The sequence below is a fragment of the Crinia signifera genome, chromosome 1 (genome assembly GCF_055691185.1).
Source record: "Crinia signifera chromosome 1, ASM5569118v1, whole genome shotgun sequence".
NCBI lineage: Eukaryota > Metazoa > Chordata > Amphibia > Anura > Myobatrachidae > Crinia > Crinia signifera.
Window position 1 is genome coordinate 115,976,623 of NC_139217.1, and position 288,358 is coordinate 116,264,980.

General features: G+C 44.0%; 1 protein-coding gene and 1 long non-coding RNA gene across 7 annotated transcripts; one reads left to right on the top strand and one right to left on the bottom strand.

Moving 5' to 3' along the window:
* Positions 1-29,623: 29,623 nt before the first annotated feature.
* On the bottom strand, positions 29,624-124,771 carry LOC146059706 (uncharacterized). Of its 4 annotated transcripts, XR_014470307.1 has the most exons (7): positions 124,406-124,771; positions 122,850-123,191; positions 122,195-122,299; positions 94,254-94,322; positions 85,350-85,565; positions 74,047-74,149; positions 29,624-29,741 (listed from the first exon to the last, which is right to left on the bottom strand). It is a non-coding gene; the product is annotated as an uncharacterized LOC146059706 (long non-coding RNA). The 4 variants fall into 4 exon arrangements; XR_014470303.1 differs by lacking the exon at positions 29,624-29,741 and having other exon boundaries at positions 73,907-74,149; positions 122,850-123,177; XR_014470301.1 differs by lacking the exon at positions 29,624-29,741 and having other exon boundaries at positions 73,907-74,149.
* On the top strand, positions 124,424-173,872 carry NPY2R (neuropeptide Y receptor Y2). Of its 3 annotated transcripts, none has more exons than XM_083172142.1 (3): positions 124,424-124,787; positions 167,429-167,526; positions 168,049-173,872. In XM_083172142.1, exons 2-3 carry the CDS (start codon positions 167,465-167,467, stop codon positions 169,250-169,252), a joined length of 1,266 nt encoding a protein of 421 aa, XP_083028268.1. In that variant the 5' UTR covers positions 124,424-124,787; positions 167,429-167,464; the 3' UTR covers positions 169,253-173,872. The 3 variants fall into 3 exon arrangements, with proteins under 3 accessions (XP_083028268.1, XP_083028285.1, XP_083028275.1); XM_083172149.1 differs by lacking the exon at positions 124,424-124,787 and adding an exon at positions 159,663-159,779; XM_083172159.1 differs by lacking the exon at positions 167,429-167,526 and having other exon boundaries at positions 124,426-124,787.
* Positions 173,873-288,358: the final 114,486 nt, after the last annotated feature.

A 288,358-nucleotide genomic window follows, 5' to 3' on the forward strand; every position in this document is an offset into this window, starting at 1 on the left:
CTTTTTCTGCTAGACATGAATTTAGGATGAGAGGGCACGAGTTTAGATTAGAAGAAAAAATATTTTGTTCATCTAGAAGAAAAAAATTAATTACAGTCAGAACAGTCAAACTTTGGAACTCTCTTCCTGAAGAAGTGGTGTCGGCAAACACTATAAATATGTTTAAAATAAGGTTGGATAAACATTTATTGGTTAAAAACATCCACGGGTATAAATAAGTAACAAAATCTGTCTTTAAAATATCAAAACATACTATACAACAAGGGATAAGCTACTATAAACATAGGTTGAACTAGATGGACTCAAGTCTTTTTTCAGCCTCACCTACTAAGAATTCCCTTCTTAATTCAGTACGAAAATGATTTTCCTTGAGCCTCAGTACATGCCCGCATGTCCTAAATATAGGCCTGTTAGTGAACAAATAATCTCCCAGTTCCATATGATTCCCAATCCTGTATTTGAACATACTAATCATATCACCTCTCAACCTCTGTTTCTCCAGTAAAAACATTCAGCCTATATTTGTATTCTAGTGATTTGAGACCTTTTACTAGCTCAGTTGCCCTTCTCTGTACCTGTTCCAGTCCATTTATGTCCTTTTTAAGGTGCGGTGCCCAGTGATGTCAGCTGCCCGTCTCCCCATGTCCCTTATGGCCACACTGGGCATTCCCATATGCTAATGGACTCGCCTGCCAGCCCCTGCCCCCACCCTCCAGGGGATGGAGCAGGATGGGTGCATGCACCCAGCAAACAGTTTGTTCACCATGGGCGCACATACCAAGTGCATGCACATGCGCATTAATGCACATATGCATTAAAAAAACATTACCCTGTGCAAACGCATAAGGGTTTGCGAATGGACCTGAATAAGGACCTATGTCACTTCCTATATCATTAATGGATATATTAAACAAGGTGGGTCCCAATATTGAACATGGCGGAACTCCACTTTGAACCTTACGCCAGCTGGAATGTATGCCATTTACCACCACTCTCTGTCTCCGACTGTGCAACCAGTTTTTAATCCAATTACAAATTTTATCTCCTAACCCTAAAGTACCTAGTTTTATTAAAAACATTTTATTAGGCACAGTGTCAAAAGCTTTAGCGAAATCAAGAAGTATTACATTAAGAAGTATTACATCAACAGTAACCCTACTGACTTCCTTATAGAAGCTAATTAAATTAGTCTGACATGATCTATTTTTGACTAACTCATGTTGAGCCTTACTTATCACCTTCTCCATTTCTAAGAAATTTTGGATAGTATTTCTTATTATTCCTTCTAATATTTTCCTCACAATGGATGCAAGGGTGACTGGCCTAAAATTTTTGGGGTTAGTTTTGCTACCTTTCTTCAATATTGGTACTACGTTAGCTATGCGCCATTCCCGAGTTTATTGGTTCCTCGAATTTCAGAAATAATGGTAGTGCTATGACAGAACTCAATTGTTTTAGTATCCTAGGGTGTATTTCCTCTGGGCCAGAAGATTTGTTACTATTTTGGTTCTGTAATCTATTTTTGACTATTCTCCACACATACAGTTTGGGACCAATCAAGAGTCGAGCATTTAATCTGTGGGAGATATTCTGAAGCTTCTTCCCTCATAAATACCAAAGCAAAAAAATAATTGAATAATTCCGCTTTCTCTTTTCCTTCTATTATCAGGGTACCCTGCCTTTTTTTTAGTGGGCCAATATTTTCCTTCCTTAACCGTTTCCTTTTTATATAACTAGAATTTTTGGGGATAAGATTTGCTATCTGCAGCTATTTTACGTTCAGTCTCTAATTTAGCCATATTGATTGTATTTTTACATTTCTTATTATCTTTTATATGCTGCAAATGATTAGGGTGTCCCATTTGTTTAAACGCTTTGAATGCCCTCCTTTTTTTAGCTATTTCAAATTTTACTTTGCTTCAGATGTTCTCCGATGGCTTATGCACACTATTGGGAGGATAGGGAGAAAGAAAGACTTGTAAAGCACACAGCTACATCACATGGACACCAGAATGTTGAAAGGTAGCTTTTCAAATACAGTACAGTGCATTAAGTATACACTACTTACTAAAGAGGTGAAAAAAATAAATAAGAGCTGTGGATTCCTAGAAGATTCTGCCATCCTCATTGAAGCTACAATGGGAATGTATGTATGCACATTACAAATACACTGGTCAGCAGCCTACTGTATGTGGATAAACCGGCACCCTGAGTCTGGGGCAACACGATGCGCCAAACGCACACTAGAGCCCATGATGTAGCCACTATGATCATTAGTTCTGATTATTTACACAATCACAAAATTACATTTTATTAATTGATGCAGACACTTATTTTTATCATTTAGATTGCTTCATCGTTCAACACACATACAGATAGTGGTAGATGCTTAAATTAGTTCAGTAAAACTTTTCAGGTGCATGCAAGGGAGGGGTTAATACTTAGTAAGTAACAAGACATTGGTTCCCCCGGCACACTGAATAGTTTTAGCAACCAATCTTGAACACTTAATCGTTCAACACCCTGATCACACCACTGGTGTACTGTATTGTGACCTTTTATCAGAATGGCTTTCATACTTCCAATTATTATATCTAGAAAACTCTTCAATATCCAAACTCTGCAACAAGTACATAAAGATGTCACTGTCAGCTAGCTCAGAGACAATATCATTTAGGAAAAAACCACAGCGCTTATAAAGCATCACTTAACCTTTAAATTCATAAACCAAGGAGTTGTTTATTTAAATTTTTTATACACTTGAAAGACCACATAGTTATGCTATTTGTCTGTTTGCACCACTTATTATCACATTTAAATACATTATTCCTCATGATAAATTCTAATGGTTCCATAACACAGTCCTTCATTGCTTCAACTATTTCATTGTTATTCCAGGACCAATTTATAGCTTAGAATCCTTTGTCATGTGGAAAATCACTATATAATGAAATCATATTAGTACTGGCTGAGAAATGAAAATGATCCTCCTACCCAAATTGATCTAATAGCTGTAAAACATCCTTTGCATCTACAAGAGTGATGGTCTTAGACCATAGTCCATGTATTGCTATAAGGGATCACTTAATGGATGGAACATAATAGTCCTACTGTTTGAAATCCATATGTACATTTACTAAAAAATACCACATTGTTTCCTTCGACTTTTTCTTGTATAACAACAATAATATTGTATTCCAGCCTTTCCTAATAATTAAATATTTTTGTTGAACATTTTTTAAGTACAGGAATTGTCTACTGCATTATTCGTTCTTACAGCCAACAGGTTCTGTACTGCATAGTTGTCTACTTTGATTAGGGATGAGTGTTTATGCGCTATATACTCGCTTCAGTGGTCACTTGTGGTAAAGCTATTTTTGATGTGCTGCACATCAAACTTAGCGACATTGTGTTATGGACACGGGTGACCTCGCCGACCCTAACTCCATTGCCACCAGGCATATACTAGGCTTCACCTCTAATAGCCACGTTCGAAGGAGCCCGTTAATCAGGCTCCGACGCCAATGCCACCAGGTCTTACGTGTGACAACTCAGCCGCCAAGGCCAGAGGTGAGCAAGGGGACAGCTAACTACCCACAGACGGCGAGGATCACCTGGCCCTTCTCCGGAGTGCGTGGGATAATGCCACCCGGACGTAACAGTAACCTAGGAGATGACACTATTCCACCAATAGACCAGAACCCCCACTAACAATGCAGGGGTGAGTGGGTGTAACAATACACAGAGGGTGACACAACAACCAAAAGCTGACCAGAGCCCTAATGGGCAACACTGGAGCATGCAGGTGTAACAATACACGAATGAATGACACAATAACTATATAAACTGAACCCAGAGGGAAAAGCTGTAGCTAGCAAGCGTAACAATACACAAGAGTTGACACAATAGAAAAAAATATGAATAAATATCCGTAGCAAGAGAATGGTGGGGTAACCCCCAACTTATCTGGAAGATGGAGTCACAGACAAGAAGGGACCACTCGCAGGCAGACAACCAGGGGATGTAAACAGGAACGCTGGAAGCTGAGGCAAGATGAATTGCAGACAGACAGGCACTGGGTAGACAGGAACCTGGAACCGGGAACACTCAGGACGCTAGGTCAGAACTATAACCGGCGTCTGAGTGTCCCAGACGTGCAGTTTAAATATGCCGCCAATTAGTACTGGGGGCGTGGCCAGGGGTCAGCAGCAGGTACTGCCTCTTCCTCCCTGCGGCCGCCTGGCGTCCCCCGTCGCCTAGGCAACCACTGCGGGAGAGGAGGAAGAGGCTGTGCCTGACCTTCCGCCTGAGCAGTGACGTGCGGTGGAAGTGACGGGGTGATGACGCGGCGGCATCCCGGCTGCCTGGCAACAGCCGGGACGCCCTGCCCGAGAAGCTCCGGACTGCGTCCGAGACCGCCGTACGAACCTCCCCTGACATTGCGGCAGCCAGAGGCCGCCGGGTATGTAGTGGTACTCGCGCGGCCTCTAACAGTACCAACCCCCCTTGAGGAGGGGTTACGGAACCCATGGACCCGGGTTTGAATGGGAACCTCCTAAAGAATTCCGCCACTAACCTGGGCACATGTAGAAATCTTTCGGGCACCCAAGACCTCTCCTCATCCCCGAAACCCTTCCAATGGACCAAGAATTTAAGTTGACCCCTAACAATCTTGGAATCTAGGATGCGTTCAACTACATATGTCCCTGAATGATGATAGGTTTGCGGTTCCGAGCGGGCAGAGACCTGGAGACCATGGAGACCGGTTTGAGAAGAGAACAATGGAAGACATTATTGACTCGTAATGACCTGGGAAGACGCAACCTGAAAGCAACTGGGTTAATCTGTTCAGTAATCAGAAAAGGTCCAATGATCCTGGGACCCAACTTATGGGATTTCTATCGAAGCTTGATGTGACGAGTTGACAGCCATACCCTTTGACCTACTCTGAACAAACACGGCCTCCTGTGTCTATCAAAAAAGAACTTAGAACGTGCCGAGGATTGTCTCAAGGCCAGATGCACCTTCTTCCACAACCTCCTAAGGAGGGCCACTGCAGAAGAGGAAGACCGAGAGGAATCCATGGGGACAAAAAATGAGTTACTCCTGGGATGAAAACCAAAATTGCAAAGAAACGGCGAGCTCTTGGAAGCCACATGGTAGGAGTTATTATAAGCGAACTCGGCTAACGGTACCAACTCCGCCCAATTGCTTTGACACTTGGAAATGAAACAACGCAAAAATTGCTCTAAGGCCTGATTGACCCTTTCTGTCTGTCCATTGGATTGCGGGTGGTACCCTGAGGAGAGACTGACCTGAATCCCCAAACCGGTGCAAAAATGTTTCCAGAACCTAGCCACAAACTGGGAGCCCCTGTCTGAAACTACATCCACGGGGAGACCGTGCAGCCTGAAAACATGAGTAATAAATAATTGTGCTAACTCTTTGGCCGTGGGAAGCTTGCGCAAAGGTGTAAAATGTGCCATCTTACTAAAGCGATCTACCGTGACCCAAATAACGGTGAAGTGGGCAGATGGAGGGAGATCGACAATAAAGTCCATGGAAATATGGGAGCACGGTCTCTCAGGAATAGACAAAGGAAGAAGCGGACCTATAGGAGATAGACGGGAAGACTTGTGCCGGGCACAGATAAGACAAGACGAGACGAAGCGTGAAACATCCTGCTTCATGGTGGGTAACCAGACTGCTCTGGACAAAAGCTCAAGGGTCTTATTAAAGCCTAGGTGTCCAGCGACCCTGCTAGAATGAAAATCCTTGAGGACCAACTCCCGCAGATTTTTGGGAACAAAAAGACGATCCTGTGGCATCTCCTGGGGGGCTGAGGGTTGAGACGCGATGACACGAGAGGCCAAATCCTGGGTCAAGCCAGCGAAGATGACAGAAGATGGAACAATGGATGCTTCCTTCAAGCCGGCACTCTGTAATTTTTTGGGCCTGGTCTGAAAGTAATGATAAAATGAAACCGAGTAAAGAATAAAGCCCATCGTGCTTGTTGCGGATTTAACCGTTTGGCCGATTCGATGTAGGCTAGATTCTTGTGGTCGGTGTTCACGGTGATGACCTGCTTGGCCCCCTCTAACCAATGACGCCACTCCTCGAGAGCCCACTTTATGGCCAGTAACTCCCGATTCCCGACATCGTAATTCCTTTCCGCAGAAGAGAATTGGCGGGAAAAGTAAGCATAAGGATGAACCTTCTGATCATGGTCATCTTTCTGTGAGAGGACCGCCCCAGCCCCTACATCAGAAGCATCAACCTCAACAAGAAAAGGCCTCCTAGGATCAGGGTGATGCAAAATGGGAGCAGAACAGAAGGCTTTCTTTAATTTTTCAAAGGACTCCAAAGCCGGTGAAGACCAATTTTCAGGATCTGCTCCCTTGCGAGTCAACTCCACTATGGGGGCGACAATATCAGAAAATGATCTAATGAACTTACGATAATAGTTAGAAAATCCTAGGAACCTTTGGATGGCCTTCAGGCTGGTGGGGCGAGCCCACGACAGAATGGCCTGAACTTTGCCTGGGTCCATCGAAAAGCCCCTAGGGGTGATGACATAACCCAGAAAGGAAACCTGCGACACTTCAAATTCACATTTTTCAAACTTGGCGTACAGCTGGTTTTCACGCAGTTTTTGGAGTACCATACGGACGTGCTGTCGATGTTCTGGAAGGGACTTGGGAAAATTAGAATGTCGTCGAGGTAAACTATTGCAAATACCCCCAAGTAAGGCCGGAGAACTTCGTTGATGAGATCCTGGAAGACCGCAGGGGCATTGGCCAACCCAAACGGCATCACAAGATACTCGTAGTGGCCGGTGTGGGTATTAAAGGCCGTCTTCCACTCATCTCCCTGTCTAATCCTGATGAGGTTATTGGCCCCTCTAAGGTCAATTTTTGAAAAAACAACCGCCTCCCGAATTTGGTCAAACAAAACAGAGATCAAAGGTAAGGGGTAGGAATTTTTTACAGTTATCTTATTCAAGGCCCGGTAGTCAATACAGGGACGTAGAGAACCGTCCTTCTTCTCTACAAAGAAGAAACCTGCCCCCACGGGAGACTTTGAGGGACGAATGAACCCCTTCTCAATACTTTCCTTTATATACCTGTCCATGGCCTGGGATTCGGGTGCGGATAAGGCAAATAAACGTCCCTTGGGCAATCTGGCATTGGGGACCAGGTCAATGGCGCAGTCGAAGGAGCGGTGAGGGGGCAATGTATCTGCTTCCTTCTTGGAAAACACATTGGCATAATCCCTATAGGGTGCAGGTAAGGAAGAGCTGACAGACTGAACCACCCGGAGAGGAAGAGAGAGACAGTTGTCAGAGCAAGAAGACCCCCAGTGTGTGATTTCACCTGTGCCCCAATCAATGCTGGGGTTGTGCTTCTTCAGCCACGGTAACCCCAGGACAAGAGGCGTGAGAGGATACTGAAAAAGAAAGAGATCTCCCCCACCGACAACTGGAGAGAAGGAGAGCGAAAAGTTATAATGCCGTTGGAGAGCGGCCGGCCATCGAGACCGCAGACCGACAAAGTATTGACTAAGGGAATAGGCTCGAACCCGAGCGAACGCAGCAAACCCTCGTCAATGAAATTGCCGGCTGCTCCACAATCAACAAAGGCAGTAACTTCAGACGTGCAACTACCACTGGAGGCAGAAACCTGAATGAGAACAGAATCTAGGGGAGATAAACTAGATAGGCCTAAGTGAATTTCCCCAAATTCACCTAGGCCCTTTCTTTTCCCGCCTTCAAAGGGCAGGCTACTGCACGATGACCCTTGAGACTCCTACGATTCTTCTCAGTGGCGGACAAGTGAGTGGCCCCAATCTGCATGGGCTCGTCGCCTGTAGGCTCCGGGGTGTCTACCTCTGAGGAGGAGGGCAATACCCCGGACTCTCTTTCTCTCTGGCACTCCTGAAACCTCCGGTCCACCCTAATGGCCAACTGAATGACCCCATCAAGGGAGGTCGGGTCGGGTAGTGAACCAAAGCGTCTTTAAGACATTCGGATAAACCGATTCTAAACTGGCTGCGCAGCGCTGGATCGTTCCAACCGGAATCAATGGCCCACCTTCTAAACTGGGTACAATAAGCCTCTGCAGTTCCCTGACATTGCCGTAGTGCCCTGAGGTTAGCCTCGGCAGAAGCGGCACGGTCAGGGTCATCATACAGCAATCCCATCGCCGTAAAAAAGGCATCTACAGAGGAGAGGGGCTCGGAACCTGCTGTGAGGCCAAAGGCCCAGGTCTGTGGGTCCCCCTGAAGGAGGGAGATTACAATCCCTACCCGTTGGGACTCGGAGCCAGAGGACACAGGGCGGAGCTTGAAATACAATTTACATGACTCCCTAAAATTGTAAAACTGCGAGCGCTCCCCAGAAAAACGATCCGGGAGGCTCAGCTTGGGTTCGGAGTTTCTAGGTGAGGATAAGGCCCCCTGCACCCGTTCCTCTTGAGTATTCACCCGGAGGGTCAACTCCTGGAGCTTCTGAGTCAAGGCATGCATCTGTCCAACCAGGGCGTGACCCATGGCTTGTTGAGCCGGATCCATGGTAAGAACCCAAGGTCTTAGGGGAAAAAATGTGTATAAATCTTTTTGGCCGGTTATAATGTTATGGACACGGGTGACCTCGCTGACCCTAACTCCGTTGCCACCAGGTGCAGTTGGTGGGCGCGTGCTATACTAGGCTTCACCTCTAATAGCCGCGTTCGAAGGAGCCCGTTAATCAGGCTCCGACTTCGATGCCACCAGGTCTTATGGGTGACAACGCAGCCGCCAAGGCCAGAGGTTAGCAAGGGGACAGCTAACTAACCACAGACGGCGAGGATCACCCGGCCCTTCTCCGGAGTGCGTGGGATAATGCCACCCGGCCGTAACGGTAACCTAGGAGATGACACTATTCCACCAATAGACCAGAACCCCCACTAACAATGCAGGGGTGAGTGGGTGTAACAATACTCAGAGGGTGACACAACAACCAAAAGCTGACCAGAGCCTTAATGGGCAACACTGGAGCATGCAGGTATAACAATACACGAATGAATGACACAATAACTATATAAACTGAACCCAGAGGGAAAAGCTGTAGCTAGCAAGCGTAACAATACACAAGAGTTGACACAATAGAAAAAATATGAATAAATATCCGTAGCAAGAGAATGGTGGGGTAACCCCCAACTTATCTGGAAGATGGAGTCACAGACAAGAAGGGACCACTCGCAGGCAGACAACCAGGGGATGTAAACAGGAATGGTGGAAGCTGAGGCAAGATGAACTGCAGACAGACAGGCACTGGGTAGACAGGAACCTGGAACCGGGAACACTCAGGACGCTAGGTCAGAACTATAACCGGCGTCTGAGTGTCCCAGACGTGCAGTTTAAATAGGCCGCCAATGAGTACTGGGGGCGTGGCTAGGGCTCAGCAGCAGGTACTGCCTCTTCCTCCCTGCGGCGCCTGATGTCCCCCATCGCCTAGGCAACCACTGCGGGAGAGGAGGAAGAGGCTGTGCCTAACCCTCCGCCTGAGCAGTGACGTGCGGCGGAAGTGACGGGGTGATGACGCGGCGGCGTCCCGGCTGCCTGGCAACGGCCGGGACGCCCTGCCCGAGAAGCTCCGGACTGCGTCCGAGACCGCTGTATGGACCTCCCCTGACATTGCGGCAGCCAGAGGCCACCGGGTATGTAGTGGTACTCGCGCGGCCTCTAACACATTGATGTTAATGAAGGACAGGACCGCGATAGTTCCATTCTTCATTAACACTGCTCCAGTGTGAAGGGCCAATCCGGCTTAATGGAAGTGTCTGAATGAATCACTATATATAGATATATAGATATATACATATCCAAGTGAGCTTTATAGTAAAAGCACAAAGGCGGCACCATGGTCTTGAAGCTATGCAAACTTTTAATTAACATTTCGGAGATCCACAGTCCCCGTCGTCAGAACATCAAGTAGTACAAACATAAAATGACTCACCTTAAATCCCCCACCACAAGTGACAAACAGACAGAGCAGCACTGGTAGGCGTTACGTTTTACCAGGGCGTAACATTCGCTCCCGATTGACGTCATCAATCATTGAATATTCATAAGTCAAACTAATAGCATCTCCGTAACCATAACAACATGGCTCCAGCTGCAATAAAACATATTAAAAGGCTGAAAATTAGAGTGTTCAAATCTCTCAGATATCATAGATTACAAACATATACAGCAATTACTTAATGCATAATACTATTCCATGTTATTCGTTCATTTAAACCTTTGGGGACACTGTTTGCAAAGTGTGAATCCAAAATGATTCTCATTTCAGTAAGAGGTTGGCACTGTTCCCACCTCTAGATAATGGGGGAATGTGGTCGATAATTTTATACTGTAATGATGACAATTGATGACCCACCTCTCTGAAGTGTGCTGCCACAGGCTGCTCAATCGGTTTGCCCATCAGCAAAGCTTTAATGGCAGACCAATGGAGGCCCTTACATTCTTTAAAATTTGTGTCGTCATTCCAACATAATTTTTACCACATGGGCAAATGATCATATAAATAACATATTGGGTATTGCATGATAAGACATGATTCATTTTGTATTTTTTACAGGAATGCGGATGAAAGAATAAATCACTGGTAATCAAATGACTACAGGTAATACATGAAGGACAGCGGTAACAACCTGTTTTATTTATACATAGTGAAAGGAGATTGGTATTGGGTAATATCCGCATGCATTAAATAATCTCTCAGATTCCGGTTGTGACGATATGCTGTCATCGGTCGCTTTTTTTGCAGACCTGGTAACTTGGCATCAGAAGATATAATAGGCCAAATGGCACGGGTGGCTTTAGGAATTACTGAACTAGGGAAAGATAAATCAATTACAATCCACCCAGCGGATAAAGGAGGGGGTATCATCTTACAAGATATGGTTCAATACAGATCAGTTTTATTGGAACATTTAGCGGCTTACAAGACCTATCGCAAATTGACAAAAGATCCCACCATGGAGTATCAAAAAGAATTATCCAAAATTCTGGCAGTATTTGTAAACCAACAGAAAATTGATCAAAAATTGTGTGATGCCCTTACTCAAAAATTACCCATCATGCCTGTATTATACTCTTTGCCAAAGTTAAAAGGTGCTTGGTTTCCTTCAAACATTACGCCTGACATTCAAGTCAAAGAGTTCAATCTTTGTCTCATCAGACCAGAGTTGTTTGTTTCACATGGTCTGAGAGTCCTTCGGGTGCATTTTGTCAATGCCAGGTAGGCTTCCAAGTGCTTTTTGCTAAGGAGTATCTTCCGTCTGGCCACTGTACCATACAGGTCTGCTTGGTGGATTGCTGCAGAGATGGTCGTCCTTCTGGAATGTTCTCCTCTTTCCACAGAGGCTGTAGCTCTGACAGAGTGACCATCAGGTTCTTGGTCACTTTTCTGACTAAAGCCCATCTCCTCAGATCAATCAGTTTAGACTGCCGGTCAGCTCTAGGAAGAGTCCTGGTGGTTCCAAACTTCTTCCATTCATGGGTGACTCACTGGGACCTTCAAAGCAGCAGATTTTTTGTACCCTTCCCCAGATTTGTGCCTTCAGACAATCCTGTCTCGAAGGTCTACAGACAATTCCTTTGACTTCATGTTTGTGATCTGACATGCACTGTCAAAAGTGGGACCTTATATAGACAGGTGTGTGCCTTTCCAAATCATGTCCAATCAACTGAATTTAAAACAGGTGGACTCCAATTAAGCTGTAGGAACATTTTAAGGATGATCAGTGGAAACAGAATGTACCTTAACTAAATTTTCAGCCGGTACTTGTGTACTTTCACGGCTCCCACGATGTGCATCGTACAGGGAAAAATCGCATTGCATGCAATCTGATGCGATGCGATGTCATTTTTCACAGAAATTATGGACAGCCACCGAGCCCGAAGCGTGGCGAGCACAGCGAGCCCCGCAAGGGGACGTGGATACCTGTGAAGCCCGCGAGGGGACACGGATACCTGTGAAGGTATCCGCATCACCTCGTGGGGCTCGCTGCGCTCGCCACGCTTCGGGCTCGGTGGCTCGCTGCGCTCACCACACTTTCTATTCTCAACTCCACGCCGACGTGGATAGTGGGGGTATGAAAAGGTCGTAGGACCCGTACCGCCGCCCCTCGCGGGTTCGCTGCGCTCGCCACGCTTCGGGTTGGCGTTGATAGTGGGGGTGGTACAGTGTGAAAAATGACATTTGGGGTGCATATTACATGATGTCAACTCATGTCCATAATTTCTGTGAAAAATTACATCGCATCGCATCAGATCGCATTTTGAAAAGAAATGCTTTAAAACATGGGAAAATCGCATCGCATCGCATGTTATCGCATGCCACTACATATGGCATGCGATGGCATGCGATAGGAGCCGTGAAAGTACACAAGTACCTTTCAGCCTAATGGCAAAGGCTGCAAATACTTATTTACATGTGATTTCTTAATTTGTTTGTTTTCTTCAATAAATTAGCAAAAATCTCCCAAAAATAATTTTCACGTTGTCTTTATGGGGGTATTGTGTGTGAATCTTGAGGGAAAAAAATGAATTTATTCCATTTTGGAATAAGGCTGTAATATACCAAAATGTGGAAAAAGTGGAACGCTGTGAATACTTTCCGGATGCACTGTACACGTGCATCTTCAAGGAAACAGCTGAAATTCCACAGACGTACATACTGTAACAGACCTTTTTGAAGACCAACATCCCAGCATACTGTAAGTGCAATAAATACATAATTTTCAGCAGCAGCATATTTATAGCACTGACATGCTGAGACATTGAGAAAGGTTTGTTATGGACTGAAATGTTGACATTTGCTATTTATGCATTAAATACCTCCTTCCATCACAAACAAACACACATTCTATACGTCTATTACTGGTGCTACTCACAGAATTGATACACAAAGCTACAGCAGGGACTTACCAAAAGAAAATACACTCTGGTCTTCCTCATGTTAGGACCCTGGGGAGTCCCCATGTGCAAATATGGAAGGAGACTGACCATGCACCACACCTGACTCTGTTGTCTCTCCCAGTGGTCGATTGATGCATGCAGTGTTAGACTTCACCTATAGGCCCGCTCCAACCCTGACACCCCCAGGTCTTGTGTAGGACAATGCATTAACCAAAATTGAGAGACGGACAAAAGTCTAACTGACTAAAACCTGTGGAAACAAACAAATAAACAAACAGTGGTACATATTATAACAAGTGGTCAGAAACACCAGTGAGTTGAGTGGAAGTATATGGGAGAAATCCTCCACTGAACTCCCAGGAATGCAACAATGCAAGAAGATGTTATGCAAATAAATAACTCCTCACACCCACACTAACTACAGAGAAACAGCAGGATGTAAACATAGCATTTCCTGGCTAATGGCATAAATGCAACAATGCATGAAGATGTTAATAATAAACAATATATAGACCAAAAAAGTGTGTGAAAGTCTTTGAAGTAGTGCGCTGAAAGGCTGCCTGATGGTGGGTGACTGACTGGAAGGTGACCCAAACACCTCCAAAAGGTACACAGAAGAAAGAAAGGTATATGGAGTAAAGGTATATGGAGTCAAAATCTCGGAGGAGGGATTTCGACTCCATATACCTTTACTAAGTTGGATGCGGAGAAGAGGACCGTAACCCCATGAAAAGGGGCGTACGGTATTTATTCACATATATGGTGATCTTTACACTTATTCGGAGAAGAGGATCCCAAATTTACTAATAGGGACGTACTCTTCCTATTTCCTGGCGCCAGTGGAGGGGATTGTCTACCTTTCATCTCCTGATGCCATTGGACAGCATTGGCATGTGTTACGTGGCTCAGAGCCTATCTCATGGCCACAGGTGGTGTACCTTAGCGTCTTATGCCTCTCTTGGCAGCTGTTAGATTCTGGACTTCATTCTCAGCTCTACTTATATAAGTAGGGCTTTGTGGTTTGAGTAGCCACACGTGACTGCTGCCTGAATCAGGCATCATCCATTATTCAAGGTGTCTTTTATATCTATTATTTTGCTCTAAGATAATCTTTCCATATTATTCCACCCTTCATCTCATTAATATTTCTTTGACCCAACACGATGTGGCTCACTAGCGCACCACATTTCCTTTATTTTATGGCAAGGTTTCTTTGAGGATCTGCCTACAAAGAAACCTGGTTGATCAGGGGGGTTTCTGTGTACTCAGAACTTAAGAAAATGAATCTCAGCGCATCTGTAAATGCTGTCTTATGTAGGCTGCAGTTGAGTTGGGTTTAAACCTAATAATGTGTACATATATGTAGAGTTTTCAATACAATTATGTTTAACTACTGTACTTGCATGTGACCACCTCATTTTATTACACCATCTACACATAGATACACTTTATTAGGATTAATCACAGTCTAGTTATTGCCCACCGAAAAATAACATCCAAAGATTTAATTCTTCTTTTTTTTTCCTGACATTTATTCTTTAATATTCAGTTTGTCAAAATCAACAATGAACAAACCAGATACAAACCTACTGTCATCTGGGGGGTTTGGATTCATTCTAACTACTATAAGTCACAATAATGTTATAAATTTTCACATATAGACTATTTGAAAGTATAGGATAAAACCGCACTTAATTAAAAACACAATGTAAAAATAAGGTTGACAATTGTATAGAGGTAATTTAGTCTTAAAGTTTGGAAAGATGAGTCTTAGTCAAGATTATCACGGATATACACAGATCACATGGTTTTCCCTTGTGTTTTTTTTTTCAAAGATGCCCCAAATGGCCCACCCCCACTAGATAAAAGACTGTTGACGCTTAGAAGGATTATTAAATAACATTAGGACATACTATGTGGATATCCAGGATTTATAGCAACAGAAGGATAAGAACTGGAGCGAAAGTTGTGTTCTAGCGAGGCTGAGGTAATAAATAGGAGGTATAGGAATATCAGAGGCAGAAAGTACAGAAATGTGTTATGTATTGTTGTCATAATATTAAATTGTTATGCTGTATGGACTATGTATCTTTAGGATTGTGTATGTATGTTTTGATTTGTTTATGTCTTAAAGAAAAAAGTAAAAAAAAAAAAAGAAAAAAAAATATTTAGTTTGTCAAAATCAACAATGAACAAACTAGATACAAACCTACAGTCCCAAGAATGTGAATTACCAGCTAATGTAAAACCCAGAAGCTTACAGGATCACCCCATGCAAAACCTAAAGCTTCTATTTTGAGTGGAATAGGCTGTTATATGTGAATGTTGATGTTATGATATGTGGATGTTGTAAGAGAACCATAGCTCTACACAGTGGTCTGAGCAAGGAAGGCAGGTGTCTGGTACCACAGATTCTGGATGAAAGGAAGTTGGGCAATGCTTCACATTGTATTGTGGATTTTGCATGCGGCCAGTCTGGCTTTTTGTGTGGCTGGACCAGTCCAAAAAGCCATCAGCTCTTGTTGGTCTGGCATTTGCAAGAAGTGCAAGATGGCAAGTCCTGGCCTAAGGGGTATAAGCAAAAATATATGAACACTACAGGATAGTAGAAAATGAAGAGATTTTAGTTACTTGTACAGATGGAGCTCCGGCCATGTAGCGGGGGTCTTGGCGGTCAGATCGCCAACCTCCAGCCCCCGCCAGCCACCGGAAGGGGACACGCGCGCACAAGATGCTCATGCGTCCCTGTCCAATGGAGCTCCCCGCTGGTCCACACACCGATCACACCCCCCACCCTAACCCTGCCCGTCTCCCTGAAGCGGAGGGTCTGAAGGGTCTGCGTCACCTGCCACCCGGAAACTGGGATGCGTGTAGATGGGGTCTTATATCTTTATCCTCTGAAAATGATATTGTGTTTTAATAAGTATATACTACTACAGGTTGAGTATCCATTATTTGGATATCTGTGTTTTTTTTTTTGCTAAAAGCATTATGGGGCACATCTGTGACTGAAACTACTGGGGACATGATATGTAACTGGCACTACTGGGGACATCTGTAACAGGCACTACTGGGGACATGATATGTAACAGGCACTACTGGGGACATGATATGTAACTGGCACTCCTGAGGACATGATATGTAACCGGCAATACTGGGGACATGATATGTAACAGGCACTACTGGGGACATGATATGTAACTGGCACTACTGGGGACATCTGTAACTGGCACTACTGGGAACATGATATGTAACAGGCACTACTGGGGACATGATATGTAACTGGCACTACTGGGGACATGATATGTAACAGGCACTACAGGGGACATGATATGTAACTGGCACTCCTGAGGACATGATATGTAACAGGCACTACTGGGGACATGATATGTAACAGGCACTACTGGGGACATGATATGTAACAGGCACTACTGGGGACATGATATGTAACAGGCACTACTGGGGACATGATATGTAACAGGCACTACTGGGGACATGATATGTAACAGGCACTACTGGGGACATGATATGTCACTGGCACTACTGGGGACATGATATGTCACTGGCACTACTGGGGACATGATATGTAACTGGCACTACTGGGGACATGATATGTAACAGGCACTACTGGGGACATGATATGTAACAGGCACTACTGGGGACATGATATGTAACAGGCACTACTGGGGACATGATATGTAACAGGCACTACTGGGGACATGATATGTAACAGGCACTACTGGGGACATGATATGTAACAGGCACTACTGGGGACATGATATGTAACAGGCACTACTGGGGACATGATATGTCACTGGCACTACTGGGGACATGATATGTAACTGGCACTACTGGGGACATGATATGTAACAGGCACTACTGGGGACATGATATGTAACAGGCACTACTGGGGACATGATATGTAACTGGCACTACTGGGGACATGATATGTAACTGGCACTAAATATGTGCAAGAAAATGATTTCTTAGCATTCAAGTTCAGTGTCTGAGATTGTACACAAACTTTGTTTCATGTTTTGAAACCTTGTTTCATGCAAAATATTATAAGTGTATTTCATGTGTTTCATGTGTATATACAACATAAATGCATTTTGTGTTCACACATGGGTCCCGGCCTCAAGATACCTCATTGCAATATAAAATGATTCCGATAAACTGAATAATCCATTATCAAAAATTCTTCTGCTCCTGATCATTTTGGATAAGAGCAAGATATTCATACTGTGTTTTACACTATAAAAAGTTTTCATCCTAATTTGCATGTGGATCAGAGGGGACCCCAGGTCCGATAGCAGAGAGAAAAACTGTGTGGTGTCAGTCTGTTCCCTGAATGGGCAAGACCCTCTCCTTCATTAACTTTTGTCTACCTGATGATTGTTTAGGCCACATCTCTTGGTAGGAATCTCCAGGTATCACATTAACCTTAAAGTGTCACATTCACTGTATTACACTATTGTCCAGAGGCATAACTCTGGGAGACAATCTAGTAATCTGCCGCTGGGCTCCTGCTCCCAAGGGGGAACCTCTCCACCACTGCCAGTTTGAATAAGTTAATTGAAAGCCATCAATATTGCTTCTGTGGCTGACTCCCCCTCCAAGCAGGACAATAGATGCCTCAGTCTCATTAGTTTAAACATAATATACATACATACATACGCACATGCATACATATATTTATATAAGGTGCTGTGTGTGGGGGGGGCAACAATATTTATCTTGCCTCCAGGCAACTGGGACAAACTTACGCCACTGCTATTGTCCATGTTTTTGTCTTTTCCAAGATACTATACATAATACAATATGTGCACATTAATGGAAGGACTCTCCAATTTGGAACCATTGTACTTAAGGACTTGCCATCTGATTAGTTTACATTTCCTATTTAGCATTTAAATGCACGTTGGTGTTATCCTTTTAATATTGTGCTTGTCATTTCATCTTCTTCTGTTTTTTTTTCTGGTTTGTTTTCCTCTGATCCCTACCCCCAATCTCTGCCTTTGCCCCTCCCTCTAGTGCCTAGCCCTAACTAACCATCCCTAATCTTCCCCTACAGCATAAGCATGCCCCTCTCACCCACAGCCTAATTTTAAAGTTGACATTGTGGTAATAACACATTGGACCTGATTCAGGCCTGATGGAGGTCGGAGCTGGCGTCACACAGCCTCCCCTACAATGCTTGGGCATGCTTGTGTTTCATCTAGGTAAACCAGCGTTTATTCAGTCACGCCTTTTCTTGGCACTCCCATGAAACGTCCGGTTACCAATCCCAGATGCCTACTTCCTTAATTACGCACAGCAGCATACAGGTCTTAATTAAGCCCATTGCCTTTTGACTTTTTAACAATGCCAACATCTTAACTGTCAACACTGTGGTGTCAAGATTAGTCTCTTTGACATTGTAAATGTCGACTTAATGACTGTATACTGTTACATTTCATACAGTACTACATAGAAATTACTGGAGCTCTTTCATACATTGCAAATAAAAGTTTGGATCCTTTTTTTCCTTGAAATTAAAACAGAAGCCCGGCATGACTGAACAGGTAATAATAGACTAAAATCTCAATGCAGGTTGGAAATGATAAGACAGTGGGGCATCAATTTAATAATTATTACTGTAAAATCAAGTAAAATGACTGCGTAATACTGTAGACACAGATATTAAAGACAAAGTAGAGGAATTGAAGTAAAGGTTGCCCTTTAAATAACGGGCATTATAAATACTGCGGCATTGTCAGGCATGCCTTTTGTTTTCAATCATTTTTATCATTTTCACATTCTGACTCCAGTTGAGATCTTCAAACATTCCTTGTTAAAAACCAATTTGATAATACTACTCTTATTTAATAGGACTGCATTCTAAAAATGATTTTGTTCAGAACATTTAACAGTTATCTAAGCAAGACACACATCTCAATGTTGCACAGCGATCCAATCTGATCCAATACAAATCCTCTCTATTAGATTATATAAAAAAATAATACACATTATAGTGGCAGCTATCACTGATACAGTTCTGATGGCTAATGTGTAAAGCAGGGTCCACTGTAGTGGCAATTTCTTGACCCTTAAGTAGGTTCAAGAAGCGAGCTGGGAAGATCGTGGCGGACAAACTCCACCCTGGCCATAGCTTGTTTGATATTCTCCCATCAGGTAGACGCTTCAGGTCCATTCCTGACAAGTCGTCAAGAACCGCAAAAAGCTTCTTCCCGATAGCTATTCAACTATTGAACAATGTACTCTAAGATACTGCTAATCTAAACACCTAACTGCTCTATCTAACCTTGCAAATCATAACATGTGAATTGTCATTTGTATGCGCAACTGATGCAATGTGTGTGTGTCCTGTTATCATTCTCGTACCATGTTTGAAGCTGCACTGTATCCACCAAAAATACCTAGTGATTCTGATTCTGATTCTGATAATGCAATGAAGCAGACATCAATTGGATTCATGTACAGTACAGTACATCAGATCTCTGGTCTGGGGGAATAGAAATGTGCACATTGTGCAATGAGGGGCTCAATTTAACTTTGTACATAACCCCAATGGTTTATGTATGAATCCGATGGTTGGGGTCTTTAAAGGAACAAGACCCAATGTACTGTACACATGTGCAGAAAATATCGCAACTCATTCACCATCGAATGATTTTTATCTGTGCATAATACCAGAAACAATACAGTAATCAATTTCAAACACGTATTCTGTTCCATGTAGTAGAAAGTGACAATGGGACCGATTCTGGTTGACTCAGTAAGCCGCAAACATCGCAGCTTAGTGAGTGCCAGAGAGCCTGCCCCACTGAAAATCTACCCCCACCACCGTTTCCGGGATGTGTACCGAAGAGGCATACCCATGCATGTGTCTGCTGCAGGAGAAATTATTCCATGGTCGCAGACTATTAAATTATTTCAGCCACCCGCCCCTGGCACACATTGGCCCACCCGCATTCCCATGGGAACTCCCAGCATTTTCATGGGGACGCTGGGTGTTCCCATGGACGTCAACCGACCCCCACCTGTCCCGTCCCTTGGGAATGGCTCGGTGACTATGCAAGTCGCCAAAGCCGTTTGCAAAGGTGACCTGACCATACGCATAAAAGAGCATGCCATCGGAACGGGGCCAAATTCACCCCGTTCCGAAAAGACTAAAATCACCCCCTATGTGTGAATAACCAATATTATTCCGTTTACCCAAATCAAAACCAAATCCATACAGAATTTGTTAATCAGCAATATTCAGTGAATATCCCAAACATCCTATGCCTGGTGTACTCATATTTAATATCAACTTTAATATTATCTGACGAATGGACATCATCTTGCTATTAATTAAGTAGCTTAGTTGTAGCATTAAGTATATTTGTTTCAGCAAAGTACTGCAAATGTTAGAACAAACTAATTTAAACAGTTGTAATACATGCGGCTGATTCTGCCATGAGCAGGAAATACTGTATTGTTAGATTAGATTATCTTGCCTGGACTTTCTATGTATATGCACTAACTTTGTCTTTGTTCCTTGTAAATGTCACTTATTATAGGTTTTCAATAGTAACATTATAATGATATTGTCATAGTGTTCAACTAATGTCAAAAATGATGCATAGTTAATGGACTGTAAAACTGGAATTTAGTTATATTAGTTATATGTAGTTTCTATTTGACACAATAAGCTTGATTAAGTGAGAAACTATAGTAAGACCATGAAAGTATAAATTATACCTAAATATACATAATACCAACTGTATATTAAATAATGAAAATATATTGTAAAGCATGTCATTTACCAGTAATAGGGTGACAGCGATTTTTTTTTTAAATCGCAAAAAAATGGCTTCCTCCTCGCCCGCTGTCACTGTGCTATAGATGCTCTCAGCCCCGATGGAGATACTTTCAGCCATTCAAGGCTGGGCTTCCCCTGATTGGCTGAAAGCATCTCCATGGAGACGCTTATAGCCAACGGGGCTGGTTGTATGCGCTTAGAGCATCTATAGCGCAGTGACAGTGGGAGAGGAGGAAGAAGGCTCACCCCGAAGTCAGTGGAAGGGGAGCCGGCTAACCCCGCAGTCAGTGTGAGGGGAGCTGGCTCACCTCTGCTGTCAGTGCGAGGTGAGCTGCTGCAGGAGAGACAGTCAATGCTGGAGCCTGGAATGGTAATTATGCTGGTGTAAAATTAGTGTATGTGTATTGAAGTTTTAATTTTCTGTGTGTGTGTGTTTTTATTTAAACCTAATTTTTACAGGTAAACTACAAGTCCAAGGGGGCCCATTAATGACCCACATGCTGGGACTGTGGATCGCCAAGTCCCAGCATGCGGATGAGGCCAGCTGGCACTTCTAGTTCACCTGTAAAAAGCTCTTTTTTTTTTACACTTTTACTCAAATCAGCCCGACGTCCACAGCCCATGGATCCCGGGGACAGTCCCGGGCTTCAGCCCTGGACGGATGAAGTCTGGGGGGGATCCCTTTATTGGGGGGGTCCCTACTCCCCCAGGCACCCCGTCCAAGGCTGACCAGCCACGGTGAGCAGGATATGGCCGGGGGACCTTATGTAAATGTGTCTCCAGGCTGTAGCATGACACCGGGGGCTGTTGGAGCCCAGTGCTGGTTCCAAAATACGGGAGACCCCCAGTTTTTTTGTCCCCCATATTTTTGGAACCAGGACTGGTCCCAGAGTCCGGTGCTGGTTTCAGAAATACGGGGGACCCCTAAGCCTTTTGGTCCCCGTATTTTTTGGAACCAGGTCCGGCTCAATGAGCCGGGGCTGGCTATGCTCAGGAGGGGGCCCTACGCCATTTTTTTTTAATTCAAAATCGCACATGTTCTCAAAATCACACATTTTCATGACTAAAAAATCGCACATTTTTATGACTAAAAATCACACCATAGCGCACAGATTAGGAATAACACAAGTAAGTGGTTTCATCTGGTGCTGCAGTGATGCTTTGTGGCACTGAAACCATTAATCTATAGCTGCTCCATTCAGTAATATGAAGTTCGAATAGGGCAAACAAGGGGAAGGGCCTACTCTATGTTATCATTACATAATGCACTCATGACACAAGGAATATGTTTATTAATTTTGGGGCCCCTGGGGCTAGCTATACATGTATGAGAGTGTATGCAGCTTGAGTGCTTGATGATACCTCTCCCTGTACAGGTTATGTCAGGGCTGGCCAATCCGGTTCTCGAGATCTACCCAAGGTCCACATTTTTCTAATCACCTAGCCAGTGCACAGCTGAGTCATTACTAACAGTCACATTTTCAAACATGCTGCATTGAAAACATGAACTTCTGGTAGATCTTGAGTAGAGGTTTGGCCAACCCTGGGTTATGTGATGTGACACTGCTTCTTGGCCCAGAAATGTTCCTTTAGGCCGCAGGTGTCATTCATGTGAACAGTTGCTGGTTGGCAAGTAATGCCCTCAGTAATGACAGCTGTAGTACTTTACAATATTTACCTGTCCGAAGTCCTGCAGCAGCAGCCCTGCACAAATCACCACAAAAATGGAACTGTGATTTGCGTATGTGTAGTAGAAAAATCACAGTGAAAATGGGCAGCATGCCATTCTCTCAGAAATCTGCACATGAACAGTAGACTATGGCACAGAACCAGTCTACTCACTTGCATCACGGACTATAGAGGAAAGGCCCAGACAGAGACTGATTATGGGCCCTCCTTCTCTTTGTGCCATAGACTCAGAACATGAGGTGGTGCACTGGTCTCCAGGAAAACGGTGCAGAGATATTATTTCCAAGCAATTTCCCCTTTTGGGCATGAGCAAAATGCTGGGTAATTTACTGTAAATTACACCCGTGATAGATACAGTAAGCCACTGGCTTTATGAGTTCTACAAATGTACCTTCTTCTAATAATAATAATAATAAATATTATAACAATATTAAAAAACGACACGCCACATATTTGAATCTTTTATTAGAAATTCTGACTAATGTTCCTGTGAATAATCTATTACTGTATGTGTTTTTATGAGTCCACTGTCCTTGTGGTTTTGTTTCAGCTTTAAAGTAATAAAGCCTCACGACTTGCAGACCTACTGTATGTTTAATTAATATTATTGTCTTATGCTGGGGCATATCAGGGGCAAACGCAGGATTTTCAGAAGGGGGTTTCCAGGGGGGGCAGAGCAAAGCATGGAGATGGACACTTAGGTGACCCAGTATATGCCGAGTCAGTTAAAGTATTATAGATAGACCAAATGTATATAAATAATAATAATAATTATATATATATATATACATACATACATACACACACACACACACACACACACACACACACACATATATATATATATATATATATATATATATTGTCCAAATAAAGCACGTCACTCCGGGTCTTGTGCAAGCAAAAAATCGTTTACTGGGTGCCTACGGCGTTTCGGGCCAAGCCCGTCTTCAGGACATACTTCAGGACACAGTATGTCCTGAAGACGGGCTTGGCCCGAAACGCCGTAGGCACCCAGTAAAGATTTTTTGTTTGCACAAGACCCAGAGTGACGTGCTTTATTTGGACAATGTATGTGGCCGGGGGGTAACCTTGGCAACCGGACGAGCACCCGGGCAAGGATTCAGCCATATCTTGGTGGGCAGTGCCGGATCTATTGGACTAATATATATATATATATATATATATATATATATATATATATATATATATATATATATATATATATATATATATATATATATATATATATATAACAGCAGTGTAGACCCCTGGGCATAGCAATGTATTGGGGCCCCTACCGATCCTCCAGTGGTAGGGGAAGCTTTGATGTCCCGCGGGTGGTAGGGGGTATTATATCAACCGCTCAGCATGTAGGGCCTGGATCGCTAATTTCCACTAATTACCCCTTTACTGTACAGATTGTGGGAGATGGGGTGGGAGAAGGGGGCATTGGGCTGAATGAAGGGGCCCTGATACATAACTTCCAGGGTTGTACAGGATGTTTAATATGCAGAGGAGGGGTGTATAGTGGAGTGGGCTTATTATTCATAATTTTCTGGTGGGAGGACAGCTTGCTTGACTGCAGATATCTCCAGTTCCCGTAAATAGATTTCTTAGATTTTAATGAAATTAAAACTAGAGAATCCCACCTATCAAATGCTATTGGGCACTAGGGGATCAGAATTCAGGAGGCAGAGCAATCTGCCAGCGAGTATAGAAAACTACATACCAGGTGTGTGGAGCTGGAGCAGTAACCAGCTGCTGGAAGGCTGATATCTCTGGTTCTGGGAAGAGTAGAGACAAGCTACTAGTGTCCTTCAAAGGGGGAGAGTCCCAGCTTTTGGAATATAACCTCAGAAAAACTCTAAATTAGACAGAACCTGAAATATCTGACTGGGAAGAGCAATTAACAGGCTTGGCTGGGGACCACTAGTTTGAAGTCAGATATCTCCGTTTCCCAAGGGCCGATTTTTAAAATTATTGTACCCATGGAAAGAGGGGACCCTCAGCTTTCAGTCTAGGGTTCATAGACTCCTGGGGGTTTTCTGGGTACTCAGAAACCCCCCCTGCGTGCGCTACTGCATATTTTTTGCCTTCATAAATAAAATCATGTGATAATCAAATGAACAAAATGAAGGAAAAAATAAAGAGCACAAAGAAAAACAAAGACCTGGAGGTACTTGTTTCCTATCTGGGCGCCCATCGCGGGCATCGCGTGTACATCGCATGCCATTATAATGACATGCGATGCGACCGACGCGATTACCGCGATTTTACATAGGGACCAATGTTAAATGTCCCAATTGACCCGCGATGACCACGATTTACCATAGGAAACAATGTTAAATGGATCAATTTCCCCAAATTATCATAGGGAACAATGGGAAATGGGGCAAAAACACCCCTGAACATAAAAATGTCCCCCCAAAAGTAGTTGACGCCACCCCGCCATCAACGTGAACCCAAAACGTGGCGAGCGCAGCGAGCCCGCGAGGGGCGGCGGTACGTGTCCTCCGACCTTTTCATGCCCTACTATCCACTAGGGCGTGGAGTGAGAATAGAATAGTGTGGCGAGCGCAGCGAGCCACCGAGCCCGAAGCGTGGCGAGCGCAGCGAGCCCCGCGAGGGGACGCGGATACCTTCACAGTTATACGCGTCCCCTCGCGGGCTTCCCAGGTGTCCATGGCGACGCGGACACCTGGGAAGCCCGCGAAGGGACGCGTTTACCTGTGAAGGTATCCGCGTCCCCTCGCGGGGCTTGCTGCGCTCTCCACGCTTCGGGCTCGGTGGCTCGCTACGCTCGCCATACTATTCTATTCTTACTCCACGCCCTAGTGGATAGTAGGGCATGAAAAGGTCGGAGGACGCGTACCGCCGCCCCTCGCGGCCTCACTGCGCTCGCCACGCTTCGGGTTCACGTTGATGGCGGGGTGGCGTCAACTACTTTTGGGGGGACATTTCAATGTTCAGGGGTGTTTTTGGCCCATTTACTATTGTTCCTATGCTGATTTGGGTAAATTGATCCATTTAACATTGTTTCCTATGGTAAATCGTGGTCATCGCGGGTAAATTGAGGCATTTAACATTGTTCTCTATGGGAAAATCGCGGGCATCGCGTCTGGCCCATCGCACCCGATTTTTTATCGGCCGCGATGCCCGCGATGGCCCCGATTTTACCCCCGATGCCCGCGATTAAAATTGTGGGCGCCCAGATAGGAAACAAGTACCGACCTGGAAAAAAAATCACTATATTTCAGTTCAGTGAAAAATAAAATACATACATATATATATATATATATATATATATATATATATATATATATATATATATATATATATATATATATATATATATATATATATATATATATACACATTGTAATTTATTAAATTAATAATAATTACATGTCTTTCTTATTGGGGTGCAGCTGTCAGAAGTGAAACACCTGAAATGTTTAATAATAAATAATTACTCCCCACAAATATGTTATTTTAAAATGCAATAAGAAATGTAGCTTTATGAATATAACCATTAATTTATACATAAATACATTAATTATAACATTGAACAGTTGAAAACTAAACTATTTATTTTTTATAATATGGGTTTTACAGTAATAATATATCACTGCAAATAATTAGCGTTATTGTATTGTGGTATAAAATAGCTAGACAACCTGTGAAGAATTGAGAATGAGCAAGTAGTTGGCTGGTTTTAAAAACAGTGTTTGTGGCTTAAGGTATTTATTTCATTTAAATGTTCCTATTGTCGCTGCGCTATTTTGAGAAATGTGTCCTACTTACAATCCAAGAGTTTCAGGTTCTCTAAAATGCTCTCTTCACTGCCAGCCTGATTTCCAGAATATTATTATAGGAATAAATATGTATTATTCACCAGATTTTCATTTCAAAATATATATAATAAATAGTATTTTTTAAATGTAAAAATCAAAATGACAATAAGGAGAGCTTATGTTATAGATTCTGGAGAAGTGAGTACAGGAAACATTGCTCTTTTGCATATGTTCAGTATATTATCCTGATACTGCAGGGCCGGTGTGAGGCACCGCAGCGCCCCACGCTTACCTGCTCATGGGGGGGGGAGGGCTTTTGCAGCATCAGCCGCTGAGTACGGGGGAGGAACAATGCCGCCGAGTCAGGGGCGGAGAATGTGGCCGCTGCTGCCGAGCAGAGGGGGGGGGGGGACCTCCATTGGGAGCTTGAAGCGGCGGCCGCAGGGTCCAGGGGGGGGGGGGTGGACAACAATGCTGCCGAGTCAGGGGGGAGGGGGATGCAGCCGCCGCTGCTGAGTAGAGGGGCAGGGGATCTTAAACCGGCCGCCGAGTCTGGGGGGAGAGGGAACAATGCCTCCAAGATCGGGGGTGGGGGGGGGGTGGGGGGGTTGGGGGGGCTGGATTGGTGTGGGGCACCGCTCACATGGCTCCAAGTGGGGGGGCTGCTCCCATGCTGCCCTCCAGTGGCCGCCGCCCTAGGCAAGTGCTTTAGGCTGCCTAGTGGTGGCGCTGGCCCTGTGATACTGCCATGTTGCTAGAGAGAAAGAGTTTAGGTATACTACTGTATGGGCCTGACTGACGCTGTCTGCATCTTTTCATTATAGCCGGACGGCGTCTACCTGATTGCTGGACTCTGCAAATTCACTCAACAGTGATCAGGTCTGAATTAGGCCCTATGTCTCCTCATGCCATCCTCATGCCAATCCATGAGCAGGAAAAAAAGACTCTGGGCCAGATGCAATAAGCTTCAAAAGTGATGAAATGGAGAGTGATAAACAACCAATCAGCTCCTAACTTCCATGTCACAGACTGTGTTTGAAAAATGTCAGGCAGGAGCTGATTGGTTGTTTATCACTCTCTATTTTATCACATTTAAAGCTTTGTTCATCTGGCCCTTTATGCTCTACACTTTGGCCCTTATTCTGGTTCTCTCGCAAAGGCAAATTCCTTCTCAAATTGACAAAACCATGTGCACTGCAGGCGGGGCAGATGTAACATGTACAGAGAGATTTGGGTGAGTTATTTTGTTTCTGTGCAGGGAAAATACTGGCTGCTTTATTTTTACACTGCAATTTACATCTCACTTTAAAGTAAAACGCCACCCAAATCTAATTCTCTCTGCACGTTACATCTGCCCCACCTGCAGTGCACATGGTTTTGTCCATTTGAGAAGGAATTTGCCTTTGCGAGTGAACCAGAATAAGGGCCTTTGTGCTTTGTTAATGACTTCTTCTGTTATTATTTCCAAGTGATTATTCCAGAAATCTGTAATTTAATTTAGACTGACCTAGGGGGAGATTCTCTAATCTAGAAATGCGGTAAAAAACCCGTTATCTGGGTTTTTACCGCATTTTGGGATGCTGTAAGCACCCGGAAGAGGAGCAGCAGCAGCGCCGGGTGTGGGAGGGAGGGGGGAGCCGCCGGGACCTGCTGGGACCCGGCGACTCTCACTGCAAAGGACAGCTCTTAACGCAAGAGCTGTCCTTTGCTATAGTTATCGCATATGTTAGAACATATGCGATAATTATAATTGGGAAGAGAGGCGAAGGGGGGCGGAGATTCTTAGAGAATCTCCCCCCTAGTGAAACAGTGTTCTCTTACAGTGAAAAAATATTTGGCCTTTAACACTATTCCTATAATAAACACCATGGTGAACCGATATTATAATATGTGAAATGCTTGCTGTGGTGTGGTGTACTCTATAATGTACAGTATACTACATTCAATAGCATACAATATGATTAACTACTGTATGTGCAATTCACATTTGCAGACACTTGCAAATGATCTTATCTCATGCTTATTAATATTTTTTTACAGTTTTGTTATTTTCTACATTCTATTATTAATGTCTGATCCTCTGTAGTGTACTTTACTAAGGGTTCTTGTTGGACAGGTAATTTATTTGAAAAACACTTTTATTATATACTTGCCTATGAAGCATTAGGTGCATATCTCTATACTGTATATTTACTTTATAAGCAGTTGCAAAGGGCAGCAGTAAATTGCATTGTACCCACTGTATTGGAAACAGCACCTTGGAGAGCTTCTGTTGTTCTTTATGGGTGACAGAGTTTCTATGTATTTAGTGCACGCTTCCAGCTGCCCTAAAGGAAAAAGTATAAAAATAATCAATGTCATTTTGTTATATTACTTTTCCTCCTGCTTTCCCTTGTTTTCAAGTTTGCATCTATGTGAATTTTTATAGAGTTGTGTAAAAAGCAATCTTTCTGCATAATAAAATAAAGGCGAACTACGTGAATTCTTCTGCTCTGTGGCTATAAAAGTGTCACGGAGGGAATTGGTGTTCAGAAATTAAACATATAAGGTTTTGCCACACTTGTCAGCATAGGTGAAAGCTACATCATGCCCCTTTTACTGCCCATTAGGGGGATAATTCTGCGTGGTGCACAGATGAGTCTTTTGCCGCAGCTGCATCAGGGTCTTTCGGCTTATACTGGACAATTTTTTGGAACACTAAGACACCCACTTGCAGCGTATTGAGGCTGTGCAAATCTGAACGTTTTAGATGGTGCTACAACGAACGCACCATCGCACCTGCTGCGGTGGTTTGGCAGGTACAGGTTTTCTGCCTGAAATTGGCCTCCTATGTGAGCGGTTGTGCATTTTTGGATATAAGCCTGCATTTGCTCAGTAACCACCTGTTACCTCCCAGAAACCCCACTGAATTCCACACATCATGAGTCTATTTCTTTAATGCGACTATGAGCAATGACATTCAAGATGCATGTGCAATGTGACTCTGATGCATACGTAGGCTTAACACACTGGACAACTGTGCAGAATTGGCATGATATGTTACTCAGAATCAGGCCTAACGTTTAAAGCAAATTGGGCCAGATATATTGACAAAGACAAAGTGGAGGGTGATAACAAGTGATAAAGGACCAGCCAATCAGCCCCTAACTGCCATGTCACAGACTGTGTTTGAGAAATGACAGATAGGCTGGCTGCTTCTTTATTGTTATCACCCTCTACTCTATCTCTTGTTAAAGCTTAATACATATGGCCCATTATTGATTGTTGCGTAAACAGCCATCATATTAAAAACATATATAGCCCCTAATAACATGCTAACATTGACTGCTTCCAATGATTCGGATCATTCTTCACTTGCCTGACCAGGCTGGACTTTCCCTGATACATTTGATGCAATCAGTCAGAAACACAGATTGTACGATTACCAGCCTCCAATCTCAGAGCGATCTTCTGACCCTCAGCATCCTTGTTCCCTTCTCCAGTACCTGCCAGGCAGAAGATTACTGCTGATTTAGGTGACATGTAAATGAGTAAAACATTAGAAACAGCCTGACGGGGAAAGGCAAAGTTGCAATATCATAATGTTCATATCATGGATTGCTTTATATTCCAACAATTCATATTAAAAAATGATAAATAAATAAAAAACATAAAAATAAATCAAATAAATCGTTCACCCATTGTTTTTTTTTTTAAATAAAACTGCTCTGGGTACATTTTCAATAGATGTTCTTCACCAAATTCAATCATAAAAACAAATTGACAGTTTCTGAGAATTTGATTTTCAAATATAAGCCAGTTAAGTGGTCTTAAATGTATATATTTCCCCTGCCTGCTTGGGGGTGGGCATATGATGTCAGTGCCCACCCTGATTTTGTGTTGATACAAGCAGCTGCTGAGTTACTCCTGGATTAAGAGAAATCCTTTGATGGTAAGTAATCATCGAAAGATTTCTCCTCTGCAGGGGCGCTACCCAGACACATCCGTTTGCAGTTCTGCAAAAAGATTTAGATGGTGGTGGGGGAGCGTGCATCCACACATGCAGCTTAGCAAGCAGGTCTGAATCGGCTCTTTGTTCTTGGGAAATAGGCAACCGAATATACTTTGTACCATGAAATCCTACAGGGTGATAGATGAACATGACCTTAACTTTGTCAGCGGCATTCTTCGTTCTTACAATACTCCCATACAGTACTTCAAAGACACTACAAAATTATATAATATATAGTTGAACACATTTTAAATTTAAGGATCAGTGTACAATACACCAAGAAACCTGTCCTTTTTCACTAGGCTACTCAGTTGCTATTTACATCTACGAAGCCTAGCTTTGTTCTAAAGGTTCTTCCTGAAAAGATTTGTTTTGGCATTACATTACCATTTGATGCTACCTGTAGTTTAAATAGTTAGTCATTGTTGTGCTTTTAGCATATTTATAGATGTGTCCTTTTTCTTTGTTGCTGTGTTATGCATCATTTCATAACACAGGTTGAATATCCCTTATGCAAAATGCTCTGGACCAGAAGGTTTTTGGATAACAGATTATTCTGTATGTAGGAATATTTTTATATTTCAATGATGCATCTTAAAGTATCTTGCATTTATGTTGTACAAACACATCAAACACTTGAAATACACACAAATATATTTAATTTGTGCATAAATCAAGGTTTCAAAACATGAAATGTTTCAGATACTGAATTTGAATGCAAGCAATCAGTTTTTTGCACATATTTTGTGCCAGTTACGTATCATATCCCCAGTAGTGCTGTTATAGATGTCCCCAGTAGTGCCAGTTACATATCATGTCCTCAGTAGTGCCAGTTACATATCATGTCCCCAGTAGTGCTGTTATAGGTGTCCCCAGTAGTGCCAGTTACATATCATGTCCCCAGTAGTGCTGTTATAGATGTCCCCAGTAGTGCCAGTTACATATCATGTCCCCAGTAGTGCTGTTATAGATGTCCCCAGTAGTGCCAGTTACATATCAATAATTTGGATAACGGATATTTGGATAAGGGATACTCAACCTGTAGAACCCATCATAGCATTCAAAGCGTGGTATAGCAGGAAGTGTGAATACGTACGCATCCGCTATCATTTAACTATACATACACATTGCTTCACATTGAGCTTAATTACACCTGCCGGTTCCCACATGCTAGTTAATGGACAGCGGGTGCATGTACAGTATATATTCCCCCTTCTTGCTATCCCATGCTATGAATGCGTGTTGCATTCAGCTTTCCAATTGCATACTGGTTAGGAAAAACTCTATTATACTTTCTCATGTCTGCAGGTAGAGTTAGATGTACATTCCTCCCCTCAGCACAGCATCCGTGGCAAGGACTCTGACCCTTACGGTTTTACTAATTTCTTCTATCATATAATAAGCACCATTCTTCAGATCATCTCATCAAAACTGGATTATTGAAAAGGTGAAGTGGTTATGCTGTCTGTCTAAATTTAATCAGAGGACATTGTAAAAACGGCATACACTAGTCATGTAAATCTGGAAAACTAAAAAAAGTGAACAAATGCCTTATTAACTAGCAGACATCACAGATCAAATTAAATGATATGACCCTTAGATGTCTGTTTGAGGATATGTTCGTATCAGCATTTTTTACTCGCATTCTAATTTGGAGTTTAACAGAAAGCTTTAATACAAAACAAATGGAAGTACACTGTGGCCCTTATTCTGATAGCTTCACTCGGACACGAATTTGTCCATTGTTCTGATGTTGTGCGTATACGCAGAACCATTTCTGCGCATGTCTGTACGCAGGGAGTGAGTGAACTCAGCAAGAAGTCTGGTCGCCAAGTGCTTGCTCCGCCTCCTGGCCTTATGAGCAGCGGGTGGAAAGGGGCATTGCGGCCTGATCAGGGACATGGGCGTTCCCATGAAAAGGCAGGGTGTGCATATGGAAATGCGGTTGTGATGTGCATGTGGGGGGCAGGCACCTGACTTAACCGGATGTCAGCTGCCCGCCCATATCCCTGCTTTTCTTCGCATATATGGTCTAGACCACTCGTGCATGGGCGAGCACATCATTAGATGGTCGCTGACTATGGAATGATGGGGGAAGTTCCCACAGGCATTCGAATGGATTTTCACACAAAAACATCCGTTCGCATGCGGACCAGCCAAATTCGGTGTGCGAATGGGTGGTGCCAGCAATCCATTCACTAGCCGGGGTTTGGTACTTTCGCTTCGGTCCGAGCGAAGTGATCAGAATGTTCTAAGGAAGTTTCCAGCATGTGATACTAAAGTGTTTATTGGCTCTTTCACTTCAAATGCAGCATTGCCATTTCCCTGAATACTGATAACCAAGATTGCAGTCACAATGAAGGCAAATACATAGGAATAAAGACACTGGTGTCCGGCACTCTATAGAGATTACTGCAGCAGTCTTTCAGCCTTCTTGAAAAATCTTCAAATATCATGTAATGTGATATATTTTGTGCCAGTTACGTATCATATCCCCAGTAGTGCTGTTATAGATGTCCCCAGTAGTGCCAGTTACATATCATGTCCTCAGTAGTGCCAGTTACATATCATGTCCCCAGTAGTGCTGTTATAGGTGTCCCCAGTAGTGCCAGTTACATATCATGTCCCCAGTAGTGCTGTTATAGATGTCCCCAGTAGTGCCAGTTACATATCATGTCCCCAGTAGTGCTGTTATAGATGTCCCCAGTAGTGCCAGTTACATATCAATAATTTGGATAACGGATATTTGGATAAGGGATACTCAACCTGTAGAACCCATCATAGCATTCAAAGCGTGGTATAGCAGGAAGTGTGAATACGTACGCATCCGCTATCATTTAACTATACATACACATTGCTTCACATTGAGCTTAATTACACCTGCCGGTTCCCACATGCTAGTTAATGGACAGCGGGTGCATGTACAGTATATATTCCCCCTTCTTGCTATCCCATGCTATGAATGCGTGTTGCATTCAGCTTTCCAATTGCATACTGGTTAGGAAAAACTCTATTATACTTTCTCATGTCTGCAGGTAGAGTTAGATGTACATTCCTCCCCTCAGCACAGCATCCGTGGCAAGGACTCTGACCCTTACGGTTTTACTAATTTCTTCTATCATATAATAAGCACCATTCTTCAGATCATCTCATCAAAACTGGATTATTGAAAAGGTGAAGTGGTTATGCTGTCTGTCTAAATTTAATCAGAGGACATTGTAAAAAAGGGCATACACTAGTCATGTAAATCTGGAAAACTAAAAAAAGTGAACAAATGCCTTATTAACTAGCAGACATCACAGATCAAATTAAATGATATGACCCTTAGATGTCTGTTTGAGGATATGTTCGTATCAGCATTTTTTACTCGCATTCTAATTTGGAGTTTAACAGAAAGCTTTAATACAAAACAAATGGAAGTACACTGTGGCCCTTATTCTGATAGCTTCACTCGGACACGAATTTGTCCATTGTTCTGATGTTGTGCGTATACGCAGAACCATTTCTGCGCATGTCTGTACGCAGGGAGTGAGTGAACTCAGCAAGAAGTCTGGTCGCCAAGTGCTTGCTCCGCCTCCTGGCCTTATGAGCAGCGGGTGGAAAGGGGCATTGCGGCCTGATCAGGGACATGGGCGTTGGCATGAAAAGGCAGGGTGTGCATATGGAAATGCGGTTGTGATGTGCATGTGGGGGGCAGGCACCTGACTTAACCGGATGTCAGCTGCCCGCCCATATCCCTGCTTTTCTTCGCATATATGGTCTAGACCACTCGTGCATGGGCGAGCACATCATTAGATGGTCGCTGACTATGGAATGATGGGGGAAGTTCCCACAGGCATTCGAATGGATTTTCACACAAAAACATCCGTTCGCATGCGGACCAGCCAAATTCGGTGTGCGAATGGGTGGTGCCAGCAATCCATTCACTAGCCGGGGTTTGGTACTTTCGCTTCGGTCCGAGCGAAGTGATCAGAATGTTCTAAGGAAGTTTCCAGCATGTGATACTAAAGTGTTTATTGGCTCTTTCACTTCAAATGCAGCATTGTCATTTCCCTGAATACTGATAACCAAGATTGCAGTCACAATGAAGGCAAATACATAGGAATAAAGACACTGGTGTCCGGCACTCTATAGAGATTACTGCAGCAGTCTTTCAGCCTTCTTGAAAAATCTTCAAATATCATGTAATGTGATATTCTATTAATGGAATTCCTTTAAAATTGCATGCATGTAATCCTAGATCAAGCTAATCCTTTTGTTTGAATGGAAGGATAACATTAAATCTGGTTGCTTTGTTTTTTGAGCACAAAGAATGATGTACTCTATGACCCAATTGCTTTATATAAATTCTCCTGGGATTTGGATGGTAAATATGACAAGTAATGATTTTATAATATTGTTTTAGAATTGATGCATTGCATTCTTTCCCACTATATACTGTAAGAGTTTTACTTATTTTCAGCAGCGTCTCCTACCTCACTGCAGGAGGCTGGCCACAATGTCACCCCCCCCTCCTGCTGCTGTCATTGCTGGCCCCCGCTTCTGCCGATCACCTCTGCAGATGCTGCCGCCCCACCATGGTCGTGGGACCGGCATATGCAAAGTAGCATCCTCAGTACTGCAAATTTGTTGGCTCCCAGCTACTATGGCTTCTTCTGCAGCAGCCCATAGAAGCTAAATCACGATCCCTGTGCCGAAGACCCATTCTCTGGGCTGCAGTCAGGCTCAAAGTAGGACTACAGCCTATTCTCTACTATATAAGCGTGATTGCCACCATATTCCCCTTCTGTCTACAGATATATCTATCTATCTACAGTATATATATATATATATATATATATATATATATATATATATAACGTGAAGAAGGAGAGCGTCACTCCGGGACTTCTTAGTGAATCAGGTAACAGCTTTATTAGCGTTATGTCAACGCGTTTCGGGTAGTACACGTCGTCAGGACAATCACCCGAAACGCGTTGACATAACGCTAATAAAGCTGTTACCTGATTCACTAAGAAGTCCCAGAGTGACGCTCTCCTTCTTCACGTTATATTTGAGAGCCAACACAGCTCTCAGGGCTGGCACCCGGGCAGGGTATCATTGCCACTTTTCCTGTTGGCACAGGAGTGCCGGGCTCAACATTGTACTATATATATATATATATATATATATATATATATATATATATATATATATATATAAACAAGGGTGGGGATCCGGCTCTCCCTGTAGTAGCCTGATGCTGAGCTGGGTGCCCACTTCACTACATTAGTACAGGGTTTCAGGGGTGGAAGTAGCACTCCAAGCATCTTGTGAAAAAAACTCTCATTCAGTCATGAATAGGACAATGTTTCATTGCTCTTTATTGAGCAATTTCTTCAAGTCATGTTACAAGAAAATACAGAAATGAGCTCACCTTATACATAGGGTGACCAACTCATCCCTTTAATCCGGGACACATATTAATTACACAGGTTCTGTGGCTGGCTTTCACCTGGTTTTAAACTGCTACACCTCAAGACTCCATTTCACCTGGTTTTAAACTGCCACAGAACCTGTGTAATTAATATGTGTCCCAGATTAAAGGGATGAGTTGGTCACCCTACTTATACACCCCGTGCAGCAGCGTCTTCCGGAATCGGGACTTCACGCCCGGCCGGTCGGCCGGCGCTGAGTGAATGACGTCACAAGCCTGTGAGTCATGCTGTGCTCCCATCACCAGGGCAACCTACATCAACAAACACATGTCTGACATAAACAAGGGCTGCACGGAGCTGTGCGCACAGACCTCTCTCCGGCGCTCTCAGTCTCTACTAGATTCTACCTTGTATATAGTATAGAGTGTGGCCTGAAGTTCAATTTCTGTATACATATTGCGCTTAACATGTGGAACAAGGGGGATATATTTAGCAGATAAGTAAAAGATGGAAATAACATATAGACACAGACTAAGAGCTAACCATAGATGTGAAACTTTAGCAGAGAAGAATTAAGTCAGAAAGCGGAGAGATACTAGTCTTATATTAATCAAAGCTGGAAGAATATAGCAGAGGAGAATTAGATCGATGAATAAACATAAACACACAGACAAGAGTATATATAGAGATAATATCCACATCCAATAGTAATAGCGCTAAAGCCTCTCTGAGGGCTAACGAGACCCATCTGGGCTAACGACTGACCATGGTGCTCAAATACAATTTATGATACATTATGCAACCTAGGAGCAATACAGTTGGATATATTTAGCAGAGAAGAAAAGATAGAAAAAAATTTAGACACGGACTAAGTACCTTACAGATAGGAAAAATTTAGCAGAGCAGAATGTAGTCAGAGTATATAGAAGAGGCTACCATTAAAAACAAAGTAGGAAAATTTAGCAGAGAAGGTTAAAGGGGATGAGATTACATACAGACATGGACAAAGAATAATATTAGATAGAAATTTTAGCAGAAAGGTACAGTAGGAAAATAAATCAACCCTCATGTATATACAGATAAAGGCTAGTTAGCTGGAAATCGGAATCACAGAAAAGAACTTAAGCTCATATGGTCATATGGTCATATGGACCAAGGGGTCTGAATGACCATATGAGCTTAAGTTATTTTCTGTGATTCCGATTTTTAGCTAACTAGCCTTTATCTGTATATACATGAGGGTTGATTTATTTTCCTACTGTGCCTTTCTGCTAAAATTTATATCTAATATTATTCTTTGTCCATGTCTGTATGTATGTATGTATGTATGTATATATATATATATATATATATATATATTATATATGTATATATATATCTATATATATATATCTATATATATATATCTATATATATATATCTATATATATATATATATAGATATATATATAGATATATAGATATATTATATATATATATATATATATATATATATATATACAGGGGTAGAAGTTGCGGCACTCTCGGACTTAAATCAATAAACACACTTGCTCAGTGTTTAGTCCAACGTTTCGGTCTTTATTTTATAAGACCTTCATCAGGAATAATCATATCAAATACAAACACCACTTATATACCTTCACAAACTAACAAAAAGAAATCCTACCTATCAGCTGCAGTCTCTCACTTCCGGTGCTGCCATGACATGTTCTGAACCAGAACCGCCCTCTTGCTGACGCACACAATCCGGAGTGAGACTGACACACACAAAAAAAACAGAAAAAAAATATATATACAAAGCAAAACAGAAAACCAATTGAGGGAAGTGCGGTGACCGTCACCATGGTAACCTTGGTTAACAAGCACAAGTGCGGACAGCTGCAGCTGTAATGTTAAAAAGAAAAAAAAGTTTTTTTTGCAATGTAATTTCTACAGGGTGCAAAATACAAAATATAAAACAATCATTATGCGTTCCAATAAAAGCATTTCTACATATATAGTAAATACATTCAGTGGATAACCACCGTAATGCAAAATAGCTCAGCTAATAGGAAAAAGATACATTGTAACCATAGTCACATTGAGATCTCCACTAACTTGCTAAAGGAGTACATTGTTGAAAATATCAACATTAATAACCCTCACATCAAGTTAAAATACACACTGCTGAACTCAGAGGAAACTGGTGAAAGAAATGTATTCGTTAAGTCCGTGCGGCTGCACTGTATTCAATTCAGATATCCATTTTGTTTCAAGTCGTAGTAACTGTTGATCCCTATCCCCACCTCTGCTGTTAGGGGGTACGTGGTCAATTATTTTGTACTTCAACTGCGCTAAACTGTGTCCCATGTTTTTAAAATGTTTTGCTACCGGTTGATCTATTTGCTTCCCAGAAAGTATGAGTCTGATGGCGCTTCTGTGTTGCCCCATCCTCTCTTTGAAGTGGCAGCTAGTTTTGCCTACATACATTTTGGAGCATGGGCACTTAATATAATAGACAACATATTGAGAGCTACAGGTAAGTACATGTTTAATGTTGATTTTTTTGCCGCTATGGGGATGGAAGAAGTGGTCGCCTGTTTCCATATGTGTGCAAGTCGCACAGGCTAAGCATTTATAAACCCCTGGTTTGCGTGTCAAAAAACCTGTCTCTGTTTTTTTATTTCCAAAACCTGAAATATCGGTATGGACAATTTGGTCCCTAATGTTTCTGCCTCTACGGAAACATGGCATGAAGGATTTATTTTTGAGAGACGTTAGGTGCTGATCACTTTGAATAATGGGCCAGAGTTGTTTGGCTGTTTTAATTAAGGTATTGCTGGCTGTATTGTAGGTATTAACGAAAATGACAGAGCTGTCAGTTTTAGAGTTCTTATTGGTGCTGTCTGTGGGAGGAGGTCGTTTTGGCTGTTCACATGCTTTCTCTATGGATGCATTTAAAGCTCTATTTTTGTAAGCTCTGCTAAGGAATTTTTTCCTCATTGTGTCCATCTGCTGCTGTTCATCTATCTGTTCACTGCAGATTCTACGGACCCTTAAAAATTGAGAATAGGGTAAGCTTTTTATTAGGGCCGTAGGGTGAAAACTGGACGCTGCCAACAAATTGTTGCAATCTGTAGGCTTCGTGTACAATGAGGTGCTGACTTTGCTGCCTTTTTTGATGATTGATACATCCAAAAAATGCACCATTTCTGCTTGTATTTCGTGTGTAAATTTTATACTGGAATCCAATAGATTAACCGCATTCATCATTTGGTCAAATTCCGCCTTACTCCCCAACCAAATGATGAAGACGTCATCTATAAAGCGTGTGTAATAATGAATCTTGCTTGCATATTCTGGTGTATCAAAAAACATGATTTTTTCCACCTCAAACATAAATGAGTTAGCGTAGGCCGGCGCCACACAACTGCCCATTGCACAGCCTTGCTGCTGTTTAAAAAACATGCTGTCAAATAAAAAGTAATTTCTATCAAGCGCCAACTCAAGTAATGACATAAAGAAAGGAATATGCGGACCAGTATATAGAACATTATTGGTAATTAATTTGCATACAGACTGTAATCCTCTAGTTAGAGGTATATTTGTGTACAAGCTTACCACGTCTGCCGTACAGAGGAAAGCATTCTCAGGTAGGTCACCAAGCGAAAAGAGTTTGTCCAAAAAGGTGTTAGTGTCCTTCAAATATGTGTCCTTACTTTGGACCACAGGTTGCAAGTAAAAGTCAAGGTATTTAGCAACGTCATAGAAGATTGAGTCCCTTGCTGAGACAATAGGTCTACCCGGAGGGTCGACACTATTTTTATGCAATTTAGGAATTGTATAAAAGACTGGGATCACCGGGTTTCTTTTCAGCAGGGCATCAGCGGTTTCACTTGTGTTCCATTGCTGGTTCACTCCCTGGGTTAATAGGTCTGAAAGTTCCTTGAGGTAAGATTGTGTAGGATCTTTATGTAGCCTCTGATAAACCACTGGATCATTCAATTGTCTCATTGCCTCCGCCTTGTACTTGTCAATATCCTGAATGACAAGGGCTCCCCCCTTGTCAGCAGCTCTAAGGACGACATCTGTATAGCCAGCAATTTGTTGTAATGCTTTAATCTTTTCTTGTGTTAAGTTTGATCTTGTCAGCAATGAAGAGTGATTTTGTTTGACTTGAGCCGACATGGAATTGGTGAAAGTTTTGATGGCAACATTCACCGAAGGCGGGTCGAATTTACTACGTTTTTTCACAGGGTCAGGGCACACTGTATCCACTGTAGTTGGTTTTGCATTAAAATATTCTTTCAGCCTGAGTTGTCGGCTAAAGAGGTTGATGTCCACCAGCGATTCAAAGATACGCGGTCGGTTGGTCGGCACAAAGTTCAATCCTTTCTGTAGGAGTCTCATTTCTGCGGGGGAAAAGTTTCTTGTGGATAGATTGTAAACATTTATTTCTTCGGCGGCTTGGCTTTTTGCTTGCCTTTCACACTGCTTGCCGCGGCGCGTCCTTTTCCCGTTCCAAGTTGCGCCCTTGTGCGTACCCCTAAAGGGGGTCGACCAGAGGATGTCGCTACTTGTGTGTCGGTGTCGCTGTTGGTGGATTGCGCTCCACTAGATTGCTCAGTATCAAACCGACCTTGTCTCCTTCTGTTATATCTTGGCTTGTTCTGTCTGATAGCGGCTTTAGTGTTATTCACCCAGGCATAGACCCTGTTCTCATTATAGAGTAGGGATAGATCCTCAACCAGCGCTAATATAATAAATGTAAACACTTCCCTTATCGGGGGTTTTTCCTGAGTAGTTTTTCACCCTTGATAGTCACAGGGACGTCTCCACATCAGATGAAAATATATGTGAAAATACAAGTATGGAAAAATATCATCGCATAAAACTGTATTTAATTTTCACAATCGTTTAAAACATGGGGATACAATATTTCAAAAAAAGGGGGGGGGGTTTTCCACAGCATCTGGATTAAGCATACAAAGTGCACTGGGTCACAGACTTAGGCCTGGAAAGGTAATTACCAGATGGATAGGAACTGTTTAGCGAAAAAAACAGTTCAAATAGACATATGATAGGTCACATACGGATCCCGGGTCACGCAGGTGCTCTCACAGTCAGTGGTAATGTCCTCTCCTAGGCGTCTGTCCGGCCCTGTGTCCACCAACGCGTTTCAGATCCCACTGGATCCTTTGTCAAGGTGTATGCTTACTGGGGTATCAGCGTCTCTATTTATGCCACAAACAGCCTATGATGAACGTCCGTTTTCCCGCTCTTTCGCGGGTGTAATTGAAGCTAACTTCCGGGTGTAAGTCCTCTAGATAGACGCTTGTGTCACTTCCGGGTACAGGCAACCCGGAGTGACGTTCGCGTCACTTCCGGTTTAGTCCAGAACCAAAAGAATATAGTACACGCTGCGGGGAGCTGGATAAGCGCAGCGCGCACTTCCGGTTCCTGTCTCTGGTCCTGTTGGGTGTAAATGAAGCCAGGCAAAAGGTGTATGTAGCGTCCATGCTACTTCCGGTTTCAAGTCCAAGCCTGATGCGCTCACGTGATCAGCGCATCTAAGGGCAACAGATTTTGCCCACACATCAGTCCTTTTAAAGTCCATATAAAACCAACAGGAATCCAGCATCTCTATAAATAAGTATATAAAAATGAGAAAAATCACAATAAAAGCACAAGTATCAAAAATAGCAGCAAATATGGGTATATGTAATGTAAACAAGCAGAAGGTTAAAACATCATAAAATCTTTATAAAAACCATTTTAGCTCAAAATCTGCATTGATACCATTTGGTTTGAGCGTATTAAAATTATAGATCATTTGCATTTCTGTTTTTGCAAGTTGCGTACTTAGATCTCTTCTTCTGCTATTTCCCTCCACATATTTTATACCCATGAATAATTTGATATGTTTAACGGAGCACGCATGAGTGGTTTTGAAATGCTGTGAAAGGGAGTGTGTTTCCACACCCTTTTCGATGTTACGTATGTGTTCACTCATGCGCACTTTTAGTGGGCGTGAAGTTCTGCCTATATAATACTTATCGCATGAACATCCGATCAAATAGATGACGTTTTTAACATTGCAAGTTATAAATTCTTCTATTTTTTGTTCTTTGCCGTTAATGGTCACTTTTTCTACCTTTTTCTCGCCCTTGATGTTGATGCACGCTTTACATGACCCGCATCTGTGGAAACCTCTTGTACGGATTCCTCTCCTTAGGGTGTTATTAGGATGCATGCTCCGGGTCAGCTTATTTGCTAAATTAGGTGCTTTTCTATAGATAAATGAAGGATTTGTTGGTATTTCGTTTCCAATCAAGGGGTCCTTCTTTAGAAGGTGCCAGTGTTTCTGCTGCATAAGTCCTTATCTTATAAAATAGAACAGACTTACTCGGATCCGAGAGGGCGTTATAACATCTTGGTACTCTCTATTGCTAACAAGTTTATAACAATTGCATCAGTCTACGTACCGAATGCAGAACAAAAGAGGTTCTATTTAGACTTCTTTAAACAGTTTAATAAATTGGCAAAGGGAAATAGAATTATAGCTGGGGATTTCAATGCAATTATGGATCCCAAATGGGACAGAGAAGCTATAAATCCACCGAGCTATGTAGTAACTAGTGAATCCAAAAGATTAAATGAAATTATAACATCAAATAATCTATATGACGCATGGAGGGTCTTATATCCCAAAGAACGTACATATACCCACTATTCAATCCCTCATAGAGTGTATTCTAGATTGGATATGTTTTTTGTGGATGCGAGGCTGTCGGGGGATCTCTCTAAGGCTTGGGTAACCCCTGTGGTTTGGACGGACCATCTGGCGGTTTCAATATCCATTCAAATGGATAATATAGATAGGACAGGCTATAAGTGGAGACTTAACTCGTTAATGTTATCGAAACAGGATCATCAAAGGGAAATAGAAAAATCCCTAATGGAATATTTCCGATTTAATAACACAGCGGATTCATCACCAGCAATAATATGGGAGGCTCATAAAGCTGTAATTAGAGGCCAATTAATTAATTTAACTAAGGCACAAAGAAAAAAAGATGATAAACTAGCGAAAGATTTGGAACAACAAATAAGTGAGTTAACGAGTATCCATCAAAAGAACCCCAAGCGGAGTATACTAAGTAAATTATTAACGCTGAAAAGCCAGTTATATCAATTATATTCAGAAAAAACAGCAAAGACAATGAAATGGTTGCAATATAAATTTTATTCTAAAGGAGACAAAGCAGATTCCTTATTAGCACACCGAATTAGGAAACGAAGGCAAAGAGACCGTATATATGCAATAAGAGATGCCAAAAATAACCTCAGCTATGACCCTCAGGTTATGTCTCAGAGTTTCAGGGACTACTACTATGAATTATATAATATACCGAATATATCCACCACAGCGGAACTTGAGTCCAGATTTGAGGGGTTCATGTCATCATGTGACTTGCCGACTCTGACTGAGTCTCAATCCTCAATTCTGGAAGCCCCAATCTCTGTGGAAGAAATTGAATCCACTATTAAAACTCTTAGAAATGCGTCCGCTCCAGGGCCGGACGGGTTTTCAGCGATTTATTATAAAAAATTCAGTAAAATCCTGGCGCCACATCTAAAAACTCTTTTTGATTCAGTATCAGACGGTAGGTCACTGGATCCTGCTACAACTACAGCAGAAATAATAGTTATCCCTAAACCTGACCGGGACCCTACCCTATGTAGCAACTATCGCCCCATCTCGCTTTTGAATTCAGATCTTAAACTTCTTGCTAAAATATTAGCGAACCGTCTCTCAAGAGTAATAACCTCTTTAGTGCACCCAGACCAGGTTGGTTTTATCCCAACTAGACAGGCTTTTGAAAACATTAGGAGAGTAATCGATACAATTTTAGCTATCAATGGCTCTAATACGCCGGCTCTAGTTATGAGCCTGGACGCAGAAAAAGCCTTTGACAGGGTGTCCTGGCTGTATATGAATCGTTTACTCCCGATATATGGAATTAGTGGCCGCTTTATGAGTGGGGTACAAGCATTATATAGGAATCCTCTAGCAGCAGTTACGATAAATGGCGTTAAATCCCCCCTTTTTGAAATAAATAACGGCACTAGACAAGGCTGTCCCCTGTCGCCTATGATCTTTTCCCTTATGATCGAGCCATTGGCAGCTAAAATAAGAAAGGAAAATGACATAAGAGGTATTAAAATAGGTTCGGAAGAATATAAAACAGCATTATATGCGGACGATATCCTCTTGACCTTAACAGACCCTGTACAGTCACTAAATAAACTATTTGAGATTATTGATGAATTTGGGATTATATCAAACTTTAAGATAAATACAGCTAAAACAGAAGTCTTGGATCTCCATCTCCCGACTGCTATAAAAGAGAGTATATCGTCCGCTTATACATTCAATTGGAAAAAGTCTCACTTAAAATATCTGGGAATAAATATTACAAAAACTTATCATCAATTATACGATGCAAATTTTCCCAGATTAATAAATGAGATAGCCAATGATTTAAAGGGATGGTCAAAGACCCTAATCTCGTGGACTGGTAGAGCCAATATTTTAAAAATGAATGTGCTCCCCCGGTTGCTGTATTTGTTCCAATCTTTAGCTATAAAAATCCCAGCCGGAAATTTTAAAAACCTACATAACCTACTTTCCCGTTTTCTCTGGCTTGGAAAGAGACCTCGGGTGCGATTTAAAACTCTACAAAATGGAACTAGGGAGGGTGGACTGGGGGTTCCAAATTTGAAATATTATTATTATGCAGCACAAACAGCACAACTGATACTGTGGCATTCTAACAAAGAAGCCCATAGATGGGTCCAACTAGAATCAGAATTATTAAATGTACACTCTGTATCAACGTTACTTTGGCTACCAAAAAATTATAGACCCGGTACAGTTAAGAACTTTCCGGTTATTGAGTTTTCTCTCTCCTTATGGGATAAACTAATCAAAGATTACAAGCTTATTACCTCCCCTGCTATATTGCTCCCAATGTGGGATAACCCTCAGTTCCCAGTGAGTAAAGAAATAAATTTTAAAAAGAACTGGTTAAAAACGAATATCTTATTTGTTAATGAATTGGAAATATCTGGTAAACTTCCCTCTTTTGCAGATTTACAATCAAAATTTCAGGTGCCAGCCCAGTGCCTCTTTCAATATCTACAGATAAGCAGCTATTTCTCATGTTCCCAACGGGCACAAAGAGCCCAATCGAAAACAGTAATCGAAGGACTATGCCTGAAGAGATCAATCTCTAAAGGCTTAATTTCGATTGTTTACCAAATATTTTTAAATCATGGTAAAAAGAGTCGCTCTCCACACGAAATTGCTTGGGAGTCTGAGTTGGGGAAACAACTAGAGTCAGAGGCATGGACTAAAATTAAAAATAACCTGATTACAATTTCTCAGTCAGTACGCTTCAGAGAAAACGCCTTTAAGATCTATTCTCGTTGGTATCTGACCCCAAACAGACTAAAACGTATATTCCCCGGAGCAACAGATCGCTGCTGGCGAGAGTGCGGGGGTAAAGGTAACTTACTGCATATATTTTGGACATGCCCCCAGATTCAGGAGATCTGGAAATTCGTATTTGACCTAATCCAACAAACAACTAGGATTGAGGTCCCCTGGTCTCCTGAATATGTACTGTTCCCCTTAAATATCCCAGGGGTTAAACCCTCCTCGCAGAAATTTATATGGTTTCTGCTGAGTGCGGTAAAAATAAAAATAGCCACCAATTGGAAAACAAATATGATGCCATCAATAGTAGCCATAAAAGAGATGATATGGCATCTTTATCATATGGAATACCTTTCGAGTATTGTGGAGGAGAAAGTAGACACTTTCAAAGACATCTGGACCCCATGGTTAGCGTACCATAATCTTACCTTTTGAATGGGGCTCATGAGGGTAGAGAAAGAATCAGGATTGGGAGGTAGCCCATGGAAGGTCTGTCTGTTTTTTTTTTTTTTTTTTTCCTCCCTACTCTGATTGTTGAGCCTTTTTTTTTTCGTGTGAGATTCTCCCTTGCTCTTTTTTCTATTAGATACTCAAACTCAGAACACCCTCATCCCCCCCCTTTCCCCTTTATTCTTCCCCTGTTGTCTATGTACTAGTGTTTACGGTGTATAACATCTGGACGTATCTATCTCCTTATTGCTACTTTTGATAAAGGCTACTGGGATAGGGAGACGCGTATGTTAGATAAGATGTAAGCGACCTCATCGAGCTTCCCTATCGAAGTTAATGTCTGGTACGTCTTTTATTGTCTTAGTCTAAATATGTGTTGATATATGTATTGTATTTTTTTATATAGAAATGTTAAATAACAATGATCTAACACATTTGTGGTATATGTATATTGTGAATTACAAGAAAAAACTCAATAAATATTGTTTATAAAAAAAAAAAAAAAAAAAAAGAAGGTGCCAGTGTTTCTTTATTGAGCATTCAATTTTTTTATGCTGACTGTTATAGTCTGTAATGAAAGCCCATTTCTTGTCATCCTTCTTCTCTATTATAGGATTTGCAGTTTTGTTTTTTAATAGATTAGATCTTTCTATAGTATCTACTTTCTCCATTTCTTTTCTCACGATATCCTTTGTATATCCACTCTCCACAAATTTCTCGGCCATAATCTTCACTTGTTCTTTGTAAATTAATTCATCTGTACAGTTGCGTTTCAGGCGTTTAAATCTATGAGAAAAGAAATGGAGAAAGTAGATACTATAGAAAGATCTAATCTATTAAAAAACAAAACTGCAAATCCTATAATAGAGAAGAAGGATGACAAGAAATGGGCTTTCATTACAGACTATAACAGTCAGCATAAAAAAATTGAATGCTCAATAAAGAAACACTGGCACCTTCTAAAGAAGGACCCCTTGATTGGAAACGAAATACCAACAAATCCTTCATTTATCTATAGAAAAGCACCTAATTTAGCAAATAAGCTGACCCGGAGCATGCATCCTAATAACACCCTAAGGAGAGGAATCCGTACAAGAGGTTTCCACAGATGCGGGTCATGTAAAGCGTGCATCAACATCAAGGGCGAGAAAAAGGTAGAAAAAGTGACCATTAACGGCAAAGAACAAAAAATAGAAGAATTTATAACTTGCAATGTTAAAAACGTCATCTATTTGATCGGATGTTCATGCGATAAGTATTATATAGGCAGAACTTCACGCCCACTAAAAGTGCGCATGAGTGAACACATACGTAACATCGAAAAGGGTGTGGAAACACACTCCCTTTCACAGCATTTCAAAACCACTCATGCGTGCTCCGTTAAACATATCAAATTATTCATGGGTATAAAATATGTGGAGGGAAATAGCAGAAGAAGAGATCTAAGTACGCAACTTGCAAAAACAGAAATGCAAATGATCTATAATTTTAATACGCTCAAACCAAATGGTATCAATGCAGATTTTGAGCTAAAATGGTTTTTATAAAGATTTTATGATGTTTTAACCTTCTGCTTGTTTACATTACATATACCCATATTTGCTGCTATTTTTGATACTTGTGCTTTTATTGTGATTTTTCTCATTTTTATATACTTATTTATAGAGATGCTGGATTCCTGTTGGTTTTATATGGACTTTAAAAGGACTGATGTGTGGGCAAAATCTGTTGCCCTTAGATGCGCTGATCACGTGAGCGCATCAGGCTTGGACTTGAAACCGGAAGTAGCATGGACGCTACATACACCTTTTGCCTGGCTTCATTTACACCCAACAGGACCAGAGACAGGAACCAGAAGTGCGCGCTGCGCTTATCCAGCTCCCCGCAGCGTGTACTATATTCTTTTGGTTCTGGACTAAACCGGAAGTGACGCGAACGTCACTCCGGGTTGCCTGTACCCGGAAGTGACACGAGCGTCTATCTAGAGGACTTACACCCGGAAGTTAGCTTCAATTACACCCGCGAAAGAGCGGGAAAACGGACGTTCATCATAGGCTGTTTGTGGCATAAATAGAGACGCTGATACCCCAGTAAGCATACACCTTGACAAAGGATCCAGTGGGATCTGAAACGCGTTGGTGGACACAGGGCCGGACAGACGCCCAGGAGAGGACATTACCACTGACTGTGAGAGCACCTGCGTGACCCGGGATCCGTATGTGACCTATCATATGTCTATTTGAACTGTTTTTTTTTCGCTAAACAGTTCCTATCCAACTGGTAATTACCTTTCCAGGCCTAAGTCTGTGACTCAGTGCACTTTGTATGCTTAATCCAGATGCTGTGGAAAACCCCCCCCTTTTTTTGAAATATTGTATCCCCATGTTTTAAACGATTGTGAAAATTAAATACAGTTTTATGCGATGATATTTTTCCATACTTGTATTTTCACATATATTTTCATCTGATGTGGAGACGTCCCTGTGACTATCAAGGGTGAAAAACTACTCAGGAAAAAACCCCGATAAGGGAAGTGTTTACATTTATTATATTAGCGCTGGTTGAGGATCTATTCCTACTCTCTTCACACATTATGGTCCTCTTTGGGTAAAGAAGAAATACCCGTGAGATAGAACCATCCCAGCAGCTTTTGTGCGCACTGTGGTGTATACCGTTTGTGTTATATTTGTCCTGTTCTCATTATAGTCCTGTGTGACTTTTTCAAACTTGTCAGTTTTGAACTTTATGAGGTCTTTCTTATACTTATCAACCTGAGTTGATAGCTTTGTAATCCAGTCGGTGGTCTTATCTGCGATGAGAAGAGCTAAGCAGTCGTCTTCCAGAGTTTTAATTTTTTCTCTGACAACTTTTAATTCTCTTCCGGATTCTTCTACCACCAAGAGGATAAGGTCAAAAGAAGCCTTATTTAACACTGCTGCCCACTTTCTGCAAAAAAATTATGGCGGCCAATCGTGGGTATATTGTGAATTCTGAACCCACGTGGGATCTTTTTATCCCTATAATAATCTGATAGGGATACCGCATGAAGGTTAAAGTCAGTTTCTCGTTTTCTCAGCTTCAGAAGCTTGAAGTACTTCTGTTCAGCGGTCTCAACCGATGCAGCTTGTACCAATTTGTCTGTGAATAGAATGCGCTCTGCGTCGCTGTCTGAAAGATTCAGGAGTTCACCTCTGAGTAGAGCAGTATGCCTATAGCCAGGAACTTCACTAGCTTCAAGGGCTGCTGCAGAGTCCATACTCATGTATCCGTGAGAAATGTGCAGTGGGGAAAAGGGTGCCCACACCGTGCTGATTCACTGATTAATTCAGTAGCTTGAAGTGCTTTTGCAGGGTGCCTTGCCTTGGAATCTCCGTCTTCCTGTTAGTATAACTCGGTGTAGACCGGCACTCCTGTAACACAGTAGTTCAAACGCCGGGTGCCTTCATGCGGGGAATGATACAGGGGTAGAAGTTGCGGCACTCTCGGACTTAAATCAATAAACACACTTGCTCAGTGTTTAGTCCAACGTTTCGGTCTTTATTTTATAAGACCTTCATCAGGAATAATCATATCAAATACAAACACCACTTATATACCTTCACAAACTAACAAAAAGAATTCCTAAATTGCATAAAAATAGTGTCGACCCTCCGGGTAGACCTATTGTCTCAGCAAGGGACTCAATCTTCTATGACGTTGCTAAATACCTTGACTTTTACTTGCAACCTGTGGTCCAAAGTAAGGACACATATTTGAAGGACACTAACACCTTTTTGGACAAACTCTTTTCGCTTGGTGACCTACCTGAGAATGCTTTCCTCTGTACGGCAGACGTGGTAAGCTTGTACACAAATATACCTCTAACTAGAGGATTACAGTCTGTATGCAATTTAATTACCAATAATGTTCTATATACTGGTCCGCATATTCCTTTCTTTATGTCATTACTTGAGTTGGCGCTTGATAGAAATTACTTTTTATTTGACAGCATGTTTTTTAAACAGCAGCAAGGCTGTGCAATGGGCAGTTGTGTGGCGCCAGCCTACGCTAACTCATTTATGTTTGAGGTGGAAAAAATCATGTTTTTTGATACACCAGAATATGCAAGCAAGATTCATTATTACACACGCTTTATAGATGACGTCTTCATCATTTGGTTGGGGAGTAAGGCGGAATTTGACCAAATGATGAATGCGGTTAATCTATTGGATTCCAGTATAAAATTTACACACGAAATACAAGCAGAAATGGTGCATTTTTTGGATGTATCAATCATCAAAAAAGGCAGCAAAGTCAGCACCTCATTGTACACGAAGCCTACAGATTGCAACAATTTGTTGGCAGCGTCCAGTTTTCACCCTACGGCCCTAATAAAAAGCTTACCCTATTCTCAATTTTTAAGGGTCCGTAGAATCTGCAGTGAACAGATAGATGAACAGCAGCAGATGGACACAATGAGGAAAAAATTCCTTAGCAGAGGTTACAAAAATAGAGCTTTAAATGCATCCATAGAGAAAGCATGTGAACAGCCAAAACGACCTCCTCCCACAGACAGCACCAATAAGAACTCTAAAACTGACAGCTCTGTCATTTTCGTTAATACCTACAATACAGCCAGCAATACCTTAATTAAAACAGCCAAACAACTCTGGCCCATTATTTAAAGTGATCAGCACCTAACGTCTCTCAAAAATAAATCCTTCATGCCATGTTTCCGTAGAGGCAGAAACATTAGGGACCAAATTGTCCATACCGATATTTCAGGTTTTGGAAATAAAAAAACAGAGACAGGTTTTTTGACACGCAAACCAGGGGTTTATAAATGCTTAGGCTGTGCGACTTGCACACATATGGAAACAGGCGACCACTTCTTCCATCCCCATAGCGGCAAAAAAATCAACATTAAACATGTACTTACCTGTAGCTCTCAATATGTTGTCTATTATATTAAGTGCCCATGCTCCAAAATGTATGTAGGCAAAACTAGCTGCCACTTCAAAGAGAGGATGGGGCAACACAGAAGCGCCATCAGACTCATACTTTCTGGGAAGCAAATAGATCAACCGGTAGCAAAACATTTTAAAAACATGGGACACAGTTTAGCGCAGTTGAAGTACAAAATAATTGACCACGTACCCCCTAACAGCAGAGGTGGGGATAGGGATCAACAGTTACTACGACTTGAAACAAAATGGATATCTGAATTGAATACAGTGCAGCCGCACGGACTTAACGAATACATTTCTTTCACCAGTTTCCTCTGAGTTCAGCAGTGTGTATTTTAACTTGATGTGAGGGTTATTAATGTTGATATTTTCAACAATGTACTCCTTTAGCAAGTTAGTGGAGATCTCAATGTGACTATGGTTACAATGTATCTTTTTCCTATTAGCTGAGCTATTTTGCATTACGGTGGTTATCCACTGAATGTATTTACTATATATGTAGAAATGCTTTTATTGGAACGCATAATGATTGTTTTATATTTTGTATTTTGCACCCTGTAGAAATTACATTGCAAAAAAAACTTTTTTTTCTTTTTAACATTACAGCTGCAGCTGTCCGCACTTGTGCTTGTTAACCAAGGTTACCATGGTGACGGTCACCGCACTTCCCTCAATTGGTTTTCTGTTTTGCTTTGTATATATATTTTTTTTCTGTTTTTTTTGTGTGTGTCAGTCTCACTCCGGATTGTGTGCGTCAGCAAGAGGGCGGTTCTGGTTCAGAACATGTCATGGCAGCACCGGAAGTGAGAGACTGCAGCTGATAGGTAGGATTTCTTTTTGTTAGTTTGTGAAGGTATATAAGTGGTGTTTGTATTTGATATGATTATTCCTGATGAAGGTCTTATAAAATAAAGACCGAAACGTTGGACTAAACACTGAGCAAGTGTGTTTATTGATTTAAGTCCGAGAGTGCCGCAACTTCTACCCCTGTATCATTCCCCGCATGAAGGCACCCGGCGTTTGAACTACTGTGTTACAGAAGTGCCGGTCTACACCGAGTTATATATATATATATATATATATATATATAGATCAGCAAATGATGGGCGTCACTCCGGGACTTGTGCTTTAAAGGTGAAATTTAATCATGGTATACAGTCTAGACAAGCATAACCCACTGGCTAAACACATATAAGGGTTACTTAAACACTTGAATCCATTTGTATAAGATGAATAAGCAATATCTTTTTGTATCCATATAATATGATCCATAAAGAACCAAAGTAGGTGTTCTTTTTTTTTTTATTCCATTATTCCAGATTACATAAAAGTCCACAAACATAAGTAACACAAAAGGACATCATAAAAAGTACTTTCATAAAGCAATCTATATAAAATTAATAAATGACACACGACAAAGCCAGCATGTGTGTGTCAAACAATCAAGATAAAAAAGAAATACAATTAATCCAGCATAGGGAAAGATCAGATATTGAAAATGGTTGTTCACACTTATAGTTGTACACAGACCGTTATCAAGACATGTTTAATGCAGACTTTTATAAGGATATAGGGGGTTATTCTAATTTGAATGGTCCCCACACATTTGCACAGGGGTCCAATGTTTTTCGCCTGTGCATGCGCATTTCTGCACATGTGCAGACACAGGGTGTGAGTCGGCATGGTAAACTACATGTTCACCGTCCCATTCGCACCTAGCAGTGTGAGCGGGAGGCGTTTGGCAGCGGCAGGGGGCACAGCCCATGGGAATACCCAGTGTTTCATGGGCGTACCCATGAAAACTCTGAGTGTTCCCATGGTAATCACCCGTTGATTACATCAACATCAACGGATGTCAGTTGCCCACCTGCTTCTTGCAGATCAGAAACATCATAGAGGTGTCTCTGATCTGCGAATGCTGGAGAAATCATTTGATGTTTGCCGACCATTGAATGATTTCCCCCCCGCAACCAAGGCTGCGAATGGATGATTATGCAAACCATCCATTTGCAGCCATGCGGGTGATTGCGGAGTGCGAGGGGGCGGCCAGCAACGCGGGTGGCAGGCAGCGTTTTGTCCACATGCAACACTGCGAATTTTGCGTGTGGACCAGAATAAGGTCCATAAGGAAACTAAGGAATCCTTATTATCCTTATCCAGAATAAGGTCCATAAGGAGTCAAAAGGAAACGACACTGAAGATTCCAATACAATATTCTCATAAAATAAAAATTCCAAAATTGATTGACCTATTTGGAAATGTTTATTTTATGAGAAGATTGTATTGGAATCTTCAAGGTCATTTCCTGTTAATCCCTTATGGTTGTTTGTCCTTTAAACGTCAACTATTCACACTCTAAGCATGTCTTGAAAAAGGTTGGTATGTCTGAAACCTGTTGACAAGGAGGAGTGGGAACAGCCAATTTTAATATCTGAATTTCAGGTGTATTCTGAATGTTTTATTCTGAAGAACTTTATTTTTATTTTTACCTTGATTGTTTAGCACACACATGTTGTCTTGGTTTTGTGCTACGGCATTTAACCTTTATATGTAGAATGCTTAATGTTTTATGAAAATACTTTTTTCCTTTTATTTGGGAACTTTTGATTTAATTGCTACCAGTGGCGTAGCTAAGTTTTGGGCGCCCCCCCGCCGTTAGGGGGGGTGCCCCCCCCCCGCCCCGCCAAGCACCCCTACCCCGCCGCCCCGCCGCCCATGCAAACCCCCCCTCAATCCCCCACAGCCTTACCTATCGCGCTGGTCCCGGCGGCTCCGTTCTTCTGCTGAGGACCACCAGAAAATGTCCGCCACCATACAGCAGACAGTTTCAGAGAACTGTGTGCTATATGGGGGCGGCCATTTTGTGGTGGTCCTCAGCAGAAGAACGGAGCCGCCGGGACCAGCGAGATAGGTAAGTCTGCGGGGGATTGGGGGGGGGGGGTTTAACTATAGCACCGCAGCCCTCGGCGCCCCCACATGCACAGCGCCCCCCCCCCCGCAGTGGCGGGGGCTGCGGTGCTATAGTTACGCCGCTGATTTCTACCTCCTATTTCTTTACGCATGGGCGTAAATGTAAATGTACAGTATCTTCTGTTTCAGACTACTGTCTTTCCTGAGTCATGTAGCCTGCTAACAGTGACTGGCACTCATCTGTCCTCTCTCCAGGGGTGAATTTACTACAGATCCGAGACCATATTGTTTATGTGCAGGGTACATACTGTACTAACTGCTTTATTCTTACACTCACATTTAGATTTCAGTTTGAACACACCCCACCCTAATCTAACACTCTGCACATTTAACATTTGCCCCTTTTGTAATGCACAAGGTTTGTCCAATTTCTAAAAAAGCAGCATTTGCACGAACAACTGTTCCCACTTTTTCCCATGTAAATTAATTTTGATAAGCTTTCATAATAAATTCAATTGACTGAGTGCAAAAATAAACAAGATTCCTCACACACAAAAAGCTGGGCACACACCTGTCCTATTCTCATTCAACATTTGTATGAACACTCATACAACTGATTTCTTCCAATCTTGGTTGTCTGGTCATGTCAAAAGAAGTATAAAACCTGCAGAAAAATCTAGAGAGCCAATCTGTACTATGATTGGCCAGGTGTTTCTGTGTAAATTGGGTGTTGTATCTGACCTACTGTTGGTCTCCAGCAGGATTTTGACAACAGTCGGAAAATGGATTAAGACCCTTAAGAAGTGCAATACTTAAGAAGTGCATTATTTTACAATAACAACATACACATTAAATTCAACCATTACATTACACATAAAACAATGTTGATACAATTTTATATTCACTTCTTTTTTAATATGTATTTGCTAATAAAACATTTTTAATATTATTTTGAAAAAGTACCTCAGACAATCCGACTAATTATTCCAAAGCGCTGCTAATTGTGTTTTTACATTATTGCTGTATTGTTATATTGAAGGGCTTAACTATCCCCTTCCCTCTAGCAGCTGCTTCTAAAAGATCAGCTCATTATAGCGCCTGCATTTCTGTATCGTTAATAATTGTTTCTGGGTGAATAAATGTAATCATTCATTTGTAATATGCTGACTCTTATTTACATTAGTACCATTAATCATTTTTCTCAAACCAACACACTCTAACAAACACATACAACTCAGACACACACGTGTGCATAAACACACACATCACTAACACCCACTGTACACACAGTACTATGATCAAACAAATGCTAATCACAATCCTATTTACCTGAAATTAGCAACTGAAAAGCAATTATGTGCTTGAACTTTGTTAATTAGTATATTACTTATATTACAGGAAATAAAAATATTATCAGTGAAGAAGGGAATAGGAAGGTTATGCTGTTTGCATTATTCATATATTAATTTGTGATATTTATAAACCAGCGGTAAGAGCAATGCAGTGTTCTCTGCAGTGTTCTGCATAGGGAGAGGTATCAGCAGTAGAAAGAAAGAAGTAATAATGCCACTGTATAGGTCATTGGTACGACCTCACCTAGAGTATTGTGTTCAGTTTTGGAGGCCATATCTCCAGAAGGATATAAATACATTAGAGACTGTACAAAGAAGAGCAACTAAATTGGTGCATGGCCTACATCACAAAACGTACCAGGAAAGACTAAAAGATCTTAATATGTATACTTTAGAGCAGAGAAGGGAAAGGGGGGACATGATAGAAACTTTCAAATATATCAAGGGCTTTAACAAGGTACAGGTGGGAGACATTCTTCACAGGAAGAGGAGCAACAGAACACGAGGACATGCACTGAAACTAGAGGGAGGAAGATTCAGGGGAAATGTGAGGAATAATTTTTTCACAGAAAGAGTAGTAGATAAGTGGAATAGCCTCCCAACAGAGGTGGTAGACACAAATACAGTAGTACAATTTAAACATGCTTGGGATAAGCATATTGATATCCTTACAAAAAAATAAGGATCAAATATGGTTTGAGGTAACATGTTTAAAAAAAGGGGCAGACTAGATGGGCCAAGTGGTTCTTATCTGCCGTCAAATTCTATGTTTCTCCATGCCAAGATTGTGAGATGTGCATACTGTAAAGGTAAACACTAATCACTAATCCATCTACACTTAATTTAACATCCCACTATTGCAATTTCTGCTAAAATAATACTAAAATGAATAAATCTTGCAAACTGCACGCCTCTTAATTGCATTAAACGATTACAAAGGTTCCATAAAAGTTATGCTGAAGTTCCAATTAATCTACTGTAATTCCATATTTATATTAATGATCATTTTGTTTGCAATAATTACACATTGCTTCAATGGATGATTTAATCTGCTACATATTAAAAATGAGTTCCTGAATGGAGCACAATATTACAGTCAATACCCATCTAAAACTGCTTTCACATCGCAAAATATAGGTTCACAACGGGACTTTGAAACCTGTCAGTTCCGGCGTGGACCTGCATTTTGGGAAGTTCACATCCCCACAGCAAATCGGCATTATTGTCGGGTCAATGACATCATCTGGGGGCGCAGTAAGGAGTCGGCACGTCATCGGGGGCGGGGGAGGAGGCTGCGCTTAGAGCTGGCGCTGATCCAAGCGCTGCCCCCTCCATAGTGTGAACAGGAAACGGACATCATTGCAAGGGGGGGCGAGTTGTGGTGCTGTTGCCGCATACGCCATTGCAGCAGTAAGTCCGTTGGACTGTGACTAGTGAAAATTTCTGATGACATGTGATTTGTTTCATTACTGTTGAAAGTCTAGAACTCACCACTCATGAACTGCACAACAGTGTCAACAAATATCTTACATGGTATGCCATGTGCACAAAAGTGACTGTCATTGTGATGATGACTGTGGCGCTTGTCAATTTGGGAAGATAATCTCTTTTGAACCAAATGGAATATAATCCCACTAATATAAGGGGTTCTTTCCTCACTCCATTCAAAAAGATGTGCAGCAATGCTCTGTGCTTGTAACAGAGGACATCAAACTCTGACAACCAGGTTATCATCAGCATCAGTGACACCGGAATATACACTCTAACCTAGGCTGGACTCAGGCGCTTGCAGAAGAGCTGTTAATCAAACCAGCAGCTGCTATAAAGGAGAGGTTAGTCGGTCCTCACGATAATACCAAAAGGAAAAAGAAAAAACAGGAGCAGCACTTGGTAATAATAATAATAATAATACATTTCAAGTGAATGTTAAAAGGCTGTTAAAAGGCAAAATTGATTTTTCTTTTTTCAGTGACGTCTGAGTCTGGGAAGTGAGTATGTGATTAGGAGTCAGCAACATTGAGGTCCTTTCCCCATCTGTACTCTATAACTAGATGGGACCTTTGGCACTTAAGCATGAATAATTAAATTAATGCTAACCCCCTACACACATACATACTAACCCTACCTTCCCATCCCTGCAGCCTAACCCTACCCCTCCCTACAGTCTAACTCTAATCTTCCCATCTCTGCAGCCTATCTATAACCCCCTCCCCTAACCAGGGCTGCCAAGAGAAATCCTGGGCCCCGGTACAACAGCGTCACGGGGCCCCCCTGGAGTGGCGAGCAACAGAAAAGAGGTGTGGCCATTAAAGGATATAGGGGTGTGTACCACACCATATACCCTTTATGCAACACAATAGTAGACCCGTTATACTTGCCCCTTACACATTATGCTACACAGAATGAGCCAAAATTCAAATCGATTACTTGCCGCCCCATTCGTATGCAGCAGTGTGGACAGAAGCGTGGGGTGGTGGATATGGGTTGCGCCCATGGGAGTAAGGGGTCGTGGCCACAGATGGGCAGATAGCGGCAGGGTCCCTGCGGAGGATGGGAACTAGGTAATAGCTCCCATCCTCCGCAAGGACCCCACTGCTGTCTGCCCATCCGTCACAGGGACCCTCTGCCCCCTGCGCTGCCCAGACCCCTATGCCATACAGCAGGGGTGGCCAGCCCACGGCTCCTCTCTCCAAGATCTGTGGCTGGCACGATCATCCCCATTTGAAGTGCCGCCTCTGGAGTATAAGGATCCCAAGCTCACACATGCAGCAGGGAAAGCGGCAACAGTTCTTTCAACCTGCTGGCAAGAAGCAGCAGATGCCACTACTTGCAGTATCGCCGAGCTGAGCTGCCGGTATCTGCTGTGTCCCCCAAAGCTACAGATCCGGCACCAAGAGCAGCTGCATTGTGATGGCCAGCGGTATGTGCACCTGGAGGGAGAGGGGGGATTGTGTCCATTAAACCTCTTTAATCTCATGTAATCCTGGGCAGTATGGTCCCACCCAGATCGCATTCCATATATTATCCGTCATAAATGGGCCCCATGTAGCCTGTTCCCTTCACACACATTAGAGATCATTCTGATTGACCACAAAGCTGCAAAATTTGCAGCTTTGCGGGTTATCTAAATACCTCAGATTTCACGCATGCGAACGGATGTTTTACATACAGTAATCATCGATTTGCAGCTTGTGTGCAGGGCAGTGCGGTCGCCGACCATCAAATCATTTCTCAAGCGCTCGCAGATCTAAGTCAGTCTCTGCTGTCTTAGATCTGTGGCGCTCCTGTACGAGAAGAGGGCGGGCAGCTGACATCCGGTGACATCAGCTGCCCTCCCCCGGCACCCACGTCATGGGAGTTCCCATCGGCGCAACCCATATCCACCACCCCACGCTTCCGTCCACACTGCTGCATGCGATCGGGGCGGCAAATAATCGGTTTGCCGCACCCGCTCACACAAAGTGGCTGCACATGCACAACATCGCTCCCCTGTGTGAACGTGCGGGGGAGCGAACCAACCTGAATGAGGGCCATAGCCTGTAACACACACACATAGCCTGTTCCTTCACACATACAGTACATAGCCTGTCACACACACATATACATACATAGCCTGTTACACACACACACACACACACACACATATACATACATAGCCTGTTACACACACATATACATACATAGCCTGTTACACACACATATATACATACATACAAAGCCTGTTACACACACACACACACACATAGCCTGTTACACACACATATATACATACATACACAGCCTGTTACACACACACACACACACACACACACACATACATACATACAAAGCCTGTTACACACACACACACACACACACACATAGCCTTTTACAAACACACACACACACACACATATAGACATACATACATAGCCTGTTACACACACACACACACACACACATAGCCTTTTACACACACACACACACACACACACACACACACATATAGACATACATACATAGCCTGTTACACACACACACACACACACAGCCTGTTACACACACATATATACATACATACACAGCCTGTTACACACACACACACTTTTTGTCTGTTCCCCTTGTCCATAGCCATGCATTGCGGGCGGCATTACCTTTTGAACCAGGAACTTGGAGCAGGAGCAGGAGAGCCATCGCTGACCGGGCTTATGCAAATTCGGGGGCGTGGCCTAATCGCGGACCCGTGGCCACGCCCCCTTTTTAAAAAAAGAACTTCTTTTTTTTTTTTTTTTTCGGGACCCGGGCCCCCCTGGCAGGCCCGGGCCCAGGTAAAATGTACCCGCCCCCCCTGCCTCTCGGCGGCCCTGCCCCTAACAATAACCTTCCCATCTCTGCAGCCTAACCATAACCCCTCTACCCACAGCCTAACCCTAACCCTCACATCTCTGCAGGCTAACCCTAACCTTCCCATCTCTGCAGCCTAACCCTAACCTACCCATCTCTGCAGCCTAACCATAACCCCTCTACCCACAGCCTAACCCTAACCCTCCCATCTCTGCAGCCTAACCCTAACCTTCCCATCTCTGCAGCCTAACCCTAACCTACCCATCTCTGCAGCCTAACCATAACCCCTCTACCCACAGCCTAACCCTAACCCTCCCATCTCTGCCGGCTAACCCTAACCTTCCCATCTCTGCAGCCTAACCCTAACCTACGCATCTCTGCAGCCTAACCATAACCCCTCTACCCACAGCCTAACCCTAACCCTCCCATCTCTGCAGCCTAACCCTAACCTTCCCATCTCTGCAGCCTAACCCTAACCTACCCATCTCTGCAGCCTAACCATAACCCCTCTACCCACAGCCTAACCCTAACCCTCCCATCTTTGCAGCCTAACCCTAACCTTCCCATCTCTGCAGCCTAACCCTAACCTACCCATCTCTGCAGCCTAACCATAACCCCTCTACCCACAGCCTAACCCTAACCTTCCCATCTCTGCAGCCTAACCCTAAACTTCCCATCCCTGCAGCCTAACCGTACCCCTCCCTACAGTCTAACTCTAATCTTCCCATCTCTGCAGCCTAACCCTAACCTGCCCATCTCTGCAGCCTAACCGTAACCCCTCTACCCACAGCCTAACCCTAACCTTCCCATCTCTGCAGCCTAACCCTAACCTACCTATCTCTGCAGCCTAACCCTAACCTGCCCATCTCTACAGCCTAACCATAAACCCTCTACCCACAGCCTAACCCTAACCTTCCCATCTCTGCAGCCTAACCCTAACCTACCCATCTCTGCAGCCTAACCGTAACCCCTCTACCCACAGCCTAACCCTAACCTTCCCATCTCTGCAGCCTAACCCTAAGCTACCCATCTCTGCAGCCTAACCATAACCCCTCTACCCACAGCCTAACCCTAACCCTCCCATCTCTGCAGCCTAACCCTAAAGTTCCCATCTCTGCAGCCTAACCATAACCTACCCATCTCTGCAGCCTAACCATAACCCCTCTACCCACAGCCTAACCCTAACCTTCCCATCTCTGCAGCCTAACCCTAAACTTCCCATCCCTGCAGCCTAACCCTACCCCTCCCTACAGTCTAACTCTAATCTTCCCATCTCTGCAGCCTAACCCTAACCTGCCCATCTCTGCAGCCTAACCGTAACCCCTCTACCCACAGCCTAACCCTAACCTTCCCATCTCTGCAGCCTAACCCTAACCTACCCATCTCTGCAGCCTAACCCTAACCTACCTATCTCTGCAGCCTAACCCTAACCTGCCCATCTCTGCAGCCTAACCATAAACCCTCTACCCACAGCCTAACCCTAACCTTCCCATCTCTGCAGCCTAACCCTAACCTACCCATCTTTGCAGCCTAACCGTAACCCCTCTACCCACAGCATAACCCTAACCTTCCCATCTCTGCAGCCTAACCCTAACCTACCCATCTCTGCAGCCTAACCATAACCCCTCTACCCACAGCCTAACCCTAACCTTCCCATCTCTGCAGCCTAACCCTAAACTTCCCTTTCCTGCAGCCTAACCCTACCCCTCCCGACAGTCTAACTCTAATCTTCCCATCTCTGCAGCCTAACCCTAACCTGCCCATCTCTGCAGCCTAACCGTAAACCCTCTACCCACAGCCTAACCCTAACCTTCCCATCTCTGCAGCCTAACCCTAACCTACCCATCTCTGCAGCCTAACCCTAACCTACCTATCTCTGCAGCCTAACCCTCACCTGCCCATCTCTGCAGCCTAACCATAAACCCTCTACCCACAGCCTAACCCTAACCTTCCCATCTCTGCAGCCTAACCCTACCCCTCACTACAGTCTAACTCTAATCTTCCCATCTCTTCAGCCTAACCCTAACCTGCCCATCTCTGCAGCCTAACCGTAACCCCTCTACCCACAGCCTAACCCTAACCTTCCCAACTCTGCAGCCTAACCCTAAACTACCTATCTCTGAAGCCTAACCCTAACCTACCCATCTCTGCAGCCTAACCATAAACCCTCTACCCACAGCCTAACCCTAACCTTCCCATCTCTGCAGCCTAACCCTAACCTTCCCATCTCTGCAGCCTAACCCTAATCTTCCCATCTCTGCAGCCTAACCCTAACCTTCCCATCTCTGAAGCCTAACCCTAACCTACCCATATCTGCAGCCTAACTCTAACCCCCTGTCCCTGGGGCCCAGTAGCAAGACCTGTATAGTTACTATTCGGGGTGTTATTATATGAGCTTGCGCTAGGTGTCGGGTGTGGTTTATTAGGTCTACAGCAACTAGGTGGACAAGCATTGGGTCGACACTACTAGGTCGACAGGCAGCAAGGTCGACATGGGTCTAGGTCGACAGGACATTAGGTAGACACAATCATTATGTCGACATGGGCGAGGTCGACAGTCAAAATGTCGACATGGTGTTTTTCACTGTTTTTTTTACCCAAATGTCAACACAGTCGGCATGGACACAGTTTGAAGTGCACCGCTTCACTCGCGATGATTCGGGCACACTATTTTATTCTACCACCACACCCTAGTGCAGGCATGTCCAGCGTTGGCCCTCCAGATGTTCACATCCCAGCATGCTTTGCCACAGTTTTGCTATTAGAGAATGCTAAAACTATTGCAAAGCATGCTGGGATGTGTAGTTTCAAAACATCTGGAGGGCCAACGTTGGACATGCCTGCCCTAGTGGATGGTAGGGCATGAAATACCGCCTGTCGGCACATGACGGCTCAAAAAGCTGTGAAAAACCCTGTGTCGCCCTTTTGACTGTCGATCTTGCCCATGTCGACCTAAATCCATGTCGACATTGTTGCCTGTCGAGCTAGTGGTGTCGTCCCAATGCTTGTTGACCTAGTTGCTGTAGACCTAATGACCGCATCCCTAGTTGTCATGGCTCCCCACTACACATCTGCTCTTTGTCCAAAGTAATCTGTCATAACCTACATTTGGCATCCAGAGTGGTAAGTTTCTTTGCATTTGGCATATTAGCTACAGTATTACTTTCTTTGTGTTTCTGAAGTAAGGATGTGGTCTCATCAGAGCTTTGATCAGATACACGGGGAAATGAACTAAGATCGAATAGGTACCACTAGTCATTTACGCATCCATTCGCTGTAAAATACGATCATATTTCACACATCGGCAAATTTACGAACATACAAATACATGAGATTCGTAGGTACTTGTGGAGTATCACGGCTCCCACGACCTTCATCGTATCCTGATTGTATGCTAAAAATCGCATCGCATCGCATGCGATTTTGCACTGAAATGCATCAGAATGCATTGAAATGTGTATTAAACTTGTGAAATGCCCCCAAATGCCATTTTTCATAGTGCACCACCCCCACTATCAACGTCAACCCGAAGCGTGGCGAGCGTAGCGAGCCCGCGAGGGGCGGCGGTATGCGTCCTACGACCTTTTTATACCCCCACTATCCACGTCGGCGTGGAGTTGAGAATAGAATAGTGTGGCGAGCGCAGCGAGCCACTGAGCCCGAAGCGTGGCGAGCGCAGCGTGCCCCGCGAGGGGACGCGGATACCTTCACAGCTATACGCGTCCCCTCGCGGGCTTCACAGGTATCCGCGTCCGCTCGCCACGCTTCGGGCTCGGTTGCTCGCTGCGCTCGCCACACTATTCTATTCTCAACTCCACGCCGACGTGGATAGTGGGGGTATGAAAAGGTCGTAGGACGCGTACCGCCGCCCCTCCCGGGCTCGCTGCGCTCGCCACGCTTCGGGTTGACGTTGATAGTGGGGGTGGTGCACTATGAAAAATGACATTTGGGGGCATTTCACTAGTTTAATACACATTTCAATGCATTCTGATGCATTTCAGTGCAAAATCGGGTGCCATCGCATCGCATCGGATGCCATCGTATGGCATCCGATGCGATCGCATACGATTTTTGAGCAAAAATGCTCAAAAATCTGTAAAAATCGTATCGCATCGTATGCCACTACATATGGCATACGATGCCATATGATGGGGATGCGATGGCATACGATTTTTGAGCAAAAATGCTCAAAAATCGGTAAAAATCGTATCGCATCGTATGCCATCGTATGCCACTACATATGTCATACGATGCCATACGATGGGAGCCGTGATACTCCACAAGTACCGATTCGTATATTATAGTCATTCATATTTTTACAAATTTCTCAAAAATACGAATGGATACGCCATCGATAGAATACGTCCGTTAAAGCCTATTCTTTTCAATGGAAAAGAGTTTATGAATGACAAAAACAATCATAAGCGCTCAATTACTTTACAAAAAAAATAAGTGTTCAGTGAATACAATTCGATGTTAACCGAAAAAAGCAAAAAAAGAGGATATGTATCCAAAGGAAGGAAAGTCTTTCGGTTCTTTGTGTTGAAGTGGAAGAATTCTCAAAATGTGAAGTCGAATGATCCAGTGATTATTCAAGAAACGATCCAAAAGATTGTGAAAAAGACAAAAACATACAATGTATAGCACTGTTTATAAATGAAATAAATCTTATTAAAGGGTCTCTATGATTTTAAAGTGTTGAAACTTTAAAATCATTAACATTTAACAACACATATACATACGTAGCCATTCAATGTCATAAAAATACTAATACATATGACAACAAACTAAATATGAATTCTTAGTAAATTTACCCCACAGTATCAATGCAGATCAACTATATGATGCCAAATTCTCATGTGATTTTACGCTATCACTTTGTACTTCGTGGCCAGAGGCACATTGAGGGAGAAGCTGTCTCATCTAAATACCTGTGATAGGTGACTGGAAGTTTTCCAGAGGTACAGTTATACAGATCGGCAACATCTTTTAATTCTGGAACATCCTGTAGAATGACATGGGTGCCGGACAGGGTCCCGACAGTCGGGATCCCGGCAGGATTTACCCGAAGTTGGGATCCCGACTGTCAAAACACAGACAGCTGGGTTCCCGACGGCCACCTGCTATTTTCCCTGGTGGGGCTCCACAACCCTCATAGAGGGAGAAAGAATAGGTGGCGAGCGTAGCAAGCCACAGTGCCCGCAGCGTGGCAAGCGCAGCGAGCCCGCAAGGTGCTTAGTTGCTCTCACCATGCTGTCTGCGTCCGGCCAGTCGGGATCCCGATGTCGGGATAATGACTGTCGGGATCCCGACTGTCGGACCCCTGTACCACACCCGAATGACATACATTCAGCATTTAACCACAGTTTCATGCTGTCTGGAAAACCTAGGAGCTGTTTGTCATTACCGTCCACTATATGAAGCTGGTTTGCAGTGTGGCCACGTCCATAACCTTGGTTACCTGGCCACTATAAGCAATTAGATTCAGTTAAGTCGGCTTTGCATGACATAACAGTACACTTGACACCAGTTTCAGTGTTTAGTTTGATGCCATTATTTGCTGCCTTTTTTGAAAACGTGTACTCCCTCATCGTAGCTGCAGTCATGTTATGCAGCCCTTCCAGCCGCACCTAGTCCTAAGCAACTACTCCACTGTTTCTCTTTTCCACTGACACTATAACGTAGCATTTCATATGCAAATACAGCTGCATTTGCAGCATGAATATACACATGCTCAATGGTAGCTACTGTCCGTGGGATTCAGTGGAGGAAACACATGGGGGGGGGGGGTTATTCTAGTTCACTCGCAAAGGCACAATCACTCTCTAATGGACAAAACCATATGCACTGCAGGTGGGGCTGCTGTAACATGTGCAGAGAGGGTTAGATTTGGGGTTTTATTGTTTCTGTGCAGGGTAAATACTGGCTGCTTTATTTTTACACTGCAATATAGATATCAGTTTGAAGCATAAACCCCACCAAATCTAACTCTCTCTGCACATGTTACATCAGCCCCACCTGCAGTGCATATGGTTTTGTCCATTAGAGAGTGATTGTGCCTTTGCGAGTGAACTAGAATAACCCCCATTGTGTGCATCACTTGCACCAGACACAAAGGGCAATGGGTCCAACACATATCAACCACATGTATCCCACATATTAAATGTATGGAGCATACGATGCCAAAGTCTGCATGTAACTATATAATATAATTATTTGTTATTATTAATATTATTAACAAAATGATTTAGTGTATGAATGTGAGAGTACATTATTATGCAGCCTTGTAATATAATCCTCTAATTAGATCTTTATTATTACTATTTTTCTTGAAAAATGAATGTGCTTATTTGCTTTGAGTTACCAATTGCTATGCCATTTATTCTGTAAGATCCTGCTGTAAGGCTTCATACAAATAAACGGATAACTATCAGAGCTCTGTCAAGCTATAAAATATAGCGACAACATTTAGGCAACTAGCCAAACAAAATACTTAAGTATTACACAATGATGTCTTTGTTTGTTGTGAACTCTGGATTTATATATTGCCATCTGTGAAATGTGTAACAAAAGCCATCCACTGCAGCAAAGAAAAATATGGCATGAAAATAGGTTCCTGGAAGTAAGTAATTAAGTCAAACTATTAATTATTAAGTGTAAACGATTTTGAATAACTCATATCCTAAAGTACAGATGGAGCCACGCACATTCATCTCGACTGCGCACCTAGACGAGGGTTTTGGCACGTCACCATTGCAGTGCGCTCAGAACCATTGAGGCGTGTTCAGGCACGCCATACAATGTGCATGCAATACACATCTCCACCACTGGGTGAATAATGCTTCACTAATCCAGCGGCAGATTGATATACTGATGGAGCCACGCCATTCTCAGAGAAGGGGACGCGCTTGCATTTAAGAGGGTCGCGCCTCCCATTGTTGTGAATAGGGCGCATGCACATCTCATTCTCGGTGAATGGCACTGTGGCTCCATCTGTACAGTATAGTACAATACAAACTCTTGAAAATGGACTGTAAAAACTGTAATGTACAGTGGCCAGGTGTAGTAAATGTACCCCTTTAAAGTACAGTAAATGTAAAGAGTACATTTTCCTTCATCCTGCTATACTGTGTACTGTAAAAAATAATACTCCTTGTTCTGTACTGCAAATGTAATTTTTACAGTAATGTACATTTTTGGCCACAGGAAATGTGTAATAGAGGCATACAGTATTGTAAAAATGTACTACTATACAGTAAATCACTCATTGCACTGTTTAAAACTTTTGTATGCACAGTACTGTGCTGTATGTACTGTACTGTACAGTTGTTATTATTGTACTCTACAGTTCTTTACATATTTCACACAGCAGGAGCCCCGTAGCCCCTGTGGCTACTAGTGTTAACTACTGTAGTGTAGTATAATGAGGCGCATGTACAGCAGTGCCGGTACACAAGTGTAAACTATGCCAACGATGGCTCCTTAGATGTGGGCTCCCATGAAGCCCTGGCATAAACCCAGTAGCCATTTTGTTAACCCATTAGGTGCTCAAGTCTGGCCTGCTCGTACTGTATGTCATTCACAGTGTAGCATAATTCTGTGTTTAATGAGAAACAGCTTCTTCATTAAGCTGGCCCCTCTGCCTGTCACATACAAAAGGGGCAGCCCGGCAGTGACAGCGCACCTCATTTCAGCAAGGGCCTCCCTGCTTCACATGGCACCTGTCATCTGCATTGTATTATGAATCACGGCGGAGAATGCAAGCAGCGGTGATCAGCACCGGAGACTGGGAGTAGTGGTGGTATAGTGGTGCCAGAGCAGCCAGTGCCAGCCCCCCTCCTTTGAAGAGATAGGAGCCACCACTGCAATCAATCAGCAAAGCACTAATTGGGCCATGGTGATCTTAGATTGATTGTAGAGTCTGCCACAGTCTGGAAGAATAGAGTGCTGTTCAGTAGTGCTCGCAGACACTTTGTTATGACCCCAGTCAGTCCCCTCTGTATCTGCCACTGACAGTTCAGCAGTGGGCAGGGGAGGGACACAGTGCAGGAAATACTGGCCAAGAGAGCTGCTATTAAAAGGAGCTGGATGAAAGGCTCAGTGACTCCTCAAATCCACCCTTCGGTCCATGCACCACCTAGTCCCCCAATTTACTTAATACGAGGTCTTGCTACCTTATTTATTGAAGTACCCTCATAATTAAAAAAATAATATATAGTGTTGAACGAGCTCTAAATCTGTAAACATTTGTCCAACTGCAGTGGAAAATTGCAGCTTTTTGCTTAAGTACCCCTTTAAAGTAAATGTAACATTTGCCTCATGCAATACAAAACCGACAATAACAAAAATATCTTACCATCAGAGGAGTAACTCTGGGAGGCAATGGAGTCATCTGCCGCCGGGCTCCTACTCCAAAGGGGGCTCTGCAAGTTTGAATCAGTTCATTGAAAGCTGTCAATATGGCTTCTGTGGCTGATTCCCCATTCTAGCAGGACAATATTTGTCTTAATCTCTTTATTCTGAACATAATTTTTGCACACATGCATATATTTATATAAGGTGGTATGTGTGTGTGTGTGTGTGTGTGGGGGGGGGGGTGGCACCAATATTTATCTTGCCTTCGGGCAACTGGGATGAACTTACGCCACTGCTTACCATTAAGAAATATTATGAATGTATTATTTTAATGTGATGCACATTATGGAGTACCTGTCTATACTCTACATGCTAACTTTTTTTTTCTCCTCTCCGGTCACATCTGACTCATTGTTAATGAAGGCTAGGGGGCCCAGTAACAATGCCTCTGTAACCCAGGCCCACCTATCAGTACCAGGGAAGTGCTGCATCTGGTAATACGTGTGTAAGGTAAGAAGTATCAGTGTGTGGTGGAGGTGGTAAGCCTGATAAAACAAAACCTTACTTCACAGCTGAATGTTTGTCAATGTACTGCTAATGTAAGTATTTTTTTATCATTGTATGTACCGACATATCTACCTCCATGGAATGCCCCTCCGGTCAGGCTTTGCGAATTTCGGGTGTGTTCTTGAAATTATTTGTTTTTGTTGCAAACATTATTGAGTATTCTGCTAAAAGTAAGTCTCTTAAAAGCTGTACAAATTCTGACACACTGTACTGTATTTACAATAATCTAAACTGAATGTCTAAGTGCTGCACACTTAGGTATTTGTGTACAGTGAACTTTGTATTGAAATATTTCTCGCTATGAAATATGGAACAAAGAACATCCACAACAAAAAAGAAAAACATGAGACGTAATTGGGTTCCTGGTGATTACAATGTAATAAAGAGAGATTTTATTAGGAAGTATTATGCTTGTTAGAAAAAATGAAATTATAGTCATTTCCAATGTGATTATATTATAATTATTTCTCTATTTGACTTCAAATCAAGTCTTTATTTCAAAGTAGATGTTCACAGATAAAAATGTTTTATATCTCCTAAATGGATCTCACATTAAATTAGAACGTAAACGGTTTCTAAGTCGTACTGACATTACCGCAGGGAAAAAGCTCAGTAAGAAAATAATATGCTCTTTATTTGGAATTCTGAGTTGCTTTGCGGAACTATTTTCCATGTACTATTTTTCAGCAATTCATAAACTTTTTAGGGGGTTATATGCAAGAAATAAAAATTGGTAATTTAAAAATAAGGAACTTAAAAATTAGATAAAACAACGCTACAAGGCTGTACACAAGAAGGAAAAAGAAGCCGGTGCCGGTCTTACATGGATACAAAATTTAAGTCACTGATTCAGCAAAATATAACTAGATTACTAAATGCAAAATGTGAATGGGGGTGATTCAGTAGTGATGGTGGTGTGGGGCTCTGCATGCATGTATTTGCAGACCCGCTTTGTGAACGCCTCTGGCGAGTATTACACTCACCGAGGCGATTGCACGGGTAGGGATGGGAGGGAGGCGGATGGGGCCAGACACCAGCCCGGAGCAGGGGAATGCCCAGCGTTTTATGGGTGTTCCCCTCTTCGGCGAACACCGAAGGAAATAAGTATAGACTGACTTTTATTACAAAGGGGAGAGAAATCATTTGATGGTTGGCGTTTGAATGGGCAGTATTTATGTACGCTGCTCATACCCCTTTCACATCGCAACTAATTACTGGTTTGACCTGGTAATTAGTGCGATGTAAAAGGGGTTACCGTGTCCCGAAAACAGGTAGCAACACAGCAGTAACAACCGGTAAGAAAGTTCTTACCGGTTCATTGCCTTGTTGCTTGGCGGTGTGAACGGGTTAAACAGGTCGAGCGACCCGTTTCCTGTTCACACTATGAAGGAGGCAGCACTTGGAGCAGCTCCAGCTGTAAGTTCTGCCTCGTCCCCCACCCCCTGATGATACGCTGACTTCCCGCCGCGTCCCCAGATGACGTCAGAGAACCGGCAATAAGGCTGGTTCATTGTGGGAATGTGAACATTCCAAAATACAGGTTCGCACTTTTAAAACCATTTTAAAGTCCCGGTGTGAACCTTCATTTTGCAATGTGAAAGCAGCATCAGTGAGCCTTGCTGAATCAGACCCTTTGTCCCTAAGAGGGTGGTAAGGTGATGTTATGGAAATCAGAGAAAAGGATCACCCATGCTTAGGGCATTCAATGAGAAAAATTCTCTGTGTTTTATGGAGAATTTTTGCCTTTTTCGCCTTGGACGGAGCATTTTGCTCTCCAAAAGTGAACCACCCTATTCAATGTGAAATATTCTCCATCTTTCTAAGTGATTTTCGCCGTCTCTCTCCGTGTAGAAATTCTCCATCTTTTGATGGAGAGCTGGAATGTGAACTTTTAAACTAAAAGTTTTTTTTTTTTAATTTTGGTGTCAAAAAATCAGTTTTTTTTTTTCTGTAAAGGGGCATGTTATTTTTATTCATGTGCTTATAGCACATGAATATATATTTAATAAAAAAAATATTTTTTTTTTAATTTTTTTTTTTTTTACACAGTGCAGCCAGCAGGGGGCCGGAGCGCTGGAGCCGCTCATTAGATATTCATATATTCACTGCACCCGATCGTTAATATGCACGATCGGGTGCAGTGAATACTAGGTCCCCCGCTGGCTATAGGGGGGGGGCAGCCTGTGCTGCCTGGGTCCCGGGGAGCCCCCTCCCCTCCACATATGTTCTGGGGCATCCAGGGAGACTTTAATCTCCCTGGATGCCACCGTCCCACGGCTCCCTGTCAGCTCCCTGCCGCGGACGCTCGTCCGCTGCAGGGGTTAAGACTCGCCGCGAGTGGCGGCGAGTCTTTAATACATTGAATAGTGGGAGCAGGAGGCTCCGGAACACAGAGAGTGCATGGCGAGAGAAAAAATCTCTCGCCATGCACAGAGAATTTTTTTCATTGAATACTGCCCTTAGTCCTAGGTGTTCACTTTAAATGAGGACAAATATAGAAAGAAATAATAAACGAAAAGTAAAAAACTTTTATCACATATAAATTATAAATTCACCATATAATCCTCTTAGGTATAAATTCATTTGAATTACAATAATGTAAAAATAATTACTGGTGTAATTACCAGCCGGACATAATTATATAAACACACACTTTATTTATTCAAAGAAGGAAAACTAAAAATACGATATAAGCCGATAAACTATTAAATCCCTTTTTTAAGTGCAATTAACTACACATTTAATTTGTAAAATCATTAATATTTTACAATATGCATAGTACAAGCACAATGTCGTCGATTGCTGGATCTAATTTTTGTCTTTCTCATAAATTCACACATTAATTGATTCAATTAGAGACCCTTTTTCTCACCTGGTAAATAATTTGTTAATGGGAGTTAACTCATATGATCCAGGATAAATTCCTGGACCTATATGCTACCACAGCCACAGCCATTTATAATAGATTTCAGTAGATCTCTACAGAATGACGGTATGTTCAGAATGTCTTCATTTGAAATGTCATGTAAAATGCAGATAATCTCAGAATGTCACCATTAGGGTTGGGCTGTCACTAGGGGAGATTAGGGATATGCTTTGGTGGGTTTAGTGTTAGGCACTATGAGCATGGTTAGGATATGTTTAGGTATTACGAATAGTCGAACTGTACTCACTGGAATAATGGCACATCAGATGACTCCACTGGAACTGCACCTCAATGACTGCCAAACAAGAAGCTGCAGCCGCTGGCCCATGTGACACTACTAGACCACTGGGTACGGTTTGTTTATATTCTTTTATGTCAGTATTACTGAAATGTTTAATGTTTACAAAGTTAACAATAACAATTCAACGTTCTCATGTTGACACAATGAATGTCGGCTTATTATACCCTCCCCCATAGGATAGGTTATGTCATACTATGTGTATCTACATACAGCTGAGCAAGTGGGTGGTATTAGGGAGGGCTACTATTCCAGGAATCCTGAAGAATGCACATAATCCCTGCATTAAGCATCTAACCCCTGGCAACGATATGAAACCACTGACAAAAAGCATGTAACCCCTGGCAATGAGCAAACAACCTTTGGCAACAAGCAAGAAACCCTTGGCAATGAGAAAGAAACCTCTGACAATGAAATTTCTAGCTACACCACTGATAAAGTGCAAGGCCTACTTTCTAATGTGTTTTTAGAGGAAGGCATCAGAGTTGAGCTGGTATGGGGCAGGTAGAAATTGATGGAGAGGAGCAGGAGGTGGAGTGGAGTGGGGGGGTTGGGACAAAGTGGTGTAGGTGGGGTTAGAGAGACTGACCTGGGTACCTTTACTATTTTGATATAGATTTTAAACAAATAAATTGATGCAGGTCACCTCAGTCCTCCCTGCCCAGCTCCCTCTCCACCCACGCTCTGACTACTGCTTGCCAACCCCCTCCACCTCTGCGTTGTCCCATCCCAAACTTCTTCACCCTGCTCTACCCCAACATGTCTCACCACATCCCACTGATTACTCTCATACTTGCCCCTGGTGACCAGCTGGAACTTATTGGGACGTGCACATCTCAGCTCCAACTTTGTGTGCAATCAGGAGATGGTATAGACCAGTGGTAGCCAAACCTAGCCCTCGAGAGCTACCAACAGTTCACATTTTCCAGACAACCTAGCTGCTGCACAGCTTCACTCATTAATCACTGACACATTTTAAAAGATACAGAGATGGAGCTAATTAGCTCACTTTGATTCTGTGAGGAGACCTGCAAAACATGCACTGTTGGTAGCTCTCGAGGACTAGGGTTGGCTACCCAGGTATAGACCTTACAAATTTACTAGCCACTGATATTACTGATATTCATGCAAAGTGCAGCTGATTGTCAGCCACAGCAAGGAAATATAAAAACTGAATGCACCACTGATCTTGTGGCCTCCCAGGTGACATGCCTATGTGTAGCAAGGCTTAGCGGGAAATTCACTAAGATGGGAGTTCTAATTCACATCAGAATCTACTTCACATTTATTTAGCACCTTCTAGTAGATACTGTAATAGATAGTTTCTGATTGGTTGCCTATTGCAACATCCCATATGAAAGAGAACTCCCATCTTATTAAATTTCCCCTTTAGTTTCTAAATACAAAGTCACAGTATGTCTTCCACAATATCTGCAGTTACAGTATACTGTAGCTGAACCGAAATTTCATTTCAATGTGGGGTATTTCACTTAAACTTGTAGGATTCAAAATGACATATACGCATAACACTGATCTTTATGAATCTGTAGTCTATTTCTGAGAATGTGTTACGAAAGAAAATTAGGATATTTCAAAAACTCGTTGTTCCTCCTTTGAATACTCCCATTTATTTGTTACTATATTAAGTTGTTTAACAGTCCAAAAAAAAAAGTTTTCCGGACTTCGCACTTTTTTAATTTTATTATTGTATTTATTTTATTTCAGTTATTCCAAATAATGCCGAATTCTTTGGGTTTTCATAGAACAAAACAGGCATATTCTGACATAGACCATCCAGGTTCAGCCAGTTCCAGCCTTGTTAAGCCTGATGAATAACAGATGCAGCTTCACTTAAACAATCAGAAACGTTACAGGTTTTTCTGGCTATCTCCATAGGATTGGCAAAGAGCCTACCCAAATGGAGAACAGATTTCTGTATTCTCCGTAGGCAAAGCATAAACTATGCAAATTGTATAAACTGCAGGATGTTGATGAGCACATAAACTTGGGTTTCCATTGTTTTACATACTTAGATCTGATTTTGCAAAGGTTGACATTGTGTAGTCATCTGGTCTTTGAACAGTGTAAAATAGAAACAATAAATTAGCATATATGTGGCTGAGTAAGCAAACTTGGAGCGATTTCATTTGCACGGGTTTGCAGAACTTTATAGGAGTTAAGTGGGCTCTGCGTAGTAAGCAGTGTTTACACATCTGACGCTTATTTAAAACAAAAACACACTTTTTGACCTATATACAGTAGGTTCTGTGGGGTGTATTTAATGCGGCCAGCGAGGGGGTTAAACGGCAGGGATTGCCGAAAACAAGCAACCCACTCTGGCCGCTCATCCTATTCAATGTTCCAGGGGAATCCTCGCTGTCAGAGGACGGTGAGGATTCCTTCAAACAGCGAGGCTCGCGGCCAATGCAGGGCCCCCACTACATTTAACCGCAAACCTCACTGTTTTAGCAGTCTCATACGCAGTTTCCCCCTCGCTCCAAAAACTGAGTTTTTGTGACCCTGTTACTGTCACAGCTCGCCCCAGCATTGAATACTGCCCTGTATGTGATCTATAACCACATAACCAACATCACTTCAGGCACTTAAAAAAATTAATTGATTAAATTCTTAAAATATATTTGCAAACATTTACTTCACCAATTGTTTCAACAGCAGGAGAGTCACATTACAATGGACAAATATATATATATATATAATCAATGCAGAATTCTTTGGGTTTTCATAGAACAAAACAGGCATATTCTGACATAGACCATCCAGCTTCAGCCAGTTCCAGCCTTGTTGAGCCTCATCAGTGAAGACGTGTTGTTTTGGTGAGTATCTGATGAATATCTGATGAATATCTTTAACAGATGACTGTTACAAAAAAGGAAAAAACAAGGAAAAAATAATGTAAAAGGAACCTTTCCTTTATTAGTACTTTCCTTATAACCTACAGGGTAATTATTGATCAATGTTCCAAATACAAGTACAGTAGTTCATACATCAGCAGAAATTCCATCTGAATACAATTCACAATGCTAAGGATTGCAGTCCTCAATACAGAAATATTCCTCTCTTCCTCAGTAGTTTCCAGTATAAATGGCACTATAATGAAAACTACAGAGGAAGAGAGGGATCTAGGATTCACTATATCAGGGGACTTAAAGACAGGTAGGCAATGTAACAAAGCAATAAAGAAGGCAAGTCAGATGCTTGGTTGCATAGGGAGAGGTATCAGCAGTAGAAAGAAAGAAGTAATAATGCCACTGTATAGGTCATTGCAGTGGCGGATTCAGGGGGGGGGCACCCGGGCATGTGCCCCCCTGTCATTTAACCAGAGATATCGCCAGGCAAAGCTGTAACGTTTTTTCCCCCATTAGATAATATGGGACCCGTCAATTCTGACCCCCACCCAGTTCCGACGGCTGTCAGTTCCCACCCTAGCATCACAGAAGCTTGTGGTTGATCCCATTCAATACCAAATCGCTGGGCCTTCAATATGATACCAGGCTGGTCCATATCGGTCAATCAGTTCCAGAGATATTGCATGTAAACCGATTATTATTTTTGAAATGTAATTTCATGGCTGTTAATGTTCTTTGAGGGCAGATTACTCTGGAACCAAGCACCCAAATCATTCAAAGCCCACTTAAAATTTCTTCAATATGATACTTGTCTCATGTAAATGGGTCAATTGGTTCCGAATATATAGCCGGTTAAATGAGATAACTGGTTAAAGGAGGGAGGGGTGGTTTTCTCTCCCCCTCACACTAGAAAATGCCGGGACTAGGCTGGTGTAAAAGGGGCCAACCTGGGAATGCATTTTCTGGTGTGAAAGGGGTATTATTTCATATAGCCGGGACCTGCAGTGCTCTGAATACAGCCGGGCTCTGCCACTGTCAGTGGTTATCACTTCTGCCTGGCGGCGGCTGTCCCCCATTTACCGCGAGCATGTATTCCCCCTAGGCAATGAACATGTAATCCCACATGGCAACGAGCATGGAACCTCTGGCAATGAGCATGGAACCCTTGGCAATGAGCATGTAGATAAGCAGCACTTATGTAGCATAATTTTTAATAGGCATTATGGTGTTTGGCATAATACATAATGGACATAATGGCATGGACATTATGGTAAATGTTTAATGCGTGCCTTTGGTGAACAATGTCCCTGTTTATGAAGCGTATTGTGAATTTTGGCTTAATCTGTGTGGCATTATGTGAATTTTGGCTTAATATGCTTGGCGTTATGTGAATTTTTTTCTCAATCCGTGTGGCATTATGTGAATTTTGGTTTAATCCGTGTGGCATTATGTGAATTTTGGTTCAATCCGTGTGGCATTATGTGAATTTTGGTTCAATCCGTGTGGCATTATGTGAATTTTGTCTCAATCCGTGTGGCATTATGTGAATTCTGGCTCAATCCGTGTGGCATTATGTGAATTTTGGCTCATTCCATTTGGCATCATGTGTAAGGGGCAAGTATAATGGGGTCTAGTATTTTGTTGCATAATGTGTAGAAGTTGTTTATGGTGTTGTAAACTACACTCAAGGACACGCCCCCTGTTGAGTGGTCACACCCCCTTTTCCGGAGCGCGCCTTCGGCGCGCACACAACAACATCCTTCACTTTTGTCGCCATGGTGGGCCTGCATACTTTAAACACCAGGGCCTATTTTTAATTCCATTCCCACCCTCTCCTGCCGCTCTCTTAGCATGTACACTGGCACCACTAACACCGCCCCTCCCCCACCTAAACCCTCTTTTGTCATGGTGCCCCCCCTGTCATTTTATCCTGGATCCGCCCCTGGGTCATTGGTACGGCCTCACCTGGAGTACTGTGTTCAGTTCTGGAGGCCATATCTCCAGAAGGATATAAATACATTAGAGACTGTACAAAGAAGGGCAACTAAAATGGTACAGGGCCTACAGTACATCACAAAATGTACCAGGAAAGACTAAAAGATTCTAATAATGTATGTATAGTTTAGAGCAGAGAAGGGAAAGGGGGGACATGATAGAAACTTTCAAATATATCAAGGGCTTTTACAAGGTACAGGTGGGAGACATTCTTCCAGTGGCGTAACTATAGCCCCGCAGCCCCCGCAGTGGCGGGGAGGCGCTTAGGGACTGTGGGCTCCGATCTGCGGGGCTATAGTTACAACTTACTAGCTAGCCCTCCCACCCACCCAAGTAAACTTACACACCCCCCTTACCCCTCCGCATGCCGCCGCCGCTGCATTCAGGGTCCCGGCCGCAGAGCAGATCTTGTCCTGGCTCCGTCTCCTCCTGCAGTTCTAATGAAAAATAACTATCAGAAAATGGCTGCCCCCATACAGCAGACAGTTTTTTGGGATGCTAGAGGAGGCGCGGGCCTCCTCTAGCATCCTTAAAAACTGTCTGCTGTTAGGGGGCAGCCATTTTGTAAAAGTCATTATAGAACTGCAGGAGGAGACAGAGCCGGGGGAAGATCTGCGCTGCGGGACCCTGAATGCGGCGGTGGCATGCGGAGGGGTAAGGGGGGTGTTTAACTTCAAAAAATCTAGTTACGCCACTGCATTCTTCACAGGAACAGCAGCAGAACAAGAGGACATGCTCTGAAATTAGAGGGAGGAAGATTCAGGGGATATTTGAGGAAGAATTACTTCACAGAAAGAGTAGTAGATAAGTGGAATAGCCTCCCATCAGAGGTGGTAGAGGCAAATACAGTAGTACAATTTAAACATGCTTGGGATAGGCATATTGATATCCTTACAAAAAAATAAGGATTAAATATGGTTTGAGGCAACATGTTTAAAAAAGGGGCAGACTAGATGGACCAAGTGGTTCTTGGATCTGCTGTCAAATTCTATGTTTCTATGTAAATACCATTACTTCTTGTCCTAATGTGATTTTACAGTACCTCGCATTAGAAACACAAGTTTGCCAAAAATCGCGATTAGCGACTTTAGGTAATTTGTGGTGCTAACTGAATTAGGCCATTTATACTGATGCTTTTGCTCTCTAAGAGCTAAACTTACAAAGAGACTTCCTGCTAATGCTTTTGTTTTCTAAATGTTGGACTTTGTGCTGAGTGCTAAACTTGCAGAGGACTTTAGGCTAATTTACATTTATCTAGATTCTTACTTAATGCTATAGTTGCAGAGAACTACATAATAAACTGATTTTACACTCTAATGCTGGATCGAATGGGATCCATACAGATGACCAGCAGTGTGGATGCTGGAGGTCAGAATATCAGTTCTCTTCACACCTTAAACCTATCCCTCCCTCTCCGAAGCCTAACCCTAACCCTCATACCCCACCTCATACTTGCCTACTTTTGTAAACTAGTTTCAGGGAACTTATAGTTGGTAGTAGAATTTTTCACAGCGCCCCATTGGGGGGGGCGTGTCATGCTCCACCCAAAGGGCGTGTCTAGTTCCATATATGGAGAGATTGTGAAAATAGCTTGTGAACGTGGCACCTAGAAGCGTGGGTGTGTACTGCTACATCTGAGAGGAATATTTAAAAATGACTTATATACAAATGTAAATGATCCCCAAAGCAGTTTGTAAGAGCTACTGTACTTGCTAAACCTATCTCCCCCAGCCTAACACTACCTCTCTATGCATACTTACATTCAGTAAGCCAGCAGTTAGTTGTCATTGTGTTTGAGGGGACAGATCCCACAAACAAGCTTGTCTCTGATCTTACACGAGCCTGGTCTGTTTAAGTACCCCATAGTCAGCCTCCTTTGGGGTATTACACATGCTAATGGACTTTCAAATCTATGCGAAAAATAACATTCTAAAATAAAACGCTTTAGCTTTAAGTGCTGAACAAAACATTTCTTGGAATATTTTTCTACAACCTGAAAGTTTAGAAATGATAAAAGTAATAAGTAAAGTAAAATGGCATATCTGAAGCATGTGATTTTCTGATGGTTTCTTTATAGGCTGGAAGTGGGAAATGCAGACCACATAATCTCTCCATTCTTATTGCACAGGGATAAATTGTGTGCTTGGTAATGGCAAATGTCAAGAGAAAATCTGTTTGAAAGCAATCCAATTATTGCAGTTAAAATTGCACTATTTTTCAAAATGATTGTAAAGTATATAGCCGTAGAGTTTAGCATTAACCTTTGGACTGCTGAGGTCCTGAAATTCTATCAGTTTTACGTTATGCAAATGAGGTACAAATATACACTGACCGATTTCCAACATCTGTGCATTCTTTGCCAATTTTTATTTTTATTATTATTCTAGTGATCTATATATTGATTGCCACAGAGACTTACTACCATTCATTTGTACAGTTCACATCAGTGCTACTGTATTATTGCCTCCTGTTCAGGTGCTAGCAGCACCAATTACAGTATATAACATTTTGGACACTATGGGGAAAATTTAATAGGATGAGAGATTCAAAAAGTGAGACATTTGATAAGAAATCTCCAGTTTTTTTAAAGCGCCAATCATTTACACTGCAAAACCAGTTTGATTTTGCAGTGTAAATAATTGATGCTTTAAAAAAACTGGAGATTTCTTACCAAATCTCTCACTTTCTTAATCTCTCATTCTATTACATTTTGTATATAGAGGATCATCGGTCAGACTGGATTAAAACCCAGAAAGTTAAAACCAACTTGACACTTACTCAAATATCAGTCCCTATTTTCCCATAAAGATACCTTTATAAGAAAATAAGGACACATATTTGTGTAAGTCTCAAGTTTTATTCTGGTGACTGGGGAAGGATAAGGTTTACCCACATTCATCCAAGATGCCTTATACAAAGAAACCTTTATGTGAAAGTCACTCACATAAGTGTCTATGGGTTTATTCCATTGAAATGGTCACACAATACCAGTTCACTAATTTTGAACCAATTTTTCTTTGTTGGCACCCTGGTTGTAGGAAAAAGGATCGATAAGTGAGTAAGTGCAGTCCAGTAGCAACAGCTAGCAGCATGCTCAGCACCAGCCTGAGGGGAAGTTTTCATTTAGAGGTAATTCCGCAGTGGGTTAGGAAGGGGGGCTGCTGCTTCTGAGTCCCTAGGAGTGGGACCAGGGCAATGGAGTTTGAGGATGACTCTGAGGAGGAAGGGGAAGATAGTGACACAAAGTGTAGGGTGGCACATTGAGGGACATGAGAATATGGGAGCCCAATGTGGCATATGGAGGAGGAAGGAGAGCACAGTGGAATGTGAGGAAATGGAGAACCAAAAAATAATATATGTGTGTGTGGGTTGGGGGGGGGGGGGACTTTAGAATAATACTGTGAGCATTCCCCTGCCACAACCATAACATTGTAATCACATAACTTCCTGTTTTGCCCCATCAGCTGTTATAATGTGCAGGCTCAAGCCCCTTGAGAGGGGGCAGTAGGGGGCACCACTGTCAGTTTTGTCTCTGGACTCTTGGTTTGAACATATGCCCCTGGGTATAACGATGTATCCATTCAAACAAATTATGTCATGTTATAAATAACAATACAAATATATTTTTGTGTGTAGATGACAAGTTCACTTTAATTAGAGGTGAAGCTGCTTTTTACATGTAGTGTATTTGAATTACTTTGCATATAATAACAGGCAATAAAATCACGTTTAGTAAAGTATCATGTGGTTTATCATTTAAGTATCATGTGGTTTAATTCCAAAGTTTAAAAATGAATTAAATCAATGAATAACCATCTGTTATGGGATTTAAATCTACAGATGGAGCCCCTCTCATATGTCCGGCTCTCGCCAGACTGTCCCCGCTGGCAAGAGCCGGTGGAGAGGGACTCCATCAGACTGGGACGCACGTGCGTCTCACGAACACGCACATCCCAGTCTATCGGTGGTTGGGCAGTGGGACTCTCTGCCCTTCTCTTCTTCAGGGAGACGGGCAGGGTTGGGGTGGGGGTTGGGGCTGTGAGGGGGACCATCGGCGCAGGTGGGGAGCTCCGTTGCCACGGGGCGCGCGAGCATCTTGGGCGCACGCGCCCCCATGTGGGAGCTGGCAGCTGGCAATAGAATCGCCAAGCCCCTGCAAAGATGGCACAGGCTACATCTGTATGTTATTGAAAAGAAAATACCAAGTCAACAAAAAGCAAAGATTGGCAGAATCAATGGTGGAACAAGTGCTACAGGTTTGTGGTCAATGGGCCTTATTCGGACCTGTTCACTAAGCTGCATTTCCCCACAGCGTAGCAAACAGCTAAACGCTGCCCTGCTAAAAAAAAATTTTGCTGAATCCCCTCCTTAGCATGTGTACTCAAACACATCCCCTTGCATGCAGCGGAAGGGAAGAGAAATAATTTGATGGTTGCTGACCATCTAATGATTTTTTGGTACTTGTGTATTTTGGCGGCGCCCATTGCATCGCATACCATAAGGCATACGATGGTATGCGATGCGATATCGCGCGATGCTGTACAATGTCATACAATTTTTAAATTGTATGACATTGTACATGGCATACAATCCATACAATGCGATGCGACGCGATTAAACATTGTATAAGCACCCTAATGGGTGCTTACAATGTGAAATGCACCCCCATGCCACCCCCCCCACTATAAACGTGAACCCGAAGCGTGGCGAGCGCAGCGAGCCCACGAGGGGTGGCGGGACGCGTCCTCCGACCTTTTCATACCCCCACTATCCACGTCGGCGTGGAGTTGAGAATAGAAAGTGTGGCGAGCGCAGCGAGCCACCGAGCCCGAAGCGTGGCGAGCGCAGCGAGCCCCGGGAGGGTACGCGGAAACCTGTGAAGCCCGCGAGGGGACTCCGATACCTGTGAAGGTATCCGCGTCCCCTCGCGGGTCTCCATGCGCTCGTCACGCTTCGGGCTCGGTGGCTCGCTGCGCTTTCTATTCTCAACTCCACGCCGACGTGGATAGTGGGGGTATGAAAAGGTCGGAGGACGCGTACCGACGCCCCTCGCGGGCTCGCTGCGCTCGCCACGCGTCGGGTTAACGTGTATAGTGGGGGGGGGGGTGGCGTGGGGGTGCATTTCCCATTGTAAGCACCCATTAGGGGGCAAAAATCGCGTTGCATCGCATGCTACGCGATGCATGCCATGCACATCGCGTAGCATGCGCTACGCACATGTGCGATGCACATCGGGGGCACCGCTATAATACACAAGTACCGATTTTTCTCCTCTTCGCTAATAAAAGTCATTCAAAACTAACTTTTATTTACACCGCTTATCACTGAATACGGGGCGGACACTGATGTCAAGTGATGTCAGTCACCCGCCCTGAGCAATCAATGCCACACCTGCATTCCAAGGGGAGTTTTTATGGGGACACCCATAAAATGCTGGGCGTTTACCTGCTATAGCTCCCTGTCTGCCCCCACGCACCCCCTCTGGATCAAACGGCCCGGCGAGTGTGAAGCTCATGCGCAAACCCCAAATATCGGAAATGATGCCGAATTCGGAATCAGTCCCAATATGTGGCCTGGAGCAAGCTTCTCTGCTCTGCATTTGCACTGAACCACTGAAGTTTGAATCCTAATAATTAGCCCAGAGTATGCAAGGTAATGCTAGACACTAGTACATACACACAAAACTCAGGCAACATTATAGCCAGATATCCACCTTAATATTGCTCGAAGCATTGGTGATAATGCAAAACTTTAATTCATGTAGATTTATTTCCATTACAGCACATGCATCTATGAAATGTGATTTTCTTTAGGGAATCCACTGACTCCAACTAACATCTCTGAGACATCCTGCTCATGCGTCGGACAGGCCCGCGAGTGCGCACTTTCACATGTATTGGGAAAATGGGGGTTGGATTACTTATGTGATCCATACTGAATAAAGGCCATGGTAATCTAACATATTCTGATTTTGTTTAAACACTATTTTCCAGTAATAATTAAATGACTTTACCTAATAAGCAGCATTGAGTTATTATATATGCAGCATAAAAGCTTAACTGGAGATCGGAAGCCTATCCACAGTATGTAAATGATTAGGAGCAGTTTTAAAAATGTATCATGTAAATATATTTAATGTACAGGTTGAGTATCCCTTATATAAATATCCGTTATCCAAATTATTCCGAAAACCATACATTTCAGAAAGTGAAAAAAATATATATATTTTTGATAAAAGCACTACTAGGGACATCTGTACCAGCACTAGTAAGGACATGATATGTAACTGGCACTACTAGGGACATCTGTACCAGCACTAGTAAGGACATGATATGTACAGATAGAGCGGGCCTTATTATTGCTGGCGGAGCGCCAGGACCGTGTCCCTGGCGATCCGCCAGCAATCTGGCGCTCTGGCTGAATGAGACGCTCGTGCGTCTCCCACGCACGAGCGTCTCAATAGCCGGGCGGCGAGGCGGCGCGGCGGGTGCAGTCCTGCCCGTCTCCAGCTTCAGGGAGACGGGGGGGCTGCGGGGGGGCGGTGTGGACCGGCGGGGACCCGGGGAAGCCGGCGGGGACCCGGGGAAAGGCACCGTCGGAACGGGACGCGCGTGCACCTCGTGCACGCGCGTCCCCTTCCGACATACAGATGGCGAGGGGCGGGGGATGGCGGGTGGCGAGTCCTCCGCCATCCCCAGCAAAGACAAGCCCGGCGCCATCTGTAACTGGCACTAAATATCTGCAAGACAATGATTGCTTGGCATTTAAATTCAGTATCTTAGATAGTACACAAACTTTGTGCATAAAACAAGGTTTCAAAACATGAAACAAAATATATTTCATGTGTTTGATGTGTTTGTACAACATAAATGCAAGATACCTCAAGATACATCATTGAAATATAAAAATATTCTGAAATACGGAATAATCCGATATCCAAAATTCTTCCGGTCCCGAGCATTTTGGATAAGGGACACTCAACCTGTAGTTATAAAAGCATACGATATAGGTCAACAATGTTCTTTTACATTTCACACGGTGTTGCAGATTTTTTTCTGTGTTCGCATTTTAATTATGTAGATTAAATAACAATTAAGTTACTTTCTGCACATAAAAGGGATCACCTAAGCAGCAATGTGGAAGCAGATGAACTAAGCAGCGGTTTTGGTGGTTTATAAATAGTGAGATTTACTAAAGTCAAAACTACACATACTGTAAGATCATAGACATATCTATAATCATCATCCAGTAACATAGTCCGATACTGTGGGCCAGATGTATCAAGCTTCAAAAAGTGATAAAGTGGAGAGTTATAAACAACCAGCCAATCAGCTCCTACCTTTCATTTTTCAAACCCAGCCTGCAGCCTACAAGGCAGGTAGGAGCTGATTGGCTGGCTGTTTATCACACTCCACGTTATCACTTTTTTAAGCTTGATACATCTGGCCCACAGTATCGGACTATGGGCCTTATTCTGATCGGTGCGGCCCGATCAGAATATGCGGCCGCGACCGTGCAGGCGAATCCCCGCCTTCCATACGGATCGCCACCTGCCGTCCGTACGCGGATATGTGGCGATCCGCATGAAATTGGACGGGGATACGCCTCCTCCGTCTTGGGAGCTGCCCCTGCATTCGATGGTTGCCGAACATCGAATGCAGGGCCGCACGCTCCACCAGGTCCCGCAACACAAGACCACACGGACACTTGTCCGTGTAAAAACATGTATGGGGGCGGGCAGCTGACATCCGGCGATGTCAGATGCCCGCCCCGTACCCACGCGTCACGGCCTCATTACCATGCATACGCCCCGTGTTTGCATGGGAACGCCCATGAAACGGGGGGCGTATGCATAGGGTAATGAGGCTAAGTAGCCCCTCACGCCCCTCTACGCCCCCTGTGCGGCGTATAAAGAATCCGTGCGGCGAAATCGCCTGCACATGCGCAGAGTGACCTCTGCACATGCGCAGACGATCAACATCGGCGGGCCGTCCGCATGCGGGAATATCCGCACCGATCAGAATAAGGGCCTATGTACCTGGATGGTGATTATAGATATGTCCATGAATGTATGTGTAGTTTTGACTTTAGTAAATCTCACTATTTATAAACCACCAAAACCGCTGCTTAGTTCATCTGCTTCCACATTGCTGCTTAGGTGATCTCTCTTATGTACAGGAAGTAACTTAATTGTTATTTAAACTACATAATTAAATGCAACTATCCTAAAATAGTTTATATGAAGTATAATTTATATATGCATTTTTTTTATTTGACAGATTAGCATTCAAAAGACATTTTTTTAAAGCAGTATTCCTCTAAAAGACCTCTTCTTAAAAAACCCAATTTAGATCCAGACTGCAGGAACAACTACAGACCGGTATCAAACCTTCCTTTTCTAGGAAAAGTCATTGAAAAAGTCGTTGCAAATCAACTAGAAACCCGCCTGATATCTCATGATATGTATGATCCATTCCAATCAGGATTCAGGAGAAGACATAGCACTGAAACAGCCCTGGTATGTGTGCTAAACGATCTTCTGATGGCAAGAGACAGAGGTGACTGTTCAATCTTAATCCTTCTGGATCTCTCTGCAGCATTTGATACTGTGGACCATGGGCTTCTGATTGAGCGCCTAAAAAATTTCTGTGGACTGGATGGCACAGTACTAAGCTGGTTTAAATAATTTCTCGCTGGCAGGTCACAGAGAGCTTTTCTTCAGTTCCTTAAGTATTGTTTATGAAAAGCTTTTCTGTACTGTATTACATTCATTCTATCTGTTAAGCGCCTTGAGTCCTATTGGAGAAAGAGCGCTATATAAATAAAATTATTATTATTATAAAGATGACATGCTGATTTTGTGGCAGCTAAAGTGGGGCTATGTCCTGACCACAAGAAAAATCAGGATGTCCTGCTTCCTGCTGCTCTGCTCAAGAAAAGGGGTCATGTACCGAACACCTTGGTCATTCAACCAATTAAGCCATCTGCTTTCTGTGAATAATAATGCATAATGACTTACTCCTCTAACAAGACCTACACCCAGATAAGACAACCTAGGGCCAATACAAAAATAAAAAGCAGTAGTGCCAATATTCAAAGTTCTCATTGAAGGAATGTTTACATATATATTAACACATTCAAGCAAACACAAAAATGACTAGGCATGTAACTTTTGGTAAGCATACATATATAAAAGTCACTGTAAACATATTTACCAATGATCTCTTGCCTGCAGCAACTGCACAAGGGGAGCCATTGGCCAATGGGGATCCAACAGAGAGGGAACCAGTGGCTTCCTCTCCTGAAAAATGTGAACGTTAATAGGCCATATGCTACAATAGGATAGTGCCCTCTGGACATGGAGTTATCGTATCAGGGCTAAGCAACATTCATTGATGTCAGCATTATTTTCTCTTCTGCAGAGAAGACAGCTGAAGAAGGAAGAGGAAGGAAGAAAAAATAAATCTGTAAGTAAAGTACTGCAGAACAGGAACAAAGATACACGGGACCTCATACAGCTTAACACATTTAGGCTTTATGGGCAAATTAGCAATGCAATGGAATCTGTTACATACAGATGTGTCTAAATACATCTAACCTCCTTGCACTTTAATCAGTACTAGTCACACCATGCCGTGTTGCAATTTGTTAGTACAAGCATCTTTTTGAGCAAATTTTTACTTTAAAATGTGTCCTATTAGCAAAAAAAGATTAGGATGAATAGGATACAGAACTATAGAATGCTCAAGCAGTTTATGCTAATTAAAATGCTATGCAGCATGCCTATATTCTGTTTGCGACTGTGACTGTATCTGCATGTGGAATGCTAAAATTTAACATTCCATTTAGCATTTAGATACAGGAACATTCACACACAGAATATAGGCATGCCACATATAATTTTAATTAGCAGAATCTGCTTTTGTGTCCTATTCACATAGCGATGACAATAAAATTTAAAAAAAATTGCAAGAAAACATGCCCAACGCTAACAGAGTTGCACGGGACCCAGGGATCTCCCCCTGCATGGCATATTGGTCAACAGGCCATAGGTCCACACATGGAAAAAGTCTTCATAGCTTAGGCCAACATGGTGAAAAGATCGACATGGAAAAGGTCGACATAAGTTTTTACATTATTTCGTGTTTTTTGCCAACATACTGTAGGTCGACATGAACATTATATAATTGTGCAGCGTCCCCTTGCATGGCTCCCTTCGCTTACCATGCTTCAGGAACACTCTTATTATATAACTTTATGAGCATTTGGGTGGTAAAGTATGAAAAAAACAAGATTTTTAAAGAAAAAAACATGCAAAAAACTCATGTTGACCTTTTTCAAGTTGACTGTTTCCATGTTGACATATTTCTTGCACCAACCTTTTTCATGCGTTAACCTATGGCCTGTCAATCAATAGTGGTCGACCTATTGACTGTCGACCTTGTTACTGTGACCGCATCCAATATTAAGAACACAAGGGCAAGTTCCTTCACAAATGGACAAACCCATGCACAATGCAGGGGGGGGGGGGTGCAGATATAACATGTGCAGAGAGAATTAGATTTGGGTGGGGTTTTACATTAAAGTGAGATCTATATTGCAGTGTAAAAATAAAGCAGCCAGTATTTACCCTGCACAGAAACAAAATAACTCACCCAAATCTAAATCTCTGCACAAGTTACCTCTGCCCCCCCCCCTGCAATGCTCATGGTTTTGTCCATTTAAGAGGGAATTTACCTTTGCGAATGAACCAGAATAAGGGCCAATGCACACTATTGTCAACATTAGTATACCATACATAGGGCATTATTCTGGTCGGTGCGTACTTTCCCGATTTCCTACCGAGCGGTCCGCACGCCACGCTGTGCGGTGGCGTGCGGACATCGTCCGTAGAAACGCCCACCGGTCCTCCGCATTCGGACGGACTCACTCTTTAAGAACAGGGCGTGTGTACGGACGACATACAAACCTTGCGTGTGCGGTGGACACGCACAGATTCTGCACGGTCTTACAGCGTAAGCACAGTCTTACCGCGTCAGAACGTACGGGAACCTGGCCGTACGCACCGATGCGGAGTATTTACGCAAAATACAACACTATTTATCTAAGCACAGACAGCGATCACATGACCCACTTAGGCAATTAGGCAACCTCATTAAAAAGGGATTTTTATCTATTTGAATCAATTAAATTCTAATATATACTGAAACACATTACTACTACATTCATTACACACATTAACCCTTACAGCATGTGAACCTAACATACATCTATATACAGTATTTACATTTTGCTTATTGAAAAGATTCTAAACAAGTTACACATATACTTTTACATTTTAAAAAAACACACAGACAACTTCGAACTGTAATAAACAATTTATTGGCTGTACAAAACTGGGTTTAAACCCCCCCAAAAAATAACAATTAAATCTCGCCATCCAGGAGACGGTCAAATTCCGCCAGGACCTGGCGCAGGTGGCCTCTTATACGTAAGAGGGCCCCACGGAGACCCTCTTGTGCTTGGGCTGGCTCATCTGTGGACAAATTAAAAATGGTAAAATTACTAATGATATTCATGCATACATTTAACATAGTCATACCTAAATTTGAAACATGCACCGTGACAGGTGTGTGTATATATATATATATATATATATATATATATATATATATATATGTATATAGACACATATATAACTATATATATGACACATACATCTATACATACATGCATACATACTACATGGAAAGCCTGTTTTTTCCCCTCTACCCTTTACTCTGTAGAACACCTCACAGTCATAGTGCTCCTTCTGAATACAAACCCACCCATGACTAAGCTCTGAGAAGCATGTCACGCGCTGCACCAATCCCAATTCAGCAAACAAAGTTCAGTGTCTGTTATATGATGGAGCGTGGCATGGGACTTAGTCAACTCTCAGGAATGCACAGTACATTTGTGCAATCAAGCATGGCTTGCCTACTGATGGTCTGCTCCAGAAATCATTGTCATAATGCCAGTTAGGTGAAGCTGCAGCACTAACCCACTCCCATGCACAAAATCATTACTAAGACAAAATCAACACACAATTATACATGCAGGCCGCAGGGGGTGGTTACCTAGAGAAGGGCCCAGGGGCACTGACCAGTTGTTACTCCATTCTAAGCCACGCCTGTCCATACTCCATTTATGTCATACTTAATCTAGTTTAGAAAGATCAATCACCAGTAAACTCTACTCACCTATATGAGGCTACAGATAGTATGCTTGCAGCAGGGACATGTAACCCTTACATGAGCAAGTCATCCCTTTCTTCCAGGATACAGATTAACTACACTGGTTCATTGACACTTAGGGGGACATTTACCAAAATGGATTCGTAGAAAAAAGGTGTATTAGTAGGCAGAAATACACCTTTTTTTTACGAATTTGTATTTTCGGGATTTACAATCCCAAAAATACAACAATTCGTATTCCTAAAGATGGAACATTCGTATTTGTATTTACAAATACGAATGTCCTACACCATCGATAGGATACGACAGAAATCACCATTCAAAAGAATGGTGATTCCTGATTTACTAAGCAGCCGTATGGATAATACGGCTGCTAAGTGATGTAAAACACCCACGCAAATACGACAGGAAAATACACCTTGCTTTCCCTGTCGTATTTGCTTTAAGCCTGCACGGATCAGTCAGATCCGTGCAGGCTTTAGTGTAAAAAAATAGAAAAATAAAATAAAAAATAAAAAAAACGGCGTGGGGTCCCCCCCCACAGCCATAACCAGCACCAGGCTGAAGGAGCCGGGGCCGGTAATTAAAAATCAGGGAACCCGACAAATAGGGGTTCCCCGATTTTTAACAACCAGCCCCAGGCTCCTGCTCTGGGGCTGGTTCCCAAAATACGGGGGACAAAATGACTAGGGGTCCCCCGTATTTTAAGAACCAGCCCCAGGCAAAACCAGCCAGCAGGGTAATGCCACAGCCGGGGGGAGACTTTTTATACAAGTCCCCCCGGCCAAAGCATTAACCCTACCGACCAGTCAGCCTGGCATGGGGCCCTGGGGGAGTGGTTGTTAAAAATCGGGGAACCCCTATTTGTCGGGTTCCCTGATTTTTAATTACCGGCTCCAGGCTCAGTCAGCCTGGTGCTGGTTTCGGCTGTGGGGGGGACCCCACGCCGTTTTTTTTTTTTTATATTTATTTATTTTTCTATTTTTTTTTACACCTTGCAGCCTGCACGGATCTGACTGATCCGTGCAGACTGCTAGAAAAATTTGTATTAGCGGCCGTATATACGGCCAGCTAATACGAATCGTTCGGAGGGTTACAAAGCAGTCGTATCTGACTGCTTTGTAATTTCCCCTCCGGAACACGACTTTGCATATGACTAAAACAGTCGTATGCAGCCGTAGGGGAAATACCAATACGAAAAACTAGGTTTTTCATATTGGTAAATTTCCCCCTTAAAATCGACCTGAAAGCCATCCCCACAACCTGTGTCATTAATATGTGTCCTGGATGAAAGGGATGGTTTGCCCACCCTATCTAACCCCTAAGTGTGTCTGTTGCTACCCAGTTTGTTTTATCACTTTATAGTATTGAAAAAAACAATTGAATCACCAGTGCTACATAGCAAATAGAAGATGACAAAAGGAATAATGATTCTTTATCTATACATACCAATTTCTGGTGCCTGCACCACCTCACAGGCCTCCTCTTCTTCTGTGGCCTCCTCATGTGGCACCTCAGCCTCTTCTGCCACCTCGTCCTCCAATGCCACCACCTCAGCTGCCCACACATCCTCCTCCACTTCCTCCCTTTCCTCTTCCTCCACTTCCTCCCTTTCCTCTTCCTCCACTTCCTCCGCCACCCCTTCTTCAATGCCAACCTCCTTGGCCATTACTTCTTCCGCCTCCTCCTGGCCCTGGGAAGCCTCGGATTCTTCTCGGGCCTGTCTTGCTCGTTCCCGTGCTGTGTTTGTGAAAAAACAAAAAAGTGCCAATTAGGGGTCATTTGTATTAAGCCTTATCAAGCTAGAAATGCAAAGGTTATAAGTAGAGATAAATGTACAGGCAATCACCTCCTTAGTGGCTTTTACAAAACACAGCCTGTAACATGGCAGGTATGCTGTGACATTTGGCCCATTGTAAGCATCACAAGCATTAATCCTCACCAATAACATATTTTATGACCATTACAGGGTGTCAAACAGGAAGTAGCACACATATAGTGTATGCCATGTTTAACTCATGATCAGGCTGGTTACCTTATTGGCTTAAATAATGTCATGTAAGCAATCATGTACAAATGGCCATTTAATGTATAAACACTCACATCTCGCAATCCTGGCCCTGATTTGCTGGAGCAAATCCGGCTGGCGACGTCTCAAGTCTGACCACCGCCGCTCCAGCTGTGCGATGGTCCGCCGCACCTGCGTGCGGGCGTATATGCGCCGGCGGGCCACCGCATAGGCATTCCGCTTCTGCCGATTGGTTATGAAGGGCCCTGCACGGCCCAGCCTGGTCTCCATAACGGCGACCAGTGTCCTTAGTTCTGCTGGCGAAAAAGGGGCTGCTCTGCCATAGGCCGCCATCTTAGCAATGGCACAAATCAAGCCATCATGTCCTGTCATTGGTTGATCAGAGTGATATTTGGTATTAACTTTATTGTTCATTTTGACAGTAACAGCGTGTATGCGCCAGAACAGACGGCTAACCCATTGCATCGCAAACCCACATGTGCTGTACCTTTGCAAAGTTTAGCAGACCATGCCATTACTTACTATCTCCTAAACAGATATTGTAAAATAAGATGGGAACCCATTATATATAATCTATGACATTCACCAAACATGGGTATAAGCAACAGGTGAAATAGTCTGCATCACTAGCCACTTACACCTAACTCAACAAGGTACTAAACAGCTAGTTGATAGTGAAAGCTATGCAGCAGAAACATAGCAAATAGTGGCAGACCTTTTCCCAATATTAGGCCATGGTGCCATGTGTACACTTACCTTCTACTGGCCCACACTAGAGAGGTGGAATGAAAAGTAGCTAGCATCAAGGCTGAATTTGGAGACCTTTTACATGTGATTTGTATGCTAGCACTGATTACTTGTGCCTAAGTGGTGGACTGGATTTACATATGGAATGGGTATTGTCATTTGTACTACATACCAAACAAGTGCTCAGTACAGAATGTACATGTGAAATGTACATTCACATATACATTTCATGTCTGACCTCAGTTTTATTTGGTCATTGGTGTAAAAATCTGCATTTACCTACTAAATCAGACTTACAAAGTTTGCCAGGTTTTTTTTTTTTTAAAATTCCCCAGCTAGGGGCGTGGCCTATGCGCCGCACGGTTGACGCGGCCATACGGAACGCGGATGTTCGCCAATTACAGAAATAGTATATAAAGGTGTGTTAGACAAATGCAATGTGGTTGCACACATGTCTGCATCTCTATCTGAGGAAGAGCAGGAGTGGCAGGACCTATTTGCCCGCATGGACTCCAGCACCACCTATGTCCCCATCAACCCAGACCAGCCATTGGGGCAAGAGCAGCCAGATGGGCCATCTACATCAGGCCAATCATCAGCTGGCCCATCTTCAGCCTCAGCAGAAGCATTGGGAACACAGCAGGTGGCTTCCCAACAGAGTAGCCTGGCCAGCACTTCGAGTACAGCGACAGGTGGCCGTGGCCGTGCCAGTCGTCGTGGCCGTGGACGAAATAGGGCAACAGAGGAACCAACCACCAGAAACATGGCATTCGAAGCACAGGAGCTTGCCATCCTGGTGCCCCGCGCACGGGATTGGATCGAGTGTCCACAGGACCGGTTGACACACACAAGGAGATGGAAGATCTGGGAGGACATAACGGCGGAGATTAATGCGGTGGCTCCACAAGTTCGTGAGACGGAGCACGTTAAGAAGAGGCAAGTTCATGTGTGTTACATTTGAGCAGTACAAGACCAGTAATGTTTACATTAGATATTAGATGGAGTTGGTCAATAGGCGGTTACGTTGCTTGGAGGCACAGACATGTTTGATAGTTATTGTAGGGTGAGTGTGAGTGTATCTTCTAAGGGTTGGTTTTCAAATTTAATATAATCTAAGTTTGGTGTCATGAGGCACATGTTGTCATCTGTTGCAGATTGCAATGGGTGCTACAGCAAACATGAGGAGTGACATGTATTAATATGTAAACTTTGATTGCAGGTGGCACGACTTCAAAACGAACCTCAAGAAGAAATTGACCCAGCGGTGGGAACACAGCCACACCTCTGGGGCTGGCCCCATGCCATCAAAGCTGAAGCTCACCCCCCTGGAAGAGATGGCAGAGTGCTGCATTGCAGTCGAGGAGGTCCGGGGGGTGAGCACCATGGACAGCGAGGCCCCAGCGGAAGTCATGGCTTCTTTGCTTGAAGGTAATTATTTGCCATGCCATAAGTAGCTGGTTCTAATTTTGCATGGAATGTGTTGTAATTGTAATTTTCTCTTTCACCAGCATCCCCACCGCTTGGGCAAGAATCTCTTGAGGAGGTTGAGGAGTCTGTGCCACCTGCCACCAGTACCAGGCCCCTGCAGCAGTAGCCACTGACCGCGGCTGAATTGGCCACGTGGGGGCATGTGCTTGGCAATATTCACCAGCAGGGAGAGTCGGCATCAGAGCGGGTGCGTAGGACCGAGGAGGTGTTGCAGGGTTTGGTCAGCAGCCAGCAGACTATTGCTGGGAGCCTGCAGGCTATTGCTGAGGCCCAGCAGGCCATGGCTGGCACCCAGCAATCAATTGCTGCTAGCCTGCAGGTGCTGTCTGATCAAGCCCTGCGGCAAAATGACCTCCTCCTCCACCATAATGAGCTTATGGTGGAGCTAGTTGCCAGCAATAGGGTCCTAATGTCATCCGTTTCTGGTGCATTACCACCATCATCACTCCCTGCTGCCAGAGGGGGAAGACGATCCACCCCCTCCCCAGCATCTGCTCCACCTGGCCCACCATCTGACCGTGGCCGTGGGCGAAGAGCTGCTGCACGTGGCAAGGAGCCTGGCAGGGGAAAACGTGCCCGCAAATGAACTTGTGTCCGCATTAATCTCCACCCTTATGTCTTCCCAAATCTTTCATTGAGCTGTGTGTGTCAGCTTCCTGTGTCCAATTCCGTGCAGAGGGTACCCACATTTGCCCTCGCTTCGAATGTCATGTTTGGTTCCCCTGTTGCCCAGTTTCGGCTACCATTACTGTGTGCTGTACTTGAAGTGTTGGTGCTATACTTTTGTTGTGAAGCCACCTGATGTGTTCCTAATGATTCTGCTGTGGCTATGTATGTCTAGAATACATGGATTTATTATATATTATTTAATTGTCTTCCTGTTATGCTACCTTTTATTTTGTGGCGATTTGACATTTATTTGATAAGTTCATTTAATAAATGTTTATTTGTTTCCCCCAAATGTGTGGTTTAATTGATACATGTCGAAGTGACATGTGTATTTGTATTATTAATATGAAGTTGTGTTTATTATTTGCAGTGTAAAAGTGTGTGAAAAGTGCAGCATTTATGTGTGTGTTTAGTAATGTTCCATTTAAGCTGCAATGGTTCCAATTGAAGCAGTGACAAGCGTGTAATTAACAAGTAATGAGTAAAGTAGGTGAGTGTATTGTGTTCAGCTGACATTGGTTGAGGTGCGTCCGTCCTGATTAGGCGTTCCGATTGCCTAGCGCATAACCGAGTGGTGTCCGCAAAGCAATACTTGCTTATGGACACCGCATATTTCTTGCCTTTTTGTTCGCTTGCATTCGGCGTGCTATCCGAATGCACGCCTACCAAAATAAGTGCACTCCCCCGTGTCCGCCCATGTTTCCGCCCAGTTTAGCCCACTTTGAAAGTACGCCCCTGTGTCATTCCGAATGACGCCCATAACACGCCCATATTTCCCGAGTGATTGCGGTGCACATTTCTGTACGGGATTATTGCGAACAAGTACGTAGACCATGCGTGGCACATGCGCATAGCGTTCCCCACGCATGCGCAGACGGCTAAAAAACGCCATCCGAAAGTATTCGGAAATATACGCACCAACCAGAATAAGGGCCCTAGACACAACTCACAATAATTCCCACTTTCCATTCACTGTGGACACGCAGATGAGCAAATGCATTGCTGAGCTCCCCTCGTTTCTGGTAACAATGGAATTGAGAAGTCTTATATTTTAAACATGATACTTTTTTCATAGTACAGCTCATATCAAATCATTTTGAATAATAGTAAATAAATAATGGCTTTAATTCATTCACAAAATTTCATCCAAGTGCCAGTTGAGCTCCGCATTATGTCAGTATGATTGTCAGTCTTATGCTTAGTAAGGCACCTGTCAAACAGTGTGATGTACATATAGATGAGTCCTGCATTCTCATTTTTTTTTTACAATGCTTAGAAGTTGTGATCAGATATACTTGCAGGCAAGCAATATGATCTGACAGATCGGTTATGCAATCATGGCAAACATCTTATTTGCTTTTCAAAAACCTTGTTATCTTCTTACCACAAGCAGCAAATTCAATGAATTACTGAAATATTTCTATCTGACAAATGTAACATGTAAGGATATGTAAATACTAAGGTGGGTACCAACCAGAAGCACTACAGAAGACAGCTCAGTGGGAAACAACGGAAAGGAAAATAATGTTATTGTGGCTAGGACTAAAAAAGAGCAGTGACTATGTAAGGTTATAGCATGTTTACAAGGTAGCCTGACTTTACATTTCTTTATTATACAATATATGTGACAGTACACAATATTTTGTACTTATAGACATCTGTTTTGATGATGGAATACATAATGATGACCGGCAGACGGGATGCGAGTGGTCAGAATACCGGCGCCAGCATCCTGATAAGATGGTCCCATCAGAGGTGCGGTAAGTTTACTTACTACTCCCTGCACCCCTCCACAACAATAATACCCAGCCACCTAACCCTCGCCACCCTCAGCCTAACTCTAACCATCCTTGCTATTGCCTAACCCTAACCTTCCCACTCTACAGCCTAAATTCATCCTCCCCTGCAGCCTCACCCTAAGTCCCCTGCTAGAGCCTAAACCTACACCCCTAAACAGGAAAAGATTAAGCCTCGGACAGGGGTCCCCTGTGACAGGCAGGATGGGGGTGGTTTTAGTATTTATTATTGATGTCACCTTTGTTGAACTATTTGATTAATAAGGTATTTCAACTCAGGTGGTTGCAATTGGAAACTAAGAAGTAAGTCCAGATATAGAGCATTTTGTGCCTCCTGGAATGGGTCATGTTAGGAGGTATGATTTGCGTATATAAAATATAAAGGAATGGTGTATATTAGATTTAAACTAATAGTTTAATAATGCCCAGACACCCTAGCATGGAGTAGGAACGCCCATGAAATTTTCTGCACGGAACTCACGCCGTGTTCGTACGTGTGAGGCGTTCACACATGCGCAGATACGCCTCCACACATGCGCAAACACCAACCATCGGCCGTCGGTCCGCATTCGGAGCCATCCGACTCAATCAGAATAAGGGCCATTGTGACTGCCCAGTTCTGCTGCTGCATAAGAGGGACATCTAGTAAAGTTAGTGCACTTTGGCCGGGTGGCCTCCAGACAAAGGGAGGTCTGGGGTACCATTAATCTGGCTTTGTCCCTAGCTCTAACCACCACCCACCTCGAACCGGATGCTGGCAGTAAGGATTACTTACGTCATCGGCATCCTCAACAATGTCGGGATTCCCATGCCGGTCTTGTGTGGATTCAAGTTGCTATGTCGATGTTGGTATTCTAGCTTCCATCATTTTGTCTGCTGGGATGTTAGCTATATTTCATTCTGATAATGATAATGAATTCTACTTTTTAAAAGAATAAAATAAATAAGTGTGTCCCCAATTCCCTTATAATTCTTCTTATGGGGTACCTTGCTCAAAGGTGATATGCAGCACCAGGAAATACTATTCCTGGTTGGTCACACAATAATAGGGCAATGGGTCCCTCCACCAAAAATAGTACTTTTGGTACTTGTGTAGTTTCATGGCGGCAGGGAAATCGCATTGCATCGATCGCGTGCGATGCTATGATACTCTTGTAGTTTCACGTTTCCCCTGCCCGCGGATCACATCACATGTGCAATCGGATCGCATGCAATGCGATGCGTTTTAGCACATCTAGCACCCATAATATCCACACCACCCGAAGCGTGGCGAGCGCAGTGAGCCCCGCGAGGAGACGTGGTACGCATCCTCCCGACTTGTTCCTACCCCCACTATCCATGCCATCGCAGAGTTGATTATATAAAGTGTGGCGAGCGCAGAGAGCCACCGAGGTCAAAGTGTGGTTAGAGCAGTGAGCCCCGCGAGGAGACGTGGTACGCATCCTCCCGACTTGTTCATACCCCCACTATCCATGTCATCGCAGAGTTGATTACATAAAGTGTGGCAAGCACAGAGAGCCACCGAGGCTGAAGTGTGGTTAGAGCAGTGAGCCCCACGAGGGGACGCGGATTACTTGACATGTATTCCGCTCGCCACGCTTCGGGCTCGGTGGCTTGCTGGGATAGCCACACTTTATAAAATCAACTCCGTGCCGACGTGGATACAGGGGGTATGAACAAGTCAGGAGGACACGTACTGCGTCCCCTCATGGGACTCGCTGCGCTCACCACACTTCGGGGTGGCATGGATAGTGGGGGTGTGCTAAATGTGCTTAATTGCATTGCATCGCATGCAATCGCACATGCAATCGGATCGCATGCAATGCGATGTGATCCATGGGCAGGGGAACTGGAAACTACAAAAGTACCATCGCATCGCATGCGATCGGATCACATGCGATGCGATTTCCCTGCCGCCGTTAAACTACACAAAGGGTTAAGATATTTTACCTTGATGAATAGATGTACAGTATGTTAAGCACATTGATGCAATAGCAAATATACTCAAATCACAAAAACTTTGCATTTCATCTTTTGTCTGTCTCCAAATGGCTCAATTAATCACTGAAGACATTAATATTATTTCATTTTATAGATAGATAACATTTCGGTACTTATGTAATATCTGGGCTCCCGTTTTTCTTATGAGACCGCGTCCCCTCGCGGGGCTCGCTGCGCTCGCCATGCTTCGGGCTCGGTGGCTCGCTGCGCTCGCCACACTATATAAAATCAACTCCATGCGTAGTTGGATAGTAGGGGTATGAAAAAATGGGGTGCATTTAACATGGGAGCCCAGATAATACATAAGTACCAACATGTCTACTAGCATTGTTTTACAATTTAATGTTTAATATATAATTATTTATGCAGATGTTTCGGGAATCATATTCTGCAACGTCCGCAGACGGATAGAGAGGAAGATTATTCTTGCTGTATTATGTGAAAACTTAGAAATGTTAAGATTCATGGTGCAATAAAAATCAGTTATATATGGTTTGCGTCATTTTCCTCTCATGTAATTCACGTGTGGTTCTGGAAGTATGATAAGATAAAACACATACCTGTAGCATTTACTTAAAGTTTCTGTGTTTATTTAATGGTCCATAGACAGCAACAGAATAAATTAATTAGCAAATTCTCTTTGTCAAGTGACCATATCAAATCATTCAGGGTTCACTTTATTGTAAAATACGATATTCCTTATTGCTGAATATTGTGTCAATAAGGGATATTATTTTCAGAGGTTATTTTATTAATGTAAAGTCTCCGGTAGGGATGGCCATCGGTGGGTTTCTCAAAGTAAAAAATAATGTATAGCATCAATGGTGTACAACCACCCATATGAGAACCATCCATGGTTTTGTATCGATGGTTACCTCTGTTTTACTATACACATGGCTAAGGGCCAATCAAAGCCTGGGGTGGGGCTTTGTGGCAGCATCAGGGGTGGAGCCAAGCTTCCTGCCTTGTCCCTCAAAGGGGAAAAATACATTTAGTTGCATCTTTATCACCAATGGGGGGCAAACCATGTTGTTCTTACCCATCAATGATAAAAGTATTCTACATTATTAATAGACCTTAGATGATATTGAACCATCGACGGTCGATGGCCTTACCGAATCTCCAGGAACTAGGAAGTCACTGGGGACCCAGAAAACAGCTCATTACAGAAATGAAAACATGCAGTGAGTTCGTTGCACAGTCATTTTAGCTCATCTGAGAGGGAGCACCGGGCTTCCACTTAGAGAAAAATAGACTAAAGGCCCATGAACACTGTACATTTTTGGTGATTACCACATAGAGGGCCAGATGTACTAAGCTTAAAAAGTGATAACATGGAGAGTAATAAAGTCGCAGCCAATCAACTCCTAATTAACATGCCACAGGCTGTGTTAAAAAAAAATGCCAGTAGATGATTGGTTGTTCTTTATCACTCTCCATTTTGTCACTTTTCATTGCTTAGTACATCTCGCCCAAAAAAAGTGAAAGAATGCATGTGCCCTATTCAACACTTCTATTTAGAATTGTAATACATTTTGCACTAACTTACGTAAATCTAGTTTTTTTGCATTATCTTGGTGACCACACAGCTCCTCCCATTCAGTTTTTCAATGTATAATGAAGAAACCAGTGGATATGTTATGATTTTATAATATGGGAAATTGAATAATTACGTTTTATTTATTTTGCTTATATGTAAAAAATACAAGCATGAATGCAACCCAGGGATACCCGCTTTCTGTGCCTGAAAACAGTGTAATATCCATTGCTGCACTCCTAAACGCTACCATCAGATCTTGTCACATTTGTGATGTCCAAAATGTGACTTTGTGAGGACACTAAGGGGGTGATTCATGACTGTTCGCTAAGCAGCAGTCATTTGAGGCTTAGTGAGCGGCTTAATGCCGCCCGGCTGAAAACCAACCCCCCCTCGCTGCTGAATCCCCTCGGTAACATGTGAGGGGATGTACGAGAACGTGTCCCCTCTGCTGAGGCTGAAGGGGAGCAAAATCATTAGATAGACGCCAACCATCCAATGATTTCTCTCCCCTTCGGAAAAAAAAGTCAGTTAGAACTGAAGGCATTTGCACAGAGGGTCTGCACATGCACAAATACGTGCATGCGCAGACCCCCCTCCATCAGCCCCTTCTGACCGGTAATGAATCACCCCCTAATACCCCTTTCACATCGCAACTATTTACCGGGTACAAGCCAATTTTACCCAGTAATTAGTGCAATATGAAAGGGGTTACCATGTCCCGGAAATGGGTAGCAACATGGCAAAACAAACCGGTTAAAAAATAGAGTCCTTACCAGTTCATTGCCGTGTTGCTTGGCAGTGTGAAAGGGTTAAACAGGTCGACTGACTATGGAGTAGGCAGCACTTGGACCAGCGCCAGCTCTAAGCACTGCCTCCTCCCCCACCCCTGATGACGCACGACTCCCCGCCACGCCCCCTGATGACATCAGCGAACCTGCATTATTGCCGGTTCGCTGTGGGAATGTGAACATCCCAAAATGATGGTTCGCAATGGGACTGACCCATTTCAAAGTCCCGGTGCGAACCTTCATTTTGCGATGTGAAAGCAGCAAAAGTGTAGCACATGCGTCATAGGGGTTTTCAGAATTTGTGATTACTGTACCTAGGTAACCATCTGCATTGCATTCAACTCAGATTCTACCTCATAATGTTACTATAACAATGTCTACATAGTAAAATTTATGCTAGGATTTTGGATAGGGTTAGGTTCAGATTAAGTTTTCCAAAAATTTTGCCAACAGTATCACAATGTCCAGAGGCTTAATTTTTGCCATAGTCACCCAGAGGCAAGTTGGAGATTGGGAAATAAAAACGGAGAACAAATATGGTGTGTGTGTACACAGACAAAGTAACCACACAAAGGTAGTATATATATTTTATTAGGCACACGAATCCTCAAAGTAGCGCCACAAGAAGTGCAATAAAAAATCTTTTTTCACATTGTATATTTAAAGGCTAAAAGGAACAAGCCTATTTTGCACCATCTAGTTGGCAGCAACTCTCCAGAAGCGCGCAGATCCTCGATATCCATCATCCATTATCTTAATTAAACTCTGTGTTCGCTTCTTCCTGAAGAACCCTCTCTAACAATTGTTTAACACATGCTTTTAATCACATCAATGCGGATCTATTAAATATCATTGTATACTAATTCATCATGCAGCATATATAAATATCTACTAATCATGCAGCTTGGACTTCCGGTTCCGGCTTGATGGAGTGAGGAGCTCCGTCCTGAGGCTCCGTCTCCCGCCCCACATACCGGCACCGTTACTCGGCTCCTGGAGCCACTTTGCACAGCTTATCCCCCCTCGACATCCTCCTCACCCTGGTGCACGATATGGAGTGATCTCTCAGCCAGCCGGGGACGCCGGCGCACCACGGGTCCCAGCAAGCCCAGCAGCCGCGTGCTGAACGCCGCAGGGCATCGGAAGAAATGCTGCCAGCTGACAACAGGGACAGAGAGCTCCCAGCACAGAAGAAGTCAGCCGGAGGGTAACATCAACCCAGGAGACACGTGAGTCAGGGCCCAGACGCCCCTGTAACATACAACGATGTGGTGGAAGCCATTAATGCAGCTATGGCACCATTACTTAATAAGGCAGTCTATGACATAACCCAACAACTGCAACAGCTCTCCCACAGAGTGTCCATAAATGAACAACAGCTTAGCACTATCACACATGAGGTCTCAGATATTCAAAGAGACATCAAAAGGCTAAGTACAGAGAATTATCAGCTGTGGAACCAAGTGGAGGACCTGGAGAACAGGTCGCGCAGACACAACATCAGATTGGTGGGCCTACCCCAATCCATTAAGGGCCCGGCTTTAGCACAATTCGTACGCAATACTCTGCCCTCTCTGTTAAAGATTGAAGAAACATGCCGCGACATGGTCCCCCTCCAGACCAAGACCTAGGGTTACTTTGTTCAAGTGTATGAACTACCTCCACAAGGTTGAAATTTGGACGGCCTCAAGGAAGATCAAAGACCTGACCTGGGAAGGACACAAACTACATGTCTTTCAAGATTACTCTGCAGAGTTATCAAAAATGAGAAAAGCCTTTTCACCTATATGCACAAAAATGGCCAATGAAGGACGCAGATTTGGGCTCATGTATCCTGCAAAGCTGCGCATATATGATGGATCTACATACAAAGACTTCTCTACCCCTAAAGACGCCGAAGCATACCTCCGGGAAATGGCTCATGCTGCGACATTAGTGGATATCACAGACACTGCTCCCTGAACCCTCTTCAACATCCACAGGGACATGCTCCCCTGAAGCTTCTCAGCATAAGTACCACAACCACCCTCTCCCCCACCTTCCCCCCTCCCCCCCATTGTTCTGGACTATGATTGCGGAATTACATACCACAGTGATCCCCCCTCCCCCCCCCCCCCACACAATACTACTCCTTTGTGGCCACATTCTGCTGCCCTAGAACTGCCAAATCTAGCTCGGGCACATACGAGGCTTACTCCCCCTGATGCAATCAAAATGCTATTCTTTTTTTAGGATTACATGATTACTAAGTCAGGATTTACAGTTCAAGTTAAAAGAAGTTGCCTGTCTTTCTTGTTGTAATATAATACCTCTGATGCTCCACCTCATTACATTTAAGAGGAATGGCGAACAGCCTTCTATTTTCCCTCCCCCCCTCCCCCCCACCCCCCCTCCTCCTCCCCCCCTAAGAAGATTGCGTGGGGCGGAGAGATGGAGCTGGCTGCCGGTCACAGGCTCCATTTTACTGTTACTCAGTTAAAGTATTTACGGAAGTGCTGTCTTGATGCAATTGCCCCAAGACATAATAAGTTTGCTTTTAGCAATGTTGCTTAGTTCTCTGATAAGTTTTCTTTTGTCTATCTCTATCTCTATTTTTATATCCTTTTTATTCCCTCCTCCCCTCTTCCACACTCCCTCCCCATATGTCATGTCTATTCAAAAGATGATTGGTTCTGCTTATGTTAACCGAGATAACGGCTACTGCTGGGATGGCGGAGGCCTGGGATTCTTTTTAGCACTCTGTGATGAGCCATGCCTGACTTGACCATATGTTCGTGGAATGTGGGAGGTATCAACTCCCCTATTAAGCGTAGAAAACTGTTACTCTATCTAAACAAAAAAACCTAGCCTTTTTACAGGAAACACACCTGACGGCTCCTAAAACCATGAAACTACAGATGCTGGGTTGGTCCGTAGTGTCGTCATCCCCTTACACTTCGAAAGCACGCGGAGTGGTGATCCTGGCCAGACGTGCATTAACGCTGGAGATCTTGGAGACTAAGACATATGACAAGGGAAGGTATGTGGTGGCATCTGTCTGCATGGCCGGCAAACAATACACTTTAGCAAACGTTTACGCTCCCACACCGTACTCTAAACACTTTTTCCATTCCATAATAGCCACACTGACTCCATATATAGACAAAAACCTTATACTGGGAGGTGACTTCAACATTGTCATGTCCAATACACTAGATAGGTCCTCCCAAAGACGCACCCCTACTCACACCCCGAGAGTGGGCCTTGCCCTACTTCAGGACTCATTACAAGTAATCGATGTCTGGAGGGCTCACCACCCCCTAGGCAGAGACTATACGTGCCTCTCATCAGCACATGGCACCCTCTCTCGTATCGACTACATATTTTTATCCTTAACTATCTTTCCTCTCTCAACGAAGTCCTTGATAGCACCAATAGTTCTCTCAGATCATGCCATGGTGACAACATATCTACACATCCCTGATGAATCTGGTAATGGTAAAATATGGAGATTCCCCTCCAGATTTTGTAAATCACGAAAATTTCAAGATATGCTGGAAGCAGAGATTCAAAACTATTGCACAGATAATGCGGAGATGGCAGTCTCAAACCCCTCCCTTTTCTGGATGGCCCTAAAACCAGTATTACGGGGATCTGTGATATCATTCACGGCAGCAGCCAATAAAACATACGCCAAAAAGTACTTAGAACTACAGACAACACTAACCACAGCCTTCCAAGCCTATAAGTCCTCCCCCTCCCCAGGACTCAAACAGACTTATCTTTTGGCAAAAACACACCTAGATGAATATCTGGCAGAAATGGGCGACAGGTTCCTCTTCAATGTGCATTACAAATTTCACCGCTTTGGCAACAAGGTAGGTGCCCTGTTATCGAATCTCCTCAAGGGAACATACAAACCCGCAGTGGTACACCTTCTACGCAGATCAGATGGGTCCCTGACCAACTCCAATGCTCATATAGCGCAAATAATGCACCAATTTTATGAACACTTATACTCCTCCTCCATCCCAGTGGAAACCTGCCTACCCTCCTCGGCCGACCTCACCCCCCAGCCCCCATCCAATAGCGAATGGGACTCCATTCTATACCCAACTCTAACAACAGAAATGTCCACCTCTCTTTCAAAGGCCATCACAGAGGAAGAAGTCACTCTTGCTATAAAAGCCCTCAAAACAGGAAAGGCCCCTGGCCCAGATGGTTATTGCGGAGAATTCTACAAACATCTCGCCCCCACACTCACTCCCATACTCACTAAAGCCCTTAATGCCATGCTAGTAGGTCACAATCCCCCACTACACTTCAATTCTGCCACTCTGAAAATCCTCCCAAAACCGGGTAGAGATTTGTCACAACCAGGCTCCTACCGCCCAATATCCTTATTAAACTAAAGCCAAAATAATTGCGACCCGATTAAAAGGCATTATGCCACATATAATTCACCAGGACCAAACAGGGTTCATAGCGGGAAGACACTCGTGGTGAACGCAAGGAAGGTCTTGGCGGTCCTGGTGGCCTCGAAGTCTTCCCCCCCTCATGTTCACACTGCAATTTTGTCTCTTGATGCCGAAAAGGCTTTTGACCTCATAGAGTGGCCACACCTCTACAACACCTTAGACAAATTTGGATTTCCGGTGCAATTCATCAACACTATTAAACTGTTATACAACAACCCCCAAACCCCCATTGCATGTAACGGATTCCTGTCAGATCCTTTTACCATTGAAAAGGGCACGAGACAAGGATGCCCCCTCTCACCCTTGTTGTTCGCTATAGCGCTAGAACCATTGGCAATGATGTTGAGGTCCTCGGACATATACAGAGGTATGAGGGTGGGGGAGGCAGAGCTGAAGGTCGCGCTATTTGCCGACGACATGCTCCTGTTCATCTCTGACCCCTTGGTTTCTATCCCTGAAATTTTAAGGCTCATATCTTTATTCGGAAGTAGGGCGGGATACAAAATTAATGTTAGCAAATCTGAGCTGTTGCCACTCAATATCCCACAGCATGATATTTCGACCCTAACCACGCAAACCCAATTAAAAATCACTCATTCCCACTTTAAGTACCTTGGAATACTGGTGCCAAAATCGCCCTCGGATGTCTACCATCTGAATTTTTCAACTGTTATAAATAGTATCATAACCAAACTAGATGGATGGTAAAACCTCCCAGTCTCTTTGATAGGACGCATAGCAATAATAAAAAATATCATCTTCCCCAAAATACTCTATATAATGCAACTTCTACCTTTCACAATAGCTAGGGGAGAAGATCAAAAACTGAAGAAAGCCATTATAAGGTTTATCTGGCAGGGGAAAAAACCCAAAATCGCCTTTTCCAAACTGGCTATGACTAAAGAGGAGGGAGGCTCAGGTCTACCAGATTTGCCCGCTTATTCCTTATCCATACTTATGAGGTATGCTGCGGACTGGTTACTAGGCCAAAGCAACTACACAGATCTTACACTGGATACGCAGATCTTTCACCCATACTCACCAAACGCACTACTCTACACCAAGAGGAACCTGATCCCCCTGGAATCTTAGGCCACCCGCTCTTCCATGACACATATATGAGCTGGGTAACACTCAACAAGAAACTCAAGACACGCCATGAAGCTACTCCCTATGTTCACCTTTGGGGTAACCCCTCCTTCATTCCCTCATTGCACAATGCCACTTATCTCCAGTGGAGGGAGAGTGGACTGTCTTCCGCAAACCAAATTTTCGACCCAGGGGGTGTGGTTCTTCCGTTTCATGATCTGAGAGAACGCTTCTTCCTACCCAATTCTAATTTTTATATGTATTTACAGTCAAGGCACTACATACAATCCTTACAACTCACTAACAACACACAGTTGCCTTTGAGCAGGATCTTGGGGGTGCTGAGGAGATGGGAAACCCGGCCCTACAAACTGAAGCAGATATACACACTTTTAGTTAACGTTCCCCCCACTGCACTCATGACAAAGCTGGCAGACAGATGGCACCACGATGTGAGAGATATTCAGACAGCAGCAGACCTTACTAGAAACTATATACCTACAATGAAAATTCTACATTCAGCCTATTTGCAAGAAGTGCATTTTAAGACCCTTCATAGGACCTATATGCCACCGAGTGTCAGGGCACACTTTGTACCTGACGAGGAGGGACGCTGCCCTAAGTGCGACATGCTGTCAGCATCTCTGATTCATTGTTTCTGGGACTGTCATAAGATCAAAAAGTACTGGAATAAAGTATTTGAATTTATAAATCTCCAGCTGCACATTAACATATCACCTAACCCGGTAGCCTGTATATGCGCCAATTTCACGGGTGGGCGGACATGGCTCAGTACAGAGAGGCGATCCCATTGCTCATAGTCATATTCACAATATCTAAGAAATTGATATTAAAACACTGGACAACCAAGGCTAGCCCGAGGTTAGGAGATTTACACAGAATGGTGGTCCAACAAATGTATTATGACCGGAAACACCTGACCGAGTCGCCCCACGCTGGTGACTCCCGTTTCCGCAGGAAATGGGGAAGATATGTTCACACGCTCGACCCAGACACCCAATCAAAGATTTACAGGTATGCAGAGTTTCAGTCATGGTCTCTGGGCAGACAGACTACGGTAGTAGGAACAGATCAGAATAACTCAACAAACGACCCCAATAATGAGGTCTGATCTAACCACCAAATCAGTATATGATTTCTCCGACCACTATCCACGACTGCGCTAGACATGGCTTCCTCCAGAGCCTTCTATACACCCTGAGGCACCTAAAAAGGGCCCGAGCCAAACCAGGTCTTAGAAAATGTTGGAAGAAAGATGACCCAGTGATCAATGTGTATTCCCCCCCCCCACCCCTTCCCCCCCCCCCTCTCTTTATTTAATTTTCTGCTTCTTCTTCTGATTCCTCAATGTAATGTAAATGCCGTCGATATTACATGATATGTTATAAGAGTGAGTGGGACAGCACACCTATACACCAGGGCGAGCCGTTTATACTGCCAAGGCTCATTGACCCACCCGGGCCAAATTTCGGGACTGAAAGCTTGAGTAGTAAGCTCTTTATTCAAACTAGCTGAACAAGAAGATACCTGTGACCCGTGGATCGGGAATGTCCAAAAATTTTGTATCCCTTGTACCCCCCCCCCCTGAACTATGCTCCATCTGATAACACAAGTTGTCCCCCTCGAAGCATGGGAGGCATTGGATACTGTTTATTGCTATTATTATTGTTATTGCATATCTGTAAATATGTACCTATCGAAATAATAAAATGTTTATCAAAAAAATCATGCAGCTTACAGTATGTGAAAGTCATTGTGGCATTGTGAATGCTTTAATCAATATCAAGATCAATAGTGTCAACTGAATAACTCTATGTAGAGTTTCTTTCATGTTATTCTAGAGAAACTTTATAGCCTACAGAAAAGTCATCATGATAAGGTGTAATACAGAAATGCTGCTTGCTCTGCCACATTGCGGATCACAGGGCCTTACAAAAGAACAAATAAACAGAAACAGTCTGAACGAAACAAGTAAAAAAGTGGTGAACATTAGCGGTCATATTACTGTTACTACATCACTATAGTGAAACAATATTCCAGCAGTACAATTTTAATTTGTTAACTATATTACCTAACTAATGTGTGGTGATCTTATAGTTACACTGTTGGTAGACATTTATTATGATACTAGGTGATTCATCGCGCCCTACGGGCGCTCTTCACACCGTCGTAAGGGGCTGCGCCCCCTTAATTTGTGAGCGTTTGTATTGTGAGAAATATGGTTAGAATTGTATGAAAGATGCCTGTATTGCAACTTGAGTTATAAGTGAAATGTGTTAAATAGAGAGCATATGAATTGGAAGGGGGTGTGTATTGTTTTGTTTAATTAAAAACCGGTAATAGAGTAAGATGTACATTGATAGTGTGGATGGTACAGTGACATTTGTGGGTGTGGGTGTGTTTGTGTGTGTGGGGGGGTGTGGGTTGTTCAGGTGTGTGTGTGTGCAATAGTATAGTAGGGTGTTTTGAGTCAGTGGCTCCCCACTGGCGGAGGTCACGACACAGGAAAACAGGAGGCTGGGTAGTGATAGGGGTGTGTGGGCATACCTTCAAGCGCTCCCTCAAAACCCACTTTTTTCGACTAGCCTATCCCTCCTCCTAACCTCTTTTGATCCTCCTATCCTGCCTCCGTTCCCCTCCGTTCCTACTTATCCTATTGTATTTCGTTCGTCCACCCACCTATTTTTAGTATGTTAACTCTTATGAGCAGGGCCCTCCTTCCTCACGTACTCACCCTACCTCATTACCTCACCTGTGCTCCTGTCCTGTTCTTCCCTTCCTCTACTTCATCTTCGGTCTCCTTGACTATTTTGACACCTACTTCTGAACTGATGCTGATTTTAGTTCTACCAGCTATACCCCTATTTATACTGTATCTTTCTACACACCCTGTACGTTACCTTGTAATTTTTTTTTTTTTGCTATGTACGGCGCTGCGGACACTTTGTGGCGCCTTATAAATAAACGTACTACTACTACTAAGGGGGACTAAAGAGGAGGGTGGGGGACACTGTGCAGCTTCTGCCAGTGGGTGAGGGTCCAGCGTGGCAGTACAGGAGTACAGGACGGTGGCCCTGAGTCAGTGTCTCCTCCTACTGGGAGTTAGGGTGCATGAGAGCAGGAGGCTGGGTGGTAAAGCATGATAGGGGAATGTGGGCAACATAGGGTGAGCGGGTCCCCACTGGCGGAAGTTACGGGGCAGGAGAACAGGAGGCAGGGCAGTGATAGAGGTGTGTGGACATGAGGGGTAGTAAAGGTTTTTGCCTGTTGCAAAGTAGGGATGGGCATTGGAGCAGACGCCATCGATGGTTGGCATTGATGGCGATTTTGCATCCTGCCATCGATAGTAGTAAAATATTACTTAGATAATCATCGATTGTTGTAGCTATCGATGGTCATCCATTATATCTGACTGAATAGGCCGTGGGAAAATCAGAACTCGGTGGCGGGACTGTCGGGTGTGGGGGGGCCATCGATGTAGGGAAACCATCTGGTCCTCTCACATCGATGGCAAAAGTATTCAACATCGGCCATAAACCATCGATGATTTGAAATGGGATGGGCATCCCTAGAACTGGAGGAGGGTGGGGGACAGTATGCAGCTCCCGGCAGTGGGTGAGCGTCTCCTCCCACTGGGAGGGAGTAAGTGGGTGCATGAGAGCAGGGGGGGTGGCGCGGGGGTGGTGTGTGTGCCGCAAATCGCGGGAGGGGGCGGCGCGGGGGGTGCCGGCAATCGTGAGAGGGGGGGTCGTGGGGGTGCCACAAATCGCGGGAGGGGGGTCGCGGGGGGCGCCGCGAATCGCGGGAGGGGGGGGTTGCGAGGGGGTGGCACGAATCGCGGGAGGGGGGTGGCGCGGGGGGTGCCGCGAATCGCGGGAGGGGGGCATGGGGGGGCCGTGAATCACGGGAGGGGGTGGATGGGGTGCTGGCAGGGGGGGTGCGGGCAGACCTGCCACTCACCTGGTGGCTGTGGAGTAGCAGTGTCTTTGCCTGGCAGCATGGGGAGGCAGAGGGTGTCTGGCACTGTGGGCTGGTTCTCTGTCACTATGTGAGTGTGTGTGGGCGGAGTCAGAGGCTCTGATAGGCTATTAGCCTATGACTCCACCCAGCGTTATAGACACACTCACACATTGAGTGACAGATGTAGCCAAATATATAAGAGATTTTTTTTATATAATCACCAAGGCAGTCGCAAACACAGGAGCAACCATTTTAGATCCATCATCTATGATGAAATTGCTTTTACCAAAATCACATTAATATACACATATTTAACCCCTTGAGTGGTATGCCCGGGTATGCAGGGAAGCTCCGGCATACTAACGCCGGAGCGGAGGTGAGGGGGGGCTTACAACTTTATGTGGTGGGTTTTGCTGGGGCAGGACAAACCTGCCCTGATAGGTTTGTCCTGCCCCAGCAAAACCCACCGCTCAAGGGGTTAAATCAGTTACTAATTTAAATCTTATGGTACCCAAGGGGCGCCATAGGAGGGTGCAGGTATTGATCCACTCGGCCTGACAACTAGAGCCCTATGAAAACAGGTCTAGACAAATAACATTTGGGATTATACTAACAATCTAGTCTAGGTCGACAGTCACTAGGTCAACCACTAATGGTCAACAGTGACTAGGTTGACACCTAATAATGGTCGACATACCCTAGTTCAACATTGACAGAAGGTCGACACAAGCTTTAGGTTGACATGGATATGGTCCTCTTGAATAAGTTTGACATGCTTGAAGCACAAGGCTTCACTGCGCTCGGCACATTATTATATTCTCACTAAGGGCCTTATTCTGGTTCACTCTTAGAGGCAAATTCCTTCTCAAATGGACAAAACCATGTGCACTGCTGGTGGGGTAGATATAACGTGCAGATAGAATTAGATTTATTATTAGAGTTATTTTGTTTCTGTACAGGGAAAATACAGACTGCTTTATTTCTACAATGCAATATAGATCTCACTTTGAAGTAAAACCCCACCCAAATCTAATTCTGTCTGCACATGTTACATCTGCCCCCCCCCCCTGCAGTGCACATGGTTGTGTCCATTTGAGAAGGAATTTGCCTCCAAGAGTGAACCAGAATAAGGCCCTATATACCCACTTGGATAGGAAAGTATGAAAAAAAAACACATTTTTCCCAAAAAAAGTGAAAAACTCTATATTCATGTCTTCCATGTCCATGTCGACCATATGGTTGTGTCCACCTTCTGTCAATATCAACCCAAGGTATGTCAACCATTCTTAGGTGCCAATCTAGTCACTGTCAACAATTAATGGTCAACCTAGGGACTGTCGACCCAGACATTGTTGACCCAGGGACCACATACCTCTGGGCACGTTCTACTTAGCTCCTAATATCTACATAGGTAGCTTCCTTTTTCATATGATACTAAGGCAGTTTATTGCCTTTGCGCATATATATATATATATATATATATATATTCTAAGTCCTTTCTGTTAGCACAAAAAGGAACAGAGACTCACACACCACCATTACATTTTCAAAAAAACTTTAAAGTCATATAGAGGTAAGCATCAACTCCAGAAACAAGAAAAATATGATCGAATATTTTGGGTACTAAACACTCCAGCATGAAAAACAGAGAGCTGCCCCCACAGCAGCTAATCCCTGGCATTGCCCGACAGCTGTTTCGGTGCTTCCACACCTTCATCCGGGGCACACAACACTAAATACAGAGAATGCTTATAAAGGGTTGTCAGGTACCCGCCACACTTACGTATTGTGATCAGCTCCCGCCTTTGTCCGCCATCCGTACACCTGTACCCGGTTTCCAACATCTCACTTGCGGCTGTAGGACGCTGGATTCTGGACTCCACGGAGGTGGCCGGTGGAATGCACCCAACACTTCCGGAGTTCTTCTAGCCACTTTCCACATAGGCTTCCGGGTGGGGATGCTGTATGGTGGAGGACGGAAGCTGCCGGTGGAACGCACCAGTCACTTCCGGACCTCATCACAGCCTGCCCATCTTGCTACATCTTTGTTTAGGTATTTGCTGGAAAGCTGTGAGCTACAGGATAGTTCAATATAACTTCTGATTTTGGAGTGGTGGAAATGCAGAAATTAGGATCTCGCATGTTTCTTTCTTCTCAACTATACAATGGCAAAATTCTCATTATTTATTTCAAGGGTGGGTACTACTCAGCCTACCTAGAACTCTTTGTAATAATTAAGACGTGTTTTTAAATGTACCTTCTTGGAATCCTAATAGTCTTAACTGTATATGTGAAAGGGCTAGCTTCTTAAATAATTATCATTGTTAGAGAATGGATAGTACTAATAATCAGGAAGCACATCTTAAAAATGAAACTAATTAGATTTTAGGTTGTACAGATGTTTTATTCCCTGGTAATCAATGAAAAGAATGGTTCAGTAATGCTCAAAAAATACAAAAAATGTTATACTAAAATGATTGCCTATGAAATTCAAAATGAGGGAGGTTAGTTATTATTAAATGCTATCCCAGTATAATACTTTTATATATACAGGTTGAGTATCCCGTATCCAAAATGCTCGGGACCAGGAGAATTTTGGATAGCGGATTATTCCGTATTTCGGAATATTTTAATATTTAAATGATGTATTTTGAAGTATCTTGCATTTATGCTGTATAAACACATAAAATACACACATATATATTTTATTACCACATGAAATGCACACAAATATATTTTATTTGTTCAAAAAACAAGGTTTCAAAACATGAAACAAAATTTGTGTACTATCTCAGATATTGAATTTGAAGGCCAAGCAATCATTTTCTTGCACATATATAGTGCCAGTTACATATCATGTCCTCAGTACTGCTGTTACAAATGTCCCCAGTGAGTTTTTAGCAAAAAAACGTTTTTTTTTTTCACTTTCTGGAATGTATGGTTTTCGGAATAATTCGGATAACGGATATTCGGATACGGGGTACTCAACCTGTATAACTTTTATATATATAACGTTTTTGGTGCTGCTAAAACAATATTACTAATAAAATGAATAAACTCTCATCCCAGGAATATATTATTTTATGGTCGATATGACTGATGTAGTTGATATAAATCTAAAGAGACAGGATTCTAAAATACTACTCAGCTTGGTACCTGATTCATCTTAGAAAACTTGTTAGCGAGTTGGTGGATTTTACTTCATTCACTTTTCATCTCATGTTCAGGATACTCCTTCAAATATTGGGGCAGATGTATTAACAAGAGATAAATGCAAGGGTGATGAAGAGACATAATTGTCCAGCCAATCCCCTGCTAACTGCCATGTTACAGGCTGTGTTTGAAAAAAGTCAGTAAGGAGCTGATTGGCTCGACGTTTATCTCACTTTGGCCCTTATTCTGATCGGTGCGGCCAGATCCGAATATGCGGCCAGGACCGTGCGTGCGAAACCCCGCCTTCCATACGGATCGCCAACTCCGTCCGTACGCGGTAAGAAGCTGGCCGAACGGACCGCACGTGTATTTTTCATGGAATACGCCTCCTCCATCTCAGGGAACCTCCCCCATCATTCGATGGTCGCAGACCATCGAATGCAGGACCGAGTGGTCCTCCAGCTCCCGCAACCTCAGACCACATGGACATTTTTCTGTGCAAAAGCAGGGATCTGGGCGGGCAGCTGACATCCGGCGATGTCATATGTCCGCCCCCTACACGTGCGTCACGGCCGCATTACCATACGTACGCCCAGCGTTTGCATGGGAACGCCCATGAAACGCGGGGCGTATGCATATGGTAATGAGCCCAAATAGCCCTTCACGCCCCTCTCCACCCCCTGTTCGGAGTGTTCACATTTCATGCGGGATTTGGCCGTACGCCCCGCTCGCACATGCACAGAGACGCCTCTGCACATGCGCAGACACAAAACATTGGCTGCACGAACGCACGCGGATATTACCGCACCAACCAGAATAAGGGCCTTTATCACCCTTGCATTTATCTCTTGTTAAGGCTTAATACATCTGCCCCATTGAGTAGTATCCAATAACTCATAAGCACAGAAAGGCCTTTATAAATGATTGAAGTATAATTTTTTTTCAAAACTAATTATAATCATAAGGAATCTCCTTATGTATATGAAACCGTTTTCATTTTGGTCTACATTTTTTCAAGAGTCTCTTATTATTTTAAAATCTCTTCATTATTTACATTTAGAAACAGTATACTGGAAATGAAGAAAAAATCTAAGAACTTTATTAATTATAGTTTGAAAATGATATTACTGTATTTTCTATATTACATCTTGAAGTGCTAGTTCAACACTATGGTTTATTTATTGCTGCTGTATATTCTCTGTTTAGTCCATTTGTTTTTGCAAATACTGTAAAAATCTGAGAATATCATTTCCCCAGCTAATTAGATTGAAGGCCCATACATAATAGAAGATTATCTTTCCAATCTGGCTGGTTGGAATGAAAATATGGAAATTTCTGGGAACAAGTTACAATCAACCGTTTGCTCCCAAACGCTGGAAAATGGCCAAAAGCAGTGATATGCATAAATTGATTATACCAATTTGTCTGTAGGACCAATTTTTGTCTGTTTTCCATGTTTAGGAGCAAGTTGTCAACTGCAATTTACTATCAAAAATTCCCAGATTTTCATTCCAACCTGCCAGATTGGAAAGATATTCTTCTACTGTGTATGGGCCTGGAAGTCTTGCACTACAGAAAGAAGATGCAGAAATGCTACAAAGCAGTGGACGAGCGGGATCTCGTGATACTGCTCGCGTCACGGACGCACAGAAGCCTGGAGGCACCGTGGTAGGAACGAGGAAGCAAGACACTGCTTCCGCCCAGCAAGACCTACAGAGAGGACAGCGAGGGACCTGGGAGTCAGGTAAGAGTGTACCGCAGGTGGGACGCCAGCCTCCCGCGCCACTTGAACATGCACAATCCGACCAAGACTGTACCCTTTGCATCACCGCTGACTTTAACCCCTTTACCCCCCACCCACCAGCCCCATCCTACCCCACCAGGCATAGCCCAGCATTGCCACTCCTGCTTGCACAGGAGTACCTGACCCCCACATTTGTTAAACCTTGAATAAAGTAATTTTATCATTTATACACTCTGGCATTTGCTTAAATCCAATTTATCAATACGTGCAACATACACCACGATTTATCACACTTCTTTAAAGAGCGCAGGTTACAAAAACCCTTTTGTATGTTATCATATACAAATGTGTACATAACAAAGTTATAATGTACAAAGATACCAAAATCAAGTACTCAATAAATTCAAAAACCAAGTACCCGTGTATAATTTGTAGCATAAATACATTTTATGGTAGATAAAAATAAATAAAAAATTAACACTCAGAACGAAAAAACACCCAAAAACAATTAGTAATGTTAAAGTACTACATTTAATTCCATTGCTTCATTTAATCCGTTTGGGTAGAGGGAATCACCTTTAAAGGTATAATAAATTTCCTGAATGTCATCACCACAAATAGTGGCGGGAACATGTTCTAGCCCTGTTAATCGCAGACATTTAGGGTCTCCATTGTGATGTTCGTGGTAATGGCGTGAGACACTGTGTAGCAAGTATCTCCTGCGGACATTCCTCCGATGTTCTAGTAAACCTATTGTCATATATACGTGAGATAATAGTGATTCATTGGACCTACTGTGATGCTGCTCCAGATACCTTCCTCCAGAGGCTTTTTATTTATCAGCCGTAAAATCTAGTGAGGACTTACTGGGCACAGCTCCAGCATAATTCATATAGCGGTGGTACCACGTGGTAAAGTGCACCAACCCCCACAAATAATTTTTCCAAATTATCTACTATTGACTGAGAGATCAACATTATCACTGAATGTGTAGAACCCGCCTATAAATCTGTGTGTTGTTTTAGTCGATTGTTTTGATGAAAATGTTTTGTGTTTTTCCTTTATTTCATTAGTAAAATTTTGTCTTTTAAACTTTAGGCCCCCTTACACTTGTCAACTTATTTTCTCAACAAATTGAACCTGATTGACTCGAGATTTATCCTATGTGCAGGAGGTTCAATCTCTTCCAATTTCTTGGTTATACCCAATGGCACAGGATTGTGGATTGTGTCCTACACATCAGGCACATAAGATTTTGTCAGATGGCACATCAGATCTTGTCAGATAAATTGACTCAAATTGAATGTAATCTCACAAAATCTCACAAGTGTAAAGGTGCCCATACACGTTCCGATGCAGCGGGTGCGATGTGTGCTTTGAGATGAGTGCTCCTACGGCATCTCATCGCACAGTACAAAAAGTATGTGCTGCACATACTTTTTGTACTTGCTTTTCATCACATTGCATGCACAACGCATGCAATGCGATGCAATGCGTGCTATTTAAGCTCAAAACGCACGCCTGCATCGGGACGTGTATGGGCACCTTAAGGGGCCCTCACTTGGAATTCATTGATTAAATTAAGTTCTGCTATTAGCTTTTATTTTTCCTGGTATTGTTGTGAGGGCCGACTACCCTCCACACATAGCAGCTGCTTTCTTGATCAGTAACCCTGTTCAGCACCCGAGTCCAACCTAGGTTGGAGTGTTTTACTGCATTTGGAAAGAGACCAGCACTGGCCGAGCTAGCTAAAAGGGGTACCGGCAGTGGCCTATATGGCGCCATCTGAAGTATCTTTAGAACCACCCTTGCTACACCTCTCTCTGGAGGTGTTCTAATACTGTTTGTGTTCCACAGTCACACTAATATTATATGAACTTAGGAGTATGGATCACAGCAGTGATGTTATTGGTTTGAATAGGCATAGTTAGTGCCAGATCATGTGTAATCATGTGCCAAATCATGTGAATTTAATTTAGGGTATTTTTTTATTGCATGGTAAGGATGGATAGGAAAGGAAAATAGGTTTGTTTATAGTTTAATATCTGCTCTTCCAGATGATATCACTGGAGTATTTATTGAAATATAAGACATGATTAAAGACCTGGTTGGTGTTCATCAAAAGCTGCCTAACATAAATCATTTCACTGAAATCCAATTACTATAAATAGATAGGGCTGCAATAAAAAAAAAAATATTGGTCATCCTCATGGGTGATTTTAATGGTGCAAAATTAAATTGAGTAACTGACACCAGTGATTCTGTCAAAGTAAAAAAATGACATTTATTACAAAACCACAAGAACAACAGCAACTGCTCTAGTAGTAGGGTCATTCTGCTAAACTAGGTTTAAATCAGTGCTATATGTAGGAGGCATATAAGGAATAGAGATGACTACACTGCACAACTCCTAACTGTCCCGTTTTTTTGGGGGTCTGTCCCAGGTCCCACCTGCTACACTTGAAAGCTTACCCTAACTTTGTTACTAGGTAAATGTTATGTAACAACTAAGTTACCATCTTGAGCGTGATCCTTAAAAAACCTTCAATAGTAGGCTGTGCATTCACTCTTTTGTATATAGAAACAATATACTTTAAAGCTTTAAAGTTATTCTAGCTAAATAGCCCATACCAAAAACTTAAATCCCACCTCTCAGTCTATGCAAATGGCCATATACTGTACGTTGGTGCACTTTTAGTTAATTTTGTAAAGTTTTCCAGAAATAACATCCAGTTTACTCAAGAACGCTTTGTGAAATGTACAGTATGTCCTATGGATGGTGACCATTTACTTATAGCAACCCTAGAACGATGAGTGTCTATACTCCCTGGTGTAGTTGCTAGTAAGGGATACGGTCATTGGGTCACCGCCAAGTAGGTCGACAAGCATTAGGTCGACATCACTAGGTCGACATGCAGATATGTCAACGTGAGTTTAGGTCGACATGAATTTAGGTCGACATGCAGTAAGATTGACAAGACTTTAGGTCGACATGGGTTATGTTGACAGGGTCATTAGGTCAACATGGGTTAGGTCGACAGGGTCATTATGTCGACATTGATTAGGTCAATAGGGTCATTAGGTCGACATGGGTCATTAGGTCGACAGGGTCATTAGGTCGACATGGGTTATTTTTTACTGTTTTTTTGAGCTTACATGTGCCGACAGGAGGTATTTCATGTCCTACCATCCAATACGTGGTGGTACGTTTTATTGTTAATGTTGACTGTGTTGACATAAGGGTAAAAAAAATAAAAATAATAATAATAAAAAAAGCCTTTTTCACTGTCGACCTTACCCATGTCGACCTAATGACCCTGTCGACCTTACCCCTGTCGACCCCTGCTAGAAAATGTCTAGCTATGCCACTGGTGCTGTGTTACACTGGTTAGTCACTATCACTTATACAGCTCCCTCACAGGCGGATGCACTTGTTTGTCTCAGTGTGCAGTACCGTCATTGTGTTTCTCTGACACAATATAAGTCCCTGCTCCTGTAATGTAGTTGTGCTGACTGGATGTAGCTGTGTACTCTCCTGTAGTATGTGTGAGGTGTGAGTCCCAACAGACCTGTCAGTTGTCCATGTTGCAGACTCTTCTTCAAAAGTGCATGAGCTATCAGCTCTCCAAGGGGCCTATTTTTCATTTAATATTTGCGGCTAAATCCCCCAAAACACCTGTTTTCGGGTGTTAGCCGCAAATATTAAGTATCCCCCGAATGTATCAGGAGGGACCGCAGCAGGAATCTCTGATCCCTCCTGCACCGCCACCAGCTGCATCCCCATAGGTTTTTATGGGGGATGCCCAAAGTGTAGCATCGCTTCGTATCCCTGAGCTACTGCCATTCTGAGATGGCGGTAGCCCATTGTAGCCTATGGGATACACACCACACTGCTGCCGGGGCAGTGCGGTCAGTGCTAACCGCTCATGCGCAGACCCCGCTGTCACCCGGCTCAGCACATTGCAGGGATGGGATCCTTTGGAGCTCTGTCCCTGCGCATCAGGGATGATACATCCGCCATTAGGATCGCATCTTAATATTCCGCCCAGATGGCATTGTAAATGTGATCTGTGACAAATGAGCCCCTAAATCTGCTGTAGCACAGCTCCCTTTCTCCACACCGCACTGATGCTGGCTCCGGCCTTGATCCACAGCATCACCTGATTAGTGCCTCACGCACCCTGGGCTCTAAGATGCGGCTCAATAATAGATGCCCCTAGCAGTACCTCAGCAGCACAGACAGCACCTGCTCTGTAATGCGCACTGGGTCTTGCACATGACTCCCAGGGCAGCCAAAGGGGGGGGGGGGAAGTGTGTACTAATTACCCGGGTCCGGGCTTGCTGGAGGGGCCCGGCGGGGCCCTGGTCCGAACCCCCCTTCCCCCTCCGTCCCTCCCAGGCAGCAGCAGCACATACCTCTACAGCATCTGCTGGGCTGAGAGCAGGCTCAGCATGAGCATCTCACTGACAGGGTGAGAGCTCATGCTGAGCCTACTCTCAGCACAGCACATGCTGTAGGTGTGTGCTGCAGCTGCTGCTGAAGAGGGGGGACAATAACACTCCCCCTTGACATTAGAGTGGTTTTTTTAACCCCTCTAAACATTGTGTGTGTGTGGCCTAATCACGGGAGGTGGCCACTCCTCCCATGATTAGGCCACACCCCAAAATTTTACCGGGGCCCGGCATACCTCTAGGCTGCCCTGATGACTCTATAAACTGACACTCCCTTCCAATTGTCACTGACCTTACCACCTGACACTGGTCATGTTACCTTCTCCTGACCTTTTATGCAGCTCCCGAAGGCTGCTGGGAATTCCCAGTGACAGTTGTAATATATTGCTTAGCAGTGTATTACACTATTGTAGATAATACAAATGTATATAATAAATAACAGATACAGTAGTCTGTCTTCAGCGCAGAACAATATTTGGAGGGGAAAACATAATTTGATTATTATCTGGTACTGGTTTAGCTAAGAAATACAGATAATAATAGATCTGACACAATACAGCTGAGACTGGAAAGTGCTGTCCTTTGTGACTGTGAGCCACAAGATTTAGGTTAAGGTTGGTTTTGCCTTTTAAAAGATGCTTCTTCAAAGCTGGGCAAACACTTGTGTGACTTCTCCCCTCAGAGAAGTCGAACGCAGCCTCCCCTTCAGTCACCTGCGAAGGTCCCGGGCGACAGGATCATATGCGAAATATCATATGCAATCCTTTCACACATGATATACTGTATCGCACACGATCCAACAGATCACTTCTGCAGCTGGTGTGACTCGCAGGCTCCAATGTGATGTGTACAGGACCGCGCATTTCATTGTACCTGCTGTCAATAACATGTGATTTGGACCCTTTTCATGTGACTGATTGCGGAAAACAACCCAAATCGCATGTGAATTGCCCTAGTGTATGAGCAACTTAAAACTTGCTGCTAAAAAGTTGAAGCCTTGGTAGTTTCTGCAATCTGCAGGCTTTTAAGATTGGCCCCTCGAGCCTGGAGACCTCACTGTCAGGACTGGCTCTACCCATTAGGCACAGTAGCTTTAGGCAGTTGCCTAGGGGTTCCAGAATTTTGAGTTGCCCCTGAGTCTACCACAAAACTAAGGGTAACACTGAGAGAGGCATCCTTGTTGAACTTAAGGAAACATAACAGATCTTGAAATTCTACGACGCCAACTTCACACTTTCGCCTAAGGTTCTGCATAGCCGGTATTGGTGTATGGGTGGTGGTGGGAGGAATAAGTTTTGCCCAGGGTGCCAAAAAACCTTGCAGAGCAGTGCTCACAAACCTTGCAGAGCAGTGCTCACAAACCTTGGAGAGCCGTGATCACAAACCTTGCAGAGCCGTGCTCACAAACCTTGCAGAGCCGTGCTCACAAACGTTGGAGAGCCGTGCTCACCGTCTATAGGTGCCCATACACTGGTGAGATGTATCTCACCAACTGGTTGCACACAATTTGCATGCAACGTGGGCACTGGGGTACAGGATCGCATATGATACATTGTATGCGGTCCTTTTGCATGCAATGTATCTCATGTGATCCTATTAGGGCTGAACGGGCTGTGACAAATCTTTGTGGCAGCCAGTGAGATCTGAGATTGAGATGTGAGGTGCATCGCAATCGCACCAAAAACACCTGTGATGTGCCAGTTTTCATGAGATCCATCGCAGCAATGCATCGCAATCTCATGAAAAAAGGCCATATCGCACCGGTGAATGGGCACCTTTACTGTCTCAACAACCCCGAAAAACCCAAGAGGATCCAGAGACAAGTCTCATTAAAGGAATAAAGCAATGGAAGAGATCAGTTATAAACAGCGGTCAGAAGAATTACTGTATGTATGGTTTCTTTTTATAGATAACAAATATATATAATTACCCTGTACATCCATTTCATTATTAGTTGCAAATGGAAAAAGTAAGGGTTCCCTTTATAAAGAGGAGGTTTGAATCTTGTGCCAAGCATGATGTCACATTTGGTGCACCAGGCCCTCAAATTTTAAACAGTGTGATGCGAACTTCACTGTGGGAGCTGTAGCTGCCTATAATCCATTTTACCCACAGCTGCTATGAGGGAAGGTGATGCAGTACCCACAGCGGCCAGGGGTGGGCCGCCGGCTGCAAGCTGTGATGATTGGAGAACTACACTTTTGACCTTGTAAGTGGGCTCCAGGCTCCAGGGACAGTTCTAAATACACAAACAAAAAACATGTGCAATAACCATGACTTTGTTTTCATATATTAAGAAATATATTTTTTGTTCCTTAACATTTTACATACTTTGACTCCCCTATGACAGTAATGGCAGGATCTAAAGGACATATGGGCTGTTTATTTTGGCATTGCTATATTTCCTAAAATGATTCTGCCTGCAGGACTACTATGCCTTACAATGCTGTAACACATTTGATAAAGGGACATGAAATATCCATATTAGATGACTTTCATTTAGAAATAACTAGATATATTGCAGTAAGTGTCTACCCTAAATACATTGGTAGAAAAAATTGATTCCCTCTGGCAATAATAAAGATTTAAAGACAAAATAATACTTAATACTAATGAATGTTAATTATCCTACTTAGCCAAGCCATATGCACATTTTAGAAGTGAATAGGTTTGCTGGAAAATCTGCTGTAAACATACTGCAGAAAATAAGACTCAACTAAGCAACAATGTAATAAATGTATGGTATAATTATTCTGATTAAAATTGGAGTCCATCAAACCAGTTCTTTGAAGAAATCATATTATCTTATTGGTGCACTGCTCGTTATTGCGCTTCTCGTTATTGGAAGCTGATGTTGAGATTTTAGTGGCATAAAATAATAGTGACATTGAGAATATTGGATAGAAATAGTAATTTACTGAAACTCTAATACAGTTCAAGCCCAATTAAATCATTCTGGGACTGAATACTTTACTGCAAAACACTATCAGGTGCATTAGGAAGCTGTTTAGGGGCTGCACAATCTGGGGAGCGCCCCTAAGTCTATGACGATATTAAGCATGACTCTGAGAGAGGCATCCTTGTTGAACTAAATGCAAATGGCAAGGGTTGGACTTCTAAGACGCCACCTCCACATTTTATCCGTAGGTTCTGGAAAGACTGTCTTGGTGGGGATGGGAGCAGTAAGCTGAAGTTTTGCCTAGGATGCTGAGAAACCTTGTTTAATGCACATATAACATATATTTGTGTGTGTTTGATGTGTTTGATGTGTTCATACAACATAAATGCATTTTGTGCTCACACATGGGTCCAGTCCTCATACCTCATTGAAATATAAAAATATTACTAAATACAAAATACTCCATGATCCAAAATTCTTCTGGTCCCGAACATTTTGGGTAAGGGTCAACCTGTTCTTAAAATTATAAGTAAAACAGTAGCCTTAACCAATAATATTATACAGTGTACCTCTTATATAAAAAAAAATGAATTGGTCTGTTTGCCTATCCAGTTATGAATTTGGACACCACTGCATAGATGTGGATGAAACCAAGACAAGGTGGCCCAGTTGAATCCTGGATAGGTTTTAGAAGGTTCAGGTTTTTGTCAGACCTCCTGTTGGTGTATGCTGAGTAAAACTTTAACCAGGGATATGGATAAAAACTTTAAAGAGTGAAGTCACATCCCCCACACACCCACACCCACAGCCTTACTCTAACATTCCTACCCCACAGCCTAAACCTAACCCTCCTGCCCCAGAACTTACCCCCCTTCTAAATGCCTAACTTTAAACCTCCATTCCTACCGCCTAACCCTAACCTCCCCCTTCCCCAGCAGCCTTACCCTTACAGTGCTTACACCTAATGCCTCCCCCCCTGCTTGACGCTTACCTGCCCTGCATACTCATGTTCGGGATGTTGGCAGTCGGGATTCTCGAGTTGGAATCCTCACAAATGTCAATATTCTATCAATTATTTCAGAATAGCCACACATAACTGCAACAGGAAAAGAAACAAACTGTATTATGCAATAGAGGGTACAAGGGAAATTCTTCAGAGCAAATGGGATTCAAACATAGTTACTGACCCACTAACCACAACAGGCAGGGTCCACAATCCATCTAACTAGCAACAAGAATTTAACCCTGACTTAACCACCCGTAAATGACCTTAAACAACAAAAAAACAAGTTCAATGTCCCCTGAGGAGCTGATGACCTCAGGGCTAAACTACTTTCAGGTTTACCTTGAAAACCCTCCAGTGCCCTTTTGTTAAATGCTACCAGCTCTCTTTATAAATCTCCACTTACAGCTCTGCTCTTGACCTACAGCAGGCATGTCCAAACTGTGACCCTCCAGCTGTTGGGAAACTACACATCCCAGCATGCCTTGCCATAGTTTTAGCATTCCCTAATAACAAAACTGTGGCAAGGCATGATGGGATTTGTAGTTTCACAACAGCTGGAGGGCCATAGTTTGGACATGCCTGATCTACAGTAATATGTCAAATTACACTGTTACTATCTATATTCCTTGTGAGTGCATACCTTCCAAATCTCCCTCTTTGCGCGGGAACGTCACGGTTTTTGGAGGTGTTCCCGCATCCTGCCTGGGGTCGCCAGTGTCCCACGGTAGGGGGAAAGGCAGTTGGGAGTCCCCCCAGCCTGAAGGGAGTAGATTCATGCACACAGCTTCTATTCAGCGATGCAGAGAGGTAGGAAATGGGGGCGTGGCCTGAGGATATGGCACCCCCGCAAGGTCACGCCCCTTTTCATAGGCGCCGCCAGGCGAGTGTCCCGATTAGCGAGAGATAGCTGTTGGGAGGTATGGTGTGTCACTGGACTCCCTCCACAGGGATTCTGCACAGGGTAGGATCTGTAGGAGGACAGCTAACAAATATGACAAGCACATGCATTCTTAAAAAGCACTTTACTTGCTATGTAACAGAAAAATAATTCTATATGTTATCGCTGCTGTAGAATACAGGGTTTAGTATTTTGAACTGTGATGAAAATAAAAACCCATTTAAGGAGATACAGTAATAATGATGCTTTGCAGAACATGTGCTCTACCCATGCTGGGCACTGCATGGAATAGGATTTTAATAAAATGGATAATGCTGTTCATAAGACTTTGTACTTGGCAGTTTAATCCTCCTGGCAATTTGATTGCAGCATGGGCACATAATCTGCGCACTGTAAATAAACGATTGGATTACTGTTTTATATCTATTTATTGTATATTTAGAAAGAAAAATGCATCGATTTCCAGAGAAGCAAATCATATATTATTAATTAGGGTACAGAGTGAATTCGCTAAAGGGGAAATGGAGATATACTGTAGATATTGTGATTTCTGAAGAGGAAATTATGTTTATGTAGAGACAAACTATGTCAGACAGTGCCAAGTAATGTTGTACAGTAGAGTTCAAGCACATTTATCATGGTTTGGCTTAGTGCAATGTATGGATCTTTTCCTTTAGAAACCTGATAACAAATGTACAGTACAGTAAATCATTAGCTAATGTAATATCCAGACTCTCTCTATGCCTTAACAGCCAATCATTCTTCAGTATTTTTTCTTTTTAATAAATGACATTAGTTGTATACTTCAAAACCTCAAGGCTTTTTTTGTATCCTTTTGGAATTGGATGTGTCTAACATTAATATCTATTATTCCATCTATATATGTTTATGTGTACATATTGTGCCATTGTGGTGCAGAACAGGTGTACAGTAGGTGAAGCTTGTGCACAATTTATGGGATATCACACAGGCTATTGCCTTCCAAAAGGCACAGGAACCCACACAGGCTATGGTATGTAATGGATAATACTGTAGAAATGCAATTTAGGGTTAGTATTTGTTACTATGGACAATAGCTTCCAGCTCACTATGCTTAGAAATGCAAGGTTAAAATAATATATTTAGACATATTAAAAAGCTGAGTATAGCATAGGAAAGTAAGTCACCGCTTGAACTTTAATGCAGATCTCAGAGTTATACAGTAGTTGTCACAGCTGCACTTACAGCTTGAAAGGAAAGAAAACACCCAAAACACTATATAAGGTTGTGTTGGTGATGTTCCTGCACCCACTCCTCACCTTCCACAGGACTGCTGTGTAGCCAGGGACTGTTGGGAGGAGTGCCTGTCAGAGGCAGTGACTGGTCTGCGTCCCTGACTCCCAAGGTCTTTAATTAGCAGCTTTTAGTGCAGCAGAAGAGATCAGTGCTGCTGCCGGGAGAAGAAGAACCAGTGTGTGTGTGAGTGTGTGTGTGTGTGCTGCTCTCTGCCGCTGGCAGCGCTCACTACCCTCCCTGCTTCCGTGCATCCTACAGCTGGCTGGGCTGCTGCATCCAGGAGAATGTGGACACTGACCTGCACAGACTCCGGACAGCATCTTATGTGACTTGGGGGAAAACAAAAGGAAATACTGGAAGGGAACTTTTATTTCCAGTTTTACACCAGACAGAGAAAGCTGACTTGTAAGTTTCAAAGAGTAAATATTTTTGTTGTTGTCCTTATTTATTAGCTACAGTATAGTAGGTAGTGGGGTACCAAATGTCTACATCTTACAGCAGCAGGGCAATACTGTGCAGTGGGTCTGTGAGTGGGAGCAGGGTTAGCGTGGGCTGTATTCATCTGTCTGTACTAGCAGCTATTTTGTAGGTTTTGCCATCACTAGACATAGAATATTAATCACATGGACAGTGTTCATTCACTGTAGTCACTGACACATGGGAAAACATTGTTATGTAAGAGTCAGGCAGATTATTACAATGTTTCTTCAATCATATTGGAGCTATATCCAAATGTGCACTCTTTGTTTTTACTTTGTGTGTGTTGTGTTGTGTGTGTGTGTGTGTAATTTTTATTTCGGTTTTGCATTGTACAATGCACAGTGCAATAGGTTTACAATGTCCCCATCCATCGCTATCAGCCTTCATTAGGTGCAAATCTATAGTGCACAAATATTACCTGCACTGTACAATCAGAAGTCCGCCCAGAGTGTAGTAATACCATATACTTCTTGGGATGAATCATGTTATTTCTGATTAAACTGCCATATTACTGTGTACATCATTCAAAGTCTTCTTGACATATTTCAATTTCGGAGGCACTAAAACATAGGAATGGAATACAGTTATGTTACAATTTAATAGTTGGAAAATGAAATATAATGAAAAATTGTAATTTATGTTTATCGGAGAAAAATCCTAACTTTACCTACATTTACTATCTGAAATTGTGCTCATTATAGTCTCATCTAATATATTGACTCTTATGTACAGTATGTCACTGTCTTGTTTAGAAAGTGGGCTATAGTCAGTTAAAAGTTCTTAAGCAACAATAGTAGGCAATATATTTAATATAAAATTATAAAATTCATATCACACAACACAGACCAAGTATCAGCTGTAAAAGTGGACTATACATAACTGAAAAAAGACTTTCTAAGTTAAAAGATTGACATTATTTGTCATTTCCTATTTAGCATTTTGTATCATGAAGTCTGTATGCACTACTTGGTTGTTTTTCTATTGTGTTATGTTGTTGTATTCTGTGTAACAAGTTAAATACATTTTCCATCTCTAATAGTGTGTACACACGGTAAGATTTGGCTTCCGATGTTCCCGATATAGGGAACATCGGAAGCCAAATCGCATGCAAATCGCAAGCTTTTTTAGGGCTTGCGAGCCCGATGCACTGCCGTTGCGCGCTCCCATGTGAGCGCATATCGGCAGCCAGATAGAGAGGGCAGGCAACACTATATAGTGCAGATCTGCACTATATAGTGTAAATTGTGCCCCTCTGGCATGTCGTGAGATGCGAATCCCGATGCGATCTGATCACGTCGGGACTCGCATCTCACGGCATATCCTGCCGTGTGTACACACCTTAAAGGGGATACACTTTTTTCTAAAAACAAATGAACCGAGAGGGTGTGGCTCTAATCCAGAGTTTCCCTATCGCAGGCACCGTAGCGGTGCTGTTTTTAAATATATATCTGCCTAGATATAGATGACTTGCTGTAATTAGTACCTGTGATAGTCTGATGTACAGTATGCATCTGTTCTGAGACATGAATATCTTAAATCTGGACTGTTAGGAATCCTCTGCTCTAAACAAATAAAAGTTAGAAGTGAAGGGTGATCAATGTATGGTATTGATTGTGATAAGAGCTGTCCTTTGTGATGCATGGACTTCCAGGTCTGAAACCCGGGAGACCCTCAGCGCATGCGCAGAGTGCCGGCCCGGCCGCAGGGCATGCTGGGAGGCATCCGTGAAGGATCCCTCACACAGCACTGCAGAGAGAAGCCCATAGGCCTCTACAGGGTATTGCCAGCAAAACACCATATGAAAATGCAGTGAAAACCAGATAACAGGGTTTTTACTACATTTTCCATTTAGAGCATCCGCCCATTATCTCCTACTCATTATCACAGTGTATGTGTGACCTAGTAACTTTACACACAGTGCCAACACAATAATCAGGACACTGTGAGAGGATTTTTCAGTGCTATATATGGTTGCTGCTGGACCTATTATATTTGTCTAGAATACTGACCTACGCAACACAGACACCTTTTTTTTAGCTATATATTATATAGATTTTATTCAGCACAAAAGCCTGTCGTGGTTTCTGCCACAGTATATTGGTACATTATAAAATTAAACAATTTAACTCTGTATGCCCCTCAATTTCATCGACTTAACTGTAACCACTGTTGGCTTGATTGAGGAGCAGATTCAATTATAGGCATGGTTCCACTAGAACCTTGTGAACTTAGAAGATGCAGGATAATCTTGCAGGATAACCTTTACTCCTTTATATCCCCACAACTACAGTTGTGAGCACATACTTGCAAGGTTTTCTCTCCTGTAATTATGAACATTGTGCAAAGTGTGAGGTTCCAACAGAACGTTGAACTTAATTGTATCTGCACCTTGCACCTTTGGGCCAAATTAAGGTAACATATTTTAGACTTTCTCTTCTGCAAGACTTGTAATAACGCAGTGAGACAGTGCACAGATGGGTTTCTACTAGTCAATGTAATTGAAAAACTAAACCATGAAATACTTGACAAGACTCTTTGGCTCGTTTGTGTTTTTTGCATACTAGAACAAAATTAGCACTAAACCATAGCAACCAATGTACAGTAGATATCAAAGCTGTTCGGTTACTGCTATTAAAAGCAGTGTTGTGAGTAACCTCATATATGCAATAATAACAAAATCCAAAGCGACAGTATATTGGAACTGCTGGTACTTGTGTATTATCACGGCGCCCATCGCATCGCATACCATAAGGCATGCGATGCGATGAATTTTAAAATTGTATGGCATTGGATATGGCACACAATGCCATACAATGCAATAGGATGCGATTATAACTTGTATAAGCACCCTAATGGGTGCTTACAATGTTAAATGCACCCTAATGGGTGCTTACAATGTTAAATGCACCCCCATGCCACCCCCCAGTATAAACGTGAACCCGAAGCGTGGCGAGCACAGTGCGCCCACGCGGGGCGGCGGTACGCGTCCTACGACGTTTTCATACCCCCACTATCCACGTCGGCGTGGAGTTGATTTTGTGTGGCGTGGAGTTGACCCTGAAGTGTGGCGAGCGCAGCGAACCCTGTGAGGGGACGCGCATAACTTCACAGGTATACGCGTCCCCTTGCGGGGTATCGCTGCGCACGCCACGCTTCGGGCTCGGTGGCTCGCTGCGCTCGCCACACTTTATAAAATCAACTCCACGCCAACGTGGATAGTGGGGGTATGAAAAGATTGTAGGACGCGAACCGCCGCTCCTCGCGGGCTCACTGCGCTCGCCACGCTTCGGGTTCACGTTTATACTGGGGGTGCATTTAACATTGTAAGCACCCATTAGGGTGCTTAAAAGCACCCATTAGGGTGCTTATACAAGTTTTCATCGCATAGGGGGATAAAATCGCATCGCATCGGGTGTATGGCATGCGATGCGATTAAATATCGCGCAATCACATATCGGGGGCGCCGTGATAATACACAAGTACCGAACTGCTTTGCACTGTATGAAAAATAAAAAGTTGGAGAGTATTTATCATTGCTAAACATCCATACACACTGGGCGATTTTGCCCAGCGTGTATAATGAGTGTGAGTGATGATGGGGAAAATCACTGGCCTGAAAATCACTCAGTGCATACACACTGGCCCTTATTCAGATCTGATCGCAGTACAAATTTGTTCTCAAAATGGGCAAACCCATGTACACTGCAGGTGGGGCAGATGTAACATGTGCAGAGAGAATTAATTTTGGGTGGAGTGTGTTGAAACTGAAATCTAAATTACAGTGTAAATATAATGCAGCCAGTATTTACCATGCAAGGAAACAAAATACCTCACTCAAATCTAACTCTCTCTTTCTATACATACATGTTACATCTGCCCCACCTGCAGTGCACATGGTTTTGCCCATTTTGAGAAAAAATTTGTCCTGCGATCAGATCTGAATAAGGGCCACTGAGCAATTTTCGCATGTTTTAGCGGTTTTCCCAGGGGTAGATCAGGGGCAAACGCAGGATTTTCAGAAGGGAGTTTCCAGAGAGGCGGAGCAAAGCACGGAGATGAACACTTAGGTGACCCAGTATATGCCGGGTCAGTTAAAATATTATAGATAGACCAAATGTATATTAATAATAATAATAATAATAATAATAATAATAATAATAATAATTTTCTGGTGGGAGGACAGCTTGCTTGACTGCAGATATCGCCAGTTCCTGGAAATAGATTTCTTAGATTTTAATGGAATTGAAAACTAGAGAATCCCACCTACCATATGGTATTTGGGACTAGGGGATCAGAGTTATAAAACTACTTACCAGGTGTGTGGAGCTGGAGCAGTAACCAGCTACTGGAAGGCTGATAATGGGCACAGTAGAGACAAGCTGCTAGTGTCCATCAAAGGGGGAGAGTCCCAGCTTGTGGAATATACCCCCAGAAAAACTCTAAGTCAGACAGAACCTGAAATATCTGACTGGGAAGAGCAATTAACAGGCTTGGATGGGGACCACTGCTTTGAAGTCAGATATCTCCGGTTCCCAAGGGCCGGTTCTTGTACCCATGAAAAGAGGGGACCCTCAGCTTTTAGCCTAGGGCCCTTAGACTCCTGGGGGGTTTCTGGGTACTCAGGAACCCCCCTTGTGTGCGCTACTGTAGATGACTTTCCATAGTATGCCGCTATGGAAAGCCATCCACCCTGTCACTCATCTGCTGGTAATTCTGGCGATGATGTGGGAGTGCGCAAAACGACAAAACTGAGCTACATTCATCTCAAAATCGCCCAGTGTGTATGGGCCTTTAGTGAGAGATAAAATTGTGAGAGATAACTACCAACCAATCAGCTCCTGTCTTTTTTTCAAATACTCTATAACATGGTGATTGGTTGCTACTTTATCTCTCACAATTGAGCTCTCACCAAGCTTTGATAATAGCTTACATTTTGCATCTCTTTCTTGTACTCCATTAAGTAGCACTGGACAGTATTAGAAATATAAATGTCATTACCATTCCATTAAATATCAGTTGATTAGGTTAAAAATTAGGACACCAGTAATTGGCTTTTCCTCTCAAAGCAGGTTCTACAGAAATCTCAGACTGTTTCAGAAAGGCTAATAGCAAATGTGCTTATTGCTATATAATATGAACATTATTACATTGCTATATCAGTGTACAGTTAGTAAGTTAACATGTGTTTACTGTTAATGGATTTTGAACATTTCCTACTGTTTCATACTTATCTGTAGAGTATGAAACAATGGTTTATCCTTCTGTAAGTAGGAACATACACAATGCCAAGGTAATAAATTTTCAAGCACAGTGTAATATGTTTGCCTAATTCCATTGCACATCAGTCACATAACCCTACACAATGGGGGTAATTCAGACCTGCTTGCTAGGCCATGTTTATTCTGAGCCTAGTGAGCTGTGAACACCATCCCGCCAAACGCATGCCCCCCCATTGAGTTATACTATGTGTATTTGAGTTATGCTATGTGTATTTGAGTTATACTGTGTGTACAGTATTTGAGTTATACTGCATGTATTTCAGTTATACTATGTGTATTTGAGTTATACTGTGTGTATTTGAGTTATACTGTGTGTATTTGAGTTATACTGTGTGTATTTGAGTTATACTGTGTGTATTTGAGTAATACTGTGTGTATTTGAGTAATACTGTGTGTATTTGAGGTATGCTATGTGTATTTGAGGTATGCTCTGAAAAATGTCTTGCGCACAGGTGTTTTTTTTTAATCTCTATTGATATAGCCCATTGGTTTAGATTGGCAGTCACAATAGGTTTTAAAAGCCGCAATCATTTAAGCGGCAAATCCAACGATTCGTGCTTTGAAAATAAAGCTGTTCTAGGACAAAATCCTGCACCCCCGGCTTCTCGCAACCTATTATGTTTACCCCTATGTGTGTACACATCGCTGTATCACTTATGGCATAAGTCTGCACATGTGCAGTAACACAACAGGTCTGAGGTCGCACCTCCCAATATTTCCTGACATGTTCCAATACAACGACAGAGGCTGTGTAGATTTACTGTCCTTTAACAATTTTCATGTCATGGTCTTTCTTATACAAGCTAGAGGAGGGATGAGGGTAAAACAGGTATACATTATATAAGAAACTGTGCAGCCAACTCATATAGGATACTTCATGTAACCCAAACAAGCTGCAATATTGACATTATAATGGTATACATATCCTGGTGGTGGAGATGCCAGCGAGCAAAAGACGATCCTGGCATCTTGTTATGTAGAATCCTTACAGGGGCTGTCTTAGTAAGCTAACCTTATCCCCCCACCCATAATCAAGCCCAACCCTCCCTTGCAGCAGACGAACTATAACTCTCCCTCCCTGCAGCCTTACCCTAACCCACTTGTAAGTGTCTAAACCTAACTCCCATTCTCTGCAGCCTGACCCTAACATTCCCTCCTCATAGCATAACCCTAAGTCCCCTCACTTGTGCCTAAACCTACCACCCCTTCCCCGACAGCACGCCAACCTGCCCCGTGGGATATCAGCTGTCAGTATTCCAGCGGTGACATCCTGATCCTTTTTGAGGTTCTGGCACTTTTGTAAGTCTTCCCCTCTGTCTTTCTTCCATTTACTGAAATAAGAACAGTAAAACACAATGTGGGTGTATCTAAACCAGTGGTCGCCAATTCGCCGCTGCCTTTCCCTGAGGCTGAGACAGATGCTAGAGGTGATATTAAGCTACCACTGGTAGCTTGTGGTAACGATCCGGGTGGCTCGACCATTCTGTGCTCGCCCGCCCGCCTGTCCGTCCATCCGTTGCCCGCCGCCGCTGCCTTCCCCTGAGGCTGACACAGATGCTAGAGGTGATATTTCACCTCTAGCGTCTGACAGGGAGCACAGCGCTGAGCGTTACCCGGAAGTGCCATGTAACACTGCAGTGCTGTGTGTGTCTGGGAAATGCTGGCATGCAGGTGGGGAAAGGCTGGCATGGAGTTGGGGATGTGTGAGGGAAAGGCTGGCTTGGAGTTGGGGATGTGTGGGGGCAAAGGCTGGCATGCAGGTGGGGAAAGGCTGGCATGGAGTTGGGGATGTGTGGGGTAAAGGCTGGCATGGAGTTGGGATGTGTGGGGGGAAAGGCTGGCATGGAGTTGGGGTTGTGTGGGGGCAAAGGCTGGCATGCAGGTAGGGAAAGGCTGGCATGGAGTTGGGACATGTGGGGGGAAAGGCTGGCATGGAGTTGGGACATGTGGGGGGAAAGGCTGGCATAGAGTTGGGGATGTGTGGGGGGGAGGCTGGCATGGAGTTGGGGATGTGTGGGGTGAAAGGCTGGCATGGAGTTGGGGTTGTGAGGAGGGAAAGGCTGGCATGGAGTTGGGGTTGTGAGGAGGGAAAGGCTGGCATGGAGTTGGGGATGTGTGGGGGGAAAGGCTGGCATGGGCGGCAGAGGGCAAGAAGGAACTGGAGTTGTTACATGCAGGCAGGAGAGGTAGCTGCAAGCACTGTCAGACGAGGAGGGCACCTGCTATGAGCATCGGGGACAGGGAGGAATCTTGGAGAAGCATCTGCTGTGCGTCTGGAGGATGTCTGTGCTCGCAGGGCTGTGGAGGAGGCTGCCTCTGGCTGCTGGCTATCAGGTGAGACCTCCAGCAGAAGCAAATACTTCTTAACTTTGTGTCTATGCCGGAATCCAACGCTAGCATTCCAACTCTGCGGGGATGCAGAGATGAACAGATGGTGTGCACATGCGCACAGCTTCTATTCAGGGAGACTGCGGGCATGGCCAGCAGCTCTCAGAGCACTGGCCATACCCCCATAGCGGAAAAATGGGTCACGTGGCCTCCCAGGAGTACCATGTAGGTCATGCCCCCTAATTTCAGGCACGTGCCTTCGTCATGTGCAGGTGTCCCTTCTTCTATTCCTCCAGTGTTGGTAGGTATGTATGTATGAGGCATATTGGGCATTGCAGTGTGTGGCGTAATATGCCAGGGGCATTACAGTGTGTGGCATAATGTGTAAAGAGCATTTTTCGGTTATTAGGCAGATTTCTTTTTTTTTTTATTTTAGTAACTCAGGCGGTTTAATTTGTCTCAAGTAGCTCACGCCCCCCAAAAAGGTTAGAGACCACTGATCTAAACTGTCAATATTCACGTAGCCTACACAGAATCTGGATTTTAATATAAATCTTTTTATGTCCAATACCAAGCTGGAATACTTGAAGATATGAATAAATAAATCAGGCCTTGAATAAATAAATCAGGCACAACACAGTGCATGATTGGGTCTGTGCCTTGGTGCATGGACATCTTTAACATCTTGATTAATAGGTCACAAGCTTTCTTATATTCATCCATTGTGTTAATCACTCTGTCCTACACACACTAACCATATAGGATGCATGTTATAGTGAGATAAAGCAATGCAGCTTAATGGATGCAGCTTAGAAACAAAGGTAATTGTTGTTATAGGGAGATTGACAATATTTATTGGAAAATTGATTTTTTGGGGGCAGAAATGTCTGTGTGCAATATTGCAGAGTGTTGTATGTGTAAATGCAGTTCTAGAGAAAGCGGCCTGCAGCAATTGGTTATTATTTCACTATTGACAGCCCAAATTATCAATTAATTTCCTATTTTCTTCCAACCATGCTATCTGTAGAATAATTTAGCTTATGAGAGGCATTTTATGCTCATATTTCTCATTGTGAGTTGTGAAGACAGTTGTTATGTTAGATAAGAAGGATATACTGTGTTATTGTGAATCTGTATATAACATCAATGTTATGACCAGTCCAATAAGGATGCCAATCCAGATATATAGTCTGATATATAGGGGCTGACTAGTCACATGACATGCTGGCCTTAGCTGTGGCACTGCCAGCACTGTAGCTATATTAGGAATGGCCATCGGTGCAGTCGCCATTGATAGTTGCCATCGATGGAAATTCTGCAACCAGTCATCGATAGTTATAAACTATATGATGGATAGCCATCAATAGTTTTAGCTATCGATAGTTATCCATTCTCTAAGCTACGTTGTCAGCGTAGCCCAACAGCTGCCTAGTTCAGGCAGCTAGTCACCGTACTGTCCCGGGAGCTGCAGCTCTGTCCCTGGTAAGCCTAGTGAGCACCTCTCACACAGCGATGGAGCGTCTCAGACCCTTATGCGTCTCAGTAACGATTGCCGCAGGGTACGGCAACCCTGCGGACAGGGTTAGGCGTTTGGTAGCAGGGGGTGCGGTGCAATAAAGGATGCATTTGCCAGTGCTCCACTTTACATACTGGCAAATACCTCAATTTCAAACCCCACTATCCACGCCAGCCCGAAGCGTGGCGAGTGTAGCGAGCCCCGCGATGGGACGGGGTACGATGTGGATAGTGGGGGTATGAACAAGTTGGTAGGACGCAGGGCTCGCTACGCTCGCCACGCTTCTGGCTGGTGTGGATAGTGGGGGTGTTTCAGGAACACATTCACACCTGTCATATCAGGCAGGTTAAAATGGTCAATGGTTCCCACACAATGTAATAAGCGCTGACTGACTACGCTAACTGCGTAACGCTGACTGACTACGCTAACTACGTAATGCTGACTGACTACGCTAACTACGTAAGCTGTGGCTAGCCGCGAACAGGTGGGAACAGATAATTACAGGGGCGCCTGACTGACTACTTAAGCAGTCATGGGAACACACTCTATTGACTACGTTAACTACTTAAGCGAGCCGCGGGAACACTACGCTGATTCTGACAGGGACGCTGACCGCGCTGGCCGCGGGAACACTACGCTGATTCTGACAGGGATGCTACGCTAACTACTTAACTGCCACCGTGGAACTACACAAGTACCTTAAAAAAATAGGATTTACAGTGTAAAGGTATGCAAGGAAAGCACAACCAGACATGGAAATGTGGATACTGTAGCTCTTTTGGACTTGGATGTAAAATGAACTCCCAGTGGTATGTTGTGGTAAGAACAAGAATCGGCCACTTCCTTTTACTAACAGGTCCTATGATGTGCCCTCAGCAGGCACAACGCTTCTCTCACAGCTGAAGTATTTCTGCATGTTTTCTGGAATAAGCTGTTAAAGCAGTGTATGAGCAACTGTCCAGTCGCTGTCCTTGCAGAGTATTCTCTAGTGCCAAGCGATAAGTCAGTGAGCGGTTGGCTTAATGTCACTCAAGTGGGTGTGATAGTCACTCTGAATTGGTCGCCAAGTAGTTTGCACTCAACGCATTTCATCATCAAGAATGGCTTTTTCTAGGATTCTATTCCTTCAATAAACTTACGTTTCATAAACAATCATCTACAAAGTGAATGTTTCTTTATGTAACGTCATCTTAAAATAATAAGCTGTAACCTTGGTATCAGTAAATTCTGCATAAAAATGTAGTTCCTATACCAACATTGCATTCAATATTTTAACAAAGACAAGTGTAGGAGCTGTAGATATACTAATAATGGCTCCCATTGGGAGGTGTTACCTTCCTCCAGGACACCTTGTTGCGGGCTGCCGGGCAAAAATGGCAAATGCGCATGCGCAGTACCTATATCGGTACTGCGCACGCGCTGGTCCCGGGGCCTGTAACTTATATTGTACAGGCGCCGGGACCATGATTACTTCTATGGGCTGCTGCCGAAGCAGCCCTATAGAAGCTGGCCATATGCGCAGTACATATGTTTGTACTGCGCATGCGCCAGTCCCGGCACCTGTCATCATAGGACAGACTCCGGGAACGGGAAGAGGCAACGGCGGCGGCGGCGGTGGCGGTGACAGGGGGAGGGGGTGCCTGCGGCCAGAGGCAGCCCCCCTCCCCGAAAGAGGTAGGAGCCGCCACTGGTCTCAACTCATTCTGCATCTGAAAACCATTGTGATATAACCTACTCAGCTGTGGCTGTGTTCTGCAACATACCTACACCCCGGAGCTTCAGCTCCTTTGTTGAACCTGATAGACTTCAAGCTGAACGCACCCATTTATTACCCCATTATTACCCCACCTTTGTGATCAACTTCTCTTTTCTTTCACCTCCCCCTCCCATAGCTTCACCATGGAGCTTTCCAGAGGAACCTGAGGTGTATACTTTTGGGATACATTATTGTATTCCTGCATTCTTCTACAGTATGTTTTACAATAAAAATAAATGGTTCTATTGCTAAAAGCCAATGGGTTACTCTGGCATTCTCCTCTTATGCTAGCTATAAAAATTTTTACAGTGTTAACATACATCGACATGGGCATCGTATGTGTATTGCGTCCTCTCGTTGCGCTCGGCACACTATTATATTCTGCCTCTATGCCCACTGGGATGGTAAAGTATGAACAAGTTTGTTAAAAAAAAATCATGAAAAACTCATGCTGACCTTTTTACATGTCTTCCTTTTTCATGCTGATCTTTGGGTCAACCTTTTGACTGTCAACCAATAGTGGTTGACCTTTTGATCTTCGCCTTAGACACTGTCGACCTAATGACCGCATTTTGGTTCCATTAGCATGCATTATTTTAGTATAAAATTAAATATATATCTATATATTTAATTTTTACTTTACATGTATTACGCGTCCCCTCGCGGGGCACGCTGCGCTCGCCGCGCTTCGGGCTCGGTGGCTCTATCTAAAATCAACTCCACGCTGACGTGGATAGTGGGGGTATGAAAAGGTCAGAGGACGCGTACCGCCTCCCCTCGCTGGCTCGCTGCGCTCGCCACGCTTCGGGTTGGCGTTGATAGTGGGGGGGGGGGTGGCGTGGGGGTGCATTTAACATTGTAAGCACCCATTAGGGTGCTTATACAATTAAAAATCTTATATGGGGGCCAATTAACATTGAAAGCAACTAATAGGGTGCTTATACAATTTAAAATCGTATCTCATCTCATCTCATTGTATGCCATATACAATGGTATACAATTTTAAATTGTATAAGATCGGGTCCCATCGCATCACATCTCATCTCATTGCATACCATATTAAGCCTTATGGTATTCAATGCGATGGGCGCTGTGATAATACACAAGTACCCTTAGTTCATTTATCCTTTTATATTTTATTAATTACCTCTTGTTTGCTGTAATTAGGTAATTAGTATCTCTAGATCTCTATATGGTTGCCAGCTATCAGTAAATATAATGGCATGTTTTATAAAAAAATATTTTTGACAGTACTAAATTGTAAAATGCATCTAAACAGGGTTATGAGACCGCACTTCTCTCCAGCGCTTCTTTTTTCTGTTTCTGACAGTTTATAAGCACAATATGTTTGTACAGTAGGACTATTATTTTTAATGCTGTTCGTGACCTCACCATCCCTCAGATTGTTTGTCAATTATCACTGTTAACAAGTTAATTTCTACTATCAGGCCCTCAATTACTTTCAGAATTGAATCAATGCTAATTATCCTGACCTTTAATGCTCTTATCAACTCCTCTACCTCACTCACCTCGTTCGCTCTCCCGGCTCCCCTCTGCACCGACTGACAGCTGAGCCACCCTATAGCAGAACAGGGCAGCTGAGCGGCTCAGCCGTCCAATCGAATCTGAGCCTCTGCGTATGTGGGAGCCCTAAATATGTGGGAGCCCCTGGTACAGCCGCCCCTATTGCCCCCGCCTTAATCCAGCCCTGAACCCAATCACACCCTCGATGAGCCCTTACACTCCGACAACTGGCGTACAATTGAACGTACGCCACCGTTTACGGACGTCTCTCGTCCGTCTTCCCACCGACTTCTTGCGGCTATCTGAGCGTACGCCAGCTTGCACGGACGGGTCCCTATTGTTTTCAATAGAAAACTCAGCTTATGTCACCGCTCGTGAGAGTGAGCGTACGTCCGTGTACGCTGGCATACCCTTCACATATATGGACCTGCAAATCTTGCCTTTCAACTATAATTATGAAAATTAATTAATTGATTGAATTAATTAATGTGCAAAATAGTGGGCATGGGCTTAAAACATTGCTGAAACATCCTTTGTAGGTGTTAGATGTGGTTTATGTTATTGTATCATAAATACAAAACCTATGTTTGTATTAGAGTGAACACGTTGACACATGTCGACTTGTGTAGATTGAGTGTGCTACTGTGTAAAGTCTATGAAAGCACGTAGTGAATGTGTATAACTGTTTAACAAATACCTACCTTAGCATATATAAGCAGGTCTTAAAAAGATTCTTACCTTAAATTAAACAAACCTTTAAATGTAGAGAAGTATAGAAAGATAAGCTTCCAATGTGTTTGAGTGCTGTGTGTGGCTTGCAGGTAGTGAAATCATGGTTTGGACTTAATAGACTGCAGCATTGGTTATTACATTCAGGTGTATGTGTTTGAGTAGTAATCAGCGTAAATTAGCAAACCCAGGCGCACGCTGGCATGCGGTATCTGTAGGGGTGGTCTGAGGTGGCGGTTGGCGGCCGCCTGTTTTGTGTCCGAAATGAACGGTGCTTTAGTCGATCGTGCGGTAGTAGCACCGTTCATTTTTGGTGCACACCCCCGTGTACTCCCATGTTTACGCCCATTTTCCCTCATTATTTCGGCCGCTCCCCTCAACACGCCCCTATGCCGCCCCCAATGCCCGTACTCTCGCGTACAGGTTTTTTCGCACGGAGAGACCCGTCCGTAAGCGTTGTGGAGTGTTCGCGCCTGCGCATTAGCGAATGTACGCATGCGCAGATCATGAAAAACCCCGGAACGTACGCGTACGGCCCGGCCGCACCAACCAGAATAAGGCCCTCTGTGAGCACTAGCAGCTGCTCCCAGCAGTGCAGCACAGCTCCTCGTCGTCTGTCTTCTCTAGGGGGCGGAGCTACACGGTACCCGGCTGGGAGTGAAGGAGACAGCAGCAGTGGACGTTAGCTGACATGCTGGCTGTGTCCAGTACCAGCATAAAACCTGTAGCAGACCAGCAGCTGCCTTCACTATCAATTGAGGTACTTTTCCCCCTAGAAACAGCTTTCTGTTTATGATGGACAGCTGTGGGGGGCGCCCTCTAGTGGTAAGCACCATAGGCAGCTCTAACCCTGCATCAGCCCCGTCCTCCCTCCCTCTAGCCTGCGATGTCAGGCTGTCACACTCACTCAGTGTGCCGGCACACGGCGCCCACGCAGCCCCCGCTCCTCCAAGCAGCGGCGGGGGCTGCCTTACAGTATCTACGCCACTGGCTACATCTGTATGTTCTATTTTCTCCAACCCTCAGCATTACCTCCTCCTGTTCCTTTCCTTTGTTCTTCTTTCTGTTCTCTCACAGTTTTCCCAATTTTTCACCTTAATCCTCTTTCTCCCCAGCTAATTCATACTCTCCTGTTACCTCTCCTTCTGCTCTTCTACTTTTTTATCCTTAGCCTAATGTCATCTTCATCTTTTTATGTACTTTTAAAGATTTTCTATAGAGCTGTTTAGGCCAATCACAGGAGCGACAGCTTCAGTGCAGAGAGCCAAACAGTCATCAGATACTGTAGATCATGGCTCTCCAGCTGTTGTGAAACTACAAATCCCAGCATGCCTTGCCATAGTTTTAGCATTCCCTAATAGCAAAACTGTGGCAAGGCATGATGGGACTCGTAGTTTCACAACAGCTGGAGGGCCATAGCTTGGACATGCCTGCTGTAGATGATCCCCAGACAATAAAATCAAATTTTCAAATGCAGACAAAATCTCATTGGCCACTGTGTGTGTCAGTCAGCTTCTGATTTGTCCTGTTTCTGTGGCTATCTAACTGTAGTAATTGTTCAAGAGTGAGTCCACCCACTTTTAAGCTGTTGTAACTACAGCCTTGATGGGGAGTTCCAGCTTTCTGTAAATCGGTGTCATTCAGCCTACTCCTTGTGCGGCTTGACCCTCTCCTTGTACATCCCACGCAAATTGTCATCCGGCCCTTGAAAAATATATGTTGCACTGGACAGAACTGTGCACTGAGTGTAATTACTCACAACCCAGCACATCTTCTTGTCATTATGCCACGTTATGTTGCGCCATTTGTATGATTTGGCTAAATACAGAAAAATGTGTCTCTTGTTTGTGTATGTAACAAAAGTTCATGTTTGTCAAGCCAAGGAATTCTTCTGCCATTTCATAATATAATATGGTCATACAAACAGTATTTCATTAAGGTACAGATGTGTTTAATGTATGTTTATATACTTTACTGAACATGTGTGACAGGTTGGATTTATGGCCAGCTGGTGTCTGTCTGGTGATCATCATGGTAATGGACCTATTTTTATGTGGAGGCCTGGAGCTGCAGGTCCATCTGCCCCATTGGTAATCTGGCCATGTCTATGACTAGATATGAGACAGATATGAGTTTGGCTAATCCTAACATAAAGTATGACCAATGCATTTTAGCTACATAATGTGTCTTTTATGGTTATGCATGGGAAGCTGTGATAATGGAATACATACTGTACACCATTAGCTTTCTTTATATAAAAGTGGATAAAGATTTTGTGTTGAGTCACAGAGTAAGTGCTCCTCTAATGGAATAGTGCTGCCATACTAGGCCAAATCATACTTCATAAACCGTGCACATCCCACAGGGTCAGTGTGACCCAGAAATTGACAAGAAAAGGTGCCCAGCAGCACCTGCAGCCGTACGGTGGCTACCTCAGCTCTGCATTCTGCATACACAGATTGCTGAGGGTCTCCCACGTCCCCACATCAACATCATGTGACACATTAGGTCTGTGCCATTGATGAGTGGACATGGCAGTCACTCTGCACTGTATGCTGTATTAGCATGCAGAACGAAACTGAAAGCAGGCTGCCACCGTTAGTACTCGAGGGGGGTCAGGGGAGATGAGGGGGGGGGGGCATGGGGGGGGCATTGAGCAGAGTACGTGGGGCAACGTGGCTATAATATTGGAGGGGTGCAAGACAAGGTCCCCCACATTTGTTCTGGGGCCACAACAACCTTTTATCCAGCGCTGCTCATAAAATGTTACTGATGTGCTGTAGACAGCAGGGTATTTTGGACATAAATAGTATACAGCCTTTCTGAGTATGACAGGAGCTTGGAACGATAGCTTCCATGGTCTGGTAGTAGCAGAGACAGGGGTTATTATTATTTTTGTTATTATTTTATTTATAAGGTGCCACAAGTGGTTCACAGCACTGTACATAGGCCACATATTAGAACAATACAGGTACACAGAACTAAACATAACAGTAAATGAAGAACAAAAACGGAGCACAGGTAACAATTAGCAGCACAAGTCTTAACAATGCAGCTAAGATAAAGGGAAGCAAAGAAGTTGTCCACGTTCTACCGGGGGCAGGTTGTCAGTGGTTACAAATGATAAGAGATGCGGGTATAGATATTTGGTGAGTAAGAGAGCTGTAATTGAAATGCAAGAAGAGGGCTGTGAGAACAGGAGGGAAGAGGACACTGCTCCAAGGAGCTTACAGTCTAGAGGGAGGGGTGACAGACAGGTGACATAATGTGCAGGCAAGGAGGCAGGGAAATAAAGAGGTAAGTAGGAAGAGTGGCCTTGGTACTAGGTTATGCAGGAGCAGTGGCAAACGCAGGATTTTTAGAAGGGGGTTTCCAGAGGGGCGGAGCAAAGCACGGAGATGGTCACTTAGGTGACCCAGTATATGCCGGGTCAGTTAAAGTATTATAGATAGACCAAATGTATTTAAATAATAATAATAAAAAATATATATATACACACACACACACATATATATATACATAGCAATGTATTAGGGCACCTACTGATCCTCCAGCGGTAGGGGTGGGGGAAGCTTTGATGTCCCCCGGGTGGTAGGGGGTATTATATCAACCGCTCAGCATGTAGGGCCTGGATCAGTAATTTCCACTAATTACCCCTTTACTGCACAGATGGTGGGAGAAGGGGACATTGGGCTGAATGAAGGGGCCCTGATACATAACTTCCAGGGTGGTAGAGGATGTTTAATATGCAGAGGAGGGGTGTATAGTGGAGTGGGCTTATTATTCATAATTTTCTGGGGGGAGGACAGCTTGCTTGACTGCAGATATCTCCAGTTTCCGGAAATAGATTTCTTAGATTTTAATGGAATTAAAAACTAGAGAATCCCACCTACCAAATGGTATTGGGGACTAGGGGATCAGAGTTCAGGAGACAGAGCAATCTGCCAAATGAGTATATAAAACTACATACCAGGTGTGTGGAGCTGGAGCAGTAATCAGCTGCTGGAAGGCTGATATCTCTGGTTCTGGGAACAGTAGAGACAAGCTTCTAGTTTCCATCAAAGGGGGAGAGTCCCAGATTTTGGAATATACCCTCAGAAAAACTCTAATGCCCCTTTCCCACTGCAGGCTTTACACGTGTAAATGCCGATTTTTTAGCCTTTTTAAACGGCTAGAGCTGCAGTGGGAAAGCTCCAGGTTGCTTTACACGGGTAACAAATACCGTTTTTTGTTACCCGTGTAAAAAGCAGTGTTTTTAACGTGTAAGAGCCGTTTTTTCGGCAGTGGGAAAGGGGTAGCCCTTTACACGTTAAAAAAAAAACGGCATGGGGTCCCCCCCCACTGCCGTAACCAGCACCAGGCTGAAGGAGCCGGGGCTGGTATTAAAAAAATCAGGAAACCCGACAAATAGGGGTTCCCTGATTTTTTACAACCAGCCCCAGGCTCCAGGTCCGGGGCTGGTTCCCAAAATACGGGGGACAAAATGACTAGGGGTCCCCCGTATTTTAAGAACCAGCCCCAGGCACAACCAGCCAGCAGAGTAATGCCACAGCCGGGGGACACTTATGATATAAGTTCCCGCGGCCAAAGCATTAACCCTACCGACCAGTCAGCCTGGCCAGGGGCCCTGGGGGAGTGGGGACCCCCCCAATAAAGGGGTCCCCCCCCTCCAGGACTTACCTGACCAGGCTGAAGCCTGGTGCTGTCCTCGATGCCCCTGGGCGGTGGGCATCGAGCTGATGGTATGGTGTAAAAAATAGAATAAAAACCATTGTCTTTTACTGGTGAACTATGAGTCCCAGCAAGCCTCCCCCGCAAGCTGGGACTTGGAGAACCACAAGTCCCAGCCTGCGGGGCATTAAAGGGCCCGCTGGGTCTTGTAGTTCCACAGTAAAAGAAAGAGTTAAATAAACACACTGACACACGTGAAAAATAAAAGTTTAATACATACATAACACATACATACTGATACTTACCTATCTTGAGCCCGTAGGTAGCCCTGGTCCTGATGTCCTGGTCCGTGTCGGCGTCTGTATCCATGTCGGCATCCCTGTCGGCGACGGCGTCGGCGGTCCGGAGTCCGAAGAAATCCATTTGGGAAGCTGTGGAAGGAAACCATACTCACCTGTCCCAGCGCGACGTAGTCCAGGTAAGGTCTTTGCAAAAAAACAAACCGACACCCGAACCAAGCGAACAGGCAGAGAGCCGCACGGTGTGTTTACATCGTGCGGCTCCGCCCCCGAATGCCGCTATTGGCCGCCTTGCGGCCTAGCGGCCAATCAGGAGCCGCTAGGCCGCAAGGCGGCCAATAGCGGCATTCGGGAGGCGGAGCCGCACGATGTAAACAAACACACGTGCGTCTCCGTCAGTCCGGTCTGGTTTCGGGGTGTCGGTTTGTTTTTTTGCAAAGACCTTACCTGGACTACGTCGCGCTGGGACAGGTGAGTATGGTTTCCTTCCACAGCTTCCCAAATGGATTTCTTCGGACTCCGGACCGCCGACGCCGTCGCCGACAGGGATGCCGACATGGATACAGACGCCGACTCGGACCAGGACATCAGGACCAGGGCTACCTACGGGCTCAAGATAGGTAAGTATCAGTATGTATGTGTTATGTATGTATTAAACTTTTATTTTTCACGTGTGTCAGTGTGTTTATTTAACTCTTTCTTTTACTGTGGAACTACAAGACCCAGCGGGCCCTTTAATGCCCCGCAGGCTGGGACTTGTGGTTCTCCAAGTCCCAGCTTGCGGGGGAGGCTTGCTGGGACTCATAGTTCACCAGTAAAAGACAATGGTTTTTATTCTATTTTTTACACCATACCATCAGCTCGATGCCCACCGCCCAGGGGCATCGAGGACAGCACCAGGCTTCAGCCTGGTCAGGTAAGTCCTGGAGGGGGGGGACCCCTTTATTGGGGGGGTCCCCACTCCCCCAGGGCCCCTGGCCAGGCTGACTGGTCGGTAGGGTTAATGCTTTGGCCGCGGGAACTTATATCATAAGTGTCCCCCGGCTGTGGCATTACCCTGCTGGCTGGTTGTGCCTGGGGCTGGTTCTTAAAATACGGGGGACCCCTAGTCATTTTGTCCCCCGTATTTTGGGAACCAGCCCCGGACCTGGAGCCTGGGGCTGGTTGTAAAAAATCAGGGAACCCCTATTTGTCGGGTTTCCTGATTTTTTATTACCAGCCCCGGCTCTTTCAGCCTGGTGCTGGTTACGGCAGTGGGGGGGACCCCACGCCGTTTTTTTTTTTTTAATTCTCCCCCCCCCCCCCCCCTATCTTTACACTGCTTAAACGGGTTTTTAAACGGGTAAGTGGGAATGTGACAAAAACAGCTTTTAAACGGTAATTTACCGTTTAAAAGCTGCAGTGGGAAAGAGTCTTTATGGCTCTTACCCGTTTAAAGACCCGTTTAAAAAAAACGGGTCATTACCCGTGTAGGCAGTGGGAAAGCAGCATTAGTTAGACAGAACCTGAAATATCTGACTGGGAAGAGCAATTAACAAGCTTGGATGGGGACCACTGCTTTGAAGTCCGATATCTCCGGTTCCCAAGGGCCGAATTTTACAATTCTTATACCCATGGAAAGAGGGGACCCTCAGCTTTCAGACTAGGGCCGTTAGACTCCTGGGGGGGGTTTATGGGTACTCAGAAACCCCCCCTGCGTGTGCTACTGAGGAGGGTACACTTTGATGAACCGGTGGGTCTTCAGCGAACGTTTGAAGCATCGCAAGGTCTACGAGAGTCTAAAAATGCAGGGGGATCTCATTCCAGTGAAGAGGCGGCAGCGCGCATGGGCAAAATATTAGAGGAGAGGCAATGGTCATTGGCTGACCGGAGAGAGTGGTAGGGGGTTTGTAAGGAAATGGGGCTGGAGATATAGGGAGCAGTGGAGTTTGAAAGGGCCTTGTATGTGCGGGTGAGGAGCTTGAAAAGGATTCCATAGTGGGTGAGAGCCAGTGTAGATTTTCTTGAAGGGGCTTGGCAGAAGTAGAGCTGTGGGAGAGGAAGATTAGTCTAGCTGCAGAGTTGAAGACATACTGAAGGGGGCAAGCTGGTAGTGTGGGAGGCCAGTGAGGAGACTGTTGCAGTTGAGCCATGAGATGACCAGTGAGTGAATAATAAGTTTAGTCGCACTCTGGGAGAGAAAAGGCCTGATGCGATTGATGTTGCATAGCTGGAACCAACAGGATTGAGCCAGGAATTGGATGTGGGGAGTAAAGGAGACTGTGTATGGTGCAAAAATGATAAATTCAGTTTTGTCCATGTTGAGCTTCAGATATCCAGGAGGTGATGGCAGAGAGGCAGCTGGATACCTGGGAGAGGACAGAGGGGGAGAGGTCAGGAGAGGAGAGGTATAATTGCATGTCATTGGCGTATGAACTGAAGGGAGATGAGATGGATAGAGATGGATAGAGCTACAGATTTCTATGTTTGCACACCTAGAAAGTAATCCCGATCCCGGCGGTGCGATGCTATACGATGGGGTGCGCGCTCCCGCGGCACCCCATCGTACAGTTCAAAAAGTATGTGCTGCACATACTTTTTGTACTAGCTTTTTCTAGCATAGCATCGCATGCACATCGTATGCACAAGGCAAACGATGCGATGCTATGTGTGCTAGTTAAGCCCACAACACACGCCGGGATCGGTGCGTCTGTGGGCACCTTAAAGCAATTAATAGGATTAGAATGTATTTTAATAGTTAAATATTCAGTCGTACAGAATGTGTGGATATAACCGTGATGCAATAATCTCCTATACTTGAGTAGGCTTGGGTCCAGAGAATGTTTTACACTCAAGATACATTCAACAAACAGGAATACATTCAACTCTGCAGCAGGACCATTATGTTTAAATGGAGGAAATATTTACTGTATATTCAAAAAAGTTATCATGGCCCATATTCTGGTTCACTTGCAAAGGTATATTCCTTCTCAATGCACTGCAGGGGGGGGGGCAGATGTAACAGGTGCAGAGAGAAATAGATTTGGTGAGTTGTTTTGTTTCTGTGCAGGAAAAATACTGTCTGCTTTAAATTTACACTGCAACATAGATCTCACTTTGAAGTAATCACCCACCCAAATCTAATTCTCTCTGCACAAGTTACATCTGCCCCACCTGCAGTGCACATGGGGGGGTTATTCTGGTTCACTCGGAAAGGCACAATCACTCTCTAATGGACAAAACCATATGCACTGCAGGTGGGGCTGATATAACATGTGCAGAGACAGTTAGATTAGGGTAAATACTGGCTGCTTTATTTTTACACTGCAATATAGATATCAGTTTGAAGTACACCCCCATCCAAATCTAACTCTCTCTGCACATGTTACATCAGCCTCACGTGCAGTGCATATGGTTTGGTTCATTAGAGAGTGATTGTGCCTTTCCATATTAACCCGAATAACCTCCTTTCCGAGTGAATCAAAATAACCTCCCATGTGCACTGCAGGTTGGGCAGATGTAACTTGTGCAGGGAAAATTAGATTTGGGTGGGGTTTTACTTCAAAGTGAGATCTATATTGCAGTGTAAAAATAAAGCAGTGAGTATTTTTCCTGCACAGTAACAAAATAACTCACCCAAATCTAAATCTCTCTCTGCACCTGTTACATCTGCCCCCCCCCCATACCTCCCAACAGTCCCGATTTTATCGGGACAGTCCCGATTGTCAGGGCCTGTCCCGCTGTCCCACCCGAGGGCGGCAGTGTCCCGCGGTGTGGGGGGGCTGTTGGGAGTCCCCTCTGTCAGCTGCTAAGCAGCGGGGAATAAACGCTGTGCGCATGCGCACAGCGTCTATTCCCGCAGCCAGGGGGCTGGGGGGCATGGCTAGAGGCTCACAGAGCCTCTGGGTCATGCCCCCTTAGCGGCAAAATGGGGGCATGGCCTCGCGGGGGAGCCGCGAGTATAGGCCACGCCCCAAATTAGGCCACGCCCCCGAAAATTTCGGCGCACCTCCGGCACGCAGCAGCAGCGTCCCGCCTGCTGAACTACAAAGGTTGGGAGGTATGCCCCCCTGCAGTGCATATGGTTTTGTCCATTTGAGAAGGAATTTGCTTTTGCGGGATGATCCAGAATAAGGGCCCATATGTAAATAAAAACATATTTTTCTCCTTTACATTTTTAAAAATATACCTAAAGATTTACTAAATTATCCATAAGCTTTCCCTAAAATCTTAGTGCAACTTTTATGATTTTCTTTATATTTTTATATTGATTTGAGACATTTAATTTGCATTTTATAACTGAGAAAGCTAATGTATAGTCTAAGTGGGGTTATTAAAAGACGATTAGTTAGAGCAATTAAAAAGGATTAGTTATACACCAACTTGTTCAATATTTACACATCATAAATGTTTACTGTCAAGCTTTTCTTCCAACAAATTTCGTTTCCACAACATAAACACACATCTGTATTCTTTGCAGAACAACTCCATGAAGAATTGTTCATTAGATTGTCAGTGTAACTGTAGTCAGATACTATTTAAGGCACGATTTTGGCAATGAAAACACCACTTAAGAGAAATTGGCGTCTAATGTTTGTAAATTTTGGATTGGACGACCTCTTTAAACATGCTACAATTAATCATGAATTAAGTTGGCAAGAGGTCATAAAACTCTTTTAAAATTATGTTTCTGTCAACCACCCAGGCAAGAATGTTCCCATTATATAGATATGTTGATCCTTTTTACTAAATTTAGTAAATGCACGTTCATGTATACTAATGTTATTTGGTCACTTTTATTTCAGAGCTGAAATAGTACGGAACCATTATTATTTTTAAAATGACCTTGATACAAGCAGAAGTTTGTTAACTTTAGTTCATGTGAGCCTTACAGCACCTTTCAGCTATAGTTGGTACATACAGTACACTACAGTATCATTCTTGTATAAGGTAAATTATGTTGTCACTGCTATTTCAAAACATATGTTCCTGCTTATTACTGTAAATCAGCATTTACACAATATTGTATTCGGGGAAACAACAATGATGGAGCTTGACTCCAAATAAAGAGTGATGGTGGACCAATTAATGTGACGTACATTTATAAGAAAAACAAAAAGAAATATCATGTCAAGTGATTTTTTTCTGAATAAATAATTAAGGTGAAAGGAATGGTGAATAAATTTGTAGCGAACTCACAAAATTAATTGTGAGACCCCGTGTGTAAAGGTTTCTTTAAAGGGCCACCTTCTGTGTCGTACCGAACTCACAAAATGAATTGTTAGACCCCGTGTGTAAAGGTTTCTTTAATGGGCCACCTTCAGCATTTACACAAGACTACACTGATTTTTTTTTTTTTTTTACAAATATCTCATTACGTTGACAAATAAGTATTTTATAATTAGTAGCTTTCTTTTCATTTATACTGTGGCTTTTAAGCTGTCTGTAAAAATTAAGCAACTTGCTGTTTGTACAGACTATACTCCATGTGTAACAAATGCTACTGAAATGATCTTTTAATATGCTGTAAAAACATTTACACACAAGTGGTGAATAGATATTGATGCATAAACTCAGCATTCTTTTCCATCAGATAAAATATACTCAGAAATTCTCATGGAAATGCTCCAAACATGATAAGAAAAATATTAGCAGCGGTGCTTCACCCCTGCAAATAGGTTTGCTGGAGGCTATCCTATTTCGATCACTAAATGATCTTTTTCAAGATCGCCTTGAAAAAGATCATTTAGTGATCGAAACGCGTTGGCACTGACTGCAGAGGAGTGAGGACTTTCATCTTATTGGAGGAGGGAGGAACAGCTGATTACAAACGGGGCCCCGTTTTCTGTTTTCCATCCATACAGCTGCTGGACTCCTAACACCTTAAAGATGAGTAACTCACTTCCTCTTTTTATCTATAATGTATAACTTACTAAATAAAGCCATTCATTTATCTTAGTGAATGTGTCACCTGATGATTTGGACCAAAAACCACCGAGAGTTAACCTTTGTGATACGCCTGCACTCACCCTATCATTGTGAGTAGTCTGTAAGGGGGGATCCACGAATTTATTTATAAACCAATCTTATATTTGATGGTTCTCCTGTTGCCCATCAAAATAATATCTGTAAATTACATACAGTATTACACGAGGAGTGTGGCACCTCTGTGTTCTTCCCTATGCAGGGCCGCAATAACAATGGGCCTGATGGAGCTACAGCTCCAGGCCCACTGTACAAATTGGCCCATTTTGTAGCTGATGGACAGGGCTTTCCAATGAGCCTGGCCCCGCGTCACTAGCCCCCTGGAAACCAGAGATACCGCCAGGCAAATCTGGAACGTTTCCCCCATAACATGGGACACCCCCACCTGGTTCCAACAGCTTCCAGTTCCCCCTCCAGCATCATAGAAGCTCAAGGTTGATCTCAGTTGAATCCAAATAGCTGGGCCTTCAATCTGATACCAGGCTGGTCTATATGGGTTTATTGGTTCTAGAGATATTGCGGGTAAACCAATTTTTGTCATTTCTGAAATGTAATTTCATGGCTGTTCATGTTGTTTGAGGACAGATTTCTTTGGAACCAAATGGCCCAGTTTCACGGGACCAAAATCATTCGAAGCCCATTTAAAAGTTCTTCAATATGATACTGGTTTCATGTAAATGGGCCAGTTGGTTCTGAAGATATAGCTGCTTGTAAAAGGGGCCAGTCCCTGCATTTTCTGGTGTGAAAGGGGTATTATTTCAAATAGCCGGACCTGCAGTGCTCTGAATACAGCCCCCTGCTCTCTGCCCGGCTGTCATTTCTGCCAGGTGGCAGCCGTCCCCCAGTTACCTTGGCAATGAGCATGTAATCCCACATGGCAACGAGCATGGAACCCCTGGCAATGAGCATGGAACCCCTGGCAATGAGCATGTACAGATGGAAGCGGCTTAAACTTTGCAGGGGCTGGAGATACTTTCGCCAGCCCTGCCAGACGAAGGCTCGCGCACCCCGTGGCAACGGAGCTTGCCCTGGGTCCCCGCCGCCTCCCCTGCCACCGCAGGCCCTCCTCGCCGCCCTGATTCCCCCTAACCCTGCCTATCTCCCTGAAGTGGAGATGGGCAGGATTGGACCCAGTTCGGTGTAGCCCCTGTCCGCCGTCGCTCGCCAGAGAGGAGACTCTGGCGAGCCCCGGCCAGAGATGACAGGGGCTACATCTGTAGGTAAGCAGCACTTATGTAGAATACTTTTTAATAGGCATTGTGGTGTTTGGCACAATAGGTAATGGACATTATTGCGTGTGGCTTAACATGTAATGGGCATTATGGTGTAAACTTTTAATGCGCGCCAAAGGCGCGCAATGCCCCTGCTTATGAAGCATATTGTGCATTATTGCTCAATCTGTTTGGTATAGTGTGGATTTTGGCTCAATACATGTGACAAAATGTGAATATTGCCTTAATCTGTGTGGCATAACGTGAATTTTGACTCAATCCGTGTGCCATAGTGTGAATTTTGGCTCAGTCGGTGTGAATTTTGGCTCATTTCATGTGGCATAATGTGTAAGAGGCAAGTACAGTATAAGGGGGTTACTATTGAGTTGCATGTTTAACAAAACTTCAATTAATTGACTTCAGATCATTTGATAACTTAAGTGATTCATATTCCTCGACTTCGACCCTGGCATTTCTAGCGGATATTTTGCCCGTATCTCACAGCAACATTGGCACTCAAAGGGTTAATAAACCCTTTTCTTTCCCCACTATTGTAATTTTGAGATGATGCAGGTTTTTGTGTGGGCCGTCCTGCAACTAAAAACAAATATATAAACGATAGCTGGGACTCTGTATCAGTGAGTACAAGGGCCACAGTTCCATTTTGTCAAATGGTGCTGGTACTGGAGGGCTGGTTACATCTGCTCAGACCTTGGGTTGGCATGTAAATTGTTCAGCGTGGTCTTATTAGGGGAACCTGTGTACCGAACACACTGCATACTTTGGGCGGGATGTTCTAACATCTGCAGTCCTGTATCGTCGGGCTTCGCAGTCTTAATGACCGCATATTCTCTAACATATGCGGTCATTAACGCAAGGGACAGCTCTTGCGATAAGAGCTGTCCCTGCGATGCGGCGCCGGTGCCGGCGCTTTTGCTGGCGATTCCCTCCGCAGCGCTGCCACTGCGGAGAGGGGTTAGAGCATACAGAAATGCGGTAAAAACCCAGATAACGGGGTTTTTACCACATTTCTGTCTTAGAGAATCACCCCCTTTGTGAATACTGGAGGACAGAAGCGATAGTGACTGGAACGGCAGCAGTGATATTTATATTGCTGCAGTTATTTTGAATTGGTATAATAAAGCAATAGGCAGACATAGCTAGCAGTAGTGATAGCCACTGAAAAATTGTAAAGCATGTAAAGTACAGAATATATCAGCAATGATGATACAGTACTTTGGTAATGGACCTCATATGGCCTCATTGGGGCCTTATTCAGATCTGTTCGCTAGGTTGCATATTAGGGTGGTCTAAAGATGGGCAAAAAAGTTATGCTCCAGGCATTGAAAGTTGTTCTATTTGGATAAAAAATTAGTTTCTACAAATAAATTATTTTTTAAAATTCCTTTTGTGCCATCCCCAGCCAATTGAAATCAATAAAAAAATGAAATATTTTAAAAATGTAGAAAAAAATATGAATAATATATTAAAATATGCTGCTTAATGTGCTAAACTTTATTCAAATATTCGGCAGCAAATAAACTAATATTATTGTTAAACTATCAGTGCCACTGGAGAGTTAAATTATGCTCAGTTTCTCTCAGGCCTGTCTTGTCAGGTGCTGCGCGCCTAAGGCGCGGTGAAAATTTCGGGGGGGGCCTAATTCCGGGGGCATGGCATATACTCGCGGCTCTCCCGCGAGGCCACGCCCCCATTTTGCCGCTATGGGGGCATGACCCAGAGGCTCTGTGAGCCTCTAGACATGACCCCAGCCCCCTGGCTGCGGGAATAGACGCTGTGCGCATGCGCACAGCGTTTATTCCCCGCTGTTTAGCAGCCGACAGGGTTGACTCCCAACAGCCCCCCTCACCGCGGGACACTGCCGGCCGCGGGAGGGACAGCGGACAGGCCCTGATAATCGGGACTGTCCCGCTGTAATCGGGACTGTTGGGAGGTATGAGACTATACCATCCTTAGATGGCAAATCTGTACCGGACTGTGGAAAGGAAAGATGTGTTTTCCGTTCCTTCATGTATTGTACTCACCATGCAAAAGTATGGTGATGTGTTTCCAGCATGGAGCACGGGTACCGCAGGAGAAGTAACAAGCTTCTCCATGGTAGCCTGCTCCAAGAATTGCACTAAGATGAGAAAAGCCATGAAAAATGATTACAATAGATACACTGTATAATGCTCTATATAAGGAATTTATTTTACTAACACTGTCGGATTTACACAAGTCAGATCAGTCTTCAGTGGATGCAAATGCACAATTGCACATACTGAAATTATTGATACAGGAATGACAAAATATAACTGAGGTTACCTACCCTTTTAAGAGCAAGTTGCAAACGGTCGACACACTTCAAGCTATGCCCACTAGGACAGTAAAGTATAAACCAAGTTGGGCTATACCAAAAAAAGAGAAAACAAAGTGTGTCGACCTTGTGGGTGTCGGCCATGTCCTGGTCGACCTTAAGCGGTTGTTGACCTTTCGTCAATGCCGACCTATGGTATGTCGACCATTTCTAGTTGTCAAACTGAGTCACTGTTGACCATTAGTGGTCCAACTAGCGAATGTCAAGGTAGACATTGTCGATCCAGGGACCCATTTTTAAACATACGCATGTGGCAATAGCCAAATTAAAAACTGCCAGATCTTTGTGATTTACAGGATATTTTATCCAATACATTGTAATCAATTCAATGCTGGGCTGTTACATCTCTACATATACATACATATTTTGGGCTAGATGCACTAAGCTTCAAAAGTGATAAAATGGAGAGTGCTAACAGCCAGCCAATCATCTCCTACCTGCCATGTCACAGGCTGTGTTTGAAAAATGCCAGGCAGGAGCTGATTGGTTAGTTGTTTATCACTCTCCATTTTATCACTTTTGAAGCTTCGTGCATCAGGCCCTTTGTGAGATATTTAGATATACCCATTTTGTGGTTGACAGGGTGTTTGACATTGTATTTTAATATATATTAATAAAAGTTATTTTTAACTGTTTCATTTTGAAAAGTCATTGCTCTCCTGACTCTTGGGGGCACCACCAACAAATATTATTTTCCTAGATACAATAGGTGTATTTACTTATGTTGCTTGTGATACTTACATACTTAGACTGAGAAACTCATTTTTCTACGACAATACAGTTACGGAATCAAATTTGATAGTAGAGTGTAACGACTTCCTGGCTCTTCTTCACCGCTAGCACTACAATGTCATAAAGTCACATACGTGGAACTGAGAACAGGATGCTTTAAGCTGGAAGTCCATTGCATTTTGAAGAGGCTAGACATATCTTCTGGAATCCTCTACTTTTTCTCTGAGCTTTTTTAGAGGGGTCAGCTATACTAGCCTCAGTACTGCCCTGTAGGCAGCCCCTGTATTAAGTTATTACATATGCAATAACACTAAGTCAGTAAAGGAATTTTTAAACTTGCTATAGTATCCTATAGTAGTAGTATTGCCATTTACTATAGGGAGACTAGGTGGTCCTCCTTGTTTTAAATAGAATACAGGCAGCTCACTGCGCAGACTAACTACAACCCAATCCACAGATTACTGGATTTTTAAACTTGACTGTGGGTATTTTGATCAAGTTCAAGTTGTGAGCCTGGCCTAAAGCATGGTTCTGGTTTTCTTCTTCGCTCATACACACCATGACAGAGAGGCAAGACAAGGGGGATTAATTCCCCCCTCATGCACAACGAAAAACTCAAAAATAACAACACTTTTATTATGGAGAAATGCCCCCCCCCATACTGTACCCTAACTGTCTAATAATGTGAATAACTGGTGAACTTTTTACACTTTCCTTCATTTTATTCAGTGTTTCACCATTAGGTAGCATTAAGTTTTGCAATTAATGGAAAAGTGGTAATTGTTTACAGCTCATTACAAATAAGCCTCCACTAGTTTGCATAGATTTGAGTGTAAAACAGAAATTGCATATAATTCATTACAAATTAGTCGCATCTGGTTTGCATAGCATTGATGGCAAAACAGGAATTGCATACAGTTCATTGCAAATATGCAATTAGCAATTCAGTAAAGCATTAATGAAGAACAAAGTAGCAATTGCTGGAATAGGACATGCACTCCTGTATTATTAAGCAATTAGCAGTTCCGTAAAAAATTAATGAAGAACACAGTAGCAATCACTGGAATATGGCATGTACTGTACTCCTGTATCATTAGCAATTAGTAGTTCCATGAAGCATTAATGAGTAACAATCATTGCAATAGTGCATGCACTCCTGTATTATTAAGCAATAAGCAGTTCTATGAAACATTAATGAAGAACACAATAGCAATTAATGAAATAGGACATTTATGCCTGTATCATTAAGCAATTAGCAGTTCCGTGAAGCATTTATGAAGAACACAGTAGCGGTCACTGGAATAGGGTATGAACGTCTGTATTATTAAGCAATTAGCAGTGTGATAAGCTTTAATAAGGAACACAGTAGCAGTCACTGTAGTGCATGCACTCCTGTATTATTAAGCAATTAGCAGTTTTGTGAAAGCATTAGTGAAGAACACAGTAACAGTCACGGAATAATGGTATGTATTCCTGTATTATTAAGCAAATAATAATTACATTGCTACATAGTTTGTGAAGGCGAATAAAGACAATTGTCCATCAAGTTCAACCCACAGTATATTAAATATACGTGACTTAAATATACGTGCTTATTTAGTGGCCAACGTATCCCTGACCTGCCCTCTTAATCAAGGCTGGATTAAAGCAGGGGCAAAAGGGGTCAGTACCCCTGGGCCCCCCTCTAGATAGGGGCCCCCTGTGGTTGGCATGTATTTTAGCTAAAGATTTTGTGCATAGGAGTGGGGTAGTGCTGCAGCTTCACCTACAGATGTAGCAGGGCTCATCTTTGCCGGCGCCCACCAGATCCCTTTCACTGGCGAGCGCCGGCGATAGGGACTAGGACACACGTGCGTCTCACGCGCACCCCAGTATCAAGGCGGCTGGGCAGCATCTCCCTGCCTGTCTCCGCTTCAGGGAGACGCTGCCCAGTTTGGGGGGGGGGCGGGCGGTGAGGGGGACTGGCGGCCAGGGGCGCCGATTAACATTTTTTTCTGGTGAGTGCTCAACTATCCCCCCCTACCGTCTGGGACGGAGGCATACGGGGTCCAGGCAGCGCAGTGGGGTCCGTCCCTGCAGCGCTGGGGAGGCAGCGGGGTCCCAAAAGCTGATATGCAGTCAGCAGCGGGGGTCCCTGCAGCAGATGGGAACTAATAGCGGTATTAATACTGCTACTAGCTCCCATCCGCCGCAGGGACCCCCGCTGCCGACTTCCCCTTCGCTGCAGGGAAGCTGCTGACTACGGCAATTGGCAGGTGAGTTGACTGTGGTGGGTGAGTTCCGGGCCGGCCGTGGCCGTGGGTGCTCATCATTCTCCATGGGTGCTCGGGCCCCAGAGCACCCATGGTTTTGGCGCCTATGCTGGCGGCGATGGCGGGGGAAGTGGCGGGGGCCGGCGGCAGGCTCCGTTGCCACGCGGCGGGTGAGGTTCTCGTGCGCGTGTGCCCCTGGCGGTAGCCGGTCACTGGCGGGGGCTGGCGATTGAATCGCCAGCCCCTGCAAAGATGTAGCCGGATACATCTGTATCTGCCAATGTGACAATGATTAATGGTGCTGAGCATGGGGTGCCAAGGCACACTGACTGCACAAGTGTTCAGTGCACTACTGGGAGTTGACTAAGTTCCATGAGACTTTGCACAAAAGGTCACGGGCTGAGAGGTTTGTGCTGAGCTCTGATTGATGGAGCTCATTACATGCTTCTCAGGTCCATGGAGGACAGCAGCAGCAGCCTAATCATGGGAGGGTTTTTACAGTCCTACAGAGTAAGGTGCAGAGGGACAAACACAGGTGTTTCATGTGGTATGTGTATATATATATATATATAGAAGAAGAGAAGATAGATGTGCGCTCTGTGTGTTTCACCACTTTAGTGCATTAACAATCATGCATTGGTACATAAAAGTAGTTTTTATTACAAATTTCATCACAGTATCAGTAATACGGTTTATACAAAGTATAGTTCACTTTTCAATATAAATCACAGTATTGTTCAAATAAATAGTGTCAGATCCAACTTCATGACGTGTGTCACTTCTTAGGATGCGAAACCCTACGCGTTTCGTCCCTTTAGGACTTCATCAGGGGTAAAGTAAGGATCTGAGTGGTGAAAAATATGAATATGCCATAAGTACTATAATTTAGCATTTATCCAAGTGTGTATTTTAAAGTCTCAATAGAGAGGGTTATATAACCCTCTCTATTGAGACTTTAAAATACACACTTGGATAAATGCTAAATTATAGTACTTATGGCATATTCATATTTTTCACCACTCAGATCCTTACTTTACCCCTGATGAAGTCCTAAAGGGACGAAACGCGTAGGGTTTCGCATCCTAAGAAGTGACACACGTCATGAAGTTGGATCTGACACTATTTATTTGAACAATACTGTGATTTATATTGAAAAGTGAACTATACTTTGTATAAACCGTATTACTGATACTGTGATGAAATTTGTAATAAAAACTACTTTTATGTACCAATGCATGATTGTTAATGCACTAAAGTGGTGAAACACACAGAGCGCACATCTATCTTCTCTTCTTCTATCTATCCCACCTGGTACCTATATTTAACAGCTAGGTACGGTAGAAGTGCTGCTCACTAATTAGCGCAGAAAAAGGACCACACTCCCCCCCATTTTTTCATATATATATATATATATATATATATATATATATATAGCAACACATATTTATATATATATATATATATATCCCCCCTTCAGTTACCCATTGACCAAGTTTATACTGCCTTTACTCTGTATTTGACAGTGTAATATTCTCCCATGCAGTTTGCGGCCAGTAATAACAAGTGCAAGGGGGCCCCCCTGTCTAAAGTGCCCTGGGCCCCCCAAAGGCTTAATCTGGCACTGCTCTTAATGCAGATAATATCCTATTTGTCTTGGCTGCTGCTCCTTGTCACTGAGCTCTACTGTACCCCCAGGTCCTTTGCCATTAGTGTTTTACCTAGTTAAACCCCACTTAGTTTGTAAATTGCATGCGGATTACTGTTCCCGGGGTGCATGACCTTACACTTATCTACCACATTTTCCATGTGTCTGCCTAATCCTCAAGTTTGTCTAAGTTCCTCTGTAAGATTGAGACATCATGATATGTTTTGTTAGCCCTGCACAATTTAGTGTCAATGGATACTTTACTTAGTAGGAAATCTATACCTTCTACATAATTAATAAATATATGGAAGAGAAGTGGTCCCTGCACTGAGCCCTGTTGTACACCACTTAATACTGGAATCCAATTTGAAAATGAACCGTGCACCACTACTCTCTGTTTTGTATTCCGTAGCCAGCTCAAACAGGTACATCTTTCCTAGACCCAACGCCCCTATTTTATGGATCAGTCTCTTATGAGGCACTGTATTGCACACTTTAGCAAAGTCTAAGTAAACCATGTCCACTGCTTCGCCTTTATCCAAATTCCCACTATCTTTACCAATCACCTACCAACTCGTTGAAACAGCTCACATGTTAGAGCGAAACCTTTCAGAGAATTGTTTACAGAACCCCTCTGTTATTGCACTTTAAACCCATGAAACCTCTGACTATCACTTACTGGACAGTCTGCACTTTGCCGTTATCATCAGTTCCCTCCTGAGGAACAATTGGACTACAGCTGGGACCCTGCTTGCCTGTAGGCTGTCTGTCATCAGCCAGTGCACAGTTAAGTCTCCACATACTTACCACCCCATCTCCGGCGTGCACCCTGTGGGCAGCTGTACCTCAAATTAACTTTTCAATAAATTTTTTATTTGATGAGATTTTTTATCTCATCCCCCTTATATATATTAGACTTTTAATGTATATGTATATGACATCATATTGATTCATTTAGTATGTATATATTCTTCATTATTTTTTTATTAAAGAAACCTGATTTTTTTTTTTTTACTCTTTATTTGTGTAAAAGGAGAGAGCAGTACAGGTGAGTACATTAATATTAGCAAACAAACATTTTACATCTCTCTGTTTTTAGGAACATTATATATAGGCATAACAAAATTTTTTTTAGTAAAAGAGGAAGACGAGGAATGGGGAGACAGGGGGGAGGGGGGGTCACATATATAAGAACAGTAAGACAACTGGGGGATATTGGCATGTGAGTGTAGTAGTTATAGCTGAGGAGAGAATTATAGACCTGCTGTAAGGGAGGCCAGGGGGGGAGGGGAGGGGAGAGAAGAGGTCCCGAGTATAAATCGCTCATATATTTGGGCCAGTTATAAGGCAGGTGGTGATATTTAAGTGGTGTGGGAGGGATAGGCTGAGATCCAAGGGTCCCAGACCGAGTTAAATTTGTGCGGGCAATCGTGAAGATAGTATGTAATTTTCTCCATACTGGCAATATACCACACATAGTTAGTCAAGGCTGGTAAAGAAGGAGGGGAGAGAGATTTCCAATTTCTGGCTATCAGAGATTTTGCCGCTGCTAGTATGTGGGAGAATAATTTGTTAAGTGATGGATCTAAATTTTGGAAAGGGCAAGCCAGTAGAAAAACCCAGGGATCTAAGGTAAGTGGGATGCCGGAGAGGGACTTTAGTAGGTTGAGCACTTGGGACCAGAAAGGAGTTATAATGGGGCAAGTCCACCATATATGAAGTAGGGTGCCTCTTTGACCGCATCCACGCCAGCAAACAGGGGAAGCTGTAGGGTAGATCCGAGATAGCCTATCTGGTGTAAAGTACCACCTGTAGTAAAGCTTATAAGAGGTTTCTTTTACACGGGTAGAGATTGAGCTTCTAGCGATACCCTCCCTCACCTCGTCCCAAGTTGTGGGCTCTGGTGGAGGGCCCAGGTCTCTCTCCCACTCCAGCTCATGACGAGTCTGCAAAGGAGCTGTGGATTCCACCAGTATAGCATATTTGAGGGAGATTGTACCCTTGCTTTGAGGGTTAGATAGGCATAGTTGTTCAAAGGAGGTGGGAGCCATCAGAGATCTGGAGTGGGGGAGTGAGCCAAGAAAATGGCGGATCTGAAAGTATTCAAAGAAAGGGGGAGTCAGTAAGGGAAATTTGGCTTTGATATCGTCCAAGGATGCCAAGAAACCTGATTTTTTAATGAAATTAATATTAATTTACATTTATTCAATTCAATATAATGTTAGGCTTGTCATTATATTTATTACAGTGCAGATACTTTTCAAATATTTAGCAAATTCCAACTAACTTCTTTGTAAAAACTAATTAAGTTAGTTTGGCATGACCTATCTCTCATGAATTCATGTTGAATCCCACTAATTGACTTATTTTGCAGTAAATATTCCTCAAAAAAATTCCTTAATATTCCCTCTAATAATTTCCCTACCACCGATGTAAGACTAACTATATTTACGTGGATCCATTCTCTTTCCCTTTTTTAAACATAGATGATACTCCTGCTAATCTCCAGTTCCTTGGTACTAAGCCAGATGAAATTGAATGTACAAAAATCAAATGCCATGGCCTAGCTGTTTCCAAGCTCAGTTCCATTAGTACCCAAGGATGTGTATAAGTACCATTAAACAATTACTTGATGTAGGTTTTGTAAAGAATTCAAAAATAAAGTGCATGCTTTGGCTGTTATAGATGATAATATAAAAAATATATTTATTATTGGGTCAACCTAGACGTTGTATCAATATCAGTATATTGTGTCAATATGAAGCAAAAAGCATGTAAAAAATTGTAATGACTTGTATTCAATATTGTATAGGCAAGTAAAATTTTATTTGGGTCAAATAGACCTAAACAAAATAGCACAGTTAAATACAAAATCAGGTTGTGTAGTAGAAATCTATGAGACAATGATTACAGGTTGAGTATCCCTTATCCAAATATCTGTTATCCAAATTATTCCGAAAACCATACATTCTAGAAAGTGAAAACATATTTTTTTTGCTAAAAGCACTACTGGGGACATCTGTAACAGCACTACTGAGGACATGATATGTAACTTGCACTAAATATGTGCAAAAAAATGATCGATTGGCATTTAAATTTAGTGTCTGATATAGTACACAAACTTTGTTTCATGTTTTGATACCTTATATATATTTGTGTGCATTTCATATGTTTGATGTGTTTGTACAAAATAAATAGAATAGAATAGAATCAACTTTATTGACCATGTGTGCTTGCGCACACTAGGAATTTTTTGTGGATTACAGTGCAGCATCAAGCAGGGATGAAATGGGGGGGGAGGGGGACACATTACATGCATTCCATTGAGACATTATACACATTCCATTGAGACATTAAACGCATTACATTGAGAGCATTTAGACATCACTTGCGGGGACCACATGCCCGCCAAGCTGCACAGCGCCTAGGCAGCCATCAGCGGCGCCACTGGTCGTTGCAGCAGCCAGGTAGGTAGCAATATAAGCAGGGACAGTACATTTATCACATAAGGGACATGTACCCGCCGAGCTGTACAGCGCCTAGGCAGCCATCAGTGGCGCCACTGGTCGTTGCGGCAGCCAGGTAGGTAGCAATATAAGCAGGGACAGTACATTTATCACATAAGGGACATGTACCCGCCGAGCTGTACAGCGCCTAGGCAGCCATCAGTGGCGCCACTGGTCGTTGCGGCAGCCAGGTAGGTAGCAATATAAGCAGGGACAGTACATTTATCACACCGGGAACACATACCCGCCGAGCTGCACGGCGCCTAGGCAGCCATCAGCAAGTATGCAAGATACCTCAAGATACATCCGTTATCCAAAATGCTTCGGGTCCCGAGCTTTTTGCACAAGGGAAACTCAATGCAAATGATGCTATGCTATGCTCTTCAGTATTTTTAAACATATAGTTAAACATATAGTATGACTACACACTGTACCTCATAGTGAACACAAGTCTATATTTAAAGTTAACACTGCCTTGGGCATTGTAATGTCAATATAGAAAATACACTAATCAGTAATTAGAATGAATAGTATTTGGGGATTATTCAGAGTTGATCACTGTCAGGGGCGGATTGGCCATTAAACTTACCGGGAAGTTTCCCGGGAGGCCGGCCACCCCTGAGGCCGAAGGCTGCAGGTGAGGAGTCAGGCTGGGCCGCGGGGCAGGGTGACAGTTGCTGCCCGGGCCAGTCCCATTTCCAGCAATTTGGGCCGGCCCCTGCACATTGCCGCCATACCGTGTGTTCCTGTGTGCAGGAACACACGATACACATACATACTGTCTGCAGGTTCCACTTCCGCCTCCGCTCCGCCCCCCGCAGCATGACCGCTGAGCAGCAGAGCAGAGTCGGACCAGCAGGAGGGACCATGGAGCCGGGAGCATCCGAGATGGCTGGCGGCTGCATCATAAGCAGCAGGCCTGCCAGCAGTTAGGACGGAACCCATCCTGCAAACTGAGGGCCGCCCGGCTCATAGAGGTCACCACCTGGGGTAGGTAGTGTCAGCGTTAATGCGCGCGCAGGGGGGGGGGGGGGGGGATTCTGTGTATGGAATACACAGAATAATTGGAATAATTGAGTATGGAACCGCACTGGGTTATGTTTTATTGATTGGGAGGGGATATGGGGGGGGGGGGGGGGGTTGTATATGTGTATGGAGCTGGAGGAGGTGTGTCCATGTATATATGATTGGAATTGGATGGATATAAGAGAGGCAGTGTATGTATGCATATATGTATGAGCGTGGTGGTGGTGTATGTATATATGAGACCAGCAGCGTATGTATGTATGTATAAAAATGGTGGTGTGAGCAGCCGGGTGTATGTATGTATGAGAGCGTCAGGGTGTATGTATGTATTAGAGTGATGGTGCATGTATGTATGAGAGTGATAGTGTATGTATGTAACTAAAAAAAGTGCCGGAGTATGTATGTACATATGTACAGTGTAAGAGTGATGGTGTTACTGTATGTATGTACAGTGTGAGAGTGATGGTGCGTGTATGTATGAGAGTGTCTGTACATGTACTGTATGTATGAGAGCGGCAGGGTGAATGTATGTATGTATGTATGTATGAGAGTGCCGGAGTGTGTATGAGAGTGATAGTGTATGTATGTAACTATGAAAGTGTCGGAGTATGTATGTACAGTATGAGAGTTATGGTGCGTGTATGTATGAGAGTGTCTGTACATGTACTGTATGTATGAGAGCGGCAGGGTGTATGTATGTATGTATGTATGTATGAGAGTGCCGGAGTATGTATGAAAGTGTCTGTACATGTACTGTATGTATGAGAGCGGCAGGGTGTATGTATGTATGTATGTATGTAACTATGAAAGGTCCGGAGTATGTATGAGAGTGTCTGTACATGTACTGTATGTATGAGAGCGGCAGGGTGTATGTATGTATGTATGTATGAGAGTGCCGGAGTATGTATGAGAGTGATAGTGTATGTATGAGAGCGGCAGGGAGTATGTATGTATGTATGTATGTATGAGAGTGCCGGAGTATGTATGAGAGTGATAGTGTATGTATGAGAGCGGCAGGGAGTATGTATGTATGTATGTAACTATGAAAGTGTCAGAGTATGTATGTACAGTATGAGAGTGATGGTGCGTGTATGTATGTATGTATGAGAGTGCCGGAGTATGTATGAGAGTGATAGTGTATGTATGAGAGCGGCAGGGAGTATGTATGTATGTATGTATGAGAGTGCCGGAGTATGTATGAGAGTGATAGTGTATGTATGAGAGCGGCAGGGAGTATGTATGTATGTATGTATGTAACTATGAAAGTGTCGGAGTATGTATGTACAGTATGAGAGTGATGGTGCGTGTATGTATGAGAGTGTCTGTACATGTACTGTATGTATGAGAGCGGCAGGGTGTATGTATGTATGTATGTATGTATGTAACTATGAAAGGTCCGGAGTATGTATGAGAGTGTCTGTACATGTACTGTATGTATGAGAGCGGCAGGGTGTATGTATGTATGTATGTATGAGAGTGCCGGAGTATGTATGAGAGTGATAGTGTATGTATGAGAGCGGCAGGGAGTATGTATGTATGTATGTATGTATGAGAGTGCCGGAGTATGTATGAGAGTGATAGTGTATGTATGAGAGCGGCAGGGAGTATGTATGTATGTATGTAACTATGAAAGTGTCGGAGTATGTATGTACAGTATGAGAGTGATGGTGCGTGTATGTATGTATGTATGAGAGTGCCGGAGTATGTATGAGAGTGATAGTGTATGTATGAGAGCGGCAGGGAGTATGTATGTATGTATGTATGAGAGTGCCGGAGTATGTATGAGAGTGATAGTGTATGTATGAGAGCGGCAGGGAGTATGTATGTATGTATGTATGAGAGTGCCGGAGTATGTATGAGAGTGATAGTGTATGTATGAGAGCGGCAGGGAGTATGTATGTATGTATGTATGTAACTATGAAAGTGTCGGAGTATGTATGTACAGTATGAGAGTGATGGTGCGTGTATGTATGAGAGTGTCTGTGCATGTACTGTATGTATGAGAGCAGCAGGGTGTATGTATGTATGTATGTATGAGAGTGCCGGAGTATGTACCTATCCAATACCCAGCACAGCACCCCTCCTGTGTACCCAACTCCACCTTTTGCACATCAGGAAGTTGAGGAGGAGCCATATACAGCCAGAGGCAGAGCACAGCTGCACCCCATCCAGCCCCCCCCCCCCTCCCCCAAAAAAAAAAGTAAGATACAATTTAAACAGTCTACACACACACACACTGGTCCGTGTGTGGGAGAGGTGTCTGGGACACACCAGTGGGATAGATGTGGAAGGTGATGGAGAGCAGGAGCATATTGGGTGCCACATCCAAAGCATCCATGGGGCAGCCATTGTTCAGGGAGCGAATTAGGGGTCCCATTCCTGCTCAGGATGCTTTATAGGGATCTGCTCTCTGCATCCTCGCAGCTTTGGTAGGAAACATGGGGGGGGGGGAGTAGCAGAGGGGATGTGTTAAGGACCACTAATTGTGCAGGGACAGCATGGGGCAGATCTGTAGAAGTGCGGGTGTCACAATGGGGTATCTCTCCCTTCCTGGGTCGGTGTCTTCAGGGAGTCTCTCACCTTCCTCCTGCATGGAGCAGTCTCTCTCACTGCTTGTGTGTCTTGGCGTTGGACTCTGGTTGTGTGGGTCACAGCATTGCTAGTTCTATCTGAGGCTCTCTCTGAGCGGCGCTTTCCACTGCCCTGCCCCTCCTCCTCCACAACATGGACCATGCTGCCAATAATAATAATAATTGGTGTGCTGCATAATATGGAATGGGCACTACAGTGTGCGGTATAATGTGTACTGGGCATCACAGTGTGTGAATGTGTAATGGGCACTACAGTGTGTAATGGGCACTACAGTGTATAATGGGCTTTAAATTTGAAGTAAAGAAATCAAGCCACAATGTGGGTTTTTTGTGTGTGTTTGGGGGGCCCAAACCATATTTTTGAACCAGGGCCCACAACTCGCTTGTTTCGCCTCTGGAGGGGGCAGTGCAGTGGACAGCGCTGCTGCATGTGGCGTGGGCAGCTGCTTATCAGCGACGGCTGGGCAGTGGACTCATTTTAATTTTATATAACATACAGTACATGGCCTGAAGAGGAGGCAGGACAGTAGCCACTTGGAGAGATTTAATACAGGATTACGGTGTGTGCACCAGCGTAAGGGAGGGATGCGATGAATGGGAACAGTGTATGCATGCATGTATGTATGAGAGTGGCGGTGTTGTATGTAAGACAGTGGTGTATGTGTGAGATTGGTGTATGTACAGTATGAGAGTGGCGGTGTGTGTGTATTTATGTATGAGAGTGGGGGAGTATGTATGAGAGCGATGTATGTTTTAATACAGGATTACGGTGTGTGCACTAGGGTGAGGGAGGGATGGGATGAATGGGAACAGTGTATGCATGCATGTACTGTATGTACGAGAGTGGCAGTGTTTTATGTAAGGCAGTGGTGTATGTATGAGATTGGTGTTTGTAGTAGAACGGTGTATGTATGTATGAGAGTGGCGGTGTATGTATGTATGAGAGTGGCGGTGTATGTATGTATGTATGAGAGTGGCGGTGTATGTATGTATGAGAGTGGGCGGAGTATGTATGAGAGCGATGTATGTTTTAATACAGGATTACGGTTAAAGAAAAGTCTGCAGTAAATTGCTTTGTGGGCTAGAATTAAAATCATAGGTAACACTAACAACGGTTCTTGTACGTAGTGTAGTCGTTAGTTGGGGGGGCCAGGGGCCCGGCACCAGCAAGCCTGGCAGGCCATTGTTGCATATGGAATGCTATGTAATGGGAGTGTGACGTGTAATAGGCATTACAGTGTGAATTTGTGGCGCGCGCCTGCGGCGCACACTGTCCCTGTTTTACGAAGAGTTGTAAAGCCCTGACATGATGTGGAATAGGCATTACAGTGAGTGGCATTAGTTTTGCCTGTCAACAATGTATCTAAGTATAGTGATGTAATAATTCTGCCTACTGTTATGTTGGCTCCATCCTTTATTGATTTGTTGCCGCTCACATGAGGCCACTTTCAGAAATTTTCCAGGGCCACTTTTAGTCCCCAATCCGCCCCTGATCACTGTTGTGTGAAATCCCAATCTGTTCCATTACTGTGCAGGTGTATGGATTATAGCGCGCATGCTCTAGCCAAAATAGCGCCTGATTTAGTCAAAATACATGTATCTACAGTTGAGCTCATAAGGTTACATACCCTAGCAGAATTTGTGATTTTCTGGTCATTTTTCAGAGAATATGAATGATAACTTTTCTTTCACTCATGGTTAGTGGTTAGGTGAAGCCATTTATTGTCAAACAACTGTGTTGACTCTTTTTACAGTAAATCATAATGACAACAGAAACTACCCAAATTACTCTGATCAAAAGTTTACATACCTGGAGATTTTGGCCTGATAACATGCACACAAGTTGACACAAACGGGTTTGAATGGCTACTAAAGGTAACCATCTTCACCTGTGATCTGTTTGCTTGTAATCAGTGTGTGTGTGTGTATAAAAGGTCAGTGAGTTTCTGGACTCCTGAAAGACCCTTGCATCTTTCATCCAGTGCTGCACTGACGTGTCTGGATTCTGAGTCATGGGGAAAGCAAAAGAATTGTCAAAGTATCTGCGGGAAAAGGTAATTGAGCTGTAGAAAACAGAAGAGAGATATAAAAAGATATCCAAACAATTGAGAATGCAGTGTTCAAACTCTAATTAAGAAGTGGGAAACCAAATCAGGGGTATGCAAACTTATGAGCACAACTGTAATTGCAATCTCTTCACAAGTTACCATTTGAGGGTGGAAATTGGCCATTTTCAAGGCGTGTTGGCAAGGTCAGACTTACTGAAGATGGCTGTCACAGTGAAGCATCGTGGCAGAACTGCAATGCAATGGCAGTTTTTATCAGCCACAAATGCAGACAGGTGGTGGTATGCCCCTCCTCCTGCATTTGCATTGCTATGGATCACATATGCTAAGCTGCTGCAAGCATCTTATCATATGCAATCCAATCTGAATCAGGTCCGGTAACCTTAATTTGAGGTGAAAGTAAATAAGCTGTGCAGTTTTGTCTCCTACTTGTTCTCATATGTCTGCGTATTTATTTATTATGAAATATTTAACCTTCTCTTGAAAACTTTTTATTTATATTAGTTAAATATGTTTGATACAGCCTATGCCAGGGGTGGCCAAATCGGTCCTCAAGATCTACCAACGGTCCACGCTTTCAAAATCACCTAGCTGGTGCACAGCTGTAGTCATTACTAACTGTCACATTTCAAACATGCTGCATTCATTCCTACTATAGCTCCACAGGTTGCCTGAAAAACATGAATTGTTGGTAGATCTTGAGGACAGGTTTGGCCACCCATGGCCTATGCTATAGACCACCTACAGTATAGTGTTAAATACTAATATTGTTATCCATACAGTATCCATTGTATAAAAAGACCAATTAAAGTCCAGGGTCAGTATTAGGTTTTTCTGCCGCACTCCCAGACTCCCACACTAATGTTTCGCAGAGCAGGAGACTGTGGACTGCATTTGGAAACTCCCTCTTGAAATCCAGCATTTGCCCCTGCAACATTTTCTTTCTTCACATCAAGTGCATCATGTTTCATATCTATGTTTATGTTCTGTGATTACTCATTGTTTAAGTGAATTACTGCACCTTTGTGTAAGTTATTGCACCTTGTTTATACTGTATGTTTCCATCAGCCATCTTCCTCTTATGCTTTTCCTAGTAAGCTCCATTACCACGATATGCAGGGGGCTCTGGTATGAGAGAACGCAGGAGAATATCTCTGGGGCACATGATGTCTGAATCTGCTAGGGACTCAGTGTAAGTTACTTCAAGATGTTTGCTTATTGTCTACAGCGTATTTCCTGTCCCCATAAGAAGAAATATGTTTCATTTGGAATTTGATCATATAAATTACATAATCTACCTCATTGTAAGCAAATGTGCGATTGAGCATTAAGATATGTTTCATAATGCATCAATACAAAGCCTTAACTAATACAATATACACTAAGTTCCATTCATGCTCATATACGTGATATACGGTAAGTACAATTTATAGCCTCTATAAATTATAAAGGAAATTATAGTCCTGTGTTATAAATGCACAGCTTCCTGCGTGGTCAGCTTTCATTGCATTGAGATATTTGAGAACTGTTGTTGATTAAGATTAATTATACCCTGTGTTCCAGTCATGACTTCTCTGGTTTGAGAATTGTAATTATCTTGTTGTCAATAATGTGATCAGGGCCTAAATCTTAATTCTACATTCCAAACTGAAGGAAATGCATTTACAACATGACTTCTAGCCTAATAGTAATTATGCCATTTATGTTTTTAAAGGACTTTCCATTTCTGCAGCGAAGAAAATTGCACAATGAAAATTGGAATGATTACATCAGGGAAAGAAGAAAACAGCACGGAGGATAATAAAATGGAAATGGATACATGGCTATATGATCGTGGTCTCACCACACCTTATAATGAGATGGTCCCCAAGCCAGAGCTGATTGACATTACAAAGCTAATAGGCGTCCAGGTGATTCTTATCTTGGCTTACAGTTCCATCATTCTTCTAGGGGTGATTGGCAACTCGCTAGTCATATATGTTGTCATCAAGTTTAAAACCATGCGCACCGTCACAAACTATTTCATTGTGAATCTGGCTGTGTCTGACTTGATGGTGAACACATTGTGTCTCCCATTTACATTGGTCTATACTCTACTGGATGAGTGGAAGTTCGGAACAGTGTTGTGCCATTTAGTGACCTATGCTCAAGGTCTTGCAGTTCAAGTATCCACTGTTACACTAATGGTAATCGCCCTTGACAGACATCGATGCATTGTATATCACCTGGAGAGCAAAATTTCATCCAAAATTTGCTTTATGATCATAGGCGTTACTTGGGTTTGTAGTGCCGCACTTGCCAGCCCTTTGGCAATCTTCAAGGAATACTCGCTTATTGTCATATCACCAGATTTCCAAATTCAAGTCTGTTCAGAAACGTGGCCAGGTGGGCATCTTAATTACAGCACCATTTACAGTATTTCGATGTTGTTGATTCAGTATATTTTACCTCTAGCCATCATATCATATGCTTATGTAAGAATATGGACCAAACTGAAAAACCATGTGAGTCCCGGCGGAGGAAACGATCACTATCACCAAAGAAGACGTAAGACGACAAAGATGTTGGTAGCTGTAGTGGTGGTGTTTGCCGTAAGCTGGCTGCCTTTCCATGCTTTTCAACTTGCAAGTGATATTGATAGTAACGTTTTGGACCTGAATGAATATAAACTCATTTATACAATATTTCATGTGGTTGCGATGTGTTCAACGTTTGCCAACCCAATCCTTTATGGGTGGATGAACAACAATTACAGAACAGCTTTTCTTACTGCTTTTAAATGTGAACAGAGGATGGATTCTATTCACCCTGAAGTGTCTGTAGCCTATCAAGCCAATAAGAAACAGTTGCAAGTCAAAGAGATTAATGGCCCACTTGACAGCTGCCAGAGCACTTCCACACAGCCTACCAATGTGTAATGCTAGGTAGCGATTTTATCAGAAGACAAACGCGACTTCATAAAGAATGTACAAATGTTCTTTAAGTGGAACTACTGGTGACATTAGCCTTGCTACAAAGCAAAGAAGACATGCTAAAGACCTAAGAACAAAATTAAAAGGGATATTGAGATTTCTTGAATAATAATCATTAGAAAGTTGTTTGTGACATGATACCACAGGGAAATGCCATGTTAAAATTGCTGGTTTATGTACAAACAAGTATAAATGACTATACTGGAATTACTTATCAAAGTTACTCCATATTGTGTTTTTAAACACATAATTAAGTCCCGGTGGCTGTTTATTTATCACAGCTGTGTCTGCTTGATAATGTATTTGCGCTGCAGGTTTTCTGCTTACCTTAGTCTTGGCAGAAGTGCAGTTAAATATACTTGTCCTTAATTGTCATTCCCATTGTGGAAAAGAACCAGCTGATCAAGAGAAGTATTGTTCTATGCACGTTTCTCCTATCAGATAATTGCAGTAACCTGGGATGTTTAGTAAGCTGTAATGACATGTATGTTATTAAACCTTGCCTAATGTTATGTTATCTATTATAAGCATTATGTCCCATTCAGTACCCATGATATTCAATAATGGAGGTCCCAAATTATTTAATGAACAGTAACAAAATTTGAATTTCATTGCAGGGCCCAACCAGAAATAGTAAAACATTCAAATGTTTATTTTTCAGTATTTCTCTTCACCAATGAACATTTTTAATATATACTGTATATACATATTATATATTGTGTTTACAAGAGTACACGTGTACAGAGTTCATATGTGCCATTATCTACATATTGTTTATGAATGTCATTTTTCATGAAATTGCATGTAGTGTAATAGTGATATATAAAACAAATATTTAGCTAGTATTTTTATTATAACATGAGATTGGTTATTTTATGGATATATCATTAACTAGTACAGCATTTCTATTCTCAGTTATGCTGGGTAAAGTTTTGCATGAGTCTCCTAAATCATTCACCTGCAGTGCCAAAACCCCTTTCTGTGAGATATTTAATTCATCTGTCATATAGTAGGGAATATACTTAACTGCAGCCATTGATGTCTTGTACATGAGCTGTCAGAGGATCATGTTTGAATTATTCATTTGTACTAGACTCTAATTCCCAGTTGAGGTAAAATATACTTTTACAGTACGGAGTGAAATGTCCTTGAATTGTTTCTCCCAATAGTGCTATACTGTAAGACAGCATTCAGTGAGGTTGCAGTGTGTTTGCCCCTAAACGGCATGGCCTGCTGTTTATTATATGAAGAAATTTATACCTGCTTGTTAAAAGAGATTCATTATTAGATGACATATTAACAATAATCAGTGATTGCTAAGAAATATGAATCCTTGTTCAACTTTAATGTAATATTATGACTTTCATATGCTTGGGACAGTCTCTCTCTCCCTCTCTCTCTATATATAATATATATGTATATATATATATATATATATATCAGGGTTGCCGACTTCCATAAAATCCTCTCCGGGAGAAGCCCGGAGAGGAATCTTTCATGACGAGTTTGGGGGGCGGGGCTTAACGGTGACATCATTAAGCCCCGCCCCCATTAAGGCAAATAGCCGAAAAAACTGATCTCCATGGAGGGGGCGGGCCTAAAATGACACGATTGTGCCATTTTAGCTCCGCCCCCTCCTCTGAGACCCGCGGATTGCGGCATTTAAATGCCGCGATCGGGGGGCTCAGTGGGGGTCCCCCTGATTCCGGTAGGGTTGCCCACCCTTCCGGGGGCCGGGAGGGGAGACCCGATTTTCGGGAGACTCCCGCAAATTCCGGGAGGATCGGCAACCCTGATATATATATATATATATATATATATATATATATATATATATATATGAAAGGCTAACTACTCCTCAGCTCTATGAGGTGAAGTACCGCCACTGACCACCAGAGGCCACTCAACGGACCAAATTACTTCTTTGTGTGCTAAAAGATGTCATAACAGAAAGTAGAAGCAATTTTTACAGGGTCAGTGATCTGTATAAAACTTGCTGGATATAGAGAAAATGAGCTGTGAAGACAGATATTGAAGATAGGAGCAGATGTACTAAGCTTCAAAAGTGATAAAATGGAGAGTGATAAACAGCCAGCCAATCTGCTCTTAGCTGAGTTTTTTCAAACACAGTCTGTGACATGGCAGGTAGGAGCTGATTGGCTGGCTGTTTATCACTCTCCATTTTATCACTTTTGAAGCTTAATGAATCTGGCTCAGGGACTGGGGGTGGGATGGTGAGTTTGTAGGCTAAAAACTGTCACAGCTTAAAGTAAAAGTACATTGCAGAAGCCGTCATTTTGATGGTCTTTTAAGTAGTATTTTATGTATACATATACACACACACACACTCACACACACACACACACGCACAACTTAGTGCTGCATCATCACATGAGCTCCCTCTTTTTCTCTCTCTTTATATATTTGTGTGTGTGTGTGTGTGTGTGTGTGCGTGTATGCAAAAAATAACAGTCAGCTTGTTGTTGACATGCACAGAAAGGAGATAAGCATAGGCAGGTATATCATGAATGTGGCGGTGTGGGCATAGTTCCTACAAAAAGGTTTCATTAATTTAAGATGTATTGCATAATTATCATAGTCATCATGGCCCTTATTCTGGCTCACTCGCAGAGGCAAATTCCTTCTCAAATGGGCAGAATCATGTGCACTGCAGGTGGGGAAGATGTAACTTGTGCAGAGAGTTAGATTTGGGTGAGCTATTTTGTTACTGTGCAGGGTAAATACTCGCTGCTTTATTTTTACACTGCAATATAGATCTCACTTTGAATTAAAACCTCACCCAAATCTAATTCTCTCTGCACAAGTTAGATTTGCCCCCCCCCCCCCCCACTGCAGTGCACATGGCTCTGTCCATTTGAGAATGAATTTGCCTCTGCAAGTGAACCAGAATAAGGCCCCATGTGTATTGTGCTGAGTGAGAAGAAAACAAATACCACAGAGAATAGATGCAAATAAGAAATCCAGTTTTTGCAGGCAGGAATGTTACTACTAACAGTTGCAAAAATATATTGCTACTGATATATATAATATAAATATTTAGCAACAAGCATTTAAGCCTACATCCACCTTTAAGCGGAGATAGACGGGCCCTTTGGGTGGAGCATGGCAAACCAGCTCAGCTGCATGCCACACTTTACACTCCACATTCTACAATGGACAATAATCTCCCTGAAAGTAGTTTCCAAAAGTAGGACAGTTTAATTTTTTAGGGATTGTCCCACTGTGTGTGTGGGGTGCTCTGCTTAGTTGGGAGACCACCTGTCACTCGCTGTGCTGTGGAAGGTGGTGAATATATGCTGACAGCGATGAACAGATGCTGTGCTCATGCACACTGTGTCAATTCACAGGAGATAGAGGGACTGGGGGCATGGCCAGAAGATCGTATAGTGATGAAGATGGGGTGGGATTCATGGGTGCCAATCATAAAATGTGTACAAACAGAAGCAAATCCTGCCTTTTAACACATAACTGAACATAAGAACCACATTTAAACACAATCTACTTTATTTTCTATATTTTTTTTTGGGCCTAGGGGTGCCGTAGAAAATTCTGATACTCTAGGCCAGTGGTCAGGGAACTCGGTCCTCATTACCCCACACAGTGCATGTTTTGCTGGTAACCCAGCAGGTGCACAGGTGTACTAATTACTCCCAGACACATTTTATAAGGTCCGCAGGTGGAGTTAATTATTTCACTTGTGATTCTGTGAGGAGACCTGCAAAACATGCACTGCGTGGGGTAATGAGGACTGAGTTCCCTGACCACTGCTCTCAGCTGCCGTGATTCTAAAAAGATTGGGAATTGCTGTAGGCAATTTTCAGCAGGATACGAGGTCATGGTATCCTGATGAATATTTCCTACAGCAATTGAAACGTTGAAACTATCTACTTGTCTATGAGTGTTTTGTGAAATACGGGGAGTGCCACCAGTTGTCTTGTCTTGTATGTATATATATATATATATATATATATATATATATATATATATATATATACACATACCACAAAATATTTATATAAATCTTGTTACATAATTGCACTATATTTATTTACATTACTGTATATTTTTAAGAAATACATTTCTTAGCAGTCATATTCAGGATTAGAACCTGTGACCTGTCTCAGGTTTCAGCTTTCAATTAACTGATTCAAACTCGTAGTGGAGGAGATCTGGCCCATTTGGAGCAGGAGAGGCAGGTGACTCCATTGCCTCCAAGAGTTACGCCTCTGACAAGCAAATAGGAAAATATTTGGATGTGGGAAGAGAAAATACCGGGCATCTTTGTCTAGATTTGCCCACATTAAAAGTAGTGAAATAAACACTAAACCAAGCATTTGCATACCTCAGAACATACAGTGTTCCTGAATCATGACTCCTGCACCGGCCTCATAAAAAGGAGGAATGGCTTTGAGGGAATGCCATGATCTTGAGAAAAGATGCTGTGTGCATGTGAAGAAGCTGAGTGACAGGGGATCTCGCAACTCCGCACACACACACTGTGGGACGCAGCGGTCGGCAGGTGGAACGGCTGGACAGCCCCCCCCCCCCCCAAAAAAGGATCATGTAAGACCAATAAATAAAAACAAAACAGAATTGCAGCTGATAAAATGTGTCATTTATCAGCATTGTGTTATTTATCCAAACAACTTTAATCCTTAATGAAGGGAACAGCTATATAAACTATAAAATAGTTAATCTTAATCTTATTTTTGTATCGGATATCTGTCATGTGTTTATTAAAATACTGTGTATACCGTATGTCTTGTGAAGTAATTAACTATTTATTATCACCTTTCTTTAATACTTTATTAATGCTGTATGTGTTCTAGTGACAGAATCCTGTTCTGCTTTTGCAGAAGAAGCCAATAACTGAGAGAAGCACCGCTCAAAGCTGCACTATCAACCAGAAATAGTGACCCGTAATTACCTTTGCTTCGGTGAAAAAATGCTGGGAATTGTGTGCTCAGTAACCATAAAACTCAGTGTTGACAGTTAAGATTTATGTACAAACAAAAGAAAATATGTCCCTACTAAGGATCACCATCCACCAGTGCAGGATTTCCCACCAGACACGGCACCTAGGGGTGGCACGTCAGCATCCTTCTCTGCATAATACAGGGAGAAGCGCAGCTAGAATGAGTCGATGCATGGGATCCAAAGACAGTGCCTTATTCTGGTTGGTGCGGCCGGAGCCGCACACGGTGCTCCGGCCGCACAAACCAATCCCCGCCCACGAGACGGATCGCCACGGCCGTCCGTACACGGACGGCTGGCGATCCGCATAAAAATGGTGGAGGCGTACGCCTCCACCATGGTGGGAGCTGCCCCCTGCATTCGATGGTCGTCGACCATCGAAGGCAGGTCCGCACGCCCCAGCAGCTCCCGCAAGCTGAGACCACACGGACAATCGTCCGTGTGCTAGCTTGTATGGGGGCTGAGAGCTGACATCCGGCGACGTCAGCTTTCCGCCCCCATGAGTTGCGTCATACCCTCATTACCATGCATACGCCCCGCGTTTGCATGGGAACGCTCATGAAACGCGGGGCGTACACATAGGGAAATGAGGGTATGAAGCCCCTCACGCCCCTATACGCCCCCTTTGCGGCGGACGAAATACGTCTGCGGCGAAGGGGGCTGCACATGCGCAGATTGACCTCTGCGCATGTGCAGAATAAAAACATCGGCGGTACGGCCGCACGCGGGCCGTACCGTCCGAACCAGAATAAGGGTGAGGTTCCAATTCTCACAAAAAGAGGGGAAGCTCATTATATTCTATACTATGGAGAGGGGGTATGGTAGTGGCATTATACCTATAACATAGGGAAGGGGAAGCACATTCTATAGTATAAGGAGGTATATTCAATTATTTTTATGGGGGGGGGGGGGGGGGGGGCATGGAGCATAGCTCCTCCCTGTACACCTGTGAGGCACTACCCCCAGGTTGTAATTGGTCAATGGTCAAAACCTTTAATGGTAGTCTATGAATATAATTCTACGATCAGTGTCCATTTGCTCTATCACTATCTATGGTGACGCACTGATGGCCATTGCTAGACACCCGTACACAGCAGCTTAATCCCCAAAAAGAGGGGTGCAGTGATTGCCCCTGTTTTCATCAATGTGGGGGCATAGCTACCACTCTATGAGCTGCTGGCATGCCCACAGCCCAGTGTCTATTCACCACTGCTCTGCTTAGTAGGTCTCCCTACTGCCCCCCTCCTACACTCTATGGGATACCCCAGGACCATCCTGCGAAAAATGGGACAGTTGGGAGGTATGGCTATGCATACGGAAATGGTATGCAACCAGGATCAGCAGGTCCCTCGAATACATGGTTTGTGGCAGTAGTACCTGATGTAGGAGGCACATTTTGACAACATGTACAGTGAAATAAACAAATATTGTGAACAAGACCTTCCTATATTGAAACAAGAAAACGCCCCCTTATCCACCACAGTATGTGTAATGGTTACAAGCTCTACTTCCTCCAGCACAATACTTGCAGCTGATGGTAAATGCTATTTATAATAAGATCGAATTCTGCAAAAGAATAGATACTCTTTCCACAAGGAGTGTCACTTGCCCCCTATGACACCCAGGGACTAATTCAACATGAATCGTTAATCAGAGAATTTTCAGTTTCCTTTGAGCAGAAAGCCGCCACCCACACGGAAAGAAAAAATGCCCCAGGCAAAATTGCAAATGTATCGCAAATAGTGATCCATTCCCTGATCCGATTGCCAAAAATGAACCATTAAACAGTTTTTGTCCATCTGCACTGGTCTAGAGCTTCCCATAATCTGCCCAAGAATCAGGTTGGAAGTGATCATTGCTGATGTCAGAGACCCACCTGAATAACACCTGGGCATGACACACCCCGAAAAAGACATGCTTCTGCCCCTAAACTTTGGCTTCCTGTCAATCAAACTGGGACATTTATGTATACAGATATTTTTTCACTATTTGGTCCCATTCATGGGTGATGTGAATGCTCTGCATGCATAGTAATTTACCGGTAATAAATTGCCTAATTTGCAAATTCTTTGATTAGTGATCCATGCTGAATTAGACCCACAGCGTGGCACTTAGAAGTCTTTTTGTGTATGTAGCTTTGCAGCAGGGGTGTGGCTTTGCAGCAGGGGTGTGGCTTTGCAGCAGGGGTGTGGCTTTGTGTAATGGGACATGGCTTTGCATCCCAATCCCTTGTTTTCCATCACTAAGGGGGTCCTTGAGCGACTGCCCCCAGGGTTTGCTGTGGCAGCAAATGGCAGCTGCTACACAATGACAGACGCAAAGTGCTAAATGTAATGTTGAACACCTCCAGCACAGTTCTCACATATGAGTAAGAAGTGAAATGAGAGCAAATACCCTGTGTTGCTGGACACAGTAGTTATACAGCATATCAGTCCATCATATGCTGTATATAGAGGACAGATTCAAAGTTCATCGCACCTCGTCTCAATCACCATGGGAAACCCTTATTGTACGGCGCATCCCGTCACACAAGGAAGTCTCTCTCTCCTTTCATCCCCCTCATACACCTTCTTCAAGCATGCATACTGACCTGATGTACTGTATACAGTATCTATGGACTCCAACTATCGAGTGACCTTTCATGTGATACTGTATGTTGGTAACTTTACACAGACCTTTGCACTACTGAGCTTTTTTAGAATATGGTTACTCAGAACTCCTCAGTGGGACTCCCCTCACGCCAAGCTTAAATCTTATAATGGAAGCACTTCTCGGGCTTTTGAACAGGAAAAGAAAATGACAGATCACATGGTAGAACTCACTCTCACTAATAGGAGTCTCTTCACAGGAAATTCCTCACTGGATTTTCACTATGGCACCAGGGTCCCAACACTGGCCTGCATGTGTCACACTGAACAGGGCACATTCCCTCTCACTGCAGGCATGCCACAGACAATTAGACCTGCCCCCAGGGCCGGCGCTACCACTAGGCAGCTTTAGGCAGCTGCCTAGGGCGGCGGCCACTGGAGGGCGCCTCTTCAGCCCAACAATTAAGTCAAATATAATCGTGGCAGCAGCATTCTAAAAACCGTCCCTGCTGCTGGCGACGGCTGCCTAGCGCTGCTACCGCTGGTCGTGAGACACTGGTCTCAGAAGATCCCGCCCGCCCCTCACCATTGGCATCAGTGGGGAACAGTGGCAGCAGCGCTAAGCAGTCAGCGGCTGCAGCAGGGACTAGGGACGGGTCTCTCCACCAGCTGAGCTGCAGAAAGAACCGCTGCACGGGTCCTGACCAGTGCAGCGGTGAGTGGCACCAGCGAGGTGAGTGTCACGAGTGGCCTCCTATACCCCCCGCCACCCCCCCAGCCCCGGGAAATGACGCAGCGCAATCACCGGCACCCCCCAATGTACAGCGGCCGGGTGAGCATCGCAGCATCCCCCCCCCCAGCGTCGCGGCGGCCTTCCGCCGCATACACCAGCACCCCCCTCCTGTACAGCGGCCGGGTGAGCACCGGAGTGTCCCCCCCACCTGGGGCGCTCCGGTGTCTCGCACCGGCACTGCCTGCCCCTCTTGTCTTCTGAAATGGTATCTCTCACTGCAGACCACTTAGATGCTTCACTGGGTATTTTTCTTCTTACCCTCCCCCTTTACTTTTGTGGGACAATTTGAAGGGTGGTGTTTAACATACAACTGCATCCTTTCCTCTATATAAACTTCTGGCACGTGGCTTACAACCACGCCTCACCTGCCATTGTGCAAGGCAAATCTTTATAGTCTTGGGTTTGCATGAATGGGACACTGCTGCTATTCTGACTCACAGCACAGCCTGAGCACCCTGCTCCTCCCTACTCTCCTAGCTCTGATGGTAGTGATGAGAGGTGGGGCCTAAGACCAGTCTAACAGGGTGCATCAAGGCTAGGGAAGTCCCATGGTTTGCCCTGTTCAGTGTTATCCAATCACAAAGCAGGATAATGAGAAGTTACCTGAGGTAAGAGAGGCATTGTCATGTCTGAAGATAGCAATAAAATAGCAATAATCTGCTTCTTTGTATTAAACTGAATGCAAGATTAACGGTATTTGTACTAAAGTCAAAGGTGTAAGTTTATCCCAGTAGCTTTTAGGCAATTTGGTGTTCGTGCCACCTCAAAAAAAAGGGAAAGAAATATCTTGTACAAATAGGGATGGTGCGGCACTCATGGCATCATGGATAGAGGGAGGTGCACCGTTGCTTGTTGCAGAACAGGCCAGGAGTGGTACCAGGAGTGGTACCAGGAGGGAGGTCAAGGGTTACCTTAAGCTTTTCAACTGTGCCAAATTGACCCCTTATTGTTCTAGATATCACTACACTTGCAAAATTGAAATATATACGGTATAACGTGTGCCTTTTTTACAGATGTTCTACAATTTCAGTTTTTATAAGTTGAAATCATCCAAATATATGTCTAGTCTTGACATAATGGGGGAAATTTACTAAGATGTGTATTCTACTTTACATGTGATGTTGCTATGGGCAACCAATCAGAATCTACTTCTTATTTATTTAGCACCCTCTAGAAGATAGTAGACATGATCTGATTGGTTGCCCATAGCAACATCACATGTGAAGTAGTAAATTTCCCCCAATTGGTCAACAGACATACTGTAATAAAAACATAGTTGAATATTTCTTAGCATTAACTAATATACAGTGTATGTTAAATTTGTCCATAAATGTGGCAAATTCATACGCAGCACACAATTCGGTACTTGTTTCCTAGCACGGCCACATATCTTATGGATCGTGTACCTTTAGTTAAGGTACACGTTCCATACGATGGAGCCCGAAGCGTGGCGAGCGCAGCGAGCCCCGCGAGGGGACGCGGATACCTTCACAGTTATACGCGTCCCCTCGCGGGCTTCACAGGTGTCCGTGGCGTCGCGGACACCTGTGAAGTCCGCGAAGGGACGCGTTTACCTGTGAAGGTATCCGCGTCCCCTCGCGGGGCTCGCTGCGCTCGCCACGCTTCGGGCTCGGTGGCTCGCTGCGCTCGCCACACTATTCTATTCTCAACTCCACGCCGACGTGGATAGTAGGGGAATGAAAAGGTCGGAGGACGCGCACCGCCGCCCCTCGCGGGCTCGCTGCGCTCGCCACGCTTCGGGTTGGCGTCTATCGTGGGGTGGGGTGTACGCCGTGACATTTGGGGGGGTTGGGAATATTTTACATTGAATCCAATGTAAAATCGGGTCCCAGGGACCCGATTTACATTTAATTCAAAAAAAAAAAATCGGGTCCAAAATCGGTCGGTCGCGACGATCGCATCGCATGCGACCAAATCGCATGCGATGCAATCGACCCGATTTTTCCGACACGACCACCCCGATGTAAATCGGTGTGGCCGTGCTAGGAAACAAGTACCCACAATTCTCTATGGAAATGTACTGTATATTGTTCATTATTATGCTACCTACCTTTAGGTGTTTTAGTTTCGGAAAGCCAAATAAATTCATATTTTAAGAGAGTGTTGTGTTCCATTATTTTTATAATTTTTATTGGACTTATCTGGAGTATGTGTTTTCTAGCTATAAATGGAAAGGCGATAATTCATAGGTAGTCAGTACAAACTGTAGCCCTTCAGCTGTTGTGAAACTACACAACCCAGCATGCCTTGCTATAGTTTTAGCATTCCCTAATACCAAACTGTGGCAAGGCATGATGGGACCAGTGGCGTAACTATAAATTCTGCTCCCCCCTGCCAAGATAGTTTCAAGTGCCCACCCGCCCCATCCTTCCCCCTGTGGAACTGAAATAAATCTCCTCTTCCCCCTGTGTAAACCATCCCCCACCCCTTCCCCCAGTGTGAGCCTTGTCCCCTCCTTCCATCTGTGTAAGTAATATCCCCTCCCCTTGGGTCACTTACCATTTGGCGCTCACTGCTACTCCAAGTCCTGCTGCTCCCAGGTCCCTCCTCTCTATTCAGTGACAGCGCGGCTGTGGCAGTGGCGGCACCCTACCAGCCGGCAGCTCCTGTCAGGTACTATGCAGCCTGAGCCTACTGAGCGCCGAGTCTAGGACACAGATTGGAGCACCAAGCTGCTGCTGATTGGCCCTTCCCCTCTACTTAAGGACTTTTATATCAGGATTATATTCTTCAGCTTTCATGCAGTCCATGTCAGCTGGCTCTCCACAGGGGCTGCCTCACTGTTTTTAACGCCACTGGATGGGACTTGTAGTTTCACATCTGGAGGGCCATAGTTTGAACATGCTTGCTGTAGCGGTTACTGCATGTTTATGCTAATTCTATGGCTGATGAGCATACAATTGACATGCCCACAAGCTGCTGTGCCAATCCACCTTTATGCACACAAAGACGGACTATCAGTGCACCATTGTAACACATACGATTTTGCACCTGCACTAATGTCACCCCCGACCAATCATAGTCCAACGACCCATCGACCGGAAGTAGTAGGATCCATGTTTGTTTTACTGCCTGACCTTACCTTATTGCCAGGGTCAGAGGCACGGGCCTAGGGGCAACACCTTTTATGGGTGGCAGTTGTCAGATGGTACAGATCCCATGCAGTGCACTCCTGAAGCTGCTTAGCGAATGGTGCTGGATATAATGTAAGCATCAGGCAGCAGGGAGCGTAGGATAATTCGATCTCATTTATCAGCCTGACATTAGTGCTGTGCTGCCATGTCCTCCACATCTGCTGCACCAGTGTTACAGTCAGCAGCATGATGTGACCCCAGCTCCGGCTCTGCATCATGAGGCAATCAGAGCTCTGAGCCCGGCAGCCGTGGTGATTGGCTGCTAGGACGTCACATGAGTTCTGGTTGGACCATGAGCTCAACTGGTACTGCATTTGAAATGACAGTGGGCTGTCTGTATAGCAGTAGCTGCAGTGGTGTAGGGGGAGGATGGCTCAATTGCAGGGCCGGCGACAGGGGGGGTCAAGGGGGACAAGTGTGACAGGCCCCGGCAATCTGAAGGGCCCCAGAGCTTCTGTGCCCAGCCCGGCTGCTGTCAGTGAACCCTGTGGCCCTGCCGTCTACTGTGTGTACACCCAGCTGCCTGGCACTCGGAACCATCTACTCTTGGTGTGCACACAGCCAGGGCCACTTCCGCTCGGCATCTGTACTGCATGCAGGTGCTGTGGCCTCTCTGGCTCCTGTACTTTTAATGCACATGCACAGGTTGTCTGTTCCACGCTCAGCGAATGACCTGCCCTGCCTGCTCTCAGTGCTCTGTGTTCTTTTGTGTAAGTGACAAGTCAAGGCAGGCAGTAGCAGTCAGGAGCTAGCAGGAAGCAGGAGCCAGGATCTAGGCCAGCAGGATGGAAAACTAGAGAAGTCCGCACCTGAAATCAGGATCTAGAGCTGCAAAAGGTTAGGTGAAGCTCATGGAGAAGATGGTTGTGTGGGTTTGGGATTAGGCTGCAGGATGGGGGGCCCCAAAAATATCAGCATACAGGGCCCCAAGATTTCTATTGCCAGCCCTGCTTAAGTGGAGCGTAAACTCCAGAAGCAGAGGCGCTACTGGATTCCTCTCTCTCTTCTACCCAAAAATGGGCAGTGGGGCAGGCCTGATGTTCTCTAATCGCCCGTCGGCAGCTGCACTGTCCACTCTCTCCTCCCCCCTTGAAGTGCCTGCATCCACTCTAAGCGCCGTAGGTAGGGAGGTGCAGTGGTACCCCAGCCTTTCCTGGTCTCCCAGCTGCTACTGCTTTTCAAACACAGCTGCAAACCCAATCCCCCCCCCCCTCCATCTTGGCTCCCTTTCATATTTTGGATCCCAGCCACCATTGCCCCTGGAGGAGCGGAATAACACTTGTTAGAGGAACAGCCACAATCAGCACAAAAAGTAAGTTACAGTATAACGGTGTGTGGCATATTGAAATACATAGTGGGTGATAGGTATAATGTATATACTGGGGGGGACACAAAAATATTGTGCTTAGGGGCGGCCTGACCCCTAAATCCGCCCCTGCTTATTGCTCATTATTTATGTCAATCATGATGTTATGGAGTATGATTGGTCGGGGGTGATATATAATCCCGACCAGTGGGACTTAGGAAGCATTCTCCTTGAGAAAGGCCACAGGCAGTGGCCAAAAACGCGTTTGGAGTATATTCTGCACTTGAGCTAATTTGTGTGGACCTGAACTTGGTACCTTTATTCCTTATCTGACGGTGATTCCCAGGACTCACCCTCTAAATATGCAAATTTGAGAACTGCCTTCACCTCAGTTCTCCACCATCTTTGGTAACCGTCCATTTCTCACTATTTCTCTCTAACTGTTTTTATTGTCTTTTATTGGATTTATTGTCTATGATTAAATGGTATTACACCATACACGGTTCTCCTTGTTTTTTGGGGCATTCTATGCAGTTGGAGTCTATCCATTCCATTGAACTGGACCACCCCATAGGAGCAGATTCCCCAGATATAGTGGTATTGTGAAAATTCACATAAAGCGGAGAAGAGTATCGTTACCCCTCGAAGAGGGAAGTGTGGTATTCACCAGTGTTAACTCCTATCTGCTTATATATCTAGATGATCGGAGAAGAGGACCCCTGTTTATTTTACAGGGAAGTATTGTCCTTTTAATCTAGCGCCAGTGGAGGACACACCCATCCATCTCCTGTGTTTATTTATTGCCATTGGTGTTGTGGGGCTCACTACATTGGGTGTGTTTACCACAAGGCTGCTCTCAGTGCATTTGTGTATAGATTCCCCCTTCTCTTCTCCCTCTACACTAATGACTGCATCTCAAGTGACCAGTCAGTAAAAATCATAAAATTTGCTGATGACACCACCATCCTCGGCCTAATCAAGGAGGAAGATGAGTCTGCATACAGAGGGGAAGTGGACAGACTTTCACAGTGGTGCAGCAGAAACAACCTGGACCTAAACCCCATCAAAACAGTCGAGATGATAGTAGACTTCAGGAGAAAACCAAATGTCAAGGTCCCACTGGTAATTTCCAACAGAGTGGTGTCATGGGTAGAGACCTTCAAATTCCTTGGGACAAAAATCTCTTGCAACCTCAGATGGGAGCCCAACATGACTTCCATTGTCAAAAAGGCCCAACAGCGGCTGTTCTTTCTGAGGCAACTGAAAAAATGCAATATTCCGCAGGAGCTACTGAAACTCTTTTAAACTGCTATCGTGGAGTCCGTTCTATGTTCCTCTATTACAATCTGGTATGGAGGGGCCAATGAATCTGACAAACGAAGACTGCAAAGAGTGGTGAGGACAGCAGAGAAGATTATTGGGACGGACCTCCCCCCTGTAAGGGAACAATACTTAAGTAGGGTCAAGAAGCGAGCTGGGAAGATCGTGGCGGACAAACTCCACCCTGGCCATAGCTTGTTTGATATTCTCCCATCAGGTAGACACTTCAGGTCCATCCCTGCCAAGTCGTCAAGAACCACAAAAAGCTTCTTCCCGATAGCTATTCAGCTATTGAACAATGTACTCTAAGATACTGTTAATCTAAACACCTAACTGCTCTATCTAACCTTCCAAATCCTAACATGTGAATTTTCTTTTGTATGCGCAACTGATGCAATGTATGTAGGTCCTGTTATCTCTCTTGTACCATGCTTGAAGCTGCACTGTATTCACAACAAAAAATCCTACTATACGAGAGTATACATGGCCAATAAAGTGATTCTGATTCTGATTCTCATCCTATTCTATTACACTTCCGTATTAGCCTAGGGTGGCTGGAACCTTTAATCAGGCCCTGTCCATATATGATACCGCATGATGAGTTTTAGCTTTGTTTGCAATCGACTATAAAGTCTATTCATATATTAAACACTATTATTAATTTGTGCTTCTGTAAGTTGATGCATGACATTTATGGGAAACCATTATTTAACCACATATCATGTCATTCAAAATGTACAAAATAGTTAGACACTTCAAAATAAGTATCCTCATTGAGGAAAAATTAAATCATGTTCTCTACCCACAGTGTTCTTATAAAAATAATGCGATTAAAATGGATCATTCTTAAAGTATGCAATTTTGAATGACATTTAATGATAGAACATTATTAAAATAGAGTAACAGTATATAAAATCTAAGAATAACTATATATTTCAAATTTGACTTAGTATGAAAGTTGTGCTAAATAGAGACTCATGCCTTTATAAAGAAGTGTTTGAACGAGGCAACCTAACAAGTGAGTAAAGTCAAAACTCAACATCTTAGCAAAGTATTGAAGAATAACAAAAGATCAGTTGCTTATATTTTGAATATTTGCAGGTAATTATACATTTAGTTAATATGTATTAAGCAGAGATACCCGAAAATGTGCAACTGGTTCAAAATTCAATTCAATTTCTATATCGCTATGACCCCCAAACATGTCTGGCAATTGGCCCCAATTTAAGCATGAAGTTTAATATTACAGATTATTGTTCATATTCGATCTTCATATTTGGAGTTCACATTACAATTACTGTTGTCTTTAATTAACACAATGAAAATAAGACTTTTATTTCACATGAAGGCATTTTAATACTTCTCATGAAATTATACTGAATATCACTGCAATTGACATTAGGGGCCTAATTCTGAGCCAAATGCATCCAAAACGATGGGCCAAATATAATAGCATGGGCCAAATGTAAAAGTGAGAGATTTCGGAAGCTTTTTTTAAAAAAAAAAAGGCAATAAAAAAAATGATTGCTGCTTTAAAAAATTGGGTGAACTCTCCCCAAAGCTCTCACTCTCTGATTCTTCCACCCTATTACATTTGGCCCCATGTCTTTTGCTGCAGTTGCACCTACAGATGGAGCGGGACTTATCTACCCAGGGGATGGCGATGGCGACGCCAGCCACCATCCCCTGCCCCGCGCCATCTGTATGCCGGAAGGGGACACGCGCGCACGAGATGCACGCGCATCCCCTGCCGGCGGTCGCCCAGGGTTTTACTTCAAAGTGAGATCTATATTGCAGTGTAAAAATAAAGCAGCCAGTATTTACCCTGAACAGAAACAAAAGAACTCTCCCAAATCTAACTCTCTCTGCACATGTTACATCTGCCCCACCTGCAGTGTTTATGGTTTTGTCCATTCCTTCATTTCCTCAAATCTCCAGGTAATGATTTCTCCTATGATCTGTAAAACAATCTCCAGAGTGTTTTTTGGAGAGATAGAACACAACAATTGGTGCAATATTTTTTAGCACAGTGACCAATATTTTATTCAACTAGATGCATTCAGGGCCGGCGCCACCACTAGGCAGGTCTAGGCATTTGCCTAGGGCGCCGGCCACTGGAGGGCGGTAGTGAGCTGGAAAGCTCTACCACCGCATCAGCAGAGGAGCAGGACAGAGAGCCGGGGGAAGGAGCAGGAGCAGGTGTTCGGTAAGTGAACACTCCCTTCCTCCCTCCACTCCCCCCCAGCAGCACAGAGGCCACATCTCGCACCCCTTCTCCCCCCCCCCCCGGGTAGCCACATCGCGGACACACCTTCCACCCTGCCCGGCAGACACACTGCGCGCACCCCCCGCCCCCGGCATCCAGGTAGCCACACCGCGCAACCCCCCCGGCGGTCGGACATGTCACGCACCCCACCCACCCCCCCAGCAGTTGAGCGCCGGGGCACCCCTCCCGCCTGGGGCGCTCCGGTGCCTAGCACCGGCCCTGGATGCATTCACAAATAAACGTTGAATAAATGGCACTTTGAACATCCAAATGTCAAAATCAGCTGGGCTTTTCAATGATACAGCTTTTCCATCTCCCCTGGACATACTGTGTGGCTGTTCCCCTACCCAGAGACTGGATCCCGGAGCCGGCACTTGGATTACGATAATCCCCCTTGTATACCATCGAGGGTCAGACCCTTGGAGTGGTATTGGCCTATTGGTATCTGCCTTGTGGATTTGATTATAGGCTATTATTTTCTTGTGCTGTGTGAGTGCATTTTTTAAATAAATTACCCATTGTGGATCTTGACATACTGCACCAATTGCTTTTTTCTTATGATTTCTGATTCATTTCACTATAACCAAATGATTATTGGTGGTGAATGTTTTGGAGATCAGTTATATTGCAGAATCCCCATGCTTTGGATGGAAAAGCTGTCTCATTAAAAAGACCAGCTGATTTTGCCATTTGGATGTTTAAAGTGCCATTTATTCACCGTTTATTTGTGAGTGCATCCTAGTTAAATAAAATATTGGTCACTGTGCTAAAAAAAATTGCACCAATTGTTGTGTTCTGTCTCTCCAAAAAACACTCCGATTGTGGGGTGTATGGAGATTGTTTTACAGATCACAGGAGAAATCATTACCTGGAGATTTGAGGAATTACAGATATATGTGCTCGAAAGTTATAGTATGTATTCCTATTTCATTTGCATGTGTATATAAGTAGAACTGGAGGTAGCGCTTAGGGGTGTTCACAAATCTATTTCCACAAATGCTACTTATTGGTGATTGACAAGCACTAATTTTTGTTTGACACCCCATCTGCATATCCTCTTTTAGCGCTATAATTCTAGAGTAATTTTTACAAACAGGTACCATGGTGACAAGACAAATTGTGTAGGATGTACCCTGCTTTAGTAATAATACATTATTATATTATTTTGGACACAATTCTCTACCTGCATTTACAAATTACATTTTCTCAAATTTAACAACTAAAAGTACCGGCTGCACTTTCTGATTTTGTCTTTAGATTGTAAGATACACTTCTGCTTTCCTAAGAGTTGGAAAATAAAATATCTAAGCTCTTTTACAGATGTTTTCATCAGAAGGAGCATGAGAAGATGAAATATTTAAGTCATTTATCCCCTAAGGAATGCAGCTGGTCTAAAACCTACAGAGCAAGTTTATTTATGTGAAGTTTCACCAAAGTAGTTGCTAAACAAACTAAATCCCAGAGTGAAGCTTGAAACTGCATCCTCTACCTCATAACCCTTGTAATCTGTGAATAAGCACGTACATAGATCAACAACATTCAGCGAGCCCTCATAAAACAAGCTGAGGCTATGTTGATGTGTAATATGAAAATTATCATTTCATCCTTCCAATAAGCTGCACATTTAAAATAATAAGATATTTTATTTATATATATATATATATATATATATATATATATATATACATACATTCATCAGGCATGTCCAAACTCTGGCCCTCCAGCTGTTGTGACACTACACATCCCAGCATGCCTTGCCACAGTTTTAGAATTCCCTAACAGCAAAACTGTGGCAAGGCATGATGGGACTTGTAGTTTCACAACAGCTGGAGGGCCATAGTTTGGACATGCCTGACATACATACATACTGTAGCACAGTGGCGGGCTGGACCGGGGGGCAGGGTGCCATGTGCCCCCCGGGGCAGTACATATATGCAGCATTAGGGCCGCTTGCAGGACTGGCCCTATAATTACACAAGTAGGCAGCTGAGTAAGGCGTGCACAACAGTTCCGCTGCCGCTGCACTGCCTGCTCCTGCTCCGTGAATGCGGGCGGCTCTGCCTCCTAGTATGCAGGTGTAAGGAGCGGCTGCCTGTCAAGACGTGACTCCGTTCATGATGTTGTGCTGGGGCAGGGCAGCGTTGAGCTGGCTGCTGTCGTTCTGCTCAGTAGGCTCATCATGTTACAGGAGACGTCTTGTTTGGAGCGGGCTGGCGGCTGTAGTCACGGGCTTCCAGCCCTGCCACTGGCTGCTTATACTGAGGGGAGTCTTGTGAGTTCAACATTTTCACTGTCTACTTCACCAAGTCCCTGCCGCCGAGTGAGGAGACAAAATGGTGCCTATTTCCTCATGAAACATGAAAACTGCTCACATGTCATGCATGCCTCAGCATATAAAGAATGCATTAAGCTGCTGCAAGTATTAAATAAAACAACCTCCAGTCCTCCCATACCAATTACATATGCTGTCACTGTCAGGACTGTGGGTTGGAGGCATTATTGGGGACACTACCAAGGGGGCATTACTAATGGGCTATTACTATGAGGGCAGGGCCAGCAACAGAAATCTTGGGGCCCTGTACACTGATATTTCTGGGGCCCCCAGTGTAACAGCGCTAAAAATAAACATGCAATACCAAATAAAAATAAATAAATAAATCAAAGAGATTGTAATGTTAAGCTCCGTACACACAGAGTACTAGATCTATGAGCAATACAGTATATTGCTCAGTTTCCCGATTTCGTCAGTGACCAGAGATGGTTGTGATAAAAATGAGACTCTCTGCTGGGGGAAGCCGCTGGTCACTCAGCGACCATATCTCCGGCGATTATGGCTGAAGTATCCCCATGTGTAAGAGGCTTTACAGCTATTTATTAATTTGTTGCGGTAGCCGGGTTTTGTATTGTGGTGGTACAGAGAGTGCACGCTAACTTTCCCTTACTATTATGGTGCCGTTATCGGCAGCTTTTACTGCTGGGCGATCAACAACAGAACATATTTTGAAAATACAGCATCTGCTTTTTGGGATTCACAAAAGTTCCTATAAAAGTATTCTTGTGGATCACCCTGCAGAAGAGTGCAACGGAATATGCTGCACTACTGTATATAAGAAACTGTTAATAAATAAATAAGTACCACTGCCGCACCGCCCCTCCTATCCCATAATCCTGTGTGCCTGCACCCAATGAACACCCTGTTCGCCATGGCCGCACGCACCCTGCATCTGCACATGCCCAGAAATGCGTGAATAAGGTCCCTTATACCAAACACTGCAATGCCCATTACATGTTATGCCACACACAGTAATGCCAATGACACATTATTCTACACATAGTAATGCACATTTGCACATTATTCCACACACAGTTAAGCCACTGACACCTTTTTATGTTCCACACACAAAAATGCCCCTTGCAAATTATGCCCCAGTTTCTAACTGCCAGGGGTTTCTTGGCAAAAGAGGCAACTGTACATCTTCTCCCAGCGGTGGTGCCAACTTCCCAGCACTTTCAGGTATCGATATATACGCACTGGTGTAATAATAAATTTTGGGCTCCTTCATGGAATTTTAGTGCCGTTTAAAAGCATAATGCCACCTGCACTGTGGTGCAGACGCATAATGCACCCACTAGTGCCTCTAGTAGGAGTCTGACCATTCTACATGCTTGTTTCTATGGGGGTTACATGTTTGTTACCATGGGGGTTACATGCTCATTGCCATGGGGGTTACATGCTCATTACCATGGGGGTTTACATGCTTGTTGCCATGGGTGTTATATGCGCATCGCCATGGGGGTTACATGCTTGATGCCATGGGGATTACATTCTTGATGTCATGGGGGTTACATGCTCAATGTCAAGGGGGTTAAATGCTCAATGTCAAGGGGGTTAAATGCACATTGCCATGGGGGTGAAATGCACATTGCCATGGGGGTTAAATGCACATTGCCATGGGAGTTACATGCACATTACCATGGGGTTTACATGATTATTGCCATGGGGTTTACATGTTGGTTGCCATGGGTGTTATGGCTGGCTAAGTAGAGTAAAATGACAAGGGGCATGGGTGCTCACTTACCCTGTCCTCCTCGGCCTGCAGATCCTCCGACACGGCTCTGACACACAGGTTGACAAAAACCCTTCCTAAGAAGCCCGGAATGCGGCCTTTCCATCATGTCCCGCAGGGCAGCCAGGCGAGGGGAGGGCTTAAGGAGGACAATGGTGCTCCTGGCCCTCAGACTCCTCTCCTCCTCCCAGCCCCGGGAGCCAGCGGCGTAACTATAGCACCGCAGCCCCCGCCACCGCGGGGGGTGGGGGGTGCTGTGCATGTGGGGGCACCGGGGGCTGCGGTGCTATAGTTAAACCCCCCTCCAATCCTCCGCAGACTTACCTATCTCACTGGTCCCGGCGGCTCCATTCTTCTGCTGAGGACCACCACAAAATGGCCGCCCCCATATAGCACACAGTTCTCTGAAACTGTCTGCTGTATGGGGGCGGCCATTTTGTGGTGGGCGGCAGGGCAGGGGGGTAGGGGTGCTTGGCAGGGCGGCGGCGGGGGGGGGGGGGCGCCCCCCCCTAACAGCGGGGGGTGCCCAAAACTTAGCTACGCCACTGCCGGGAGCTCTGCATGTGCTTGAACTGTAGTGCCTCAGCCAGGACTCCCCTGTCTGCACGTCCCTGCTCCTCACCTATACTTTTGAGGATCCAGGGAGGCCATTTCAGATGTTAGCTGAGTTGGGGTATTCTCTTCTCTTGCCCCGTTGTGCTCCATCTCCTGCTGCTGCGATGAGAAGACACTAGGCAGGCAGTGCAGGCATCCACAACACAGAGTGCGGATATCACCATGCCGCTCGTGCGCAGCAACACACACAGGTGGATGGACACACACAGGCACCGCACAGCTGAAGAGACCCCCGCAGTGGCTGAACACAGAGGGAGACACTCTCCATGGACAGCTAGGCAGCACACACAGACACAGGTGGGGGCGGCCCAGGGCGGCACGCACAATAGATGGCCACGGGGGGGTAAGGCACACAAAAATCTATGCAGCTTACAGACGGGCCACATCTGGGCTCTGGGGCCCTTCAGATGGCCGGGCCTATCACACATGTCCCCCTAGACCCCCCCTGTCGCCGGCCCTGTATGAGGGACACTCAGGGCTGGTGTAAGGCTTCTCAGCACCCTAGGCAAAACTTCAATCTACTGCCGCCCCCCCCCCATACTGCCACCAATAACCATTTTCCAACCACTTAATGCATACCTGCCTAACATTCTGGAAACGCAGGGAGCCTTTTATCAATTGAGTGAACCTCCCAGCCTCCTAGGAAGGAGGACAAGTCCCCTGCTTTCCCTGGAGGACCACCAGCACCCTCCCCTTTGCCATCCACAACAGAGTACAAGGAGGAGGGGGCAGCAAAGTAGGGCAGTATGCCTCAAGAGAAATTATAGAGGTGAGGTCTTAGAAGTTCCACAGCAGCCACCTGCATTAAGTACAACAAGGATCTTCACAGACATCCTTGATCTTTTGATAGGCAGACTTGGTGCCGCCCACCAGATCCTGGTGCCCTAGGCAATTGCCTAAAGCTGCCTAGTGGTAGAGCCGGCCCTGGGGACACTACTATAGGGTCATTATTAAGGGGGGGTTATTATATGGAGGCTGCTATTTAAAAAAAAAAATGTTTTTTTTATATACTGCAGGGCTGCCCTTTGTGCCATATCAATCCAGGGGTGCGCCATGTGTGCCGTATAATTCCAGGGGTGCTGTCGTGTCGAGCATAATTCCAGGAATTGGCTGTTTAGGAGGCCGCTGTGAAGGGGCAGGGCTAAGCGGGCCCCAAGCTGGTGGGAGACACAGACAAAATTGTCACTGGGTGCAGACAGGCCAGCAGCCTTTGTGTGGCTCAGTTCCCCTTCCTTTCCTTCCCTCCCACATGACTCATACAGCTGCTGCTGTCCCTGGAAATAAGGGGCTTTCAGAGGTACAGTAAGGTGTGTATGCAGCTGTACCCCATGCAGCAACCTACAGTAAGCTATTGTTTTGTTTGTTTTTCAATTTAAAATCTTAAATTGCATATACATTTACATTATACAATGAGCCTGATTTAGACATAATTGTACCTCTGCCAACTCGCACTTTTATCGCAAGACCTGCGCATGCGCAACTAGGTTTAGCTCGCTCCTGCGACCAGCTGATTACCTCTGCGGCACCGCCCGGCAGAGGTTCCCTCTCATCAGCGACCATCTCTGGTCGCTGATGAAAAAGAGAAACTAGCAATATATTGCTGAGCAATATATCTCCCCCGTGTGTACGCACCTTAAGAACGTCTCTCCTTATGTCTCCATCCATCCATTTTATTTTCATCTAATGCTTAGTATATAGCAGTCAAAGTACATTACCAACTAATCAGTTGCTGTCATTTTTAATCCTTCTATCTTTTATTTACTACTATCAGAATATAAAGACAGATTGAACTGTAAAAAAAAATGAAGCCAATATATCTACAGTATCTACATAACACATTTGCGCACAGACAAGGAGATGTCATTTCCTATGGCCAACAGTGCAGGGAAGGAAAGACAGGTAAAGAACAAAGATATCAAAAGGTAAAACTGTCTCTCTAAATGTATGACTAGTTATCACACTGGTCCTGGACATCTTTCTTTTAGTTAAGTTTTATTTACAAAAGGACACAAAAGAGTTCATCTGAAAAAGTGCACTGCTCCTATATACTGTACACATATTAATTTCAGCCTTGTCCTTTTATTCCATGTTATCCCCATTACAGTATAAACAAAAGTGAAGAACAGGTGGAGTACTCGTAATTGGGGAGAATAAAGCACTTTAATGTGCTGCACAACTTTCTCTATTTTCTGCAACATAACAACAATAATGTATTGGCAGAGTATTTGTATGATCGTGCTGTGTGGTTGTTAGACGACACACTTAGAAGATATAACCAGCTTTAGATTTATTCAAGTGATAAGCTTGCAGTGTACAACGGTACTTCAGTGGTTAACTTCACATGCAATATAACTGATGCAGGAATCACAGTCACAGGTGTTACTTATCTGATCCGTTCAGCTTTTGCAGGGTTAATGGCAATGACCGGTTTACGCTGGCGGTATCTCTCCCAGTAACACTGCTGCTACACAGGATGGATCTCCCTGTGTAAGTGACGTGCTGGTAACTTGGGAATACAGCGGGGCTTGCTATTACACGCTCCGGTGCACGTGGAGCGGTAAACCAGCATGGAGGACAGGACACACACGCTATAGCACACACTATCACTTCCTGACAAAGAGAGGAAACGCTGCCAGCAGGGTCAGGGGACTCTGCCCTGCTATTCGCTACGCAAGCTGTCACTCAGGGTGACACTCTAACTACAGTGGCTGCAGAGGGACAAGGCAGTCTGTAGGCTGCTCACTAACCAGGGATATGGAGACAGACGCGGAGCGCTGCTTTCTAACACTCCCCCTCGCTCAAGCCTGTCTTCGGCTACATAAAAGAACATAATGCAATACTTTGTCCTTTGTTACACCTGTAACCGAAAAATATGGTTAGAGAGAAAGACACTCAGAACATCAAAAAACTTCAAATCAACATTTTGGATTTAAACAAGTCCACAGTCCTTCACGAACTTAATAAGCAAGTTTGGTGACAGTCCTTTTGTAAGCATGTCAGCAACATTCTCTTCGCTTGCAACATATTCAACATCAATGGACTTGCTCTCCACTAGTTCTCTGATGAAGTGGTGTCTAATCGCGATGTGTTTTGACCGTCCATGGTGCTTGGTACTACAGGAAAGATCTATTGCTCCCCTGTTATCACATGCGATGCTGATAGTCTCTTCTTCATAGAGTAGGCCTAATTCACACAAAGTCTCTTTGATCCAGAGTGCTTCCTTAGATGTCTCTGTAAGAGCCATGTACTCGGCCTCAGTTGTTGACAGGGCAACAGTTGGTTGCTTTCTACTTGCCCAGCTAACTGCTGCTCCAGCCAATGTGAACAGATAACCGATATGGGAACGTCGATCATCTTCATCTGCTCCCCAGTCATCACAGAAGACCTTTAAATTTGAGTTGCTTGTCTTTGTGAACTTTAGTTTCAAGGAACTTGTACCTTTTAGGTATCTCAGAATCCTCTTCACTGCGATCCAGTGTTGCCTTCCAGGATTTATTGCAAATTGGCTCACCCGACTGACTGCATGAGTGATGTCTGGACGGGTTCCAATACTTGCATACATAAGACTTCCAACCACGTTCTTGTAAGGAACATCTTGCATTTCCTCTACCTCTTCTTGTGTGGTTGGTGACATACCTTTTGTCATCTTGATACTTTTGTCAATTGGTGTATTTACTGACTTGGAGTCTGCCATCCCATACTTCAAAATTGTTGCCTCGATGTACATTTGTTGGTCGACTGTGACTGTTCCCTTTTGTAAGTCTTGAACAATTCTCATTCCCAATAAATGATTGGCTGGGCCTAGGTCTTTCAACTTGAATCTCTGTTTCAGTTGATCCCTCACACCTGCGATGTGATCTTCGTGACCTGCTATAAGTATATCATCCACATAGACTGCTATGATGAACAACTTTTCTCCCAGAGTTTTGTGATAGAGGCAGTGGTCAGTCTCTGATCTAACAAAATTCATTTCAAGTAGTGCTGCATCCAATTTTATGTACCAGCAACGGCCACTCTGTTTTAGGCCGTATTTAGATTTCTTCAGAAGACACACCTTCTCTGTCTGAAGCTCATCCTCATTGTAATGATCTGGCGATTCCATATAGATTTCTTCAGCCAGTTCTCCATTCAGGAATGCTGAATCGAAGTCTAGTTGGTATAGCAGTAAGTTATGTAAGGTGGCGACTGCAATTACTAATCTAAGAGTGTTATACCTTGCAACTGGTGAGTATATCTCCCCATAGTCAATTCCGGATCTCTGTGTGTATCCCTTAGCAACAAGGCGGGCTTTGTAACGGGCAACTTCTCCGTCCGAATTTAACTTCTTGCAGAAGACCCACTTGTTCTTGACTGTCTTGCGGTTGCTTGGCCTATCTACTATGGTCCAAGTGTTGTTCTCTTTCAGTGCTGATAGCTCTGTGTCTATTGCAGATTTCCATTTCGCCCAATCACTGCACGCTTTCGCTTTTCGAATACTCTGAGGTTCACTGAAAACAATGTTCGCATACTCTTCATCATACCTTCTGGCTGGTATGCCCTTGTTGCTTCTTACGGAAGCCCTGTTTGTTGGTTCGCTTCCCTCCACGGTATTTTCCTTTTCAGGCATGCTTTCTATTTCACACACCTCTACTAGTGCTTGCTTTTCTTGCTCTTTTGCTTTTGTGAGTGGTGCTGTTTCTTGAAATATCACATCTCTTGATTTCAGAAGACGTCTGTTCTCTGCATCCCAGAGCCTGTACCCTTTGCTCTCCTCACAATAGCCTAGCAGTATGCACTGTTTTGATTTTGGGTCAAGTTTCTTTCTCTTCTCCTTTGGTATATGCGCATAAGCTCTGCTCCCAAAGACACGGAGATGACTGATGTCTGGCTTCTTCCCAGACCAGGCCTCTAAGGGGGTCTTTCCCTTCACGGCCACTGTAGGAGTTCTGTTTTTCAGGTATACTGCAGTAGATACAGCTTCTGCCCAAAAACTCTTCTCCAGGCCAGCATCGTTTACCATTGCTCGTGCTCTTTCGACGATTGTTCGGTTCGCCCTTTCACTTACGCCATTCTGTTCAGGCGCATAGGCCATCATTAGCTGATGCTTTATGCCATGCTTTCTGAGAAAGTCAGTTAGTGCTTTATTTTCGTACTCTCCCCCATTGTCGGATTTTAGGGCTTTTAGCTTTAGGCCCGTCTGAGTTTCCACTAGGTTCTTGTACTCCACAAATTTCTTGACTACTTCACTTTTCTTCTTTATGAAGTATACATGTGTCATCCTTGTGGCATCATCGATGAGAGTCATGAAGTACTTGTAACCACTGGTTGACTCCTCTTCCATCGGTCCGCACACATCTGTGTGCACCAGAGCTAACTGTGATTCTGCTCTACCTGCTGACTTGGGAAATGGGTTGCGGGTCTGCTTGCCTATTATGCAACTCTCGCACACAGGTCTTTCGGTGTCTTTCACTGTGATCCCTGTTGCCATCCCATCAGCTAATTTCTGGACATTGTCATATCCTAAGTGTCCCAAACGTCTGTGCCAGAGTTCCATCGACTCACTTTCACCAGAGGCTGCCAAAGCTACACATTCATCTGTGTCTAGGACGTATAGTTGGTTGCATTGGGTTGCTGAAGCAATTACAGTCCCTCTTTCATTATGCACCATACACCTGCCCTTTGCAAACTGGACTCTGTAGCCTTTTGCCTCGAGTACGCTGATAGCGATGAGGTTACTTCCCAATTCTGGTACGTACAGGACGTCTTGGATATCTGTGACTACTGTCTGTCCCTCAATTCTTAGTCTCACTGTGATTGTCCCAACACTCGATGCAGTAAGGACCTTTTCACCAATCCCTGTAACTGTTGTGGGTGTACACTGTGTTAAAGAATTGAACCACTTCTTGTTGCAGCTGAAGTGTCTAGAGGCTCCCGAGTCCATGTATCAGCAATCCCTCCTTGGCTTGTCTGCTACATTCAGTGCTGACTCGTTCTTCTTGTCATGTCGCTTGTGTGTACCACTAGTGTTCTTCATCCTGCATTCTGAAGCCTTGTGCCCTACTTTGTGGCACACATAACATTTGAATGTGCATTTCTTGGGTTTTGCACCCTCTGCTACTAAGGCAGAACCCTCAGCTATGGTGTCCTTGTGAATTCTTTCTTGGAACTGAAGTAGCTTAGCCCTCACAACTTCTGTTGTAAGCTTGGTTTCATTTGACTCTACTGCGACAAATAGGAAGTCAAATTCTTCTGTCAAGTTCTGCAGCATTACCATCGTCACTTCTTCCTCATCCACTCTTGCTCCTACACATGCCAATTGCTGAGCTATCGATAGTATTTTATCGATGTAATCGTTCATGTCCTTGCATGCATTCAACTTTGTTCCATATAGTGTGCGTCTCAGGCTTATCCTTCTCATCAGGCCTTTATTCTCATAAGCACCTTGTAGAGTTGTCCACATGTCCTTAGCGGACTCTTTCCCACAGATTGTAGAATAAACATGCTGCTCCACAGCCAGGCCTATCGTGCTGATGGCCCTGTCTACCTCTTCTGGGTTTGGACTATCTCCTGGGGCTATTGTGACCTTCCATAGCTTCTCCCTTTTAAGCTGCATTTCCATAGCGAACTTCCATGTAGTGTAATTCTCTGAGCCTTTGAGTTTAGGAAAGTTCATGCTATGCCCTGTGCTGTGCATTCTCGTTAACTCTTTCACAAATGTCAATTCAGAAATAATTTCTTTGTGTTCTTTTATGTACTGCGCTAGCACTTGGTCTTTAGGGGGTTAATCTTCGCGCACGTGACGTGCTGGGCCCATAACCTATTGGCAGAGTATTTGTATGATCGTGCTGTGTGGTTGTTAGACGACACACTTAGAAGATATAACCAGCTTTAGATTTATTCAAGTGATAAGCTTGCAGTGTACAACGGTACTTCAGTGGTTAGCTTCACATGCAATATAACTGATGCAGGAATCACAGTCACAGGTGTTACTTATCTGATCCGTTCAGCTTGTGCAGGGTTAATGGCAATGACCGGTTTACGCTGGCGGTATCTCTCCCAGTAACGCTGCTGCTACACAGGATGGATCTCCCTGTGTAAGTGACGTGCTGGTAACGGGGAATACAGCGGGGCTTGCTATTACACGCTCCGGTGCACGTGGAGCGGTAAACCAGCATGGAGGACAGGACACACACGCTATAGCACACACTATCACTTCCTGACCAAGAGAGGAAACGCTGCCAGCAGGGTCAGGGGACTCTGCCCTGCTATTCGCTACGCAAGCTGTCACTCAGGGTGACACTCTAACTACAGTGGCTGCAGAGGAACAAGGCAGTCTGTAGGCTGCTCACTAACCAGGGATATGGAGACAGATGCGGAGCGCTGCTTTCTAACATAATGAAGAACACTATAGTATACTAAGGATACAATTAGAATGTTACTTACAAGACTCACCACTACTGTATACACTGCAAATGTTATGATTCTATGAAAGGGGTCACAAGACAAATGTATTTAAACACGTCATCCATTTTTATGTGACCATAAATATAAAAAAAAATGCAAGAACTATAAGTGGTCTTATTAAATGCATGCCGATATTTATTTGCACAACTATAGCTAAATCTAATATATATATTATTTCTTGTATACAGGGCCGCCGACAGGGGGGTGCCAGGGGTACAGCTAACCTGGGCCCGGGCAGCTGCCCACAGTGGCACAGCACCCCCCCGCACAATGCCACCCAGCGCCGGCGGCAGGCACGCACAATACACAGTGCAGCCTGCAGAGCCTAGGATACAGATGGGCTCGGCGCTCTGCAGGCTGCACTGTGCAGTGAGTGCTCCGTCCGAGTCCCGACGGCTGGAGGGAGAAGATGCTGCGATGCCGCAGGTAATAGTAATTGGAGGGGTGCCGGCACGCGAGGGGCGGGGTTGCCCCTCGCGCGCGGGGGGGGGTGTGTGTGTGTGCCGTCGGCGTGCCCGCGGGGGGGGGCCTGAAGGTCAGTCCCGGGCCCCAACATTACTAGCGGCAGCCCTGCTTGTATATACCTGTAATGTCAAGCGGGACAATAAAATTCTGTTTTTATACAAACCTTAAAATGTCTTGGAGTGTCGCCTAGCCCTGCTTGTATGTACAGTATGTATAAACAATTTTGTTGTCCAGAGCCCCCACAGACCTTTATCCGGCCCTGGTATTAAGGCTAAGTGTAAGAGGACACATTTGTATATGAGAAGTCAATGAGAGAGGAGACAGAAGGACAGAGGAAGAGTTAGGAGAGGGAGGGAGAGACAAAGAGAAAGAGAGAGAGAGAGAGAGAGAGAGAGAGAGAGAGAGAGAGAGAGAGAGAGGTGTGAAGGGGACAGAAAATCTAGTTATAGGAAGTTCAGTGTTTCAGTTGAAATAGTTTCTTGTGATACTGAAAAAATGCTTTTCTTGGCAAAACTGCAAATATTTTGAAAATGAGTCTGCATCTTAAAACATCTATATCTCATAAAAACAACAACGTATATCTTATTATTGGATTAAAAGTCCCAAACAATAGCCAAAATAGGAACATTTGTCACATTACAGTTTCTAGACTTAAATACCAGATAGATTAAATGATAATAGTGCAATAATGTGAAACATTCATCATATTAAACACAAAATAATTAGCAAAAAAGAGTTATAATAACATATAGCGACACAGAGGCCAGAGACAAAAGTGCCCATTAATAATTAGGTTTTTATCTTTCTGTCACCTGGGATTTTCTAATAGATATTATTTTGTGTCAAAGAGATTCATTTCACGCATAGCCACCCGAGTGTGTTATCTGATTTCCTGGGAATGCATTTTTTTATATTAATTTCAATTGTTCCACTTTATTATATAGATGTTTAGGGCTTGATTTATTCGGAGGATACAGTATATTCAATTGCACTGACTTTTCATTATTTCTACTATATTTTGTTAGAAGCTTAAAAAGAATGGAATAATGTAGGAAAAAGGAAAATAAGAGAGCTAACCACACAAAGTGGGTGATTCAGGCTGGCTCGTATGGAGTCGAATTCACAGTGGGTCTCTACGCATGTGTATCGGTGAGGGCGGGCAGGGGGCTGGAGCATGGGACACAGCAGTGCGGTCAGAGGGCGGCGGGGGGCTGGAGCATGAGACACAGCATGGCAGACAGGGGACTGGAGCATGAGACACAGCAGGGTGGGCAGAAGGCTGGAGCATGGGGATGCAGTGATTCGAACAGAGGGTGGGCAGGGGGATGAGGCATGGGACACAGCGGCGCGGTCAGAGGGCAGGCAGGGGGCTGGAGCATGGGGATGCCCAGCATTTCCTGGGCATTCCCACAAAAACACTGGGTGAGCCTAGGAAAACGGTGGGCGTCCCCATGTGATCGCAAGTGCGCCAAAGTCTGCTCCGGGAGGGGGGGAGTGTTGGTATGTAAGAGGATGTCAGCCACCCACCTCATCTGCATCCAGGCGCTTGCAAATAAAAGTCAGTCTATGCTACAGATACTTGCCTACCCTCCCAAAAATTGGCTCCTCCTCCTGTTCCCCAGAAGGTTGAGCAAGCCTCCCCCATCCACCTGGACCCCCTGCTTCCCTCTTCTCCACCAGTCAATTACTGGCATTTGAGGCCCTTTGGGAGGGAGAGGGTCTAAACGGAGAGGAAAAAAATAAGTAGGCAAGTATGATTGAGTATAATTCTCCGTTTATTTAGAGAGAGATGGATGAAACTTTTTTTAAATGCTTGGAAACATACAGTAGGTGACGCAGCACAGTTTTTAATAGCCCCTTACACACTTACACACTGGCACTAGTAAAAAACTGTCTAAATCAAATGTTTTAGTTGCCATATAGAAATGCACTAGCCTCACTGATCACTGTTACATTATTACATAGTCGTTAAAAGCCTTATAGTTTTTCTGCTGTAAAACTGGTTCTATAAATAAATAATAATTATTATTATTATTATTATTATTGTAAAAATTAGAATTCAATTAATATTTTTCTTATTCCTCAGAGTGTGGTTCCGTGATGAGGGTCATGTGATCAGCTGACTTAACAGCAAAGACAGCTGTGTACTGAGCCCACCAGATTTTCTGGAAGACAATAGCAGTGAACATAGCACAGAAATATAAAATAGACCTTAATATGCACAAGTTTTGATTTAGTATTCAACAGAAAACAGAGATAATGATACAGAGGTAACACACTCATGCTGCTTTCCCACTGCAGACCCGTTTTAAGTTACAGGTAATCTTAAATGGTATTTAGCATTCCCACTGCAGCAGATTACAGTTTTAAATGCCATTTAAGTACCATTCCCATTGCAGGTAAAACGTTTTAGCTCTTCAAAACGTTTTTACAGCACAAATGAGTGCCTGTGACTTTAATGGGCATTTCAGGGTTAAAAAGGTGCACACCTACAGTTGTTTTCACATAATAAAATGAAGGGGAGGGGCCAGTGGTGCGTACAAATCCCGCAGCCGTCAACATTTGTGCTATGTGTCGGCTCAATTTAACCCATGGTGGACAGTAAAATATACATTACATTATATTACTGCCTAATAACAAAATCATTGGTGCCCAGTGGTTCCAGAAATATATAGATTGCTGGCATGTGCCAGCAATCTATATATTACTGGCTTACAAAATAAAACATTGGTGGCCAGTGCTGCTCCGTGTGGAGCAGGACGAAGGGAGGCGGGGCATGTGGCCGGACCCGGCCAGCGTCGCTAACGGCATCCAGCCGCAGCAGCAGCCAGCCGGACACAGCGGGGCAGCGTGGACAAGTGAGTATAACAGGAGGGGGGGCGGGGGGTGGCAGCGGGGCGTACCGCCGGGCTGAAAGTGGTTAATCTTTCAGCCCGGCAGCGTACACACACGGAGATGATGGCTGAAAAAATCAGCCATCATCTCTACCGTTTAAGATGCATTCCCATTGCCTCTTAAACGGTAGATTACCGTGTAAAACCCTGCTCTGAAAACGGGTTGAAATACCGTTTAACTTTAAACGGTATTTCAACTCTGGCGCTTTCCCACTGCAGCCTTAAACGGTATTTTGCCCTCAAAAATCGGCAAAATACCGTTTTAAGGCTGCAGTGGGAAAGGGGCATCAGGGACCTATTTATTAGGCCCATGTTGTTGAGTATTCAAGCTTGCAGTTGACCTATTTATCAAGCTCCTGTTGTGTTAGATGGTGTTACTCATTGTAGCTTATGGGCTACATTTATACATTTTATGGGCTACTTGTCTGGTATTTACAGCTCACTACATTTACTGCAACTCAGTGAAGGATCTGAACCCAGAAGCAAAGTGATCATGTAAGCTATCACAGGCTTTTATTGAGACCCATGTCCCTGTGATACAAAACCCATATCCCTCTGAGACAGCACTACAAATTGCTGCAATATACAGCGATAAGGAATGTTACTGTGGTAATGTACCATGGGATAATTGAAGTAGGAAGGCTATGGCCACCTTGGTGAAAATGGGAGCAAAGTTAATTTGCTAGCAAATGTGATAGCAATGTTTGGGAGATCTGTATCCCTTGAGAGTTCTGGGATAATTCCAGGATATGAATAGTACAGATGGCCAGTAAATGTGTACAAAATCAGTATTTAATGCAACGTGTGATCTTTAAGAAGAACCTTTTTCTGCCTCCTGATAGGACCAAGTGTCATCCTTCTCTTGGTGGTGGACCAGTGAAGAAATGACTGGACTACTACCAGCTATGGCAAGTGGGATGAGCTGCAAAGCCCTTGATGGATAAATCCTATAGATTGTAAGCTTGCAGCAGGGCCCTCCTACCTCCATGTCTGTCTGTTGTTACCCAGTTTGTTTTATCACTGTTTACTATTGTAAAGCGCAACGGAATCTGTTGCGCTATATAAGAAACTGCAAATAAATAAATAAATAAATAAATGAGCACACCAGCTAAGGGCACTTTTTATGATACTGTATCTAGCACACTTCATATTAATGAGAGCAGTAGGGGTATATTTTATTTCCTTTATCTTATATAGTCCTCTTAACTCTGATAGGAAGCGGGACATATCAGAGCCCCTAAAGGTGCCTAATACATTTGGAATGCTAAAAGCTTCCTTTAATCTAGTGGAGCTCCCATCAAACATAATAGGTACATGATATTGTAGGATAACGTCTATAGCTACTTTTGGCACTGCCTTTCTCTATGGTGCACACTTGCAGAAAATCTGGCAGACACAAGAGATTTTCCTCAATTATTTTCAGGTGGCACCTACAGTACCACTCACTGGGTGCTGCTGGATGAGAGGTGCTCCCAATGACCAAATAGACAGCAGCTTAGCTCATGCAGAGAAAACAGAAGTAAGAGTGCACATTAAACAAAATAAAAGGTTAGGTAGCAATGAAAGACAGGAACAGGAGAAAGTAAAAAATTAGGATGTGCCAAAGATTGTGCACAGGGCCGGACTGGGACCAGAAATCGGCCCTGGCATTTTGAGCACACAGGCCCACCCGAAGCAGGCTGGACCCTTGTGCGGCGAAGCAAAAAGGGGCGTGGTCTCATGGGAAAGAGGTCGTGGCATTAGGAAAAGGAGGCATTACATATTATGGAACACACCGTAATGCCCATTACAGAATATGATACAATCTGGACCCCACAGGCTGCTCCCCTTGTATAACAGGACACAACAGGCTGTTCCCCCTGTATAATGACAGAACGCCACAGGCTACTCCACCTGTATAATAACAGGAAACCACAGGCTGCACCACTGCACACTAACAGAACACCACAGGCTGCCCCCGTGCACAGTAACTGGACACCACAGGCTGTTCCCCCTGCACAATAATAGAACACCACAGGCTGTTCCACCTGCACAATAACAGAACACCAAAGGCTGCTCCCCCTGCAAAAGAACTGGACACCACAGGCTGCCCCCCTGCACAAAAACTTGACACCATAGGCTGCTCCCCCTGCATAATAACAGGACTGAGGAGTCAGGACACCACAGGCTTCTCTCAGAGAAGTTCTCTAGGAGAAGCCTGTGGTGTCCTGACTACTCAGTCCTGTTCTCCCCTGTACATATGCTACCTGCATATGCTTTACACAGGCACACTGGCATAATTACAGTCTTCATACTGAAACTGTAGAAGACAAAAAAAAAAAGCCTCAGGCTGAAGAATAACATGCTCATCTCTTGTTACCAATACCAATTCTAATCCACCTGTAGACTGTCAATCTGACAGGCTGTCACTGTCTTCACCGCTGCCGCCGACACTACCGCCGCCACTACAGCTGCTGGATAGACACGCTGGAAGCAGGAAGCAGGGTGCCGTGTGATCGGCACAGGCAGGCTGCACTGCTTCCTGCCTTCTCCTCTGACCCCTCCTCCCACCTACAGCGCTGCCCTCTGTACTATCTGCAGCGGCCTCCTGCACTGTTTACACAGGTGACGGTCCTCAGTGCAGGAGGCCGGCGGCCATATTCTTAAAGCCACGGCCAGCGCCGCTGAAGGGAGGAGATGTTTAATACTCCTGCAGCGGCAAGCGGGACTCAAATTCGGCCCACCTGGCCATCGGCCCTTCTGGCATTTGCCAGAAGTGCCAGATGGCCAGTCCGGCCCTGATTGTGCAGGTATCTTAAAATTTAGGACTGTATTTTTCAACTGCAATCTGAATTAGTTAGAACAACATAGATTACAGGAAACATTACAAATGAAGCATAGAAAATAAAGAAATGGCCCTTTTAAGAATTGTTTGTAACTGCAATGGAAGTACAGTATATACCAACAGGAGGCTAAATCCCATTCAGGGATAGCATGTAGAGTTTACAAAGCTGAACAGAGAAGCAAAAGATGACATTATCATCAAGCAACAGAGAACCAACATCATTTGGCAGGAAAGCAGCATAAGTACACCAACACACTAATGGAGAAATATGTATATATTTTATTAGTAACTAAAATCTTCTACATATCTTTGACTGATATGTAAAGGTATGGACGGTATATATTAAACAGTTTGATTTTTAAACAGACTTTTATATATATTCTATGTAAACAAAAAGGCTTAAAAGAAAAATAATAGGTTATTTTGTAGTATATTTTAAAAATATATTACAGTGAAGACCAGGGCCGGATTATCCAATGGGCAGTCGTCCCGAGGCTCCCACACATTAGGGACCCTCAAAGACTGCTTTATAAATCTAAGTAGTCTCTTAAAAAGCAGTCTGTGGGGCCCACAGGGACAGGCAGCACACTCTCAGAGGGACCGAAAGGTCCCTCTGCCTCCTTTTGCTCTCTCCCAGCATTTGCCCTGCTGATGATCATTTCTGATCGGTCAGCACGGCAGGACCCCTGTCCCAGTGGCTGCAGACAATAGCAGTCCCTGGGGAAGTGTAAATTAACCTCCCCCCAAGCCCCCCCTGTGTACCAGGGATGTACCTGCTGTTAAAAATGGATGTTGCAATGGTCGCGATGTTCTGATGGTCGCCATGTTCCCAACCAATATTTGAAAAAAATTGTATTTTTTTTACAAATATCAACAATTTATCAAATATCAACAATTTATTAATGGTGGGGGCCCCCCACACCAGAGGCGTAGCGAGGGCGGTGCCGGCGGAGCACACACTCCGGGCGCAGGAAGATAGCATGGCGCCGGAGCTGTGCCGGCACCGCCAGCTCGCCCGCCCGCTACCTGCCAGCCCCCCCTGTCAGTGTGTGTGTCCATGTGCGCACCGCCCGCCCGCTCGCAGCTCCCCCGCTGTGTCCAGGAGAGAGATGCGCTGTGCTGCTATGCAATATTCATATCTCCCGCTGGCTGGACCACTAGCCAATGGGCGCTTGCGGTCCAGCAGCCAATCAACCGGTGGCTGCTGGACCGCGAGCGCCTATTGGCTAGTGGTCCAGCGGGAGATATGAATATTGCATAGCAGCACAGCGCGTCTCTCTCCCGGACACAGCGGGGGAGCCGTGAGCGGGCGGGCAGTGCGCACATGGACACACACACTGACAGGGGGAGAGGTCGGTGTACAGCTGCATCGGCTGTCAGTGTGTCAGCACAGGGGGAGGGAGGGGGGGTGTGTAACCATCGTGTACTCCCACCCTCCTGCAGCCAGCCACCCACCTGCAAGAACCCACCCACCCTCCTGCAGCCACCCTCCTGCAGCCAGGCACCCACCCTCCTGCAACCACCCTCCTGCAGCCCGGCACCCACCCTCCTGCAGCCAGCCACCCTCCTGCAGCCACCCAGCCACCCTCCTGCAGCCACCCTCCCACCATACTGCAGCCACCCACCCTCCTGCAGCCACCCTCCAACCCTACTGCAGCCACCCACCCACCCTACTGTAGCTACCCACCCACCCTACTGCAGCCACCCTCCCACCCTACTGCACCCACCCTGCTGCACACTACTGCAATCCACCCTGCTGCACCGTCCCTCCCTGCTGCACACTACTGCTCCCACCCTCCCTTCCTGCTGCACACTACTGCTCCCACCCTCCTTCCCTGCTGCACACTACTGCTCCCACCCTCCTTCCCTGCTGCACACTACTGCTCCCTCCCTGCTACACACTACTGGCAGTGCATTGAATTGAAAATAGCGTCGGGGAGCCAGGAGTGGGCCACTGCACAGTTCTGTTCCCCTTGACAACGAGCAAATTCAGTCCCCCTTGGCATCGAGCATGAAGCCCCTTGGCAACGAGCATGAAGCCCCTTGGCATCGAGCATGAAGCTCTTGGCATTGAGCATGTAGGTAAGTGGCACTTATGTGTCAAATGTGTATGGTGTGTTATATAGTATGTCATGGGCAATGCGGTGTGTTATATAGTATGTCATGGGCATTGCGGAGTGTTAAATAGTATGTCATGGGCATTGCGGTGTGTTATATAGTATGGCATGGGCATTGCGGAGTGTTATATAGCATGTCATGGGCATGGCAGAGTGTTATATAGTATGTCATGGGCATTGCGGAGTGTTATATAGTATGTTATGGGCATTGCCGAGTGTTATATAGTATATCATGGGCATTGCAAAGTGTTATATAGTATGTCATGGGCATTGCGGAGTGTTATATAGTATGTTATGGGCATTGCCGAGTTATATAGTATGTCATGGGCATTGCAGAGTGTTATATAGTATGTCATGGGCATCATGTGTGGGCTTATGTGTAATTGGAATTACAAAGTTCACTAAAATGTGCAATGGGCATTACGGTGTGTGGTATAATGTTGGTCTGTGCCCACTTTTCACTGCGCAGGAGCCTCACCTACTACAAATTGAGGGGGGAGGGGGGGCGCGAAACATGCCCTTGCTCCGGGCGCCGTGGCACCTAGCTACACCACTGCCCCACACCCACACATTTGTTGCCCAGGGCCACTAGCCCTAATCTGGCCCTGGTGAAGACTAATAATAGAAAAAAATAGGTAATATTTGAATGATTATTCTATGGACAACAAACTTATTAGCATGTTCACATATAAATCCCAGTACAGTTGTACAGTTAATAATAGCGATTATAAGAAAATTGAGCATTATATAGTGTTGCATAAAAATCTACATACTGTATGTCTAACATACATTAATAATCATTCAGTTATCCATTTAGTAAGCATATCTGAGGAAATAGGACACCATAGGACACCATCCTGCAGAGTCACAGTAGAGAATGTCTTTACTAAAGCACCCTCATTAAAAAACAGAATAATTAGTTGAAGGGATGCGAATCCAACATTTCACCTCGTTTAAAAGTGTTGCAGGGCATGACTGTTTTAAAAACTAATTTGGTGGAATGTAATATAACTTATTACAAAATAAACCTCTGGGTTTGCTAAAACTAGTTAGGAGCCCACGTAGGAGTATTTGAATAAAAGTAATGTGATTTTGCAAAAATATATACATTTAAAGAGAATTGTACCAAATAAGTATAAGAATAAATATAATAAACTAGGATTTGCCCAAAGCTTCACTAGCATTGATGTCTGTTACTGCTAAGCAAAACTTATTTTACAAAGACATTAGAACCATTATTTGATGTATATTTTATATTGTTAACATTGGTCACAATATTTATTTGTGGGGCAGTAAATATGCTATTTACGTTTTGCTGTACCGTACACACAAAATAAGCCTTTACACCTAAATATGAATTACAATGGAAAAAAGTCAAATACAGAACACATTAATATATCAACTAAATTAGCTATGGTTAATGGTGGTCACTTTGCTACCTTTAAAAAAAAAAATAGCATTTGAATCCTGAGGGTAATTATGAATAGATTCAGACTACCATGTATCATCTATATATATCTATATATATATATATATATATATATATATATATATATCTATGCTGTAGTTGTCTAGAGGCACTCGTGACACTTATCATTCAAAGAAAATAAATTAAATAAAGCATAGCTCACGCAAGGGGCTGCTGTATCAACGTTTCGGGCTTGTACACCCTTTATCGAGACACCGATATATATATGTGTCTAGTGTCCGTGTGTCACTGAAACACTGCTATCTGTTGGCAGCGTGTGAAATTACATCTGGCTTTCGAAGCATTCGCTTTGAGCGGGCTTACACTGCCATCTGTTGGCAACAAGTGAAACTACATCTAGCTTTCAAAGCATTTGCTTCAAGCGGGCACCTTTTTTAAGGCGTACCTGGCTAACCTTTCTTTGTAGTCAAACAACTGTAAGCCCTTAATAAATTTAGTTTAAATGTACCACTAGTACAACATATTTACCATGTTGAATAATCATCTGCTTTCAGATGTTCCCTGGGCTCTCCTGACCTCCCCTTTAGTCTTGGCCTAACACACCATTTTGCAATAATACTCTGTGAGATTTAAAAATTATGCACATTTATGTTAGTTCTATATTTGTCTTTCCTTTAACGATACTAGTGGATGTTTGGCAGTCGACAACGCACACTTTTCAGTAATGTGCCTAGTTGATGTAGCTATGTGCATATTTTTAGACACTTCCATGTATCCACTGTGTAGATCATTGGTACGACCTCATCTTCAGTTCTGGAGGCCATATCTCCAGAAGGATATACAGATGTAGCCCCTGCCATCCTTGGCCGGGGCTCGCCAGACCCTCCCCGCTGGCGAGCGCCGGTGGACAGGGGCTACACTGAACTGGGATGTGCGTGCGTCTTACACGCACGCGCATCCCAGTCTCTATGCGCGGATGCTGCGTGTCCCTGCCCGTCTCCGCTTCATGGAGAAGGGCAGGGTTAGGGGGGCACTCGGGGTGGTGAGGGGTAGACGGCAGGGGAGGCGGCGGGGACCGGAGGCAGGCTCCGTTGCTAGGGGGCATGCGAGCGTCCATTACTCGTGCACGCGCGCCCCCTGGCGGGAATGGTGGAATGGCGGGGCTGGCATTAGAAATGCCAGCCCTGCAAAGATGGGCCAAGCCCCATCTGTAAATTCATTAGAGACTGTAAAAAGAAGGGGTGCATGGCCTACATCACAAAACGTACCAGGAAAGACTAAAAGATCTTAATATGTATAGTTTAGAGCTGAGAAGGAAAAGGGGGGACATGATCAGAATCACTTTATTGGCCATGTATACTCTCGTATACTAGGAATTTTTTGTGGATACAGTGCAGCTTCAAGCACGGTACAAGAGGGATAACAGGACCTACATACATTGCATCAGTTGCGCATACAAATGACAATTCACATGTTATGATTTGCAAGGTTAGACAGAGCAGTTAGGTGTTTAGATTAGCAGTATCTCAGAGTACATTGTTCAATAGCTGAATAGCTATGGGGAAGAAGCTTTTTGTGGTTCTTGCCAACTTGGCAGGGATGGACCTGAAGCATCTACCTGATGGGAGAATACACCAATTATCACCTTAACTTTCCAATACACATGGATCCACAAACCAGTTAATAAGTCAAATCTCTAATATTATTCAGCTTATGGACAATTATTTATGTATTATTATTTACTATTATTTATGTAAAATGAGATCAACCAAAAAAAGGAAATGCAAAACAGAAATTTAAGTTCAGATAAATGCTAAATTCTGAGAGGAAAACTATGTCTGACAAAAACTTAGTACAGTATATCCAAAAATAGACAAAAGGGAAATTTCTGTTTTTGTATTTATTCACATTGATTTCCTGTTCATTTTTAACCATTTGTATGACTACTATATGATGCAAAAAAAAACTGATGTTAATCATGAAGAAGACAAAGAAAACCAACTATTCAGTTTGCTAGCTCACACAGTATAAGGGAAAAACACAAATGCTACTGGGACTGCACTATGGCTTCACAGCCTGGGCAGTGTCTGATATTCATAACATATGTGTGCTCCTCAGTACAAACCAGCTCCATATTGAATTGCACTGGGACTCTTGCAGACAATCCTGGGGGTATTGTGTAACAGTTATAAATATATAGTCCACAAATATATCATATATAGCACTGTAGTGAATAAATTTAAAAACATCTAAATATTATGTTTATTTATTTATGTAATGAATATAAATCATTTAGTATACCTAATTTTGCTTAAGCCAGAATGGGACGTCTAGTCTTCGGACATATAATTATCCTTAATAATCCAGAAGAAATCCACAATTCATATGAATGGCAAATATACTGTATAGTCAATCTTATTGTTTAACCCCTTCCTGACGCAGCATGTTTTTGCCTTCCTGACAGAGCCCTTTTTTTCAAATCTGACATGTATCACTTAAGTGGGGATAACTTTTTTTTGCTTTTACTTATCCCAGTGATTTTGAGATTGTTTTCTCGTGACACATTGTACTTCAAGTTAGTGGTAAATTTGGGTCGATACAGTCTGTGTTTTTTGTGAAAAATACCAAAATGTCGTAAAAAAAATGGAAAATTTAGCAATTTTCAAAATGTTAAATTTTCTGCTTGTGAGACAAATAATCATACCACTCAAAATAGTTAATAACTAACATAGACCATATGTCTACTTTATGTTTCCATCATTATTTCAACCTCCTTTTAATTTTTTTGGACACTAGGAGGCTTAAAATATGAATAGCAAATTCTCAAATTTTCAAGAAAATTTCAAACACTGATTTTTTTAGGGACCAGTTCAGTTCTGATGTGACTTTGAGGGACTTGTATGTAAGACACCCCCATAAATGATGCCATTTCAAAAACTGCACCCCTCACAGTATTCAAAACAGCATTTTGGAAGTTTGTTAACCCTTTAGGTGTTTCACAGGAATTAAAACAAAGTGTAGGTGAAATTTCAAAATTTCATTTTTTTTGCAGATTTTCAATTTTAATACATTTTTCTAAGGAACACAGTAGATTTTACTAGAGAAATGTGACTAAAAATTGATTCCCCCAATTCTTTTGTTTTCATAAATATCCTATATGTGGCCCTAGTGTGCACGTTGACCAAACCACAGGCTTCATAATAGAAGGAGCACCTACTTGATTTTGGAGCCTCCTTTTTATGAGATTATTTTTTAGGCACCATGTAGGTTTCTAGGCACCATAAGATGCTAAAAGTTAGGAACCCCCCCACAAGTGACCCCATTTTGCAAACTACACCCCTCAGGGAATTCATCTAGGGGTATAGTGTACATTTTAAACCCCCAGGGGTTTCACCAATTTTGATACAACTGGGCTGTGCAAATGAAAAATTTAATTTTTTACACAAAAATGCAGTTCTGGCTCAAAATTTTTCATTTTCACAAGGAATGAAGGAGACAAAGCACCCCAAAATCTGTGCCCCAATTTCTCCCGAGTACGGCAATGCCTCACATGTGACCAAAAAATACCATTTGGGTGCATGGCAGGACTCAGAAGGGAAGGAGTGATATTTGGATTTTGCAGCACAGATTCTGGTGGAATGTTGGTGGGTGCTATGTCGCATTAGCAAGACCCCCGAAGCACCAATACAGTGGAACCCCCCCACAAGTGACCCCATTTTGCAAACAACACCCCTCAGGGAATTCAACTAGGGGTATAGTGTACATTTCAAACCCCCAGGGGTTTCACCAATTTTGATACAACTGGGCTGTGCAAATGAAAAATTAAATTTTTTACACAAAAATGCAGTTCTGGCTCCAAATTTGTCATTTTCACAAGGAATGAAGGAGACAAAGCACCCCAAAATCTGTGCCCCAATTTCTCCCGAGTACGGCAATGCCTCACATGTGACCAAAAAATACCATTTGGGTGCATGGCAGGACTCAGAAGGGAAGGAGTGATATTTGGATTTTGCAGCACAGATTCTGGTGGAATGTTGGTGGGTGCTATGTCGCATTAGCAAGACCCCCGAAGCACCAATACAGTGGAACCCCCCACAAGTGACCCCATTTTGCAAACTGCACCCCTCAGGGAATTCAACTAGGGGTATAGTGTACATTTCAAACCAGTGGCGTAAGTTCGTCCCAAGTGCCCGGAGGCAAGATAAATGTTGGTGCCCCCCCTCCTAATACATACACATACACACCTCTTTCACGCAATAAAAACAGACACAGGGGTGGATTCAGAACAAAACAACAGGGGGGGGGGGGGGGACCATGACAGGGGGAGGGGTTATTTGTGCGTGCTCCCAAAACAATGGGTGCAGCCTCACAACTATTTCTTGGCCTCTGAAGGCATGATGAGGAGAAGCAGTGGTGAAAAGTGAAAAGGTGATGGGGTTGTAGAAGGAAGGGAGGCAGTGATGGAGTGGGGAGTGAGAGGTACAGTAAAAGGGGAGAGTGAGAACGAAAAGGGGAGTGAGTGAGAGGGTGAAGAGAGAAGGGTGGATGGGGTGGAGTTTTGGACAGAGAGAGTGGGGGAGTGAGAGAGAGGAGGAAGGGTTGAGTTTTGGACATAGAGAGTGGGGGAGTGTGAAAGAGGGGAGAAAAGGGTGAAAGTAAGTGTGAGAAGTTGGGGAGGCTGAGAGCGTGAGAGGGGAAGAGAGTGTGTGAGATAGAGAGGGTTCTAGGTGGAGAGGGCTGAGCGTAGAAAGGGGGGTGAAAGAGGGAGGGTGAGAGGGGGTGAGTGTGAGAGAGCGTGAAGAGACAGAGTTGAAAGAAAGGGGGGAGAGAGTGTGAGCTGGAAGCAAGACAGAGGGGGTTAAAGAGAGAGGGGTACTTGTTTCCTAGCACGGCCACAATCGTATGGATCATGTACCTTTAAGTTAAGGTACACGATCCATACGATGGACCCGATTTCCTTTGAAATCAGGTCCATTTGGCCGGCTAGGACAAAATATCGGGGGCATCGCGTCGGTCGGGACCGTTAACAATGGTCCCGACGCGACCGACGCGATGCCCGCGATTTCCCCATAGGCTTCAATGTTAAAAAATATTTTAACATTGAAATCGTGTCGGGAAAGGTAAAATATCGGGGGCATCGCGTCGGTCGGGACCATTAACATAGGTCCCGACGCGATGCCCCCGATTTTTCCATAGGCTTCAATGTTAAAAGATTTTTTAACATTGAAATCCTGAAAAAATGTGAAAAATGTGAAATGGGCCAATATGACCCATTTCACATTATAGATGTCCCCGTCGTCACCCCACGATAGACGCCAACCCGAAGCGTGGCGAGCGCAGCGAGCCCGCGAGGGGCGGCGGTGCGCGTCCTCCGACCTTTTCATTCCCCTACTATCCACGTCGGCGTGGAGTTGAGAATAGAATAGTGTGGCGAGCGCAGCGAGCTACCGAGCCCGAAGCGTGGCGAGCGCAGCGAGCCCCGCGAGGGGACGCGTATAACTTCACAGGTATACGCGTCCGCTCGCCACGCTTCGGGCTCGGTGGCTCGCTGCGCTCGCCACACTATTCTATTCTCAACTCCACGCCGACGTGGATAGTAGGGGAATGAAAAGGTCGGAGGACGCGCACCGCCACCCCTCGCGGGCTCGCTGCGCTCGCCACGCTTCGGGTTGGCGTCTATCGTGGGGTGGGGTGTACGCCATGACATTTGGGGGGGTTGGGAATATTTTACATTGAATCCAATGTAAAATCAGGTCCCAGGGACCCGATTTACATTTCATTCAAAAAAAAAAATAGGGTCCAAAATCGGTCGGTCGCGTCGATCGCATCGCATGCGACCAAATCGCATGCGATGCGATCGACCCGATTTTTCCGACACGACCACCCCGATGTAAATCGGTGTGGCCGTGCTAGGAAACAAGTACCGAGAGAGGAGATGGGTGAGAGGGTGAAGAGGAGAGAGAGGAGTGAGAGAGGAGGATGAGAGCGGAAGAGTGAGTGTGTGAGAGGGGGGGGAGTGAAAAAGGTAGAGAAGAGAGATAGGGGTGAGAAAAGGAGTGAGTGGGAGAGAAGGGTGAGAGTAATGGAGGGGGCGAGTAAGTGTGAGAGAGGAGAAGAATAGAGGGGAGGTTGAGGGGAGAATGAGTGTGAGAAAGAGGGAGAGAAGAGAGAGGAGGCGGGAGTGAGTGTGAAAAAAGGGAGAAAGTTAGAGGGGGAGGGGGGAGAGGGAGTGTGCGAAAGAGGGAGAGAAGAGAGAGAGCATTGATAGAAGTGTGCAGGGAGCAGCATACAGATCAACATTACCTTCTCTGTGTCACTGGATCCCCTTAAGAATGGGAGTGCACAGGGGGGGGGGGGGGTCGGGGGGTTGGGTGCCCAATGTCCCACGGAGGTGTTGCAGCTCCCTGTATGTGTCCTGGCTCCCTCCAAGAGTGGTATACGGGTCGGCCTGCTTCTGTGTGAGGTGATATGCGGGTCTTCCGGCTTCTGTGATATGCGGGTCGGCTGTTCAATATGTAAAAAAAAAAATCACTTAAACGACACGGGTTACTTGTTCACGTCCCTTGGTGGCCTTCCGAAATCCGCCACTTTCTCTGTCACTCAACACAAACACACACCTGTTTCACTCAAACATGCACATGCGCAAACACCTTACACTTAACAGACACACACATCTCTGTCACTTAAAAACATCCACAAACCTGTTTCACTGAAAACACACACACCTCTTACATAACATACTGTACACTTCTATCACTAACAAAAATACAAACATACACTTCTGTCACTAACAAAAATACACACATACACTTCTGTCACTAACAAAAATACACACATACACTTACAAACATCCACGCACACAGACTGCTTACTTATTAAAAACGCCCCCTGGCACATCTCACATTATTTGCATAAATGTACCCATTTATTTGGGCTGCAGATATGGGTACACATATACCTACATAAAGGGGGTCATTCTAATTTATTTGCATCCACCGCGCGTTTGCACGAGGAACTGATGTGCGTATGCGCTGGCGCATGTGAATCGCCACACTGTTCGCCAAGCGCAGGCACCCAAGACTGCGGGCAGGGGTGGCTGCGTATATTCACACCCATGGGAATGCTCAGCATTTTATGGGTGTTCCCATGGTAATTGGCCCTTGACGTGGGTGCCAGGGGTGGACAGCTGACATCACCGGATGTCAGCTGCCTGCCAAGTTCCTCTCCAGCGTGCACGCATATCTAATTGTCCTGAGAGTCACTTAGATCTGCGTGCACGTTCCACATCATTGGATGGTCGGTGACCATCGAATCATGTGGGTGTTTCCACGTAGCCTGCAAATGGATGTTTATGTTAAACATCCATTTTTGCAGCCCATGAGAATGAATGTGGCATGCATTATACACACAGATAAATACATACAGTATATAATAGTTACACACACACACACAGATAAATACATATTGTACATAATAGTTACACACACACACATATACACAGAGAAATTCAGACTGTAAATAATAGTCACACACACACAGATAAATACATACTGCACATAATAGTTTCACACACACACACACACACACACACAGAAATACATACTGTACACAATATTTACACACATACACACACAGAAATACATACTGTACATAATAGTTACACACACATACACACAGAAATACATACTGTACATAATAGTTACACACACACAGAAATACATACTGTACACAATAGTTTCACACACACACACACACACACACACAGAAATACATACTGTACACAATATTTACACACATACACACACAGAAATACATACTGTACATAATAGTTACACACACATACACACAGAAATACATACTGTACATAATAGTTACACACACAGAAATACATACTGTACACAATAGTTACACACACACACACACACACACACACACACACACACACACACACACACACACACACAGATAAATACATACTGGATATAACAGTCACACTCACCATGCTACTGCTGAAGGGCCTGGCTGACAATCACTGTGTGTACAGTACAGTCCTTTGCCGTGTAGCCACGCCCCCTTTTCGGGCTGCTCCTCCGGAGCCACTCGCTCCCTCTTGTCTGGCTGCAAGGAAGGATGTGTAGTGCACTCATTACAGAAACTGAAAGTAAAATTATGCTCCCAGCAGCTCTGAGCTTCCTGCAGCAAGGTCTGCTAGGAGCTGTAGTTTATTTTCATTTTCTTTAATGCTGAGTGCACTTCACCATGCTCCTCTCTCTGTGCCCCCCCTAGTGGCTAACGCCCGGCGGCCAATGTCTCCATTGCCTCCGGGAGTTACGCCACTGTTTCAAACCCCCAGGGGTTTCACCAATTTTGATACAACTGGGCTGTGCAAATGAAAAATTAAATTTTTTACACAAAAATGCAGTTCTGGCTCAAAATTTTTCATTTTCACAAGGAATGAAGGAAAAAAAGCACCCCAAAATCTGTGCCCCAATTTCTCCCGAGTACGGCAATGCCTCATGTGTGACCAAAAAATGGCAGGACTCAGAAGGGAAGGAGTGATATTTGGATTTTGCAGCACAGATTCTGGTGGAATGTTGGTGGGTGCTATGTCGCATTAGCAAGACCCCCGAAGCACCAATACAGTGGAACCCCCCCACAAGTGACCCCATTTTGCAAACTACACCCCTCAGGGAATTCAACTAGGGGTATAGTGTACATTTCAAACCCCCAGGGGTTTCACCAATTTTGATACAACTGGGCTGTGCAAATGAAAAATTAAATTTTTTACACAAAAATGCAGTTCTGGCTCAAAATTTTTCATTTTCATAAGGTATGAAGGAGAAAAAGCACCCCAAAATCTGTGCCCCAATTTCTCCCGAGTATGGCAATGCCTCATATGTGACCAAAAAATACCAGTTGGGTGCATGGCAGGACTCAGAAGGGAAGGAGTGATTTTTGGATTTTGCAGCTCAGATTCTGGTGGAATGAATGGTGGGTGCTATGTGGCATTAGCAAGACCCCCGAAGCACGGTGAAATGATGAACCTAATAATCCATAGATGTGTGGTATATTTTAAAACACTCCTTTATACATAGGCCGGGTTTGTCGGGGCAAGTTTCACAGTGGAAAATAGTATCCTTTCTTATTCCCTTTTTATAGCAAACTTTGCACCTTTTTTGTGTCCTGCCCTTTTTTGCAGTGGAGGGGATTTCGTTAGGAAAATGCTGCCCTGGTACAATACGGGGGCCAGTACTAGAAGAACTGGGGCCCTCTGCCTGCTGGTTCCCAAATATTAGGCCCTTTATGACTTCCTCTTGAAAGTGCATAAATGTCCCCCTCTGGCTGGTAGAACGGAATAGCACGTAAGCGTTATACAGTGCCATCTGGATGATATACACGGCCAGCTTCTTGTACCAGATTTTTGTTTTCCGCAGGGCACTGTACGGCTTCAGTACCTGATCTGAAAGATCCACTCCGCCCATGTACTTATTGTAATCTAGGATACAATTAGGTTTTGAGGTGTGGGTACTGGTACCTCGTACAGGGACGAAGGTGGTACTGTCTCCATGAATTGTTGTCAGTATAAGGACATCCCTCTTGTCCTTATATTTGACCAACAACATATTTTCGGTGGATTGTGCCCTGCTTTCACCCCTTCTCAGTACTTGGGCAATGTGCGTTTTTGGGAGGCCTCTTTGGTTCTTGCGCACAGTACCGCAAGCTGCTGTACCTCTTGAACCAAGGGCCTTAAACAGGGGGATGCTAGTGTAAAAGTTATCTGCTCTACGGGGGCGTCTTTGAGGGGGTCCCTCATCACTAGAGGAGGAAGAGGAGGTTAAGACGAATCCTTCAAATTCCCCGCTTGCATCACTGGCTGTGTCAGAGTCAGAGGCAAGCATGGCATATGCCTCCTCCGCTGAATACATTCTTCTGGATGACTGGGATGACATTTGGGATGCCATTTTTATTTTTGTGTTTCTGTAAGTGTAATGTTTCAACACGTGTATAGTGTAGGGGGGGTACAAACTTTATTTCAACACGGGGGGTATGTAGTGTGTAGTGTGTATGTAGTGCAGAAAAAAAAATACTTTATACAGGAATTTAATCCCAATAAAAAAAAAAAAAATTAGGTCAACCCTGTGCCGAAAATGCTGATCAGTGATGTACGTCACTGATCAGCGCTCAGCGGCCACAGGACACCCACAAAAGCAACGTGGGTGTAAAAACAATTTAAAAAAAATAAACCACAGCACTCTCCAAAAAAAAAAACAATTTAAAAAAACTGCAGAAAAAAAATTATATCAACCCTGTGCCAAAAATGCTGTTCAGTGATGTACGTCACTGATCAGCGCTCAGCGGCCACAGGACACCCACAAAAGCAACGTGGGTGTAAAAACAAAACCCCACTGCACTCTCCCAAAAAAAAAAAACTGCAGATCAGTGATGCAGTGATGCAACACTGATTAGCAGTGAGGGGCAGCAGGCACACAACTGTGGGTGCAACCTGACAGGGTATATATAAAAAAAAAAAAACCTGCACCCCCAAAAAGTTGCTGATCAGTTAATTTATACTGATCAGCACAAAAGGGGGGGCAGCAGGGGGGGCAGCAGTCAGTTGCACAGGCAGCACAACCTTTGGTGCAACTGACAGGTATATATATAAAAAAAAAAAACCTGCACCCCCAAAAAGTTGCTGATCAGCACAGATATACTGATCAGCACAAAAGGGGTGCAGCAGACACAAAATATAGCACTCTCTATCACTCTCTATCACTCTCTGTCACTCTCTGTCACTCTCTGTCACTCTCTGTCACTATCTCTCACGATCTGTGACTCTATGACACTGCAGCAGCAGCACACAGGAAGTCACAAGATCCAGGAAGCATCCAGCTGCTGGCAGCACGCTACCAGCGGTGATCAGGTAAGTATCAGGCAAGGATCAGGTCAGTATCACGACAGATTGGCACGGTGACCGCTCTGCACGCAATTCCAGACCGGAATAGCGTCTGCAGCGCAGTCACCGTTAGTTTAAATCACGCGCCATGGCTGTGATTGGTCCGTCGGTCCGACGGACCAATCACAGCCTTGGGGGCAGGTGGGGTGAGGTGTGGTCATCACCGGTGACCCCCTCACGCCCCCTCACACCCGGCGGTGATTGATCCCTGTGTTACCGAGCGTCTGATTCGCGTCTGATTCGCCGGTAACACAGGAAAACGCTGCGATTGGCTGTTCACATTGAACAGCCAATCGCAGCGATCGCCGACGGGGGGGAGGCATCGCCGCCCCCCCTGGGCATGCTGGGACATGTCTGCTGTCAGGGACAGCAGACATCGTCCCTCTGTCACCGCGTCCCTAGACGCGGTGACAGTTTAAAGTCATGACGTATATATACGTCATGTGTCGGGAAGTACATCCCGGCCATGACGTATATATACGTCAAATGTCGGGAAGGGGTTAATCTCTGAGTGGTTGCAAAATAGTTAAATGCAATTATGCAATAAATATATTTTATTTAGAAAAAATTCTGTATATGTTTTTTGTTACAACAATTTCATGTTATGTATATAAGCTTTTAGTAAAATAAGTATGATGTATAGTGTAAGAGAACTTCTTTTCCAGGTTCCATTATTTCTGCACATCTTCAGGAGCAAGTTATTTTTCTGCCAGAGCTAGTTTCCTACCCTTCTAATGTCAAATGTAACTTGTGAAAAAGTATCATGCACAATTGAATTCACTTTAAGGACCAGATGTATCAAGCTTCAAAAAGTGATACCATGGAGAGTTATAAACAGCAACCAATCAGCTCCTATCTGCCATGTTACAGGCTGGGTTTAAAAAATGACAGGTAGGAGATGATTGGCTGGTAGTTTATCACTCTCCTCTTTATCACTTGTTGAAGCTTGATATAGCTGGTCCTAAGTTGTGTTTTGCTGTGACTGTAATGCGAGTAAAACACAACGTGTACAGAAAATGTTGGTGTGCTGCTCCTCTTGAATTGGTGCAGTCATGTCGGTGAAATGCACATGAGCACCCCTGGCGGACGGGGGCGCCGCGGCGCTCAACTGCTCCACCGGGGGGGGGGATGGGTGATGCAGCAGCTGCCGAGTAGCTCCACAGGGGGAGGGGGAGTTACCGCTCACCTCCATCCAGGGGGGGACCTGCTCCTAACTGCTGCCCTCCAGTGGCCGGCGCCCTAGGCAAATGCCTAAAGCTGCCTAGTGGTAGCCCTGGGTGTAAAGACACTAGGGGAATGAGGACACATCTATAGTTACCACATACAACAGACTTATCTTCTGTACACATGATGCATATAAGTAAGTTTGTCTTCTATACATCTTTTACAGTAGCTCAAATCTTACTTACAAACATGGCAGGCTGTGGGCGTAACTAATAGGCCATTAGGGCTTCTGTACTACAGGCCTGTCATCTCATTCATACCTAATTTAGGAACCCGGAAACCTTTTGTAATTAGGCTGCTGGTAAATGCCGATGATGCTCGGGGCTACACATGCAATGTATGCAATGTTATTGTATTAAAATCTGTATTCAAAGTAAATGCTGTTGCAAGTCTTGTAGTAGTAGTAGTCTTGGACTGTTACTATGTTGTAAGGATGCTACGTAGTCGCTCATTCAGCCCCAGGGACCCGGTGGGGAAATGTATGCCCACCCTTACAAAGCTAATATCAGCATACATACATACCCTGGGGTGAAGGAGCGAGTATGTATTATACTGTATTTACAACATTGTGGCACCTATCGGCCACGAGGGAGTCAACCCATATGGACATGGCCAGAGTATAAATGGGAAGGCTGGATCTGCAGCTCCAGGCCTCCACATATAAATAGGTAAACAGGCCCATCACCATGACAGAATGTTGATCATTAGACAGACTAAGTTTGACATACTGTATACAATAAAAGTGGTAGCTTCACATATCCATCAGCAGCACTGTACAGTAGTTTCCATTAGAGGAGCCCTCGCCACCCATCTGTGAAGCAGTGTAATTACATGCTTTCACCACAGTACACCTTAGTGCATCGTAACAGGACATATCTCATGGTGGGACAACAAAGCCAGGATGGCGGGCCAACAGGATAGATGAGCATGGCTACATCTGTAACTTAATAAATTCCTGAGGCTCTGCAGTATGTATACTTAAGTAATACAATGCCTCACAATCTCACTTGTTGATACATAGCAATACACAATTGGTATCACAAATCAGAGGCAGAACTACCACTGATGCAAGTGCACTGCACCGGGGCCCCTAAAGTCTAAGGGGCCATTTGCAGCCATCCCCTGCTATGTGACATTTTGTAATCTTGGGTGAAGTGAATGAGGGCTGCCCAAATGATATTTTTGCACCTGGGCCAACCATTCACAAGTCCCGGCACTGTCACAAATCCATTGATATACAACAATAGCAGTATTTTCTGATATATAATGGATTGAACAATTCATTAAACTAAATTACATTTAATTTCTCAGAAATGTAAGAGACTTACATCAAACATCTTATTCTTCCTCAAGACCCATGTAATGAGATACCTGCTTTTTCATGTAATTTCAACATGAATATTTAATTGTTGAAAATTTAATTAGACATCTGAAACACAATTAAAACAGCTTTGCATCTTGAAAGCATATGTCACCGTCGTGTAATCTCAGAGATTTTCTGTCTAGAAGTTTTTACTCACAGGAAGGTAATTGGTATTACAATGTACATTCATTGATGCACAGAATAAAACATAGCCAGCATTGTACACTCATTGATTCTTCGCTATATACAAACAACATCTCAGCAGGACATTATTTAAGGCTTTGTGAAACGATATGTAATCCAAAATGTGATAAAGATTGGCTGATTATACAATGAAAATGCACACAACCGGGATGAGATGCGAATGAAATGTAATATGCAGTGTAAATAATTAGGTGAGACAAGAATGAAATGTAGTAGGACATGAGATATTAAGGTAACCATTGACTCAATGCATAATAAAATACTCTTGAACTGTGAATGAAGGAGGATATATGTAATGGGAATCTGGGCTCTATTTTATAAATATGTATTTACCACATGTTGGGGCAGATGTACAGTATTAAGCCTGGAGAAGAGATAAACTGGAGATAAAGTGAAAGGAGCTAAAGCACCAGTCAATGAACTGTGTTTGAAAATGACAGTTGGGAGTTGATTGGCTGGTGCTTTATCTCCTTTTACTTTGGGGATTATTCTGGTTCACTCCTTCTGGCAAATTCCTTCTTAGATGGACAAAACCATGTGCACTGCAGGGGGGCAGATGTAAAATGTTATCACTCTCTGCTTTATCACTTTTGATAGTGCATCTGGCCCTTTATTTTATGTAATCTAAGAAAGAACAAAATAATTTTAAGACCGTTTATTTTCATGATTTATGAGTCAGGTTTATGTTTCATTGGCCCCATTCAGAACATTATTCTGTTTGTGTATATTTCTGCAAGTGTACTGTTTCAGCAGGCATAATCCATTACCAATCTTTCTTTCACAAAAAAGCTTTCAGGGAAAATGAGCACTGGGACAAAGCACTGATCACATCAGTAATCCCAGATTTAGTAAGATTCAATTAGGTTTTTTGTAGTCATGTAGAAATTATTTGTAAAAGCCACAATATAGAAAATGTGCTAAAAGTGTCAGCACTATTTAAATAAACACAGTTCATAAATACTGTGAATACAGAAAATCACAGGGGTCTTACTGTACAGAACATATGCATAATTTAACTGAAGAATCATTTCAGGCTGCTAGTTGCCTTTTTGTTTCTTAGAACATATAGGACCTAATTCAACACTGCTTGCTGCGAGTGGCTTAACGCTACTTGCAACCCGGCCGAATGACCAACCCCCTCGCCGCCAAATCCAGTCGGTAAAATGCGAAGGATGTATGCAAACACAGTCCCTCAATGTGGCCGAAGAGTAGAGAAATCATTCAATGGTCGGTGATATATAAACCCAATGGGATTAAAGTTTCTATTAATAGAAGAAATAACAAGAAATGGAAGAGGAGGAAACATTTCTACAGTACTTAGGCAAAAAGTACTTAATTTACAACGTTACAACCTTTGGGGTTAAATATGATATTGACATTAATGCATTTTTATAATCATTTACACATATACTCTCAGTATTCATCACTGATTCTTTATAGTTTTGATATATTCTTATATATTCCTATACTTTTATAATATAGTACTAATTGCTATTGACCATGCAGTTCCCTCCATAAAATTATGTCACTTCCATTTTTAAATAAAGTTTTTTAAATGATTAAATAAAGTTTTGCTATGAATAAAAAGGAAAAGGAACTGTTTAGCTATCCTTGAAAAAGTGTAGTACCTACACGAAACGCGCTGGTGGCTAATGTGGATGTGGATACTTTGAAAAGTACTTGCCACAAGAACTATTGAAAATAGCACTCACATTGTGCGCTGCACACTGAAAACTGGAAGAGGGACAACCCTATGATGCCTTGATTGACAGCGGCAGTAAGGATCTTACTAGCGGGACTCTCATACAGATTGTAAGCACCAGAACAGGACCCTACGATTAGGGAAAATCAGGATAAGCCAATCTATTTCCAACTGTATATGAGAATTTGAAAATTTGAGAAAACCCCGGAAGTCTGTCCACCTCAAAAAATTCCCCAAAAGGGCTATATACATTTGTTTTAATTTATTGGCATTTCCACATGTATTATTAAGCACTTTTTATTAATTGCTACATAGAAAACAATTTAACTCATAGCAACATTAAAAGAACCTTCATTTACTTTTAGAATTAATATATAGCAGTCATGTATGGTCTTTACAGCTTCAACTATTGTCAGTCTGCATTTGGCAGACTCCTGCCTCTTGTTAACGATATGGCACTGCTGTTTAGTAGATATGTGACAAAGTGATTATTCTGGAAGTTCTGTCTGCCTGGAAAGATGTGTGATCTACAGTATGGCAGGATTGGACAATTCATATTCTCTGGTGTCCCCGTCTGGGAAGTACTGTGGTGATAGTATTGATAGGAGGCTGAGAGCCTTTTGGTGATGACATCACACATACAGATATGCACTAGACGCATTCTAATGAGGGACACGGACATAGGGAACATATATTTAATGAGCATTCAGTGGTGCCACATGGTGATTGCATCAGCCAGATAGGTAGACAAGTAAAACAGTAGAGATATATACTAGATGTACTCTATTGAGTGACACGGACATGGGGAACTGAGCTGTACAGCACCCAGGCAGCCATTCAGCAGCACCGCTTGGTGATTGCACCAGCCAGATCGGTAGCAAAGGAGAGTGTTTGAAAAATGATAGGTAGGAGCTGATTGGCTGATGCGTTATCACTCTCCATTTTATAACTTTTCAAGCTTAGTACATCTGGCCCAAAGGATGAGGAGCTTAAGGTGCCCACAGACGCATCAATTATCGAATGCGTTTTGTACTTTTTAAGCACAAATTGCATCTTATGTACAATTATTGGATGGTGTTTATGGGCTTGTGCGATGCGATGCGCGTTCCCGGGAGCCCGATATTGTATGTCTAAAAAAGTACGTGCTGCACATACTTTTTAGACTACATCTGAAATTTAACATTACAAACATGGGTTCATCACATCACATCTTATGCATCAAAGTGCACATCTCATAGCAAGCTGGAAGAAAAATTGTATAGAACCATTGTACAGACAAAAACGCATAGCACAGTACAATTGTAGCGTTTGTGGGCACCTTTACAAAAGCCATCAATCTCTTTTGATCTTGCACAAAGAGTGAGATCCGGAGCAGACAGTCATGGGCAGACTATTGTTTAGATAGTTGCTTATAGTGTACAGTGTTTAGATAGTTGCCACATGCATAAACCATACATGATTTACATCTGACATATCTGAAACCAGGGATTAGTTGGTTGTGTGGGACTGATGTAATATGTGCAGAGAGAGTTACATTTGGGTGTTTTTTTGTTTCTGTGCAGGGTAAATACTGGCTGCATTATTTTTACACTGCATAGATATCAGTTTGAAGTACACCCCTACCCAAATCTAACTCTCTTTGCACATGTTACACCTGCAGTGCACATGGGGCCTTATTCTGGTTGAGTCGGATGGCTCCGAATGCGGACGGATGGCCGATGGTTGGTGTTTGCGCACGTGCAGAGGCGTATCTGCGCATGTGCGAATGCCTCACACGTACGAACACGGTGTGAGTTCCGTACAGAAAATGATCATACGGAACCATCCGATCAGGGGGTGGAGAGGGGCGTGAAGGGCTGTTTGTGCTCATTACCATATGCGTACGCCCCGCGTTTCATGGGCATTCCTTTGAAAACGCTGGGCTCACGTATGGTAATGCGGCCGTTGGGGCACCAATGCTTGCTGTTAGCCTGATGAAGGAGCTGAGAGCTCCGAAACTGTTGCTTTATTAAACCACGTTTTTCACATCGGCTCAGGGACAAGTGAGCAACCTGTAGCAAGACATTTTACTACTGCGATACATAATGTGTCTACTATCAGATATAGGATGATTGATTTTATCCCGCTGTACATACGAGGAGGCAATAGAAAACTTGCGTTGTTGAAATGTGAAGCCCGTTGGATTGCCCAGTTGGGTACATTGGCACCCAACGGGTTAAATGAACAGTCAGGAATAACTGCCCTTCTTGCGTAAATATGACTAACTAATAATGTAATAAAATAATAAATTATGTCATTAATATTATGCATATCCATTTGATGTATTTTGTATCGATTTTTTGTATTTTTTGTATGTTTACATTTTCTGTATGGTTATACTGATTTTAAATGTCTTTTGTGTGTGCATGTTTACATATTGTTGTCATGGTGATGTAACAGCTGTGGTGAGGAGGTTCTGTCTAGGGTGGGCGTGTGACGCGACGTTGACGCAGAGGGTGTCTCTGAGGTTGACGCTGCATGCACGCTTCCCCGCCAGCAATTTCCAAAAAGGTATTTAAATCATTTTGTATTTTACACTTGTTATACCTGATGAAAATATCTCCTTGATATTGAAACGTTGTCGTAATAAAGATTTGGATTATCGAGATTGGAGTGCTGCACATCTTTTTGAACCTGTCTATGGCTACCAGTGCGGGCACCCAACACAGCAGCGTGTATGGAGGCTGTGCCGGGCTCTCTTCGAACTTTATATACATATATATATCACATAGGAAATGGTTCAGGTATTGCGCTAATCTAACGGCGAGCCGCAACTCCTGAACGTTTCTCCTGTTAGTGAGAAACAGAGGGTAACACAAAGTGGGGGGTTGTTAGGAGTGCGCTCTAATGGTACCACCTAGCAAATGAGTGTACAAATAAACATGATACAACAATCATTCATTTTTCTGAAGTGGAGTTCGAATATTCAACAATGCAACGTAGACTTCGTTCAAAGCGTAATTCTTTATTTAAGAATCCCAACGCGTTTCGTCAACACGACTTTATCAGGAGCATTGCAATATAGGGGGTTATTTAACATGGAAGGTATTTCCTTATATTGGTTAATGTTATAAAATCAATAAAAAGTAGTAGGGGCTGGTCCCCCGGGGTAGATCAATACCCTTTAGAACTGGGGTGGGGAACCTCAGGCCCGGGGGCCGTATGCGGCCCCCGTAGCCATTCTGAGTGGCCCTCCCACCCGCCTGGCAGCTTTGCCAGGAGTCAAGTACAGGGGAATTCTCACGAGAGGTCGGTAGTTCTTGCGAGATTCCTCTTAATCAACAGCAGCCGGAGACTGTCAGTCCTATTCATCGGCAGCCACCAGAGCGTGGGGCGGCTGCAGCAGGACAATTTGTAAGAGAAATTTTTACATATGGCCCCCGAAGGCTTTTTTCCCATACAAATGGCCCTTGGCACAAAAAAGGTTCCCCACCCCTGCTTTAGAAGAACTCGAGTAGGTACTCTCGTATCTATAAGATACGATGAGCCACACTAGTGGATGATAATTTGGAAGCTTTAAATTTCCAATCTCACAGTAACCACTGTAGGGATATAGCAGTCACACCTACTGCAAGCTGAGAGAGCTAGCGTGGCTCATCGTATCCTATAGATACGAAAGTACCTACTCGAGTTCTTCTAAAATAATAATCTGGTCTATACTGACATGCAACCTTTGTTGTTTTGCTTTAAATGGTCAATTGTAATTAATTACCAGTGTTTACAGTACCTGAACCTTTATGATGTGCTCCAGGTTTGTTGATGAAGGCTGATATACCAATATCTGTCATATCCACAAATCAAAGTCAACCACTGTCTATGTCTTCTAGAACAGTGGTCCTCAACCGGGGTTCTCAAGACACACCAACAGTCCAGGGTTCTTTTTTGCTATCCCTGCTTATATATAGATGGTACAGGTTGAGTATCCCTTATCCAAAATGCTCGGGACCAGAAGAATTTTGGATATAACAGATAATTCTGTATTTCAGAATATTTTTATATTTCAATGAAATATCTTGAGGTATTTTGCATTTATGTTGTATAAACACATAAAACACATGAAATACACATAAATATATTTTATTTGTGCATGAAACAAGGTTTCAAACCATGAAACAAAGTTTGTGTCCTATCTCATGCATTAAATTTTTCTTGCACATATTTAGTGTTGGTTACATATACTATCCTCAGTAATGCTGATACAGATGTCCCAGTAGTGCTTTTAGCAAAAAAATTACGTTCTGGAAACTATGGATAAGGGATATTTGGATAAGGGATACTCAACCTGTATAATCAATTTGACTGAAGTACAAATTAAGTAACTTGCCTAAGCCTGATAGCCATAAAACCATACTTGCCTACTTTTTAAAGCTTCAGGGAGATTATAGTTGGTAATGGAATTTTGCACAGCGCCCCATTGAGGGGGCGTGTCATGCTCCACCCAAAGGGCTTGTCTAGTTCCATATATGGAGAGATTGTGAAAAAAAGATTGTGCACGTGGCACCTAGAAGCGTGGGTGTGTACTGCTACATCTGAGGGGAATCATGTAAAATTACTTATATCCAAATGTAGATGGGCCCCAAAGCAGTTAGTAAGAGCTACTATACTTAGTAAAGTGCTGGGAAATGGTGCTGATGATTAAGGGCAGTATTCAATGAGAAAAATTCTCCGTGCATGGCGAGAGATTTTTTCTCTCGCCATGCACTCGCCCTGTTCTGGAGGGCTCGCTGCCACTCCTGCTCCCACTATTCAATGTGGTTAAGACTCGCCGCCACTCGCGGCGAGTCTTAACCCCTGCAGCGGACGAGCGTCCGCGGCAGGGAGCTGGCAGGGAGCCGGGGGACGGTGGCAGCCAGGGAGATTAAAGTCTCCCTGGCTGCCCCAGAACATAGAGGGAGGGGAGGAGGGCTCCCCGGGACCCAGGCAGCACAAGCTGCCCCCCCCCCTATAGCCAGCGGGGGACCCAGTATTCACTGCACCCGATCGTGCATAAGTAATGATTGGGTGCAGTGAATATATGAATATCTAATGAGCGGCTCGAGAGCTCCGGCCCCCTGCTGGCTGCTCTGTGTAAAAAAAAAAAAAAAAAAATTTAAAAAATATATTTTTTAATTAAATATATATTCATGTGCTATAAGCACATGAATAAAAATAACATGCCCCTTCACAGAAAAAAAATCCTGATTTTTTTACACCAAAATTAAAAAAAAAAACCTTTTAGTTTAAAAGTTCACATTCCAGTTCTCCATGAAAAGATGGAGAATTGCTACACGGAGAGACACGGCGAAAATCACTTAAAAAGACGGCGAAAATATCACTTTGAATAGGGTGGTTCACTTTTGGAGAGCAAAATGCTCCTTCCAATGCGAAAATAGCACAAACTCGCCATAAAACACGGCAAATTTTTCTCATTGAATACTGCCCTAAATGTAAATGTATCTAGCTCTCATTTCTTTTTTCCCCAAAAATTTAACAGTGTAATGTGGGCTATGTGAAATGAGGGAGATTGCTAGACTTATGAGGGAGAGAGGGAGATTGCTATTATTTCAGGGAGTCTCCTGTAGAATGCAGGAGGGTAGGTAACTATGCATAAAACAGGACTGGCCAACCAGTGGCTCTCCAACTGTTGTGAAACTACAAGTCCCAGCATGCCCTGCCAGTTTTGCTTTAAGGGAATAAAGATGCAATAAAGAATACAGTATCTATCCTTATGTATCAATGCCTATTTCCCTATATATTGTAAGCTTGCGAGCAGTGCCCGCCTGCCTTTTGACTGTAAATTCACTGTTGGTTGTGTCACTGTCTCATTTTGTAAAGCGCAATGGAATATGCTGCGCAATATAAGAAACTGTTAATAAATAAATAATGTGAAAACCATGGCAAGGCATGATGGGATTTGTAGTTTAACAACATCTGGAGAGCCACAGGTTGGCAAAGCCTGTCATAACAACTGGACCACAGTTGAGGGCCATTGTTCTAGAACATAACGTTTTGATAGTTCAATATATATCCGGCAAAATAATTTTAAATGTTAAAACACATTATAAAATTATGCAAACACCAATGTTTTATGAAATTACAGCCCATTGAAACTGCTATATGAATGCATATTTACCTCAAAGTGTTATTTAAGAAAATAACCCAGTATGAATATGTCAGCTACAAGTGTCAACAAGAAATGCCGGAGCGTTTGGCTGCCAAGGCTGTCATTACTTTCCATAACATTACTGCTATTAGATGTTGTAATCACTATGTTGCCTTTTTCATATATACAAGCAAGTTGCTTTAAATAAATAATTTCACTGGCACAACATATATTTCTTCTATAATGCTTTCACTTATTTCAATATAAGATTGAAAATATAATACACTTTCATTCTTGTTCTAATATTGCTTGGCTTCAGTATGTTGGATATTGCCTCGTTGAACCCTGCAGGTGTCATGGCTGCTTTAAAACCCTCGTCAGCGAATACTAGCAGCTGCAGAATGTACTAATGTTCCTGAATGCCAAAATAAAAGTTGTGAATCAGTTATCTCTTAATGTAAATCAAGTATGCACAATATATTTACATCATTTACATTTATTGGATTCAAATATTAAAAATCCTTAAGACTTGAAATCCACTGTTGCAGCGATGACATTGTATTTACATTCCATGGTAATAAGAATGAGTTCAAACCCACAAATTCAGCCTGCAAAGTAAAAAGACCTAAGTGGTGCTCGGATTTAGGCACATACTGTACACAACAATAATATAACGGTTATAAGCAATAATCTGTACATTTTATAAATGACAACGTTTGATTGCCTGATTGGGATAAACTTTGAACCTACTGAATCAATTATGTCAGAAAGCCCACTAACATGATTGAACATACTAGATCACATGACCTTGCATTATTTCCCAACCTCTCAGGGAAACTGTATGCCTGAACTACCTCAAACTGTCACAAAAATCTCCACACAGAGCCACAGCTGCATCACTCCTTGGGCCAGATGTACCAAGCTTCACAATATGATCAAGTGGAGAGTGATAAACAACCAGCCAATCAGCTGTAATATGGCAGTTAGGAGCTGATTGGCTGGTACTTTATCACTGTACACTTTATCACTTCTTTGAAGCTTGGTGCATCTGGCCCCATAACTGTAAAAACTAGCCTAATTCAAGCACATCACTGAAAGCAGTACGCATTTCTCTGGTTAGGTTGCAATCCAGCTTCTTCAAGACTATACAAGTACTTGCTCCTGAAGAAGCTGGTTTCCAAATCAATCAGAGAAACACATTGAGCTGTATTTACCACTGGGATATTCCTCCACCAGATTATATACCTGACAAAGGACATCATCTTGGGACCTTGCTCCATTTATGTGCAGCACCTTTCCTGATAAATACTGGCTCCACCAGAGTAAAGCCATCCATTGTGCCACTGCCACCATCTTGGGACTACAGCACTGTTCCTAAAGCACTATAGGATTGTATCAAGTGGATAACCATCGGGAACTGGTAAGTACAAATAGCTGCCATGCTTCATTGGAAAAGACCCTAGTCCTGTTATACAATATGTTGCATATTTGCTTTCTAGTGGCTCCCATCAGCCCCATGAAGTATTGATTTGATTCAATTATCTTTTTTTATTATATATATATGATTAATTTTCATAATTAAGAAATTGCATTATGTGAGAAAACCATCTTCTTTAAACTTTTACAGCCAGGGCTGGTGTACTCTCTTTCAGTAAATAATAAGAAACATAGGCAGATTTCTGCATCAATTATAATGACAATGTTACTGAATAAATTAAGGTCTGTGGGTTTTAAATCACTCATTTGTCTCCACATGCTTTTCATAAATAGAAACATAAGTGTCTTTAGTACAAAGGACACTAGTGTAGTAGAGCTTGGTACTCCCACGTACACATATAATCTATCTCAATAATACAAAAAAGTTCCTTTAAACATTCAAAGGATACTTTTCAATCACTGTCAGTGTCAGCTGCAGGGACTCTTAAGATATTTCAGTCAGTCCCCCTGCAGCCACAGCGGTATTCAATCCAACAGTGAATTGCTATAATATGCACTTCTTCTTTGAATACATTAAACTTAAAAAGTAGTTTATTGCAGCCATGTCTGCATCGGGCTGTGACTGCATGTAATTTGCTCCCCACCAGCTTAAAGCTATAAATGTAATAAGAGGGTTTCTCACCACAATAATGCAAATATGTTCCTCCTTGGTGTCTTGGCTATGTTATCCTCAGGGTATTAGGTGACAGTTGGTACGATCAGGACCCTGGGATGTCTGACCGGACTAGCTATCTGCAGGTACATCAGTTGCTGTGGGGTTCTCTGTGCATTTCTTTACCATTTGTCATGGGACTAAGTAAAAACCGGACCCAGACAAAACCCCGGAATGCCAGACCGGGGGGTGTCCCATCTTGTCCAGGGGGATGCCTGTGATAGCTATCATCAGGGACACAGGGAAGGGGAGATTACAGCCTCCCTTTGTGTACCGGACCGTTACGTTTTTTGCTACATGCCCTGACCATACAGGCAGGCTTTATTCTCACCCTCCTCCTCTCCCTGATGACAGCAGGCAGCCCAACCCCTCCCCGGACAGGACACCTCCTGGCCTTGAAACTGCATGCTCCGGAATGCAGAGTCTGATGACCGGCATTCCAGGGTCTTGTCCGGGTCTGGTTTTTACCCATACCCAAAAGTCAATGTAGGGACCTGGTACGGTCTGGCATTCCAGGGTCCGGACTGTTCTTGCCATGCTACTTATATTGTATTCTCCTGAATGTAAGAAAGAGACTGCCCTAGGGCGGTCAGAGGGCGCTGTTATGGGATGTCTGTCAAATGCAGCAGCTACTTAACAGGGACTGAGTGGGTCCCCAAAGGTAGATACAAACAAGAGAAAATAAAGTAGCGCTTGCGAATGAGGAAAATCAATATAAAAATTTATTACACAATAAGACAATAAATAAACATAATGAGAAAATACACAATAAATTATATATATAATAAAATGCTCAAACTCTCAGTGGATGCCACTAATTGTGGGATGTTACTAGGATCCGTCCTATGTATGCCGTAAGGTGGATGAATGGATGGGAACCCAATAAAGTTCTTTTTTGAACTGAAACAATATATGAGGTCTCCAATTGGAAATAAAAGTCAGCGAATTTTTAGAAGATGGAAATAATTACCACTGATTGTCCCTTGGGAGTCTTGTGTCCATGTAGGACTGCTGAAAAAGCTGTGATCTCCGTGTGGGGTTTGTGGATGAATCTTCTCCGCTTGGTGATAACAAATATGGAGCCAGGTGGTGGGTCTCAAAGATGAAGGGTTGTTTTCCCAAAATAAAGATGATAAACGGCTGGTTGGATCCAAATAGCGTGGTGTGGCAACAACAGTGAGAGGCCAGTGTGAGCAAGCAGCTTCCAACGCGTTTCACTGTCTCTAGGGACAGCTTTGTCAAGGATATGCTGCTAACAGTCCTTTGGGGATATTTATACCTGTGTCTGATGATCAAACACAGTGCACCTGTGTGCTAGAGAACATCTCATCTACTTTAGTACATAAAATTTCCATAAATAAAAGGCAATAGAAGGCAACAGTAAAATAAATAGCAACTAGAATGAATTTTCATATTAATATAACGAAAGATTAGGTTTTAAACAAGAAAAAACATGTATAACAGAGGCGCGCTAATGGACGGGGATCAGGTGTCCAATAGATTATTTCCTCAAACACAAAAAGGTTGTCATAGCAACGGGTCATGTGTTTGTAGTACAGCCTATACTAGGCGTGGGGCGGGATGAGTTAAAACAGAGGAGGCTGGCGCGATGTCCGCGTGCGTTCCAAGCCTCTGTTAGGAAGCGTACTTCCTGTTTAATTTATGTGGTCTGGACGCTTCGTGATAAGCTTGCGTCCCAGACCTCGTTTTGGAAATGGTACCCCGGAAGTTCCGGTTTTCTCTAGCGTACAGTCTGGTTGCCTAGTGATAGGCTTGCGTTCCAGACCTCTTTCTAAAGTATATTGTTATAAAGGTGACGGAGGAAAGTTGGACTAAAGTTGTATATCTATTACATATCAATCTGAACGCACATTATTATTATCGAAAGAAGCATAATTCAAAGAAGGACATAACCCTTTTTAAATGGTCACGTGACTAAGTGTTGATGTTTTGTATAGACATGAAAATATCACGTGTCCATTTTTAGTAGTCACATATAAATTAAAAGGAACCTTTTGACAGAACTTTTTAGAGTTTGGAGGAGAGAGTCTCATTCAATAAGTAAGAACATTTGATAGGTTATAATTAGTTGAAAAAATGCAAAAACATAATTGCAAAAATAGCGATGATCAAGAGGTAGCGCCATCTTGTGGCCACTTTTGATCTATACACCAGTACATTGTACACATTTGGCCTGTATAGTTGGTCCATGAAAGAGGGCAATGCAGTATATCACACAAACAATAGTGTGGCATCACTTAATTTTTCTTTTGATAGAAGAATGGATGAAACAGTAACAAGAGGTTATTATACAAATGAAAAATAAATAATAATACTGATAATTATATTTCATAATACAGGTACAAACAATATATATATATATATATGCACAAAAATGTTGTAAAGAAATATGTAATAATAATAATAATAATAACAACAAGAAAAAATTAAAAATTAAAATTAAGGATTAGACCGGTAGGGAAGGAGGGACTAATTGTAAAAAATGGGAATTTTTTAATGTGTAACTCACTGGTTTCAAATCACACTATTTAGTTCTACTGCTTCGTTTAGACCATTAGGGTGGATACAATTCATCTGATACATCCAATAAACTTCTCTTCTACATAACTTTTTGAACTGATCTCCACCTCTAATAGTCTTAGCGATATGTTCGACCCCTATCAATTTAAGACTCTTAGGGTCACTGGAATGTTTCTCAAAAAAATGTTTAGATACACTATGTACAATTACTTTGTTAATGACATTTCTACGGTGTTCTAAAAAACGCTGTTTAAGGGGGCGAGTGGTGCGCCCAACATATTTCAAGTTACAATCGCATGTAAGTACGTAAATAACAAAACTGGTGTTGCAATTAATGAAACTGTCGATTTCATGAGTCGACCCATCGTCTACAGTAACTTTCAGTGTCCTTCTGTCTGCATGTTGACAAGTGAGACAGCGGTTGGACCCACACTGAAAAAAACCTTTTGGTTTAGTGGGTAACCAGGAGGTAGGTTTCTCGTTTATACACGTAACAATTGGTTTTAGAAAACTGGGGGCTAATAGATTTTTTAAGGATTTATTTTTGCGGAATATAAAGACAGGTTGGTCTGGAATAAGATTGCAGAGTACATTGTCACCTTTGAGAATATTGTAGTTCTTCTTAATTATATTACGGATTTTGGGGCAGTAATCATTATATTTAGAGATAAAAGCCATCTCTCTCTTATTGTCATAGGGTTCTTCATTATTTTTATTATTTATTTTTTTTTTTTTTGGAAATAGCTGTAATATTTGTGAAGAGATCTTTTCTTTCGATCTGTGAAACGTCAGATAGTGCCTTTTTAAGGATATTTCCTGGGTAATTATTTTGTTCAAAGGCTTCCATCAAGATATGGGATTGTTTTTGATATGTTACTTCGTCCGAGCAGTTTCTCTTTAAGCGGAGTAGTTGGCCTTTTGGTATGTTCTTTTTCCAGATAGGAAGATGTTAACTATGATAATTGAGGTAGTTATTAGTACTTACCTCCTTAAAATAAGTGCTGGTAACGATCTTGTTGTCTTTGATCTCTAATGTGAGATCTAAATAATTGATTTTTTGCTTGTCATAAGCATGGGTGAATTTTAAATTAAATTGATTATTGTTTAAGTGCTCAACGAAAGAATTTGCAGAAAAGTGATCCCCATCCCAAATAATAAAAAGATCATCAATGTAACGACCATAGAGGACCAGGTTCGCACCGAATGGACCACCCCATATCAGGGTGTCCTCCGCCTCCCCCATAAAGAGGTTGGCGTAACTCGGCGCGAATCTGGTCCCCATGGCCGTCCCATTCACCTGTAAATAAAAAGTGTCCAAAAATAAAAAATAATTGTGCTGTAAAATATATAAAATAGAACGTGTCAAAAATAGTCTGTGATCCTCCCCCAGGTCTCCATCTCTTAGCAGTTTGTTGTTGATTGCTTGTACTCCTAATAAATGAGGGATGTTTGTATACAAGCTTTGTACATCCAGTGTAAGGAAAGCATAAGATGGTTTCCATACTACAGTTTGAATTAGTTGTAAAAAATGTCCTGAATCCTTGATGTGGGACCTGAGGGAGGAACATTCCAGTGACCCTAAGAGTCTTAAATTGATAGGGGTCGAACATATCGCTAAGACTATTAGAGGTGGAGATCAGTTCAAAAAGTTATGTAGAAGAGAAGTTTATTGGATGTATCAGATGAATTGTATCCACCCTAATGGTCTAAACGAAGCAGTAGAACTAAATAGTGTGATTTGAAACCAGTGAGTTACACATTAAAAAATTCCCATTTTTTACAATTAGTCCCTCCTTCCCTACCGGTCTAATCCTTAATTTTAATTTTTTATTTTTTCTTGTTGTTATTATTATTATTATTACATATTTCTTTACAACATTTTTGTGCATATATATATATATATTGTTTGTACCTGTATTATGAAATATAATTATCAGTATTATTATTTATTTTTCATTTGTATAATAACCTCTTGTTACTGTTTCATCCATTCTTCTATCAAAAGAAAAATTAAGTGATGCCACACTATTGTTTGTGTGATATACTGCATTGCCCTCTTTCATGGACCAACTATACAGGCCAAATGTGTACAATGTACTGGTGTATAGATCAAAAGTGGCCACAAGATGGCGCTACCTCTTGATCATCGCTATTTTTGCAATTATGTTTTTGCATTTTTTCAACTAATTATAACCTATCAAATGTTCTTACTTATTGAATGAGACTCTCTCCTCCAAACTCTAAAAAGTTCTGTCAAAAGGTTCCTTTTAATTTATATGTGACTACTAAAAATGGACACGTGATATTTTCATGTCTATACAAAACATCAACACTTAGTCACGTGACCATTTAAAAAGGGTTATGTCCTTCTTTGAATTATGCTTCTTTCGATAATAATAATGTGCGTTCAGATTGATATGTAATAGATATACAACTTTAGTCCAACTTTCCTCCGTCACCTTTATAACAATATACTTTAGAAAGAGGTCTGGAACGCAAGCCTATCACTAGGCAACCAGACTGTACGCTAGAGAAAACCGGAACTTCCGGGGTACCATTTCCAAAACGAGGTCTGGGACGCAAGCTTATCACGAAGCGTCCAGACCACATAAATTAAACAGGAAGTACGCTTCCTAACAGAGGCTTGGAACGCACGCGGACATCGCGCCAGCCTCCTCTGTTTTAACTCATCCCGCCCCACGCCTAGTATAGGCTGTACTACAAACACATGACCCGTTGCTATGACAACCTTTTTGTGTTTGAGGAAATAATCTATTGGACACCTGATCCCCGTCCATTAGCGCGCCTCTGTTATACATGTTTTTTCTTGTTTAAAACCTAATCTTTCGTTATATTAATATGAAAATTCATTCTAGTTGCTATTTATTTTACTGTTGCCTTCTATTGCCTTTTATTTATGGAAATTTTATGTACTAAAGTAGATGAGATGTTCTCTAGCACACAGGTGCACTGTGTTTGATCATCAGACACAGGTATAAATATCCCCAAAGGACTGTTAGCAGCATATCCTTGACAAAGCTGTCCCTAGAGACAGTGAAACGCGTTGGAAGCTGCTTGCTCACACTGGCCTCTCACTGTTGTTGCCACACCACGCTATTTGGATCCAACCAGCCGTTTATCATCTTTATTTTGGGAAAACAACCCTTCATCTTTGAGACCCACCACCTGGCTCCATATTTGTTATCACCAAGCGGAGAAGATTCATCCACAAACCCCACACGGAGATCACAGCTTTTTCAGCAGTCCTACATGGACACAAGACTCCCAAGGGACAATCAGTGGTAATTATTTCCATCTTCTAAAAATTCGCTGACTTTTATTTCCAATTGGAGACCTCATATATTGTTTCAGTTCAAAAAAGAACTTTATTGGGTTCCCATCCATTCATCCACCTTACGGCATACATAGGACGGATCCTAGTAACATCCCACAATTAGTGGCATCCACTGAGAGTTTGAGCATTTTATTATATATATAATTTATTGTGTATTTTCTCATTATGTTTATTTATTGTCTTATTGTGTAATAAATTTTTATATTGATTTTCCTCATTCGCAAGCGCTACTTTATTTTCTCTTGTTTCTCCTGAATGTAGCCACTCTGGGTCGGGGGTCTGTACATCTCCCTGCAGCATGTGCTGTTTGTCATACATGGAGGTAAACACGGAGAGCTCCACAGCAGCATGTCACTGCAGGAAACCTGTCTGCTCTGGTGTTTTTGAGTCTGGACTGTTCTGTATTTCAACTGAACCCTGTCATCAGCCTACAAGGGCCAACAGTGCAATGAAAATAAGGTGGCCATATACGCTATAAAACAGTTATTTTCAACATTTTTCAACTCACCAAAGAAGATTTTAAATTGCCAAGGCACACCAAAAGACACCCACAGGGTGTAACTAGCTACATAAATGGATTTAGTATGAAATCCCAGCGGCCGGAATACCGGCGGTCGAAATTCAGATGCCGAAATACCGACAAGGGGGGCCGTGGATCACCCCCCTTGCGGGCTCACTTGCCACGCAGAGGGACCGGTGCCTCGCTACGCTCGGCACACTATTTTATTCCCCCTCTATGGGTGTCGACATCCATAGAAGGAGTAATTGCCAGCATTGCGGCAGTCGGGATTCCGGAGTTGGTATTTCGACCGCCAGGATTCCGACTGCCGGGATTTTGACTCCATCCGACATAAATAGATCATCCATAATATACTATAATATAACAAAGATACAATCTAAAAATAAGACTGAATGTTGCACCTGTTCATATAAAATAAACATTTTATTTTCACTATTTATATTTTAAAATGAAGCCTCAGATTTTTATATTTTTTTATTAATCTAATACACAGAAAAATTTGTTTTTTTTTCAATCCAAATGTCAGTTTAGGAATTTATGCATTGTATGAAAATAAAACAAAGGCGTGCAACGTACTGTATTGCAACGTATCTGCATCTTTATTACAGATGTGCAGTGGTGTCGCTTACCCTTTCCACACCCAGTGTGGCAGTCTCTAAAAAAGAGGAATGACTAAGCATCCCGACCGCTTCTTCCGTCATTGTGGGGTTCCGGGAAATGTGGGCTGCCCTGGAGACAGCCTTGTGTGTGCAGTGCTAGCACCTATGACAGAAGCTGGGTGATGCATGTAATGTTACAATCCAGGACCTGGCTCCTGTCACTGAGCAGAAGCTGGCACTTTGGTGTCACCCATCAGACCGAAGTCACTGCAGAAGTGTCCTGCTACTGCCTTGTAGTGTTTGCATCATGGGCATGCATCATGGGAGTGCTATGCAGCATGTGCTGTGATCCATTTGCAGACGTAGGTTTCCTATGGAAGGTAATGGATCATGCGCACGTGCGTGCATACGTATGCTTGCACCTGTGAATCTCAGTCGCACTACATAGGCTACACAGCAAGGCTACAACAGGACACACCTGTGTTTATGAATTACATATGAAGACTGTTCATTTCACACATTTCCACTGTGTATTTAGATAATTTTAACTTAAGTAACATGGAGTAGATTTATTACACTGTATTAGTGTCGCCACGCTTCGGGCTCGGTGGCTCGCTGCGCTCGCCACACTATATATTCTCAACTCCACGCCGACGTGGATAGTAGGGGAATGAAAAGGTCGAAGGACACGCACCGCCGCCCCTCGCGGGCTTCGGGTTGGCGTCTATCGTGGGGTGGGGTTAACCGTAGTAAAATTTGGGGGTCTAGGGAATATTTTACATTGAATCCAATGTAAAATCGGGTCCCAGGGACCCTATTCACATTTGATTCAATTAAAAAATCGGGTCGGTCGCGTCGATCGCATCGCATGTGAACAAATCACATGCGATGCGATCGACGCGATTTTTCCGACACGACCACCCCGATGGAAATCGGTGTGGCCGTGCTAGGAAACAAGTACCAAAAAAAAGATACCAAAATGTCCAAATCATATGTTTCAATCAGCCCCTGCAGTTTGACAGATTGAACTTCAGAATCCAGGCAGTTTCTTGCTTGCACAGTGTTCTACAGTGATCCCTACATCTACTAGTATCAGGTATGTGCTCCACACCTATCAATTTCAAATCTGCAGGGTCCCAGCATGGTGTTCAGAATAATATCTATGGACACTACAATTTGTACATTCATTAATAATATTCCTACTATGTTCCTTCAACCTCAATTTCAAGGAAACTGTTGTGCAGCCAATGTAATTTAAATTACACAGGCAGCTCAACAAGTAAATCACATACTGAGAATTGCGGTTGATAAAGGATTCAATAGCAAATTATTTTTTTGGTTACAAAGGAAAAAGCTGACTTAGTAATGTTAACTGAAAAAGTACATGTAGTACATTTATTATGGTTACGATGAATTAAACCTCCTAAAACTGGCGAACCCGCTTTTGTACAGTACGTTGATTGGAAGGGCATCTAGAGCAGGGGTGGACAATTCGGTCCTTGAGATCTACCAAGAGTTCTTATTTTCCAGACCACCTGTGGATCTGTAGAATGTGTTGGTTAGGAATGAATGCAGCACATGTTTCAAAGTGTGACAGTTAGTAATGGCTACACCTGTGCCCCAGGTAGGTGGCTTGGAAAATGTGACCTGTTTGTAGATCCCAAAGCCTGTTTGGCAAGCCTTGATAAAGGATCTAAGATGTTTCCCAGGTTTTAAATATATATATATACATATATTTTTAAAACAAGTTTGTCATTCAAAATAAGATCTGTAAAGATTTGCTTATATCTCTTTTACAGAGGGCAGTCTTTTCGTATGGGCTTAATGGGTGCATGATATTCTGATAGCTGAGGATCCCCTTTTTCCAGGGATACCAGAATTTTTAAAATCGGCCCTGGGGAACTGGAGATATCCAACTTCAAATCAGCAGTCCACATCTGACCTGTTAATTGCAATTCCCAGTCATATTTCTCAGGTTCTCTCTGACCGAGAGTTCTTCTGAGAGTATATTCTAAAAGCCGGGACTCTTTCCTTTTTGTCGACACTAGCGGCTTGTCTCTATCATGCCCAGAACCAGAGATATCAGCCTTCCAGCAGTCGGTCCCTGCTCCAGCTCCAAACGTCTGGTGTACAGTTTTATATTTTTGTCAAAGGATTGCTCTGGCTGCTGATCCCCAAGTTCCCAGCCCCTCCTGAAAGTTGGGACTCTAGGTTTTTATACTATTGAAGGCTAAAAAAACTATTTCCGGATAAAGGCGATATCTGCAGTCAAACAAGTTGCCCTTCCACCAGAAAATGACGAATATTAAGCCCACTCTGCTATCCAACTCTCCCCTGCGTATAAAACACCCCCTACCTCCCTGGAAGTCATTTACAAGGGACCCTACATTCAGCTCAGTGCTCTCTTCCACACGTTAGTGTTCTCCCTCCCACCACCTGTGCAGTAAAGGAGTAATTAGCAGAAGTTACTGCTCCAGGTGCTACATGCTGAATGAAAGATAGAGCACCCCCTTCCACCCGTGGGACATCAAAGCTGCTGCTGATAGCACCCCCCACCCCTAGGAGGGGAGAATGGGTAAGGGCCCCAGTGCATTGCTTTGCCCAGGGGCCCACACTGCTGTTAAGACGGCCCTGCTTTTACACTGCCATAAATATTCAAGTTATTGCAAATGCACACACTACAAACCGTCATATTGTGCTGTGTATAAGGACCCTGTTGAAATTATCCAAGTTGAGTGACCCTGCATTTTAACCGGTAGCGGAGAAAGATTAAACACAGATTCAACCCAGCTTGCGGTGCATTTTAAACAATGCGATCTAGGTGTTAGGAGTCATCACTTATGACTCCTATCTGTCTTGCCTGTCATGGGTTTATTTCAGCCTGTGTTGGTATCGACTCTCTGGTGGCCTCCACTGTTGAGTCTGTGCCATTTCAGTCCAGTCCTCTGTGCATCAATTATGCACAAGTGCAGGGGCGGATCCAGGATAAAATGACAGGGGGGCACCATGATAAAAGAGGGTTTGGGTGAGGGAGGGGTGGTGTTAGTGGTGCAGTGTACATGCTAAGAGAGCGGCAGAGAGACGGTTGGGATGGGATTAAAAATAGGCCGTGGCATTTAAAGTATGCAGGCCCACCATGGCGACAAAAGTGAAGGACATAGTTGTGCGCACGCCGAAGGCACACTCTGGAAAAGGGGGTGTGGCCACTCAACAGGGGCATGTCCTTGAGTGTACCACACCATATACAACTTTTACACATTATGCAACAAAATACTAGACCCCATTATACTTGCCAAATGATGCCAAATGGAATGAGCCAAAATTCACATAATGCCACATGGATTGAGCCAACAATAAAATAATGCCACATGGATTGTGTCAAAATTCACATAATACCACACGGATTGAGCCAAAATTCACATAATAACACACGGATTGAGCCAAAATTCACATAATAACACACGGATTGAGCCAAAATTCACATAATGCCAAATGGATTGAGCCAAAATTCACATAATGCCACACGGATTGAGCCAATATTCACATAATGCCAAATGGATTGAGCCAAAATTCACATAATGCCACACTGATTGAGACAAAATTCATAAAATGCCATATGGATTGAGACAAAATTCACATAATGCCACACAGATTAAGCCAAAATTCACAACACGCTTCATAAACAGGGACATTGTCTGCCAAAGGCGCGCATTAAACATTCACACCATAATGTCCATTACATGTTAAGTTACATGCCATTATGTCCATTATGTATTATGCCAAACACCATAATGCCTATTAAAAATTATGCTACATAAGTGCTGCTTATCTACATGCTCATTGCCAAGGGTCCCATGCTCATTGCCAGAGGTTCCATGCTCGTTGCCATGTGGGATTACATGCTCATTGCCAAGGGGGAATACATGCTTGCGGTAAATGGGGGACAGATTGGAATAAAAAACTGATAAAGCATGGGCGCAAAGGACAAGTGGCCTATAAGCACTAGTATTATGCCATGTATACATCAGGCATACATTGTGTATATTTAACGTAAAATACATGGCATGTCAATTCTGGTGAAATTCCAGTCTCCAGACTTCAGAATCATATAATTCCTCTCAAACAAATATAAAAAAATTTTTTTTTTCTTTTCAATATTTATTTAAATGAAACAACATATCCATTGCCAGTGCAAAATGTTGTGCCCGTAAAGTTTTTTAAAATTGCATTTCTCATAATTAGTCTTTAACCATAACAAAAGATTAACCCCCCGCGCCCAGAAGAAAAATAAATTAAAAAGCATCTTCATTATTATGGTATCTCAACAAATCAAATAAACACACAAAACTTCTTATATCTAACTTAAAGAGCTGTCTCATTATTACATTTATTTAGAACTGCAACACTTGAAAGAAAACATTGTTGATAAATCCCTAGCAAACAAATTAAGGGCCTGATTCAGGTTTGACTGTAGAAAGCATTGCTGCTTTCATATGGTAATGCAGATAGAGGTGTCTGGTATAAGTAAATACTTCCTTGGAAGCAATGGTGGAAGTGGAACTGCTGGCAACAATGGTGTCAGTTGCCACTGGGAACCACTTCTGAAAGGGCGCCTCCTCCATTGTCTCACTTTCCTGCTTCTAAGACCAATAACTCTAGCTGCCACTGATTGCCAGTCACCCGCAACAGCACCTGGAGGTCCAGCACCAGTGACATTATTGTTCTGTGAGGGGGCATGGTGTGAAAAGGGGTGGGATGGGAGCTCTATGCATGCACTAATGGATAAAGGGGGTTATTCTAATTTCTTTGATCCCCCGTGCTCCGTCCCCATCCAGGGAGCTTCCACCATCCCCGGCCTCAGGAGCAGCGTGCGGCGGAGGGGACGGAGACAGAGGAGGCGGGCAGGCAGTAGTGGACGGTGGAAGAGGAGGAAGCGTGAGGAAAGCGTGCACCGCGATCCTCCGAGGACGATGTGGCCGGAGCGGGGAGAAGGCTGACCCACGCGCCCGCCGCAGCTCACCCGCATGGGGCGGGTGTGCAAATCAGCCCAGGCGCCACTCAACCCCTTCGCCCCCCCCCCCCCGGGACCCGCCAGCATCCCGACGCAGCCGCCGAGCTGACTGCGGCCTCCGGAAATTGAGGCCTGGACCAAGTGGCGCAGCCGCGGCCTCTCCTGCCGGCTCTGAATGCGGCCCCTGCATCACGGGTGACGCGGCCGGCGCACCGTGGCTGTGTAGTGAGCGGATGCCCCCGGCAACACCACCGGCCAGGGGAGACACCCTAGGACCACCTCCACTGCCCTATGGACGCAGTGCCGGGCAAAAGAAGACCAGCAGACCTGGTGAGAAGGGACCCATCCCCCCTGCCAGCTAGGACAGGAGGAAGATCAGCCAGGATCCCCCCCCAACAGGCCGCACCAGCCCGGGTAAACTCTGTGGCAGCGCCGCACCCCTCCCCCCCCACCTCCACTTCCACTGACTCTCCCCCGGCCTCACTGACTTTGCCCCCTCCCCCCACCACCACCACCACCCACGGCTCTCCCACAGAAAGATTCAAGATGGCGCCGCAAATGGCTTCCTAGGAACTGTGCAAATGTATCATGTGTTAACTGTAATGTCCCTGCTTAACTGTACTGTCCCTGCTTATATTGCTACCTACCTGGCTGCTGCAAGGACCAGTGGCGCTGCTGATGGCTGCCTAGGCGCTGTGCAGCTTGGCAGGTATGTGCTCCCTGTGTGATAACTGTACTGTCCCTGCTTATATTGCTACCTACCTGGCTGCTGCAACGACCAGTGGCGCCGCTGATGGCTGCCTAGGCGCTGTGCAGCTTGGCAGGTATGTGTTCCCTGTGTGATAACTGTACTGTCCCTGCTTATATTGCTACCTACCTGGCTGCTACAATGACTAGTGGTGCCGCTGATGGCTGCCTAGGCGCTGTGCAGCTCGGCGGGTATTTGTTCCCGGTGTGATAAATGTACTGTCCCTGCTTATATTACTACCTACCTGGCTGCCGCAACGACCAGTGGCGCCGCCGATGGCTGCCTAGGCGCTGTACAGCTCGGCGGGTTCATGTCCCTTATGTGATAAATGTACTGTCCCTGCTTATATTGCTACCTACCTGGCTGCTGCAACGACCAGTGGCGCCGCTGATGGCTGCCTAGGCGCTGTGCAGCTTGGCGGGCATGTGATCCCCGCAAGTGATGTCTAAATGCTCTCAATGTAATGCGTTTAATGTCTCAATTGAATGTGTATAATGTCTCAATGGAATGCTTGTTATGTGTCGTCGTCCCCCCATTTCATCCCTGCTTGATGCTGCACTGTAATCCACAAAAAATTCCTAGTGTGCGCAAGCACACATGGCCAATAAAGTTGATTCTATTCTATTCTATTCTATGTGCAGATGCATTTCTGTGCATGTGCAGATGCAGGATGTGAATGGGCAGTGCAGGCGGGGGATGAAGATCGGCAGTGGGGGGCACAGCACATGGGAACGGCCAGCATTTCATGGGCATTCCTATGAAAACACTGCCCGTTCTGCAAATCGCCCGGTGATGCGGGTGCGGGGGGTGGGCAGCTAATGTCAGCAGATGTCAGCTGCCCATCTGCTTCCCGCACAGGGCACTTGCAGATAAGAGACACCATAGAGGTGTCTCTCATCTGCGAGTGCTGGAAAAATCGATGGTCGCCGACCATGATTTCATCATCGAATGATTTCATCGTGGGTGTGTGGGGTCTTCACTGTGGGTGGCAAGAGTCTCTCAGCATTGCGTGTGGACCAGAATAAGGTCCAAAGTTTCAGTAGGAGTGGCATACTAATAGGGATCCTGCCATCCTGGATGCCAGATGTGCATGAGCTGAATTGGGCAAACAAAAGATTACATGGCTTTGATGACCCACAGGGTCGGAGAGTTGCGTATGTTAGTTGGGCGCCCACTATAGTTAGTACGCTCATACACCCACTATCCATGTCGGCATGGAGTTGAATTTCTATAGCGTGGCGAGCGCAGCTAGCCATCGAGCCGGAAGCGTGGCAAGCGTAGCGAGGGGACACGGAAAAATAAGCAAATGGCTTAGTGGGCGCCCAACTAACATATAAGTACCAAAAGCAGTCTCATCTAACAAACAACACTAGCTCATTCAAAGGCAAGCTACTTTCTGTATGACCAGCTTCACTAAGAGACATACCAGTGACAACCTGTTGGAAAAACTTAGGGATGTCATAGCACTTGAACTCTCTTTAGGATTTGTGATAATTCCAGAAAAATTGCGAAAGCTTTACAGCTTTTAATTTTATAAATTTCAATATGTGCAGTGTTTTGCTCATAATATCAACCTGATGGCACAGTTTATTCTTAAATGTCAGGACTAGGCAGCATATACTGCGGATCAAAACATTTTAGGAGATTTTTGCCATTCAGCACCAGCATGCCGAGATTGCAGTGGCTACAGGAGATTGCAGCGGCTACTGCAACCAACTGAAGCAAGAGGTGGAATTCCACCCTTTACATGCTTCAGCAGATGGAGAAACAGCAAATGCCATTCAAAACTACACAACAAGCCATGGCATTGGCAGAAGAGGGGCAATGTAGCTTACTGTAGCTCAGTGGAGAATACTTTCCAAGTTGTGCCATGTACTGAAACCACTAAAAAGTAATAACCTGTGAAGTGAGTTTGGACACTGCCAGCTTCAGTCAGGTGATTTCCCTAAATATGCAATTTGTAAAAAAAAATCAAGAAAATAAAGGAGGAAATTAAACAAGGTGATTCTGCTAAGTAGGTCACACTTGTAGATGAAGTCCTTTACTTTACTCACTTTGCCACTATTCATGGGTTTGTAATATCTTGAAAATGGGTCACTAATTTTGGTGACTGTCATTCATCCTAGGTTTAAGTCATATTACTTGAGTTTTCAGCACAGTCGGGAGCCTTGCCAGCGATTGTTGTGGGAGGCTACTTCCTCAATATGCACAAACTTCTGCAATGGGGTATTCCAGTGGGGATTAATTAATTTTGTGTGAGTATAATATATACACTGAGGAAGATGAAAAATTGTGGAGGAGAGTGACCTTTTCCAACTGTAGAGATGATTAGTAGTATTGTTAGCTGCCTTAAGCCCATTGTTAACTTGTTTCATGGGGGACAAAACAAACCAAGCACTTTAGTGAAAATGTATAAACCCTTTCATTGAAGTGTTTGATTTGTTAAACAATATTCAAGCCCTTTTTAATATACAACAAAGTGGGTGAAAGGGTCCAAGGAAAATTCCATCTGGCAACAATTTTCTTTTCTATCATTGTTGTTTGGCAATTATCACAGATGTGCCATAAACTGGCATGTGTTTGAGCTGCTGCTCTATAGCTTTGTAACCTGCCAGCTCGCTTCAGTTTTTGACTTAAACTGAATGAAAAAATTTTGTGAGCTGCAAAGTTGTAATAATTGTCTGGAATTTAATGTTATTGATGTTAATAATATTGTAGGAACAAAAAAAGTCCTACAATATGTGATTACAGCTGTTTTTATCTATTTTTGAAAAACAAAAATAGAACACCAACACATGTAGTTATTAGAGACCCAAAACCAAAACACAAGGTTCAGTGCATATCTCTAAACAAAAAATGTGTATATTTGCTCATACAGTATGCCGCAATTATTTTTGGGTGCAAATAAGAAAGGGGGTTTAATAAACAGTATCAATCTAATGCATAGAAGTTATCATGTATGTTCCTTTTCTGTTTAAATTGAACTTTAAAGTATATTTTAAAAGGCTTTAAAAGAAAAATTCTGGGTTTTTTTTATAAAAAAAGGTACATAAATTGATAATAGCAATAATTTTTGGACCAAATTTTGTGCTCTCATTTCATTTAGGGTATATAAAAAATGGTATCACTTTTTAACCCCCAAAATAACATGTCATTATTGGCCTATTAAAATTAATTAACAACTTCAAAGTGCCTAATTAGTCATTAGGGCATGGGGGTGGTAGTGTTGGGTTGGAGGTTATTCCAGGGGTCCTGAACAAAATCCCAACATGTTTATTTTCAAGTAGCGGTTCCCCCCACTTTGACCTGCTCTGAGTAGGTGAAGTGAAACTTGCTGTAAAATGATTGCCAATAACTTATTGCAGCTAATTGAATAGGGCAGTTCCCAAACTGTGTGCATAGGCACCCTGGGGTGCCTTAGGATGCTTGCAAGGGTGCCTCAGGCTGGGGGTTCATGACCAAAGCAACAAATTATTTATGCTCAAAGTGATAGGCAAAGCCAGTGCTGGTGGCTGCCAATCATATAAGGTATGAACAATTAGAACCACAGGAATTTTGCGCAACACATAACGGAACCTAAGGTTGACAGTTAAGCACAATTTACTTAATTTTTTTAATTTATTGATAAGAAACTTTTTGTCTAGGGGTGCCTTAAACAAATGCTGATATTCTAGGGCGCTTTGATTCAAGAAAGTTTGGGAACCACTAGAATAGGGGTTTTCAAGATTCACTGTACAATTTCGGTTTTTCACACAAAAATCGTTTTTCACGGCTAATTGATTACCCCCCTATGTGCAGTAAAATATCTACATATATATATATATATGGATATATATTGACGGAGTCCGCAGTCAATTTTTCATGTTTTCAAACAGGGTGCTCCAACAGATGAGTGAACATCAAGGGTATATTGTAGAAGAAATGGGCACTCACCAAGGTCTTAATCAGCAGCAAAATTTATTGTAGACACAGAGGTACATCCGACGTAACGTTTCGGTCTAGTATAGACCATCATCAGGAATATGTACAGCAAGTGTAATGGGTAACATGATTAAACAGGCAATCTGGTATCCATCCTCCTTCCTTCCTGATGATGGTCTATACTAGACCGAAACGTTACGTTACGTCGGATGTACCTCTGTGTCTACAATAAATTTTGCTGCTGATTAAGACCTTGGTAAATGCCCATTTCTTCTACAATATACATATATCTCCTATATATTTGGCTACATCTGTCACTCAAAGTGGGTGTCTGTGTCTATAACGCTCTGTTCCTGGACTTTCCTCTTAATGTGTGATTGCCTTCATCTGTGCTGAACACCTTTCTGAGAAATTAACCTGTTTAAAACAGGTGATGGCAATCATACATTAAGGGGAAGTCTAGAAACAGAGCATTGTGTCCCTCCTAGAGAGGGTCATGTTGGGAGGTATGTGACAGAGAACCAGCCCAGTGAGCCCACAGACAGTGCCAGACACCCACTGCCTTCCCATGTTGCCCAGCACTGCTACTCCACAGCCACCAGGTGAGCGCCCCCCTCCCGCGATTTGCGGCAAAACCTCCCCCCCCCCCCCCGCGCACCCCCCCTCCCGCGATTCGCGGCAAAAACCCCCGCGACCCCCCCTACCGCGATTCGCAGCAAAAACACCCCCGCGACCCCCCCTCCCGCGATTCGCTGCAAAAAGAACCCCCCCCACGACCCCTCCCGCAATTCGCGGCATAACCACCACCCCGCGACCCCCCCCTCCCGCGAATCGCGGCAAACCCTCCCCCGTGACCCCCCCCCCGGCAAAAAGAACCCCCCCTTGCACGATTGGCGGCACACCCCCTGCGACCCCCCTCCCGCGATTCGCGGAACCCCCCCCCCCCGCAATTCGCAGCAGCCCCAGGATTAAATGGCACATGCAAAACACTGACATGGCTATGGTCGACAATTAAAAAGGTTGACATGAGTTTTTGAAGATTTATTTTACATTTTTTTAATTTTTTCATATTCATTGTCATGTGTCGACATGGACACCAATGAAGTGGCACACTTATGTCAACATTTACATGTGTTGACCTTTCTGTGTTGATTTTTTCTTGTGGCGATTCGCGTCACACCCCCCGCAACCCCCCCTCCCGCGATTCGCGGCACCCCCCGTGACCCCCCCACCTCCCGCAATTCGCGGCAACCCCCCACCGGAACCCCTGTGAACCCCGCCCTCCCGCGATTCGCGGCACCCACCCCCGCGACCCCCCCCTCCCGCAATTCGCGGCACCCCCCCGTGATTCGCGGCAGCTCCAGAATTAAATTGCACATGGAAAACACTGACATGGCTATGGTCGATAATGAAAAAGGTTGACATGAGTTTTTGAAGTTTTTTTGTCATTTTTTGAATATTTTCATATTCATTGTCATGTGTCGACATGGACACCAATGAAGTGGCACACTTATGTCAACATTTACATGTGTTGACCTTTCTGTGTTGATTTTTTCTTGTGGCGATTCGCGTCACACCCTCCCACAACCCCCCCTCCCGCGATTCGCGGCACCCCCCGTGACCCCCCACCTCCCGCAATTCGCGGCAACCCCCCACCGGAACCCCTATGAATCCCGCCCTCCCGCGATTCGCGGCACCCACCCCCGCGACCCCCCCTCCCGCAATTCGCGGCACCCCCCCGTGATTCGCGGCAGCTCCAGAATTAAATTGCACATGGAAAACACTGACATGGCTATGGTCGACAATGAAAAAGGTTGACATGAGTTTTTGAAGTTTTTTTGTCATTTTTTGAATATTTTCATATTCATTCTCATGTGTCGACATGGACACCAATGAAGTGCCACACTTATGTCAACATTTACATGTGTTGACCTTTCTGTGTTGATTTTTTTCTTGTGGCGATTCACGTCACACCCCCCGCAACCCCCCCTCCGGCGATTCGCGGCACCCCCCCCCCCCCCCGCCCCCCCCCCCTCCCGCAATTCGCGGCAACCCCCCACCGGAACCCCCATGAACCCCGCTCTCCCGCGATTCGCGGCACCCACCCCCCGCGATTCGCGGCAGCCCCAGGATTAAATGGCACATGCAAAACACTGGCACGGCTATGGTCGACAATGAAAAAGGTTGACATGAGTTTTTGAAGATTTATTTCATTTTTTGAATGTTTTCATATTCATTGTCATGTGTCAACATGGACACCAATGAAGTGGCACACTTATGTCAACATTTACATGTGTTGACCTTTCTGTGTTGATTTTTTCTTGTGGCGATTCGCGTCACACACCCCCGCAACCCACCATCCCGCGATTCGCGGCACCCCCGTGACCCCCCACCTCCCGCAATTCGCGGCAACCCCCCACCGGAACCCCTGTGAACCCCGCCCTCCCGCGATTCGCGGCACCCAACCCCACGACCCCCCCCTCCCGCAATTCGCTGCACCCCCCGTGATTCGCGGCAGCTCCAGAATTAAATTGCACATGGAAAACACTGACATGGCTATGGTCGACAATGAAAAAGGTTGACATGAGTTTTTGAAGTTTTTTTTTCATTTTTTGAATATTTTCATATTCATTCTCATGTGTCGACATGGACACCAATGAAGTGCCACACTTATGTCAACATTTACATGTGTTGACCTTTCTGTGTTGATTTTTTCTTGTGGCGATTTGCGTCACACTTCCCCCCCCCCCCACAACCCCCACTCCCGCGATTCACGGCACACACACACACACCTCCCCCGCGATTCTCGGCACCCCACCCCGTGACCCCCCCTCCCGTGATTCACGGCACACCCCCGCGACCCCCCCTCCCATGATTCGCCGCAACCCCCGCCCCGTAACCCCCCTTCCCGCGATTCGCGGCACCCACCCCCGCGACCCCCCCCCCCCGCGCGATTCGCGGCAGCTCCAGAATTAAATTGCACATGGAAAACACTGACATGGCTATGGTCGACAATGAAAAAGGTTGACATGAGTTTTTTAAGGTTTTTTTTTTCATTTTTTGAATGTTTTCATATTCATTCTCATGTGTCGACATGGACACCAATGAAGTGCCACACTTATGTCAACATTTACATGTGTTGACCTTTCTGTGTTGATTTTTTCTTGTGGCGATTCGCGTCACACCCCCACCCCCCCGCAACCCCCACTCCCGCGATTCACGGCGCGATTCTAGGCACCCCACCCTGTGACCCCCCCTCCCGTGATTCACGGCACACCACCCGCGACCCCCCCTACCATGATTCGCCGCAACCCCCGCCCCCGTAATCCCCCTCCCGCGATTTGCGGCAACCCACCCCGCGATCCCCCTCCCGCGATTCTCTGCAATCCCTCCCCTCCCGCGATTCGCAGCATCCACCCCCCCACAACCCCCCCTCCTGCAATTCGCGGCACCCCCCGCGACCCCCCCTCCTGCAATTCGCGGCACCCTCCGCGACCCCCCCTCCCGCGATTCGCGGACACCTTAGTTGCAATACAGGGCATCTTTCATACAATTCTAACCATATTTCTCATATACAAACGTTCACAAATTAAGGGGGCGCAGCCCCTTACGACGGTGTGAAGAGCGCCCGTAGGGCGCGATGAATCACCTAGTATATATATATGTGTGAAAAGAAATGGAGAGGGAGCGCAACATGAGCATAATAATAAATTCTTTACTAAAAAGTGAAATAAAGCTCACATACATGAAAGTAAACAGTAATCTGCTTGCCAGAATCAACCCCCGCACCACGCCAACAGCTTTGGACCGGGACCAGCCGTAAACCGTCTGTAGAGCTTCAGTGGGTCAGGAACAGAGTTGCACAGCGTTGTAGATTAGGCCACGCCCATATATATATATATATATATATATATATATATATATATATATATATATATATATATATGGAAATATAAAAATTAAAATACTCACTTGGCTGTCAAAATTATACATAATGGTAATTTTCATTTTCAAAGAGATAATTCTAATTAAACATTAAAGTACTCATACAATGTACAATGTAATGCAATCAAAATCCCAGTATTTTTCTTTCGTAGCCCTATAAAGTATACTTTCAGGTTTCAATTTAAACATAAAAGGGACATCATAACTTCTCTGCTTTAAGTTGATAATGCTTATATAAACCCACTTTCTTTTTTTGTACCCAAAAAATAATTAAGTGCGAAGTAGAGGAATGTATATTGACTCTCAGAGTCAGACAAGATTCCTAAAACATTTTTTTTTCTGAATCTCCATGTTTTGCTTAGCAAAGCGTCAACATTTCATATATATTTGATATATGGATTAGGGACTAAGGCCCTTATTCTGATCGGTGCGGCCCGATCAGAATATGCGGCCACGACCGTGCAGGCGAATCCCCGCCTTCCATACGGATCGCCACCTCCGTCCGTACGCGGATATGTGGCGATCCGCATGAAAGTGGACGGGGATATGCCTCCTCCGTCTTGGGAGCAGCCCCTGCATTCGATGGTCGCCGAACATCGAATGCAGGGCCGCACGCTCCACTAGGTCCCGCCACCCAAGACCACACGGACACTTGTCCGTGTGAAATCATGTATGGGGGCGGGCAGCTGACATCCGGCGATGTCAGATGCTCACCCCCTACACACGCGCCACGGCTTCATTACCATGCATACGCCCCGCGTTTGCATGGGAACGCCCATGAAACGCGGGGCGTATGCATAGGGTAATGAGGCTAAGTAGCCCCTCACGCCCCTCTACGCCCCCTGTGCGGCGTGTAAAGAATACGTGCGGCGAAATCGCCTGCACATGCGCAGAGTGACCTCTGCACATGCGCAGACGATAACCATCGGCGGGACGACCGCATGCGGAGAAATCCGCACCGATCAGAATAAGGCCCTAAGATAGGATTTTTTTACCTCACACACCTCACATTACAACGGAGCATCACGAGCGGCATTTCTGAGCAATTTTTCAAACCTTTGAACAACACCCCCCCCCCCCCCCTACAGTATATCTCAAAAACTATGAGGCCTATAGAAGAAATATTTTACTTGGGTTATTAGCTACAGCATGTGGTACAATAAAATGTGCAAAGTATAATGGAAATCTGAGTTGTGGGTGTCATGCCTGGGTGAACTGACATGGAATGACCTGAATCCACAATGGTGGTGTGAATTAAAAAAAATGTATTGTATTTTTCGATTTTTTTTATAAAAATATATACATTTACAAAGATGATCAATTTTATTGCCTGCATTAGCACAGCTTCCTTTACATTTAGATTGTGATTCCATTCAATTCATGTAAGCTCATGAACGTAAGCAAGACTATGGTTTCAGCAATGAGAAAGGAGCAACAATCAACTATCAAATGCAGTGAGGGTCAGGGCTGACTGCTTTATAACAAAAGAAAAACACCAATCAGCAGCCTCTGAGACCATCCTCCATTGACTATAATACATTGCAGCTGAAAAGCTGCAGTGCACACATACAGTACATAGGCATCCTGTCTGCTAGGCAACAGCTGAGACCAGGCAACACAGCAGCCAGCTGCAGTCCCAGCAACCTTTGCAGCCATCATTATGCAGTGTCCTAGGTGCCTATTAACGACAGCACCCACTACATGATGAGATGCTGTGGTGGCTCATAATGCGTATGCTATAAAGATGCTATAAAGATGCCCAGTGTATTAGGACACATCTATGACTCCTCTTCAGGTACACATCAAGAGATAGGGGCTGCATACCTCCCAACATGACCCATTCAAGGAGGGACAAAATGCTCTCCTCCTGGACTTCCTTGCCTGTGGCAGTTGCAGAGGTGGGACTGGACCACCGTCATGAACTCCAATAGAGGATTCACACCTGCGAGTGAGTCGCAGACTGTGGTGTTTGGGTGTCAGTTGATGGGGTTCCCCTATTTGAATTTTGGACTGTGCTGCAGCCCTGCAACTCTGCAACTGCCAATGGCATGAATGTCCAGAAACAGAGCAACTTGTCCCTCCTGGAATGGGTCATGTTGGGAGGTATGAAGCTTTGTGTAGTGTCTGTCTGGGACTCTTCCTCTCTAGCTTTCAGAGCAAAAGAGTCTTTGCACTTTGATCACTAGAGGACCATAGTGTCTTCACAAAGTCAAGCACAGGTCTCTGGGAAGATAGGCCCCATGCCATTCTCCCAGTGATTCTCCTAGTGCACATGTGCGATAGTACTGCTGCTGCCAACATGGGACTCCAGAAGATAATTATTGAAAACATTAGTGCAGTGTTTGTGGTTTGGACCCCCCTGTACCCATCATAGATATATGCCTGTGCTCCTCTCACCCTCAAAATTTGTTTTTTATAATGAATAGACTGTGACACTGCATTCTCAGCATTCTATGTAGGACCAAACCAATTGGCTGTCAGGTATAACAGCACCTGATAATATCATCTGATGAGGCCAGGACTGCCATCCGGGGGTGGGGAATTTCGGAACTCCAGTCCTGCTGCCTGACAGAAATTGGGCCCAGGACTGGAGTTTATTAAGGATACTTTGTCATAATTAAAGGTCACATTTCCCTTGAAGCAATGTAGAGGCTTTAGAAGTGCAGTCAGTGCTGCAGACACTGGAGGTCTCTTCAGGCATTCTGGGGGAGTCTAAAAAGGGGATATGGGGGTCTACCTATTGTGTCAGCCCCCCGGGATCCCATAATTTCTTCTGGATGAAGAACAGCAATTAACAGCGTCTGCCTTTGTTTGACACAATTATTCAATTAAACCTGCAGATCGGAGCTATCAAGGAGACTAAGCACAATATATTTTATTGTAAGTCTTTCCATGAAAATAGTTGTGGTATAACATAAGTTTTAGCAGATATAAAACGTTTAAAAAAAATCTACTTCTAAATGTTGTAAATGAGATCTCTTCACCTCACTGTATATATACAAAGCACCCAATCAAATAAAAATACTATATTAAGGCTACTGTTATACAGTATGCTGTAGTCATCTGTCTTTAACCGTCCAATCTGGACAGTTATACTTCGATCTTGAACTCTCCAATCTTTTAGCATTCATGTAACTACTGTACTGTAGGCTCATTTTTTCTCAGCAGAAGACCTAATGCATATAAAGTATTTTGAAAATGACAAAGTTAATCACTTTGTAAGGTCCAGTGCACAGAATGCCATGGTCATTCACCCATATATTACAGCCTCAGTAAACTAGACATTTAGCATTGATTGTAGAGGAAAATAACAATATGACAGTGTTTTGATTTTGATGGAAGCTTTCACTACAATTACATCTTATAGCCTTTGTGCATTGCTTTTTATGTCTTAAGAAAAATAATTCTAGAAACAGGTTGGCATTAAATAATTCCTACTTTGTATTGTATATTTTTAAACCATTGATTACTACAGGAATACAAAAACATTTCCCTAATCCAGGGACATTCCTTTCTTATGTTGTTTATGGCAACATTACGCTGACTCTGGTAGTGGCCCCTATGAACTCATTTCAGCAAGAACAGCGGGTGAGCAAAAGAAATAAGATGCAGGCCAGTAGACCCGGAGATAACCTTGTCTCCGATGACCTAATTATAGTACCACCTGGGATGATCCTTTTATCCTCATGCATACAGTAGTTCTGGATTTCTTGTTTTATTAGAAAGATAATATTGTATAATCAGTGCTATTTTTGTAGGAAAATAGGTTCAGGAACTGTGGGCGGGGGCAAAAAGTGGGCGGTGATGTGGGAGGAGCTACAAAGGGGTGGGGCATTACATAAAAAAAAGAAAAACATAATTCCTCACTCCGTCACGCTTATTATACATATGCCACACACCGTGATGCTCCATTATACATATGACACACACCGTGATGCCATTATACATATGCCACACACCGTGATGCTCCATTATACATTTGCCACACACAGAGATTCCCATTATACATATGCCACACACCGTGATGCTCCATTATACATATACCACACACCGTGATGCCCATTATACATATGCCACACACCATGATGCCCATTATACATATGCCCCACACCGTGATGCTCCCTTATACATATGTCACACACCGTGATGCCCATTATACATATGTCACACACCGTGATGCCCATTATACATATGCCACACACCGTGATGCCCATTATACATATGCCACACACCGTGATGCCCATTATACATATACAATTTTTGCTGCCATCAAGTCGCATATGCCATTTAGCATCTACTCCTATGTTCCGATTCATCACCAGCAGCAAAATCCCTGGCATTATATTTAATGACATATCTTGCAGCATGCACCTCTCTTCCACTCAGCCTCGATTTATTATCTCTAACCAGGCAAGTTATTAATAAACCCATGAGGGTAGCATAGCAAAATCTGGAAAGGGCCCCCCATCCCCCTAATTGTCACTATAATGCCCCTTAGGAGGCAGAAGAAAGAGTGAGCGGCAAACACAGCACAGGATGAAGGAAAAAAAAGGAGAGAAGGGGAGCTTAAGCTTAATGGAGAGTGGAAGGAGTGGAGATGGGGCAAGCACAGGAGGGAGAAATAGAGAGCAGAGTATAGAGAGTGGGGTAAATGGAGGGGGAGCACAGGATCGAGAAAAAGAGAGGAAAGAAAGTAAGTAAGGGAGCACAAGAGTGAGAGGTAAGAGGTGTAGGAGGATGGGGGGGAAGAGGAAGGAGATGGAGGGGGTTTGGGGTGCATAGATGGAGAGAAAGAGAGGAGGGAAAGTGAGGGAGCGCAGGGGAGAGGGGGGGAGCAAGGGAGAAGGGAAAAAGAAGAGATGGATATGGAGTGGGAGCATAGATGGAGAAAAAGTGAGGAGAGAGTGAGGAGGAGGAGGAAAAGAAAGAAGAGGCACTGAGGTGGGGGGAAAATATACAGTGGGAGAGAGAGATAAAGGAGGGTGCTGGGGGGAGAGGGAGAGCCAGTCTGTGAAAGACATATTGTACATTCTAATATACCCTATCTGCACTTCCTCCACATACAGTAAAATGTGAACCTTTACATTTGGATCTACTCAACAGTACCTCCAGAGGAGACCTGGTCCATGCTCCCAAGTTCAAGGCCACTGCCGCTGGGTTTTCTCCTCCCCCGCTCAGTGCTGCTGCTGCCGCCACCTCCTCTGTTCCCCCGCCAAGGGCCCCTGCCGCCGGGACTTCAGATCCCCCACTCAGTGCTGCGGCTGCCTCTTCTAAAAGTGGCAGCTTCCCCGCGCTAAGGACCGCTGCCGCCGGAGCTTCTGCTGACTGAGGAGAGAGGCATAAAATTCACATCTCCCGCTGGACCGCTAGCCAATAGGCGATCGTGGTCCAGCAGCCACCAGTTGATTGGCTGCTGGACCGCAGGCGCCCATTGGCTAGCCGTCCAGCGTGAGACGTGTATGTTACCTAGCAGCACGTCTCTCTCCTGTAGTATACGCCGGTAAACAGCGAGCAGGGGGAGCAGCAGAACAGAGAGCGGGGGGAGTGGGCAGGCAAGCGGCTGACGGTGCTGGGCGTCCTGGAGCAGGTTCCGGAACGCCGTTCCTGATGACGTCATTTTTAATATGACCTTCAGAAACGGCGTTCCGGACCGTTCCGGCTCAAAAATAGCCCTGTGTATAATATAACTTATATTATAATACACAATTCCATTATGTCACAATTTCATTAACAATATGTTTTAGGAGACAAAACCTGAGCCATTGAACTCAAGTGGAACTCAAGTAGTGGTCAGCTCTGGATAATGGCTATAGGGTGAAACAGAGTAAAAGTACCTTATTTGTGGGAAGCCATGAGTAATGTGGAGGAACCATTGCATATGGACATGTTGACAAATTTCTCCTACCGTCCTGAGTCAACAGCAACTACTCTATTTATTGGCCATCAGCCCACCAACTCTTGCCTATTTGCCCACTGAGGGGCAGATAACATTCTTTTAAACAAAAAAGGGATCCTAATACATGTCAGGACAATTGGACAATATTCCGCAGCTCATGCTCACTCATGCCCCCAAGGAGGGGGGTGCAATAAAGAGGGAGATGATATTTGTGGCAGACACTCACCTTGGCCTACCCTGAGAGGTGACTCATATGTTCTGTTGATTATTCTCATATGGTTTTCCATTAGATAACCAACAACCAAACGGACCCCTGGTACAGTGTCTTTTAAAAGGTAATAGTAAGAATCACAAGCACCCACTAGTGTTTAAACATCAGTGTAGTGCTACAAACATAAATTTCTGCATCTTTAAGCTTTCTTATCTTCAGACAACATATGGGCCAATATATTGTAATATATTATAACCAGGGGTCTGTGTAGGAACTATGTCAAAATAAAGTACACTTCAGAGATACTTCAAGTCAAACAATAAAAAATACATTTTATATCAAGAAAAAAATCAGAATACAAATAATTAGTAGCAAACATATGAAAAGTTTAAAAATATTACATTTATGGAGTCAGCTGTTTAGTCCTTCCCAATGTGTTTCATCTGATCATCAAGGGGATAGTAAGTTAGTAAGAAATTATATCTACCAGATATTTATTGGCGTCTTAAGTGACCCTAGCAAGAAATAGACAATATGACACTTTTTTGTGACATCAGCAGTGTTATCAACAATTAGCTCTGAAATGTTATAAAAAAATAGCAGTACTTTAAAAAAAAGAACAATATAAGAATAAGGTGGTGTATGTCCATTGTAGATAAATAACTCTTTAAAGGATCTTAAAAACTCTTAACTGCCACTTTACGGTGTTGCTACACAGGTGTAGCACAAATACATCCATAAAACACACCAATCAATCAAATCAAGTCATTCTAAATGAAAATATCAAAACGATTGGCTCACAGTTAATATCCTATTGTAAGGTAATGGAGAAGATCAGCATAATTTATTTATTTAATGTATATAGCTTTTCTGATCTTAAATGCAAATCAGTTTCAACATATGCAATGAATAAAGCATGTATAACAGCTACTTAATTGAAAGACATTTGTTTTAACTTTTACATTTTGAATGGCTTAGTTGAATAATCGGTTTATGTGTTCAATTGTTTAATGTCAGCAATTGGAGTAACACATTTTTACTGTGGAGCTCTTTCTGAGGGCATAGAGACTATCTGATGTTTACGTGAGGGCTGCCTTTCTATCTATCTGTCTGTCTGTCTGTAACAACAATTTCTGGAAGATTTCTCTACCTGGCTCCCACACTTCTTATCTTCGGTCATCTCCACTATTATCGTGGGTGATTCAATATCGCTATTGACAACCCACAATCTATCCATGCCTCAAAACTTTCCTCTTTAACCTCCTCTCTTGGCCTCACCCAATGGTCTGAATCCTCTACTCATGAGGAAGGCCACAGCCTGGATCTTGTGCTCACCAGGCTCTGATCAGTTTCTGAATTCATTAACACTCCTTTCCCTCTATCTGATTACAACCTGATCACTTTTTCAATCTCTTCCATTAATCCAAACTCAATGACACTGAAATCATGCAAGCCTCATCTAACCCGCAGAAATACTAACAATGTACATTTTCAACAACTTTCTACATCTTTGCAACAAACGCTCTCATCAATTTATACATTTACCTATCCTGGGACTGCTGTATCCCACTTGAACCAGATTTTAGAGAGAGCCCTTGACAAAGTACTCTGGCTACCCCTCACACTCCACGTAGGCTTTGATGTCAACAAGACACCTACAAAAACTGTCACATAAAACAGAATGTCAGTGGTGCAAATCTAAGAATCCTAATGACTTCCTCACATATAAGACCACTTACCACTCCTATCATCATGCCCTGGACACTGCCAAACAAACATACTTCCAATCTCTCATCTCTTCCTATGCCACCAACCCCAAGCGACTCTTTCATACATTTAGGTCACTTCTTTACCCTCCCACCCTTGCTTCCTACTTTAAGGACAAGATTGAGAAAATCCGTGATGAAATGGTATGCTCTAATGGGCCCTACACACATGCCGATGTGTGTGGGGCGACCTAGCTGTGCTACGTCGGGTCGTTCTGCTCAGCACACAGAGCTGACAGCCCACACACAGAGCGAGCTGTCAGCTCTGTGTGCTAAGCGAGCAGACAGCGCCAGTGTTCTCCGGTGGGAGAACCCTACCGATGCCGAAATTGATGGACACTGTCCATCAATCTCAGCCAGCGATAAAGACGCGCGGGGACGCGCATTGCTGCCGATATATTGTCCCCACACACACACCGATGTGAGGGAATTTTCTGACTTTGCCAAACTAAGCAAAATCGCTTAGAAAATGCCTTAATATCGGCATGTATGTAGGCCGTATTAGTCTAACCCATCCAGTGACCTGCTCAATTCCCTGTCTAATTTACCCTCTGGTACCTTCTCTTCATTTGAACCCATAAGTGAAGATGAAGTATCAACACTCTTCTCCTCTACTACCTCTCCTCTTGACCCTATACCCTCAATAGTCAGTAAAACTTTATCTCCTGTACTTATCCCAACCTTAACTAAAATCTGTAATCTCTCTCTCAACTTGTATCTTTCCTGCTCTGCTTAAGCATGCAGTGATCACTCCCATTCTAAAAAGAACCCACAATTCTGACCCAAACACTCTCTCTAATTACCGTCCAATCTCTCAGCTCTCTTGCCTCTCCAAGCTACTTGAGAGATTTATTTACACTCACCTCACACACTTTCTTAACTCTCACAACTCATTGGACTGACTTCAGTAAGGCTTTTGGTCGCAATATTCCACAGAGACAGCACTGTCCAAGGTAGTACATGATCTGGACGCTGCTAAGTCTAAAGGCCATTACTCAATACTTATTCTTCTCTCTGCTGCCTTTGATATGGTTGACCACTCTCCTCTCATACAAACACTGCAAACCCTAGGTCTTCAGGACACCGCCCTTTCTTGGTTCTCTTTCTACCTATCTAACTGCTCTTTCACCTCTATCAGTTGGAGTACCTCAAGGCTCAGTCGGATGTCCTCTGCTTTTCTCAATCTATACCTTATCTCTTGGTAAACTAATCAATCCCTTTGGTTTTCAGTATCATTTGTACGTGGATGATACTCAGGGCCGGTGTAAGGCTTCTTAGCACCCTAGGCAAAACTTCAACCTACTGCAACCCCCCCCCCCCCATAATGCCACCAGTAACCATTTTCCTACCCTGTAAGGCATACTTGCCTAACATTGTGGAATGGCAGGGAGGCTCCCAAAAATCAGTAGAAAGAAGAGGGGGCAGCAAAGTAGGGAAGTACGCCTCAAGTATGGAGGTGAGGTCTTAGAATTTCCACAGCCACCACATGCATTAAGTACAAGGATCCCCATAGACATATTTGATTTTTTGATAGACCAGAACCTGGCGCCCTAGGGAGCTGCCTAAAACTGCCTAATGGTAGAGCCGGCCCTGGAGATACTCAAATCTAACAAGTGGAAACAACTGAACAACAAGTTCCTCATCCAATTGGTAAAGTGCACTTACTTATGACTCCCTTCCCCCTCCATTTCCCCCCATTCACAGTATCCCTCATTGGGTCCATTCCACACTGTGTCCTCTCTCCTGTGACGTGAAGAATATTTATTTCCATTTATTGCCAATCAGTATATGTTTTTATATGTTTATTGTGATTGCTCTTATATATGATTTTATTGAGTAAAATTTTCTACATTGTACCAAACACTTGTTTAAATTCCTTTATGCATTAGCGCTGCGCTTATGCCTCGTGCGTGATTGGTGGTTTGTGTTTTTTAATTCAGTAGGGACTGACTATCCCCCCTGTTGAGCAGCTGCTAATTAATAGAATTACAACTACCGTCAAGTGCCTGAATTTTCCTAGGGATTATTTCCTTGGAAACTTCTTTTTTGATACTCAAATCTACCTATCCTCCCCAGATTTGTCACCATCTGTATTGGTGCATGTCACTGAATGTCTTTCTCCCATTTCATCTTGGGTATCACCACCTTAAACTCAACATTTCCAAAACAGAATAACTTATTCTTCTGCCAGCCAAGTCTAGCTACCAACCTGATATCTCCATAACTGTTGAAAACTCAACTATCCACCCTACCTTACAAATTTGTTGCATAAGTGTCATCCTTGACTCTGAACTGTCCTTTGTTCTACACATTCAATCTGTATCTAAATCATGTTACATGCATCTAAAAAAAACATATCTAAAATATGACCATATCTAACACAGGTCAATGCAAAAACTCTAATCCATGCACTCATTATCTCCCACATTGACTATTGCAATAATCTTTTTACCGGTCTTCCCAAGAAAAGACTTTCACCACTACAATCCATTTTGAATGCAGCTGCAAGGCTAATCTTCCTAGCTAGGCATTCATCATCTGCTGATCCACTCTGTTAGTCCCTCCATTGGTTGCCCATATTCTACCGCATTTAATTCAAAATACTTCTACTCACACATAAAGCAATTAATCGAGCTACACCAACATAAGTCTCTTCACTTATCTCAAAATATCTCCCAACTCGACCTCTCCGGTCTTCACAAGATCTATGATTCTCATCCACACTCGTTTCCAGATCTCATTCAAAATTGCAGGACTTTCATCGGGCAGCACCCACCCTGTGGACTGCCCTCCCACAAACTATAAGACTCTCCTCAAGCCTCCAAACTTTCAAGCATTCCCTAATAACAGGGCGGTCTTTTCGTATGGGCTTAATGGACACTTGTGTATAAGGGCCCTATCCTGATAGCTGAGGATCCCCTCTTTCCAGGGATACCAGAATTTTGAAAATCGGCACCGGGGAAATGGAGATATCCAACTTCAAAGCAGCAGTCCGCATCCGACCTGTTAATTGCAATTCCCAGTCAGATTTCTCAGGTTTTTTCTGACATAGAGTTTTTCTGAGAGTATATTCCAAAAGCTGGGACTCTCCCCTTTCTGTCGACACTAGCGGCTTGTCTCTATCATGCCCAAAACCAGAGATATCAGCCTTCCAGCAGCCAGTCCCTGCTCCAGCTCCAAACGTCTGGTGTACAGTTTTATATTTTTGTCAATGGCTTACTCTGGCTCCTGATCTCTGATCCCCAAGTTCCCAGCACCTCCTGAAAGTTGGGACTCTAGGTTTTTATACTATTAAAGGCAAAGAAATCTATTTCCAGATAATGGTGATATCTGCAGTCAAACAAGCTGCCCTTCCACTGCAAAATGATGAATATTAAGCCTACTCCATTATCTAACTCTCCCCTGCGTATGAAACACTCCCTACCTCCCTGGAAGTCATTTATAAGGGACCCTTCATTCAGCTCAGTGCCCCCTTCCACACATTAGTGTTCTCAATCCCACCCCCTGTGCAGTAAAGGAGTAATTAGCAGAAGTTACTGCTCCAGGTCCTACATGTTGAATGGAAGATAGAGCACCCCTGCCACCCATGGGACATCAAAGCTGCTGCTGATAGCACCCCCACCCTTAGGAGGGGAGAATGGGTAATGGCCCCAGTGCATTGCTTTGCCCAGGGCCCCACACTGCTGTTAAGACGGCCCTGCCTAATAACTCACCTCTTCAGGCAAGCCTATCAAATTCCTGAACCATCCACATAACTTTCAAAAGCTTTCATTATAATTACATCCTGTCAGAACTGTTCTTAGTAATTTGCTGGGACAGCTTTATGATAGATAGTGCCTATCCTTGTGTATCCTTATTTCCCTATAGATTGTAAGCTTGCTAGCAGTGCCCTCCAACCTCTATGTCTGTCTGTAATCACCAAGTTTGTCTTATCACTGTTGAATCCTATTGTAAAGTGCAATGGAATATGCTGCACTATATAAGAAACTGTAACATATATACAGTGTCGGACTGGGGCATGAAGGGCCCACCAGGGAAATGCACTCACAGGGGCCCACCAAGGGGCGTGGCTTTTTTGAAGGGGTGTGGCCACCTGACCAGAGAGGAGTGGCTATACACTATGCGATTTTGGGCCAATTTCATCCGATTTCGGCACTTTGGGCCGATAATCAGGCAAAATCGGGCCAAAATCGCAGGTGTGTAACATCTGATCCGTAAATCCCCCACCCTGATAATAAAGCACATAGGTCCCACAGATAATAATACAGCAAATAGCCCCCCCAGATATTACAGCACATAGGTCCTCCACACACAGATGATAGTAGAGCACGTAGGTCCCCCCACATATAATACAGCACATAGGTCCAGGGCCGTTTCTAGACAATTCAGCTCCCAGGGCGAATAAATAAAAATGCCGCCCCCCCCAAATACATAACATGGTAGTGAAGAAATTGCGCGCGCCGCAGGCGCGCCAAAATAGGGGGTTTGGCGTAATTCCTGCACTTAAGTTGGCGGGCTGAAGGCCACACAGTGACTTAGTACGCCTCACAGATAAAGACCAAACAATGACATGCTACTTAAATCATTATACACTGTTTATCCCTGATACCAATTACACATTACGCCGCACACTGTGATGACAATTACACATTACGCCACGCACTGTGATGTCAATTACACATTACGCCGCACACTGTGATGACAATTGCACAATATGTTGCACACATGATGCCCATGACATACTATATAACACTCCGCAATGCCCATGACATACTATATAACACTCCGCAATGCCCATGACATACTAAATAACACACCGCAATGCCCATGACATACTAAATAACACACCGCAATTCCCATGACATACTAAATAACACACCGCAATGCCCATGACATACTATATAACACTCCGCAATGCCCATGACATACTAAATAACACACCGCAATGCCCATGACATTCTAAATAACACACCGCAATGCCCATGACATTCTATATAACACTCCGCAATGCCCATGACATTATATATAACACTCCGCAATGCCCATGACATACTATATAACACACTGCAATGCCCATGACATACTATATAACACACTGCAATGCCCATGACATACTATATAACACACTGCAATGCCCATGACATACTATATAACACACTGCAATGCCCATGACATACTATATAACACACTGCAATGCCCATGACATACTATATAACACACTGCAATGCCCATGACATACTATATAACACACTGCAATGCCCATGACATACTATATAACACACTGCAATGCCCATGACATACTATATAACACACTGCAATGCCCATGACATACTATATAACACACTGCAATGCCCATGACATACTATATAACACACTGCAATGCCCATGACATACTATATAACACACCGCAACGCCCATTACACATTTGACACATAAGTGCCACTTACCTACATGCTCAATGCCAGGGGCTTCATGCTCGATGCCAAGGGGGTCTGAATTTGCTTGTTGCCAAGGTGGACAGAACTGTGCAGCGGCCTGCTCCCGCCCGGTATTTTCAATTCAGCGCACCGCCGGTGGTGTGCAGCAGGGAGGGAGGATGGTGTGCAGCAGGGAGGGAGGGTGGGAGCGGTGGTGTGTGCAGCAGGGAGGGAGGGTGGGAGCGGTGGTGATGTGCAACAGGGAGGGAGGGTGGGAGCGGTGGTGGTGTGCAACAGAGAGGGAGGGTGGTAGCGGTGGTGGTGTGCAACAGGGAGGGAGGGTGGGAGCGGTGGTGATGTGCAACAGGGAGGGAGGGTGGGAGCAGTGGTGGTGTGCAACAGAGAGGGAGGGTGGTAGCGGTGGTGGTGTGCAACAGGGAGGGAGGGTGGGAGCGGTAGTGTGCAGCATGGAGGGAGCGGTAGTGTGCAGCAGGGAGGGAGGGTGCAGCAGGGAGGGTGGGTTGCAGTCATGTGCAGCAGGGTGGGTGCAGCAGGGTGGGTTGCAGCAGGGTGGGTGGGTGCAGCAGGGTGGGTAGGTGGGTGGGTGCTGGGTGGGTGCAGCTTGGTGCAGGGTGGGTGGGTGCAGCTTGGAGCAGGGTGGGTAGGTGGGTGCAGCTGGAGCAGGGTGGGTGCAGGGTGGGTGGGTGCAGCTTGGTGCAGGGTGGGTGGGTGCAGCAGGGTGGGTGGGTGCAGGGTGGGCAGGTGGGTGCAGGGTGGGTAGGTGCAGGGTGGGTAGTTGGGTGGGTAGGTGGATGTGTGCAGGGTGGGTAGGTGCAGCAGGGTGGGTAGGTGCAGGGTGGGTAGGTGGATGGGTGCAGGGTGGATAGGTGGGTGGGTGCAGGGTGGGTAGGTGCAGCAGGGTGGATGGGTGCAGGGTGGGTAGGTGGGTGGGTGCAGCTTGGAGCAGGGTGGGTGCAGCTTGCAGCAGGGTGGGTGGGTGCAGCTTGCAGCAGGGTGGGTGGGTGAGCCAGCCGCCGGTTAGCTGCTCACTTCACCTCTCCCCCTGCCTGTGCTGCGTGCTGGGCCCGGCCCCTGAGTCCCCCGCTCCCCGCTGTGTCTGGGAGAGACTGACAGGGAGAGACGTACTGCTGCTATGTAAAATTCACATCTCCCGCTGGACCGCTAGCCAATAGGCGCTCGCGGTCCAGCAGCCACCAGTTGATTGGCTGCTGGACCGCAAGCGCCCATTGGCTAGCGGTCCAGCGTGAGACGTGAATTTTACTTGGCAGCAGCACGTCTCATCACTGCCCGCACCCTCCGCCTCCAGCTGCCCGCCCCCCACCCTCCGCCTCCAGCTGCCTGCCCCGCCGCCGGGTAAGTCACCGCTAGCTATTGACTACCCGGCGGCATAGGAAGCGTTAGGCCCCGCCCCACTGTAAAAGTGGGCGGGGTTAGGATGACAGGGGCCCACCGGGGAATCCCCCGGTTCCCCCCCAGGCCAGTCCGAGCCTGCATATATATATATATATATATTTGCAGTTTCTTATATAGCACAGCATATTCCGATACGCTTTACAATTGGAAAGAACAGTGATTAACAAACTGGGTAGATACAAACCAACATGTAGGTAGGACTATATATATATATATATATATATATATATATATATATATATATATATATATATATATATATATATATATAAATAAAAGAGATGCTTACGCCCTCAGAGAAAGCATGGATCCGGCACACGGTTGTAAAGGTGAAGAAAAAGTGGTTTATTTAAGAGTGCAACATTGCACTAAGTGACAGCTGCTGACCTGACAGCCGTTTCAACTGCTGGGTGCAGTTTTCATCAGAGGTGTATATATATATATATATATATATATATATATATATATATATATATATATATATATATGTGTGTGTGTGTGTGTGTGTGTAGAATAGTAGTGACCTGGCACTACTGTAAATGTGAGCAATTGCCCGGGTGCCTCTGCAAACGTATGTATATGCTGGAGGTGATCGTACCCCTGACTTAAAGGCAGGAAATCACTGGCATGGCACTCCGGGTCTTTGTGAAGATAAATAGTTTATTGTGCAACAGTTTCGGGGAACAGCTCCCCTTCCTCAGGTAGACAGCATAAACTTATGCTGTCTGCCTGAGGAAGGGAAGCTGTTCCCCGAAACTGTTGCACAATAAACTATTTATCTTCATAAAGACCTGGAGTGCCATGCCAGTGATTTCCTGCCTTTAAGTTAAGTCAAATGAAATAGTGACTCCTAGATCCCTTTCCTCCTCAGTAGTTTCCATTATAGTACCCTTGATTTTTTAGCATTAAACTGTAGTTGCCACGCTCTTGACCAATTCTCAAGTTTACCTAGATCATCAGCCATTTGATGTACCCCTCCTGGTGTGTCTACTCTTTGTGTCATCTGCAAAAAGGCATACTTTCCCTTCAATACCATTTGCAATGTCAATAACAAAGATATTAAAGAGCACTGGACCAAGTACAGATCCCTGGGGTACTCCACTGGTAACTTGTCCCTCCATAGAATGCACTCCATTTACTACAACTGTCTGTTTCCTATCCTGCAACCAGGTTCTTATCCATTTAATTTTTTTATAATCCAATCCTACACTTTCAAGTTTATTTAGCAGTCTGCGATGTGGGACAGTGTCAAATGACTTACTAAAGTCTAGATATGCCACATCTACGGCCCTCCTTCATCTATTATTTTGGTCATGGAGTCAAAAAAGTAAATAAGATTTATTTGGCATGATCTCCCTGCAGTAAAAACATGCTGTTTTAGATTCTGTAACTTGTTTAATTTAAGATATTCCACTATTCTTTCTTTTAATAGCGTTTCCATTAATTTCCCTACTACTGATGTAAGACTCACTTGACTGTAGTTACTTGCTTCTTCTTTGCTTCCACTTTTGTGCAGTGGAACTACATTTGCTCTTTTCCAGTCCTCTAGAACTACACCTGTATCTAGTGACTGGTTGAATAAATCTGTTAATGGCACTACCAGCACATATTTTAGTTATTTTAGTATCCTTGGATGTATTCCGTCTGGCCCCATTTATTTATACACTTTCAGTCTTGAGAGTTCTGTTAGGACTTTCTCCTTAGTAAATGTACTTCCATCTACCTTATTTTTATGAATGTCCTTGCAACTTAACTGTGGTCCCTTCCCTTCTCATGAGAGAATGTGACCACAATAAGACTAATTAAAAAAATTAATCTAATAAACAATATATACACTAAACATCGGCACTCACCTTTCCTAGTTTTGGGGTGCCCTATGGCTTGTGACCACATTGTTTAAACAGACATTGTAGGGGCTCTGCACACACTAAATTAACTGATAATAAATAGTGGAGATTTGGTTCATGAATTGATCAATGCATTTAAGCCTGCAGCCCCCATCAAGGGACCCCAGGGGCTGCAGGCTTAAATGCATTGATCAATTCATGAACCAAATCTCCACTATTTATTATCAGTTAATGTATTTATCCACTATTTATTATCAGTTACAATGTCTGTTTAAACAATGTGGTCACAAGCCATAGGGCACCCAAAAACTAGGAAAGGTGAGTGCCGATGTTTAGTGTATATATTGTTTATTAGATTAATTTTTTTAATTAGTCTTATTGTGGTCACATTCTCTCATGCACCCTGTTTTAACCCATAATGCATAGCTTATGTTAACCAGTTCCCTAGATGATTAGTGACAGGTGTGTTGGTAACTGCTCACCTATAAAAGCACAGTCTGCTGTGAGCTTTAGACCAGATAGCATGCCTGGATTCAAACATTGATGTGATAGCTATGTGTATTGTAGCCATATTGAGCGATAGTGCTAGGACCTGCAGAAAGGTGGGGTCCCTTGATGGGGGCTGCAGGCTTAAATGCATTGATCAATTCATGAAGCAAATCTCCACTATTTATTATCAGTTAATTTAGTGTGTGCAGAGCCCCTACAATGTCTGTTTAAACAATGTGGTCACAAGCCATAGGGCACCCCAAAACTAGGAAAGGTGAGTGCCGATGTTTAGTGTATATATTATATATATATATATATATATATATATATATATATATATATATATATATATATACATATATATATATATATATATCCAAGGGGGGAATACGGCACTCTCAGTCAAACAAAACGCTTTGCAAATGGGTGATAGCGTGCTATCACCCATTTGCAAAGCGCTTTGTTTGACTGAGAATGCCGTACCCCCCTTGGATATCTGCATGATTTTCAGTAAGGGCACCCAGCAAAGCACTGTTGCTGTGTTTTATATATATATATATATATAATAACCTCTCCTGTCTTGTAATAAAACGGTCCATTATTCCAACAGTTTTGGGGTTATCCCCCATTGTCAGGAACAACAGTACTCAAATAGAAGGCAAAACATATATGCAAATATACCCCTCCACAGACCCTCCCCCAAATTACTAAGACAATGAAGCGGCTCACCTAAAGGTCACTGGACTCCCACTCACACCAGGCTGCCATTCACTGCGTTTCTGTAGGCATGACATCAGACTCCGGCACCTAACAGACGGGTGCCGACTTCCGAACTCTGCAATCCCGCTTGCCAACCAGGCAATACGGAATGCGGATGTCACATTCCAGCGACCTGATAGCGCCATGGGCAAGTTGATTGGAAACTTGTAAACCATACAGGTAAAACCCAATTGTATCACTTCCATACAAAACAATTTTAAAAATACAATATAATAAAAAAACAATACAATAATCCACTGTAAATCATAAATATACACATTGAAAACATAAAAGGGCTAATACCTATAACAGATCACAAAGGCTTTGATATCAAGCATTAGGTAATCCCAACCTGAAGGTCCTTGATGTTGGAAGGTGTGTTTTTATTATTACTACTTTTGAGTAGGTTACATTTTTGGTCTACAGCAATTTTATCCATATGGAATAGAAAATTCCAAAGCTCAGACAAGTTACCATGTTTAATCTAGTATAGTACAACAGAAAAACTTGAGCATAGCTACAGTATAAAATTCAAGTACAAATAGCGTATTTTGGAACAACGTACCTGAACCCACAGTATCCGAACTCCAAGCAGAAATCACTGTGGTTACAAAGATTATATAAAATGTTTGGAGTAACATATAACTATAGTAATATGGTCTAAATCAGGGGTGTCAAACTCAAATTCATCGGGGGCCGCATCAGCAGTTTGGTCACCCTCAAAGGGCCAGTTGTATCTGTAGGACTATGTGTCCACTCTTTATTATCATAAATTATTGTCACTGCATTCAATTATTACTGTTTTTTGTAATAATGTAAGTAATAACTAGCAGGGAGATTGGCTGAGGGCCTGGGACAGGGCACAGTGACGTAACGTCAGATCGCCCAGCAGGTGACCTGGGCCTCTGGGTTCGCAGGACTCTCGCTAGAGTTCTGAACTGGTGGTGACAGTGGGACAGATAATGATAATGACCCTGGACACAGGCAGCCGCACTGCAGATTTGTGGGCTCAGGCTGCGGCTGTGTGCTGCTGGCCTGGCTCTCTGCCTGCCCGGCCACGGACTCTGGACTGGACAGACTGGTCTGGACAACAAGAGACAGCACAACTGTGCCCACCCCACTGCCGAACTTACAGTAAATATACTGAACCAACTGATGCCACTGCTGCGCAGTGCGGCACCACAGGCAGGAGGCAGCTCACCGCCGGGCTGGCGTCCAAGTCCGACAGGCAGCCGCAGCAGCATGCACATCACGGTGTCACTGGCACTGCTGTCAGGCGGGCGGGTGTCACACATGGCAGCGCCGTAGCCGCTGCCCGCAGGAGGAGCCGGGGAGGAGTCGGGCACGTCACACAGTGACACTAACAAGTCTGTGTCCACTGTCCTGCCTCCCTCCTCCTCCCAGCGAGTGCCGCAGCGGAGTGACTGTGTCACTCGGCTTCCTCACGTTGTTAGGTATGTCTCTCAGTCTCGAGTCGTCATGTGAGTGTCACTGAATGTGATGTGACACTCACACTGTGATGGCTTCCCGCAGTAATGTAATCGGCGCCAGGCAGGGGTGGGTGGCCGCGGCTGCGCGGGCCACATGACGAGGTCTGGCGGGCCGGATTTGGCCCGCGGGCCTTGTGTTTGACACCCTGGTCTAAATACTGTACTTTCAAGAAACTATAAACTGTTTTCATTCAAAATCAGCATTAAGACCTATTTGGTGTTAGGGTATCTAGGGAATAGATAAATTTTAGTCAAACCTGTGCTAATTTAATTTCAATAGTTTTATACCTTTAACATTTTCGTTTCCAATGCATGTTTTAATGGGTCCTTTTATTTGTTATTCTTATTTTTAAAATGTGCAGAGAGGTCTCTTCTAAAATTAGAGATCCCTTATAATATTGTATACTTGTTTGTCAAGACATACTGGGTGACATTCTATGGGATGAGATTTTTTCGCACTTTCAAAATCGCCCATTATCGCACTTTTTTAATATCGCATTTTTGCCACGAATTTGCATATTTAATGAGGTGCGAAATCTGGAATGAAAAGTGGGATTAGGTGCGATAATGTGCGAATTTTAGGCATGAAAATGTGCGAATTTTAGGCATGAAAATGTGCGAATTTTAGGCATGAAAATGTGCGAATTTAAGGAAATGTGCGATTTTTTGTTCATCAAAAAAAAAAAATTGGCGTGGGGTCCCCCATCCTGAGCATAACCAGCCCCGGGCTCATTGAGCTGGGGCTGGTACCAAAAATACGGGGGACAAAAAGCATAGGGGTCCCCCGTATTTCTGAAACCAGCACCGGACTCTTGGACCGGTCCTGGTTCCAAAAATACGGGGGACAAAAAATCTGGGGGTCCCCCGTATTTTGAAACCAGCACCGGGCTCCAACAGCCCTCGGTGTCATGCCACAGCCGGGGGACACTTTTTATATAAGGTCCCCCGGCTGAAACATGAGCACCGTGGCTGGTCAGCCTTGGACGGGGTACCTGGAGGAGTGGGGACCCCCCCATAAAGGGGTCCCCCCCCAGGCTTCACCTGTCCAGGGCTGAAGCCCGGGGCTGTCACCGGCGTCCGTGGCCAGTGGACGCCGGCCTGATAGTGTTAAATCTTCCATACATAACATTGCTTGATACAGAAGAACTACAAGTTCCAGCAGACCTCCCCCGCATGCTGGGACTTGGAGAACCACAAGTCCCAGCATGCGGGGCATTAATGGGCCCGCTGGGACTTGTAGTCCACCTGTAAAAAGAATGTTAAAAAAAACACACACACAGAGAAGTAAAACTTTATTACACACACACACCTCTCTTTTACACCCACATACTCACCGATCCAGGATCCAGCGCTGGTCTCCCTTCTGCTGCAGAGCCGGCTACCCCCGCACTGACAGCGGGGACAACCGGCTCTCTCCGATGCCGCTAACAGCCTATGTAGCGCTGTCCCAGCGCTACAGAGGCTGAGAGCATCTTTGGCTTATGCGTCTCCATGGAGACGCATAGCTCAGCCAATCAGGGCTGAGCTATGCGTCTCCATGGAGACGCATCGCCCAATCACGCTCTCAGCCTGTGTCGCGCTGGGACAGCGCTACATAGGCTGTTAGCGGCATCGGAGAGAGCCGGTTGTCCCCGCTGTCAGTGCGGGCTGACCGGCTCTGCAGCAGAAGGGAGACCAGCGCTGGATCCTGGATCGGTGAGTATGTGGGTGTAAAAGTGAGGTGTGTGTTTGTGTAATAAAGTTTTACTTCTCTGTGTGTGTGTTTTTTTTTAACATTCTTTTTACAGGTGGACTACAAGTCCCAGCGGGCCCATTAATGCCCAGCATGCTGGGACTTGTGGTTCTCCAAGTCCCAGCATGCGGGGGAGGTCTGCTGGCACTTGTAGTTCTTCTGTATCAAGCAATGTTATGTATGGAAGATTTAACACTATCAGGCCGGCGTCCAATGACCAGGGACGCCGGTGACAGCCCCGGGCTTCAGCCCTGGATGGGTGAAGCCTGGGGGGGGGACCCCTTTATGGGGGGTCCCCACTCCTCCAGGTACCCCGTCCAAGGCTGACCATCCACAGTGCTCATGTTTCAGCCGGGGGACCTTATATAAAAAGTGTCCCCCGGCTGTGGCATGACTCCGAGGGCTGTTGGAGCCCGGTGCTGGTTTCAAAATACGGGGGACCCCCAGATTTTTTGTCCCCCGTATTTTTGGAACCAGGACCGGTCCAAGAGTCCGGGGCTAGTTTCAGAAATACGGGGGACCCCTATGCTTTTTGTCCCCCGTATTTTTGGAACCAGCCCCAGCTCAATGAGCCCGGGGCTGGTTATGCTCAGGAGGGGGGACCCCACGCAATTTTTTTTGTCAAAAACACTTTTCCACATTTTTTAACACAGGGCCATGCACAGATCTCTATGATCTGTGCAGGGTTCTGGCCAAATCGCATATCAGAACCTGGTCTGATTTTTTTGAGATTTTTAGACACATTTTTCAAATTCGCATCTCATTAAATATGCGAATTGTATACTTTTCCATGTGAAAACATCTGGATGCGAGTTCTGGCGAAAACTAAAAATCGCACTTCTAAAAAGTGCGATTTCGCGGCAAAACCGCACTTTTTGCCGATTTTCGCATCTCATTAAATATGCGAATTAGGGAAAAAGTGCGAAAACGGCCGTTTTTGCGATAAAATTCGCCAAAGTCAGATTATCTCATCCCATAGAATGTCACCCACTGTATCTTTAAATTCCTAGTTTCCTTGCAAATATATATTAAACCCCATGTACAGTCTAATAAATAAATTATGTTTCTTGAATAACATACTGTATTATAAAAGTATTCATTAAAAAATAGTTTTTTTTATTAACTTCAAGGGTGTTAAGGTTTTTTTTTATCAATACCTTTACAGTCATTAGATGTTTTATTGTTTTTAGGGTGCAGTTGACTATGGGACAGATGTATTAAGCTTCAAAAAGTGATAAAGTGGAGAGTGATTAACATCCAGCCAATCAGCTCCTACCTGTAATTTTTCAAACTCTGCTTATAACATGCCACTTAGGAGCTGATTGGCTGCCTGTTTATCAGCTTGATACATCTGGCCCTAAATCTTTTAATGAAAGTTCTCCCTTGTATATTTTGAAAGGAGTCTTGAATTTTTAGATTTAATTTTGTCAAGTTGTTTGTAATGCGAACTGTATTGGGTAATAAATGGACATTTATAGTGAAAATCTTTCAATGTGTTTTTTTTCTGTTAACAAATCCTCCCTTTAAACTAATTGTCGGTCACTCTTCAATCAATAATTTTATAAGTGTATCCTATTTCCTTAATCTTAAATTCATATTTTCAACCCATACAATATTGAATAATTTCCCAAAAGTAAGCAGCGCCCATATCACATAAATCCATATTAACTGCAGCCGGTGGCTTTCTGCAGTCTACAATTGAATAGCCCCGGCAGATAAATATGCCCACTGCAATTAACTGAACTTATTTGTAATAGGTCCATACAGTAATGAGTGTGCTGAGTTGCAATTATGTTTTGTCAAAACCAACTTCACCAATCTTCCTAACCCTTCAGAGGCAAGTTTCCCTGCTAACCTTTCAACACCTGTTGGGTTTTTGCCAGTTAGTAATAAAATGGAATCCTTGTCCCAGTCACTTGTGATCTCCGTATAGTGGTCTCACCTAAGGGTTTTAAATGCCTTCTCTCGCCAGGCCTTCTACTTTACCCACAGGCAGTGAATACAACCAATACAAACAGACTTAACTTTATTTTTGAAATAGCTCAGGCTCAATATCGTTTTCCACATAACAAGAAGGTTTTGTGGAAAGCAAACAAGATGCACTAAAAAGTTACAAAGAACCTCTTTCACTTTACCATTTAACAATTTCAACTTATCTATAGTCCATACATACTGTTTACCCCTTAACTACTACTTTGTTTATTCTGAGGTCAATATTGTCTCCAAGATGGAAAACCTATGTTATGGGCTTGAAGGTGAACACTGTTCCTTCTGTATAGTAGCAATTCCAGATAGATGAAGTAATTGGTTTAGGACTGTAGCAGCAGATTACCATTTATTTTATGTTTAATTGTAATAGGAAGAATTACTGTTACTGCAATAAAGGGACTGAGGCTATTCCTATGGTGGGGATCTGAACTAATTCAGTGAAACTGTTGCCAAGACTTTATATTAGATTACATTTACTAAATGGTCAGAGTTACAAAGCCGGGGTGTTGAGAAAAAGGTACAGCACAATCCAATAAACAATGTTCTCATATATATAGCCTTTGCTGAGTTAATTGCAACAGTAGTTGTCAACTCAAGTTCAACTAGCTACTTGCATCCTTTCTTTGACATATTTTCCAGGTAAATATTTTGAGCAGTGTCTTTCATCTGGCTGCAATTAATGAGCCGTCTATGTAGAGACTTTTCCATACTACTCCACATTGTAAATTAGGATCAGCTGGCTGACAGCTATTGGGGTTACAATGTCTGTACAGGAAAAGCAACTGTCACTTACAGATGAAGCCAGCTTCATCTTTGCAAGGGCTGGCGATACTTTCACCAGCCCCTGCCAGCCGCCGGCTCCTGCCACGGGGCGTGCGTGCACACAAGACGCTTGCGCGCACCGTGGCAATGAAGCTTGCCCCGGGTCCCCGCTGCCTCCCCCTCACCGCCCCGACCCCCACCCTAACCCTGCCCATCTCCCTGAAGCGGAGACGGGCAGGATGCCGCTGCCCCGCCGACGGAGGATTGGACGCACATATGCGTAAGAAGCACGCACGTCCCAGTTGAGTGTAGCCCCTGTCCGCCAGTGCTCACCAGAGGGGAGGCTCTGGCGAGCCCCGGCTAAAGATGATAGGGGCTACATCTGTAGGTACCTGTTAGAAAGTAGTTCATCTCCATTACTACATGATGGGGGTGATCTCCCTCTCTCTCTGAATGTGCTATGAGGATGAGGGCTGTCATAAGATGAATGTGCTGACTGCAGAAGCTGGCCTAAGTTTTTTTACGCGTTGCCTTAGGTCTTACTGCTCTCAAGACTGAGCTCCCCGCTCATCAACCGCATGGCACAACTCATTTTCGTAGACTGCTCTATCTGCTCTCAGATGTTCACTGTGTCACTCTCTGTGTTGGAGCATGCTGATGTCGCTTGGCTGTACTTAGTACAGACACATAGGGTAGGTCTTGTGCCAGGCATTACCTACTCTACTTTTGGGTAGATATCACTTTGTTACCCAGCCAGAACCTCTACCCTGTCTATGCCACTGCTGCTATCAATAACTTAATAATGGTGGATGGAGTGCGGTCGGTGGCTGAGCGTGGGCCAATACAGTAACCTAGTGTTCCCACTAGCTTCCTGCCCGTTTTTTGCTTTCTGAAAGCTGCCCCTTCTCAGTGATACCTTGTCCTGTCAGGGTAACAAACACAAGGGGCCTTATTTTGGTTCATTCTTGTTCATTCTTTCTGACAAAATCCTTCTTAGATGGGCAAAACCATGTGCACTGCAGGTGGGGCAGATGTAACATGTGCAGAGAGAATTATATTTGGGTGGGGTTTTACTTCAAAGTGAGATCTATATTGCAGTGTAAAAATAAAGCAGTCAGTATTTTCCCTGCACAGAAACAAAATTACTCACCCAAATCTAATTCTCTCTGCACATGTTACATCTGCCCCCCCTGCAGTGCACATGGTTTTGTCCATCTAAGAAGGATTTTGTCAGAAAGAATGAACCAAAATAAGGCCCCATGTATCACATGGTTACATCTTCCTGGCAAAGTTCTGTGGGCAAAAATTATGCAATGACTTCTATCTGTTTGGACAACTAGTTTCATTTTCCCTCAGGGAATAGTCAATTACATCGCTCTGCCAAGTGTCCAGTAGTGAAGAAAATGCTACAGTATTATAATGATAATAATGATAATAATAATAATAATAATAATAAAAAAATTATGTTTTAATACATTTTTAAGGGGGAATGACATTTATGCAAAACATCTTTTTTATGTCGATATATTATGGACAATATTTGAATACAGTATTTATTCAGTGTGTACCGTGGTACAATAGATAATTTTTTACAATTTGAAAAATGTACTTTTTATTCTATTTTTACAGATATGAATGTGTGAATTTTACATACTGTAGTACATCTTATCTGATTTTCTACAATTTTTCTGTTTTCTGATTAAACTTGATTAAAATCACAGATCGTATTAAATGACAGTTTTTTTAGTTTATGCTTTCTAACAGTCTTTTCATAACGTAAGCTTCAAATATATTTTTCATATACTGTAAAAAAAAAATTCTAACAAGCCCAATGGCCTCGTGCACAGCATGGCTGCCTAGAAAGCCAGGCTCGTGTGTTTGGTTCGAACGAAAGCACTATCTTTGTATACTTTATATTAAACTTTCTGTAGGTGCTCTGTTTCCTTCTGCACTCAGAAAACTTGATGATACAATAGGTTATTTGGCTTCTTATGCAATTAACCATTGTAAGTGTTTAAATATAAATAAATGATATGTTCTGCTTGAAGAAAGTTTGTATGGATAGAAAGTTATTTATAACGCATACAGAAATAAAAAATATCCATATAGTGTCTGAGATGAATCCGCTGGGATGCAGCCTGGACACATTTATTGCAGAAAATGTTAACCCTTCACATAAATACAGTAGTACCTTTCCCAGGGCCGGTGCTAGCTAACACAACGCCCCAGGCGGCGGGGAGTGCTCCGACGCTAACCCGCCCCCCACCCGCCGCTCACCCGCCACTCACCCGCCGGGGGGGTGATGCGTCCACCGCCGCTGCCGGGTCACTCCAGGGGGGGAGATTCTCCTGGGCGGCAATTGACAGCGGGGGCTCAGGAAGCGCTGCTCTGCTATAATGGTGAGACAGCGCAAGTTTAGTGTCCCCACGCGCTGTGTGTCCGATGGCACCATCATAGGACAGCAGCGCTTCCTGATCCCCCGCTGTCAATCACCGCCCGGGAGAGTGCCTGCACAAAGCCGCCGGGGATTGCCACCTTGGTCCAGCAGGGTGGGAAGGGGGGTACACTCTGTGACCTGCTCCGTCCCAAGTGCCGCCCTCCAGTGGCCGGCGCCCTAGGCAAATGCCTAGAGCTGCCTAGTGGTGGCGCCGGCCCTGACCTTTCCTATGTGTGATAAATCGTCTATGATTTAATTAACTAATACCGAATTGACACCAACCATATCTTCAATGAAATTCATTATTTTTGGGCAAGATATACTAATCCTTGAAAATTGAGAAAGTGGAGAGTGGTAAAGTACCAGCCAAACAGCTCCCAACTGCCATGTTACTGACTGTTTTTGAAAAAGTTAGGAGCTGGTATGTTGGTTGGTTTATCACTCTCCACTTTATAACTTTTCATGGTATAGTGTGTCTTTTCCATTATATGAACACTAACTGAGACAGAGGCGTAACTAGAACTTTGTGGGCCCCATAGCAAAATTTATAATGGGGCCCCCCTAACTCAGGTCTCTACTAAAGCACACCGTTTGTGACCATCATTAGTGGGAACAGTACCAATGTGCCCCTCCAATAGATACTTTAAAAATAAAGAATGCACACATTATATAAGAAGGTGTGTGGCCTCACCTCCAAGGGTAATGCCCCTCACACATTATGTGACACACCGCGATGCCATTAAACATTACGCGACCCACCGCAAAGCCCATTACACATTGCACGACCCACCCCAAAGCCCAATACACATTACGAGTCACACCGCAAATCCCAATACACATTACGCAACACACCGCAAAGCCCAATACACATTACGCAACACACCGCAAAGCCCAATACACATTACACGATGCACCGCAAAGCCCAATACACATTACGCAACACACCGCAAAGCCCAATACACATTACGCGACACACCGCAAAGCCCATTACACATTACGCGACACACCGCAAAGCCCATTACACATTAAGCGATACAACGCAAAGCCCAATACACATTACGCCACACACCGCAAAGCCCTTTACGCGACATACCATAAAGCCCAATACACATTACGCCACACACCGCAATGCCCATTACGCGACATACCACAAAGCCCAATACACATTATGCGACACACCGCAAGGCCCATTACACATTAAGCGATACAACGCAAAGCCCAATACACATTACGCCACACACCGCAAAGCCCATTACGCGACATACCACAAAGCCCAATACACATTATGCGACACACCGCAAGGCCCATTACACATTAAGCGATACAACACAAAGCCCAATACACATTACGCCACACACCGCAAAGCCCATTACGCGACATACCACAAAGCCCAATACACATTACGCGACACACCGCAAGGCCCATTACACATTACATGATGCACCGCAAAGCCCAATACACATTACGCGATAATTACAAACTTACCAATATGCTTTCTTATTCTGTTCCACGCGGCTCCTCTCTGCATCACAGGTGCGGGAGTATGAGAGATCTGCGCACCGTCAACTTACTGCTGGGCATGGGGGGTGGGGGAGGCAAGTGTGCATGCTGCTGCAGGGCCACCAAAAGGTGGTCCACATGGGACTGGTGTCTCAGACTGCTGCTACTCCCCCCTAGTACTGTCTGCTCTAGCCTCAAGCAGCGCTGCAGCATTTTGAATTTGCCGCTCTCTTGAAGTAAATCACAGCTCACGGATCAGCAGCCAATCAGCCTTCTGATCCGTGAGCAGTGATTAGTTAATGGACAGCGGCAGATTTAAAATGCTGCTGCGCTATCAGTCACTATAAGTTTGTTTCACTAGTGGGGGGGGGGGCACGGGGAGTTTTGCCGGGGACCGCAGAGGGTGTAATCGGTGGGGAGATCAGCGGCAGCGTGAGGCTGGGAGAGGTGGTGGCCGTGGTGAGCGGCTGTGCATCTCTAAACACAGCCACTGACCACCATACTGCACTGCCAGGCAGGATTCCTCCCTCTGCCGCCACGCGCTGTCAGTCCCCACTGCCTGCGTCAGCGTGTCACTGTCAGAGCTAGGCAGAAGGCAGCAGCGCTACTACAATCTCTCCCACACAGTGCTTCTTCCGGACTCGTGTCCGACCCCCCCCCCCCCCCCCCCCCCCCCCCGCTCAGCTTCTTTCCCTCCAGCAGCTAGCAGCTTCACACACACAGGGGCAGTTGCGGCGGCCGCGGCTCCCTAAAAAAAATAAAAAAATATCTTAGCACAGTGCAGGGGAGTGCTAGCTGTCCATCGGGCCCCCCCAGCCGCCGGGCCCCATAGCAGCTGCACCCCCTGCACCCACGGTAGTTCCGCCACTGATCTGAGATATAAGTGACAAGGAAAGAAAAGTGCCTTAGGTTTTGACCCCAAGAAATATCCCTTGGATTAAGTTCTTTTATAGAACTCAAAAAATAGATGGGTACTTGTGTAGTTTCACGACGGCACAGGGATCGCATCGCATGTGATCACATGTGATGCAATAGTACTTGTGTAGTTTCTAGGCGCACATGCCAGCGGATCGCATCGCAAGCAAATCGCACACCCCCACTATCCACGTCACCCTGAAGTGTAAAGAGCACAGCGCACCACGCAAGGGGATGACATATGCGTCCTCCAGACCTGTTCATACCCCCACTATCCATGTTGGCGTGGAGTTGATTTTATAAAGTGTAGCGAGCGCAGCAAGCCACCAAGCCCAAAACATGGCGAGCGCAGCGAGCCCCATGCGGGGCCATGGATTACTTGATGTGTATTCCACGTCCCCCTTGCGGGGCTCGCTGTGCTTGTTTTCAGCATCCCCTCATGGGGTAAGCTACGCTCACCACACTTCGGGCTTCGTGGCTCGCGCTCGCAACCCTTTATAAAATCTACTCCACGCTGACGTGGATAGTGATTGTATTAACAGGTTGGAAGGACTCATACTACGCCCCCCCCCCCCCCCCCCCCCGCGCGGGGCTCGAAGCGCTTGCCACGGTTTGGGGTGACAGGAATAGTGGGGGTGTGCTAAACGTGGATAGTGGGGGTGTGCTAAATCGCATCGCGATTTGTGTGCGATGCGTTCTGCGGGCAGGGGCGCCGTGAAACTACACAAGTACCATCGCATCACACGCGATCGCATGCGATGGGATGCGTTCCCAGTGCCACCTTGAAACTACACAAATACCAATATATGTATACACACTATACACAGAGTACACATACTATACTATACACATACTATAACACATAATAATATAGTAGAATATAGTGTACATTGTCCACCATACGGAATCCAGGAATATCCCCTCCTACCATATACCCAATTCATACCCTGAAGAAAAGGTTACACCATTTATCTACCACTACCATAGAAAGCATTGAAACACGTCACTCTGTGGTGTTACAATTATATCAATTACACATTTAATCTATTTACCTGAAAATGTGATTGGGAATCAGTGTGTCATTAGATGTTTCTTTAAACATACTGATATTCCCTCTTCTGGGTGTCTTGTGGAAAATGTTTTTTTTTTTTTTTATTGCAGTTTATCCAACCTAGATCTTGTCCTTTTCTCTAGCATATATTTATTCTCATGTCCTGCACTTATGCAAAGATTGAAGTTTCCTTATTATGAGTAGTATTTTTACCATAATGCAAACCACTTTTGTCCATTACCATAAGTGTAGGGCAGGGGTGTCCAAACTTTTTGTGACAAGGGCCAGATTTGGTAAAGTGTAAATGTGTGGGGGCCGACCATTCAGCCTGACATTCTTTGAATTATTAATCACATCAGAATGGTCCCCCACTCTGCCCCTATTCACTCTATGTCCCCCAGCCTGCCCCTTCACTGTATTTCCCCCAGCCTGCCCCTCCTTCACTGTACAGATGGGGCAGGTCCCATCTTGGCAGGGGATGGCGATGGTGACGCCAGCCGCCATCCCCCGCCAGCACCATATCGATTGCTAGAAGGGGACGCGCGTGCACGAGAGGCGCGCGTCCCCTTCTGACAACGCTTCCAGCTGCTCCCCCGGGTCCCCGCCGGCTTGTCGGCAGTAACCCAGGGTCCCCGGCGCCTACCCGCAACCCGCCGACGGAGATTGAGAAGCGCATGCGCGTAAGACGCACGCGCATCTCAGTCTGATGGCTGGCGAGGCTGCTGGCGGATCGCCAGCCAGGAAGAGGCCTGCCCCATCTGTATGTCCCCCATTCACTGTATGTTCCCCACTCTGCACCCATTCACTCTGTCCCCCAGCCTGCCCCCCTTCTCTTAATGTCTATCAGTGCCTCCTTTCATTGTATGTCCCTAAGCCTGACCCTCCTTCACTGTATGACTCCCATTCACTGTATGACCCCAATTCACTGTATGTCCCCCAGCCTGACCCTCCTTCACTGTATGTCCCCCACTCTGCCCCCTCCCTTTTCTGTATGTTTCACAGCCCCTTGTTTGAGCCAGGGGCTGCTGGCGCCTGGCTCAAGCATTGGCTATAGCATTGACTGGGCGGAAACACTCGGATGATAGAAAACTGAGATCCGGGCAGATGTCAGGCCACTTGTCACGACTAGCAGCAGCTCCTGCCTGGGGATGGAGCAGTGTAACCAGCCAGCAGGGTAGTACTATGCTGCACTAAAAGGATGAATGTGCTAAGGGTGAATTTCCCATCCGTATCCTAATAGGTAAACGTGTACATATTTAAGTTAGTGTTCTTAAGCTTTTGAAACTTTATCATGCATTTCTAAAACCGAGTTACCTTAAGGAGGATCTCATAATTTTTTTTTGCAATTCAGTTTTACTTCTCATAATCCCAAGATCATAGTACCCTTTACATAAATCTGCATTCTAATTACTTTGTACACTCATATTCAATACTTCTGGGTTTAATTCAAGTTCTCCTTTTTCCTGGATTCATTAAATCATTCTCTGTACAGTAGTTTGACATTTTAATACTTTCAAATTGTCTTTAATACTCATGGTGAATTGAAAACCAAACAGTCAAAATCACTAAGGGGGTTATTCTAGTCCATTCTTTCTGACAAAATCCTTCTTAGATGGACAAAACCATGTGCACTGCGGGTGGGGCAGATGTAACTTGTGCAGAGAGAATTAGATTTGGGTGGGGTTTTTCTTCAAAGTGAGATCTATATTGAAGTGTAAAATCATGCAGTCAGTATTTTCCCTGCACAGAAACAAAATAACTCACCCAAATCTAATTCTCTCTGCACATATTACATCTGCCCCCCTGCAGTGCACATGGTTTTGTCCATCTAAGAAGGATCTTGTCAGAAAGAATGAACTAGAATAAACCCCTTAGTGAAGTTAGTGCCTCAAACGTTAATAGTTCCTTATGTGGTTTATGTTATAGCTTAATCTGTATGTTGAGCATCCTTGTGGTAGTATATAATTGTTGCAGAACCATCATTGGCAGATTACCTTTTGGGATTACTGTACATTCTTTATCCATCCATCCATATAACAAGTCACTGTCAATGTAAGGGACTCTATAGCGTTTATTCTACTGACTTCTGTTGTTGAGAAGCTAGAAATTCAGTGTGACATGTACCCAGGTGCAGAGGCGTGACTAGATATTCGTGGGCCCCATAGCAAAAGTTTGTAAGGGCCCCTTATATATCAACTGATGGTGATAAATGTATGCAAAACATATTAGTTTGACAGCAAAGATGGACCCCCTTCAGCTCTGGGCCCCATAGCAGCTGCACCCAGGGCAGCCGAGAGGAATGCCGGGCCCCGGTAAAATTTTGGGGGTGTGGCCTAAGTGTGTGTGGTGTGGGCACCTCCCACACTTAGGCCACACCCCCAAAATGTTGATGAGGGTGAAAGAAAACTCTAAAAACTGTAATCTCAGAGGCAGCACACACCTACAGCACGTGCTGTGCTGACAGCAGGTTCAGCATGACCTCTCACGCCGTCAGTGAGACACTCATGCTGAGCCTGCTGTCAGAACAGCACATGCTGTAGAAGTGTGTGCTACTGTTGCTACCCGGGAGGGACAGAGGGGGAAGGGAGGGGTCGGACCAGGGCCCCTGCAGGGCCCCTCCAGCAAGCCTGGGCCCGGGTAATTAGTACCTGCTCCCCCCCTCTCTCGGCTTCCCTGGCTGCACCCCTTGCACCTATGGTAGTTACGCCCCTGCCCAGGTGGATCTTTCTCCCACTTTCCCAGCTTCTGGAGTCATGAGGAACACTTGAAACCTTCTTACAGATTTTTAAAAGCTCTTAATTGCAGAAAGTTTTTTTTATAATTTCTCTGTTTCCATAATGTAGAGACTGACAAACTCTTACAATGGAAACCAGTTGTGTATTTGTCACAGCTTGTGAATTGACCTTAGTTGATTACTAAAGGAAATAATAATTATTCTCAGTCAAATATTTTCCTTTAACCAAAATGTGTCTTGACATGTTTTTGGCAGTTTATATAAATTTGTTCCATTGTGTCTCTCAACTTCTGCAGTCGACTGAGTGTGAAATTATGTATATAATTGTCCAATAAAATGTGTACCTTGGCATAAATTGCAGAAATAATACTGTATTTTATTCAAATACAGTATTGCATTCTGGGGAACACTGTCTGCAATAGCTCACCATCCCTAAAAATCCCCTCTATTTCCATTTTCTATGTGCCTGTCCATGTCTGCAATTGCTCTGAGTCTGTCTTTAGTAAAGTGCCCCAGTCCTACATATGGTTATAGGTGTTCAGTCAAAATGGAAGTTGGAATGGAAACCATATTGTTCACAGATAAAAAAAAAGTCGGTACTTGTGTATGACCCCAATTCACTGTATGTCCCCCAGCCTGACCCTCCTTCACTGTATGTCCCCCACTCTGCCCCCTCCCTTTTCTGTATGTTTCACAGCCCCTTGTTTGAGCCAGAGGAAGGAGAGGCAAAGCAGGCACTGCAAGGACAGGAGATGCTCCCGCTGCTGCCCTCCTCCCCTCTGCATCGCATACCACTAATTAAGGTATGCGATGGCATGCGATGGACCCGATTTCAATGTTAAATGCCCAGCCAGACCCGATTTTTCATTGTATCTCCACCCTGATGGGTAATAAGTATGTTAAATGCCCCCCCATTGTTAACGCCACCCCACTATTAATGCCAACCCGAAGCGTGGTGAGCGCAGCGAGCCCGCGAGGGGCGGCGGTACGTGTCCTCCGACCTTTTCATACCCCTACTATCCACGTCGGCATGGAGTTGATTCTATATAGTGTGGCGAGCGCAGCGAGCCACCAAGCCCGAAGCGTGGCGAGAGCAGCAAGCCCCGCGAGGGGATGCGCATAACTTCACAAGTATTACGCGTTAACAATGGGGGGGCATTTAACATAGTAATTACCCATCAGGGTGGGTGTACAATCTAAAGTTGGGTCTGGGGGGCATTTAACATAGGAATTAGGCATCTGGGTGCATGTGTGACTTAAAATCGGTCGCATCGCATGCGATGGAAATCGGGGGCGCCGTGATAATACACAAGTACCAAAAAGTCTATTATGCTTTTCGATTATAACATATTTTGTGTGAAAAAACTTCTTGCTATTATTAACACGGAAGGTGTAATGGTTAGCATTACTGCCTCACAGCATTGATATCATGGGTTCAATTCCCACCATGGCCCTAACTGTGAAGAGTTTGTATATTCTCCCTGTGCTTGTGTGGGTTTACTCCAGTTTCCTCCCACAATCCAAACATATACTGGTAGGTTAATTGACTTCCAACAAAAATTAACCCTAGAATGCGCTTGCACATGTGGTAAGGAATATAAATTGTAAGCTCCAAATATTATCTGTAAAAGCGCTGCGGAATGTGTATGTGCTATATAAGAAACCGTTCATAAATAAATTATTTTTTACTTTTTCTCTACAGTGTTTCCCCAGGCTTACAATCCTTTTCACACACACACACACACACACACACACACACACACACACACACACACACACACACACACACACACACACACATACACACACACACACACATACACACACACACACACACACACACACACACACACACACAATGAAGCTATTTCTTGACTACAATAAAAATAGCAAATGTTCAATACGCAAAGTACTCAACATTACGTATTAAGAAAGGTAGGCATTATGATTGGTTTGTAATATTACAGTATTACAGTACATATTTTGATATGCCAACATGTATAAGTCAGGCTGTTTCCTTAGATCTCTTTCATTACTATCTGTCCCGGCAACTGTCTCTTGTCTGGACAATAAACTCTTTTCTTTATCCAGACTTATGGACTCGAACTAAAATTCATTCTTGTGCAGGGCTTAAAGTGGTCATGAAGAGGTGATGGAACTCATCTCCCCTGCCATCGACCCCCCCCCCATTAGCTGAACCTGGGCCAATGGCAGGGTTTTTTGCATCCCCCCTGGAAACTCTAATTTTCTGCTCTACCTTCCATACTTTATAGAGGGACAGTGGTCGTACAATCATAGCCCCAAATTAAATCATTTCACACAGTAGCACAATCTCATTTACATTACACCACATGTAGTGCCCCTTACTCACTTTTTCATGTTACGCTACACAGTAGTACTCTGTATACATGTATACAATACAGTAGCATTGCTAATACACAATGCACATAGAAGTACTGCCCCTTACACATAATGCCCACATCAATAGTACCTTGTGACAGCTTGAAATCACATACGCTGTGCCAGAAAAGAAAGCTGGCACATTACTCTGCATGGCTGTGGTGGATGTGGAACTATTTCCCCCTACCATTGGAGGTGGTGGAAAAGAATTCCCCTCAGATCCCACTCACTTTAACCCCAGCATAAGATATAAAATTTGTACATTTCTGGAGTTCTGTACAGAGATTGTTTTCACTGTGGAGATATGAATAAGGATGATTTTTGAGGCGACAGTGACGTTGAATTATATGGCCATGGTGAGAAAGTTTATTTCTAATTTAAATATTATTTTCTATAGCCATTGTCTGAAATGTTGGACTCCGTATTGATACATCCCTGCATATTTCTGTTTAAAGGTAAGATTTATTTTAATTTTTTTGTTATTTATAAGACATTCTGCATGCCATTTGTCTGGGTTGAATGTTGTGATGTATGAGTAAGTGATTCTTTATGATGTCTGTGTTGGGTAAGAGCTGCAGTTATGAGGAAGAGTGATTGCAACCTTTATCATGCAGTATGTTACAAAGTGCGGTACTTGTGTACTATCACGGCTCCCATCTCATCCCATCTCATTGCATACCATAAAGGAGCCCACACACGCACCGATCCCGGCGTGCGTTGTGGGCTTAATTAGCACACATAGCATCACATCGTATGCCTTGTGCATACGATGTGCATGCGATGCGATGCGATGCTATGCTAGAAAAAGCTAGTACAAAAAGTATGTGCAGCACATACTTTTTGTACTGTACGATGAGGTGCCGCGGGAGCGCGCACCCCATCGTACAGCATCGCACCGCCCGCATCGGTGCGTGTGTGGGCTCCATAAGGCTTAAGATGGTATGCAATGAGATAAGATGTGCTGCGATGGGACCCGATCTTATACAATTTAAAATTGTATACCATTGTATATGGCATATGATGAGATGAAATGAGATTTTAAATTGTATAAGCACACTAATGGGTGCTTTCAAGGTCAATTGGCCCCCCCTATAAGATTTTTAATTGTATATGCACCCTAATGGGTGCTTACAATGTTAAATGCACCCCCACGCCACCCCACTATCAACGCCAACCCGAAGCGTGGCGAACGCAGCGAGCCCGCGTGGGGCGGCGGTACGCATCCTCCAACCTTTTCATACCCCCACTATCCATGTCGGCGTGGAGTTGATTTTATATAGTGTGGCGAGCACAGCGAGCCACCGAGCCCAAAGCGTGGCGAGCGCGTCCCCTCGCGGGGGTCGCTGCGCTCGCCACGCTTCGGGCTCGGTGGCTCGCTGCGCTCGCCACACTATATAAAATCAACTCCACGCCGACATGGATAGTGGGGGTATGAAAAGGTCGGAGGACGCGTACCGCCGACCCTCGCAGGCTCGCTGCGCTCGCCACGCTTCGGGTTGGCGTTGATAGTGGGGTGGTGTGGGGGTGCATTTAACATTGTAAGCACCCATTAGGGTGCATATACAATTACAAATCTTATAGGGGGTCCA

Coding starts and splice junctions, on each gene's coding strand:
- NPY2R (XM_083172142.1), top strand. CDS start 167,465: ATGAGAGAACGCAGGAGAATATCTCTGGGGCACATGATGTCTGAATCT. Junction 167,527..168,048: donor GAATCTGCTAGGGACTCAGT/GTAAGTTACTTC, acceptor ATGTTTTTAAAG/GACTTTCCATTTCTGCAGCG.